A 267,475-nucleotide genomic window follows, 5' to 3' on the forward strand; every position below is an offset into this window, starting at 1 on the left:
ACATGAAACTAAAAATGCACTTGATGGAATAAACAGTAGGCTAGAGGAAGCAGAGGAGTGAATTAGTGACATAGAAGACAGAGTAATGTAATCAGGCTGAGAGGAAAAAATTATGCAAAACGAGAATAGTCTTAGGAAACTCAGCCTCTCCAACAAGCATAATAACATTCACATTCTAGGGATCTCAAGAGAATAAGTGAGAGAAAAGGGAACAGAAAACTTGTTTGAAGAAATAATAGCTGAAAACTTCCTTAATCTGGGGAAGGAAACAGATATCCAGATGCAGGAGTCACAAAGATCTCCCCAAAAAAATCAACTCAAGGAAGTCCACACCAAGACAAATAGGAATTAAAATGGCAAAAAGTAGCAAACGATGGAAAAACATTCCATGCTCATGAATCAGAAGAATAAACATTGTTAAAATGTCTATGCTGCCCAGAGCAATCTATACTTTCAATGTCATTCCAATCAAAATACCAGCAGCATTTTTCAAAGTGCTGAAACAAACAATCCTAAAATTTGTATGGAACCAAAAAAGACCCCAAATCACTAAGGAAATGTTGAAAAAGAAATACAAAGCTGGGGGCATCACACAGCCTGATTTCAAGCTTTATTACAAAGCTATGATCACCAGACAGCATGGTACTGGCACCAACACATAGACCAGTGGAACAGAGTAGAGAGCAACTCTGTGGTCAAATAATCTTCGACAAATCAGGACAAAATATACAGTGGAAAAAAGACAGTCTTCAATAAATGGTGCTGGGGAAATTGGACAGCTATACATAGAAGAATGAAACTTGACCAGTCTCTTAGACCATAAACAAAGATAAACTCAAAATGGATGAAGGACCTCAATGTGAGGTAGGAATCTATCAAAATCCTAGAGGAGAACATAGGAAGCAATCTCTTCAACCTTGGCCACAGCAACTTCTCTTAAGACACGTCACCAAAGGCAAAGGAAACAAAAGTGAAAATGAACTTTTGGGACTTCATCAAGATCAAAAGCTTCTGCACAACAAAGGAAACAGTTAACAAAACAAAGAGGCAACCCACAGAATGGGAGAAGATAATTACAAATAACACTACAGACAAAGGGCTGATATCCAAGATCTATAAAGAACTCCTCAAATTCAACACCCAAAACACAGATAATCATATCAAAAAATGGGCAGAAGATATGAACCCACATTTTTCCAAAGAAGACATACAAATGGCTACCACACACATGAGAAAATGTTCATCATCATTAGCCATCAGGGAGATTCAAATCAAAACCACATTGAGATATCACTTTACACTAGTTAGAATGGTGAAGATTAACAAGGCAGAAAACAACAAATGTTGGAGAAGATGTGGAGAAAGGGGAACGTTCTTACACTGTTGGTGGGAATGCAAGTTGGTGTAGCCACTTTGGAAAACAGTGTGGAGATTCCTCAAAAAATTAAAAATAGAGCTACCCTATATGATCTGGCAATTGCACTACTGGGTATTTATCTCAAAGATACAAATGTAGTGAAAAGAAGGGTTATATGTACTCCAATGTTCATAGCAGCAATGTCCATAATAGCCAAACTGTGGAAAAAATCAAGATGCCTTTCTTGAATGGATAAAGAAGATGTGATCCATATATACAATGGAATATTACTCAGCCATCAGAAAGACTTTTGCCTCAACATGGGTGGGACTAGAGGAGATTATGCTGAGTGAAATAAATCAAGCATAGAAAGTCAATTATCACATGGTTTCATTTACTTGTGGAACATAAGGAATAACATGGAGGACATTAAGAAAAGGAAAGAAAAAGTGAATTGGGGGAAATCAGAGTGGGGAGATAAACCATGAGAGACTGTGGACTCTGAGAAACAAACTGAGGGTTTCAGAGAGGAGGGAGGTAGGGGAATGGTTGAGCCTGGTGGTGGGTATTAAGGGGGGCACATATTGCATGGAATACTGGGTGTTGTACATAAATACAACTGCATTTTGGAAAACTGCATCAAAAACTAATAATGTATATTATGGTGACTAACACAACTCAATAAAAAAAGTAGCAATAAAGAAAAAATATAAAAGCAGCAAGAGAAAAGTAGTTACATACAAAAGAAACCCCATCAGACTATCAGTAGATTTTTCAGGATAAACTTTGCAGGCCAGGAGGGGGTGGCATGACTTATTCAGAGCTCTAAAAGGAAAATGTCTTCTGCCAAGAATGCTCTATCAAAAAAAAAAAATTCCCAGACAAATGAAAACTAAAGGGGTTCATGACCACAAACCAGCCTTATAAGAAATACTAAAGGGAACTCTGAGTGGAAAGGAAAGACCAAAAGTGAGAGCATAAAAGTTAAAAAAGGAAAACACAAAAGCAGTAAAAATAAGTATTTCTCTAAAAATCATTCAAGGGATTCATAGAATAAAAGAACATAAAATATGACACCATATACCTAGAAGATGGGAGAGGAGAGGAGAAAAGAATTGGCTCAAACATAAACAACCATCAACTAAATATAGACTTCTGTACACAGAAGATAGTACATGCAAACCTAATGGCAAATACAAATCAAAAACCAGTCTAGAGCAATCTATACTTTTAATGCCATTCCGATCAAAATTCCACTGGTATTTTTCAAAGAGATGGAGCAAATATTCCTAAAATTTGTATGGAATCATAAGAGACCCCAAATTGCTAAGGAAATGTTGAAAAAGAAAAACAAAACTGGTGGCAACACGTTGCCTGATTTCAAGCTTTACTACAAAGCTGTGATCACCAAGACAGCATGGTACTGGCATAAAAACAGACACATAGACCAGTGGAACAGAGTAGAGGGCCCAGATATGGACCCTCAACTCTATGGTCAAATAATCTTCGACAAAACAGGAAAAATATACAGTGGGAAAAAAAAGTCTCTTCAATAAATGGTGCCGGGAAAATTGGACAGCTATGTGTAGAAGAATGAAACTTGACCATTCTCTTACACCATACACAAAGATAAACTCGAAATGGATAAAAGACCTCGACGTGAGACAGGAATCCATCAGAATCATAGAGGAGAATACAGGCAGTAACCTCTTTGATATCAGCCACAGCAGCTTCTTTCAAGATACATATCCAAAGGCAAAGGAAACAAAAGCAAAAATGAACTTTTGGGACTTCATCAAGATCAAAAGCTTCTGCACAGCAAAGGAAATAGTCAACAAAACAAAGAGGCAACCCACGGAATGGGAGAAGATATTTGCAAATGACAGTACAGACAAAAGGCTGATATCCAGGATCTATGAAGAACTTCTCAAACTCAACACACACAAAACATAATCATGTCCAAAAAATGGGCAGAAGACATGAACAGACAATTCTCCAATGAAGACATACAAATGGCTATCAGACACATGAAAAAATGTTCATCATCACTAGCCATCAGGGAGATACAAATTAAAACCACATTGAGGGGCGCCTGGGTGGCTCAGTGGGTTAAGCCTCTGCCTTTGGCTCAGGTCATGATCTCAGGGTCCTGGGATCGAGCCTCGCATCAGGCTCTCTGCTCAGCGGGGAGCCTGCTTCCCTTCCTCTCTCTCTGCCTGCCTCTCTGCCTAGTTGTGACCTCTGTCTGTCAAATAAATAAAATCTTTAAAAAAAAACACTGAGATACCACCTTACACCAGTTAGAATGGCCAAAATTAGCAAGACAGGAAACAACGTGTGTTGGAGAGGATGTGAAGGAAGGGGAACCCTCTTACACTGTTGGTGGGAATGCAAGTTGGTGCAGCCTCTTTGGAGAACAGTGTGGAGATTCCTCAAGAAACTAAAAATAGAGTTTCCCTATGACCCTGCAATTGCACTACTGGGTATTAACCCTAAAGATACAGATGTCGTGAAAAGAAGGGCCATCTGTACCCCAGTGTTTATAGCAGCAATGGCCACAGTTGCCAAACTGTGGAAAGAACCAAGATGCCCTTCAATAGATGAATGGATAAGGGATATGCAGCCCATATACACTATGGAGTATTATGCCTCCATCAGAAAGGATGAATACCCAACTTTTGTATCAACATGGATGGGACTGGAAGAGATTATGCTGAGTGAAATAAGTCAAGCAGAGAAAGTCTTATATTGTTTCACTTACTTGTGGAGCGTAAGAAATAACGCAGAGGACATGGGGAGATGGAGAGGAGAAGGAAGTTGAGGGAAATTGGAGGGGGAGATGAACCATGAGAGACTATAGACTCTGAAAAACAATCTGAGGGTTTTGAAGGGATGGGGGTTGGGAGGTTGGGGGAGCCTGGTGGTGGGTATTATGGAGGGCACGTATTGCATGGAGCACTGGGTGTGGTGCATAAACAATGAATTCTGGAACACTGAAAAGAAATTAAAAAAAAAAGTAACAGGGGCGCCTGGGTGGCTCAGTGGGTTGGGCCTCTGCCTTCGGCTCGGTTCATGATCTCTGGGTCCTGGGATCGAGCCCCACATCAGGCTCTCTACTCAGTGGGGAGTCTGCTTCCCCCTCTCTCTCTGCCTGCCTCTCTGCCTACTTGTAATCTCCATCTGTCAAATAAATAAATAAAATCTTTTAAAAAAAAGATTTTAAAAAGTAACAAATATCCAAAGAATAAAGAGAAAGGAATCCAAGTATATTACTAAAGAAAGCCAGCAAAACATGAAAGAGACCAAGAGAAAAAATGATCAGAGAAAAACTACAAAAACAACCAACCACAAAACAAGCAAGAAAATGACAATAATACACCTTTATCAAAAATTATTTGGAATATAAACAAACTGAACAAGCCAATCAAAAGATAGAGTATGAGAATGGACTAAAAAAAAATAAACCCATCCATCTGCTGATTACAAGAGACTTATTTTAGACCTAAAGTCTACTGCAAATTGAAAGTGAGGAGATGGAGAATATCTATCATGTAAGTGGATGATAAAAGGAAGCTGCTGTATCAATACTTATATTGGACAAAACAGACTTTAAAACAATGAGTGTAATGAGAGACAAAGAGGGACACATACAATAGTAAAGGGGACAATCCAACCAAGAAGATATAACAATTGAAAGTATTTATGCACCCAACATGGGAGCACCCAAATAATCCATAAAACTGTTTATAACAAACATAAAGGAACTAATAGATAGTAATACAACAATAGTAGGGGACTTTAACAGCCCACTTACATCAATGGACAGACCATGCAATCAGAAAATCAACAAGGTAACAATGGCTTTTTTTTTCCAATTTATTTATTTTCAGAAAAACAGTATTCATTATTTTTTCACCACACCCAGTGCTCCATGCAAGCTGTGCCCTCTATAATACCCACCACCTGGTACCCCCAACCTCCCACCCCCACCCCCGCCACTTCAAACCCCTCAGATTGTTTTTCAGAGTCCATAGTCTCTCATGGTTCATCTCCCCTTCCAATTTACCCAAAAGCACATACCCTCCCCAATGTCCATAACCCTACCCCCCTTCTCCCAACCCCCCTCCCCCCAGCAACCCACAGTTTGTTTCGTGAGAAATAAGTCAAGCGGAGAAAGACAAATATCATATGATCTCCCTGATATGAGGAAGTGGTGATGCAACATGGGGGCTTAAGTGGGTAGGAGAAGAATCCATGAAACAAGATGGGATAGGGAGGGGGGCGCCTGGGTGGCTCAGTGGTTTAAGCCGCTGCCTTCGGCTCAGGTCATGATCTCAGGGTCCTGGGATCGAGTCCCGCATCGGGCTTTCTGCTCAGCAGGGAGCCTGCTTCCTCCTTTCTCTCTCTCTGCCTGCCTCTCTGCCTACTTGTGATCTCTGTCTGTCAAATAAATAAATAAAATCTTTAAAAAAAAAAAAAAGATGGGATAGGGAGGGAGACAAACCATAAGGTAACAATGGCTTTGAGGAACAAACTGGATCAGATGGATTTAACAGATATATTCAGAACATTCCATTCTAAAACAGCAGAATACACATTCTTTTCAAGTGCACACAGAACATTCTCCAAAATAGATCACATTAGCCACAAAACAAGTCTCAAAAATTCAAAAAGATAGAAGTTAAACCATGCACCTTTTTTCTTTTTCTTTTCTTTTCTTTTCTTTTTTCAGTGTTCCAAGATTGATTGTTTATGCACCATACCCAGTGTCCCATGCCATACATACCCTCCTTAATACCCACCACCAGGCTCATCCAACCCCCCACTCCCTTCCTGTCCAGAACCCTCAGTTTATTTCTCAGAGAATGTAGTCTCTCATGGTTTGTCTCCCTCTCCAATTTCCCCCAACTCTCTTCTCCTTTTCTTCTCCCAGTGTCCTCCAAGCTATTCCTTATGCTCCACAAGTAAGTGAAACCATATGGTAACTGACTTTCTCTGCTTAATTTATTTCACTCAGCATAATCTCTTCCAGTCCTGTCCATGTTGGCACAAAAGTTGGGTATTCATCCTTTCTGATGGAGGCATAATACTCCTTTGTATATATGAACCATATCTTCTTTATCCATTCATCTGTTGAAAGGCATCTTGGCTCTTTCCGCAGTTTGGCGATTGTAGCCATTGCTGCTATGAACATTGGAGTACATATGACCCTTCTTTTCACTACATTTGTATCTTTGAGGTAAATACCCAGTAGTGCAATTGCCAGATCATAGGGTAGCTCTATTTTTAATTTTTTGAGGAATCTCCACACTGTTTTCCAAAGTGGCTACACCAACTTGCATTCCCACCAACAGTGTAAAAGCGTTCCCCTTTCTCCACATCTTCTCCAACATTTGTTATTTACCGTCTTCTTAATTTTGGCCATTCTAACTGGTGTAAGTGGTATCTCAATGTGGTTTTGATTTGAACCTCCCTGATGGCTAATGATGATGAACATTTTCTTGTGTGTGTGCTAGCCATTTGTATGTCTTTTTTGGAGAAGTGTCTGTTCATATCTTCTGCCCTTTTTTTTGACGTGATTATCTGTTTCTGGGGTGTTGAGTTTCAGGAGTTTTTTATAGATATCCATGTACCTTGTTTGACCACAACATTATGAAACTAGAAATCAACCACAAGAAAATATCTGGAAAAAGGATAAATCCGTCAAAGTTAAAAAACATGCTACTAAATAATGAATGAGTCAACCAAGAAATCAAAGAACAAAAAGAAAATTACACGGAGACAAATGAAAATGAAACAGAATAGTCCAAAATATTCAGGATCTTTCAAAAGCTGTTCTCAGAGGGGAGTATATAGCAATACATGCCTACCTCAAGAAGCAAGAAAAATCTCAAGTAAATAATTTAGCATTACACATAAAGGAGCTAGAAATACAAGAAGAAACAAAACTCAAAACCAACAGAAGGAATGAAATAATAAAAATTAGAGCAGAAATAAATGATATGGAACTTAAAAAGCAATAGAACAGATCAATGAACCCAGAGCTCTTCTTTGAAAAGATGAACAAAATTGATAAACCTCTCACTAGACTCGTCAAAGAAAGGAAGAGGATCCAAATGAACAAAATCATAAAGAGGAGAAATAAAAACCAACATCACAGAAATACAATTATAAGAGAATGTTATGAAAAACTGTATGCCAACAAATTAGACAACCTTTTTTTTAAAAAAAAGATTTTATTTATTTATTTGACAGACAGAGATTGCAAATGGGCAGAGAGGCAGGCAGAGAGAGAGGAAGGGAAGCAGGCTCCCTGCTGAGCAGCGAGCCCGATGTGGGGCTCGATCCCAGGACCCTGGGATCATGAACCGAGCCGAAGGCAGAGGCTTTAACCCACTGAGCCACCCAGGCGCCCCCAAATTAGACAACCTTAAAGAAATGGATAAATTCCTAGAAACATGTAAGCTACTAAAACTGAAACAGGAACAAATAGGAAATCTGAACAGCCTGATAACCAGCAAAGAAATTGAGTCAGTAAGGAAAAAAACTCCCAACAAACAAAACCAGAAGGCACAGGGGAATTCTACCACCATTTAAAGAAGATTTAAACCTATTATTTTCAAACTATTCCCAAAAAAATGGAAATGGAAGGAAACTTCCAAACTCATTCTATGAGCTCAGCATTACTGTGATTCCAAAACCAGATATACACACCAAGATAAAAGAGAACTACAGGCCAATATCCCTATTAACATAGATGCAGAAATCCTCAACAAAATATTTGCATATCAAATCCAACAATACATTAAAAAATCATTCACCACACTAAAGTGGGATTTATTCTTGGGTTGCAAGAGTAGTTCAATATTCACGAATCAATCAACATGACATTACATTCATAAAAGAAAGGTAAGAACCATTGGATCATTTCAACAGATTCAGAAAAAGCATTAGATAAAGTATGACATCCATTCATGATAAAAACCCTCAACAAAGTAGGTTAGGAGGGAACACACTACAACATAATAAAGGCCATAAATGAAAAACCCACAGCTAATATTATCCTTAATGGGGAAAAATAGAGCTTTCCTCCCTCCTATGGTCAGGAACAAGAGAGGGATGTCCACTCTCACCATTTTTATTCAACACTACTAGAAATCCTAGTCTCAGCATTCACACAACAAAAAGAAATTAAAGTCATCCAAATTAGTAAGGAAGAAGTCAAATTTTACTCTTTGCATATGACGTTATGCTCCATTTAGAAAACCCAAAATACTCCACCAAACCACTACTAGAACTGATACACAAATTCAATAAAATTGTAAGATACAAAAATCAATGTACAGAAATCTGTTGCATTTCTATATACCAGTCATGAAGCAGCAGAAAAATAATTTAAGGAATCAATCCCATTTACAACTGTACCAAAAATAATAAAATACCTAGGAATAAACCTAACCAAAGAAGTAAAAGACCTGTAGTTTGAAAATTATAAAACACTGATGAAAGAAATTGAAGATGAAGGACAGAAATGGAAAGACAATCCATGCTCATGGATTGGAGAAACAGATAGTGTTAAAATGTCTATATTACCCAAAGCAATCTATACATTTAATGCAATCTTTATCAAAATACCAACAGCATTTTTCACAGAGCTAGAAGAAACCGTCCTAAAATTTGTATGGAATGAGAAAAATCCTTGAATAGCCAAAGCAACTTGATAAAGAAAAGCAAAACTGGAGGCATCACAATTCTAGACTTCAAGTTTTATTGCAAAGCTATAGTGATCAAAAGAGTATGGTACTGGCACAAAAAATAGACACATAGACCAATAGAACAGAATAGAAAAACCAGAAATCAACCCACAACTATATGGTCAACTAATCTTTGACAAAGCAGGAAAGAACATCCAAAGGGGAAAAGATAGTCTTTTCAACATATGGTGTTGGGAAAACTGGACAGCTACATGCAAAAGAATGAAACTGGAACATTTTCCTACAAAAATAAACTCAGAATGGATTAAAGACCTAAATGTGAGACCTGAAACCAGAAAAATCCTAAAGGAGAACCTCTTTGACATTGGCCATAGCAACTTTTTTCTAGATATGTCTCTTGAGGCAAGGGAAACAAAAGAAAAAAAAAAGAAAGAACATATTGGGACTACATCAAAATAAATGGCTTTTGGACAGCAAAGGAAATAATCAATATAACTAAAAGCCAGCCCACAGAATGAGAGAAGACATTTGCAAATGTTATATCTGATAAAGTGCTTGTATCCAAAATATATAAAGAACATTTACAACTTGACACCCAAAAAGCAAATAATCTAATTAAGAAATGTGAAGAAGATATGAATAAACATTTTTTCAAAGAAGAAATCCAGATGGCCAACAGACACATGAAAAGATGCTCAACATCACTCATCAGGGAAATACAAATCAAAACTACAACAAGATAGCGTCTCACACTCGTCAGAATAACTAAATTAATAACACAGGAAACAACAGGTGTTAGTGAGGATGCAGAGAAAGGGGAACCCTCTGATGAAGTTCTCGAACCTAGGTGAGGTTTGGTGGGGTGAGGTTCGGAGCCGACGGCTAAAGAAAGAATTCTTAAGACGTCTCTGGTGCAAAAAGGTGGTTTATTAGAGCACGGGGACAGGACACGTGGGCAGGCAGAAATGCAGCTGCCCCGAGTTGTGAGGGTAGGCGTGTTATATACCTTGCGGTTGGGGGGAGATGGTGAAGGGATGGGAGATTTCGACAGAGCTCTCACGTGCTAAGGTGGGCCTACAAGGTGCCGGGGGGAGTCCTTGCCCTTATGGCTTGATCAATGTCGTTTTTAAGTCAGGCATTAACATTAAGATAGTTGGGAGATTCTTAGTGGGGCATTATGACCCTGCTGTCATTCACATTCCCTTCTACCTCAGTCTCCTCCAGTTTATGGTGGGGAAGGGGACATCAGGGCTTCAGGACATGGGAGTTATTTGCCTCTGGAAATTTGTGCTATTGATAAGGTAACCTCCCTGTTTAGATCTCTAGGATACCTATAGAGCAAGGGAGATTCCTGTTCTGCAGGATTGCGATCCCTGCAAGTTAACTATTTATCGTTTTATGGCAGTCAGGGGTGCCTGAGGAATGCTACACATATGGAGGGGAGCGGGTGAAGAGGGGGTGCAAGGCGCCAGCTTCTACTCTGTCCTCAGCCAGCCTCCTGCTCCCTCATCACCTCTTGCAGTGCTGGTGGTAAGATAAACTGGCACAGCCACTCTGGAAAAAAAACCAGTATGGAGGGTCCTCACAAAGTTAAAAATAGAACACCATATGATTCAGTAATCGCAATACTGGGTATTTACCCAAAAAATACAAAAACAGTAATCTAAAGTGACACATGCACCCATGTTTATTACAGCATTATTTACAATAGACAAATTATGGAAGCAACCCAAGTGTCCATTGATTGATGAAAGGATAAAGAATGTGTGAAATACACACACACACACACACACACAAATATTATTCAGTCATAAAAAGAATGAAATCTTCCCATTTGCAATGACATGGACAGAGCTAGAAAGAACAATGTTAGATGAAATAAGTCATTCTGGGGCACCTGGGTGGCTCAGTTGGTCGTGTGGCTGCCTTTGCCTCAGTTGGTTATGTGGCTGCCTTTGGCTCAGCTCATGATCCCAGGGTCCCGGGATCGAGCTCTGCATGGGGCTCCCTGTTTGCTGGAGAGCCTACTTCTCTCTCTCCCTCTGCCTGCCTCTCTGCCTACTTGTGCTCTCGATCTCTCTATCAAATAAATACAATCTTAAAAAAGAAAGAAATAACTCATTCAAAGAAAGACAAATATCATATGATTTAATTCATATGTGGAATTTAAGAAACGAAATGACTAAAGGAAAAAAGAGAGAGAGAGGCAAACCAAAAAACAGACTTTTAACTATAGACAGCAAATAGAAGTGTATCAGAGGGGAGGTAGGGGGGGCTGAAATAGGTAAAGGGAATTAAAAAGTACACTTACCATGATGAGCAATGAGTAAAAAAATTTAAAAAGCAAAGAAAACTTAGAAAAAACTTTGCAAAGAAAATAAGGAAAAATAAAACAGATCGTAATAAATGAGATTGTATATTATAGGTTTCTCATCAACATTTAAATAAAACGTAGCCTAGACTGACATGACTTGCACTGTTTCCAAGGCATCACGATTTCCTATGCCTTTCCCTTGCCTCAAGAAGTATTAAAAACATCACCTAAAAGCCACTCTTTTTCGTTCTTTAATAGTATAGTTACTCCTCTCCAACTTTTGGTACATTTTTTTGCTCCAAGTGAAAGGGATGATATGGGAGCTTTGGCAAAGGAACACAGACTGTTAATTTGCTAAGTATTTGCTAAGGGATTTCTCTAGCCAGAAAAAAAAGGACATTAGAATTGGATACTTTATAGATTAACATAACAGAATCACAAATAGAAGGCCAGCATCTTACTCAGCATGGTTTTTCCTGTCCCTTCTGAAGAGTACCAGAGTCATTTACTGCAGTGATCAAAGTTTTTTTCTTTCCTAAAATAAAATTATAGGAAACTTCTCCTAACTGTATTTTAAGAGGTTGGGTGGTAGAACGTTTTTTTCCTAAATTCAGAGCACAGACAAAGGTAAGGAAAGAGGATTTCTGTTATACTGAAAGATCTCCTTTTAAAACAAGCCCATTCAGTCATAATTCATTAGAGTCTCTAGGAAGCCTCACATTTCAGCTCAGGCCCTCATTCAATGTGACAGTGCTGAGATACCCCTGGAAATATTTCTTTGCTTTGTTTAAAAAAAAAAAAAAGCCTACAAGCTTATGTGGAAGGTGCTAGTATAGCCTGGCGCAACTCTAAAGGTTTGTTGTTGGTTTGTTTGGTTTGTTTGTTTGTTTTTTAAGAACCACACGTTGTGTGCTGTCTTTCTGGTGGGAGTTTTCCAAAGTTACTGGAGTGTCCAGTACCAAATTGTCCCTAGGTAGGCATTTTAGTCTGTTAATGGAAGTATTGAAAGAATTTTACATCAGGAGATCCACAAAGTCTTGGCCAGAAAAAAAGACAACATTTGTGTTCTGATAAGACATTCATTGAAATGACTCCCCAGATTCATAAAGGAGCATGACTGACGTCCACTTTCTATGGTTGTTGAAATTCTACTTTCTGATTATATGGATTTTAGAGGGCCACAACATAAACCCCCTCTTTCTTCTCCAGAGTTTGGAACTAATTGAAAGGTAGAGAAGTCATGTACCTGGAGATCAAAACATCAGTTTTATTACTGATAAAACTAATATTGGAGAATGTGGATTCCCTAACATTGATTGAATCAAAGAATCAGTCAGACTTACCCATTCATTTACAGGCACTACTATACAACCACAGGTATCCTTATGTGAAAGCCTGTCCCTGTAACACTTAAGAAAGAAGCAGACACAAATGTATGTGGGTAGTTGGCAGCCAAAGGAACAGAAGGAGGAGGAGGCTCAGTTGCACATGCTCATTTATGCTCCCAAATTCATCAGTTGGGAAAGTCACCAGAATAAGTAGGTGAGGTAACAGACAGGAGCCAGGAGACAGCAGGGTAATTCTTTCCTCATGGAAACCAGAGAGGAGTGGAAAAGTTGGTCTCTATTACCTAGAACATCTTTTTTACCTGTGACATTAAACATTCTAATAGTCTGTATCTATAGGTAGGGTAATTAGATATTTCCAAACTTTGCATCAGTATTTTTTATTAATGAGTATTTATTTTTAATTTGATGTTACTGGTAACACAATGGTATCTTTGCAAATGACTCTAATTTGTTGTGGTTCTTATTGTGAACATGCTATGAGAGATGAAACTATATATTTCTTTGATTCAATTAATAGCTATAATCACTGATCTGAATTGGCTAAAATACTTCTAGAAATGGACAGGATTAAAAATAAAGCACAGGGGCGCCTGGGTGGCTCAGTGGGTTAAAGCCTCTGCCTTCGGCTCAGGTCATGATCCTGGAGCCCTGGGATCGAGCCCCGCATCGGGCTCTCCACTTCTCAGGGAGCCTGCTTCCTCCTCTCTCTCTGCCTTCCTCTCTCTCTGCCTACTTGTGATCTCTGTCTGTCAAATAAATAAATAAAATCTTTAAAAAAAATAAATAAAGCACAGGGGGTAGGGAAAGGGTGGTTGGGTTATGGACATTGGAAAGGGTATGTGCTATGTGAGTGCTGTGAAGTGTGTAAGACTGAGAATTCACAGACCTGTACCCCTGGGGCTAATAATACATTATGTGTTAATAAAAAATGTAAAACAAACAAACAAACAAAAAAGCATAGGAAGAACACAAAAGGGGTCCATGATGTCTTTAGGAGCAATGAATAACATAAGTGGTAAGTATCCATGTCTATGGAAGCTTCATATTCAAATACACCCTTAGAACCACAGAATCTATAAAAGATCTTGGGCATCATTTGCCCCAACTCATTTGATACTAAGGTCCATAGAGGGGAAGCAATTTGCCAAAAATCAAAACAGCAAATATGAGCACAGGGAAGGAAGTGGGATTAGAAATCAGGTATTCAGATTCTTATTGTATAGATGGAAATCCTGCCACATGTGACCACATGGATGAACCCTGGGGGCATTATGCTAAGTGAAATAAGCCAAACACAGAAGGATAAATACTACATGATTCCACATATATGAGGTATCTAAAATAGTCAAACTCATAGAAACAGAGAGTAGAACGGTGGTTTCCAGGGGCTGGAGGAAGGGGAAATGGGGAACTGTTGTTCAACAGGTATAAAGTTTCAGTTATGCAAGATAAGTAAGTTTTAGAGATCTGTTGTACAACATAGTGGCTATAGTTAGAGACACTATATTGTATGTTTAAAATTTTGTTAAGAGAAGATCTCATGTTAAATGCTCTTACCACAATTTTTAAATGGGTGAAATATCTGAGTAGACAACTCACCAAAGATATACAGATAGCAAATAAGCATATGAAAAGATGCTCAACATCATAAGTCATTAGTAATTGCATATGAGAATTACAAAGAGATACTGCCACACACCTATAAGGATGATGAAAATCCAATAAGGGTGGTCCATTTAGCCAATAGAATATTATTCAGCTCTAAAAAGAAATGAGCTATCAAGCGATGAAAAGACATGGAGGAAATTTCAATGCATATTACTAAATAAAAGAAGGCAATCTGAAAAGGCTACATACTCTATGATTCTAACTATGTGACATTCTGGAAAAGGCACAACTAGGGCGACAGTAAAAAAGATTAGTGGTAGCCAGGGGTAAGACAGAAAGGCAGAGCACAGAGGATTTTTGGTTCAGTGAAACTTCTATATGATGTTAAAATGGTAGATAGATGTCATTATACATTTGTCTAAACCCATAGAATGCACAGAACCAAGAGTGAGTATTAATGTGCATTGTGGACTTTTGGTGATATGTCAATGTAGGTTCATCAACTGTAACAAATGTACCACTTTAGTGTGGGATGTTATTGGGGGAAATCCGTGCATGTATGGTTCAGATATTTTATGGAAATTCTCTGTACTTTCTTCTCATCTATACTAAACATAAAACTTTTCAAAAATATAACGTCTATGAAATAGAGGCTGAATAACACAGTCCTTAGATTCAAAAGAATACAGGGAAATTTCAAAACTTATAAAATGTGAGCTCAGTGTTAAGTTTAGTCAGGGCTTTAGAATGGATTACTAAAAAAGAATTATTGATGAGAAGAAAAAGAAAAGTGCTGATCTCCAAGAACTAACATGTGTGACCAACAGTTTTGACAGAATACTCTAATTTCCTACTGAAAACTCCATGCTAATTTTTGATAGAACAAAAGGCCCAAATTAAGTTACTATGAAAACTCTATTTTGGTATATGGTACAGCTAGAAATATCTGTTGTACTGAGGCAAGCAGTTTTCTTTTCCCCTAAGCATCATATTTTGCATATTGTATACCCTTGGCACAATGTTACATTAAGAAGCTCAATTAACAGAAAACAATATATAACAACATTGTCAGTAGCTGGCATAAGTAGCTGGCCAGACACATCTCTCCCACATTGCTTAATTCATAGTCTTTTGGATGTCCTTTGTCTCACTTATAATGACCAAAGTTGTAGAAAATATTCTTGTTTAGGAACCACCATCTTTGTTTCTCCTAATACCTAAAATCTTGCCCCTCCCACTCTGGTGGGCCTCAACTGACTGCTTTACTTCTTACTTTTGGAGTTACTATCATTTCTTTAAGCTATGTGGTCACTCTCAATTACTCTGACTTCTCCGTTCCCATTGCATGATCCCCCACAAAGTTCCTTTTCTCTACCCATGAAGAGACATATTTCTGGTTTCCCTTGGAGACCTTCTCAAACAAGCCAGGAACACATCTCCAAATTCTTCCTGTGTACTCATGGCAAATGGCAGCTAATATTCAAACTTATAATTTCACACATTTTCATAGACATGCTGCACTTCCTTCTTAAGGTTTACTATGTTAGTTGATAAGGTGAATGCTATATATATGCTATAATTAGATTGAACAACCTAGGCATTTGATAAAGTTGCGCATGAGATGTTTATTTTTAAAAAATGGGAAGGTGACAATACAATTAAATGGGCTCACAACCAATTGAACAATTACAACAAAACAGTTCTGTTTACTGGATTAATCATAAGCTCCATGAGGAAAGGAAATGCAGGTATTTTGTTCATCACAGAAAAGGTGCTCAAGAAATATTAAATGAGGATATATAAAGTATCAAATACAGGAGACTGGTAGTCCTTGACCTGTTCAATATTTTTGCCAATAAATTGGATAGAAATAAAGAAAGATGAAACAGACCTAGTATTTTAAAAACTGAGATGTGGCAGCACCTGGGTGGCTCAGCGGGCTAAGCCGCTGCCTTTGGCTCAGGTCATGATCCTGGGGTCCTGGGATCGAGCCCCGCATCGGGCTCTCTGCTCAGCGGGGAGCTGCTTCCTCCTCTCTCTCTGCCTGCCTCTCTGCCTATTTGTGATCTCTGTCAAATAAATAAATAAAATCTTAAAATAAAAAACTGAGATGTGATAATTGGAAAAATCCTTCAAATACATAAGATGGAACAGACTTGGCTTAAGAGCTTCATATGTGAAAATAAAAAGCTTCATATGTGAAAAAAAAGATGTAGAAGACTTAGTTGACAGTAAGCCTATGAATCAACAACGTATAATTACTAAAAATAAAAGGTAGTAAAATCTCAGTCTCCACTAGTAAAAGTACAGTATACAGAGGAAGAGTGGTATAAAACTTCTACTTAGTTTTACTTCTACTAGTTTGCTCCGACCAAATCCAATCTGAATGAATGTGTTCCATTGTGAGAGGCAATTTTTAGTTTGATAACAAGAAGAACTATATAACCATTAGACTTAGCCCACAATGGAACCAATTGTCTTCCCTGATATACAGTGAGTTTCCCAACACTGGACATATTCAAGGAGAGAATGGAAATCTGCTTGGAAAGATTTTGTATAGAAAATTCATCTTCAGCCTGAGAGGATATTAGGAAAAAAAATAAATCTCAAAACTTTCCAATTGGTGTGTTGTTTTCAGCACAAATGTTTCTCCACAAATGTATTATAGGTATACCATATATTATTGATTCCTTCAACCCTTGTAGTGAACAGACAGGACTTTAGGTAACTGGAATCTCCAGGCCAGTTGCCTATGGCTACAAGCAACCTTACCTGTTTGTCTCAGTAAGATACACAAATATTATTTCTATTTGTACCATGATGTGAAAAAGATTTGGATCCAAAATGAACTCTGGTTTCCTTTCAAAATTTAGTTATCAAAAGTGGTAACTAAATTGTACAATTTAGTGTTAGAGTTGTCACGTGAAATTAGTCCAGATTTCTTTTTAAATTACAGTACCCATAATAGAGAGCAAAACATCTATAGAATCTTGAAGCAAAATAAGATAGCTGCTATGAAATTTGACTTAGAGAAAGATGGTAAAGAAGACCAATAGCATAGGCTATAGTTCTAAAAGTCTGGCATAGGTCGGAGAAATTCCATTCTTTATGCATTAATTACAGAATTGACCAGAGGTGAATATAACTGCCCTGTATTTAAGTGTATCCTGAATCGGTGCCTATCTCTGAAGGGTTAATCTTTCTAAGTCTATGACCTTGAGAAAAAGAGTATAGGTACATTTTGACCAGTAAAAGACTAAATAGAATACTCCAAGAAGGAACTGCTCAAGTAAGGCGGATCTGGGTGAGATGCAATAGGAAGAGGGCTTGGAAAGCTGGGGGAGAGTTTGAAGGCATTGGAGATTTGAGAGCCAGTAGTCAGGGAGGTTGGAAGGGCACCAAAGAAACATTGGCTGATTTCACACTTTGGCAGCTCTTCTGACAAACTTCCACACTTTGGCAGCATTTCTGACAAACTGGCCAGAAACATCTCCCACTGCACCGTTCCCTTTTGAGAATACCAGGCAGGATTTACTAAAACCAACAAATGTTTTTCACAGAAGCTATATCAACATCTTTTCAAACCTACTTCATTTTTAGTGAACAACGAAGAAAACAATGTTATATACATGTAGTAGTTTGAAAGCATACCATGCTCTTAGTCATGTATTGTGCCTATGACATGAGGTCATTGAAGGTAGAAACTATCTTGAGCTTTTCTATTTGCATTCTGGTGCCCAACAGACCACAGCATGATGAATAGAGGACAGATTAAAATGATAACTTAGATAGACATATTATAGATAGATAGATGATAGATGATTGATTGATAGATAATAGAAATAGATAATGGATAGATAGATGATAGATAATAAAAGGAGGGAAGGAAGGAAGAAAGAAAGAAAGAAAGGAAGGAAGGCAGGCAGGCAGACAAACCATGGATATCTACTCAAAACCAATGTTTGAATGAAATAGTTGGGTAATTGTTAAGACTTGGAATGACACTCATAAGAAGACAGAATGATTTGTCCTAGCCCTTGGCACACCCTTCCTGCTTCATCACTAAGCCCAGATAGCAATCCTCAAAATATTCCCATCCCCCAGACATTAGGAGAAGCAATAACCTTCCTGCAGAAGAAAACTGGCTCTTTGTCTCAGGGATCAGAATGACTCAGGAGATAAAGTGATTAACAAAAAATGGTATCAGGCTAAAAGATTACTATTTAAATTGTGAGTATCTTAGAAGAAAAACGATTTAAAATAGGTATCTGTCTTTCTCCTCCCAGACCATCATTCCCCTATGTCTCCTACTTCTACATTCCCAAGCCCTCAACTTCCTCATCACCTCTAATATAAAGTATCATACCCCAGCAGATTGTGTTAGCACCTTCCAAAACCTCAAAAAGTGGGAGTACAGTGGTTCAGCAGGACATAGATGGAGGTAAATGACACAGAGTATGCCAAGTATGTTATATAAAAGGAAAAGGCTGTCATGAGCTTACATCTGAGGACAAGGAAAAATCATAGACTAGTAACTGGTGTGGCTTTCCTCAGGGAACTCTGTTTCAGGGTGATCAGTGAGTCCAGCTACTAAAAGGCTTTAAAAGGCCAGTATGGTAGCATAGATAGGATTTTGAAATACAAAGTTTCTAGCTCTGATTTTGTTTTCTGTGACTTGAACAAGTTCTTTTGCCAATCTAGGCCCAATTTTTTAAAAGATTTATTTGGGGGGTGGGTGCAGAAGGACAGGGAGAGAAAAACCCAAGCAGACTCTGCACTGAGCAGGAAGCCTGATGTGAGGCTAGATCTCAGGACCCAAGATCAGACCTGAGCCAAAACCAAGAGTTGGATGCTTAACCAACTGTGCCACACAGGGCCCCTGGGTCTAATTTTTAATATAGAAAAAAATATACACTTTGCTTAACTCACAAGTTATTGTAAGGTCAGATAAGATAGTTCCTATAAAAGAATTTTTTGAACTCTGAAGCAAAATACAAACAAAGGGAATTTGCTACCCTAACCTCTTCATTTTACAGAAGAGAATTCTGAAGCTAAGAGATATTATGGTACTTGCTCAAAACTACAGAGAGTAGCACAGCCAAAATAGAACTCATTCTCCTGACCAAGCCAAGTGCTTTCTCCTCTACACCATTCTTACCTCCTTCACTAACTTGGTGTATGTGAGAACTCATTGACTGAACTGCAAGCATGGGTGTCTAATTAATTTAGAATAATAATCTACACATTTGCATTCATGCTGCAATGGAATTTACTGAGGAATGTCTAGATATTGTCACTGTAGATTTAATTATTTTTCTGTGGATTTTAATTTAGAAAAATTTTTGTGGGGCACCTGGGTGGCTCAGTAGGTTAAGCACCTACCCTCAGCTTGGGTCATGATCTCAGGGTCCTGGGATCAAGCCCCACATTAGGGGTCCCTGCCTGCTTTTCCCTCTCCTGCCCACCTGTGCTCTCTGTCACTCTCTTTATTTCTCTCTTAAATAAATAAAATTTTTTTAAAAGATTAAAGAAAATTTTTTGTGATCATAAACATGTCTAGCCATTAATTGAAACAGTACTGTGGTCTGTGTTGTGATTAGCAGATAATGTATAAGCACAGGGATTATAAAAATTCTTATGACTCATCTTTTTAGAAGCTGTGAGATTTTCAGTTTAAGGTCAGTTTCTTAAAAATACAGGTAATAATGTGGGAGATTAATTTGACTTAAATATATTGTATATCTTAAATACTTTAATGCTTAGAATGTGGAAGGTGAGATATCCAGGATAAACTTTAAAAGGCTTTATAGAAAATGAATGAGGAATGCCACAGTATAAATGGATAGCATGATGTGAAGGAACAGGACTGGAAGGATAGAGGAAGAATGAGAAAAGACGGCAAAAGAGATTAGCTTAAAAGTATAAAAGCCATTGATGATTATTTAGAAGCATATTAGAAATTATTCAGTGGGTACTTAAAGCCCAAAAATAATCCCTTTATTACTTGTCTAATCTAGGTTGTTTATCTCCTAAAGCAAATCATTGGAATGAAGTCATTATTGCATTAAGGTTACTAACAGCTCACTGTCTATGATGGCCTAATTTTTAAGACACTTAAAGAACATAAGTACCCCTGGGCCCTTGGACCTTTGTAACATGGACAATCCTAAATCATGAAATAGGGAAGAGGGCAGAAATAGAATATCCTAGAGCTGATAGTTATGGCTTAGAACATAGTGAATGGAGGGGCCTAAGCAAAGGAACAATATGGGGCCCATGGAAAGATAGTTATTCTGGAAGCCCCAGGAAAATTCATGTTGTTTCATTATTTAAAAAAGAGGCTCAAAACAAGATGGGATAGGGAGGGAGACAAACCATAAGTGACTCTTAATCTCACGAAACAAACTGTGGGTTGCTGGGGGGAGGGGGGTTGAGAGAAGGGGGGTAGGGTTATGGACATTGGGGAGGGTATGTGCTTTTGGGTAAATTGGAAGGGGAGGTGAACCATGAGAGACTATGGACTCTGAAAAACAATCTGAGGGGTTTGAAGTGGCGGGGGGGTGGGAGGTTGGGGTACCAGGTGGTGGGTATTATAGAGGGCACGGCTTGCATGGAGCACTGGGTGTGGTGAAAAAATAATGAATAATGTTTTTCTGAAAATAAATAAATTGGAAAAAATAAAATAAAATAAAATAAATAAAAAAGAGGCTCAAAAGAAAGGAGTGAAGAGAGATTTAATATAAAAATTTCCTCAGAACCTTAAGATATAACATGCATAAAATGCATAAAGAACAATAACCTGGTCTTTTCTGATTCTATATTCCATTTGTCCCTTCCCAGGAGGTAACCCTTATTCTGACTTTCTGTTATCATAGATTAGATTGGCTTTTTCTAAAAATTGGTATAAATGGAATAACATAATATGTACTCTTCTGTGTCCAGTCTTTTTGCCCGGCAAACTGCTTAGAGTAATACTTTCTAGCTTCATCCATGTTGTTTCAAATGGCAAGATTTCATTCATTTTTATGGCTGAGTAATATTCTTTTTTCTTTGGTGCATGCCAGAAGTTTTGGACCATTGTGTTTTCATTTTCATTTGTTTCTATGTACTTTTTGCTTCCTTTTTTTAATTTCATGGCTGACCCATTCACTATTTAGTAGCTTGTTATTTAACCTCCATGTATCTGCTGTCTTTCCAGATTTTTTTTTATTATAGTTGACTTCTAGTTTCATGGTGTTGTGGTCAGAAAAGTTGCTTAGTATGATTTTGATCTTCTTGAATTTGTTGAGGTTTGTCTGGTGGGATAATATGTGATTTATTATGGGGACTGTTCTGTGTGCACTTGAAAAGAATGTGTATCCTGTGGTTTTAGGGTAAAATGTTCTCAATATATCTGTTTAATCCATTTGGTCCAGTGTGTCACTCAAAGCTATTGTTCCCGTGATGATTTTCTGTTTAGATGACCTGTCCATTGATAAAAGTGAAGTATTAAAGCCCCTACTATTATTATATTATTACCTATTAGTTCCTTTATTATTATACGGTATCCTACTTTGTTTCCTGTTATCATCTTTGTTTTAAGTTCTACTTTGTCTGATGTAAGTATACCTACCATGGCTTTCTTTTGACACCCATTTGCATGACATATGTTTCTCCATATCTTCTATCTGCAGGTGTCTTTAGTTCTAAAATGGGTCTCTGGTAGGCAGCATATAAATAGGCCTTATTTTTTGTCCATTCTGTTACCTTATGTCTTCTGACTGGAGTATTTAGTCTAGTTATATTCAAATTAATTATTGATAAATATGTTTTTATTGTCATTTTATTATTTATTTTGTGGTTATTCCTATTCTTAGCTTTGTATATAACATATTCTGCATAACTCTATACGAAGTTCACTGTAGTTGTAGTTTGAATCCAGTCTTTTCTTCTCTCTTCTCCATGTTTTAGGTATCTCTCCATTGATATAATTGGGGTTCTAAAGTCCCATACTGTTTTGGATAGTACATAGATACTAATTTCTGTCTTTTTTTTTTTTTTGAGAGAGAGATAGAGAGTTGGGGAGGAGAAGAGGGAGAGGGAGAGAGAATCTTAGGCAGGCTCCATACCCAATGTGGAGCACAAAATGAGGCTCAATATTACAACCCTAAGATCATGACCTGAGCTGAAATCAAGAGTTGAACATTTAACCAGCTAAGACACTCAGGCACACCATACTTTGGCTTTCTTTGACATCCATTTGCATAATGTTTCTCCACCCCCTCATTTTCAATCCCCAGGTGGCTTTAGGTCTAAAATGAGTCTTTTGTAGGCAGTAAATAAATAGATCTTGTTTTTTATGCATTCTGACACCCTATGTCTTTTGATTGGAGTATTAGTCCATTTACAAGCAAACTAATTATTTTTTTAAAGATTTTATTTATTTGACAGAGACTCAGTGAGAGAGGGAACACAAGCAGGGAGAGTGGGAGAGGGAGAAGCAGACTCCCCACTGAGCAGGGAGCCTGATGCAGGGCTTGATCCCAGGACCCTGGGATCATGACCTGAGCTGAAGGCAGACACTTAACAACTGAGCCACCCAGGTGCCCTACAATCCAAGTAATTATTGATAGATATGTATTTATTGTCATTTTATTATTTCTTAGCATTTTTAAGAGAATTTCTCTGATCCTTTCTTGTTTTTATCATTTCGGGTCTCTCCTTCCCACTCAAAGAATCCCCTTTAATGTTTCTTAAAGAGCTAGTTTAGTGATCATGATCTCCTTTAGCTTTTGTCTGTCTGGGAAAGAATCTCTCCTTCTATTCTGAATGATAGTCTTGCTGGATATTTTCCTGGGTGCAGATTTTTCCCATTCAGCACATTGAACATATCGTGCCACTCTCTCCTGGCTTGCCGAGTTTCTGTTGAGAAATCTCTAGCTCACCTTATGGCTTTTCCTCTGTAAGTTAAGGACTTCTTTTTTCTTGTTGCTTTTTATACTTTCTCTTTATCACTATATTTTGCAAACTTAATTACAATATGTCATGGTGTTGGCCTGCTTTTGTTGGGAGTTCCCTGTGTCTTCTGGATTTGGACATCCATTTCCTTCCCCAGATTAGGAATGTTTTCAGCTATTATTTCCTCATATAAACCTTCCGCTCCCTTTTTTTCTCATTTTCTTCTGGGACTCCTATAACACAAATGTTATTATGTTTGATGGAGTCACTGAGTTCCCTAAGTCTATTCTCATGTTCCATAATTCTTCCTATCTTTTGTTCAACTTCATTATTTTACATTATTTTGTCTTCAGTATCACGAGTTCATTCCTCTGCTTCTTCCAGCCTGCTATTCATTGCATCAAGTCTATTTCCAATCTCATTTGTTTCATTTTTCATCTCTGATTGATTTTTTAAATTATTTATCTCTCTGATAAGGGTCTCACTGATACCTTCTATTCTTTTCTCAAGCCCAGTGAGCATCCTTATAATTTTTGCTTTAAATTCTCCATTAGGTCATGTTTCTTATATTTGTCTCACTTACATCTCTGGAAGTGGCCTTATCTTTATCGTTCATTTGGGATAAATTCCTCTATCTTGGCATTTTTGTCTAAGACTCTGCCTTCTTCTCTGTGTTAGAAAAGGCAGTTATGTCTCCTGCTCTTGAAAGTAATGGCCTTATGAATAAGAGGTCATGTACTGTCCAGGCCCTGGAGCTTCAGGGACTGTCTTTGGTGTGTGTAGTGTGTGCTCTGCTGTTGTGTTTTGACTGTTCTAGCCTTCAAGCCAGTCATGTACAAAGTCTCTCCTGGCCTGCAGTGGGCAGTATTTAGTCCCTGGCCTGAATGTAGTGAATTTTAACTAAGTCTGCTCTGGAGTTGGAAGATGTGGTGTGGGCAGTGGTTTGAGCTGGTCTTTTGGAGAGGGGGTCTGCCATGCTGGGACTTAAACAAGCTTGACTGAGAAGGGCAGTCCTGCCAGAGTGCAGCGGCATGGGGCTTGGTATGTGCAACTTAGGAGCCTGTGTCAGTGTTGCACTAGTTCTTGCCTGTGGCTTTGTGTATATACTGAGGGGCAGGGGGGACATGGCACCAGCCATCTCCTTGTTTCCAGAGAGGTGCCCTGAGAGTTTCCCAGGAAGAGCAAATAATCTTGTGCATCCCAGGTGTTTTTCAGATCATGTTTCTATGCTGTCTGGCCCCAGGTTGTTTGCCAACATTCTCTCCAGGAGCAGAGCAATGCCCTCTGGGCTCTATCCCATCCAAGCCCACTGACCTTTAAAACTCCAGGCTTTAAGCTCACTGATTACAAGAACTCATGAAATTCCGCCCCTTTCGTTTTCTAAGCCAGTGTCTTTGGGGAAATGTTTTCCGTGTGTGTTCCCCTCTGTGCTTCTCTCTCTTTCTCTCTCACCTTTCTCCCCAACTATAGCTCCCTCCTCTCTAAAGGACCTGTGATCCATTTCTCCCCTAAACCAAATCTCCACACTTCCTACCTTCCTCAATGTGGGCTCTCTTCTCCCTTTAGTTGTGGAGTTGGTTCTGTGAGTCTTCAGGTTGATTTGTGGAGTATTTAGGATGATTGATAATTATCTATTTGTGTTTATAGGAGAAGAGAATTCCAGGGTTCTCCTACTCTGCCACCATCTTTCCAGATCCTTTCTACTTTTACATTTAGTAGGAAATCATTATTTTTAATTGAAGTATAATTGACATACAATATCCTATTAGTTTCAAGTGTATATCAAAGTTATGTAAATTTTCACATGTTAGTTACTGTGTCACCACACAAAGTTATTATATTATTATTGACTATATTCTTTATGCTGTACATTATACATCCCCATGACTTATTTATTTTATAATTGGAAGCTGTACCCCTTAATCCATTTCACCTATTTTGACCACCTCAATGCCTCCCCACTGTAATAACCAACAATTTTGTTCCTATACCTTTGAGTTCTGCCTCTGTGTTGTTTTGTTTGTACATCTGTTTTGCTCTTTAGGTTTCACAAATAAGTGAGATCATAGGATAACTGTCTTCCTCACTTATCTTACTTACCATAATATCCTCTAGGTCAACCCATGTAGTCACACATGGTGAAATTTCACTCTTTTTGTGGCTGAGTAATATTGCATTGCCTGTGTGGTGTGTGTGCACCCAATATTCTTTGTACATTCATCTATCAATGGATACATGTTGCCTCCATATCTTGGTTATTGTAAATAATGCTGCAATGAACATAGGTGTGCAATACCTCTTCAATTTGGAGTTTTCAAATTCCCTGAACTTCCCTGATGATTACTGGTGTTGAGCATCTTCATGTACCTGTTGGTCATCTGTATATCTTCTTTTGAAAAATGCTTCTTCAAGTCCTCTGCTTGTTTTTTAATTAGTTTATTTGCTTTTTAATTAAGTTATATAAATTTCTTATATATTTCAAATATTAATCTCTTATCAGATGTATGATTTGCAAATATTTTTTCCCTTTCAGTAGGTTGCTTCCTCCTTTCAGTCATCATTTCTTTCTTTCTGCAAAGCCTTTTTAGCTTGATGTAACCCATTTGTTTATTTTAGTTTTTATTGCCTTTGCCTGAGAAGACTGGTCCAAAAAAATACTGCTAAGGCCAATATCAAAGAGCTTACTATCTATGGTCCCCAGGAAGTTTTATGGTTTCAGGTCTTACATTCAAGTCTTTAATCCATTTTGAATTTATGTTTCTGTATGGTGTAAGATAGTGGTTCAGTTTCATTCTTTTGCATGTAGCTGTTCAGTTTTCCCAACACCATTTATTAAGAAGACTATCTTTTCCCATTGTATATTTCTATCTCTTTTGTCCTAGATCAATTGATCATATATGCATGGGTTTTATTTCTGGGCTCTCTATTTTATTCCATTAATCTATATATCTGTTTTTGTACCAGTACATACTGTTTCTATACTGTATCATACTGATTACTATAGCTTTGTCATATAGTTTGAAATCATTGTGATAGTTCCAGCTGTGTTCTTTCTCTAGACTGCTTTGACTCTGCAAAATAAGGAAATCAGTTAAGTGTTTGCCTTCAGCTCAGGTCATGATCCTGGGGTCTTGGGATGGAGCCCCACATCAGGCTCCCTGCCCAGCAGGGAGCTTACTTCTCCCTCTGCCTGTTGCTCCCCCTGCTTGTGGTCTTGCTCTCTCTCTCTCTCTGAAAAATAAATAAGTAAAACCTTTTTTAAAAAAAATAAAGGAATCTTGCCATTTGTGAGAACATGGATGGACCTTAAGGGCATTGTGCTCAGTGAAAAAAGTCAGACCAAGAAAGACAAATATCATATGATCTCATATGATCTCACTTATATGTGGCATGTAAAAAAAAAGGAGCTCAAAGATACAGAGAACAAACTGGTGATTGCCAGAGGAAGGCCAGAGGAAGGCTGTGGAACTAGGTGAAATGGGTAAAGGGAATCTAAATGTACAATTTTCCAGTTATAAAATAAATTAGTCATGGGGATGTAATGTATCATATGGTGACTAGAGTTAATAATGCTATATTGTATACTTGAAAGTTGCTAAGATAGTAAATCTTAAAATTCCTCATCACAACAAACATGATTTTGTAACTATGTGTGGGCAATAGAGGTTAGCTAAACTTATTGTGGTGATCATTTTACTATATATACAAATATGGAATCATTATGTTGTACACTTGAAATGTAATGTAGTGTTGTGTCAATTACACTTCAATAAAAAGTAAATCATTTTGTAAAAGAAAGAATGAATAAAAAAGTTTTGTTTTTCTTAAAAAGAGTTTATTATTTATTTGACAGAGAGAGAGAGAGCACAAGCAGGGGGAATGGTAGAGGGAGGGGGAAAAGCAGGCTGGGATCATGACCCAAGCCGAATCCCATATCAGGCTCCCTGCTTAGTGGGGAGCCTAGTTCTCCCCCTGCCTCTGCTTGCCTCTCTCTGTCTCTCATAACTAAATAAATAAAATCTTTTTTAAAAATAGGACATCAAAAACATCCCACCGTGCAAAAGAATGAACTTGGACCCTTATATCACCTCATATACAAAAATTAATTCAAAATGGATAAAAGATTTAAATGTAAGTGCTTAAACTATAAAACTTTTAGAAGAAAACATAAGTCTAAATTGCCATGACTTTGGTTATTAAGGCAATAGCTTCTTAGATATGACACCAAAAGCACAGGCAACAAAAAGAAAAAACAGATAAAGTATACATCATGAAAATTAAAATCTTTTGCACTTCAAAGGACACCATTAAAACTATGAAAAGACTATGCACAGAATGGAAGAGTATTTTGCAAATCATATATCTACTAAGGCCTTGTATCCACAATATATAAAGCATTCTTACAACTCAATAAAATAACAAATAACCAAATTTTAAAATGGACAAAAGATTTAGCAGAAATTTCCCTATAGAAAATATGCAAATGGCCAATATGCGTGTAAAACACCTCAATGTCCATTCCTAGGCCTTAGGAAACTGCAAATACAAAACATAATATAATACCACATCACTCCCACTAGGACAGTAACAACTAAAAAAGAGAAGAAAATGACAAGCGTTGACAAAAATGTGGAGAGACTGGGACCCTCATAAATTGCTAGGGAAAATGTAAAAAGATGCAGGTGTTGTAGAAAACAGTCTCACAGTTCTTCACAAGGTTGAATAGTATTACCACAAGACCCAGAAATTCCACTATTAGAGAAAAGAGAACACATCTCCACACAAAAACTTGTACACACATGTTCATAGCACCATTATTCACAAAAGCCATAAAGTAGAAACAACCTAAATGTCCACCAAATGGAAAATGGATAAACAAAATGTAGCATATTCTTACAGTAGAACATTAAGTTCAATCAGATAAAGAAATAAAGTATTGATATATGCTACCGCATGAATCGACCTTGAAAATATTAAGCTAAATCAAAGAATCTAGCCACAAATGACCACACATTGCATCATTTGATTTACATAAAATGATCAGAATAAGCAAATCTTTAGATACAGAAAATGAATTGGTTGCCAGTGGCAGGTTTGGGGGTTGGGAGATTATGTCTAAAGAATGCAGTTTCTTTTTGGGGTAACAAAAGTGTTCTAAATGTTGTTGTGATGATGGATGCATCCACAACTCTGACTATACTAAAAGTCATTAGTCTATGTACTTTAAATGTGTGAATTGTATGGTACATGAATTATATCTCAATAAATCTGTTTAGAAAACATGCTCACAAATAATCAGAATTGAAACTCTGAGCAACTACAGATAAACAATCCTCCACTACCAACAGACACATGAAAAGACGCTCAATGTCACTCATCATTAGGGAAATATAAATAAAAACTATGATGAGATATACCCTCACAGCTGTCACAATGGTTAAAATCAACAACACATGAAACAAGTGTTAAAGAGGATGCAGAGAAAGAATGCGGGAGTAGGGCAGGATGGGAAAAAAAGAGAGGGGTGACATCAAGGTTTAGATTGACAAAGAGAAAGAATGGCTAAAATTAACAAGTCAGGAAATGACAGATGATGAGGATGCAGAGAAAGGGGAACCCTCCTACACTGTTGGTGGGAATGCAAGCTGGTACAGCCACTCTGGAAAACAATATGGAGGTTCTTCAAAAAGTTAAAAGTAGAGAAACCCTATGACCCAGCAATTGCACTACTAGATATTTACGCATAGAACAAAAAATAGTAATTCAAAGGAATATATGCACCCCAATGTTTATAGCAACATTATCAACAATAGCTAAATTATAGAAAGTGCCCAAATATCCATCATCTGAGGAATCAATAAAGAATTGGCAAAAAATATACAGTGGAATATTATGCAGCCATCAAAAACAAACTCTTGCCATTTGCAATGACATGGATGGAGCTAGAGGGCATTACACTGAGTGAAATAAGTCAGTCAGAGAAAGACAATTATAATGTGATCTCCCTGATGTGAGGAATTGGAGGAACAAGACAGAGGATCATGGGAGACTAGAGGGAAAAGTGAAACAAGATGAAACCAGAGAGGGAGACAAACCATAAAAGACTCTTAATCTCAGGAAATAACCTGAGGGCTGCTGGAGTTGGGGGTGGGGTAGGAGGGATAAGGCGGCTGGGGAAGGTATGTGCTATGCGGAGTGCTGTGAATTGTGTAAGCCTGATGAATCACAGACTTGTACCCCTTAAACAAACACATTATATGTTAATAAAAAAATAAAAAGTATTGATTGATCAAGGCAAAAAAAAAAAGTTATCTCGGGGCCCCTGGGTGGCACAGTTGGTGAAGTGTCCAACTCTTGTTTCCGGCTCAGGTAATGATCTCAGGATGATGAGATCAAGCCCTCTGACAGGCTCTAAGCTCAGCGAGGAGTCTGCTAAAGTTTCTTTCTCCATCTTCCTCTGCCCTTCCCTGCACTTGCTCTCTCCCTTTCTCTCTTTCCCTCTCTAAAATAAATAAATCTTAAAAGAAAAAAGTAATCTTGTGGGGCTATGTAGAAGGAAGCTGAGGCCTGGCTTATATAATTCCTTCCTTAGGAAACCTCTGGATTAATCTCATACAGGCATACCTCATTTAATTGCATTTTGCACATACTACGTTGTTGGTTTGTCTTTTTTTTTAATAAACCGAATGTAAAAATAAATAAATGAACCGAAGGTTTGTGGCAAAAAAAAAAAATACTGGCAATACAAAATGTTGGAAAGGTTGCATACAAAATTGATATCTCATACATTGCTGCTGAGAATATAAAATGTTTTAGCCACTCTGGAAAATACTTTGGTAATTTCTTAATATATTAAACATGTAACTACTGTATAATCCAGCAATTATATTCCTAGGCATTTAGCCCAGAATTATTAAAACTTGTGTTTACCCAGAAACCTGTATATGAATGTTCATAGCAACTTTATTCACAGTAGAAAAATCCTCGAGGGGCTTCTGCATGGCTCAGTTGTTTCAGCATCTGCCTTTGGCTCTGGTCATGATCCCAGGGTCCTGGGATGGAGCCCTGCATCGGGCTCCCTGCTCAGCCAGAAGCCTTCTTCTTCCTCTCCCACTCCACCTGCTTGTGTTTCTCTCTCTCTCTCTCTCTCTCTCTCTCTCTCTCCGTCAAATAAATAAATAAGATATTTTAAAAAAGAAAAATATTGGAAACAGCCTGAATGTTCTTTGATGTGTTAATGGTTGAACAAACAAACAAAAATAATAATAAACGACCACATATGTGTAGGTGTACTACTGGATTCTAACCTGTTCCATTCACTTATTTGTTTCTTACTCCAGTATCACAGTTTTGATAAGTGTAGCTTTACAGTAAGTCTTGAAACCAAGAGTTCTAAGTTCTATACCCTCTTCCCTATTTTTAAAGATTTGCTATAAACCCCAAGACATGTATTTACCCTTCCAACATATGCACAGTTTTGTCTTCCCTAATGACTGTTTCCACAGATTTTCGCTGCTTAGCTACTCCACACTCTGATCTGTGCCTCCTGAGCTTAGTGAGACTGCCAAGCTCATCTCTATGTTGGGGTCAGAAAATTGACACCAAGCGAGGAATGGGGTGATTCTGGGGGCTTACATTGTGAGTTTCTCTTCTACTGTAGATCACAGCTGTTTGCTGACTATTGTTCAATACCTGTAAAAAGTCTCCTTGCATATTTTATGAGATTTCATGATTTTTGTAATAGCACAGGTACAAGTCTAGTGACATTAACAATATAGATTTATTTAACTTTTTTTTTCACTTAAATCACAGAGATTCAGCTTTTGTTGCACGACTGTTGTTGTGACTAATGCAAGCTCTTACTTTATGTCAGGCTCAAGATAGGAGCTTAGCATTTATTATATGACTTAATCTTCATTTACAGAACTCCTTCCTGTAGAAACCAAAGCAATGGGGAAGAGGCATTTCTCTCTAACAGTGGTAAGAACAATAAGCAGGTTTCAGTGAGAAAAGTAGTCGAGATGGATGAAGCATGTATAAATGCACAAGAGAGTGAACATGACAAGAAACAAAGTTGAAATCTTTGGCATTGTCAAGGGAATAGTTCTGAGACCTTCATAAATTCTCCTAATGCAATAAAACCACTACACCATTGAATTTCCTCCATAAATGCAGTAAAATATAATTGTTTATAGAGTACACAATCCTATAGGATTGTCTTAAATGCTTTTCCCATGCCGATTAACATCAATACCACTAAGATAACCAACCTTCCCAGCTTAACCTCGTGTATCCCAGTTTGAGCAAAGTCTCACATCCTAGGGAATCTCTCAGTCTCAGGCAAAATTGGATGATTGGTCACCTTTTATTATAATGTGGCATCACTCACTTAGCTACAATTAATTGGCCTTGGATGGGCACCAGACTTAAACTTCAGTGATGAATCCCTCTGTCATATTTATGGATGTGGGACCATAGTGTCTATGGCAGGTGCCTTTCAGATTTTCTTTCAAGAGAAAACCTGCGGGGCATCTGGGTGGTTCAGTGGGTTAAGCCTCTGCCTTTGGCTGGGGTCATGATCTCCGAGGTCCTGGGATGGAGCCCCATGTCTGCTCAGCAGGGAGCCTGCTTCCCTCTCACTCTCTGACTGGTTCTCTGCCTGCTTGTGATCTCTGTCTGTCAAATAAATATATAAAAATTCTAAAAAAAAAAAAAAAAAAAACCAAACCTGCTGTGAGTAGTGAAGTCAGACAATAGCCTCCAGGTATGGTACTTTGGGGATATTTCTCTATCATTTGATGCAAGGCCATTCCCATCCTAGGCATTTACAGGCGATTTCTGAGCACAAAGGGGATACTAGGACCATTTAGGCCTAATGTGGGATTCTTATAATTAGCGATTTTTGCTCTAGGTTCCCAGTTGGGACTTCCATAGAGCTGCACTGCAAGCTGAGGCACTTCCTACCCATTTCTCCTAAATTTCTTCTCCTTTAACAAGCATCAGACCAGTAATGTGGCCTGAATTCTATCCCTGCCTACTCCTGCTCTTCCTCTTTATCTTCGTAATCATTACCCACAGTAAATCTCTGGACTTGTAACTCCAACTTGGCATCTGCTTTTCAGAGGACCCAATGTGGCATAGTGTCTCTCTCCAGTGGCTGAAGCTGTAAGATGAAAATTTAGGAACCATAATTTAGGAATTATGGTTCAATAACCATACTTCCTATTGTATGGACATGAGAAACAAAGGAGATTGTGGGGGGTGGGGGAGGAGAGAGAAAGAGGAGAGACAGAGGGAGAAAGAGCGAAAGCAAGCACAAATGTACAGGGAGAATACTGATAAGATAATGAGAGAGCCATATGGCATTTGAATACTTGGTTTTGGGCATTCCTGAGGGCTATCTGTACCTTGCCCTTTCCAAATTTTGATTGCTCCACTCCTTAAATTTTGTGAGACACACAATTATCTTTCCACAAACTTCTCTCTTTCACTTAAATTAGTTTCAGGTAGGTTTTGTCCCTTTCAACTACTGACATACCTCTTCACTGCAAAACTTAGTGTACAGGCTACTGAGTTTGTGCGGAGTCATATTTCTGTTTAGTCAGAAATGTTCATACCATGTTCATAGCCTCAGATGCAAAATGACATACTTTTCAGTGTTTACCAAATTTTTGTCCTTTAGTAGATGCAGAGAATTTTGCATGGCCTAGATAATTTTTGAGTTTTAGCATTTATTTATTTCTGTATGAAATCTATAGAATTGTTGTCATAGACCAAAGCCTCAGCCAAATCCAACATTGCACCATGCCCGGAATATTTATTTTCTGATTAAAAGTCACTTTTAGTTATATAATGAAGGTTACTTTTAATATGAATCTTTTTTTCTTTCTTAAGATACTGATAAAACCAAGATATAGATGTTGCCCAAAGATGAGAGCTCCTACACATCGGTCTTATATAATAGTCCATACAGGAATGGTGTTAATTTGGTCTAGGGCAGGGTTGGCAACTTACAGTCTGCAGGCCAAATTCTACCTCTTGCCTGTTTTTGTAAGTAAAGTGTAATGGAGTACACTCCCACTCATAATTTCAGTGCTGTCTGTGGTTGCTTTTGCTCAATGAACACAGAATCCAGTAGTGACAGGCAGAGACTATATGCCTAAAATATTTACTAACTGACCCTTTACAGAAAAAAATTGCCAACCCTTGGCCTCAAGTGGTATCAGCGCAGATGGAGACAAATACATGAGCAGATTATATTTTTGGAAGTAGAGCAGGAACAAGCTTGGTGTATTCTAGGATCATAAGGCCTGGGTGGCTAAAACATAAAAGGACCCAGATACTACCCAGTCTTTCTTTTTTAAGCACATTAGTGCCTATTGATTTTTGTTCAGACATTAATTCACTCATCCAAAAAATGTTTTTCAAGTTCCCACTCTGCACTAGACAGTGTTAGCTACTTCACACACACAAGCACATACGAATTGTAATAAGGGGAATCAACAAGTAAACAGTTTAACACAGAATAATAAGTGCCTGATGCCATGTAGAGGAAATAAACTTTTGTTTTACCACTCAATATTTATCTGCTATTTCCTGGGTTAGGGAAATCCTAACCCTAACCCTAACCTTCCTCCAGCTGCACCTGAACCACATCTTATCTAGTCGGTCACTAAAATGCATCATCATAGTGTTCATCATTGTAATCACAGCAGCCAGTACTTGTTGAGCATTTACAGACATGGCTAGGTACTTTCTTTCTCAAAGATTTTATTTATTTATTTATTTATTTTTCAACAGAGAGACAGCACAAGTAGGCAGAGAGGCAGGCAGAGAGAGAGAGAGAGAGGGCGAAGCAGCCTCCCCGCTGAGCAGAGAGTCCGGCGTGGGGCTCATTCCCAGGACCCTGGGACCATGACCCGAGCTCAAGGCCGAGGCTGTAACCCACTGAGCCACACAGGTACCCCTGGCTAGGTACTTTATACACATCTTTCTCAATGAGATTTACCCTTACCAGAATATTTAAAACTCCTACTACCTCCAGCATGCCCTTTTTCTGCTGGATTTTTTAAATGGCTCCTATCATGTTATAATGTTTAATATATACTTTATACTAGCTACTTTGTACACATTGTCTCACTTAACCATCACAACGTATAATATAGATACTATCATTATGTCTATTTGTGAAATCAGAAATTGAGGATCAGAGAGGTAAAGTCCTTTGCCCAAAGTCTCCTGTGTGTCTCACAAAGTCGCGCTGGAGACATTTCTCTTCTTCCTCATCTACTCTGGCTGCTGATCCCCCATGTTACACCCATCACTGCTTGATGGTATCACCTACAAAAGGCACTACTATCACTGCCAATACCAACTGAAGTCTTCCGTCTAGGGCCTTACAGTTTGACTCCAGGGTGTTGTTTCTTGAAGCTCTTAGTGTTGTTTCTCATAGATACCAAATGTTTGGGAACAATGAACATATTTTGTGAAAGACTTCTTTGTAGTTTTTGGTTGTGCTTCCATTATAGTTAGTGTGAGGTTTGGAGCCAGATTACGTAGGTTTGAATCTCAGGTCTGAAACTTAAGTGCTCTGGGATCCTGATAAAATTGCTCAACTTATCTGTGCCCCAGTTTCCTTACCCTTAAAGGAAGGATAATATCAGGTACCTCGAGTGTTTGATATAAAGTCCTTACGCCAGCATTTGGCCTATAAGGTGGGTTTAATCAATGTTAGTTACTATTACTAAAGCAACTGGCTTCTTTTTCCAACCCTTCACAAGTTTTATCTATCAATCTCTTGCCTGTTTCTGGATACTTTCTATCTGTTGATTTCACTTTATCTTTATTGATCTTATTCACTCTAATTGCTACTGTCATGGTCCTTCCTATTACAGGACTGTTGGTTATGCCTTTTGATCATGGTCCTTGTGTGTGGAATGTCCGTTTTCCTGTTTGCAGTGGCCAATTCCTATCAGTTCTTGAAGTTCCCTAAGGGCGTTGACTGTCTCCTTTTTGTTTACCATTTTATACTCGGAGTTGAATCCAGCACCTGGCGTCCGTAGGCGTCAGCCTGAGTCTAGAATCTCACCTGCTTTTTAGACTCTGTGCTAGGGTCTTGGAAAAGAAATTTGAAAAACGCGTGTTGGTTTGTTTTTTTTTTTTGTTTTTTTCGGTCTCAAGAGATTATTCGTTCATTGAAGGACACAGGCATGCAAAGGGAGAAGTTATAACCCTGAATGATAATTGTTACACAGGAGGGCAGTACTAGATCCACTGGGCATATTGAACCCATGGAAAAGAACAGAAAGTAATTCTGGAAAATAGAGAATGATTCATGGAGCAGGTAGTATCTAAATAACGAGTAGCTGTTTTGCGAAAGAACAAGTAGGGGTAGAGTTTCTGACAGAAAGCATTCCAAGGCAAAAGTATGAAGGCATTTGCTTCTTTTGTTGATCCTGACTTCTACACACAGTTTCCTTTATCATCACCGTCTGACATTACACTAATTACTTTTCATCTCTAATAACTGCAATAGTGCTGTTTCCCATTTTTAAAGATTTTATTTATTTATTTGACAGAGAACACAAGTAGCAGAGAGAGAGAGAGAGAGAGAGAGAGAAGCCGGCTCCGCACTGAGCAGAGAGCCCGATGCGGGGCTCGATCCCAAGGTCCTGGGATCATGACGTGAGCCGAAGGCAGAGGCTTTAACCCGCTGAGCCACCCAGGCGCCCCTGTTTCCCATTTTTAAATGTCTGTAAACTGTAAAGTGTATTCGTTTGTTTTTGCTCTACATCTTTTTCTCTCTGCTTTGGATTTCCATCGCACATACTGTTTCATTGCGGTTTTGTATTATGTGTCGTTCTTGAATTTCTATGTGCATTAAGACGTGCATTCTAATGAATCGTTCCCTGTTTGCGTGTATTGGTTTAAGCACAGTATGTGGACTCTGGATCGAAGGATCTGGATCGAATTGGTGGCAGTCCAGCCCTGAGGAGTATATGACTTCAGTTTAAGAAAGTGGTGCAAAGAAGTGGGAGACTTATTGTTCCAGAGAACCTCAGTCAGCAACCTCGTGATGGGGAGCCTCGGGAGGGGCACTGAACAGGCAAACAAGGAGAGCCAGGTGTCACACGCAGTGTATGTTTGTGGCTCCGTCCATTTTCCTCTCTGCGCCCGCGTCTCCACAGCTGGTAAACGCAGGCGACTGGAGCACCGGACCGCGCCCCTCCGGAGTCCGGCCCCCAGCGCGCCCCAGCCGAGGCCGCGGTCCCAGGCGCACGCGGCGCCCCCCGCGCCCCCCGCGCCCCCGGCGCCCGGCCGGAAGGAGCGGGGCGGGGCCTCTCGGCGGCGGGGCCCGGCGGCCTGGGGGAGGGGCGCGCGGGAGCGAGAGTCTCCAGGAAAAAGGCAAAGGCGGGCGCCAGGCTGCCTCCCGAGGCTCTCTCTGCTTGCAGTCCCTCCCGTTTGGCCGACTTGGGAGTCGCGACCTCCGGCACAGGTGGGTCCTGTTGCACCGATCGGGAAGGGGGTGTGTTCGGCGGCTGCGGTGGGTGGGATTGCCCGGACACTCGCGTTAAGGCCTGGCGCGGGAGGCGCGGGGCACGGCTCCCACCCCGGCTGCTCGGCCCCAGGACGGTGGTACCTACCTTAGCCCCCGTGGAGGAGAAGGCCGCTCGCGCCTTGCCGCAGGGCTGTCGTCACGGTTTCCACGGCAGGTGCGCGGCGACAGCGGCCCGCGGGTGAGCGCAGGGCCAGGCGGGCCTAGCTCTCGGCTAGGAGCAAGCCCGCGGCGGGGCCGACGCCCAGCCTGCCTCGATCCGAGCTCCACGGACCTCTCCGCCCGGGCTCCGGCGCTGACGGGGGGCTCCAGCTGGCGCAGGGTGCCTGACCCGCTCGAGCTTCCCGGCTCGGCCGTGCACTGAAAGGTGGCATTCGGCAGTCTGCAGCACTGATTTTCTCTCGTTCTAAGATCCACCCGTGTTCTCGGCCCGGATTTTACCCTTTGTCTGCCCCTCCCGAGCGACAGTGCCTAGCGAGAGTCGCGAGCGACCGGGCAGCGCACTGCGAAACTTAGGGCAGCAGCTCTCCATGACTCAAGCTGAAAACCGTGTGAACAGTTCTAACGACTCACTGACCCGATCGCTGGGAAAAAAGAGTTCGTTACTGTGCCTTGGTTGAATGTCAGCTCCAACGACCGCTTTGATGAATTCTTTACTATTAAATCAGATGATTAAAGAGAACGTTGTGTTCAATGAATACGGTACACTGTCCAGCAAAAGTCTCATCATAAAAGACTTGTGTGATTTAACTATTAACCAATAGCTGAAGTAAAAACGAGCCTTCATATGTAGGAACACTTGCATAATCCGTTCCCATATAGCATCCTTTTAGGCTTTCTTCTTAGCTGGCTTGTCTTCTCAGGAATCTCTATAGTAAAAACTACAGTTTAATTTACAGTAACTATGAAAACAAAGAATTATAAACACTATGAACCAACATTTTGTCATTGCAGTTTCACCTCAAAGAACTACTTAAAATGGTAATGACAACGCTATCTTATGCAAAACACTGTCATCTTCACAGCCAGAAAAGGTCAATGTGTTTATTTGTCATCATACTTAAAGAAGTCATACTCTACCTGGTAACTACTATGATGAAGGTCATCTTTCCTAGGTTGCTTTGAGTCCAGAACTGATGGGGTGGGAAGTGGCATCCTTTGCATGCCCCATCCCATTCTCATTTCTGGGCAATCTGCACTGGGACAGAGCACTTCCAGGTTTGGGTTATCTGCACCAAAAGCCAGAAGCCATTCTGGATCTCTGCTTGTCGCCCCTGGAAGAAGCAGTAAAATACGCAGAGTGACCCTCGGAGTCCATAGTGCTGCTGGCAGTGGTACTTTCTGCCTGCGGGCATGAGGGTGGGGGCAGGGGCCAGATCCACAGGTCTCTTTGGGGCGAAAAGTCTCTCTGGGGTGGAAGCCAAAGTGAACAGAGATCCACCAGCTGGGTGCCATCGGGACCCTGTTTGGACGACACCAAACGGCCCCTGCGCGCGTAGGGGCCATACAGTCTGCCACTGCGCTCCCCTAGAGGACTCGCAGGATGACAGGCTCTTGGCCAAACGCCACACCTGCAGGTTCCAGGCGAGGGGTGCCTGGTAGGGAAGAGGGGGTCCTTCTGGGCACGGGACCTGGTGATTTTCCAAACTGTTGACAACTCAGAGGGAAACGGTGACAGACTTCTGCTGAGCCGACCTCGAGGGTGACTTTAGGACCGGCTGCTTGGCAGGCACCGATGAATGCTCTGTTTGGCCGCGTTTCTACTCTATTCATTTATTCTCTCACTCCAAAGACAATCAATGAATGCTTGCCCTGTGCCAGCATGCTGATCCACTCACAGAGATTAGCGGCGAGGAAAGACAGTAAGTTTGGGAGGAGAACAGGAACTCCACTTTAAGCACGCTGACTCGGGGGCGTCTTCTCTCCTCCTGATTCCCACCAGAGAGTCCATTCAAAATCTTGCCACTTCTGCTTCCTGAATATTGTTAAACCCGTCCGCTTCTCTTGGCCCCCACTGCCACTCCAGACTGAGCCAGCAACATGGTTTTGTATGCGTCTACTTAAAAAGATTTTTTATGTATGTGTCATCGAGGGGTCACTGATATACAGCGTTACCTTCTTTTCAGGCATACGACATACTGATTGGACAATTCTGTACTCTACTGCTCAGTACTCACCAGCGCAAGTGAGTCACCATCCGTCAATGCACAGTGTTATTACAATATTATGGACTCTGTTCCCTGTGCTGTACTTTTCATCTCCGTGGCTTGCTTGTTTAGTGATTTCAAAGAATTTTTTTTAAAGATTTTATGTATTTATTTGACAGAGAGAGATCACAAGTAGATGGAGAGGCAGGCAGAGAGAGAGAGAGGGAAGCAGGCTCCCTGCTGAGCAGAGAGCCCGATGCGGGGCTCGATCCCAGGACCCTGAGATCATGACCTGAGCCGAAGGCAGCGGCTTAACTCACTGAGCCACCCAGGCGCCCCGAATTTTTTTTTTTTTTTCAAAGATCCAAACCAGTGCTTGACCCTCAGCCCTCACGGGAAAACCACCACTCATTATCAACATCACAGCAACAAGAACACTGCACAACTGTCCAGGGAGCTCTGTACGACCCCTAACAAGTTGTGGAAGAGATGAGCTTCCTTTTCTTTTCTCTGCTGCCCAGAGGATCTTTAAAATTTCTTGTATTGGGACAACCTGGATGCACCTACAGGGTATGGTGTTAACTGAAACAAGTCAGACAGAGAAAAATGAGGACCATACAAATTCCACTTAGAGGTGGAATTTGAGTGGAAACAGATTCCACCTATATGTGGAATCTAAATGAAAAAAAAAACAATTTGAGTGGAAACAGATTCCACTTATGTGTGGAATCTAAATTTAAAAAAAAGACAAACACAAAAACAGACTATTAAATGCAGGACCAACTGGTGGTCGCCAGAGGGGAAGTGGAGGGGAGGGGTATTGGCAAAATAGGAAGAAATTGTATTGAGGTATAATTTATATACCATAAAATTGACCCATTTTAAGTGTAACCTTCAAGGGTTTTTAGTAGATTTATTCAGTGTCACAAACATCACTGTAACCCAGTTTTTGACATCTCCATCACCTCAATAACATGCCCATTGCCCATTTGCAGTTAATCCTTGTTACTGCCCCTAGCATTGGGTAATATAATCATTTTGTGTGCCTGTGAATTTGCCTATTCTCGGACATTTCATATAAATGGAATCATACACTTTCTGTGGTTTTTTGCAACTTGATTCTGAGCAAGATGTTTTCAAGGTTCATTCATAATGTGGCGTGAATCACTACTTCATTACTTTTGATGGGTGGATAATGTGCTACTGTATGTATATACTGCATTTTATGTATTCATTTATCAGTTTATATACATTTGGTTTATTCCCACCTTTTGGCAGTCATGAAGAAGGCTGCTCTGGGCATTGATGCACAAGTTTTGAACATGTTTTCAGTCGTCTTAGGTGGATACGTAGGAATGGACTTGGTCTCCATCTACATGAAATCTTTTGTTCAGTGTAACCACCTTTATTAATGATCTGAGCTTGAGCCTCAGGATCTCGTGCTGTTTCACTTTGCACTTGTATGTTACGGACATGCTTCTTTCCTTATTCCTCATAAACGAAGCTCTGCAGCCTTCTCACCTTCCTCAGCCTTTACAGAACTGAAGAGAGTGAAGGCCTTGCTCTGGGGTAGGCTGTGGCTGAAGGAAATGTTGTGGTTGGTTTGATCATCTTTGAAGATAACTAAAACTTTCTCCATATCAGCAATAAGACTCTTTTGCTTTCTTATAATTTGTGTGTTCACTGGAGTGGCACTTGCAGGGTCCTCCAAGAACTGTTTATTGGCCTTTACCACTTGATATCTGTTTGACACAAGAGGCCCAACTCTCTACCTGTCTCAGCTTTCAACATGCCTCACTAAGCTCAGTCATATTTGGCTCTTGATTTAAAGAGAGAGACATGAAACTCTTCCTTTCACTTGAGTGCTCAGAAGCCATTGTAGGGTTATTCATAGGCCTGATTTCAGTATTATTGTGTCTCAGGGAATGGGGAGGCCTAAGGTGAGAGAGCGAGATGGGGGAATGCTTGGTCAGTGGAGCACTCAGAACACACATTTATTAAATTCACTGTCTTCTGTGGCTACAGTTCATGGTGTGCCAAAACAGTTACAGTAGTAACATCAAATATCATTGATCACAAATCATAACAAATATAATAATAATGAAAAAGTTTGAACTGTTGTGAGTGACACACAGACATGAAGTGAACAACAGCTGTTGGAAAAATAGCTTAATGCAGGGTTTGCCACAAACCTTCAATTTAAAAAAAATGCAGTATCTGTGAAGCACAATCAAGAGAAGTGGAATAAAATGCCTGTATTGGTGGGTTTGGTTGGCCAACATTTTGTTGAGGAATTTTGCATCCATATTCATTCGAGACGTTGCACTGTCTCTTTCTTTCCTTAGGATGTATTTGTCTTGTTTGATGTAAGAATGAGTTGAGAACAGTTTCTTGTGTCAATGTGTATTTTACATGTTTCTATTTATTATCTCTTCCTGATGAATTGATCCTTCTATCATTATGAAATGTCCTTTTTCTAAGCTACTTCAACTCTTTCATGGTTACCATTTGCACTGTATACATTTTTTTCACCCTCTTATTCCTTCAACCTATTTATTTATTCACATCTAAATGGGGTACAATATGAAGGGCGTATACCCAGGAGCCTGAGATCATGACCTGAGCGGAATGCAGAGGGTTAACCCACTGAGCCACCCAGGAGCCCCTTTTCCGCCTTCTCTTGTTTTACTTGTACATTTTATGTGATTCCATTTTTATCTCCTTTCTCAAAATTTCAATTACACTTTTTCAAGTTTTCTTTAGTGCTTGCCCAGAGTTTATGATATATGTATTTTTTACTAATCTGAGTCCACTTCCAAATAAGACTATTCTGCTTCACATGTGGTGCATAAACCTTATAACAGAATACTCCTAATTCTTTCCTCTAATCTATGATTTTTCTTTAAAGCATTAAATTTTTATATGCTGTAATTACCCATCACATTGTTACTTTTATTACTTAAAACTATTACTTTTTTAAAACAATTAGGAATAAGAACACCTAAAATATTTTTACCTTTATTTATTCCTTTCCTGATGCCCTTGGCCTCTGACTGGAGACACAAGTTTCTGATATATATCACTTTCCTCTCCCTGAGAAACTTCTTTTAATATTTATTGTAGGACATAAACTGCTGGTGATTGAATTCTCTCAGTTTTTGTTTGTCTGAGAAAATCTTTCATTCTCCTACACTTTTTAAAATTTCTTTTTATTTTTTTGTAGTTTCAAAGGTAGAATTTAGTGATTCATCCGTTGCATAGAACACCCGGTGCCCTTTACATCAAGTGCCCTCCTTGATGCCCATCACCCAATTATCCCTCCCCCCGCAACCTCCCCTCCAGCAACCCTCAGTTTGCTTCCTAGAGGTCAGTGTCTCTTATGGTTAGCCTCCTTGTCAATTTTCATCTAATTTTATTTTTCCTGCCCTTTGCCTGTGTTCATGTCTTGTTTCTTAAACTCCACAAATGCGTGAAATCATATGGCATTTGTCTTTTTCTGACTGACTTATTTCACTTAGCATAATACTCTCTACTTCCATCCATGTCGTTGCAAATGACAAGATCTCAATTTTTTGATGGCTGAGTAATATTCTATTATGTATATAGATAGATAGATATATCTCACTTCCTTATCCCTTCAGCAGTCAATGGACATCTGGGCTTTTTCCATGGTTTGGCTGTTGTGGATAATGCTGCTATAAACATTGGGATGGGTGCATGTATCTGTTTGTATTCTTTGGGTGAATACCCAGTAGTGCTATTGCTAGGTCATAGGGTAGCTCTATTTTCAACTTTTTCAGGAACCTCCATGCTGTTTTCCAGAGTGGCTGCACCAGCTTGCATTCCCACCAACAGTGTAAGAGGGTCCCTTTTCTCCACATCCTCTACAACATTTGTTGTTTCCTGACTTGTTAATTTCAGCCATTCTGACTGGTTAGAGGTGGTACCTCATTGTGGTTTTGATTTGTATTTCCCTGATGTCCTGGAATGTTGAGCATTTCTTCCTGTGTCTGTTCGCCATTTGGATGTCTTTGGAGAAATGTCTGTTCATGTCTTCTTCCCATTTTTTGACTGGAATTTTTGGGGGGTATGTTGAATTTGATAAGTTCTTTATAGATTTTATAGCCGTTTATCTAATACATCTTTGCAGATATATTCTCCCATTCTTTCAGTTGACTTTTGGTTTTGTTGACTGTTTCCTTTTCTGTGCAGAAGCTTTTGATCTTGATGAAGTCCCAACAGTTCATTTTGCCCTTGCTTCCCTTGCCTTTGGCAATGTTCCTGGGAAGAAGTAGATGCGGCTGAGGTCTAAGAGGTTGCTGCCTGTGTTCTCCTCAAAGATTTTGATGGATTCCTGTCTCACATTGAGGTCTTTCATCCATTTTGTGTCTATTTTTGTGTGTGGTGTAAGGAAATGGTCCAGTTTCATTCTTCTGTATGTGGCAGTCCAGTTTTCTCAACACCATTTGTTGAAGAGACTGTCTTTTTTCAAGTGGTTGTTCTTTCCTATTTTGACAAAGATTATTTGACCATAGAGCTGAGGGTCCATATCTGGGCTCTCTACTCTGTTCCACCAGTCTATGTGTCTGTTTTTGTGCCAATACCATGCTGTCTTGGTGATCACAGCTTTGTAGTAAAGCTTGAAATCAGGCAGTGTGATGCCCCCGGTTTTGTTTTTCTTTTTCAACATTTCCTTAGCAATTTGGGGGTCTCTTCTACTTCCATACAAATTTTAGGATTGTTTGCTCCAGTTCTTTGAAAAATGCCGGTGGAATTTTGATCAGGATGGCATTGAAAGTACAGATTGCTCTGGGCAGTACAGACATTTTAACATTGTTTATTCTTCCGATCCATGAGCATAGAATGGTCTTCCATTTTTTTGTGTCTTCTTCAATTTCTTTCATGAGTGTTCTGTAGTTCCTTGAGTACAGATCCTTTACAGACTCTTTAGTTGGGTTTATTCCCAGGTATCTCATGGTTCTTGGTGCTATAGTAAATGGAACTGATTCTCTAATTTTCCTTTCTGTATTTTCATTGTTAGTGTGTAAGAAAGCAACTGATTTCTGTACATTGATTTTGTATTCTGCCACATTAATGAATTGCTATATGAGTTTTAGTAGTTTGGGGATGAGTCTTGGCTTTTCCATATAAAGTATCATGTCTTCTGTGAAGAGAGAGAGTTTGACTTCATTGCGAATTTGAATACCTTTTATTTTCTTTTGTTGTCTGATTGCTGTTGCTAGGAATTCTAGTACTATGTTGAACAAGAGTAGCGAGAGTGGGCATCCTTGTAGTGTTCCTGATCTCAAAGGGGAGGCTGTCAGCTTTTCCCCACTGAGGATGATATTTGCTGTGGGTTTTTCATAGATAGATTTTATGAAGTTGAGGAATGTACCCTCTATCCCTATACTTTGAAGCATTTTAATCAGAAACGGATGCTGGATCTTGTCAAATGCTTTTTCTGCATCAACTGAGAGGACCATGTGGTTCTTCCCTCTTCTCTTATTGATTTGTTGTATCACATTGATTGATTTGCCAGTGTTGAACCACCCTTGCAACCCAGGGATAAATCCCACCTGGTCATGGTGGATAATCTTTTTAATGTACTGTTGGATCCCATTAGTGAGGATCTTGTTGAGAATCTTAGCATCTATATTCATCAGGGATATTGGTCCGAAAGTCTCCTTTTTGGTGGGGTCTTTGCCTGGTTTGGGGATCAAGGTAATGCTGCCAGAAAACTACTTGTTATAAATGAGATGGGCTCAACAACAGGAAGATGCATAAATTCAAGCCTTAGTGAATATGTAAGACTCAGGAAATATTATTCCCATGATGCCTCACTAAAGAATTTAATGAAAATAAAAAAGCTTCAGATAACCAAGAAATCATAGGAGACGTTTGGCGTACATTTGATGGTGATCTGTAACTACATTTACCTGTAAAGCTAAGAATAAGTGATGGTGATGAAATAACAGAAGAGAGGCAAATATTTCACACTCTGAAATGTAGGTATTACACAAGCAACAAAAGTGGGTGTAGAAGGAAGATAACATCATAGATATTAACTAGGAGTAAGAAGATAGAAGTTTAGGGTGCCTGGGTGCTCAGTTGGTTGTGTCAGCCTTCAGCTCAGATTATGATCCCAGGGTCCTGGGATCAAGTCATGCATTGGGCTCCCTGCTCAGTGGCGAGTGCTTCTCCCTCTCTCTATGCCCCACCCCCGACTCATGTGCTCGCTTGCTCTCTGTCTCAAATCAATAAATATTTTTTTAAAAAAGAAAATACAGGTTTAAATTAGAGGCTGGGTCAGAAGGAAGGAGAGGCAAAAAGAGAATACTAGCAAATTTCATTATGGCTCATGAAGGACAGCAATAGCAAGTTACCTTTAAAAGGAGGATAAAAGTATATCTGATACAGCCCCAGCTTAGAACCTTTGCACTGACCTACTTTACACCAGGTATCTTCATGACTAACTCCCTCATTGGTCAAAAGTCATCTTTTTCAAAGAGATTTACCCTTACCAGCATATTTAAAATTCCTACTACCTCCAGCATACCCCTTTTTCCTGCTTGATTTTTTTAATAGCTCCTATCATCTTATAATATATTATGTAATTTACTTATGTATTATTTTTATCTTTAATCATATGCCTCCTCTCATTAGAAGATATACTCCATGAAAGCAGGATTTTTTGTCTCTTTTGTTCACTTATATATCCCGAGTACCTAAAATACTGCCTGGCAGAAAGTTGGCACCCAATAAAGATTTTTTAAATGAGTTGATTAACTAATTAGTTAAGAGTGTTGGGGAAGTTTTCTCCAGTGATTTGATTTTTAATCTTAGACCTGAAGAATGAGTAGAAAGAATAAGAGGGAAAACATGGTAGGCAGAGGAAACAACACATGTAAAGATCCTGAGGTCGTGGGGCAAGATGGAGCCAATTATGTAAAGCCTTTGTAAAGAGATGACTCGGTCCTTTTGCCTGCCCTCAAGGAGCTGTCAGCAAACAGGGAGAAAAAAATGACTAAACAGGTGATTATTACACATGTTGTAAATGCACGAATAAGGGTATGCACAAAGAATGGTGAAAACATTGACTAGGCAGCTATTGACTCTTCTGAGGGCATTTAGGAAGATTTTACAAAAAAAGGTGACATTCGAGCTAGGTCTCAGGCCAGAGAGTGACATGATGAAAGAGTTTTAAGAAGATTAATCTGGCAATAGTACGGAAAATAGATTGGAATATGGATGGACCAGAGGCAAGGAAACCATCTAGTCTATGGCAGTAGTCCAGGTATGAGGTGATGAAGGCATCTATAGGAATGGAAAAAGAAGGACAAATCTGAGACACATTTGGAAGGAAAAATTGATGGGAGCTAAATGGATTCTTGGCTTTAAGCCTTTCAGGAGGTAATGCTTCTTCCTTAGTAATAACCATGAAAAGATTCAAATTGACCTATTATGTAATTGCCTACTCTGACTAGAATTTCTAGCTATGGCTATTCTCCAAAAGTTTCTGTTATTGTGATTGATACTTGTTGGACCTTAATTTACATTAAGATGATTTTAGACTCTAAAGGTTGGGAAGCTCTCAAAAACACAATTTTGACTATGAAACAGCAAATTATTCTATAAAAGGAGAAATGAGGGAAACCATGGGACTACATAGGAAGTTTTACAATGAGCTCATGGTTCCTATTTTAAAAGAATACTAATACAAAAGGTGGAAAAGAAGGAGGAATATAACAGGTGACATGTGCCTAAAGGATTAGTATTTGCAAGCATAAGGCCCAAAATTACCTCAGGCTTATAGAAACGCATATTTGCAAAGACAACAAGAACAACATTTTGCCTATGTTCTCAGAAAGAAAAAGTATATGTGTCCTGACATGGGTAAGCTATAACTCAGATGATATCATTAGACTACTCTTCAATGATCAAAGGAATTCAGGAGAATAAGAGAAGTGCTTTATGACTGGATTTATGTAAAACTTCTAAGGGAGAATTTTCAGTCTACTAATCCATAAACTAAATATCTCCAGGCTTAGATCCTAGAACAGATTTCAAGGAAGTGTGTACTTAGATAATTACAAAGTGTTATCAGCAAGGACATTCCACAAAAATGTAATTTTATTTTTTAAAAATATTATTAGAGGTAATTTATGGAAATATGGCAGACATAATGTACATTAAAACCTTTTTTAATTAACATATAATGCATTATTTGCCTCAGGGGTGCAGGTCTGTGAATCATCAGTCTTACACACTTCACAGCACTCACCAGAGCACATACCCTCCCCAGTGTCCTTAACCCAGCCACCCTATCCCTGCCTCCCCCACCAGTAACCCTCAGTTTATTTCCTGAGATTAAGTCTCTTATGATTTATCTCCCTCCCGATCCCATCTTGTTTCATTTTTTCCTTCCCTACCCCCCAAACCGCCCACATTGCCTCTCTAATTCTTCATATCAGGGAGATCATATGATAACTGTCTTTCTCTGATTGACTTACTTCACTAAGCATAATACCCTCTAGTTCCATCCACGTCATTGCAAATGGTAAGAGTTTGGGGTTTTTTGTGGCTTTTTTAAAAAAAGATCTTATTTATTGATTTGACAGAGAGAGCGCACAAGTAGGCAGAGAGGCAGGCAGAGAGAGAGGAAGGGAAGCAGGCTTCCCACTGAGCAGAGAGCCCGATAAGGGGCTCGATCCCAGATCCCTGGGATCATGACCTGAGCCAAAAGCAGAGGCTTAACCCCCTGAGCCACTCAGGTGCCCCAAGTTCGGGGTTTTTGATGGCTGCATGGTATTCCATTGTATATATGAACCACATCTTCTTTATCCATTCATCTGTTAATGGACATCTAGGGTCTTTCCATAGTTTGGCTATTGTGGACATTGCTGCTGTAAACATTCAGGTGCGCGTGCCCCTTTGGATCACTACATTTGTATCTTTAGGGTAAATACCCAGTAGTGCAATTGCTGGGCCATAGGGTAGCTCTATTTTCAACTGTCTGAGGTACCTCCATGCTGTTTTGCAGTATCTGCACCAGCTTGCATTCCTGCCAACAGCGTAGGGGGTTCCCCTTTCTCCGCATCCTCGCCAGCATCTGTCATTTCCTGACTGGTTAATTTTAGCCATTCTGACAGGTGTGAGGTGGGATCTCATCATGGCTTTGATTTGTATTTCCCTGATGCCCAGTGATGTGGAGTCTTTTTTCAAGTGTCTGTTGGCCATTTGTGTGTCTTGTTTGGGTAAATGTCTGTTCCTGTCTTCTGCCCATTTCTTGCCTTCTTTTCTGGATAAGAAACCACACATTTAGCTTCTTTCACATTGTTGGCCAGATTCAATTCCACATGGCTGTGGCACTGAGGCTGCTGTTTCCTTCTCGCACATCATCTGGTCGTCAGTCTCATCTCCTTGAGACTGCGTGCATTACTTGTCTTATAGTCCCCTCCACTCTCAAAGCCAATGGAGAATCTCCACAGCAAATCCCTCTCTGGCTTCAAATATCTTTCACCAGAAAGGGCCTGTCCATTTCAAGGGATTGCTGGTGTAGGTCAGCCTAGCTAATGATCTTTCTTAAAGTCCTCTGTATTATATACATTGCCTAATCACTCAAGTGAAATCCCATCATATTCATACTCTAGGGGAAAGGATTATAATTTGGCAAGGGTCACCAGATGTCATTTTAGAATTATGCTTATCATAATCATCAAGTCATAGATTCAAAACGTCCTGTAATTCAAAGAAGAATAATACAAAGAATACCTAATCTAGCTGTATTTTATAAAAAACTGCTAAAAAATAAAAAGAAGAAAACAGAAAAGCAGTTGGAGTAAAAAAGATGTATTACTTTACAAGGAGGAGCAATTAGATTGGCATTGATTTCCCAACAAAAAACAACACGAAGATACTAGAATGGTATTTTCAAAATGCTGGACGGGGTAACTGCCAATCTAAATTTCTATATCCAGTGAAAATATCTTTGAAAAACAAACACAGTCTGTGTGTGAGAGACTGTGGACTCTGAGAAACAAACTGAGGGTTTTGGAAGAGGGGTAGGAAGTTGGGTGAGCCTGGTGGTGGGTATTAAGGAGGACATGGATTGCATGGAGCCGTGGGTGTGGTGATAAACTGAATTTTGGAACACCGGAAAAAAAAAGGTAACGTGGTGTTTTTACATGGTCCAAAACTTAGGGAATCTGCCACTAAAGTCCAAAGGACATATTAATGATCTTCAAGCAGGAGTAAAATGATCCCAAATAAAAGCTTGGAGCTATATGATGGAAAGCAGTACAATGGTAAAGTTAAATATGTGGGTAGATGTGAATGTCCATTGATTATATAAAACAAAGATAATATGTTGTGTGGGATATGTGTATGTTAATTAAAATACACAATAGACTATAGTGGAAAGAGCAGAAATGGAGTCAATATAAATTTTCTAATTTTCATTATAATTTAATAAATCAAAGATACATGTTGTAAGCTGTAGAATAAGTCCTTTTTAAAGCCAGTAAAAGAATGTATAATTAACAAGTAAACAAAGGAGGAAATGGTAATACAAATTACGTAATCAGTGCAGAACAAAGCAAGATAGGAAAGGTAACAAAACAGGCAAGATAAACGGAAAGAAAACATTGATATAGGAGAGTTAAACTCAAATATATCAATAATTATGGTTAAGGGCTTCTTGGGTGGCTCAGTCAGTGAAGCACCTGTGTTTGGTTAGTTAAGTCTTGGGTCCTGGGATCCATCCTGGCATTGGGCTCCCTGCTCAGTGGGGTTAGGGTTCGGGTTAGAGCTTCTGCTTCTCCCTGTGCCAGCTGCTCTCTCTGCTTTTTCACCCTGTCTCTGTGAAATAAATTAATAAAGTCCTTTTTTTTTTTTTAAATAAAGCTGTTTGAAACAAAGTGCATGAAGTATGTTATACAGTTTAAGGGTTAGGGTTCATTCATTCATTCTGAATCCACATTGCCAGGTGCCCTTCCTCAGGTGTCAGCTGTGACTCCTGACTTAGCTGTTATCATCGTCATTTGCTCATTTTTCTCTAGAATTTTAGCACCTAGAGGTGCCTGTGTGGCTACGTTGTTGAAGCATCTGCCTTCAGCTCATGCCATGTTCCCACGGTCTTGGGATCAATCCCTCTTTAGGCTCCCTGCTCAGGGGACCCTCTTCTCCCTCTCTTGGCTCGTGCTGTCTGTTTTTCTGTCTCAAATAAATAATTAAAACCTTAAAAATGATTCTGTTCAATGTAAATGAACTGAACAGATTAATGAAACGATTATTAAACTGTTTTTAAAAAGTGCTATTTATTAAAAAACGGAAGTTACATGTAAAAATCAAAAGTAAAAAATCAAAAGTAAAAGGGTGTAAGAAGTGTACTATGTGAACAGTATCCAAGAATCAACAGAAGTAGATACAGTAGTGACGGGGAGAAAAGGGGTGCCGCTACCCCATTCCCCTTTACGGGGTCTTCCCTGCGCCATCTGGTGCTGTGTAGCTTGTCAAGAGACGAAATGATGACTGAGTCTAGTAATTTGGAACAAAGGGAGGCCCGAAGGGGCTGCACCCTGTAGCACTAGCAAAAAGGGCAGGCGCCAGGGCGAAGGCCCAGTCCGGTGGGCTCTCGGCTGTATTATCGTGGAATGTAAAGTATGCGGAGGGGAAAACACCTCCAGAGCGTGATCACGTGAGGGGCAGCCGGGAGCTGTGTACGTGACTGATACTGGGGATCCTAGTGGGCCATTAACCAGAGGGCGACAGGGCACGGGAGAACTGGCCTCAGCAGGCCTAGCTCTCATACCCGCCCCCGGTCGTCACTGTTTGCAGCACCGGCTGTGCCTAAATTCAAAGATCGAACCACTGTGGAAATCTCAGGCTAAAGTGTAGGAATCTTTTCTAGACAGAGGTGTGTTGTGTAATACCCATTTTGTGGACACAGAAAACTAAATGATATCCTGGGCCATAAAGCAAGTCCCAGAAACCTTAAACAATTACAGCTACACTGTTTTTTTGTTTGTTTTTTCTTTGGCCACAGTGAAATGAAGTTAGAAAATAGTAATGAGAAAAGTAGAAAATCTCCCTAAAATGTGTAGTACACTTCTAAATGACCTGCAGGTCACACTGTAAAATCATGATGTAAATTAAAAAATATTTTAAACTGACTGAAGAATGGCAATATTACATATCAAAATTCATGGCCGCAAGAATTTTTATGGCAGTCAGAAAGTGAGAATACGCTGTATGAACCTATGACGATGGCTGTTTGTCCAAAGCCATAGAATGTAGAGTGAACTGTAATGTAAACCGTGGTCGTTGGGTGACAAAGATGTGTCAGCATAGGTTCATCAGTTGTGACAAATGTAACAAATATGGTGAGGCATGCTGTTAGGGTTAGGGTTGGGAGAAAGGGATTATATGAGAAATTTCTTATCTCACCCTCAATTTTGCTGTGAAAAAGACTTCTCTGAAGAAATAAAATCTTAATTGAAGAAATGTTTAGTGGGCAAAAGAGCTGAACAGATACTTGGCCAAAGAAAAGTTACAGATGGTAATTAAGACTATGAAAAGATGTACAACATAATATAATATATAACTAGGAAAATGCAAATTAAAATACTGAAGTATCATGCAGAACTATTAGAATGCCTAAATTTTAAAAAACTGACTATACCAACGAAGAGCAAGGATGCACAGAACCGGACTTCTCGTTCATCACTGATGGAATACAGAATCATCCAGCTACTGTGGATGACAGTTTCAGACTTTCTTATAATGTTACATATAGAATTAGCATATGACCCATCAGTAACACTCTTAAATATGTATACCCACGTGATCTGAAATCTACTAAATGGAAAAATGTATTTTTTAAAAGATTTTATTTATTTATTTGACAGAGAGGGAGATCACAAGTAGACAGAGAGGCAGGCAGAGAGAGAGGGAAGCAAGCTCCGCACTGACCAGAGAGCCCATTGTGGGGCTTGCTTGATCCAAGGACCCTGGGATCATGACCTGAGCCAAAAGCAGAGGCTTAACCCACTGAGCCACCTAGGCACCCCCAAAAATGTGTTTCTGTATGTGCATATGGAAGGTTGGAGATTTCAACTGTGTGTGATCTGGAAGTTGGTCCTCCAAACTGTTCATTGTTGTATTTTTGTATTATTTATTGTTGTATTGAGCTTTCTTGAAAGAATGGGAATGACAAATATAGAGGAAAGGAGGCTTTCACTTTTCATGTTATATATTTCTATGTTGATTTTATTTTTCTTTCCTTTTTTTTATACACATGAACAAATATTATTTTGTGAATGAATACAAAACAATGAAACACTTCTACAAATAACAAACATTATGTGGAGTCTGCCCAGTTTTACCAGGCATAGTTAACTGCTTTCTCCTTTGCACTCTGTGTTTGAAAATACCATAAGTAGTGGTAGCTTCTTAAATGGTGGCTGGGATTGCAGAATTATTTACGTTTATTTTCCTGGTACTTAAGAAAGTACCTGTTATATACATGTTCAGTAATATTTGTTGGGTGAAATAATGAAGGAATGAGTAAATATACTTGCTTCAGAGTGGTTTTTGTGGGGAATAATCCAACGTAAGGAAGAAGAGTATTTGATTAAGAATTGAGCTTTAGATCAGGAGTTGGAAAGATTATACTTTGAAGGACCAAATTGCAAATATTGTAGACATTGCAGGCCACATATGGTCTTGGCTTCATATTCCTTTTTGGTTTTGTTTACAACCCTTTAAAAATATAAAATCTGTTCTTAGCTTGTGGAATATATAAAAAGTGGCTTGGGCCATAATCTTCCAGCCTCTGTCTTAGGTGATAACTGTACGTAGGAAGTTTGAACACAGGACACAATAGAACACATATATGTGACTCAGATATCAGCAGAGCCCGCTTATGCTCTGCTCCTTGCTTGTGCGCATAAAATTTCAATAAATTTGACTTTAGCTCTGTTATTTGGAACCCTCCCCAGGTCATCAGTATACTCTGTTACATCTCTAGCTGTGGCCTTTGTGTATATGATTGGTATCATCCCTCATCAACATGAAATTCAGTCGTTTCATCAGCTTACACACACACACACACACACACACGCACGCACTGAAAATAAGCCTTTTATGGGTTTAGTGACCTTACAGGGTTATTCACATCAAGCATCATACAGCTTCTATACAGTTGCATGCCTTTCTCTGTCTTTTCCCACAGGACAAATTATTTTAAAGGTATTATGCAAATGAAGTTTTAAAATTAATTTTCCTGAAGCCATAACACTGAGGGAGTCACCAACTCTAAGCAGGTTTATCAAGGTACTTTTACCAACAAATATATTTTATCCCTAGCATTAAGTATTATAATAATTAGAATAATAGCAGGTGACATATATAGGACTTACTATAGGACAGACACAGTTTAAGTACTTTAGTCTTCATACTAAACCCATGAAATAAGTATTATTATTCTCATTTTACAAAACAGGAAACCAGAGTTACTGAGAATTTAAGTGACTTGTTCACAATCACACTTCATCAGTGGAAAAAAGTTTCAAGAAGTCATGTGAGGGTGTCACAAGTGGAGAGGCCCAGAACGATGAGTTCTGAAAAGCAATTCTTATATGTGGTTGGAAGGTTAAAATTAGTGAATTTTGAAAGAACCACTTCAGTTAAATAATATGATAGAAGCATGATTATAAGCATAAATAAAAGTAGCTGGTGAGAAAATGGAAGTAATGGTTATAGACCACTTATGCTCAACTTTTCAGAATTTTTCCTTTGTTTAATCCTCTGTAGTTGAGGTAATTAATTATATTCTTTTCTATAGTTACATCTGTAGTATTATTCCTGCAACCTCATAAAAGTTCTTAAATGTTACTAACTCTCTCTCCTTATTGTCAAATTTTCTAGGATGTGGTGCCACAGGTTGTCCCACCTCCAAAGCAGTCTCCAGAACCTGCTGAGGAGAGGAGTCCCATGTTGGGCATTCCAGCAGCCCAACTTCAAAAGCTTATTTCCGTTAGCCATCCATTGGCACCATACAGCCTCTGAGTCTCTGAATTGTGCTTGGAAGCAACATGAAGATCATTTTGGTAAGATATGTGGAGATAGATACTTTATTTTTTTAACTTTGTTTTAATTTCAGTTAGTTAACAGATAGTGTAGTATTAGATTCTGGTGGACAGTATAGTGATTCAGCAGTTCCATGCAACACCTGGTGCTCGTCACAAGTATGCTGCTTAATCCCCTCTCCTATTGCCCCCATCCCCCCAGCACCTCCCCTCTGGTGACCATCAGTGTCTTCTCTATAGTTAAGAGTCTATTTCTTGGTTTGCCTCTCTGTTTTTTTTTCGCCATTTGCTCATTTGTTTTGTTTCTTAAATTCCACATATGACTGAAATCATAAGGTATTTGTCTTTCTCTGACTTACTTCGCTTAGCATAATACTCTCTAGCTCCATCCATGTCATTGCAAATAGCAAGATTTCATTCTTTTTCATGGCTGAGTAATATTCCATTGTATATATGCCCCATAAATGAAATTTAACATCTTACCCATTTACCCTTTAAAAGATTTATTTAGTTGAAAGAGAGGGGGGGCTAGAGAGAGAATCCTCAAGCAGATTCCCTGCTGGGCACAGAGCCTGAGATGGAGCTGTATGCCAGGACTCTGAGTTCATGACCTGCGCTAAAAGCAAGAGTCGGCCGCTTAACCGACTGAACCACCCAGGCACCCCATCTTACCTATTTCCTAAGTGTACAGTTCAGGTGGTAATTATGTTTACATTGTTGTGCAATATCAGTTACTGATTATGTGGACAGAACATACTTTCTCTGAAGTCTACAGGACCTCTAACTGTTTTATCTCCAAGATTATCCTACAGGTTGCAAGAAAGACAAAAATAATATTAAGGCAACAGTATAATCTCATCTCAGCAAGGGGAAGGGAGCATTGCTCTACTCCAGTTCCACTCTGTCTCTCTATCTCATATAAGGGGAAAAAAAGAAAAGAAAGCCTCACAAGAGACTATGGACTCTGAAAAACAATCTGAGGGGTTTGAAGTGGCGGGGGGGGGGTGGGAGGTTGGGACACCAGGTGGTGGGTATTATAGAGGGCACGGATTGCATGGAGCACTGGGTGTGGTGAAAAAATAATGAATATTGTTTTTCTAAAAATAAATAAATTGGAAAAAAAAAAGAAAGCCTCAGTATATAGGGAGGTGGGTTTCAAAGGTATCGGCTGTGAATGATACAGCCAGGTAAAGTATTAGGTAGTAGAAGGGAGAGAAAAAAGCTTTATGCCTGTGTATAAGTTTCCTAAAACTGCTATAACCAATTACCATAAACTAGTTGGCTTAAAACAACAGAAATTTATTTTTTCACAGTTCTGCAAACTAGAAGTCTGAAATAAAGGCATTGCCAGGGATATACTCCCTCCAAAGGCTCTTTTTGTCCCCTTCTAGATTCTGACAGTTGCTAACAATCCTTGACTTGTGGCAACATCATCTACTCTCTGCTTGTTGTCACATGGCTTCTTCCCTGTGTCTTCTCACATATCTTTCTTTGTAAGGACACCAGTTGTCAGGGTTAGGGCCCACTCTAGGCCAGTAGGACTTCATCTGATCTTGATTATCTTCAAAGACCCTCTTTCCAAATAAAGTCTCATTCACAGATACTAGAGATCAGGACTTCAACATCTAGAAAGGGACAAAAACAATTGTGAAGGTTACAATCCAAAGATAGACATAGTCCCACTGTTCACTCCAAAGACTGAGATTTAATCCAAATATTAGATAATGCCCTAACCAGCTAATACACCTCCAGTTAAAGTAACAGCACATTGCAGCTGGGAGAGCTGCAAGAGACAGACTGTTTCTGAGGTCTAGCACAAAGAGAAGGGCCAAGGCCAAGAGGGGAGACAAAAACAAGGTCACTAGAGGAATTGATGCCTTTGGTATCCATAGAGAGAAGAAACATTAGACGTAACCCATCTCTTGGCCAGATTGGTATAAATACTCACCCTAAAGTCCTGTTTACCTCAGTGTCTACTGCTTTATACAACATGGGTGCCTTTTAACAACAACAAAATTACAAAGCATGCTAAAAAGCAACAAATAAGAATTTGAAGAGACAAAGCACCATCAGAACTAGACTCACATGTGACACAGTTGTGGAAATTATTGGTCAGAAAATTAAAATTGCTGTGATTAATATGTTAAGGACTCTAATGGAGAAGGTAGACAAAATGAAAGACCAGATGGATAATGCCAGCAGAGTGATGAAACACTAAGAATTTTTTAAAATCAAAATCATAGTAACAGATTTGAAGAATGACTTGATGGGCTTATCAGTAGACTTGACACATTCAAGGATAGAATAAGTAAATGTAAAGGATAGGTCAATATGAATTACCTAAACTGAAATGTGAGAGAGAGAGAGAGATAGACAGAAAACAAAAATATATACAATATTCGGAAACTGTGGGGCAATATCAAGGGATAGAGAAAGAAACACCATGCAAATAATCAAACCAGTCATAGCTATATTTCAGACAAAGCAGTCTTCAGAACAAGGAAGATTATTAGGGATAAAGAGGCATATGAACAGAGTGATAAATGAATCAGTTATTTAATGGAACATGTAACAATCCTAAAAATGTAGCACCTAAGAACAGACCATCAAATTACATAAAGCACAAACCAACAGAGATGAAAGTGGAAATAAAAAATCCACAATTGTCCTTGGAGACTTTAAAACCTCTCAGTCATTGATAAATTAAGAAGACAGAAAATCAGTAAGGACATAAATAACCTGAACAGCACTATCAACCAACTTGACCTAATTGACATTTATAGAACAATCCATCCAGCAGAAGTAAAGTACACATTGTTCTGAAATACAAATGAAACATCCACCAAGATAGACCACATTTGGGGCCATTAAAAAAGGCTCAACAAACTTAAAAGAATCTAAAACATAGACTATGTCCTCTGACCACAAGGGAATAAACTAGAAATCAATAATAGAAAAATAGTTACAAAAGTCTCCAATATTTGGAGATTAAACTATACAGTTCCAAAAAAAGTATAGGCATAAAGTCTCAAAGTTAAAAATATTTTGAACTAAATGAAAATGAATATACGGCTTATCAAAATTTATGGTAAGCAGCTAAAGCAGCAGTTGGAGGGAAATATATAGCAATAAATGCATTTATTAGAAAAGAATAAAGGTCTAAAGTCAATAACCTATACTTCTCCATTGGGAAATTAGATAAAGAAGAGCAAGCGAAAAGAAGGAAATAGTAAATATTAGAGCAGAAATCCATGATATTAAAAATGGGGAAGAAAAAACCAAGAATATCAATAAACTCAAAGCTGTTTATTTAAAAATATCAATAAAATTGATAAGCCTTCAGCCAGACTAACCAAGGAAAGAAGGGAAAAGAGACAAATTACCAGTGTCAAGAATTTTTACCACTGATTCTACGATACTAAAAGGACAATAAGAGGAATACCAGAAACAACTTTATGCCCATAAATTTGATAATTTAGATGAAATGGACCAATTTGTACAAATATGCTACTGTAGACTGAATTGTTCCCCCCAAATTCATACTGAACCCCCCCATATTACTGTATTGCAGATAGGGTCTGTAAGGAGGTGATTAAATGAGGTCATAGGGATAGAGCCCCGGCCCAAATAAACTGGTTTCCTTATAAAAGAGGAAGAGTAGTGATAATTTCCAGTGATTGCTCCCAACCCCCAGCCCTCTTTCTCTCATGAGGACATAGTAAGTAGGTGGCCTTCTACAAACCAAGAAAAGAGCTATCAGCAGGAACCATATTGGTTGCTGCCATGCTCTTGGACTTCTAGCCCCCAGAACTGTGAGAAAATAGATTTCCATTGTTTAAGCCACCCTGTCTATGACATTTTGTAATGGCGGGCTGAGCAGAATAAGACAGCCACAAACTACCAAAACTTATTCAAGAAAAAGTAAATAATGTGAATAGTCCCAAATCTTTTAAAGAAATAGTAGTAAAAAAATTTTTAAAAAAAGAAAACACCTAGCCAAGATGGTTTCACTCATGAATTCTACCAAACATTTAAGAAATATCATCAATTCTATACATTCTGTTCCATAAAATCAAATAATGAGGGACACTTCCCAACTTATTTTTTGACATCATCATTACCTAATGCCAAATTTAGACAAAAACAATAAAAGAAAGGAAAACTATAGAGCAGTATTTCATGAACATAAACACAAAAATCCTCGCTAGAATATTAAGAAATGGAATCCAACAATATTTTAAAAGGATAATACATCCAGACCCAGTAGGGTTAATCTCAGGAATAGAAGGCTTTTTCAACATCAAAAAAAAAAAAATCAGTGCGGTCCACCATATGAATAGACTAAGAAATGCCATATGGTCATCTCATTAGGTTCAGGAAAACAATTTAGCAAAATTCAGTACCCATTTATTACAAAAGCTAAAAAAACTGGGAATAGAAGGAGACTTTCTTTTTTTTCTTTTTTTTTTAAAGATTTCATTTATTTATTTGAGAGAGACACAGTGAGAGAGAGCATGAGCGAGGAGAAGGTCAGGGAGTGAAGGAGACTCCCCATCAGGAGCCCGATGTGAGATTCCATCCCGAGACTCCGAGATCATGACCCGAGCCGAAGGCAGTCGTCCAACCAACTGAGCCACCCAGGCATCCCAGAAGGAGACTTTCTTAACCTAATAAAGGACATATATGAAAATTATACAATAAGCATCATACTTAATGTCAGGAGACCAAATGCTTTCTCCCTAAGATCAGGAATAAAACAAGGATCTCCCTTTCTCACCACTTGTGTTCAGCATTGTTTTGGAAATCCTAACTAGGGCAGTAAAGCAAGAAAAATAAAGACATGCAGATTAGAAAGGAAGAAATATAACGTCTTCATAAATGGTAAGATTATCTATTAGATCTCCCCAAAGATCTACAAAAACTCATGAAAGTTGCATTTTACAAGTTAATAAATGTCATTTGCTTTCCTATATAGAAACAACTAACAACTGGAATTTGAAATTAAGAAAGCAGTAACACCAAAAAATAAGTACTTGGCTTAAGTAGTTAAATACTTTAGAATCTGTATATAGAAAACTGTGAAACACTGATGGAAGAAATGAAAGAACTAAATAATTGCAAAGACATTTCATGATCATGGATCAGAAGACTCGGTATTGTTAAAATGTGAATTCTCGGGGCGCCTGGGTGGCTCAGTGGATTAAGCCGCTGCCTTCGGCTCAGGTCATGATCTCAGGGTTCTGGGATCGAGCCTCACATCTTCCTCAGCATCCCTGCTGAGCAAAGAGCCTGCTTTCCCCTCTCTCTCTGCCTGACTGTCTGCCTGCTTGTGATCTCTCTCTCTGTCAAATAAATGGATGAAATCTTTTAAAAAATGTGAATTCTCAATATGATCTGTAGATTCAGTGCAATCCCAAGCAAAATCCCAGGAAGCTTTTTTGTAGGTATCAACAAACTGATTCTAAAATGTAAGTTGTTGGCATTGGTTTAGTGTCTGCCTTTGGCTCAGGTCATGGTCTTGGGCCTGGAATTGAGCCCTACGTTGAGATACTGCTCAGCAGGGAGCTTGCTTCTCCCTCTCCCTCTGCACCACCCACCAGTCGTGCATGCTCTCGCTCTCTCTCTTTCCTAAATAAATAAATAAAATCTTTTGAAAAAGTAAGAATAAAATAAGGTTTATATGAAAAGGGGGAGGTTCTTGACTAGCCAATACAATTCTGTAAAAAGTCAGAGGACTCAAACTACCTGATTTTAGGACTTACTGTAAATTTACAGTAATCAAAACACTGTGGTGCCAGCAAAAGGATAGACACCTAGAGCAGTGGAACAAAATTGAGAGGCCAAAAATAGACTTTTACAAATATAGTCAACTGACTTTTGGCAAAAATTCCAAGTCAGGGGGCTCCTGGGTGGCTCAGTTGTTAAACGCATCTGCCTTGGGCTCAGTTCATGCTTCTCCCTCTCCTACTCCCCCTACTTGTGTTCCCTCTCTCACGGTCTCTCTTTCTGTGTCAAATAAATAAATCTTCAAAAAAAATTCAAAGTAAATTCTTCTGAAGATTTTGTTTTCAAAAAGTGATAACGGAACAATTGGCTATATGCAAAAACAAAACAACAAAAAAACATTGACACCTCATACTCTGTGTAATTATTAACTCAGAGTTGATTATATTCCTATGAAAATGCCAAACTATGTAAGTTGTGTAAGAAAACAGGACAAAGTGTTTGTTACCTTTGATTAAGCAAAAAATTATTAGATACAACTATAAAAGCACAATCCTTAAAGGAAAAAAAGATAAATTGAACTATCAAAATTCAGAACATTTTCTGTGTGACAGGTACTGTAAAGAGAATGAAAAGAAAAGCCACAGATTTGGAGAAAAGTTTTGCAAACTACATATCTGAGTAAAGATTTGTATGCAGAATATATAAAGACCTCTTAAAACTTAAGAAAACAAGGGGCACCTGGGTGGCTCAGCGGATTGAAAGTCTGGCTCTTGATCTCGGCTTTGGTTGTGATCTCAGGGTCATGAGATTGAGCCCCACGTTGGGCTCCATTCTCAGCATGAAGCCTGCTTGGGGTTCTTTCCCTCTCCCTCTGCCCCTCCCCCATCCTCTCTCTTTCTCTCCCTCTATCTCTTTTTCTCTGTCTCCCATCCTACCTCCCTCTCTCTAAAAATAAGAAAACTACCCAGTTTTTAAGAGTGGAAAGATCTGAACAGACACTTCATTAAAGAGGATACAAGTATGGCAAATATGCACATGACCAGATGCTCAACATCATTTTCCTTAGGGAAATGCAAAATTAAAGCCAAAATGAGATATCATACACACCTATTAGAATGACTAAAATCCTCCCCAGAACTGACAACACTGAATTCCCGCAAGGATGCAGAGCACCAGAAATTCCTTTGTGTTGCTGGTGATAATGCAAAAATAGTACAACTGTGCTAGGTATTTACCTAACTGATTTATAAACTTATGTCCACAGCAAAAACCCACACATGAATAACAGCTTTATTTATACTTGTCAAAAATGGGAAACTGCCAAGATATCCTTCAGAAGGTTAAATAATAAACTAGTAAAACCATGCAATGGAACACTATTCATCGATAAGAAGGAATGAGCTAATAACTCACACAATGGCAACGAATCTTAAATGCATTTTGCTAAGTGAAAGAAGCCTAACCGTCAAAAATATGATTTCATTAGTATAACATTCTGTTAAAGGCAAAACTGTAGGGACAGAAAACAAATCAGTGGTTGCCAGGGGTTTGGGAGGTGGTAGTATAACAACGGGTTTTTATAGGATGGTAGAAGCAGTCTCTAACAGGGTGTTTTAAAGGATAGTAGATGCAGTCTGTGTGGCAATGTAGTAACTAATAACTGCATTTGGGAAAAAAAACTATAGAACTTTATAGCAAAAAGTGAAAGTATATAGATTTAAATATATACAGATATTTTCAAATCAACCAGGGAGTCAGATCTGAGGATGGAATGCAGCCTGTGATACATGAATCCAGCTGAAGGGAATGGAGGGAAAAGCGCTGGCATACATAGCATCGGAAAACAATGTTTTTACCGGAAACCATAAGGCTGAAGACAAAAGGAACCATACATAAATACCATAGTTTTTAAAGTTGTTTCTTACACGAACACACATTTAGAATTCTAAAACTGTTGTATACAGCAGATAGTGGGAGCCAGGTTTCTTTACCATCAGAGACTGTGATTACAGATAAGCATGGGGGAAGGCTAGAATGCATCATGTTCTTCTGGAATAGAGTTGGAGACATCAATATGAATTCATGTTTAGCTTAATATAGATACAGATGGATACATACAGAAATAATTGTAGATATGTTTTTTCATGTGGATTAGTATATTTCCTAGCTCTGTCTGCTGCAAAAGCCTAGAAGCAGTAACACCTGGAAAACTTAACCTTGGCTAGAAAGGTTAATACATCAGTAATAAGCCCTATTAATAGCATGTGCCATTGATATGATGTGCTAAGAAGGGCACTTTACTTCTGTAGCCATTCTCCCAAAAATCTACCCAGGAGGTTATACTATAATCCCACTTTAACCCTGAGAAAATCAACATGCAAACCCAAATTGAGTAACACTCATACAAAATGCCTGACCAGTACCTCTCAAAACTATCAAGGTCATCAAAAACAAGGAAAGTCACAGCTCAGAGAAGCCTAAGGAGACATGATGACTAAATGTAATGTGAGTCCTAGAGGGATTCTAGAATAGAAAAAGGACATTAGGGAAAAACTAATGAAATTCAAATAAAGCATGAGATTTTGTTAATGAAGTATCTGTTGATATTAATTCATTAGTTGGGACAACTTTCCCATACTAATGTAAAATAATAATAGGGGAAACTGGGTGAGGGCCATGTGGGAACTCTTTGTATTTGTGACTTTTCTATAAATCTAAAACCATTCTGAAACTTATAACAAGTTTATTAAGAGGAAATTGGAGAAGGTAGTGGAAACAAAGCCATAAGTTTCACTGTGAAAGGGAATATAAATGAAGTTGGGTGGTAATGGAAGAGATACACACAGTGAAGGAGAACGTTGTTTTAAGATGGGGGTAAATTACAACATGTTTGCTGACGCAGATGATACAGTGGGGAGGGAAATTTTGATAAACCAAAAGAAGATGGAGCAATTTCAGAAGTATAGTACCTATGTAGGAGAGAAGAGATAGGGTCTAATTCGTAAATGGAAGTGCACCGATATTTCAACCATAGTAACAGGAAGCAAGGTAGAATATATGGACACAGATGCAAATAAGTGGGTGGATGTGGAGATTCTTTTTTTTTTTTTAGATTTTATTTATTTATCTGAGAGAGAGAGGGAGAGAGAGCATGAGCAGGGGGAGGGGCAGAGGGCGAAGCAGGCTCCCTGCTGAGCATAAAACCCAATGCTGGGCTCAGTCCCAGGATCCTGAGATTGTGACCTGAGCTGAAAACAGATGCTTCACCGACCAAGACCCCCAGGCACCCCTGGAGATTCTCCTCTAATTGCTTCCATATTCTCTTTGAAGGAGCAAGAAAGGTCACCAGTTGAAAATGGGAAGGGAAAAGCTGTACTAGCAGTTTGAGGAGATAGGAGACAGTGTGAAACAGTCTTCTTGGAAAGTGAGAGTGATTTAACCAGGAAATTATGCAGAATGTTTGGCAGTGGTGAGTCCTCATTTGAGACTTTTGGTGAGGATTTTAAAATGAGAATGGCCATTGCAGTTTAAAAGATTTTCTCTAGCAATATTCAGCTGCTTAGCTGCTTGGTTGCAGGCACAGATGAAGTGGGGACTTGAGTTTATTAGGAGTGGGGTTTTTTCAGGGAAGTATGGCAGGGGGAGAGAGAGGAGCAAGGGAGTTAAGGGTGTTTTCAAGGAATGGATTAAAATGAAGGACCATAGAAGCTGGGCCCCATAAGGAGAAAAATGAAGACATTAAAGGAGACAAGATGATGGGATTAGAGCTCTTTGTGCAGGTGAAGGATTATTGGAGTGAGGAATGCACAAATAATTGAACAGAAAAGGGAACAAGGAGTAGTATAGGATGTTTGAAATGAAAATTATAAAGGTTAGGGTTAGATTAATATTGATGACAGGGGGGTATGACAGTAAATTGATCTTTATTTATTTAAAAATAGAGTGGCACACCAGATATTTGTTTAGAGTAATGAAGAGGGGTAGAGGTATAGGACAGCATGAGCTTTAGAGGAGCAAGGAGACAACTATCCTACCAGTATACTGTAGCATTATCTTGCCCTGCTGATGGTCCAAAATCTAGAATACTCTTTCTAAAATACAATCTGAATCATGGCTCTGATTTTTAAAATCTCCTTAAAGAGTTTGGTTAGTATCCAAAATCTATAAAGAACTAATACAGCTCAGCACTCAAAAACCAATTGATCCAGTTAATAAAGGGGCAGAATAGACATTTTTAAAAGAAGACATTCAGATACACGAAAAAGTGCTCCACATCACTCAGCATCAGGGAAACACAGATCAAAACCACAGTGAGATCCCACCTCACACCAGTCAGAATGGCTAAAATTAACCAGTCAGGAAATGACAGATGCTGGCGAGGGTGCGGAGAAAGGGGAACCCTTCTGCACTGTTGGTGGGGATGCAAGCTGGTGCAACCACTCTGGAAAATCGCATGGAGGTTCCTCAAAAAGTAGAAAATAGAGCTACCCTATGACCCAGCAATTGCACTACTGGGTATTTACCCTAAAGATACAAATGTAGTGATCAGAAGGGGCACGTGCACCCCAGTCTTGATAGTAGTGGTGTCCACAATAGCCAAACTATGGAAAGAGCCCAGATGCCCTTCAGCAGATGAATGGATAAAGAAGATGTGGTACACACACACACACACACACACACACACACACGAATATTACTCAGTCATTGAAAAGAATGAAATCTTGCCATTTGCAACCATGTGGATGCAGCTAGATTGGATTATGCTAAGTGAAGGAAGTCTGTCAGAGAAAGACAAATACCATATGATTTTACTTGTCTGTGGAATTTAAGAAACAAAACATATGAGCATAGGGGAAAGGGAAAAAAAGAGAGGAGCACAATGCATAAGAGACTCTTAACTGTAGAGAACAAACTGAGAGTTGATGGAGGACGTGGGTGGGGGGTAAATGGGTGATGGGTACTAGGGAGGGCACTTGTGATGAGCACTGGGTGTTTTATGCAGCTGATGAAGCACTAGATTCTACTCCTGAAACCAATGTTAGATTATATGTTAAGTGATTATAATTTTTTTGAAAGATTATTTATTTATTTATTTATCAGAGAGAGAGAGCGCAAGCAAAAGAGGGAGCACAGCAGGGAGAGTGGCAGGCAGAGGGAGAAGCAGGTTTCCCGCTGAGCAAGGAGGCTGAGGCAGGACTTATCCCAGGACCCTGAGTACATGACCTGAGCCAGAGGCAGATGCTTAACTGACTGAGCCACCCAGATACCCCAATGTGTAATAGTTTTATTTTTTATATTTTATTTATTTTAATATTTCAAGTTTTTATTTAAATTTTCGTTAACATACAGTCTAATGTTAGTTTCAGGAGTAGAATTTAATGATTCATCACTTACACAGAACACCCAGTGCTCATCACAACAAGATCCCTCCTTAATACCCTAACCCATCTATCCCAGCCACAACCACCTCCCTCCTCAACCCTCAGTTTATTCTCTATCATTAAGAGTCTTTTATGTGTTGCCCCCTCTCTTTTTTCCCTTTCCCCTATACTCATCTGTTTTGTTTCTTAAAGTCTACATATGAGTGAAATCAAATGGTATTTGTCTTTCTCTGACGGACTTATTTCACTTAGCATAGCACCCTCTACCTCCAACCATGTGGTTGAATTGTTGAACACTACATCAAAAACTAATGATGTACAAAAGTTGGGGAGGAGATTGTGCTGTGTGAAATAAGTCAAGCAGAGAAAGTCAGTTATATGGCTTCACTTACTTGTGGAGCATAAGGAATAGCATGGAAGAGATTGGGAGAATTAGAGGAGAGGGGTGTTGGGGGAAATCGGAGGGGGAGATCAAGCAGGAGAGACTGTGGACTCTGAGACACAAACTGAGGGCTTTGGAGGGGAGGTGGGGTGGGGAGTTGGGTGAGCCTGGTGGTGGGTATTAAGGAGGGCACGTATTGCATGAAGCATGGGGTGTGGTGCATAAACAATGAATCTTGGAACACTGAAAAAATAAAATTAAATTAAGATGTTAAAAAAAATCAAATGATGTGCTATTACAGTGGCTAACTGAACATAGTAAAAAAATTTTTTTTAATTTAAAAAATAGAATTGTCAATGTATTTTTAAAAATAAAATAAAATAAAATACTTCAGTGGTTTCATTTTCCAAATTTAGAACTCTGTTCTGTTCTGAGTTTATCTTGAATACCTGGTGACAATATGAGGTATGAACCCAATTTTATCTTTTTTTCAAATGTCTGTCTAGTTGTCCCAACACAATTTATTTTAGAATTCGTATTTTTCCTAGTGATTATAGCTGTCAGTTTATTAGAATCCAAATTTCTATACACGTTTAAGTGTATTTTGTATTTATATTCTTTTGTGGTTTTATCTGCTATTCCTATCCCAGCATAGTAGAAATTCTACAGTATGTTTTGTATTTGGTAAGGTGAGTGCTCTTGCTTATTCCTTGATAGAAGAGTTTTTTAAGGAAATTTTCTGATTAGTGATTGTTTTTAAGTTTTCCTAAATAAATATTTATTTACTTCTATAAAATTAATCGTGTAAAATAATATCACAAATAATATGAAAGAATGCATTTCCCTAGAACTGCAATATGCTAGCACCGTGATGCGCTTTGATTATGTCTGGCTTCGAGACCACTGCCGCTCAGCATCTTGCTACAACTCTAAGACTCACCAGCGCAGCCTGGATACTGCCAGTGTGGACTTATGCATCAAGCCAAAGACCATTCGTCTGGATGAGACCACACTCTATTTCACTTGTGAGTAGAAAGGGACTTGGTCTTGGTTGGGTTACTCTTCTAAAGAACAATCATTTTGCAAAAGCTGCTTTGCCCTGCTCCAGAATAGGGGATTCTGGTTTCTTTATTGAGGTATAATTAACGTACAATGTTTAATTAGTTTTAGGTATAACATTGATTTGACAATTCTGTACATTACTCAGTGCTCACAATGGTAAGTGTAGTCACCATCTATGACCATACAGTGTTATTACAATATTACTAACTATGTATTCCCTATTCGACACCTTTTATCTCTGTGACTTAATTTTATAACTGGAAACTTATACCTCTTATCCCCTTCACCTGTCATGTCCCTCCTCCCCCACCACAGAAGACACCAGTTTGCTCTCTTATTTTAGATTCTGGTTTTTTGTTTGTTCATTTGGTTTTTTGTTTCGTTTTGTTTTTGTTTTGTTTTAGATTCCACATATAAGTGAAATCACATGGTACTTGTTTTGCTGTCTGACTCATTTCACTTAATAGATATCTTTATTTAGGAAAACTTAAAAACAATCACTAATCAGAAAATAGATATCTTGTAGCTCATGGCAAGATCTCATTCTTTTTTATGGATGCGTAATATTCCATTGTGTATACATACCATATCTTCTTTATCTATCTGTGGGTCACTTGGGCTGCTTCCATATCTTGGCTGTTGTAAAGCTGCAGTAAACATAGGGGTGCATATATCTTTTCATATTATTTATTTATTTATTTGACAGAGAGAGATCACAAGTAGACAGAGAGAGAGGGAACCAGGCTCCCTGCTGAGCAGAGAGCCCAATGCGGGACTTGATCTCAGGACCCCGAGATCATGACCTGAGCCGAAGGCAGCGGCTTAACCCACTGAGCCACCCAGGCGCCCCGCATATATCTTTTCAAATAAGTATTTCCTTTGGGTAAATACCCAATAGTGGAATTTTGGGATCTTATATTATTTCTATTTTTGTTTTTTTTTAGGAACCTTAATACTGTTTAGCTGCACAAATTAATATTCCCACCCACAGTACATAAGTGATCCCTTTTCTCCACATCCTCAGCAACTTGTTATTTCTTGTCTTTCTGATACTAGCCATTCTCACATGTAAGGAGATAGCTCATTGTGGTTTTGATCTGCATTTCCCTAATAATGATTGATGATGAGCATCTTTTCATGTGTCTGTTGGCCATCTCAATGTCTTCTTTGGAAAAATGTTTATTTGGGTTCTCTGCCCATTTCTAATGAGCTTATTTGTTTTTTTTCCATGTTGAGTTGTGCAAGTTGTTAATATATTTTTAATACTAGCTCTTTATTGGATATATCATTTGCAAATATCTTATAGTCACTGGATTGCCTTTTAGCTTTATTGATGTTTTCCTTTGCTGTGCAGAAGTGTTTTATTTTGATGTACTTCCAATAGTTTATGTTTATCTTTGTTTCCCTCACCTCAGGGACATATCTAGAAAGAACTTTCTAGGATTTTTATGTTTCTCTTCTAGGATTTTTATGGTTTATGGTCTCACATTTAGGCCTTTAATCCATTGTGAGTTTATTTGTGTAGCATGTAAGAAAGTGATCCAGTTTCATTCTTTTGTGTGTCTCTGTCCAGTTTTCCCAACACCATTTGTTGAAGAGACTCTTTCCCACTGGACAGTCTTTCCTTATTTGTCAAAGATTAGTTGACTATAGAGTTGAGGGTCCACATCTGGGTTCTCTAGTCTCTTCCATTGATCTGTGTATCTGTTTTTTTACCAATACCACATCATTTTAATTATTTTTTTAAAGATTTTATTTATTTATTTGACAGAGAGAAATCACAAGCAGGCAGAGAGGCAGGCAGAGAGAGAGAGGAGGAAGCAGGCTCCCCGCGGAGCAGAGAGCCCGATGCGGGACTCGATCCCAGGACCCTGAGATCATGACCTGAGCCGAAGGCAGTGGCTTAACCCACTGAGCCACCCAGGCGCCCCATCATTTTAATTATTACAACACTGTAGTATATCTCGAAATCTGGAATGGTGATACCTCCAGGTTTCCTCTTTTTTCCTCAGAATTGCTATGGCTATTCAGAGTCTTTTGAGGTTTCATATAGATTTTAGGATTAATTGTTTTAGTTCTGTGAAAAATGCTGTTGGTGTTTTGATAGAGATTGCATTGAATTTATATATTGGTTTGGGTAGAATGAACGTTTTAACAATATTAATTCTTCTAATCCATGAGTATTAAATTTCTTTCCAGTTTTTTGTGTTGTCTTCAATTTCTTTTATGAATGTCTTATAATTTTCAGGGTATACATCTTTAATCTTCTTGGTTAAATTTATTTAACCAAGGTATTTCATTATTTTTGGTTCAGTTATAAATGGGGTTGTTTTCTTCATTTCTCTTTCTGCTACTTCATTATTAGTGTATAGATACAGAATAGATTTCTGTATATTAATTTGGTATCCTGTAACTGCTAGCTTTATTTATTGAATAAATCCATTTCTTTGCAACTTCCTGTGTATGTACAATTATTTCAAAATAAAAGTTTAAAGAAAAGTCATTGGAGGAAAAAATATTTACAGTTGAAACATTTGACTACTGATTTCTCTACAGTAAAAAAACATATGCCATAGAACAGTTTATTTAAAAAATAACCGATTTGGCAAAATATTTGAAAAATGTATGACAAAGACTAAAAACCATTAATATATAAGTTATAATTGCCCAGTTTATTTTTTTAAAAAGCACTAGTTTGGGTTTTTTTTAATTTTTATTTTTTTTAATTTCTTTTCAGTGTTCCAGAATTCATTGTTTATGCACCACACCCAGAGCTCCATGCAGTACATGCCCCCCTCAATACGCACCACCTGGCTCACCCAACCTCCCACCTCCCGCCCCTCCAAAACCCTCATTTTGTTTCTCAGAGTCCATAGTCTTGCATGGTTCATCTCCCCCTCCAAAAACCACTAGTTTTTCAGTAGAAAAATATGAAAAAGTAGTGAACAAGGCAGATCATTAAAGCGTGAGTTACCAAATATTCTGTAGAGAGCCAGATAGTAAAGATTTTCAGGTTTTGCTACTGTATAGTCCCTGTCACAACTGTTCAACTGTTCAGTTCTTCAGTGGTAGGGTGAAAGCAGACATAAACAATAAGTAACCAAGTGGGTATCATGTGTTCCAAAACAGGTGTCACAAAGACAACTTCTAGGCAGATTTGGCACATGGGCCATAGTTTGGTAATCCTTGAATTTAAAAAAACGTATGTCTATACAGTGGCTAGGAGACACATGAAAAGTGCTCATCATTGATCATCAGAAAAATACAAACCAACACCAAAGAGATTTGTTGTTGATACAAATCAACAACAAAGAGATACCACCTCACACCAGTCAGAATAGCTAAAATCAACAACACAGGAAACAACATGTGTTGGTGAGGATGTGGAGCAAAGGGAACCCTCTTGCACTGTTGGTGGGAATGTAAGTTGGTGCAGCCACTCTGGAAAACAGTATGGAGGTTCCTCAAGATGTTAAAAATAGAACTACCCTATGACCCAGCAATCACACTACTAGGTATTTACCCCAAAGGATACAAACATAGTCATCCGAAGGGACATGTGCACCCCAATGTTTATAACAGCATTATCAACAATGGCCAAACTATGGAAAGAACCAGATGTCCATGGATACATGAATGAAAAGATGTATATATATATATATATATATATATATATATATAATGGAATACTATGCAGCCATCAAAAAATGAAGTCTTGCCATTTGCAACGATGTGGATGGCACTAGTGGGTATCCTGCTAAGTGAAATAAGTCTGTCAGAAAAAGACAAATACCATATGATTTCACTGATATGTGGAATTTAAGAAATAAAACAAATGAACAAGGGGAAGGGAAAAAAACAGAGAGATAAACCATAAAACAGACTCTGAACTATAGAGTACAAACAAGATTGCTGGAGTAGAAGTGATAGGGATATGGGTTAAATGGGTGATGAGCACTGGGTGTTATATATGAATGATGAGTCACTAAATCCTCTACCTGAACCTACTATTACACTATATGTTAACTAACTGGAATATAAATAAAAACTTGAAACAAAAAATTGTAAAAATAAAAAACATGTCTAACAAATATAAATGTCTAACAAATATTATTAGCTTGTTAGTAAGTGACTAAATTAAATTATTATAATAAGAGAAGTTTTACTTAGCAAATTAGAAAACACATTTTAAAAAAATAAGAATACTCAGTTTTGATCAGCACACATACATTGTTGGAGAGAATGAAAATTGATAGACTTTCTAAAAAAGTTATTTAGCTAAATGCATCAGGACTCTTAAAATTTTATGTCTCTGACATGGGGGGTGTGGGGCTAGGAAAAGAATAAATGAAACAAGATGGGATCGGGAGGGAGACAAACCATAAGAGACTCTTAATCTCACAAACTGAGGGTTGCCAGGGGGAGGGTGTTGGGCTATGGACATTGGGGAGGGTGTGTGCTATGGTGAGTGTTGTGAAGTGTGTAAACCTGGCAATTCACAAACGTGTACCTCTGGGGCTGATAATACATTATATGTTAATAAAAAATTTTAAAAAAAATTTTAAGTTAAAAAAAGTTTATGTCTCTGGGTTTAACAATCCCACCTTCTATGCTTCTATTTTAAGAAAATTTATCAGAAATATAGAAAAGTGGAGTACATGGGTGACTCAGTCAGTTGAGTGTCTGACTTTTGGTTTGGGCTCAGGTCATGATCTCAGGGTCATGAGATTGAGCCCCACATCTGACTCTACGCTAAATACAGAGCCTACTTTGGACTCTCTTTCCCTCTCCCTCTGCCCCTCCCTGCTGGGGTCGACCTTTGTTAAAAAAAAAAATCTTAAAGGGGCGCCTGGGTGGCTCAGTGGGTTAAAGCCTCTGCCCTTGGCTCAGGTCATGATCTCAGGGTCCTGGGATTGAGCCCCACATCGGGCTCTCTGCTCAGCAGGGAGCCTGCTTCCCCCTCTCTCTCTCTGCCTGCCTCTCTGTCTGCTTGTGATCTCTGTCTGTCAAATAAATAAATAATCTAAAAAAAGTCTTAAAGGAAAATAAAGAAAAGAGGGGCACCTGGGTAGCTCAGTCCATTAAGCATCCAACTCTTGATTTTGGCTCAGGTTGTGATCTCAGGGTTGTGAGATCAAGCCCCACATGGGGCTCTGTGCTCACCACAGAATCTGCTTGAGAGTCTCTCCATCTGCTCCTCTCCCACTTGCATGTTCTCTCTCTCTCTCTCTCTCAAATAAATAAATAAATAAATCTTTTTTAAAAAGAAAAGAAATATAGACAAGTATGATCACTATTAAACAATAAGGGAATTTTAAAAAATAACGCTACTTGCCCCAGAACAGACTGGTTAGGTAAATCTTGGTAGTCCATATTCTGTAAATTATAAGAATTAATATTTATGAAGATTTAGTTTTTTTAAGCTTTAAATTCCAGTTGGTTAACATATAGTGTAACATTAGATGCTGGTGTAGAATTTAGTGATTTAAAGTTGCATACAGGGGCGCCTGGGTGGCTCAGTGGGTTAAGCCGCTGCCTTTGGCTCAGGTCATGATCTCAGAGTCCTGGGATCGAGCCCCGCATCGGGCTCTCTGCTCAGCGGGGAGCCTGCTTCCTCCCCTCTCTCTGCCTGCCTCTCTGCCTGCTTGTAATCTCTGTCTGTCACATAGATAGATAAAATCTTAAAAAAAAATAAAATAAAGTTGCATACAACACCTGGTGCTCATCACAAGTGCCCTCCTTAATACCCATCCCCTATTTCCCCCACCCACCACTCAACTCCGTACTGGTAACCATCAGTATGTTCTCTAGTTAAAAGTCTGTGAATTTAGGAAACAAAACAAGTGATCATAGGTGAATTAATTTTTGTAATGATATAATGACTTAAAATGTTAAGTGACAAAGGCAGGATACAAACTTCTACAGTAAAAGAATGCATGGGAACAAGTGGAGGCAATGATGCCAAACTATTTTTTTTATTTAACTTTTTCAAAATATAAACATATAATATATTTTTATCCCCAGGAGTACAGGTCTGTGAATCTCCAGGTTTACACACTTCACAGCACTCACCATAGCACATACCCTACCCAGTGTCCATAACCCCACCCACCTCTCCCAACCCCCCTGCCCCCGGCAACCCACAGTTTGTTTTGTGAGATTAAGAGTCACTTATAGTTTGTCTCCCTCCCAATCCCATCTTGTTTCATTTATTCTTCTCCTACCCACTTAATCCCCCATGTTGCATCTCCACTTCCTCATATCAGGGAGATCATATGATGGTTGTCTTTCTCCACTTGACTTATTTCGCTAAGCATGATACCCCCTAGTTCCATCCACATCGTCGCAAATGGTAAGATTTCATTTCTTTTGATGGCTGCATAGTATTCTTATATATATATATATATATATATATACACACACACACACACACACACACACACATACACACCACATCTTTATCCATTCATCTGTTGATGGACATCTAGGTTCTCTCCATAGTTTGATGCCAAACTATTAATAAGGGTTTCATCTATGTGATAGAATGGTAAATACATGTGATTTTTAAAAGCTTCCTCATACTAGGGTGCCTGGGTGGCTCATTCGGTTAAGCATCAGGTTCTTGATTTCGACTCAGGTTATGATCTCATGGTGGTGAGATCAAGCCCCACATTAGGCTCCATGCTTGGCCCCTCCCCCCACTTGTGCACTCACTCTATCTTTCTCTAAAATAAATCTTACTAAGGAGGGCATGTGTTGTGATGAGCACTGGGAGATATATTTAATTAATGAATCATTAAAACTACATCAAAAACTAATGATGTACTATACAGTGGCTAACTGAACATAATAAAAAATAATTTTAAAAATTTCCTCATACTTTTTTATGCTTTACAAATTACTTATGATACTTTCATTGTCAAGGAGTAGGAAGCCAAAACAGAGACAGAAAAGTAAAAAGTGAAAGAAGAGATAAGATGCCAGCAAAGCTTTTCACTCCCCTTGCTATATCCGTTGCTTATCCTGAAAATTTTCTAATGTTATTTCAGAGGGGGGGTTTTTTTTTTTTACTTTTTTTTTTGGCACTGTGAGCAGTCACTTATGAAATCACTTTTTCATGTTTATTGATGTCATTTCATTAGGTCAAACTGCCCCAGTTCATTTAGTCCCTTCTAGTTGGTGAGATTTATTTGTTCATTGATTCATTTATTAGTACATACTACTCAACTTACAAATATTTCTGTTTCAGGAATATTATAGGCACTCATTTTAATTTAATTTCATAAACAATATAGCACTGAATAATTGGTTGCTAAAAATGACTTCCTTAACTGTAAAATTATTGGCAGTAATTATAATTATTATTTTAATGCCTTTTATTTTTCCCTTTAAAGGGCCAGATGGTCATGTGACTAAATATGATTTGGATTGGCTGGTGAGAAACAGCTATGAAGGGCAAAAACAAAAGGTCATCCAACCTAGAATCTTATGGAATGCTGAAATCTATCAGCGAGCCCAAGTTCCATCTGTAGATTTCCAAAGCTTCTTAGAAACCAATGAGGGATTGAAGAACTTTCTACAAAACTTTCTGCTGTATGGAATTGCATTCATAGAAAATGTCCCTCCCACTCAAGAACACACAGAGAAGTTGGCAGAAAGGATCAGCTTGATCAGGTAATTTATTAGCTTCTAATATCTATGCTAATTGATTTGTAAAGCATCAACACCAGTAAAATAAGTTAACAGGGTATGGTCACTCTGTTTTTAATCCAGAATATTTTGTGTCCTGAATAAGGGGATTCCCACTTATAGTGCTTTATTTGAGGCCCAGATTTCTAATCTCTAGAGACACTTACATGTTAAATATGATGACTTCAAAGTCATTGGTATATTTTTTGTGCCTAGTGGTCCTCAAAGTACCAGGTATCATTGTACACTCATGACTGGCACTGACTTTGAGTAAACAGAACCAGGTAGTAGTCTAAGTTCTACCCTCAAGCAATTGTGTGAACATAGACAACTCCATTACATACATACCTGTACCCTCCACCTTCAGCCCTGGCCTCAGTTTTCCCATCTGATCAGTAAGAGGGTTGAATAAGATGGTATCTAAAGATCATCCAGTTTTGACCTATTATGATTCCCAAGGCTTGATTCAGACACTAGTTGTTAATAATATTGCCTTATACTATAAAGCATTTAACCAACATATTCACACCCATATTTTATTCCCTGTTCTGCTGATGAGCCACTTGAGACACATATAATAAGTAAGTGGCTTGCCCAGGATTGCTCTGCTAGTAAGAACTAGAACTGGCATTCACCACGGACCTAAGATAGTGGTATAGTATATACTATATATAGTAGGAGGATCCTAAGCTTGCCTCATCCCTCAAACACAGCTAATTAACTATCAATTCATTCTGAATACCCAAGAAATTGACCTGAGGACTGATAGAACAAACTGCACAAGTAGAGGGAGAGACGAGGCCACATCGAGGAAGATAGGAAGTAAAAAGACATGATTTGGGGGAGAAATGAATAGTGAGTGCTATGGAGGGACAGGAGCTCCTGGAGAGAAGTCAGGCAAACACCAGAGCAGACATTGCAATCTGATGATTGCCTAAGGCACACAGGGAGAGACTGTTCGCTCTTCTTAGAGCATATCTGGGAGAGGTGGCTTTGCTACTCTGGGGACAAAAGAGCCACAGGCATCATTTCTCTCCCCCACACCTCAGCATAGGTCCAGAGACAGCTGCTGAAAGCAGCTAATCCAGACATTGGCTGTTTAATCTGCTTTACTCCAAATTCCATGCCCCTGTGCACTGGCATGACTACCCTTCTGGGTCAAACCTGCATCAGTCCCAGTATGGCGAGACCATCCCCCAAAAGACCAGCTCAGATCCCCACCACACCTGGTTCCTAAAGATCAGAGTTTTAACAAGTCAGTAGGCTTGGCTTGTATAGAGCCCAAAGTGCACTATGCTGTTCCAGGCAGGCAAGGAACCCAGGGACAGTGTAAAAACACCGATCTGAAAAATACCTAGAACACATGAGGGTAAATTATTCACTCTTCTAGTAGTGCTTCCCTGAGAGCACGGATTCCTGTCTCCGAGGACAAAGGAGCTGGCTGGCACCATTTCCCTCTCCCACTCCTCCGCGTAAACCAACTTCAGTAAACAGCCCAGTGCCCACACACTGGCTGCCTGACCTGCTTACCCTACGTCCCACACCCCCACCCCTGCACTCTGCTGGTATTGCTTTTCTCCTGCAAGCGTGCCTAAAGACCAGTACAGCAGGCCCCTTCCCCAGAAGACCAGCAGAGACCCCTGCCTGCACCATGTCTACCAGCCAGAGAGTTCTGCAGGGCTTCAGTTCTAGTGGAAGTGGTATCAGGTCTCATTTAACAAACAGACCAGAACACACCTAGTTAAAACTCACACCTTCTGGTCAAGGTCCAAACACTGCCAAATACAGACAAGGACAAACTCTGCAGAAGACTGACCTGAGGGATAGAGCAGCCAAAACACAGTAGCAGAGTGCATACAGCACAAACCAGAGATACTCCCTAAAACACCCAGCCCCGGACAATATATGACCTCTTCTTCATAAAGCCATTACTCTCAAGAGCAGGAAACATAACAGGCCTTCCTAGCAGAGAAGAAGACAAAGACCTAGACAAAATGCCAAGACAGAAGAATTCATCCCCAAAAAAGAACAAGAAAATGTCACAGCCAGACATCCAAGTGAGATACATATCAATAACATGCCTGATGGAGAATTTAAAACAAAAATCATAAGGATACTCACTGGGCTTGAGAAAAGAATGGAAGACTTCATTCAGGGAGGCCCTTACCACAGAGATAAAGAGTTAAAAAGCAACCAGTGAGGAATGAAAAACGCAGTAACTGAGGTTCAAAACTGGATGTAATGACTACAAGGATGGAAGAAACAGAGGAATGAATAATGATATAGAAGACAAAATAATGGGGCACCTGGATGGCTCCAGTGGTTAAACATTCAACTCTTGTTTTTAGCTCAGGTCATGATCTCAGGGTCATGAGATTGAGCCCTGCATTGGGCTCCTTGCTGGGAGTAGAGCCTGCTTAAGATTCTCTCTCTCCCTCTGCCTCTGCCTCTCCCCCATATCTATGTATCTATATGTCTCTCTCTCTCTCTCTCTGTCTCTTTCTCTCCCCTCTAGAAATGTTTTTAAAGAACCAACATAATGAAAAATAATGGAGCTGAACAAAAGAGAGAAAGAATTATGGAATAGGAGAAGAGATTTAGGAAACTCAGTGATTCCATCATGTAATAATATTTGTATCATAGGAGGCCCAGAAGAAGAAGAGAGAAAAAAGGGGGCAGAAGAGGAAATAATAGCTGAAAATTTCCCCAGTCTGGGGAAGGAAACAGACATCCAGATCCAGGAGGCACAGAGAATTCCAATCAAAATCAACAGAAGCACCCCAATACCAAGGCATACTGTACTTACATTTGGAAAATGTAGTGATAAAGAAAAAAATCCTAAAAGCAGCAAAACAAAAGAAGTCCTTAACTTACAAAGGAAGACCCATAAGGTTAGCTGGCGATCTCTCCACAGAAGTTTAGCAAGCCATAAGAGAGTGGTGTGATGTATTCAGTGTGTTGAATGGGAAAAATCAGCAACTAAGAATACTCTATCCAGCAAGGCTATCATCCAGAATAGGAGAGATGGTTTCCCAAACAAATGAAAACCGAAAGAGTTAGTGGCCACTAAACCAGCCCTGCAAGAAATATCAGAGGAGACTCCAAAAGTGACAGAGACAGGAAAGGATCAGAGAAAATCTCCAGAAACAATGATAAAACAAGTAATAAAATGGCAATAAATCCATATCTATTGATAATTACCTTGGATATAAGTTAACTAAATAAATGCTCCAGCCAAAAGACATAGAGTGTCAGAATGGATTAAAAAAAAAGCAGGACCCATCTATATGCTGCCAATAGGACTCATTTTAGACTTAAAGACACCTGTAGATTGAAAGTGGGGGGATGGAGAACCATTTATCATGCTAACAGACATGAAAAGAAAGGTAGACTAGCAGTACTTAGATCACAAAAACTACACTTTAAACCAGACTGTAACAAGAGATGAAGAAGGACATTCTATCATAATAAAGGGGACTACCCAACAAGATGATCTAACAATTGTAAATATTTATTTGCCTAACTTGAGAGCATCCAAATATAGAAAACAATTAATAACAAACATGGAGGAACTTATTGATAATAATGCAATAATAGTAGGGGACTTGAACACCCACTTACAGTAATGGCCAAATCATCTAAACTGAAAATCAACAAGGAAACCAGGGCTTTGAATGACACGCTGGACCAGATGGACTTAACAGATGTATTAGGAACATTCTATCCTATGGCAGCAGAATATATATTCTTTTCACATGCACATGGGACCTTCTCCAGAATAGATCACGTACTAGGTCAGAAATCAGGCCTCAACAAATACAAAAAGATTGAGATCATACCATGCATGTTTTCTGACTATAACACTATGAAACTTTAAGTCAACCACAAGAAAAAATTTGGAAAGACCACAAATACATGCAGGTTAAACAACATGCTACTAAATAATGAGTCAACCAGGACATCAAAGAAGAAATTTTTAAAAATAACTGGACAAATGAAAATTAAAACATGATAGTCCAAAACCATTCAGATACAGCAAAAGTGGTCATAAGGAGAAAATACATAGCAATATAGGCCTACCTTAACAAGCAAGAAAAATATCAAATAAACAACCTTATACCTAAAGGAGTTAGAAAAAGAGAAACAAATGAAGCCTAACACCAGCAGAATGAGGGAAATAAGAACAGAAATAAATGATATAGAAACTAAAACAATAGAAGAGATCAATGATAATAGATCTGGGTCTTCGAAAAATTAATACATGAAAATAAGGGCCATATGCTCCCCAATGTTCATAGCAGCAATGTCCACAATAGCCAAACTGGAAGGAGCTGAGATGTCCTTAAACAGATGAATGGATAAAGACAATGAGGTTCATATATACAATGGAATATTACTCAGCCATCAGAAAGGATGAATACCCAACATTTGCATTGACATGGGACTGGAGGAGATTTTGCTGACTGAAATAAGCAGAGAAAGTCAGTTATCATATGGTTTCACTTACTTGTGGAACATAAGGAATAGCATGGAGGACATTAGGAGAAGGAAGGGGAAAATGAAGGGTGTTAATCAGAGGGGGAGAAAAACCATGAGAGACTGTGGACTCTGGGAATCAACCCGAGGGTTTTAGAGGGGAGGGGGTGGGGGAATGGGTGAGCCCAGTGACGGGTATTAAGGAGGGCACAGATTGCATGGAGTTATCCACAAAAATCATAGAACACTACACTACGTCAAAAACTAATGATATACTGTATGGTGACTAACATAACATAATTAAAAATTATAAAAAAAAATTAATACAATTGATAAATCCCTAACCAAACTTAACAAAAAGAAAAGAGAAATGACCCAAATAAATAAAATCACAAATGAGAGAGGAGAAATCACAACCAACACCACAGATATACAAACAATTTTAAGAGAATATTATGAAAAATTATATGCCAACAAATTGGACAACCTCAAGGAAATGGATAAATTCCTAGAAACATATAAACTACCAAAACTGAAACAGGAAGAAATAGAAAATTTAAACAGACTGATAATGAGCAAAGAAACTGAAACTGAATCAGAAATCAAAATCTCCAAACAAACAAAAGTCCAGGGCCAGACGGCTTCCCAGGGAAATTCTACCAAACATTTAAAGAAGAATTAATACCTATTCTTCTCAAACTATTCCAAAAAATAGAAATGGAAGGGAAACTCCCAAACTCATTCTATGAGACCAGCATTACCCTGAATTCAAAACCAGACACACTCCACTGAAAACAGAATTATAGACCAATATCCCTGATGAACATGGATGCAAATATCTCAGTAAAATACTAGCAAATTGAATCCAACAGTACATTAAAAGAATCATTTACCATAATCAAGTGACACTTATTCCTGGGTTGCAAGTATGGTTCAGTATTCACAAATCAACCAATGTCATATACCACATTAATAAAAGAAAGGATTAGGACCATATGATCCACTCAATAGATGTAGAAAAAGCATCTGACAAAGTACAGCATCCATTCTTGATTAAAAACTCTGAACAAAGTAGGGAGAGAGGGAACATACCTCATCATAATAAAGCCCATATATGAAAACCCCACAGAAAATATCCTCAAAAGGAGCAAAACTGAGAGCTTTTCCTCTACAGTCAGGAAGAAGACAGAGATGGTCACTCTGACCACTGTTATTTAACATAATACTGGAAGTGAGTCCTAACCACAGCAATCAAACAACAAAGAGAAATATAAGGCATCCAAATCAGAAAGGAAGAAGTCATACTTTCACTATTTTTAGATGATGTGAATTGCTATGTAGAAAACCCAAAAGATTGCACCAAAAAATTGCTAGAACTGATACATGAATTATAAAATTGCAGGGTACGAAAGCAACATACAGAAATCTGTTGTGTTTCTATACCCTAATAATGAAGCAGCAGAAAGAGAAATTAGGGGATCACTTCCATTTATAATTGTACCAAAAACAGTAAGGTACCTAATAATAAACCTAACCAATGAGGTAAAAGATCTGTATTCTGAAAACGATAAAACACTAATGAAAGAAATTGATGACACAAAGAAATGGAAAAACATTCCAGGCTCATGGATTAGAAAACATTGTTAAAATGTCTATATTCTCTCAAAGCAGTGTACATATTTAATGCAATTCCTATCAAAATACCACCTGCAATTTTCACAAAATTTGTATGGAACCATGAAAGACCCTGAATAGCCAAAGCATTCTTGAAAAAGAAAAGCTGGAAGCATCATAATTCTGGACTTAAGTTGTATTACAAAGCTATAGTGATCAACATGGTATGGTACTGGCACAAAGTAGACACAGAGATAAATGGAACAAGATAGAAAACCCAGAAATGATTCATCATTTTCACAATCAGGTGTCTCGAGGTCTTTCTAGATGCTATGATCTTGGTGGGAGACCTTTCTGCCTCTAGGACTCAAACACTGGTTCCATTCGCCAGATTCGGAAAATTTTCATGGAGAATTTGTTCAACTATATCTTCTAGTCTTTCTTTCTTTCTCCTCCCCCCCAGGGATTCCAATAATTCTGACATTGGAACATTTCTTGGTGTCATTTATTTCCCTAATTCTGTTTTCATGGCTTCTAAGCAGTTTCCTCCAGGCCACCTCCTAATCCTTTTTCTCTATCAGTTTGTCCTCTAGATCACTAATTCTATCTTCTGCCTCAGTTACCCTAGCTGTTAGAGAATTTAGATTAGATTAGAACTCATTGAGAGCATTGTGAACATCATCCCTGGTGGCTTTCACTTCTGCTCTAATCAATTCCATGTTGTCATTAATGGTTTTCTCCAACCTAGCCATGGCCTGGATAATTGTTACCCTGAATTCCCTTTCTGACATACTGAAATGAACCCACAGAAATGAACCCACAAACAGAAATGAACCCACAACTCTATCAGTTGTCAAACAAACAAACATAGTTCAGTGGAACAGAAATGAATCCATAACTATATGGTCAGTTCATCTTCAACAAAGCAGGAAAGAATATCTGATGGAGAAAAGACAGTCTCTTCAACAGATGGTGTTGGGAAAACTGGACAGACCCATGCAAAAGAATGAGACCGAACCACTTTCTTAAACCATACACAAAAATAAATTGAAAATGGATGAAAGTTCTAAATGTGAGACAAGAAACCATTAAAATCTTAGAGACAACACAGGCAGTAACCACTTTGACATTGACCATAGCAACTTTTTACCAGACAAATCACCAGAGGCAAGTGAAACAAAAGCAAAAATGAACTATTGGGACTTCACCAGGATAAAACCTTCTGCAGAGCAAAGGAAACAATCAACAAAACTAAAACTCAGCATTCAGAATGGGAGAAGATATTTGCAAATGATGTCTCTGATAGAGGATTAGTATCCAAAATCTACAAAGAATTGTCAAACTCCACACTGAAAAACCAAATAATCCATTTAAAAAATGGGCAGAAGACATGAATAGACATTTTTCCAAAGACGTACAGATGGCCAGCAGACATATGAAAAGATGCTCAACATCACTTATCATCAGGGAAATACAAATCAAAACTACAGTGAGTTATCACCTCACACCTGTCAGAATACCTAAAAGCAACACAGGAAAGAACCAGTGTTGGTGAGGATGTGGAAAATGCGAACTGTCTTGCACTGTTGGTGGGAATGCAGGCTGGTGCAGCCACTCGGGAAAACAGTATGGAGGTTCCTCAAAAAGTTAAAATAGAACTACCGGCGTGCCTGGGTGGCTCAGTGGGTTAGGCCTCTGCCTTCAGCTCGGGTCATGATCCCAGGGTCCTGGGATCGAGCCCCACCTCGGGCTCTCTGCTCAGCAGGGGGCCTGCTTCCTCCTCTCTCTCTGCCTGCCTTTCTGCCTGCTTGTGATCTCTGTCTGTCACATAAGTAAATAAAATTGTTTTTAAAAAGTGTAAAATAGAACTGCCCAGCAATTTGCACTACTAAGTAATTACACATAGAATACAAAAGTACTAATTCAGAAGACATGCAACCCCCAATATTTACAGCAGCATTATTAACAATAGCCAAATTATGGAAAGAGCCCAGATGTCCATTGATGAATGAATGAAAATATGTATATATACACAGTGGAATTTTACTCAGCTATAAAAAAGAATGAAATATTGCCATTTGCAATGACATGGATGGAGCTAGAAAGTAGTATGCTAAGCAAAATCAGAGAAATAAAAGTACCATATGATTTCAATTAGTTGTGGAATTTAAGAAACAAAACAAATGAGCAAAGTGGGGGAAAGGGAGACAAACCAAGAAACAGGCTCAACTATAGAGAAGGCACTGATGGTTACCAGAACGGAGGTGGATGGGGGGATGGGTGAAATAGGTGATGGGTGTTAAGGAGGGCACCTGTGATGAGCTCTGGGTGTTGTATGGAAGTGTTGAATCACTATACTGTACACCTGAAACTAATATTAAAATGTATGTTATCTAACTGGAATTTAAATAAATACTTTATAGTTTGACAGAGAGAGAGAAATCACAAGTAGGCAGAGAGGCAGGGAGAGAGAGAGAGGAAGGCAGGCTCCCCGCTGAGCAGAGAGCCCAATGTGAGGCTCGAACCCAGGACCCTGAAGTTATGACCTGAGCTGAAGGCAGAGGCTTAACCCACTGTGCCACTCAGGTGCCCCTTAAATAAATACTTTAAATATTTTTAACAAATTTTTAACAAATAATGTGGTGTAGGGGCACCTGAGTGGCTTAGTCAGTTAAGCGTCTGGACTCTTGGTTTTGGCTCAGGTCACCATCTCAGGGTCCTGGGCTCAAGTTCCCCTGTGGTGGGCTTCCTGCTCATCAGGGAGTCTGCTTCCCCCTCTGCCCCTTCCCCTGCTCATGCTGTCTCTCTGTCTCTCAAATAAATAGATAAAAAAAAATTTTAATGGTGTGGTGTGTATAACAGCACTAACGGAAGATGTTCACTAATAAAATGTTCAGTTAGGGAAAAGGAGGAATGCCTGGGTGGCTCAGTAAGTTAAAGCATTTAACTCTTGGTTTCATCCCAGGCCATGATCAGGGCCATGAGATTGAGTCCTGTGTCAGGCTGTGCACTAGGCATAGAGTCAGCTTCAGATTCTCTTTCCCTCTCCCTCTCCCCCTCCACCCTCCATCTCTCTCTCTGTCCAAAATAAATAAATCTTTCTTAAAAATTTAAAAAAAAAAGAACTAGGATTCAGATAGCTCAAGTTTCAGTACTTTCCTTTTACTTAATAAGGGCCAGATATAGCTCATTGTATAGCAAATAGAATGCTGGGTCATTTGCCTTATCCTGGTACAGCATAATCAACATTTTGTACCATTCAGTCTCAAACAGGTTTTAAGAACTTTCAAGTGCTGGTAAGCAATCAGTTGAGAGGGCTTTTTTTTTTTTTCCCAATTGAGAGGGCTTTAGAAATTATAGTTCATGAGGAAAACCATTTCCTGTTTGGACTTTGAGGGTTTGGAAAGTAAGATGAACTCTGAAAGCTAAAGAATTCAAGTGACACTTGGTCAGATCTGAGCTACCAGGAAAATAAGTATAAAATAAAAATCTCTGGTGTATACCTTCAAGAGAGATACGACAGTGATACAACATCTCATTAAATACTTGCTAACATAAACTATCCTTTTCTCTTTTTCTTATTCTTCCATGTCCAAAAGATGGGTGAGGATCTACATTAATCACTTCTAAAAGCATCTGCATAAAGGCATCTTTTTCTGTGCAAGGAAGGTGAGCACAGGAAAAAACCATGAATGTGAAAGCTATTAAAAGTAGGCACATAAACAGAGGGGGATAATTCCCTAAGCTTTCAGACTGCATTATACAGTTGAACTTTGAACAACGGGGGCACTAGGGGAACTGACCTCTCCCACCCCCACACAGTTGAAAATTCATGTATAACTTTTGACTCCCCAGAACTTAATTAGTAATAGCCTACTGTTGACTAGCTTTACCAATAACATAGTCAACTAGCATGTATTCTATATGTTGTATGTATTCTGTACTGTATTCTTACCATAAAGTAAGCTAGAGAAAAGAAAGTCTTATTAAGAAAATCATAAGGAAGAAAAAAAAAGAAAATCATAAGGAAGAGAAAATATATTTATAATTGTATTTATTGAGAAAAAAAATCCACGTATGAGTGGATCCATGCAGTTCAAACCTGTGTTGTTCAGGAGTCAACTCTACTTGCACAGTTTTCCCCCAACTTCCTAGGATATTAATCAGTGACAGAATTGTTAAGACTGGTGGGATGTTCAACTATCATCTACAACTTATAGATGGACATCTGGAGCCAAAAAAATCTATTGTGACTTGTGAATAGTTAAAGAAGTTATTCAAGTTGTGAAAGACAAGAATAAAACTTTCAATTAGTTAAGTCTTCCTTCATTTGATTTGACAGAGAAACCATCTATGGGAGGATGTGGTATTTTACTTCAGACTTCTCCAGGGGCGACACTGCATACACCAAGCTGGCTTTGGATCGGCACACTGACACTACCTATCTTCAAGAGCCCTGCGGGTAAGTGAAGTAGAATTTTCCATATTACGGTCTTTACATGTGATGGCCTTGAATAATTTCTTTATTTTCTTAAATTCCATTAGCCAACATATGGAACATCATTAGTTTCAGATGTAGTATTCAATAATTTATCAGTTGCCTATAACACCCAGTGCCCTCTTTCATGAATAATTTCTGTTTTCTATTTGAACCAAGATAATATCTGCTGCTACTGATACATGTGACTATTTCTTTTTCTTCTCTTAGAAAGATGATCATTTTGAAAAATCTTTAGCTCAGTCTTCTTTGGACTTATAAGAATAATTTTTTTGAAATGATTGAGAATACACCTTACTATATAAATGGATCTTAATTTTGTTTAATTTGCATTTTTGTCAAAGTAATTACCAACAACTTACAAAAAAGTGTAATCGTTAATTTTGAAATTGTACAATTTTCTTATATTTAGTTATATTGCAAAGGGGTCAGTCTTTTAAACATAGCTTCTTTGGGTTGGTATTAACAGGAATTTGAATCCAAATTGTAAGAAGTTGGAGAGGAGGAATTAGTGAAAAAAACCTTTTTTCACATGGAATCAGAAGCTGCTGAGCCAAAGTTATACCATATGTTTCCCCAGCATTATTAATATGTAATTGACATATAACATTGTATAAAGTTAAGGTGTACAATGGTTATATATTATTATTACCACCATAGCGAACAGAAAATAGATCTTAAATGACTCCCCACGAAAATGAACTGATAATTATGAGACACAACAGATAAATACCATACTCACCTACTGCTTACCACTTACTAGAGATACCTGTAGTTATTTTGTTATTGATCTTGCTTCTGCCTTTAGACAATGAGCCTGAGGCACAAAGATATTATTAAAGTGAATGTACCTATGGATTTGTAAAGACAGTATGAGAGGGTGATAATATGCAATTAATTGTGATTACATTGATTTTCTTTAAGGGTTTGGAACAGGGAGCGGGGGGCTAGGGGGGTAGGAAAAGAATAAATTAAACAAGATGACATCAGGAGGGAGACAAACCAAAAGAGACTCTTAATGTCACAAAACAAACTGAGGCAGCCGGAGGGGAGGGGTGTAGGGAGAGGGTGGTTGCGTTATGGACCTTGGGGAGGGTATGTGCTATGGTGAGTGCTGTGAAGTGTGTAAACCTGGTGATTCACAGACCTGTATCCCTGGGGCTAATAATATATGTTAATAAAAAATAAAAAATTAAAAAAAAATTAAAAATAAATAAATAAATAAATAAATAATTAAGGGTTTGGAACTTAAGAATATTTGGTTCATGAGAGGAAGAATAAAGCAGGTTTTAGAGATCCTTGTCAATGTTATCAGTATATGAAGCTCCCAACAGCCCTCCATCCTCATTCTAGGGAGTGCAGAAGGAAGAAAGAGGAAATGGGATGGGAAGCATCCGGACAGAGGTTGACATTCAGATATTGAGTATTCTTTCCTCTTTGACCATTACCAAAGATAAGCAGTTAAGTTGTATTTGCCTTTAATTTAAACCTTTCTAATCAATGACAAGGACCAAGTAAGTACATGAACAATATTGCAAGAGTGGTCAAGAGCTCAGGCCATGTCATTAAGAGATCTGGATCTGTATCCCAGCTGTAACATATATTAGCTTTGTGATTTTGGACAAGTAACTTAATTTCTCTATGCCTCAGTTTCTTCCTTTGTGAAATGGGACTAGTAATAAGACCTATTCATTAGTATTGCCTAGGGTTACATTACATGATGTATTTAAAGTATACTGCCTGACACATAATAAGTGCTCAAAAGATGCTAGCTATTACTATTATTATCATCACTTTAGCCATTATCATCATCGTCATCAACATTGTTATATGCCTTGTCCTTTCAAAAGTTACCTTTGCCTTCTCCAGCATCGTTGGAGATTGCTCTCTCCTACATCTTCTCCCTTCCATACCTATTGACTCCTTCCTATCAGCTTCTCGTGTCTTCTTTGGACTCTTTCTCCCTCTAGCTATAGCCTTGCTTTATTCCTCCCCTTCTCAGCTAAACTTATTAAAAGAATCATCTACATTCAGTGTCTTCATTATCACTTCCCATTCATACCACAATCCATAGTCAGCTAATTTATCCAACCCCTTCCAATTAAAATTACTTTCTTTAAGGTCATCTGGGTGGCTCGGTGGGTCAAATATCCAACTCTTTTTTTTTTTAATTTTTTTTAAAGATTTTATTTATTTATTTGTCAGGGATAGAGGGAGAGAGAGCAAGCGAGCACAGGCAGAGGCAGAGGGAGAAGCAGGCTCCCTGCTGAGCAAGGAGCCCGATGTGGGACTCCATCTCAGGACACTGGGATCATGACCTGAGCCGAAGGCAGCGCTTAACCAACTGAGCCACCCAGGCGTCCCGCAAATATCCAACTCTTGATTTTGATCAAGCCCCACATGGTCTCTGTACTTAGTGGGGAGTCTGCTTGAGATTCTCTCTACCCTTTCCATCTGCCCTTCTCCTACCATATGTTCACTCTTAAATAAATAGATAGATAGATAGATAGATAGATAGATAAAACAAAGATAAAATCATTCTCTCTAAAGTCACCAGCAACTAACTTACTGCCATACTCCGTGTGTACCTTTCAGTCTTCCTCTTACTTGACCCCTGGGGCATGCTGTTAACCACTAGCTGTTCTTAAATATCCTTTCTTTTTTAGTTTTCCTCCTAGATCTCTGACCACTTTTCTTAAGCATCCAGTGCTGGCTTATTTTCCTCTGTCCATGTCCTAGATATTGTTGTTCCTCAAGATTTCCTGTTTGTCATTCTTTTCTTACTTGAAATGATCTCTCCAAATGACATTTTCCATGCTCTTGGCTTTAGCTATGACCTACAAACTACAAAATCCACCTGTCTTCTAGGTTAAAAAGTCTTGACCTAGAAGTTTCACAGAAAACTCAACAGTCCAGAACTGATGTTTCTCGTTTTAATTGTATTTATATTAGGTTCTCCTTGATTTTATTCCTTCTCTCTGCATTCATTTCTTAACTTATTTTACTTTGTTATTTACTTCTATTTTTTTCTAATTTAGTATTAATTTTATTTTCCCCTTGTTAATTTGAAACTTCTGCTGTAGTTTTCCAGCCTTTTAAATCCCCTTCCCTTTCTCTGTTAACATTTTCAGCCATATATGACTCAACTATTTCAATACGGCCCCTAAACTAAACTTCTTCCTCCAACCCTCACACCCCCTTGTTAAGATCAATTACACTTTTGTCTGCATTCTCCATCCTAGCAAATGACAAGTTGTCCAAGTGAAAAACCCGAAATCATTCTAGATTTTCTCCTTCTTCCTCTACTACATTTAACCAGTTATCAAATCTTGTCAGTTCTACTCCTATGGTATATCTTTGGTGTGTTTTTTTAATAACACCCTTCTCTAAGCTCAGACCCTCAGTACTTCTATTTCAGCTACCACGTTGTCTTCTACATTTTTTATCATCTTCCTTCCCACCAGTCCCTCTCCCATACTATCATCATAATCTAGTCTTAAAAAATGTTAATGTAACCATAGAGTGTCCCAGTTTAAAATCCTTTCATGATTCTTTGTGCTATGCTGACAGGCACTTCTTTCTCTCTTCCTTAAATATATTTTGTAAATTGTGACCTCTCTATATCTCATATACAACTTTATTATAGTGCCTATCATATGTTACTGGTATTTATTTCCTTCATGTTTACCTACTAGACTGTGGGGTTTTTTAAAACAGAGACTATATCTTTTTCATGCCTTTATTCCCAGGGTCTGCTTGTTCATATTTTAATTCATATTGAATATGTTTAGAAGAAACCTGTAGTGGAATTAATATTTCAAAGCACAAAAGTATAACTTAGTATAAGGAAAAACAATTAACTTGGAAATGAAAATGATATAAGTAGATTCAATAATTATTTCATATATAATTTTCTAATATTCTGGTATATTCTCTTTTCTGCACTAAACAGAAGAATTTAATTTTTTCCCTGTTTAGCATTCAAGTGTTTCACTGTCTTAAGCATGAAGGAACAGGTGGCAGGACACTGTTGGTAGATGGATTCTATGCAGCAGAACAGGTACTTCAAAGGGCACCTGAGGAATTTGAACTCCTCACCAAAGTGCCACTGAAGCATGAGTATATTGAAAATGTCGGAGAATGTCACAACCACATGATTGGGGTTGGGCCAGTCTTAAATATCTACCCTTGGAATAAAGAGCTGTATTTGATCAGGTGAGTACTGAAGAACCATCTGCCAGTATAATGTATTTACCAATTACTAGCCTTCAAATGATTAACTTAATGAAAATACCTAAAATCCTTGTATTGCCCACATTTTGATCTTGCTATTTTATAGCCTTTATTAGTATAATTTCTGTTCTATTATACTTCCCATGGAAAAATAAATAGGCCAACAGGTAAGTAATATTAGATTTGGAAGGAACAGATGTTTGAGATAGTATTTTAAAATGAAAGCACTATTGAAATCACAAACAGTTATTAAACTGTGCTCACTGACCAAACATGTAGAGTACCCAAAGGCATGAAAACCACAACATTTGTAGCCCAGATTTATGCAGACCTCCTGGCCTGTATATCCAATAGTCTACTAGATCATATTCAAAATTGAACTCATCATATTCACTCATTTCAAGCCTGCTTCTGCACACCCACTTGTGAGGATAAAAATAAATTGTTGCCCCTGCCTATGCCCCAGGATTGTAATATGAACTATGCAAATACTAATACCCTTCCACTGGATAACCTTCTCTAAAAAACTCTACCTTAGTCATCTATTGTATCTCTATTGCCTAGAATAGTGAGTAAATATTCAGTATTTTTTTCCAACATTTGATTATAAACACTTTAAACATAAAAAGTTAAAAGCATTTAGAGTAAAACCCATAAACCTACCACCTAGATTCTACCAGGAAGGTATTACTATGCTTGTTTTATTACCTATCTACTTATCTATCTATCTATCTAGTTAATCTTATTTTTGATGCATTTCAAAATTGTACATTGTACGATTATACGAAATACATTGTAGCTATGACTACAGGTCCCCCAAATACTTCAACATTTATATCTTTAAGTAGAGTTCAGTATATGTTTACAAATGTTTAAATTTGAAATTAAATTTACATGTAATTACTTTTTAAAATATCAAATATATACTAGTTGAGTTTTGATAAGTGCATAGACCTATGTAACCTAAACCCCTGTCAAGGTCTATTACCATCACTGCAGAAAGTCCCCTTGTACCCTTTCCCAGTCCAACCTGTACACTCACCCCAGAGGAGATCACTATTTGATTTTTGCCACCATAAATTAGTTTTTCCTGTTCTAGAAATTCATACCATAGAATAAATTCATTTTTTATGAATAAACACCTGAGCTGTTTCAAATTGGGCTTATTATGAATGAAACTGCCATGAGCATTCATAGAGAAAAGTATTTTTGTAGATACGTGTTTTCATTTCACTCAGGTAAATAGGTGAGTATTTGTCATAAAACAGCTGCTGGAACTTTTACTAAAGTAGTTGTTTCATTTTATATTGTCATAAACAGTGTATAAAAGTTATAGCTGCTCCATATTGTTGCTAATACTTGGTGCTGTCAGTCTTATTATTTTTAGCCATTATAGAAGTTGTCTCTTTGGGGGTTAATTTGCCTTTTTTTTTTGTGACCGATGATGTTGAGCATCTTTCTGTATGCTTACTGGCTATTTATGTATCTTCTTTTCTGAAGTATCTGGTTTAATCTTTTGCCCATTTTTTATTGGGTTGTTATTATTGAGTTCTAGGAGTTCTTTATGTACCCTGGTCACTATTTCTTACCTGATATATGTTTTAGGACTATTATTTTCTCATCTGTAGCTTACCTATTTCTTTTAAACAGTATGTTTTTATGAGCAGAAATTTTTAATTTTAATGCAGTTTTTTTCTTTAATGATTATTGTTTCTATGACCTGTAAAAGGAATCTTTGACTGCCCCCATGACATGATGACATTCTACGTTTTCCAAAGGTGTTCTAGTTCTGTTTTTTACATCTAAATCTGTGATCTATATCAAGTTAATTTTTTCTGTGTTATGAGGTATGTGTAGAAGTTCATATTTTTTATATATGAATATCCAGATATTATAGCCTCATTTGTTGAAACGACCTTCCTTTCCCCCATTGCCTTTGCAACTCTGTCAAAAATAAAATGACCAGGGGCACCTGGGTGGCTCATCAGTTGAGCATCTGACTCTTGATTTCAGCTTAGGTCATGAGCTCAGAGTCACAGGATCAAGCCTCACATCAGGCTCTGCACTCATCAGAGAGTCTGCTTGTGGATTCTTTCTCCCTCCCCCTCCCCCTCTACCATTCCCTCTGCTTTGACTAGCTCACTCTCTTGTTCTCTTGCTCTCTCTCTCTCTTAAATAAATACATAAATACATAAATAAACTTTTTTTAAAAAATCAAATGATCATATAAACATGGGTTTGTCTCTGGGAGCTCTATTTGATTCCATTATCTATTTGTGGTTCCTTATCGCAGTTCCATACTCTCTTGGCTACTGCAGGTTTACAGTAATTTTTGAAGTCAGAAAATATGTTTGTCAGCTTTGTTCTTTTTCAAGATTATTGTAGATATTATGGATTAGGGGTCTACAATTTTTTTTGTAAAGGGCTAGATAGTAAATATTTTAGGCTTGTGAGTCACATGGTCTTTTTTAAGGATTTTATTTATTTATTTGACATAGAGAGAGCACAAGTAGGCAGAGCAGCAGGCAGAGGGAGAAGCAGAAGCTCTGCAGGGAGCCCGATGCAGGACTCCATCACCGTGGGATCATGACCTGAACCAAAAGCAGATGCTTAACTGACTGAGCCACCCAGGCACCCTAGCCATATGGTCTTTATCACATCTACTCTGTACTGTTGTGGAAGCACAACAGCAGCCCTAAACAATATCTAAATGAATGAGTGGGCCTGCATTCCAATAAATATTATTTACAAAAATGGGCACAGACCATAGTGTGCCAGTTCTGGTTCTAGATTCTTTATATTTTAGAAAAAAAGCCTTCAGGGTTATGATTGGTATTGCTTTGAATCTGGAGATCATTATGGTGATAACTAACAAACTAAGAGTTTTGAGTCTTCCAACCCATGAACCTAATCTATCTTTCTATTTATTTAAGTCTTTAGTTTCTCTTAGCAGTGTTTTGTAGTATTGAAGATACAGATCTTATATATCTTTTGTTACTTTTATTCCTAAGTATTTTTATATTTTGATGGTATTATAAAATAAAATCTTAATACTATTTTCAAATTATTTGCTGCCATTTTATTTAAAAAAATCAATTCCTTTTTAAATTTAGCATTGTATCCTATAACCTTGCTAAAGTAATTCATTAGTTCCAAGTTTTGTTTTTTGGATTTCTTAGGATTTTCTATATAGAAAATCATCTTGTAAGGATAGTTTTCTTTTTTCTTTTCCAATCTGTATATTTACTCATTTGTTTTTCTTACCTTACTACACTAGCTAACGCCTCCAATATGATCTTAAATAAGAGTGGTAAAAGCAGACCTCCTTAGGATGAAAGTGTTCAGTATTTTGCCAGGTGGCATATTAGCTATAAGAGTGTTGGTGGGCACTTAGGTGGCTCAGTTGGTTAAGATCAACTCTTGATTTTAGCTCAGATCATGTCTCCGGGTCCTGAGATCTAGCCCCATGTCAGGCTCCACATTGAGCATGGCGTCTGCTTGAGATTCTCTCCCTCTTTCTCTCTCTTTGTCTCCCCCCCTGCTTATGTGCCCTCTCTCTCTAAAGTAAATAAAATGAATCTTTTTTAAAGAGTGTTGGTGGTGTCTTTTATCTACTGGATGAATTTCCCTTCCAGGTTCCCTGAGATTTTCTTTTTTTTTTTTTTTTTTTGAATCACAAATGGGTATTGAATTTTGATAATGTCAATTATCAGTAAAAACAATTACATCATTTACCTTCTTTATTCTGTTAATACATTAATTACATTAATTTCAAATGTTAAGCCAACCTTGTACTCTGATACAATCTTGTACTTGATCATGATTTATTACTATACACACACAGTGTATGTGTGTATGTATGTGTTTGTATGTGTATGTGTGTGTTAATAGTGTGGGTCCAATCAAGAGATAAATATCACACAGTAGTTTCTTTTTGTTGTTCATTTTTAAAATTTTAACTGAAGAATAACATATGGTGTTATATTAGTTTTAGGTTTATAATATAGAGCTTCAGCAATTCTATAAATTACTCAGTGCTCATCATCAGGGAAATACAACTCAAAACTATGAGGACATATCGCCTCATACCAGACAGAATGGCTAAAATTAACAACACAGGAGACAAGCCTTGGTGAGGATGTGGAGAAAAGGGAACCCACACTGTTGGTGGGAATGCAAACTGGTGCAGCCACTCTGGAAAACAGTATGGAGGCTCCTCAAAAAATAAAAATAGATCTATTGTATGATGCAGCAATTACACTAGTAGGTATTTACCCAAAGAATACAAAAATACTACTTCAAAGGGATACATGCACACCAGTGTTTATAGCAACATTATTTACAACAGCCAGATTATGAAGAGCCCAAATGTCCATCCATCAACTAACCCTAACTGATGAATAGATAAAGAAAGTGTAGTATGTGTATGCAATAGAATATTACTCAGCCATTAAAAAGAATGAAACCTTGCCATTTACAATGATGTAGATGGTACTAGAGAGTATTATTCTAAGTGAAACAAATAAGACATGAAAGAGAAATAGCATATGATTTCACCTCTATGTGATTTAAAGAAACAAAACAAATGATCATGGGGGAAAAAGAGAGAGGAAGACCAAGAAACAGACTCTTAATTATAGAGAACAAACTGATGATTACCAGAGGGGTGGTGGGTGGAGGGATGGGTGAAATAGGTAATTAGGATTAAGGAGTGCACTTGTTATGATGAGAATTGGGTGTTGTATGGAAGTGTTAAATCACTTTATTGTATACCTGAAGCTGATATTATACTGTATAACTAACTGTAATTTAAATAAAAACTTCTAAAGGGGGGGATGTTCCTACCACTGATGCCATAGAAATTACTACCTGTGATCTGTGCTAGGATTTGTATGGTCTCAGGTCTCACATTTGGGTCTTTAATCCATTTTGCATTTATTTTTGTGTATAGTGTAAGAAAGTTCTCCAGTTTCATTCTTCTGCATGTGGCTGTCTAGTTTTCTTAACACCATTTGTTGAAGAGACTGTCTTTTTTAAACTGGATGTTCTGTCCCATTTTGTCAAAGATTAGTTGACCATAGAGTTGAGGGTCCATTTCTGGGCTCTCTATTCTGTTCCACTGGTCTATGTGTCTGTTTTGGGGCCAGTACCATACTGTCTTGATGATTACAACTTTGTGATACAGCTTGAAGTCCGGAATTGTGATGCCTCCCACTTTGCTTTTCTTTTTAACATTCCTTTGGCTATTCACGGTCTTTTCTGGTTCCATACAAATTTTAGGATTATTTGTTCCAGCTCTGTGAAAAAAGCTGATGGTATTTTGATAGGGATTTCATTGAATGTATAGATGGCTCTAGGTAGCAAAAACATTTTAACATTTGTTCTTCCAATCCATGAGCATGGAATGTCTTTCCATTTCTTTGTATCTTCCTCAATTTCTTTCATGAGTGTTCTATAGTTTACTGAGTACAGATCCTTTCCCCCTTTGGTTAGCTTTATTCTTAGGTGTCTTACCGTTTGGGGGCAGTTGTAAATGGGACTGATTCCTTGATTTCTCTTTCTGCTGCTTCATTATTGGTGTGTAGAAATGCAACAGACTTCTGTATGTTGATTTTATACCCTGTCACTTTGCTGAATTCCTATATCAGTTCTAGTAATTTTGGGTTGGAGTATTTTGGGTTTTCCACATAGAGTATCATGTTATCTGCAAAGAGTGAGAGTTTGACTTCCTCTTTGCTGATTCGGATGCCTTTTATTTCTTTTTGTTGTCTGATTGCTGAGGTTAAGACTTCTAGTACTGTGTTGAATAGCAGTGATGGTAGTGGACATCCCTGCTGTCTTCCTGACCTTAGGGGAAAAGCTCTCAGTGTTTCCCCCATTGAGAATGATATTCACTGTGGCCTTTTCATAGATTGCTTTTATGATACTGAGGTATGTTCCCTTTATCCCTGCACTGTAAAGAGTTTTAGTCAAAAAAGGATGCTGTACTTTGTTAAATGCTTTTTTTGCAACTATTGAGAGAATCATATGGTTCTTATCCTTTCTTTTATTAAGTTAGTGTATCACATCGATTGATTTGCAAATATTGGACCACCCTTGCTACCCAGGAATAAATCCCACTTGGTCATGGTGAATAATCCTTTTAGTGTACAGTTGGATCCTGTTAGCCAGTATCTTGGTGAGCATTTTTGCATACATGTTGATCAGGGGTATTAGTCTGTAATTCTCCTTTTTGGTGGGGCCTTTGTCTGTTTGGGGGATCAAGGTAATGCTGGCCTAATGGAAAGTCTTAGGAAGTTTTCCTTACATTTCTATTTTTGAAACAGCTTCAGAAGAATAGGTATTAATTCTTCTTTAAATGTTTGGTAAAATTCCCCTGGGAAGCCATCTGACCTTGACTCTTGTTTGGTGGGAGATTTTTATTATTACTTCAGTTTCTTTACTGTTATGCGTCTGCTTATGGTTTTCTATTTCTTCCTGTTTCAGTTTGGTAGTTTATACATCTCTAGGAATACATCCATTTCTTCCACATTGCCTAATTTATTGGCATATAGTTGCTCATAATATGTTCCTAAAATTATTTGTATTTTTTCAGTGTTGTTTGGGACCTCTCCCCTTTCATTCATGATTTATTAATTTAGGTCCTTTCTCTTTTCTTTTTGATAAGTCTGGCAAGGGGTTTATCAATTCTTTCAAAGAACCAGCTCCTAATTTTACTGTTCTTTTGGTTTCTATATCATTATTACCTGCTCTGATCTTTATTATTTCTCTTCTCCTGCTGGGTTTAGGATTTATTTGCTGCTCTTTCTCCAGCTCTTTTAGATGTAAGGTTAGTTTGTGTATTTGAGACCTTTTTTGTTTCTTGAGAAAAACTTGTATTGCTATGTACTCCCTCTTAGGATCACTTTTGCTGCATCCCAAAGGTTTTGAACAGTTGTGTTTTCATTTTCATTTGTTTTCATGAATTTCTTTAAGTTCTTTAATTTCCTGGTTGACCCATTCATTCTTTAGTAAGATGCTCTTTAGTCTCCCTGTATTTGAGTTCCTTCCAAATGTCCTCTTGTGATTGAGTTCTAGCTTCAGAGCAGAAAATATGCAGGGATTGATCCCAGTCTTTTGGTACCAGTTGAGATCTGATTTGTGACCCAGTATGTGATCTATTCTGGAGAATGTTCCACATGCACTCGAGAAGAATGTGTATTCTGTTGCTTTAGGATGGAATGTTCTGAATGTATCTGTGAAGTCCATCTGGTCCAGTGTGTCATTCAAAGCCCTTGTTGTTTCTTTGTTGATCTTCTGCTTAGATTATCTGTCCATTGCAGTGAATGGGCTGTTAAAGTCCCCTACTATTACTGTATTATTATCAATGAGTTTCTTTAATTTTGTTATTAATTGGTTTATATAATTGGCTGCTCCCATGTTAGGGGCAGAAATAGTTCCAATTTTTAGATCTTCTTGTTGGATAGACTCTTTAATTATGATATTGTATCCTTCCTCATCTTTTCCTAGGCTTTGGTTTAAGATATAATTTCTCTCTTCATATCTATTAGCATGATAATTGGCTTTACACCCCCTTACTTTCAATATGGAGGTATCTTTGGATCTAAAATGAGTCTCTTGCAGACAGCATATCAATGGGTCTTGGGCTTTTTTTAAATCAAATCTGATACCCTAGGTCTTTTGATTGGGGCATTTAGCCCATTTACTTTTAGAATAACTATGGAAAGATGTGAATTTAGTGCCATTGTATTACCTGTAAAGTCACTGTTTCTATATATTGTCTCTGTTCCTTTCTGTTATATGTTACTTTGGGGCTCCCTCTTTGCTTATAGGATCCGTTTTATTATTTCTTGCAGGGCTGGTTTAGTGATCACAAATTCTTTTAGTTTCGGTTTGTCCCGGAAGCCTATTTTGAAGCTTTTTATTTTTCCTTCTATTTATCTTTCCTTCTATCGCTTTCCTTCTATTCTAGCTGGATAAAGTATTCTTGGTTGAATATTTTTCTCATTTAGCACACTGAGTATATCATGCCAATCCTTTCTGGCCTGCCAGGTCTCTGTGGATAGGTCTGCTGCCAGTCTAATGTTTCTACCCTTATAGGTTAAGGATCTCTTGTCTTGAGCTACTTGTAAGATTTTCTCTTTGTCTCTGAGATTTGCAAGTTTCACTATTACATGTCAGCTTGTTGACCTGGTTTTATTGATTTTGAAGGGGGTTCTCTGTGCCTCCTGGACTTGAATCCTCTACCTTCTGCCTCTCCCTCTCTCTCTCTCTTTCCCTCTCCTTCTGGGATCCCAATTTTTCTAATATTGTTTTGCTTTATGGTATCACTTATATCTCAGATTCTCCCCTCATGATCCAGTAGCTGTTTGTCTCTCTTTTTCTCAGCTTCTTTATTCTCCATCATTTGGTCTTCTATATCATGAATTCTCTCTTCTGCCTCATTTATCCTAGCATTTAGAGCCTCCATTTTTTATTGCATCTCATAATAGCCTTTTTTAAATTTTGATTTGATCAGATTTCCATTCTTTTATTTCTCTAGGGAGGGACTCTTTAGTGTCTTTTATGCTTTTTTCAAGCCCGCTAGTATCTTTATAATGATTATTCTGAACTCTAGTTCTGACATCTTACTTATGTCCAGACTGATTAGGACCCTGGCAGTCAGGGTTCTTGTTCTTGTTCTCTTTTCTCTTTTGTTCTTGTTCTTTACCTCTTGTTCTCTTTTTTGAGGTGAATTTTTCCATCTTGTCATTCTGTCCAGAGAAGAATAGAGGAATGAGAGAACAAAGTACTAAAATGGTAACAATGACCCCAGAGAAATATACACACACACAAAAAAAGAAAAGCCTCAAAATGGAAAAAAAATAATTAAAAAAGAGAGAGAATGTAATCAGAGAGGTGAATAGAACAGAGCAATACACTGGATTCTGTGTGTATCCTGGTCTGTTAGAAAACTAGATCCCAAAATTGTAAAGAAAGAAAAACTGATGTATATACAAAAATAAAATTAAATACAATGAAAAGATAGACTGTAACTAAAAATGAAAATTAAAAAAGAAAAAAAAAGAAGGAATATATACAGGTGAACAGAACACAGCAATAAACTATATCCTGGGTGTATTTTGATCTGTTTGTTAGAAGAAACTACATCCCAAGATTGTAAAGAAAGAAAAACTTACATATATACAAAAATAACATTGAATATCCTTTCAATACATTGAAAGGATAGAAAGTAGCTGTAAAGATGAAAATTTAAAAAGACTTTAACAAAAAATAAGAAGAAGAAAAAAGAGAGACAATATGATTAGACAAGTGACGAGAACAGAGCCATACACTAGATTCTGGGTGTATTTTTGGTCTGTTTGTTAGAAGAAACTAATCTTAAAATTTTAAAGAAAGAAAATATTTTTTAATATTTAATTAAGTACAATGAAAGGATAGGATGTAATTATAAAAATGAAAATTAAAAAATATTTTTTAAAAGATGATAAAATAAGAAATTGAAAAAGGAAAGAGAAAAAAGTTAAAATTGAAAAACTAAAGAATCATGGGGGGAAAAACGTGAATTCTGTATACTGTTTTCCCCTAGTGCTAGAGTTTTGTAGTTCTCTATGATCGGTAAACTGGTCTTAGCTGGATGTTCTTGCTGATCTGGGCAAGGGGCCTGTTGGGTTGATTTTTAGGTGTCTTTGCCCTGGGCAGGATTGCACCACCCTTGCCAGGGGCCAGGCTAAGTAAGTGGCTCAGGATTGCTGTCTGTGGCCTTTGTTCCCTGAAGGCTTTCCACACTGCTTTAGAGAATGAAAATGAAAATGGCAATCTCCCAATCTCCAGCCCCTGAGCCAAAAGCTCTGGCCCCACTCCTCAGTGCACCCTCAGGGGAAAGCAGGTAATCACTCCTCTCTCCCTGGTCTCTGCACTCCTTGCTCACCCAGCATGTGATAGAGTCTTTCTATCTCAGGCACATGACCCCCTTTCAAGTCTACAAACTGAAAACTCCTATGGCAGGCACCCGAGACATTCCTCCTGGGTGAGGAAGGGGGTGTCTTGCCATGGTTCTACCACTTACTGTGCCTCTATGCAGGGAACGGTCACCTGACTGCTGTGGTTCCCAGTTTATGGCAACCCTGAGCTGAGAGCTCACTCTTGGGGTCACTCTGCAGCCAGCTTCCCTGCTCTGATGCCTGGAAGCCATTGCATTCAGGCATCCGTCTTCCTGTGACCCTGGGGATCCTGAAATCACACTGTCCCACCTAGGATTCCATCCCACTTCACCACCTGAGTAGATTTCAGGCAGGGTTGTCCCTCACTGGGGCAGACTTCTAAAAGTTCTGAGTTTGCACTCCACTGCTGTATCACTTTCTGGTAGCTGGGCGATGGAGGCTCCCTCTCCCTGCAGTTTATCTTCCTATATATCACCTTGGATTCATTTCTCCACACCACCTACCTTGCAGAATGTGATCACTTCTCTATTTGAAGAGTTGCAGCTGTTCTTTTCTTATCTCTCCGGTTGAGATTGCAGGTGTTCAGAGTGATTTTACAGCTGTCTAGCTGAATTCCTGGGACCAAATGAAACTAGGGTCTCCTATTCCTCTTCCATCTTGGACTATCTCTGGGATTGTTTTCTTCATTTCACTTTCTGCTGCTTCATTAATAGTGTATAGGAATGCAACTGATATTTATACATTGATTTTGTATCCTGCAACTTTACTGAATTCCTCTTTCATTTCTAGTAGTCTTTTAGTGTAGTCTTTAGAGATTGGGGGGGGGGGCGTTGTTTGGTTTTATTTTTCTTGAATTTTTTTAACATCTTATTGTATTTTTTCAGTGTTCTAAGATTCATTGTTTATGCACCACACCCAGTGCTCCTTGCAATACGTGCCCTCCACAATACCCACCACCAGGTTCACCCAGCCCCCCAGCCCCCATCCTCTCCATAACCCCATTTTGTTAGAGTGCTATGTTATATAAAAGTGGTAAAAGTGGACATCCTTGTCCTATTCCTGAGCTTAGGAGAAAAGCTCTCAGTTTTTCACCATTGTGTATGATGTTAGTTGTGGGTTTTTCAAATGTGACCTTTATTATTTTGAAGTGTGTTCCTTCTAGACCTATTTTGTTGAGAGTTTTTATCATGGATGGATATTGTACTTTGTCAGACACTCTTTCTGCATCTATTGAAATGATCGTATGGTTCTTATCCTTTCTCTTACTGATGTGATGTGTCACACTGATTGATTTGCAAATATTGAACCACCACTGCATCCTGGGAATAAATCCCACTTGTGTGTAGTGAGTGATTTTTAAAATGTACTGTTGGATTTGGTTTGCTAGTGTTTAGTTGAGGATTTTTGCATCTATGTTCATTGGAGATATTGGCCCCCTTTTTTGTGGTGTCTTTATCTGGCTTTGGTATAAGGGTGATATTCACCTCATAGAATGAATTTGCAAGTTTGCCTTACATTTCTATTTTTTTGAAAATTTTGAGAAGAGAGGGTATTAACTCTTTTTTAAATGTTTGGTAGAAGTCCCCTAGAAAACCACCTGCCCCGGAGTTTTGTTTGTTAGTTTTTTTTTTTTTTTTAAGATTTTATTTATTTATTTGTCAGAGAGAGAGAGAGAGCCAGAGCGAGCACAGGCAGAGTGGCAGACAGAGTCAGAGGGAGAAGCAGGCTCCCTGTGGAGCGAGGAGCCCGATGTGGGACTCGATCCCAGGACGCTGGGATCATGACCTGAGCCGAAGGCAGCTGCTTAAGTTTTTTTTTTTTTTTTTGCTGCTTATCAGTCTACTCAAGTTTTCTATGTCTTTCAGTTTCAGTTTTGGTAGTCTATATGTTTCTAGCAATTTATTCATTTCTTCAACGTTATATAATTTGTATGGCATACATACAAGAGAATAGCATCCTCTCTTTTTTTTAAAGATTTTATTTATTTATTTGACAGAGATCACAAGTAGGCAGAGAGGAAGGCAGAGAGTGGGTGGGGGAAGCAGGCTCCTCGCTGAGCAGAGAGCCCGATGTGGGGCTCTATCCCAGGACCCCGAGATCATGACCTGAGCCGAAGGCAGATGCTTAACCCACTGAGCCACCCAGGCGCCCTGAGAATAACATTCTCTTATAATTGTATTTCTGTGATATTAGTTTTTATTTCTCCTCTTTGTGATTTTATTTATTTGGATCCTCTCCCTTTTTTTGATGAGTCTAGCAAGAGGTTTATCAATTTTGTTGATCTTTTCAAAGAAGAGCTCTGGGTTCATTGATTTATTCTATTTTTTTAAGTTTCCATATAATTTATTTCTGCTCTAATTTTTATTGTTTCCTTCCTTCTGCTGGTTTTGAGCTTTGTTTTTTCCTGTCTTTCTAGCTCCTTTTAGTGTAAAGTTAATTGTTTACGCCCTTTGGGCTTTCAAGGTTTTAAAATTCCACACTTTAAGTCCCACTGGTTATATGAACTCATGAAATTGAGCCCTTCTCATTTCCAAAGCCAAATGTTATGGAGATTCATTTTCCCTGTGTGGGTTTTCTAGTGTGAAGTCTGTTTTTTGCCCTTCTGCCGGCCAGTGGCTCCCTTCACACCACAGATGACTGTGGCCTGTTTTGCTCCCTACTGTATCTCCACCCTTCCTACCCTCTTCAGTGTGGCCTCCTCTCTATCTTTAATTATGGATGGGACACCTGGGTAGTTCTGTCATTGAGTGTCTGCCTTTGCCTCAGGTCATGATCCCAGGGTCCTGGGCTCAAGCCCCACATCAGGCTCCCTGCTCAGCGTGAAGCCTGCTCACCCTCTCCCATCCCCCTTGTTCATGTTCCCTCTCTAGCTGTGTCTCTCTGTCAAATAGTTAAATAAAATCTTTAATTGTGGAGTTTGTTATGCCAGTCTTCGGATCAGTTTTCTGGGTTATTTACTGGAACTGGACTAGAGTTGCTGAGCAAACAATAGGCCACCTTTCAGAGCACAAGCAGGGGATCAGACAATCAGCAAAGTGTTGTGAATATCTGAAAGAACTCTGGGTACCAGTGAAAGGAGGAAGAACTAAGAGCACATACAAGATGAAAGTGAGGGATGGGAGCTTTTGCAGGATGACTATTTAGTGTGTGTCTCTATGGAACACATGTGGCTGGCTACCTGCAGGTCATTTGGGAGCCCCATGTTGTGAGGGTTGTGGAAGGGTTATCACCAGGCTGAGGCTGCAAGGCCACAGAGGTACAAAATCCTGGGCCCCAAGGGGCTGACACGACCTGATACCTTCACATCTATGCAGTAGACTCCTGGCCAGGCCCGGAGAGACTAGCAAGAGAACCTCTTTCTCCTGTCCCTCTAGCGACCTCTACTGAGAAAGTTTAAATATTGTGCTCACTCTAAAAAAGAAACTTAGAAGGATCCTTATACATATACTATATATGGAAAGATGCTCTTGGAACTAAGAAGCAGTAAATAGGTAGCTAACACATACATGGCTGGTTTTGGCTTAGTAATACCAGGTTGAAAAGTATTTCATCTAGGTTCAAGAGGGACATTGTACTGCAATTTTCTTTTTTGGTAACTTATTGAATATTTTGGTATTATACTGTCTTCGTAAAACTCTGGTTTAGCAATGAATAATATTAGTGTTATTTCCATCTTAAATGTTTGCTAGAATTTACTAGGAAACCTGTATGGGGATAGAGTTTATTTTATGGGATGGTTTTGAATATTCAGTGTTTGTTGTAGATATAGAGCTAAGTAAGATTCTGTTTCGTCTTTAGTGTTTCTTTCAAGAAATTTGTACATTTTACCTAAGTTGTCAAATTTGTAGTCATAAAGTCATTCCTAACATTCTTCAATTCTTCTATTCTTCTAAAGTCTGTAGTCTCTAGTGATATCAGATGCTTGGCATTGGTAATAATTGATCTCTTTTTTTCTTGTTGAGTTCAGGAGTTTAACAGTTTTATTGGTCCTTTCAATAAGCCATCTTAATGGTTTGTTAATTTTCTCCATTGTTTTCAACCTTATTGATTTATGTTCTTACCTTCTTTTTTCACTTATTTTTATGTACTTTTGGTTTAATTCTCGTTTTTCTAGTTGCCTAAGGTAAAACCTAAGGTCATTGATTTTATACATTTACTCCTTTTAAATTATTTTTCCCTTTTAATTGTTTTATCCAAGTATAGTTGGCCCAGTGTCCCATTAGTTTCAGGTATATAACATAGTGATGGACAAGACTTTGGGTTATGCCGTGCTCAGCACATGCATAGCGTCAGTCTCTCATGGTTCATTTCCCCCTCCAATTTCCCTCAACTCCCTTCTCCTCTCCATCTCCCCATGTCCTCCATGCTATTTGTTATGTTCCACAAATAAGTGAAACCATATGATACTTGACTCTCTCTGCTTGACTTATTTCACTCAGCATCATCTCTTCCAGTCCCGTCCATGTTGCTACAAAAGTTGGGTATTCATCCTTTCTGATGGAGGCATAATACTCCATAGTGTATATGGACCACATCTTCCTTATCCATCTGTCCATTGTAGGGCATCTTGGTTCTTTCCATAGTTTGGCGACTGTGGCCATTGCTGCTATAAACATTGGGGTACAGATGGCCCTTCTTTTCACTACATCTGTATCTTTGGGGTCAATACCCAGGAGTGCAATTGCAGGGTCATAGGGAAGCTCTATTTTTAATTTCTTGAGGAATCTCCACACTGTTCTCCAAAGAGGCTGCACCAACTTGCATTCCCACCAACAGAGTAAGAGGGTTCCCCTTTCTCCACATCCTCTCCAACACATGTTGTTTCCTGTTTTGTTAATTTTGGTCATTCTAACTGGTGTAAGGTGGTATCTCAATGTGGTTTTATTTTTTTTTTAATTTATTTTTTATTTATTTTCTGGCCATAGCAAAATTTTTCTAGGTATGTCTCCTGAAGCAAGGCAATTAAAAGCAAAAATAAACTATTGGGAATACATCAAAATAAAAAGCTTCTGCACATCAAAGGAAACAATCAATAAAACTAAAGGCAACCTACAGAATGGGAGAAGATATTGCAAATGACATATGCAGTAAGGTTTAGTATCCAAAATATATAAAGAACTTATATAAATCAACACCCAAAAAAACAAATAATCCAATTTTTAAATGGACAGGAGAAATGAGCAAACATTTTTCCAAAGACATACAGATGGCCAACAGACACATAAAAAGATGCTCAACATCACTCATCATCAGAGAAATGCAAATCAAAACTACAGTGAAGTATCACACCTCACACAAGTCAGAATGGCTAAAATCAAAAACACTGGAAACAAGTGTTAGTGAGGATTTGGAGAAAAAAGATTGCTCTTGCACCATTGGTGGGAATGCAAACTGCTACAGCCACTGTGGAAAAAATAGAAATACCCTACAATTCAGCAGCTATATTACTGGGTATTTACTCCCGCCCCCCAAAAAAACTAATAATTCAGAGGGATGCTTACATCCCAGTGTTTATTGCAACATTAGTCACAATAGCCAAATTATGGAAGCAACCCAAGTATCCATTGATAGATGAATGGATAAAGAAGATGTGATATATATATATATATATATATATATATATATACACACACACACACACAATGGAATATGATTCAGCCACAAAAAGAATGAAATCTTGCCTTTTACAACAATGTGGACAGAACTAGAGAATATAATGCTAAGCAAAGTCAGTCAGTCAGAGAAAGGCAAATACCATATGATTTCACTCATACGTGGAATTTAAGAAACAAAGCAAACAAGCAAAGGAAAGAGAGACAAACCAAGAAAAAAAGACTCAACTATAGAGGACAAACTGTTGGTTACTAGAGTGGATGTCAGTGGCTGGATTAATGAAGTAGGGGATGGGGATTAAGGAGTGCACTTGTCAAGATGAGCACTGGATAATGTATGGAATTGCTGAATCACTGTATTGTACACCTGAAACTAATATAACACTGTATGTTAACTATATTAGAATTAGAAAATAAATGAATGAATGACACTCCCAATAAACAACGTCCAGGACCAGACAGCTTCACTGGTTAATTCTACCAAACTTTCAAAGAAGATTTTCATATTTATCCTCAAAATCCTGTAAGAAATTGAAGAAGGAATGTTCCCAAACTCATTTTATGAGGCCAGCATTACCCTGACACAAAGAATAAACAAAGACATCAGAAAAAGGAAAGGAAGGAAGGAAGGAAGGAAGTTAGTTAATTAGTTAGTTAGTTAGTTACAGGTCAGTATCCCTATGAACATAGATCCAAAAATGCTCAACAAAATATTAGCAAATTAAATTCAACAGTATTTTAATAGAATCATACACTATGATCAAGTGGACTTTATCCCAGTGTTCCAAGGATGGTTCAATATCTGCAAGTCAATCAGGTATGGGTAGGTGGCAAGATTTAATATATGGAAACCCCTAAAGACTCCACCAAAAAAACTGTTAGAACTCATAAACGAATTCAAGGTGCATGGTTCAAGAGTAATATAAAAAATGTGGTTCATTTATATACACTAACAATGAACTATCAGGAAGAGAAATTAAGAAAACCCCATTTAAAATTGTATCAAAACCAATAAAATTCTTAGAAGTAAATTTAACCAAGAAAGTAAAAGATTTATACACTGAAAACTATAAAAATTGATAAGAGAAATAGAAGAAAGCACTGATAATGGAAATATATTCCATTCTCGTGGATTGGAAGAATGAATAGTTTAAATTTCCATATTAGCCATAGCAATATACAGACTCAGTGTAATCCCTATCAAAATTCCAATGGTGTTTTTCACAGAAAACAATCTAAAGAAACAATCCTAAAATTTGTAATGAACTCCAAAAGACCCAAATAACCAAAGCAATCTTAAGAAGAACAGATCTAGGAAGGAGAAGAAAATGGTGGCAGACTAGGAGGACCCTAACCTTGTCTCATCCCACAAACACAACTATATAACTATCAAATCATCCTAAATCCCCATGAATTGACCTGAAGATTGACAGAACAAACTACACAACCAAAGGGAGAGCAGAGGCCACATTGAAGAAGGTAGGAAGTGTGGAGATGTGGTTTAGAGAAGAAATGGATTACTGGTGCTGTGGAGAAGGAGCTGTGGTCATGGAGAAAGGTGAGAGAGAGGAGCACACAGGGAAAGGCACAAGGAGAATGTTTCCCCAAAGCCATTGGCTTGGAAAATAAAAGGGGCTTAATTTCATGATTCTTGCAACCAGCAAGGCTTAAAGACTAGAGTTTTAAAGTTCAGCAAGCCTGATTACAGTACAGCCCAGAGGGCACAGCCCTGCTCCTAAAGAAAAGGCAGGCAGACAACCTGGGACAGATAGCATGGAAACAGCAATTTGAAGAGTGCCTGGGACCCACAGGTGGGGGGAAGATTATTTGCTCTTCACAGAACCCATCCCTGATAGGCAGCATTTGGGGAGATGCCTCTCTCGGAACAAAAGAGCTGGCTGGCACCATTGCCCAACCCCATCACTCAGCATAAACACAGAGTCACCAGTGGGAAACAGTGCAGTGCAGGCTACTAAGTTGCATATACCAAGCCCCATGCCCCCGCACTCTGGCAAGACTGCCCTTCTCAGTCAAGCTTGTTTCAGACTCAGCATGCCAGACCCCTCCTCCAAAAGACCAGCTCAAAGCACTGCCCACACCACATTTCCCAACTCCAGAGCAGACATAGTTAAAATTCACTAAATTCAGGCCAGGGACTAAATACTGCCCACTGCAGGCCAGGAGAGCCTTTGTACATGACTGACTTAAAAGATAGAGTAGCCAAAACACAACAGCAGAGCACATACTACACATACCAGAGACAACCCCTGAAGCTCCAGGGTCTGGGGAGTACATGACCTCTTCTTCATAAGGCCATTACTTTCAAGAGCAGGAGAAATAACTGGCTTTTCTAAAACAAGAAGGCAGAGACTTAGACAAAGTGCCAAGTTGGAGGAATTTATCCCAAATGAAAGGACAAGATAAGGCCACAGCCAGAGACATAAGTAAAGCAGATATAAGTAACATATCAAATGGAGAATTTAAGGAAGAGTCATAAGGATACTCACTAGGCTTGAGAAAAGACTAGAACATTTCACTGATACCCTTACCACAGAGATAAAAGAATTTTTAAAAAATCAATCAGAGATGAAGAATGCAATAAAAGAGACTGAAAACAGGCTTGATGCAATGAACAGCAGGCTGAAAGAAGGAGAGGAATGAATTAGTGACCTAGAAGAAAAAATAATGGAAAATAATGAAGCTGAAGAAAAGAGAGAATGAAGAATAAGGCAACACAAGAATAAACTTAGAGAACTCAGTGACTCCATCAAACATAATAACATTCATATTTATAGGAGTCCCAGAAGAAGAGAAAGAAAGGGGGGGATAATTTATATCTCAGAAATAATAGCTGAAAACTTCCCTTCCTTTTCTGGGGAAGGAAAAAGATATCCAGATCCAGGGGCTACAGAGAACTCTCATTAAAATCAAAAAAAGCAGACCAACACCAAGGCATATTGTAGTTAAATTTGGCAAATCTAGTGATAAAGAAAAAAATTTTTAAAGCAGCAACACGAAAGTCCTTAATTACAAGGGAAGATCCATAAGTTTAGCTGTAGACCTCTCCAGAAACTTGGCAAGCCAGAAAGGAGTAGCATGATATATCCAACATGCTGATTGGGAAAAATCTGCAGCCGAGAACACTCTCTAGCAAGGCTATCATTTAGATTAGGAGAGAGAGTTTCTCAGACAAACAAAAACTAAAGGAGTTAGTGACTCTATAAACCAGCCCTGCAAGAAATATTAAAGGGGACTCCAAGTGGAAAGAAGAGACCAAAAATGACAAAGACAAGAAAGGATCAGAGAAATTCTCCAGAAACAATGACAAAACAAGTAATAAAATGGCAATAAATACACAGCTAATAATTACTTTGAATGTAAGTGGACTAAGCACTCCAATCAAAAGGCATAGGCTGGGGCGCCTGGGTGGCTCAGTGGGTTAAAGCCTCCGCCTTCAGCTCAGGCCATGATCTCAGGGTCCTGGGATCGAGTCCCGCATTGGGCTCTCTGCTCAGCGGGGAGCCTGCTTCCTCCTCTCTCTCTGCCTGCCTCTCTGACTACTTGTGATCTCTCTGTCTCTTTCAAGTAAATAAATAAAATCTTTTTTTAAAAAAGGCATAGGCTGTCAAGAAACAAATAATCTGTTTTTTTTTTTAAAGGGGGGGAGCAGAAGACATGAATAGACATTTTTCCAAAGAAGATACACAGATGACCAACAGAGACATGAAAAGAACCTGCTCAACCTCACTCAGCATCAGGGAAATACAAATCAAAGCCACAATGAGACACCACCTCACACTAGTCAGAAGGGCTAAAATTAACAAGTCAGGAAATGACAGATGCTTGTGAGGATGCGGAGAAAGGGGAACCCTCCTGCACTGTCAGTGGGAATGCAAGCTGGTGCAGCCACTTTGCAAAACAGTATGGAGGTTCCTCAAAAAGTTAAGAATAGAGCTACCCTATGATCTAGCTATTGCACTATAGTTTACTTTTTACCTTGTGTATCCACTAACAAATCATTATAGTTATAAGTGAATTTACTACTTTTGTCTTTTAACCTTCATTTATAGATTTATAAGTGATTACCCACGACTACTACATTAGAATATTATAAACTTAATTATATATTTACCATTACCAGTGAGATTTGTACTTCTCATGTTTTGTTGTTCCTAATAAGTGCCTATTTTAGCTTATAGCAGTCACTTTAACATTTCTTATAAGGCCAGTCTAGTGGTGATGATCTTTAGCTTTTGCTTTTCTGAAAAACTCTTCATCTCTTCTTCAATTCTGAATAACAACTTTGCTTATGGTATTCTTGGTTGGAAGGGTTTTTTTTTCTTTCATCCCTTTGAATCATACCACTCCCTTCTGACCTGCAAAGGTTTTGCTGAAACATCTGCTGTAGTCTTATGGGGGTTCCCTTGTATATAACAAGTTGTTTTTCTCTTCTTTTAAGATTATCTCCTTGTCTTTAACTATTGAGAGTTTAATTATTTTGTGTCTCAGGGTAGGTCTCTTTGGAGTCCTCTTTTGGAGATTCCGTGGGCTCCCTGGATGTAGCTGTCTCTTCTTCTAGTTTAGTTTTCTGTTATTTTTTCAAATAAGTTTTCTGCTCCTTTCTCTCTTCTCCTGGAACCCCTATAATGTGAATATTGGTCTGCTTGATGGAGTCTTATAATTCCCTTAAGTTATCTTCACTCTTTCATTATTTTTTTTCTTTTTGCTTCTCTGATTGAATTCTTGCTTTGTGTCTTTGAGTTTGCCAATATTTTCTTCCACTTTATGTAGTCTGCTCTATTGACTTTTTCAACTCAGTTATTGTCTTTTTCAGCTCTGATTCCTGCTTGGTACTTTTTAATATTTTCTATCTCATTGTTGAAAGTCTCACATTGTCATGCATTGGTCTCCTCCATTTCTTCATTTTTCTTTCTCTCTGTGTGGTTTCTGCATAGTAGATACAACAACCACCTCTCCCAGTTTTGATATAGTGGGTCTTGTGTAGGAGATGAACCTTATCATTCAGCTCAGCCTTAGCGCTTGGCTGTCTTGCAAACCTTTGTGATTTTCTAAGCACTTTCTGTGGTTTTAGTGGCTCTCGTAGTTGAAGGTGTGTCAAGACCTGTCAGTCTCTCAAAGGAGAGGATCTTAGTCACCACCTAGATGCAGGATGATCAGAAGCGAGACCCTTGGTTAACAGCTTTTAAAGTATGCAAGCGAGGTGAACCATGAGAGACTATGGACTCTGAAAAACAATCTGAGGGGTTTGAAGTGGCGGGGGGGTGGGAGGTTGGGGTACCAGGTGGTGGGTATTATAGAGGGCACGGCTTGCATGGAGCACTGGGTGTGGTGAAAAAATAATGAATACTGTTTTTCTGAAAATAAATAAATTGAAAAAAAAAAGTATGCAAGCGGACTTCTTTCCAGGAAAGACTGGGAGCTGGGCATTTATTTCTGTATGCTCCCTTTGTGATGAGCCTTGGGTAGATAGCCAATTAAGAAACATTTCTTTGTTTGTTACTGTCCTATAGAATCGTCACTAAAGCCCCACTGGTTGCTGAAGCCAGGTGATCAAGGGGTGTATCCCCTGGACAGCAGCCACAAAAGCCAGAGGGAAATGTGGGAATGGTGCCCACTGGCTTTCTTCATCTCCAGGGAGGAGTGCAGTCTATCCCTAGATGTGTGCCAAAATAGAAGCATGACCTTCAGGAAGCAGCTTTTGAAGTATGCAAATAGGCTTTTATAGAGAAAGACTTAAGATATGGGTGTTTCTGTCTGCTGTCTATACTAGGCCTGAGGAGTTTTCCGCAGTGAGTCTTCATAAGCCCATTAAGAACTGTTTTCTTTGTGTTCTATAACCAGGTGGGTCTCATGGATGAAAGCCTCATTGTCTTCTAAAGCTAGGTATTTGGGGGGTCCATCCCTCATGCAGATCTTTTTTTAATATTTTATTTATTTGCTTAACAGAGAGAGACACAGGGAGAGAAGGAACACAAGCAGGGGGAATGGGAGAGGGAGAAGCAGGCTTCCCACCAAGCAGGGAGCCCAGTGCAGCTTGATCCCAGGACCCTGGGACTATGACCCAAGCTGAAGGCAGAGGCTTAATGACTGAGCCACCCAGGTGCCCCTCATGCAGACATCTTAAAAGTTTGGGCACTAAGTGTTGAGTCCAAACTCTTCACTCCTCAGGGAGAAGCTTGGAGTTGTGAACTTCCTTCTGATTGCTGCACCAGGGGTGGGTATATGGTAAGATTGTATTTCAACATTTTCTACCCATTTGATATGGGTTTTTTTTCTTATCTATCCAGTGTGTAGGAGTCACTCCACTAGTTTCTGGATTTCTTTCAAAGGGAATTGTCCCACGTGTAGCTGTAGATTTGGTATATGCATGGGGAGAGGTGAGTTTGGGAGATTCTTATGTTGCCATCATGGACCAGAATCACCAGCATTATTTGTAATAGTCATGAACTGGAAACTACTCAAATATCTATCAAAAGTAGAATGGGTGAATAAATCTATCTATATAACACAACAATGATGAACCTCCTAAATATAATATTAAATGAAAGAATCCAAACACAAATGAGTATATACTGTGGTATAATATTTATAAAACGTTTATAAACAAGCAAAACTAATCTTTGGTGACAGAAGTCATGATGGTAGTTATCCTTGGGTTAGGGGAAAGACAAAATGGAAAAGGGGGACAAGGGAGTGTTCTAGGGTGTGGGTAATGATCTATTTATGGGCCTGGATGCTAATGATATGGATGTGTTTACATCATGAAAATACATCAAGCTTATGATTTGTGTACTTTTCTGTATATGTACTAAACTTTAATAAAAGTTTAATTTACCTTAAGTAAAAAAGAATTCCTTTAAGTAAAAAAGAAAGCCTTTAGCAAAGACTTTTCAATGATTTCCCATAGTACTCAGCATAAAACACAGAATCCTTACTATGGCCTATAAGGCTATACATGATCTGACCCATGGCTACTTCCTCCACATTATTCCTTATCGTTATTCCCCTTGTTTACTCAGCTCCAGCCACATGTTCTTACTGTTCTGCAAACATAATAAAACTCCTTTCCATCCTAATGCTTTGTACTTACTGTTCCCTTTTCCTGGAATACTCCTCTTAACTTGTCACATTCTTGGTTTCTCATCATATAGGTAGCAGCTCAAATGTCTCTTCTTCAAAAGAATCCTCACTCAACATACTCCATCTGAAATAGACTACCCAGTCACTTTTTATCACACTATAGTATTTTTCTTTATAGCATCTGTAACTAGATATGTATTTATTACTTGTTCATCATTTGTCTCTCTTAATAGAACATAAACTCCCCAAAGGCCAGGATCGTGTCTGCTCTGTTCATCACTGTATCTTTAACACCTGACACCATCTAGCACATAGCAGCTGCTCATGTAAATGTAAGATTTGAATGAATGAGTGATGATCACTGGGTAAACTGTCAGGTATGGCTATAGCTTGGATTTTCCCCATAAAGGGAAACACCTGAGAAGTTTTAAATCATTCTGCTAAAAAGAAAGCCTTGTTAGTATAACCTCTCTTGCCCACCTCAGCTTAGTGAATAGAAAGCTCAGATCTTTCCCCATTGCTTTTGTAAAATTTGGCAAAGAGAATGTACTTTAGGTAAAACATCATATCCTAAAATGGAAGAAACCAGCTGGAACTTACTTCTATCTCCTACCTCTAGATTCTCCAAAGGAAAAAAAATATATATGGTCAACAGGCAATAGTGCTCCTTTCTGCAATCCTATAATTCCCAAGAGAACATTAACTTATTCTCACCTTATCTCTAGGACAAGTAATGAATATAGACAAAGCCTTAAATAAAATTGCTCAATAAGCAACGGGTGTCTTTAACATGTGTTTGAGGATATCTTTTCTTCTCATGATTTCATCTTAGATACAACAACTATGACAGAGCTGTCATCAATACTGTACCTTATGATGTTGTCCATCGTTGGTATGCAGCACACCGGACTCTGACAGTAGAGTTGAGGAGACCTGAGAATGAGTTTTGGGTCAAACTAAAGCCTGGCAGGGTGGGTGCCCAGTGCTAAAGATGTCAAGTAAGCTTGTTATACTGAAGCAGTGAATAATGGGTAATTCTTTAATATGTGAATCACAGCCTTGCGAAGGTAAAAGTGAAAAGAGTCCCGGATATTGGATCTGGTCCTGCCATTCACTGAATTATCTGGAAGCAGGTCCCACAACATATGTAGGCATCAGTGACTCAGTGGCTCTATATGTATAATGAGGGGGTTGAACTTATTTTTTGCTCTTGTTATAGCCTCTGAATGAAGAATATCTTCAGCTTAGCATAAAACATAATGAAATAATTTAACTCTTTGAGAAAGTATATATTAAAAATTAAGCAGAAAAGAAAATGAAGCCAGTTATCTGATTTGCTTTGATAAGAGAATAATTACTCAAGAAACATAAGCTCCTCAAGTGCAGGAGCTAATTACCTGCTATTACCTTTGTAACTTCCATGCAGCCTACTACAGGGCTATGTACATTCTAATTTCCAAATGTTTGATCTCAAAAAGAAAGGTACCTCATTGAATGTAACTAGAGAACAACCTAAAGATTTTCTTTTAAGTGATCTTTTCTGATTTAGAGTTCCTTTGGTCTGCTTTTGTTCTGATGGTGTTTTTTTCTCTCTTTTTGCCCATTCACAGGTCCTATTTATAGACAACTGGCGTGTCCTACATGGCAGGGAATCCTTCACTGGCTACCGCCAACTTTGTGGGTGCTATTTAACAAGGGATGATATATTAAACACTGCTCGTCTCTTGGGGCTTCAGGCTTAACATTGATAGCATTAAGATTATGAACACACCTGGTACCCTGGCTACCAGAATTTCATATCAGCAAAATAATACTGTGTCAAAATCTACCTCAAATTATCTCCTTATCTTATCACACAAAACAGAAGTTGCAACTAGAACTAGTTAGAAGGAAATGCATTTTAGGAACAAAAGTCTTTATAAAGTAGCAGTTTGCAAGATGCTTAGAACACCTTAACACTCTTAAAAGTCATTGAGGACCCCAAAGTATTCTTGGATTTGGGTTATATCTATTGATACTAACTGTAATAAATATTAGGACTGAAAAATGTTGAAAATTCACACACCCCTCCGTATCAGAGCGATGGCATCATCACATGCCATATAGCCTTTGGAAAAGCCCTCTCTACATTTGTGAGATAATAAGAGTGGAAAAGGAAAATATCATCTTAGTGTTATTATAAAAAATATTTTTAATCCAGGCCCACTGAAAAGGTCTCAAGGATCCCTCCAGGCGTTTTCAGACCACGCTTTAAGAACCATTGGGCTGGAGGATACCTCAGGACAGTCTTGTACATAGATTATGCATTAAAGAGTTTAGCTGAAATCCTAGATTTATATCTACAATGTCCTAGAACTACAGATACAATAGAAATTGCTTGATAGCACAAGCTTGGTGAAAAGATAGTAACTGAATGTAAACAGCGTTTCATCTTACAAGAAGGATTATCTCCAACCAAGACATCTCTTGAAGAGTTAAACTAGGAAGCCACAATAGCTCCTGTGGAATAAGTCCATCAGTTCAATAATTATGTGAAGGATCATTGCAGAAAATTTTTAGAAACTTCTGAGGTTCCATATGATAATGCAAATATACACACACACCACAAGACAGTACAGAGGGTTAGTCTCGTCATGACAAATGGTGTGCCTCCAAAGAACTGGAAATTACTATCCAACGTTGCATTTTTTGCTTTTGATGAAATTTAAGATGCAGTCTATTTCCTCCATTTCTGCTAATCTTTTTTTTCTTATCTTAAAAATTATACATTTTAGGGGCGCCTGGGTGGTTCAGTGGGTTAAAGACTGCCTTCAGTTCAGGTCATGATCCCACGGTCCTAGGATCGAGCCCCGCAACAGGCTTCCTGTTCAGCAGGGAGCCTGCTTCTCCCTCTCCTACTGCCTGCCGCTCTGCCTACTTGTACTCTCTATCTTTATGTCAAATGAATAAATAAAATCTTTAAAAAATATACATGTTAATTGCTAAGATTTGCCTGGGTTAAATATAGTACCTTATTTCTTTTATTTTTAATGGCTACCTTCATATATGGATGCAGGGACAGAGAGATGGGTATGAGGTGTATTGTCCCCTAGCTTTCATTTAAAGTGAAGCTTTAGAATAACTGCATTGAGCACTATAGAATGATGAAAGCCAATCTAGGCCAGGATGTGCAGAAGAGGGTAAAAAGCATAATTAGTGAGGCTAGAAGTCATAAAGCAAAGTCAGTGCTCTGACAGAGAATAAAGTCTAATCTGATATTCACAGAGAGTCCCTAGTACACATTTAGTAGTTTATGCATCATCTTATTGACTCAAAATGTTTCTGCATTTTGTTTGTACTATATAGGAATCTTTAGGGGTCTTCATGAAACTTGTTGTCCTTGGTCAAAGGATTGATAATTAAGCTTAGGTCTTAAAGAATATACCCATTAGCAGTCAGAACAGAAGTAATATTTTAACATGCAATCTATTCTCCCTATTGTTATGGACTCCTAAAATATGTCACTATTAGTCTTCCTCTGGATATTTGCCCTTCTTGAAAGTTTCCTAACTTAGCCTTGAAAATTATATTTTAACTGTGGTCAGCATTGATTTACTTCAAGGAAAGGACATATTCAGTTTCCTGGAGGGATAAGGATACAGATCAGTCTTCTTCCTCACCATTACCTTTTGTTTCCCCTGGGACCTTGATTCATTAATTATTTCACCCTCGGTTTCCTAAATTTTCAATCCATACTTTTCTATAATGTACTCCCTTCATAGGAGTAAAGAGGGAAGGGAGTAATTTGAGTGCTGATCATGGGCATTGAAAACTTTCTTTTTAAATTTTTTTTTACATCTCTTCCTGGTGTCCCTGAATATGTAAGCATGGGTCTATGTCTACCAAACTCAGTGTTGTAGAGTTACTTTTACCTTTTGCTAAGGTGGGATGGGATCAGTAGGGTCAGGAGCACAGCACCTAACATAGTCATGTCATTACACATTTGTTGGAATAAGAGTAAAATAATGAATCCTTTTCAAACAAATTTACCAGATATTACCATGTTCTCTGTAAGGATGTCCTTTTGTGATTAGCAGTTAACCAGCACTGAATTTTGTCTCCCTTCATCTAGAATGACAAACCATTCAAGTGTGCTCAGGACTGAGGGATTTTCTGGGCTGCAGAACTTAGTGTTCAAAATGGGAAAGTCCCACATAAACCAGGACTACTGGTCTCCCTATTTTCTTGCTGCTAGCAATGTCTTTTTCTTTAGTGTTCATCAGTGATTCCCATTTTTGTCCAAATGCTTGTGAATCACAGCCTCACAACCTGTGTAGTCTCTGATGAAAAGGAAAAAAGAACTGATGTGTTGTGGTGGTTCCCAAAGTAGTCCAGCAGCAGCAGCATTTGAGCACTTGTTAGAAATGAAAATTCTCAGGTCCCAAGCCAGACATACTTAATCAGAAACTGAGGTATTGGAAGCCAGCAGTTTGTGTTTTTAGCATGCCCTCTGGGAATTATGTTGCCTTCCAAAGTTTCAGAACCACTGAAGGGAAGAGCCTTGTTGCTGAGCTCAGGCCCTATTTTGAGCTACAGTTTGTTCTTCAGTTTTCTCTTCATTTTAAAATGGAGGCCTTGGACAGGGCAACATCTAAAGCCTCTGTCACTCTGTAATTTTGTCTGACCTCATAGCTTAAATTTTCTCATGAGTAGGGTAAGGAAAGTACCTACCCCACAAGTTTTTCTAGCAAATTTGTGATTATCAAATAAGATGTTTGCAGCACATAGTGATAACCAGTAATAATAGCTAACTCTTTCATGGGGCTTTCCATGTGCCAGACACTGTTATAACTGCTTTTAATCCCTACAGAAAACCTACCTCTATTTTATAAATGAAGAAATAGAGGCAATGAGAAATTAAGTGGTTTAACCAAGGTCATATAGCTAGATAAGTGTCAGAGTTTGGATTAGTATTTCGAAAATCTGACCACAGAGACAGTGCTTTTAATTAATATGCCATATTCCAAAATAAATATTAATTCCTTCCCTCTGTCCATATTCCAACAATACTTACATTCTAGCTGACCATTCATTAATCATCATCTGCACGATTAAGTTCCTTCCAATAAAACCTTAGGAGAACTGTGATAATATCTAGATGTTTTGCAAATAGTTTATAAATACCCACCAACTCCCCCAACTTTAAAAAAAAAAGTGTTCTTCACATTTTCTAATTTTACTTCTTCCAAAGGTAGAAACTTGTTGATAGAAAGAAATCAATCCATTCAGCATTTTTCCTTCCTTCCACACTCTTGCAAAATAGGTCAGCTGTTAGGATCAAAACCATTTTATAGGATATATTCATATCACTGCCCCAGGAAGCTCTTGGGTATATTGGAGATCCACTCACACAGCCAGCTGGAGGCTTACTTGGGATGTCGGGCCATGTCTGTGTCCTTGCCTCCTTAGGCCTACAGTTCACCAGAGCCAAAGACCCTGGTGGATATGGTTGTACTTTATTGTCAGATATACATTCAGGGGTTGGTTGTTTTGTGGGTAGTTTATCCTACTCCTTGGCTTTAAGCAGTGGGCCTGGATTTTGTCCTTCATCTTGCTCAGAACACTTTTGGACCACTCAGATTGTAAAGTCTTAGCTTGATTAATGGAATCCAAGCTTCCTTTCTGGAAAAAATCATCAGGCATTTTTGCAATTGTAAAAATCATCTTAAGCCCTGTTGGTGTGTCTCATATAGTTTCATAGTGGTGTTCTAACCTACTTTTTTATGGGTAGATAAGCATGGTAATTTATCCTGTGCCTAAGTAAATCACAGGGTCAATCCTATGTGAACCTATGAAGTCAGTGAAGGTTTTTCTCTGCTAGCCCCACCTTTCTCTATGGCCTATTCTTTGTCCCATTGATGATGGCTACCCTCTCCAATTTAGGTACTCAATATCCTCTCACCTTCTGCTTTCTAGATCCCTCTCTGATGCCTTGACTGGGTCAGTGTACTGTCATATAAAGAGCATGGACTTGGATCAAACTGGGCTTGAACTCCATCTTTTTCTCTGACTAGCCTGGTAACTTTGGGGAAGTCACTTTCCTTCCTTGAGCCTATGTTTCTTCTTATAAATGTCATCTACCTGCTAAAGCTGTGATGAAGAATGAAATGAGGTTGTGTGCATAAAATGTGTACCACAGTGAGCAGCACATAAATACTCAGTATTTAACCAGTATTTATGGTTTATTTTTGTCACCAACATCATTTGAGCAAATAGGAGGGAAGAAGCCTAGTCTGTGTGTTTGACAGAAATCAGCATTCTACTTAGATGGAAGGAGAAAAGCAATGAGAGTCAGACTTGGAAAAGTGTGTGGAAATGCTAGGAGTCAGGGAGGGTAGACAGGTCATGAAATGTACACATATTGGCAAAGCATTCAAGCACAGCCTTAGGGTTTATAGATAGGCAGCTGGTTTGAGTAGGTGCTACAGGACAGCTGAAAGGGCAGAACGGATCAGAGAGAAAGGGCAGAGGATGGGTCAGAGAGCTTGATGAGACAAGAAGAGTCTGCAGTGTTTTACGCAGAGTGGCTTGATAACAAAGGTGTTAAGATAAATGAGGCAGGTAGGCAGGCACCTATGCCTGCCATGATGTCTAGTTAAGATAGAACACATACTTACACATGTAAATTCACCATCTCCCAAAACCCCAGTGAAACTACTATAAAATGATATTTTAAAGATTGGAAGGGCAGGAAAGAAGGCAACAACTAAATTTTGAATGCTGAAAAGCAGATGGACGAATAGTAATTGACTTAGTGGTGAATCTTAAACCCTTAGTGGGAGAAGACAAAAACCAACCTCATTCATTACCCCGTTTTCCACCCAACCCACAAGAATCTTCAAAGGTGGAAATAGATATCTCTGGAAGTGGAGGAGGATAGTGGGCACCAAAATAATGAGGTTTGTTTAAAAACTGTTTAAGAATGTACAAACCTTGTGGGTATTAAGGAGAACATATATTGTATGGAGCACTGAGTGTGGTACATAAACAATAAATCTTGGAACACTGAAAAGATAAAATTAAATTAAAAAAAGAATTTCTGGGGCGCCTGGGTGGCTCGGTGGGTTAAGCCTCTGCCTTCGGCTTAGGTCATGATATCAGCGTCCTGGGATCAAGCCCCGAATCGGGCTCTCTGCTCAGCGGGGAGCCTGCTTGCTCCTCTCTCTCTGCCTCCCTCTCTGCCTACTTGTGACCTCTGTCAAATAAATAGGTAAAATCTTTCAAAAAAAAAATAAAAAGAAGGTGAGGGAAGCCACGCTTGAATACTTTAAAAAAAAAAAAAAAGAATTTCCAAACCCTCTCCTGCATTTGATATCTGACTAAACTGAGACTATGAACCTTCCCTGCCCTGACAGAAGTCTGGAGTGTTATTTCCTGAAATGCAGAGGACACTGGACTGGGAGCTTAGGGCTGGAATCTCGTGTTAAAAACAGAAAAGTTAGTTAACTAGAGATATGCACCCTAAAAGCTGTAAATCCCCATTCTTCTCCACCCCAGACTCTGAAATTCTCGCAGCTGGAAGATTTTTCTGTGAGCCACTTGACAAACTCAAGAGAAAAATATCTAAGGGTAATGACACTAAAGCATTGCCAAAAAGAACCCCCTGAAATACTCTATGGTGAGACTCATAGAATGTTATTGTGAGGTAGACAGAAGGAGGAAGAGATCCATCTAGTTGAGGGTATTTATTATTAGAAATGCAGGGGACAGTTCAGATGGCAGCACAGTAAGAGGACTCCAGGTTTCTCCCATCCTGCATCACAACTAGATGACTATCAAGTCATTCTAAATGCCCCAGAAATTAACATGAAGACTGCAAGGATAAGTTCCGTGATTAAAGGGAGAGAAGATACCACATCAAAGAAGGTAGAAAGTGTGGAGGTGTGGTTTGGAGGAGAAATAGATCACAGGAGCTGCAATGGAAAGGGAGCTGTGGTTGTGGAGAAAGGCAAGAGAGAAGGGAGCACACAGGGGAACACACAAGAAGAACGCTTACCCCAAAGCTATTGCCTAGGAAAAGTAGGACTGATTTTTTGTGAGTTCTTGCAACCAGAAGGGCTTAAAGACTGGAGTTTTAAAGATTGGTGGGCTTGGCTAAGATAGAGCCTTGAGGGCACTGTCCTACTTCCGGAGAGAAGGCAGGCAAACAACCCAGGGGCAGATGGCATGGAAACAGCAATCTGAGGAACACCTGGGGCACACAGGGAGGTTGGATTATTTGTTCTTGGAGAGTGTCCCTGGTCCCCAAGAGGTAGCATTCACTGAGATAACATTCTTGGGACAAAGGAGCCCACTGGTACCATTTCTTTCCCCCACCCCTCAGCATAAATGCAGAGCCACCTGCAGAAGGCAGCTTGGCCCCAGCACTGGTTGCCTAGTCTGCTTGCTCCAGGTCCCACACCCCTGCATTCTGGCACAACTACCCTTCTTGGTCAAACCTGCCTCAGTCCCAGCATGGTGAAACCTTCCCTTAGAAGATCAGTGCAGGCCCCTACCTGCACCTTGTCCCTAAAGCCTGGAGATTTAAAAGTCAGCAGGCTAGGCTGGGCTAGAGTGCAAAAGGCACAGTGATGTTTCTGGAGAGAAGGCAAGCAAACAACCCAGAGACAGTGTGGAAACAGCAATCTGAAAAACACCTGGTTCACACGGTGGGTTTGGGGGGTTGGATTATGCACTCTCAGGGAGTACATCCCTGAGAGCAGTGGACACAGAGCTCCCTCTCTGGGGAATAAGGAGCTGGCTGGTGCCATTGCCTTCCCCCACCCCTCAGCATAAACACAGAACCACCTTTGGTAAATAGCACACTGCCAACACTGTCTGCCTAACCTGTTTACAGCAGGTCCCACACCCTCATCCTCTGCTGCTACTGCCCTTCTTGGTCAAGTGTGCCGAGTCCCCCCATGGTGGCTCCTTCCCCAAAAGACCAACAGAAACTCCTGCCCACACCTTGTCTCCTGACCAGAGAGTTCTGCAAGGCTTCAGTTCTAGTGGAAGTGGTATCAGGTCTTATTTAACAAGCAGACCAGATCACACCTAATTAAAACTCACCACATTTGGGCCAAGGCCTGAACACTGCCCACTGCAGGCAAGGAGAAACTTGTCAGACAACTGGCCTGAAGGATGGAGCATTCAAAACACAGCAGAGTTTATGCAACATGCACCAGAGACATTCCCTGAGGTGGCAGGCCCTGGACACTATAAGACCTATTCTTCATGAAGCCATTACTCTCAGGAGCAGGAAACATAACAGGCTTATCTAACACAGAGAAGAAGACAGAAATTTAGAAAAAAAAATCCCATGACAGAGGAATTCATCCCAAGTGAAAAAACTAGGTCACACCAGAGATCTAAGTGAAACAAAGATAACTAACATGCTTGATGGAGAATTTAAAGCAACAATCCTAAGAATATTTTCTGGGATTAATAAAAGAATGGAAGACTTCGGGGAGACCCTTACAACAGAGATAAGAGATTTAAAAAATCAGAAATGAAAAATGCAATAAGTAGGATTTAAAATACACTTGATGCAGTGAACACAAGGATGGAAGAAGCAAAAGAATGAATAAGTGATATGGAAGATAAAGTAATGGAAAATAATGAAGCTGAAAGAAAAGAATTATGGAACATGAGTAGAATTAGGGAATTCAGTAACTCCATCAAACATAATAGTATGCATGTTATAGGAGATCCACAGAAGGAAAGAAAAGGGGACAGAACATTTATTTGAGGAAATAGTAGCTGAAAATTTCCCTGATCTGGGGAAGGAAACAGACATCCGGATCCAGGAAGCACAGAGAAATCTGATCAAAATCAACAAAAGCAGGCCAATACCAAGGCATATTGTAGTTAAATGTGGAAAATCTAGTAATAAAGAAAAAAATTTAAAAGCAAAAGAAGTACTTCATTTATGAGGGAAAACACATAAGACTAGCTGGAGATTTATCAACAGAAACTTGGCAGGCCAAGAGAAAGTGGCATGTATATTCAACATGCTGAATGGGAGAAATCTGCAGTCAGGAAGTTCTATCCAGGAAAGCTATCATTCAGAATAGAAGGAGAAGTTAAGAGTTTCCCAGACAAACAAAAAGTAAGGCGTTAGTGACCGCTAAAGCAGCCCTGCCAGAAATACACATGGGACTCTTTGAGTGGAAAGGAGAGACCAAAAGTGACAATGACAAGAAAGGATCAGAGAAAATCTCCAGAAACAATGACAAAACAAGGAATAAAATTGCACCCAATACGTATCTATCAAAATTACTCTGAGTGTAAATGGACTAAAGTTTAAATCAAAAGACATAGGGTGTCAGAATGGATTTTAAAAAGCAAGATCCATCTATATGCTGCCAAAAAGAGACTCAATTTAGACTGAGAGACATCTGCAGATTGAAAGTGAGGGTCTGGAGAAACATTTATCATGCAAATGCATGTAGAAAGCCAGAGTATCAATATTTATATCCCACAGACTGCACTTTAAACCAAATATTATAACAAGAGATAAAGAAGGGCACTATATCATAATAAAGGGGACAATCCAAAAAAAGATGTAACAATTGTAAATATTTATACACCCAATTTGGGAGCACCCAAATACATAAAACAATAACTAACCTAAAGGAACTCATTGATAATAATACAAAAATAGTAGGGGACTTTAAATTCCCACTTACAACAATAGACAGATCACCTAAGCAGAAAATCAACAAGGAAAAACTGACTTTGAATGACACACTAAACCAGATGAATTTAACAGATATATTAGGAACATTCCATCCTAAAGCAGCAGAATATGCATTCTTTTCAAGGGCACATGGGACATTCTTCAGAATAGGTCACATACTGGGTCACAAATCAGGTCTCAATGAATACAAAAAGACAGATCATACCAAGCATATTTTCTGACCACAGTACTATGAAACTTGAAGTAACCCACAAGAAAAAATTTGGAAAAACCACAAATACATGCAGGTTAAACAACATGCTACTAAGAAATGAATAGGTCAACCAGAAAAATGAAAGAAGAAATTTAAAAATACATTGAAACAAATGATAATGAAAACACAACAGCCAAAACCTTGGGATGTAGCAAAAGTTGTCCTTGGAGGGAAGTATATGGCAATACAGGACTGCTTTAAAAAGCAAGAATATTTTGAGATAAAAAACCTAACTATATACCTAAAGGAGCTAGAAAAAGTACAACAATCCAAGCCTAAAGCCAGCAGAAGGGAAATAATAAAGATTAGAGCAAAAATAAATGATATAGAAACTAAAAAAGCAATAGAACAAATCAATGAAGCCAGGAGCTGGCTCTTTGAAAGAATTAATAAAAATTGATAATCCCCTAGCCAGAATTATCAAAAAGAAAAGAGAAAGGATCCAAATAAGTGAAATCACAAATGAGAGACAAGAAAGAGTAACCAACACCACAGAAATACAAATAATTATTAGCGTATTATGAAAAATCATATGCCTATAAATAGGACAACTTGGAAGAAATGGATAAATTTCTAGAAACATATTAACTAGCAAAACTGAAACAGGAAGAAATAGAAAAACTTGAACAGACTCATAACAAGCAAAGAAATTGAATCAATAATGAGAAATCTCCCAAGAAAAGTCCAGGGTCAGATAATTACACAGGGCAATTCTAATAAACCCTTAAAGAAATGTTAATACCTATTCTTCTCCAACGATTCCAAAAAATTAAAATGTAAGGGAAACTTCCAAATTCATTCTATGAGTCCAACATTACCCTGATACCAGATAAGACACCACAAAAAAAGAGAATTATGGCTCAATATCCCAGATGAACATGATGCAAAAATTCTCAATAAAGATACTAAAAAAAAATGGAATCCGTTAAATGCATTAAAAGAATCATTCACCACAATCAAGTGGGTTTATTCCTGGACTACAAGAGTAGTTCAATATTTACAAATCAATGTGATATACTACATGAATAAAAGAAAGGATAAGAACCATATGATCCTTTCAACAGATGCAGAAAAAGCATTTGACAAAGTGCAACATCCATTCATGATAAAAACCCTCAACTAAGTAGGTTTAAAAAGAACATACCTACTCATAATAGAAGCCATATGTGAAACAACCACAGCAAATATCATAATCAATGAGGAAAAACTAAGAGAATCTCCTCTATGGTCAGGAACAAGACAGATGTCCACTCTCACCATTATTATTTAACACAGTAGTAAAACACCTAGCCACTGAAATCAAAGAACAAAAATAAATAAAAAGCATCCAAACTGGCAAGGAAAAAGCCAAACTTTCACTCTTTTTAGATGACATGATACTTTATATAGAAAACCTGAAATACTCAACCCAGAAATTGCTGGAACTGATACATGAATTCAGTAAAGTCACAGAATACAAAGTCATCATTCAGAAATCTGTTGCATTTCTATACACTAATAACAAGGCAACAGAAAGAGAAATCAAGGAATCAAACCCATTTATAATTGTACCAAAAACCATAAGATGCCTATTACCAAAGAGGTAATAGATCTGTACTCTGGAAACTATAAAACACGTATTAAAAAGTTGAAGATGACACAAAGAAATGGAAAAACATTCCATGTTCATGGATTGGAAGAGCAGATATTATTAAAATAAAAACCGTATTACCCAAAGCAATCTACACATTTAATGCAATCCCTATCAAAATACCAACAGCATTGTTCACAGAGCTAGAACAAACAATACTAAAATCTGTTTGGAGCCACAAGAGCTTGAATGGGCAATATTACCTTTTAAAAGGAAAGGAAAGCCAGAGGCATGACAATTACAGACTTCAAGTTAAATTACAAAGCTGTGGTACTTGCACAAAAATAGACACATAAATCAATGGAACAGAGTAGAAAAGCCAGAAAGAAATCCACAACTCTATGGTCAATTAATCTATGACAAAGCAGGAAATAATGTCCAATGGGAAAAAGACATTCCCCTCAATAAATAGTGTTGGGAAAACTGGACAGCCACGTGCAAAAGAATAAAACTGGACCACTTTCTTAAACCATACACAAAAATAAATTCAAAATGGATGAAAGACCTAAATGTGAGACCTGAAATGATAAAAATCCTAGAAGAAAGTACAGGCAGTAAACTCTCTGATATCTGCCATAGCAACTTTTTCCCAGATGTCTGTTGAGGCAAGCAAAATAAAAGCAAAAATAAGTTATTGGGACTAAGCAAAAGAAAAAGCTTCTTCACAGTGAAAGAAACAATTAACAAAACTAAGAGGCAGCCTACAGAATGGAAAGAGATATTTGCAAACGACATAACCTATAAAGGGTTAATATCCAAAATACATAAAGATCTTACACAGCTCAACACCCCCAAAAAACCCCAAATAATCCAGTTAAGAAATGAACAGGAGACATGAATAGTCATTTCTCCAAAGAAAACATACAGGTGGCTAACAAACACATGAAAAGACGCTTAACATCACTCATCATCAGGGAAATACAAATCAAAACTACAATGAGGTATTTCCTCACACCTGTCAGAATGGCTAAAATGAGCAACATAGGAAACATCAGATGTTGGTGAGGATGTGGAGAAAGGGGAAACCTCTTATTTTGTTGATGGGAATTCAAACTGGTGCTGCCACTGTGGAAAACAGTATGGAGCATTCTAAAAATTTACAGATAGAACTATGATCCAGCAGTTGCACTACTAGATATTTATCTAAAAAATACAAAAAGACAAATTGAAGGAATACATGCACCCTAACATTTATAGCAACATTATGTACAATAGCCAAATTATGGAAAGTACCCAAATGTCCATGGATTGATGAATGGTTTTAGAAGATATGGTGTATATAAATACAATGGAATAGTACTGATCCACCCAAAATAATAAAATCTTTCCATTTGCAATGACATTGGATGGTGCTAGAGAGTATTATGGTAAGCGAAATAAGTCAGAGAAAGACATATACCATATGACTTTACTCAAATGTGGAATTTAAGATGTAAAATAAATGAACATAGAGTGGAAAAAAGAGAGGCAAACCAAGAAACAGACATTAACGATAGAGAACAAACTGATGGTCACCAGAGGGCACGTTGATGGGGATTGAGTTAAATAGTGATGGGCATTAAGGAGGACACTTGTGATGAGCACCGGGGGGTGTATGTAGGTGTTGTATGACTAAATTCTATACCTGAAACTAATGTTTCACTGTATATTGACTAACTGGAATTTAAATAAAAATTTAGCAAAAAAAGAAAATAATTCAATTTACAGTATCATCAAAAAGAATAAAACAATGAGGAATAAATTTAACAAAAGACGTGCAAGAGTTGTATTTGCTGAAAGGAAAGTATTGCTGAAAGAAATTCAAGAGGACGCAAATAAACGGGAAGACATCCTGCCTCAGTAAACCGAGCAGGTAATATTGGTACAATGGCCGTAATCCCCAAGGCAATACAGAGATTGAATACAACCCGTATCAAAATCTCCAAGAGTTGTTTTGCAGAAATGTTAGAGCCAATCGTAAATGCATGTGTCCCTGCGAGGGACACAGATAGCCAAAACCATCTATCCGGAAGAAGAACAAAGTTGGAGGACTCGCACTTTCCAATTTCCAAACGTATTTCTGAGCTCCAGCGAGCGATCCCAGAAAGTGTGGTACTGAAACAATGGTAGACATATAGGTCAACGATTAGGAACTTAGAGTGAGACACAAACCCATGGGTTTATGACTAGTTGGTACCGAACAAGGGTGCCCAGGCCATTCAATGTAGGAATGAGCAAGGTCTTCCAGGGGTGGTGCTGGGAAAACTGAATATCCGCAGACACGAGAAAGAATGTGGAGTCCAGGGTAAAACCGAAATTGAACCCCCCAGATGGCTCACAGCATTCACATTTCTGAATGTAAACAGAAAACTATGAAACCCTTGGTGTAAAACCAGCTGTAAAACCCGGTGGCTTTGGTTATGCGAGGTTCCTTAAACACGGTGGCAGCCAAAGCACAGCCACAAAAAAAGGAGGAGGAGGAACAGAAGAGAAGAGGGAGGGAGGAGGAGGAGGAGGAGGGGTGGGAGGAGGGGGAGGAGCGGGAGGAGAAAAACAAAGGATAAGTTGTACCCCAACCAAACCAAAACTATTTGTGCACCAGAGGGCTCTGTCTAGAAACTGTCTGTTTCTAGAAACTATTACGCAAGAGTTTCTTAAATGGGGTAGGAAAAGCATAGGCACACAAGAAGCAGGAGGAGGAGGGGAAGGGAGGAGGAAGAGGAGGAGGAGGAGGAGGAAGGTGGAGGACTTGGGGAGGGGGAGAAGGAGGAAGGAGGAGGACTTGGGGAGGGGGAGAAGGAGGAACAGTGTAGTCCGGGAAAGGCCGAAACCCCTGCCCAGCACGGGAGAAGCATTTGCAGGCACCTAGGCGACAAGGGTGTCTTCTTCCGGACGCCTAAAGAACACTTTGAACTCAGCCACAAAGAGGCGGACAGAGCCGGGCCGAGCACGGAGCCGACAGACGTTCCTCCGAAGCGCGCGTGCAAGCGTCCAGGAGGCCCATGGAAAGCCACTGCCCATCGTTGGCCATTGGGGACGTGCACGTCCAAAGCCCTGGGAGGGGCGCCTGGGTGGCTCCGCGGGAGGAGCGTCTGGACTCTGGACCTCGGCTCAGGCCAGGCCTGTTCTCTGGGTTGTGAGACCCAGGCCCGCGTCAGGCTCCACGGTGGGCTCTGCGCCGGGCATGGAGCCTGCTTCAGCTTCTCCCTCTCTCTGTCGCCCTCTGCCCCTCCTCCGCTCCCTCTCTAAGAGGGCGGGGGGGGGGGGGCGAAGTCGCCGTGAGATGCCACTTCGCCCCCCAGTAGGACGGCTCTTCTAGGCCCCAGAAAGACCAACCAAGCGGGAAATGACCAGTCTGGGCGAGGGTGTCGAAGAACTGGGACCCTGGCCCACTGCTCCTGGGATGGGGGAGTGGTCCGGCTGCGGCGGGAGCCACCCGGGTGGCTCCTCGGGAAGGTAGCCAGGGAATGACCCTAGGACCCCGCGAGCCCGCTCCTAGCTCCACAGGGCAAGGCACGGGAAACAGGGGCTCAGACAGAACCGTGCAGGCGACCGTCCACTGCGGCGCAGTTCCCATGGGCCCGGAGGTGGACATCACCGCGAGGCCTGTCCCCTGAGGACCGGAGTCCACGACTCGTGGTCTCTCCGTGCTGTGGCCTCCTGTCCACAGCCATCAGAAGACACCAAGTGAGGGAGGGAGGGGGTGCCGTGGGGAGCGTCTGTCCGCCAGGTGCGGGGCTTCCTTTTGGGGGCGGGGCCCACGCTGTGGAGCGAGATAGGGGTGACGGTCGCCCCTCACGTCGAGGGTCTGCTTGGGGCCACGAGGTCCTCCCTGGTCTGGGGTCTGTTGGGTAGGCCGTCCCAGTGGGGCGGAAGGTGAGCCTCCATCTCCTCCGCGAGGCGTCGTGGGGGGCCGCGGGGGGGGGAGGGGCTGGGGGGGGCAGGGTCCCGCGAGATAGGGGTGACGGTCGCCCCTCACGTCGAGGGTCTGCTTGGGGCCACGAGGTCCTCCCTGGTCTGGGGTCTCTTGGGTAGGCCGTCCCAGTGGGGCGGAAGGTGAGCCTCCATCTCCTCCGCGAGGCGTCGTGGGGGGCCGCGGGGGGGGGAGGGGCTGGGGGGGGCAGGCTCCCACTCGCGCCATTTCTCGGCGGGCCCGAGCTCCCGGCAGGGGCCGATGGGAAAGCGGTGACCTCACCGGATCTACGTGTCCCGAAGTGTGTGGCCCCGGACCAATGACGGGGGTCGGTCGGTGGTCGCTAGGAGACGGCGGCGTAAGGGCCCGAGTCACGAGTCCCAACCGGGTGGTTGGAGAAGTTGGGACCCGCTGAGCCCCGCCGAGCCCCGCTGAGCCCCGCCGATCTCCGCCGAGCGCCGCCGAGCCCCGCCGAAGCCGCTGAGCCCCGCCGAGCCCCGCCGAAGCCGCCGAGCCCCGCCGAAGCCGCTGAGCCCCGCCGAGCCCGCAGAGCCCCGCCGAACCCCGCAGAGCCCCGCCGAACCCCGCAGAGCCCCGCCGAACCCCGCAGAGCACCGCCCACCTAGGCCCGTCGCCGAGCCCGAGCGCAGCCGAGGCCCAGCATGCCGGCCAAGAGGAGCCGTCGAGGGTCGTCCGGAGGCCAGAGGCAGGCCCGCTCCCGCACCGCCCGAGCCGAGCTGTCGTTCTCCGTGAGCCACGTGGAGCGCCTCCTGCGCGAGGGCCGCTACGCCCGGCGCCTGGGCTCGTCCGCGCCGGTCTTCCTAGCGGCCGTCATCCAGTACCTGACGGCCACCGTCCTGGAGCTGGCGGGCAACGAGGCCCGGAACTGCGGCAGGACGCGCATCACCCCGGAGCTCGTGGACATGGCGGTCCACAACAACGCGCTGCTCAGCCGCTTCTTCGAGTCCACCACCATCTCCCAGGTGGCCCCGCCCCACGACTAGCGGCCGCCCCACGCCACCCGGCCGCTCGGCCCCGCCCGCCCCAGCCGGGCCTGCTCCCCGCTGCGGCGGCCCGGGGCGGGCTGGGGCCTCGGGCCCAGTGCCTCGAAGTCCCCACGAGGGGCTCGAGAAACCCGTGTGTCCAAGCAATAAAAGCCCAGGAAAGAAACCCGCGCGCCTGTGTGTGTTTTCGCGCGTGCGGGCGCTTCGGTCACTCGGGGGGCCACGGGCTTCGGGGATGTCCCCCGAAGGACAGACCCCCAGGCAGGGTCTGGCTGGGGGGTGGGGGGGTTCGGAAGAGCCGTTTCTCTCGGGGACGGGGCACGGGGGTGGCTCCGGGTGGGACACGGCGGATGGGGGTGGGGCTGGGGGCACCGCAAAGCCTTTGCTCTCAGGGACGGTGCACGGGCGTGGCCCCGGGTAGGACAGGCTGGATGGGGGTGCGGGGGGGGGGGCCCCGGCGCCCCCGAGACCCCCCCCATGAGTGCCGAGCAAGCCAGAGCCCGGGACCATCCCGGGAAGGACGGGGTTCCTGGGGCCGCAGCTCAAGACCAGGACGGCGGCGTCGTGGACGGGACAACGTGCCAGGGCGACCCCCCGGGGATGGGACCGAAGGGTGGACACACCTGTCGGCGTGGACTCTGGTAGGGCAGGGACTTGGTCCGGAAGGTTGAGGAGGGACGGTGTAGGGGTGGCGGGCGGGGAGGGGGTGGGTTGGCCACCGTGAAACGTGCAGACTTGGCGGGGTGGACACACTTGGGGCGGCGGGCGGCGAGCAGGGACTCGGCCCTCGCGAACCATGCGGACTTGGCCTTAGGGCCACGTGGCGCCGCGGCTTGAGTTCGGCTCGGCTTCCGTTTAGGGACGCTAGGGGACGCCTGTACTAGCAACCCGGGCCAGCAGGCTGTCGCCTGGCAACAGCCGGCCCCTGGCCAGGCCCCGCCCCAGGACCGACGATTTGCATAGACAACGCCCCTCCCCCCCCCCCCCCCAGTGAGGCCTCTGGCCGCGGATCCCGCGCTTTTCCTAGCGCCAGCAGACGTGTGCCCCCATCCCCACCCTCCCCTGTGGCGTCATGCCCCCCCCCCCCCCGGGTATCGTGCCCTCCCCTTCCCACTCCTCCGGACGAGGCCTCTAATCTCAGCTTTCTTGCATATGAACTTTGCCTCTGTTTAGGCTTTTCTGGAACTTTAATTTGCATTCATAACTTGCACTAGGAGGTAGGGTCTGCAAGCTGGAGTAATAAGTGAGTATGAGACCTACGTTTTTTAGTGTTATTTCTTTATGCCCTATGTAGTTTGAATTTATATTAAGAAATTTTATGGCTACTGCTTTCCTGCTAGGGTAGTGGTGTTCTACTGAAACTTTAATTTCTTCATTGTTATAATAAGAGCAGATGAGACTGAGTGTTCAGTGTGGTATGTCCGTTGACTGTTATAATGACAACATAACACCTGTCCTCCAGTTTAGATCGTGATTAGAAGAGTTAAGGAGCAATTAAATATATAAAGTATTATATGCATACATGTGTGTATAATAAAATACATTTTAAAATTATAAAAATATAGTGCTAAAATAAGAATTTACTAAGACGGGATTGGTACTGTATGCAGTTCATGAAATTTATTTCTTTTGTGTTTTTTATTTTATTTTTTGTATTGTCCAATAAAATCAACCTTTTTGGAGCCCAGTTCTATGAATTTAGTACCTGCATAGACGTGGGTATCCACCACCACAATCAGGACAGGGAACAGCTCCATCATTCCAGAAAAGTCTCTGGTTTGGTACTCCTGTCCCTTTTTAGTTGTGGTCCTTTTGGTTATTAACACTTGTTAAGAAGAGCCTGGGGTAAGAGTGTTGCATGGTGAACCAAGGTTCAAAAAAGATTGAAAGGGAAAGGGAAACAGAGAGGTGTATTACTCATACCTCCTAGAAAAGGTACTCAGCATTTCTGGACCAACACATTGGGAAATCAAGGCAGAAATCAAGGCAGGGCACAAGCAGAAAGGGGGGCAGCTGGACCTGGGGCATACGCCTTACTAAAGTTCATGGGTGAAATGTTTCTGGGGTTTCTGGGCTAAGGCTGGGTTGACAAAAAAGAATGGTGTTTTGGTAAGCTCTGTGGGAGTCTTATCTAAGGGATCCATAAAGGGATGAGCTGGGAGGCAGGAGAGACTGTTTAACACCAGGGGGACTGGTTTAGTCATTATCAGGTGCTTACACCTACCTGGGACTCTGCTGGTTGTCATCTAGGGCACGGACTTGAGGGCAGACTAGCGTCTGCTTAAGGCCCCTGTTATCCATCTCTGCTGAACTGCTTTTCCCAGAACACCTTGTAAATATGCTCATCCAGTATGTCACCTTTAAAACTGACTCCTTTTACTCAACATACTGCTTTTGAAGTTTATCTAGATTGTTTATCTAGAATTTATCAATAGTTATTATTTTTTGGAGATTTTATTTATTTGACAGAGAGGGAGAGAGACAGTGAGAGCAGGAACACAAGCAGGGGGAGGGGGAGAGGGAGAGGCAGGCTCCCCACTGAGCAGGGAGCCCAACTCGGGGCTCAATCCCAGCACCCCGGGATCATGACCTGAGCTGAAGGCAGACGCTTAACGACTGAGCTACCCAGGTGCCCATCCCTCTGCGTTTTGATAAATCCATCTATCTGTGTAACCACCACCGAAAGATCTAGGATAGCACAGTTATCACTGTAAAAACAATTCCCTCCTGTCTCTTCATAGTCAATTTTTTCCTCCCACACAGCCACTGGTAACCACACTGACAGACGTTCTGTATCTACACCTAGGCACCTCAATAGTTATGTTTTGTCAGCAAGTATTATTCCATTATATGGCTATAACACATTTTGTTTAATCATTTGCATATTGTCAGACATTTTGGTTTCCACAATTTGGAAATTTTGAATATACTGCTATAAACACTTATGGATAGGGTTTGTACATACATAAATTTTCAAGAATAAATGAAACAAGATGGGATCGGGAGGGAGACAAACCATAAGAGACTCTTAATCTCACAAAACAAACTGAGGGTTGCTGGGGGGAGGGGATATGGTGAGGGTGGTTGTGTTATGGACACCGGGGAGGGTATGTGCTATGGTGAGTGCTGTGAAGTGTGTAAACCTGGTGATTCACAAACCTGTACCCCTGGGGCTCATAATACATTATATGTTAATTAAAAATTTTTTAAAAAACATAAATTTTCATTTCCCTAGGGCAAATACTAAGGAGTCAAACCACTAAATCAAGAGTCCCCTCAGTCCCCTTACCAATTAACCTCATCTTCATTTCCTACAGGTAACCACTGATCTTATTTTTTCCTACCACATACTAGTTTTGCCTGTTCTAGAACTTCAGATAAATTGCATCAGGCATGCAAGTACTTTCAGTGAAACCTTTTTTGAGATTCATCCATATTTTTGCATGTATCATTGATCCATTCTTTTTCATCATTTAGTGTTATTTAGCTGTATTGATAAACTACACTTTATTTATATATTCAACTGTTGATGGATATCTGGACTGTTTTTAGTTTTTTATTATTATGAAAATAGCTACTATAAATGTTTATGTTCAAGATTTTGTATGCTAATATGGCTTTCATTTCCTGCGGATAATTCCTTAAAGTGGAAGTGTTAGGTAATAGCTTAGTTGTATATCTAACTTTATAAGAAACCGTTTAACTATTTTCCAAAGTGTTTTTACCATTTTACATTTCCACTATGTGTGAGGGTCCCAGTTGTTCCATATCCTTGCCAATATTTGGTGTGGTCAGGTGGTTAGTTTTGTTGTTGTTGTTGTTGCTGTTTTTAATTTTTTTAAAATTTATTTATTTTCAGCATAACAGTATCATTATTTTTTCACCACACCCAGTGCTCCATGCAATCTGTGCCCTCTATAATACCCACCACCTGGTACACCGACCTCCCACCCCCCCGCCACTGCAAACCCCTCAGATTGTTTTTCAGAGTCCATAGTCTCTCATGGTTCACCTCCCTTTCCAATTTCCCCCAACCCCCTTCTCCTCTCTAACTCCCCATGTCCTCCATGCTTTTTGTTATGCTCCACAAATAAGTGAAACCATATGATAATTGACTCTCTCTGCTTGACTTATTTCACTCAGCATCATCTCTTAACCATTCTACATTGGGTGGCTATATAGGCATACTTCACTGTGGTTGTAATTTGCAGTTAACTGGGGCACCTGTGTGGCTCAGTAGGTGGAGCATCTGCCTTCAGCTCAGGTCATCGTACCCAGGGTCCTGCTCAGCGGGGAGCCTGCTTCTCCCTCTCCCTCTGCCTGTTGTTCTGCCTACTTGTGCTCTCTGTCTGTCAAATAAATAAATAAAATCTTTTAAAAAATAATAATTTATAATTAACTAATGATGAAAGATATTGAGCACATTTCAATTTTCCAAGAGAGTGATGTTAAAATTTCCAGCATGATTATAATTTTTCTGATATCTAAATAACCATTCCTGGAGTGCCTAGGTGGTTCAGTGGATTAAGCCTCTGCCTTCTGCTCAGGTCATGATCTCATGGTCCTGGGATGGAGCCCCGAATCTGGCTCTCTGCTCAGCAGGGAGCCTGCTTCCTCCTCTCTGTCTGACTGCCTTTCTGCCTACTTAAATCTCTGACAAATAAATAAATAAAATCATTTTTAAAAAAAGAAGAACCATTCCAGCTTCCCTATGCCTTCTCTCTTTATGGTATATATTTATACATCCTTTTACTTTTGATTTTTCTGTTTTTATATTTGAAGAGCATCTCTTTTTAAAATCTTATTCTATTTTAATAACACTTAAAATGAGATCTATTCTCTTAATACATTTTTTAGTATACATTATTGTGGACTATAGGTACAATGTTGTATGTCAAGTCTCTAGAACTTATTAATATTGCTTATTTGAAACTTTATGCCCATTGATTAGTGACTTTCTATTTTGTCCTCCCCTCAGGCCCTGGCAACTACCATTGCACTCTCTGATTCTATGAATTTGACTATTTTAGAAACATCATAAAAGTGTAATTGTGGGGGCGCCTGGGTGGCTCAGTGGGTTAAAGTATCTGCTTTTGGCTCAGGTCATGATCCCAGGGTCCTGGGATTGAGCCCCACATCGGGCTCTCTGCTTGAGGGGGAGCCTGCTTCCCCCATCCCCCGCCTGTGTCGCTGCCTACTTGTGATCTCTGTCTGTCAAATAAATAAATAATTTTTTAAAGTGTAATTGTGCAGGATTATGAATACCAGCTATGGCTATGTGATCAGTTACAGAAACAGGGATTGTAAATGACATGAGCATTTTTTCCTTCATTTATTATCAGTATGTTTGTCAGTTTGCATGCATAAAATATCTGTTTTCTTCCCTCTTTTATCCTCTTATTATATAATATAGGGAACACTGAATTTATATCATAGTATTTAAGTATTATTTTTTCTTAAAGATTTTATTTATTTATTTGACAGAGAGATAGCACAAGTAGGCAGAGCAGCAGGTAGAGGGAGAGTGGAAGCAGGCTCTCCACTGAGCTGAGAGCCCAATGTGGGACTCTATCCCAGGACCCTGAGATCATAACCTGAGCCAAAGGCAGCCGCTTAACTGATTGAGCCACCAAGGCACCCAGTATTTAAGTATTCTTAACTTTACATCATAGTATTTAAGTTTCAGAATGTAAAGGAAAAGAGTAAATTTTGCTTGCATGTAACGTGCGGACCAAGAATCTTTGTAAATGTAGTACTTTGAAACGGGTTGCTGTCCTGCTCTTGGGAAATAAAGATGCGGTCCGGCATAGGCACGACCACGCGACACGAAAGAACCATGCTGATTTTACACATCTGTGTTAAGGCAGAGTTGCAGAGAGATCCCTACTACAAATGAAAGTCGTCCCGTGAGCTAGGCATACCTCCGGGGGCTAGAACCTAGAACCGGAACGGTGAATTCCAAGGCACATCGGGCCCATCTGTGTTAGAACGCGCCCCCGCCCCTTGCACGGGACCCAGCGGCCTTGCAGCTGAGAGGTCCAAGTGGCAGAGGGTCTCTGTAGACTCCTGGCCTGGCACAGCCTGAGGACTAGGCACACTGTCTGTGTCAAAGGGATGACTAGCTCATGGACCTGAAAGACAGCCATCTGTTTTTCTCCTTTTTGCTTCCTGATTATGTGGAGAAGCTGTTCCCATGTTACAGATGGAAGGAAAGCTAAACCCCACGCTAGGAGCATCCGAAGGGCTTTCTTAGGGACCTGGGGCCGTAGCCACAACAGCTTAGGTCGTCAAATCATCGCGACGAATAGCTGTGGGGCAGACGAAACAAAGAACTTGGTTGGCCACTTGGATAGACACTGATCTGTGCTAAGAAATCAAATCACGATTTCTAAAAAAAAAAAAAAAAAAAATTCCTATAGCTTACGTACTGGGCGCTTTGCAAAATCCAGTCCTCACTTTGCAACAAAGATGTAGGGGGCGGGGCGTCAGGTGGAAGAAGAGGTAAGGGATAAAGGGGGTTCTTACTTGGTTTTGGTTTGGGGGGGTTGTTTGTTTTTTGGTAAAGATTTTGTTTATTTGCTTGAGCGAGAGAGAGAGCGTGCGCGCAAGAGAGGGGAGAAGGTCAGAGGGCGAAGCAGACTCCCCGCAGAGGTGGGAGCCGGATGCGGGGCTCGATCCCGGGATCACGACCCGAGCCGAAGGCAGTCGCCTAAGCAACTGAGCCACCCAGGCGCCCCAGGGGGTTCTTATTTGTCTGTGGGCAGTCTGGGGGAAGAGAGCCATGTCCTCCATGGATCCTATCTTGTTGTTTCCCTCCCACCGTCTCGGCAGTAAGTTCTGGGACCGCAGGTACCTTGTAGTCAATGTAATGCCTCAGGAGGCAAGAGGAGTAAGAGCAAGGCAGAACTGCGAGGATTCCTGTCTTTTATTCGGAGCCCCTGCCCTTCCCCGCCGCCGCCCGCCCGCACCCCCCACCCCGCCCCTCGGCCCAAAGGCCAGGGCAGATGCACGAAGTTCTGCCACGAGCCCAAAGTCACTTGGTCGAAGTGATTCATCAGATGCCCTGTCCCGAGGGGGAGACGGCTTCTTGCAGGACGAGGTGAAGGAGGTGATTCTGCTCAGCAGTCAAGAGCGGCCACATCTCCACCTGCAGCGACTTGACGGCCTCCGTGTCCTTTTCGTGGGTAGCCATGACCAAGGACTGGAGCAGCAGGAACAGCTCCTCGGGAAGCTGGCCCCCGCTCTCCTGCCCGTGGCTGTCGAAAGCCTCCCAGGAGTACTTCTCCAGGGTGTGGGCATGCTCCGGCAGCAGCTTGGCGGGCGGCGGTTGCAGGAGCAGCAGCAGCAGCACGCGGGACACCTCGCAGCGGACCAACACGTCCGCGAAGGCTCCGAGCGTGGCGGGAGAGGAAGCGCCGGGCGCGGAGGCGGCGCTGGGAGGGAGCAGCGCGGCGGGCACGGCCGGGGCGGCGCCGGGGCCCGCCTGCTGCCCCGGGGGCGGCGGCGGCGGAGGCGGCGGCGGCGGCGGCTGCTGCTGCACGGGGTGGCTGCCGTGCTCCCGCGCCAGGCGCTGCATGCGCGTGAAGACGGCCAGGGCGCCGTTGTAGTCGCGCGCCAGCAGCTGGCAGGAGGCGGCGTCGCCGAGCGCCTGCAGCGCGGCCAGGGGCAGCTGCGGGAGCTGCAGCTGGGCGGCGCGCTGGAAGTGGCCCGCGGCGGCGGCCGGCTGGCCCAGGTCGCGCAGGGCGGCGGCCAGCTCGAGGCAGAGGGCGGCGGCGGCGGCCGGCTGGCCCAGCTCGAGGTGCAGGCGCACGGCGGCGCCCAGAGCGCTGGCTGCGGCCTGCAGCGGCTCCCCGTAGGCGGCCGGGCAGACGAGCCGCTGGCGCGCGTCGCGCTCCTGCCGCAGAAAGAGTCGGGCGGCCTCGGTCAGCGCCAGCGCCTCCCCGGGCCCGTGGAAGAGCGCCTGCTGGCAGCGCGCCACGGCCAGCTGGCACCAGGCCGCGTAGGGCAGGCACTCCTGGGCACGCAGCTCGCGGCCCAACTGGCCAAACTGCTCGCCCGCCTCCGCCACGTTCGGCTTCCGCAGGAACCGCTTCTTCAGCTTGTTGGACACCTGGCGGTAGCGGGCCAGGAAGTCGCCAGCCTCGGGCCCGGGGCCCGCGCCGCCTCCCAGGCCGGCCGCGGACGCCGCCATGTTCGTCGCCTGCGCTCTGACGCAGTCGGTGGGGCGCGGCGGCGCCTGGAGGCGACGTGCCGTCCGACCCGCTCGCTCGGCGGAGGTGAGGCGGGGGGTGGGGGGGGGGGGGGGGGGGGGAGGAGGCCGCACTACCGCGCGTGCGCGCGCGCCCTGCCGCGCCTGCGCTAGGAAAAGCGCGGGATCCGCGGCCAGAGGCCTCACTGGGGGGGGGGGGGGGAGGGGCGTTGTCTATGCAAATCGTCGGTCCTGGGGCGGGGCCTGGCCAGGGGCCGGCTGTTGCCAGGCGACAGCCTGCTGGCCCGGGTTGCTAGTACAGGCGTCCCCTAGCGTCCCTAAACGGAAGCCGAGCCGAACTCAAGCCGCGGCGCCACGTGGCCCTAAGGCCAAGTCCGCATGGTTCGCGAGGGCCGAGTCCCTGCTCGCCGCCCGCCGCCCCAAGTGTGTCCACCCCGCCAAGTCTGCACGTTTCACGGTGGCCAACCCACCCCCTCCCCGCCCGCCACCCCTACACCGTCCCTCCTCAACCTTCCGGACCAAGTCCCTGCCCTACCAGAGTCCACGCCGACAGGTGTGTCCACCCTTCGGTCCCATCCCCGGGGGGTCGCCCTGGCACGTTGTCCCGTCCACGACGCCGCCGTCCTGGTCTTGAGCTGCGGCCCCAGGAACCCCGTCCTTCCCGGGATGGTCCCGGGCTCTGGCTTGCTCGGCACTCATGGGGGGGGTCTCGGGGGCGCCGGCGCCCCCCCCCCGCACCCCCATCCAGCCTGTCCTACCCGGGGCCACGCCCGTGCACCGTCCCTGAGAGCAAAGGCTTTGCGGTGCCCCCAGCCCCACCCCCATCCGCCGTGTCCCACCCGGAGCCACCCCCGTGCCCCGTCCCCGAGAGAAACGGCTCTTCCGAACCCCCCCACCCCCCAGCCAGACCCTGCCTGGGGGTCTGTCCTTCGGGGGACATCCCCGAAGCCCGTGGCCCCCCGAGTGACCGAAGCGCCCGCACGCGCGAAAACACACACAGGCGCGCGGGTTTCTTTCCTGGGCTTTTATTGCTTGGACACACGGGTTTCTCGAGCCCCTCGTGGGGACTTCGAGGCACTGGGCCCGAGGCCCCAGCCCGCCCCGGGCCGCCGCAGCGGGGAGCAGGCCCGGCTGGGGCGGGCGGGCCGAGCGGCCGGGTGGCGTGGGGCGGCCGCTAGTCGTGGGGCGGGGCCACCTGGGAGATGGTGGTGGACTCGAAGAAGCGGCTGAGCAGCGCGTTGTTGTGGACCGCCATGTCCACGAGCTCCGGGGTGATGCGCGTCCTGCCGCAGTTCCGGGCCTCGTTGCCCGCCAGCTCCAGGACGGTGGCCGTCAGGTACTGGATGACGGCCGCTAGGAAGACCGGCGCGGACGAGCCCAGGCGCCGGGCGTAGCGGCCCTCGCGCAGGAGGCGCTCCACGTGGCTCACGGAGAACGACAGCTCGGCTCGGGCGGTGCGGGAGCGGGCCTGCCTCTGGCCTCCGGACGACCCTCGACGGCTCCTCTTGGCCGGCATGCTGGGCCTCGGCTGCGCTCGGGCTCGGCGACGGGCCTAGGTGGGCGGTGCTCTGCGGGGTTCGGCGGGGCTCTGCGGGGTTCGGCGGGGCTCTGCGGGGTTCGGCGGGGCTCTGCGGGCTCGGCGGGGCTCAGCGGCTTCGGCGGGGCTCGGCGGCTTCGGCGGGGCTCGGCGGGGCTCAGCGGCTTCGGCGGGGCTCGGCGGCGCTCGGCGGAGATCGGCGGGGCTCAGCGGGGCTCGGCGGGGCTCAGCGGGTCCCAACTTCTCCAACCACCCGGTTGGGACTCGTGACTCGGGCCCTTACGCCGCCGTCTCCTAGCGACCACCGACCGACCCCCGTCATTGGTCCGGGGCCACACACTTCGGGACACGTAGATCCGGTGAGGTCACCGCTTTCCCATCGGCCCCTGCCGGGAGCTCGGGCCCGCCGAGAAATGGCGCGAGTGGGAGCCTGCCCCCCCCAGCCCCTCCCCCCCCCGCGGCCCCCCACGACGCCTCGCGGAGGAGATGGAGGCTCACCTTCCGCCCCACTGGGACGGCCTACCCAAGAGACCCCAGACCAGGGAGGACCTCGTGGCCCCAAGCAGACCCTCGACGTGAGGGGCGACCGTCACCCCTATCTCGCGGGACCCTGCCCCCCCCAGCCCCTCCCCCCCCGCGGCCCCCCACGACGCCTCGCGGAGGAGATGGAGGCTCACCTTCCGCCCCACTGGGACGGCCTACCCAACAGACCCCAGACCAGGGAGGACCTCGTGGCCCCAAGCAGACCCTCGACGTGAGGGGCGACCGTCACCCCTATCTCGCGGGACCCTGCCCCCCCAGCCCCTCCCCCCCCCGCGGCCCCCCACGACGCCTCGCGGAGGAGATGGAGGCTCACCTTCCGCCCCACTGGGACGGCCTACCCAACAGACCCCAGACCAGGGAGGACCTCGTGGCCCCAAGCAGACCCTCGACGTGAGGGGCGACCGTCTCCCCTATCTCGCTCCACAGCGTGGGCCCCGCCCCCAAAAGGAAGCCCCGCACCTGGCGGACAGACGCTCCCCACGGCACCCCCTCCCTCTCCCACTTGGTGTCTTCTGATGGCTGTGGACAGGAGGCCACAGCACGGAGAGACCACGAGTCGTGGACTCCGGTCCTCAGGGGACAGGCCTCGCGGTGATGTCCACCTCCGGGCCCATGGGAACTGCGCCGCAGTGGACGGTCGCCTGCACGGTTCTGTCTGAGCCCCTGTTTCCCGTGCCTTGCCCTGTGGAGCTAGGAGCGGGCTCGCGGGGTCCTAGGGTCATTCCCTGGCTACCTTCCCGAGGAGCCACCCGGGTGGCTCCCGCCGCAGCCGGACCACTCCCCCATCCCAGGAGCAGTGGGCCAGGGTCCCAGTTCTTCGACACCCTCGCCCAGACTGGTCATTTCCCGCTTGGTTGGTCTTTCTGGGGCCTAGAAGAGCCGTCCTACTGGGGGGCGAAGTGGCATCTCACGGCGACTTCGCCCCCCCCCCCCGCCCTCTTAGAGAGGGAGCGGAGGAGGGGCAGAGGGCGACAGAGAGAGGGAGAAGCTGAAGCAGGCTCCATGCCCGGCGCAGAGCCCACCGTGGAGCCTGACGCGGGCCTGGGTCTCACAACCCAGAGAACAGGCCTGGCCTGAGCCGAGGTCCAGAGTCCAGACGCTCCTCCCGCGGAGCCACCCAGGCGCCCCTCCCAGGGCTTTGGACGTGCACGTCCCCAATGGCCAACGATGGGCAGTGGCTTTCCATGGGCCTCCTGGACGCTTGCACGCGCGCTTCGGAGGAACGTCTGTCGGCTCCGTGCTCGGCCCGGCTCTGTCCGCCTCTTTGTGGCTGAGTTCAAAGTGTTCTTTAGGCGTCCGGAAGAAGACACCCTTGTCGCCTAGGTGCCTGCAAATGCTTCTCCCGTGCTGGGCAGGGGTTTCGGCCTTTCCCGGACTACACTGTTCCTCCTTCTCCCCCTCCCCAAGTCCTCCTCCTTCCTCCTCTTCCTCCTCCCCCTCTCTTTCTTCCTACTCCCCCTCCTCTCTCTCATCCCCCTTCCCCTCCTTCCTCTCCCCCTCATCTTCTTCTCCCTATCCCTTCCCCCTCTTCTTCTCCCCCTCCTGCTCCCCTCCCTCACACCCTCCCCATCTTCCTCTCCTCCTCCTCCTCCTCCTCCTTCCTCTTCCTCTTTTGTGGCTGTGCTTTACTGCCATATTTAGGGAACTCTGGTGGTTAACTTTTTCTGTCAATTTTGCTATGCCATGGTACTCAGTTATTTTGTAAAACACTTTCCTAGGTATTTCTGAAGTATTTTTAGAAGAGATTAACATTTAAATTAGTAGAATTTCACCCTCTCCCCTGTAGCCAATAAAATGTGAATAAATAAACAAATAAATAACATTTCAGTAAGACAGATTATGTCCCATAAAGTGGGTGATTCTCATCCGATCAGTTGAAGGCCTTACTTGGAAAGAACTGTCCTCCCGCAAAGAAGAGATTTTGTTATCAGTTTTCTTTGGACCTGAACTGCAACATCAACCCTTCTCTAAGTCTCTAGCATGGTGGCCTCGCCTGAAAATTGGAGCTTGCCATCCTCCACAATACTATGAACCAATTCCTCACAACGTCTCTTTCTCTCTCTTTGTACACACATGCACATACACACATTCCATTGTTTCTGTGTCTTTCAAGAATCTTGAGTAATACAGATTTTGGTACAAAGAGAGTCTCTAGAGCAACAGAATCTTAAGAATAAATTTTCTAATTTGGTTCTGGCATTTCTGTAAATGGTTCTGAAGTCTGATTAGGTTTAAAGTTACTAATGAGTCTATTGCAAGTAGGAAAGAGAACACTGATGGTCCATGACATGATATCCAATAGAGATATACAAAATATCACCACTGGATATTAGTAATCAAACACTAATAAGAGGCAAGTTTCTGGGTGACTATGTACATTTAGGACATTTTTGTCAAACTTATGAACACAATGAGTTGGCAGTGTAAAGTAAGTAGACACACTGGGTAATAAACGAATGAGCTCTGGGGTTCAAATTCCCAACTCAAGTGTCACATAACTGACCTGAAAGCTTCTCCATCTGTGCTGAAGGGACCTTTATTTCACATAGCCACAGAGGTGACTGAAAACGAAACCCAGCAACTCATATTGGGAGTGACTGTGTTGCAACGAAAATTGAATTCCCAAACTTGAAGAATGTTAACTGTTAAAGTGTGGGTGAAAATTGAAATGGAGGTATATAAGAAAACCTTGACGAAGCTGGGGATTTTGAACCCCTAGTTTCGGATGTCTTCCTTGCCAGTAGAAACACCCTCTCTACCCCTGTCTGAGATTAAACCTGCATCACTCTGGGGAAAAGCGTAACAGCCTTTCTTGAGGTACTTGCCTTACAAGAACACTGCCATTTATCCACAGGACCTCCACCACCCTTTTCTGTTTCTAGACCTATAACTACACTCAAGTCCCAGCAAGCCCTACAGGTGAGGCATAAAGTGTGATCCATGAGGAGGTGTGCTACACTCCAAAGAACTACTTGATTTTTCTAATTTATACAGACAAATCTGGGGAGTATGTGTGGGAATGGATATTAAGAGTGTGGGTAATGGTGGAAGAAACATAAAGTTGAATTAAGCCAAACACATTGATATGGGCCCACTAGGCAGTGATTCTGTATTCAGTACTGCAGCTTGTGGAATTAAAAAAAGGGCTCTAGCACTTTGTTTGGTTATTTGGCTGAAACATGGACCAAAATGTGACCCATGGTAAATTAACCTGAAATATTAGATCTGCCTTGGTATGCTACAGAAAGAAGGATTCAGAAGCTTAAATGACTTTGCAGTATGGTGTGGATTTGTCATTTAACATCTACTCATCCACCTTTGGGAGATTTAGAGGACACACCTTTCATCATGACTGTGGGAAATAAAATTGTGAAGGGAGCCCCAGTATATTTGAGGGGCTATCATGAACACTTGTATCTGTAGGCCAGGACTTAACAGTGTAAATTGCTGCCACTGAACTGGGAAATCAAAATGCAATAGGAGTAAATAGACCCTGGGGTGGCAGGGGCCACGTGGCAGGCTCTCAATAGCCAAAGGCAAGATAGGTTACTATAATGGACAGCAGATGAAACAGCAATCAAAATAGTCTGATTCTTGGAAATCTAGGTTGGTTAGTTGATCACAGTGTTCCTAGAAGTGGATAGAAGATGCATTATTTAGTTAGGGTTACCAGAACAAAATACCACAGATTGGATGACTGAAAGAGCAGAAATTTATATTCTCACAATTCTGGAGGCCACAAGTCCAAGATCAAGGTATGAACAGAGTTGTTGTTGTTGTTGTTTTTAAGATTTTATTTATTTATTTGACAGACAGAGATCACAAGTAGACAGAGAGGCAGGCAGAGAGAGAGAGAGGAGGAAGCAGGCTCCCCGCTGAGCAGAGAGCCCGATGCGGGGCTCAATCCCAGGACCCTGAGATCATGACCTGAGCCGAAGTCAGAGGCTTAACCCACTGAGCCACCCAGGTGCCCCAACAGAGTTGTTTTTATCTGCAGCCTCTCTTTGCAGATGATGACTTTCCTTTTGAGAAATGGTTTTTGGTTTTTTACTGAGCCTTGGTAAAGACTGAGTGCTTAACCATGGGCCACCAAATTACCATGCTGTTTGAACTGCCCATCATAAACTGGGTGTCCTTTGACACACCAAGCCTTTCTTTTTAGTAAAGTTAGGCATGCACAACAGCACTCCATCATCAAATGGAAGTGATATATATGAGATGGGGCCAAAGCTGGTTGTGAAGGCACAGATAATAGAGAAGTGACCCAAATGCCCTTGGTCCCCCCTTCTACTACATGATTTTCTCTCTCCTCACCTATGGCTTTATCAGGAGTTCCTTATGATCAGTTGACAAAGGAATAAAAGACTTGGGCCTGGTGTACGAAAGGTTTTGTATGATCTGCAGGAGCCATCAATAGGCAGACAGCTGCAGCACTACAGCCCCTCTCTGGGATATTCCTGAAGGGCAGTGATGATGGGAAATCCTCCCAGTGGGCAGAGCTTAAAGCTGTGCACCTGGCCTTTCACTTTGCTTGCAGGGAGAAATGGCCAGATGTGTTTATATACTGACTCATGGGCAGTGGCCAATGGTTTGGCTGGGTGGTCAGGGAATATTTATTTTTTTAACTAGGCTCTGTGCCAAGTGGAGCCCAACACAAGGCCCAAACTCACAACGCTGAGATCAAGACCAGAGCTGAGATCAAGAATAAGATGCTTAACTAAATGAGTGACCCAGGTGCCCCTGGATGGTCAGAGACTTCTAAGGAATACAATTATAAAATTGATGACAAGGAAGTGTGATGAAGTCATATATGGAAAAGCGTCTCTAAATGGGCAGGGGGAAATGTGATGATATCCATTTCAGCAAAGGGTGACCTTAGCAGAGAAGCATTTTCATATTCAAGTGGATACGATGAACTGCTCTGTGGATACTAGTCTGCCTCTTTCCCCAGCCACTCCACCATTGCCCAATGGGCTCATGAACAAAGTAGTGATGGGGGTCATGCATAGGCTCACTAATGTGGATTTCCACTCATCTAGGCCAGGGCGGATACAGTCACTGCTAAGTGCCTAATCTGCCATCAGAACAGACCAATTCTGAGTCTTAAAAAATTGTATTTCTATGTACTAATATGACTATTCTGAAAGTGAAATTAAGAAACTATTTTTACCAAAAATGACCTACTGGGACTTCATTTTTTAAAAAAGCTTCTGCACAGCAAAGGAAACAATCAAAAAATTTAAAGGCAGACGGAGGAATAAGAAGATGTTTGCAAATGACATCTCTGAATCTCTGATAGAGGGTTAGTATCAAAAATATATAAAGAACTTATAAAATTAAATACCCAAAAAACAAATAATCCAGTTTAAAAATTGGCAGAAGACATGAGCTGACATTTGTCCAAAGGAGACGTCCAGATGGCCAACAGACACGTGAAAAGATGCCCAACATTACTCATTACCAGGGAAATGCAAATCAAAACCACAATGAGATAACACGTCACACCTGTCAGAATGGCTAAACTCAAAAACAGAAGAAACAGGTGTTGGCAAGGATGCAGAGAAAGGGGAACCCTCTTACACTGTTGGTGGGAGTGCAAACTGGTGCAGGTACTGTGGATATCAGCATGGAGGTTCCTCAGAAAGTTTAAAGAACTACTCTATGATCCAGCAATTGCACTACTAAGCATTTACCCAAAGAATACAAAATACTGGTTTGAAAGTATAAATGCACCCCAATGTTTACAACATCATTATCACCAGTACCCAAATTATGAAAAGAGCCCAAATGTCCATCAGCTGATAAATGGATAAGGCAGAGGTGGTATGTATATATAATGGAATATTACTCAGTCATAAAAAGAATGAAATTTTGCCATTTGCAAAAATGTGGTTGGAGCTAGTGAGTATTATGCTAGATGAAATAAGTCCAAGAAAGTTAAATGCCACATGATTCTATTCATATGTGGAATTTAAGAAACAGAACAAATTATCATAGGTAAGGGAAGACAGAGTAAAACCAAGAAACAGACTCTTTTTTTAAAAAAGATCTTATCCATTTATTTGACAGAGAGACCCAGCGAGAGAGGGAACACAAGCAGGGGGAGTGGGAGAGGGAGGAGCAGGCTTCCTGCAGAGCAGGGAGCCCAATGCGGGGCTCGATCTCAGGACCCTGGGATCATGACCTAAGCAAAAGGCAGTCATTTAACCAACAGAGCCATCCAGGCGCCCCAGACTCTTTTTTTTTTTTAAGTAGGATCCACATCCAGCATAGATTCCAATGCTGAAATCAAGAGTCAACACTTAATGGACTGAGCCACCCAGGCACCCACAAAAAGAGACTATTTTTTAATGTTTTAAGCTATTTTTATAATGTTTTCTTTAAATTTTCATTTAGTTGTTAAACTTTTTTTTAATATTTTATTTATTTATTTGACAGACAGAGATCACAAGCAGGCAGAGAGGCAGGTAGAGAGAGAGGGGGAAGCAGACTCCCCGCTGAGCAGAGAGCCCGATGCTGGGCTCGATCCCAGGACCCTGAGATCATGACCTGAGCCGAAGGCAGAGGTCTAACTCACTGAGCCATCTAGGTGCCCCCCAAAAAGAGACTCTTAACTACAGAGAGCAAACTGATATTAACAGAGTGGAGGTGGTTTGGGGGGATGGGTTGGATGGGTGATGGCGATTGAGGATGGCGCTAGGGATGCTGCTGGGTGTCCTTGGAAGTATTAAATGACTGTGTTGTACATGAAAATCTAGTATTACTCTGATGTCATCTACTGGAATTTAAATAAAACCTTTAAAAAGAAGTGTTTTGTGTTTGTCTTTTTTTTAAATTTAGATTCCACACATAAGTGGAATCTGTTTCCACTCAAATTGTTTTTTTTTTTTCATTTAGATTCCACATATAGGTGGAATCTGTTTCCACTCAAATTCCACCTCTAAGTGGAATTTGTATGGTCCTCATTTTTCTCTGTCTGACTTGTTTCAGTTAACACCATACCCTGTAGGTGCATCCAGGTTGTCCCAATACAAGAAATTTTAAAGATCCTCTGGGCAGCAGAGAAAAGAAAAGGAAGCTCATCTCTTCCACAACTTGTTAGGGGTCGTACAGAGCTCCCTGGACAGTTGTGCAGTGTTCTTGTTGCTGTGATGTTGATAATGAGTGGTGGTTTTCCCGTGAGGGCTGAGGGTCAAGCACTGGTTTGGATCTTTGAAAAAAAAAAAAAAATTCGGGGCGCCTGGGTGGCTCAGTGAGTTAAGCCGCTGCCTTCGGCTCAGGTCATGATCTCAGGGTCCTGGGATCGAGCCCCGCATCGGGCTCTCTGCTCAGCAGGGAGCCTGCTTCCCTCTCTCTCTCTCTGCCTGCCTCTCCATCTACTTGTGATCTCTCTCTGTCAAATAAATACATAAAATCTTTAAAAAAAATTCTTTGAAATCACTAAACAAGCAAGCCACGGAGATGAAAAGTACAGCACAGGGAACAGAGTCCATAATATTGTAATAACACTGTGCATTGACGGATGGTGACTCACTTGCGCTGGTGAGTACTGAGCAGTAGAGTACAGAATTGTCCAATCAGTATGTCGTATGCCTGAAAAGAAGGTAACGCTGTATATCAGTGACCCCTCGATGACACATACATAAAAAATCTTTTTAAGTAGACGCATACAAAACCATGTTGCTGGCTCAGTCTGGAGTGGCAGTGGGGGCCAAGAGAAGCGGACGGGTTTAACAATATTCAGGAAGCAGAAGTGGCAAGATTTTGAATGGACTCTCTGGTGGGAATCAGGAGGAGAGAAGACGCCCCCGAGTCAGCGTGCTTAAAGTGGAGCTCCTGTTCTCCTCCCAAACTTACTGTCTTTCCTCGCCGCTAATCTCTGTGAGTGGATCAGCATGCTGGCACAGGGCAAGCATTCATTGATTGTCTTTGGAGTGAGAGAATAAATGAATAGAGTAGAAACGCGGCCAAACAGAGCATTCATCGGTGCCTGCCAAGCAGCCGGTCCTAAAGTCACCCTCGAGGTCGGCTCAGCAGAAGTCTGTCACCGTTTCCCTCTGAGTTGTCAACAGTTTGGAAAATCACCAGGTCCCGTGCCCAGAAGGACCCCCTCTTCCCTACCAGGCACCCCTCGCCTGGAACCTGCAGGTGTGGCGTTTGGCCAAGAGCCTGTCATCCTGCGAGTCCTCTAGGGGAGCGCAGTGGCAGACTGTATGGCCCCTACGCGCGCAGGGGCCGTTTGGTGTCGTCCAAACAGGGTCCCGATGGCACCCAGCTGGTGGATCTCTGTTCACTTTGGCTTCCACCCCAGAGAGACTTTTCGCCCCAAAGAGACCTGTGGATCTGGCCCCTGCCCCCACCCTCATGCCCGCAGGCAGAAAGTACCACTGCCAGCAGCACTATGGACTCCGAGGGTCACTCTGCGTATTTTACTGCTTCTTCCAGGGGCGACAAGCAGAGATCCAGAATGGCTTCTGGCTTTTGGTGCAGATAACCCAAACCTGGAAGTGCTCTGTCCCAGTGCAGATTGCCCAGAAATGAGAATGGGATGGGGCATGCAAAGGATGCCACTTCCCACCCCTGACTCAACAAACCCAGCAAAGATTCCCTGGTTACAGAAGAGAAGTGAAAGTTATAATTCGGAAGGGAAATCTGGCTGTGTGAGCAGTAGAATTGGGGGTGGAGACATTTGATGAAGTACAACTTTTTAACCCCCCTTTAGACAATATTATTAGATAAACATCCTTTTCAATGATAAAACTCAAGTCATTTCTGGCCCTTTTCCTGGAAAAGCTTTTTGCTGCTGTCAGTTTACAGGAACAGCAATAAGAGGCCATGTTCTGGGCATGAAGCCCAGGACTCAAAGGGAGGCTCTAGAGAACATCTGGTCTGCTTGATATATAGAAGCCAGCACTGCATGTGTGTATTTGTGTGTATGTGTTTTTCCTATGCTGACTCATGGCATTGAAGTCTTTCTGGAAACACCCCCACCTTTGTAGCCAGCCAGTTTACACACAGCCCTTCAGCTCCTCCTTGATTCGAATGTTAAGTCAAGAGGAAGAAGGAAAACAAATCCAAGAACTGCTCTCAACAATCTAGAATTCTCTGCACCCCACCTCTTGAGAAGAAAGACTGGCCCCAGCTCTGACTCAGTCTACTCCAAGCTGGACTCTCCTCTTAAAGCAAAAGCTTTACCCGAGCCTTCAGACAAAACTGGAAGAAAATAGTGCACAAGTACTGTGAACTCTGCAAGAAACAGGGTACTGACCACTGGTGGTCAAAACGGAAAGATGGCAGATCCTGAAATTGAGCTTTTTGTGAAGGTACGTTTTCTAGCTGTAATAATTGCATATGTAATGTATTATTTCTTGACACTGTGCCTTAGATTCTGAAAATAAGTCAATATTTGGGCTAGAGATAAGATATAATTTTGTAATTATATTCCTCCTGTAAGTAGTTGATATATGAACGGCTGTTCTTAGATGACAACAGGAAAACATATTTTTTGAAAAAGGCAAAGATATATTGTGGAAAGACTGGTCGCTAGTCTGAACAACTAAATGATATTCTTGGCGGCTTCCTATGTAACTTTGGGCAAATCTCTCCTTTTCTCTGGACCTTTGTTTCTTCATCTGTACTGAACAAACCTGACCAAATGATCCTTAAGGGCTTTCTAGCTTTTGCATCCTGTGTTTTATGAAATAGGTTTTGGAAGGCCTAAATGGGGAAAGGAAAAGACCAAAAATGGGTAGGTGCCCCAATCCTGCACACAGTCCAGACAGAGCTTTCTAAAATTCTCCCACAATAGATGAAGCTCACCGTGGAGTCACAGTCAGGAGTCTGCATGAGGAAGACGCATTTTAGAATGTTGTGTTTCCTCTTTATGGTCTGCCTTAGGGTTTTTTTTTGTAATGCCTTAACTTTTGAGAAAAGCCCTTTGGAAAACCCCTAAGCAGGAGAAATGAACATGTGTTTCTAAATTAACTCATCAAGAAAAATAATAATTTTGTATAGGTTATTACAAGTAGAAATTACAGTTTCCTAAAACTTTGTTTATATTAATTATTTTTTCTTCTATATTTTCCTTGACTATTACAAGTGTCCAGAATGATAATAATCATAACAAACTCTCATATCTAAGCACTTCATATATATTACACATATTTTTATATATTACCTCATTTAGTCCTAATAACTTACATTAATAGTACTATTAGAAGTAGTATCATGACTAGGAGTAACGGTAGTAGTACTTGTCATTATAGTAATATTGTGCTCATCTCTAGGTAATTAAGCGAAGGCAATAAAGTTTAAGTAACTTGCCTCTAAAACCACATCTATTGATGACTTACAAAGACATGAAATAAGGTATGTTTTTATGAAATGTTAGTTTAAACATCTGTTAGCCAAAGTAATACTTTCACAATCATTTAAAAATATTTAACAAATGGTCACATATATACACAAAGGACATATTCAACCTGCCCTTTCAAAATTATAGAGTGATTCTTGAATTCCTACATAGCAAAATAATCCAAGTAAGTGTTGGACTGTGGGGCATAAGAGCTACTTCTCTTATCTCTGGATTTTAGCAAAACATGTGACTGCTCAGACACAATATTAATAAGCTTTGATTTCCTAACTGGCTTTTTACATCTACCAATCTCAAACCAGAAGTAATGTCTTTTCACAGGCAAACTAAAGTGTTCCTTTAGTCTAAACTACCCACTCAATCCAATCAAACACCCCTACCTAGTTGTTGGCATTTATCTATGTGTTCATCTTCATAGAATACCCATATTTGGGTATTAATCTGGGCAGGAGTTGTTAGTGACTCACACACAGAAGGAACAAATGTTGAATTAAATAATAACTTTCAGGTTAAAATAACTAATCATTTGTTGAGTACTTACTATATGTCAGGCACTGTGTTAAGTGGTTTATTATTAATTCTAATTATGGATACAGAAAATAAAACAAAGAATATCTAAGTAACTTTGTCCAGGGTCACATAGCTAGTGAATGGCAAGGTTAGGATTCTAATTATTTAAAATAAAGATGTCTAATCTTATTCAACTGTTTTCAATTTGGCAAACCTTTTAGTAAATTTTTCCAGAATTTCATCAGGTGGAATCCTTTCAATGTTATCTAATGACAATGATACAAATTATAGATTTTCTGAAAGAACACTGAGTATCATCTGGTGCAGGTACTTGTTTTGCTTTGCTTTAAAATGTCATGATCTCAGGGTCCTGGGATCGAGTCCTGCATCGGGCTCTCTGCTCAGCAGGGTGCCTGCTTCCCTCCCTCTCTCTGCCTGCCTCTCTGCCTATTTCTGATCTCTCTCTCTGTCGAATAAATAAATAAAATCTTTAAAAAAAGAATTTGTATCACCCCAAAACAAAAAAATTTATAACACACCACCTACGTGTTTTAATGTAATCAGTGAAAACATTGTCTTTCAACACTGAATAACTTGGGCAAGATTTTTAACTATGAACTAAGAACAAAAGACTTTCTAACATACATTTTATTTTCTCTAAATGCAGACTTTATCTTACTGGTTTGTTGCTCATTGATAAATAGATTTTGTGATCTCTACCAAACACTCTAAACTAAAGATTTTTACATAAAGTTATAGAACTTAACATTTCTGCCAAAATTCTGAATGTGTCAAACCCATTTTATCTCATACCTTAAACCCAAACCCCTAACCCCAAACCCTAACCTCTAACCCTAACTTTAACCCACTGGATGGGTCTCTGGACTGAAAAAAACCAGGCATATAACTAACCCTACCGTAACTCTAAACTCTGATTTGAGAAAGTGGCTTATTGAACACACGACAAGAAAAACTGAGAAACATTCTTATTATCCTGGAGAAGACCCCAAACTTTTAAGAATTGGTAGTACTACTGAAAATGGGTGTGAAGGTAGAGATAAAAACAGAAAAATCAATGGAACATCTAACTAAAATGTAAAGTCCCATATACCCTCCTTGTCTCAACTGGTAGATGGTTGCCATGTTTATTCTAAATCCAAAATCACAGAGTTTATTCTCAGGAGAGATCTTTGAACTGGAGGATATCAGGCACATACCCTAATCCCTGACTGGTAAGCCCTAAGCCCTAACCCCAAGTTTAACCCTAACCCTAACACTAACCCTGACCCAAATGCTAACCCTCACCAAAACCCTAAAACTAACCCTAACACTAACCCTTAACAGTACACCCTAACCCTCTGGAGAGGCCTCTATACTGAAAATACTAGTCACATACCCTAACCTTAAAACAAACTTTAAATCTAACTCTGGCCCCAACCCTTACACTTACACTAGCAAAAATCTGGGATTTTGTCCTCTGGTGATGTCTCTGATTTGGAAAATACCAAGCATATACCCTAACCCTAATCCTAACCTGTAAGCACTAATCCCTAAACCTAATCCCTAAAATTGACCCTAACTGTAATATACTAACACTAACCCTAACACTCTGGAGAGGTCTCTGAACTGCAAAATACCAGGCATATAATATAACCATAACATTAAGCCCAAGCCCAGAAGAAGTCTGGGGTTATATTCTCTGGTGAGTTCTTGAACTGCAAAATTCCAGGCACAACCCTAGCCCTAGCCCTTGACCTGAGAAAAATGCTTACTGAACACATGATAAGAAATGTTGAGAAGCAGCCTAGTTTTCCTAGAGATGACCCCAAACATTTAAAAATTGGTAGTATTGGGGCAACTGGGTGGCTCAGTTGGTTGAGCATCTGACTCTTGATTTTGGCTCAGGTCATGGTCTCAGGGTTGTGAGATTGAGCCCCACACTGGGCTCCACACTGGGCATGAAGCCTACTTAAGATTCTCTCTGTCCCTCTTTCTCTCTCCCTCTCCCCTGCCTCCCTCCCTCTCTCATTCTCTCTGTCTCTCTAAAAAAAAGAATTGGTAATATTTCTGAAGATGGGTGTGAAGGTAGGGATAAAAACAAAAATAAATTCAATATCTATGTAAAGAGTATCTAGAGCCACAAATCCCCTCCTTGCATCAGCTTGATAAATGATGGCAATGTTTATTCTCATCCCAGCAGAAGTGTGGGGTTTAATTCTTAGGAAAGGTCTCTGAATGGCAGGATACCTGACACATATCCTAACCCCAACTCTAACCCTAATCCATAACCCATAACCCATAACCATAATCCCTAACCCTAAAACTAACCATAACCCTAACCTTCTGAAGAGATCTCTGAGTGGCGAAATACCAGGCACATACCCAAGCCCTAACCTAACCCCTAATTCTTAACCCCTAACCTTAACCCTAACCCCAGCAGAAGTGTGGGATTTTATTCTCTGGAGGGGTCTCTGAACAGCAAAATACAAGGCACAGACCCTAACCCTAACAACAACAACAACAAAAGTTGAAAAATACAAAAGTGGAAAAGAAAAAAGAGATCATACCTTTCTCTGAATTTTCAGACCATTTTCAAACTCTCTTAGAACTATCATAAAGACTATCATAAAAACTGGTTTTTTTATACAACAAAACTATTAGATGGGAGAAACAGTGTTTAAGAGTTTGGGTTTCAGAGTAGACAGTCCTAGACCTGCTACAAGAGAAGTGCACTTTAACAAGTCAGTTCTCTGGGCCTCATTTTCCTCACCTGCAGAACACGAGTATTAACAGAACCTACCTCATGGGATCATCTTCACTGTGAGGATTAAATAAAGCAAATATATAAAACACTGTAGTTGTTAACATAGTAAACACTCAATAAATGTCAGATATTGTGACATCTTATTTTTCATCTTCAGAAACATATCACAAACAAAAAGAGAAAAGTTGTTTTTGTGAATGATTACATCCGGTCTTTGCCAGCTATACATACTTAAGTGGTGGTAATTCATCAATCAGGCTAGGGAATTTACATTCTAAAATTTTCTGTGATGGCACTTTAAACCATCATATTGTTAACAGGAAAAAAACCTCAGTTTTCCTGTAAAACTTGACTGCATTCCCCCCACATTGCGGTGTTTTGCCTTTCCTTTCGCCAAAGGCAATCCACCCTTCCGGCTGTATCTATTCTCAGACTCCGTCTTCTTCCTGCCTCCCACCCATAATCATGATTCTCCTCACTAGCCCCAGTTCTGATTGGATCCTTAGCTTGACTTCCGTTACAAAAGAAACACAGCTCCCAAGGTTGGGTACCTCTTCCCATAGCTCTTCACTCCCTGACATCACAAAAGAACAACAGTAACGGTCATTTCCTCTGTTGTGCTCATTGTCAGGGAAAGAAAAATTTGTCCAAAGAATTGGATTTTGCCCAGGCTTTCTGGGACCTTAATATTGCTAGAAATAACAAATCAGAGCAGCTGTAAGGTGAAAAGTACACTTGACTTTCTTTTACAGACTAAAGCAAAAGCAGAACTAAATAAATAAATAAATCAGTGAGTCCAATAGATGAGATATGTTGTTGGCTTGGACTTGGGTAGCTAGCACCTAACACTGTTGAACAGATAGTAAGCATCAAATAAATATTGAATGAATAAATGATGTAATAGTCACGGCAAATGAAAGAACTAAATGTATTTGTAGATATTTATAGGTAAAACTGACAAGAATTAGTGTTGAATTCAATTTGGGAATGAAGCAGAAGGATTACCCTCAATCTTCTAATTTGGGCAACTCAGTAGATAGTGTCTTGTCTTCTCAGGCTGTCATAACAAAAAGCAGAGACTTGGTGGCTTGCACAACAGATATTTAGTTCTATAGGCTGGATGTTCAAGATCAAGGTGCCAGTGTGGTCAGGTTCTGGTAAGAAATCTTTTCCTGGCTTATAGATGATTGCTTTCTCAGTGTCTTGCATGGTGGGCAGAGAGAAGAGGAGGAGAGAAGAAAGAAAGCTTCCTGGTCTCTTCTTATAAAGGACTTAATCCCATCATGAGGGCCCCATTCTCATGAGGTCATATAAACCTAATTAACTTCCCAAAGGCCTGGCCTCCAAATACTATCACATTGAAGGTTAGGGTTTCAAAATAGGATTCTGGAAGAGTACATTTCAGTCCATAGCAGATAGCAGTGTCATGTGCAGGATTAGGAGCCCTAAAGAAAGAGTAGGTCAGTGAGTGGAGTAAATAAAAAGAAAGGAATCCATTTTGTGACATGTTAAGATTGAAGTCTAGGGCGCCTGGGTGGCTCAGTGGGTTGGGCCGCTGCCTTCGGCTCAGGTCATGATCTCAGGGTCCTGGGATCGAGTCCCACATCGGGCTCTCTGCTCAGCGGGGGGCCTGCTTCCCTCTCTCTCTTTCTCTGCCTGCCTCTCTGCCTACTTGTGATCTCTCTGTGTCAAATAAATAAATAAAAATATTTAATAAAAAAAAAAAGATTGAAGTCTAAAGGCAGGATTTCCCACGAGACTATATCAGCCACAGCCCTCAGAAGAAGTGGCTACCTTTTCTTCCTCATTTTTCTCACCATTGAGCCTGGAAATAAGGTAGGTACCCTTTACGTATCCTTGCTCCCCATTCCTGCTTCCAGTCCATTCTACCTCCCCCATACAAAGAAATATCTAGGTTGAGTCTCATAAAATCAGACTAAACCACCCACTACCCTTCCTGGTTATAGTAGTCTTCCAGGTCACTCTCCCCTATTCCTTGAGTTTTTTAGCTTCTGGATCATTGTCACTCTCTCCAACACTATTCCTATCACAATTCTTGGTGATTTCAATATCTACATAGATATCCTTGACTTCTTCCACTGATCTTGTTCTTCCCCTTCCATTGTCACATCCTAACCTTGTCGCTGAAACTTTTGCAACGCCTGCATGATACTATAGGGAGATTAATCTACTTTTTGAAATTTTATATTTTAATGCACTTTATTGATATATAATTTACATAAAATAAAATGCACCTATTTTAAGTGTATCATCCAGTGACTTTTGACAAATACATATGCACATGCAACCACGAACCCAATCAAAATATACACTATATCTATTACCTCAGAAAGTTTCCTTGTGTTTCTTTGCAGTCAGTTTTCCCCCACTGTAGCCCACTACTCCCTACCAGATCACTTATCTGCCTTCTGTCAGGATACATTGATTTGTATTTTCTAGGATTTTCTATAGATTGAATTGTACAGTATGTACTTTTGTTTGGCTTCTTTCACTCAGTGTAATTACTTTGGAGATTTACCATATTGTTATGTGCATCAATATCTCATTCTTTTCTATTGCTGAAGGGTATTTGGGTTGTTTCCAGTTTTTTGGCTACTATGAATAAAGTTGCTATAAACATTCATGTACAAGTCTTTCTATGGCCATATGCTTTCACTTCTCTTGGATAAATACCTAGAATTAAAATTAATGGGTCATATGGTAGGTACATTTTTAACTTTGACAAACTCTTTATAAACCACTTGTACCATTTTACATTCCCAACCACAGTGTATCAGTTCTAATTGCTCCAAATTCCTGGTGATACTTGGTATGGTCAGTCTTTTCAATTTCAACTATTCCAATGTGTGTGTAGTAGTACCCTGTGCTTTTAATTTTCATTTCCCTGTTGACTAATGATGTTGAGCATTTTTTCATGTCTCTTTCATACAGTGTTTAAATCTTATGCTCATTTTTAAGTTAGATAGTTTGTCATTGAGTTTTAAGAGTTCTTTGTTCATATATTTTCTATATTTTGGATACAAACATTTTTCGTTTTCTTTACAGTTCTTATGAAAAGCAGATTTTAGCTTTCATGTAGCTCAATTTATTGAATTTTTCTTTACTCTTCTTCACTTTCTGAATCCCAGCCAATTGACCTTCTTTCAGTTCCTTATAATGCCATGCTCAAGCAAGTTTCAAGGCTTTTGGATATGCTAATTGCTGTTTAGAATGCCTTCTTTATGCCTGTTCACCTAGTTAACTTTTATTCTTTGAACTGAGTTCAATTGCCACTTCCTCAGAAAAGCCTATCCTAACAGACCCCATATAGATTGTGTTTTTCTCATAACATGCACATCCATCTTTCCTTCAAAGATTTTATCTCAGTTTAAAAGTAAGTTAATTTGGAAGATTATTTTTTAATATCTGTTATATATAATGTATATTGTATATGTATATGGAATATCTGATCTGTTTTTTAAAATATTTTTATTTATTTATTTGACAGAGAGAGAGATCACAAGTAGGCAGAGAGGAAGGCAATGGGGGGGGAAGCAGGCTCCCCGCCGAGCGAGAGCCCAATGCGGGGCTCGATCCCAGGACCCCGAGACCACGACCCAAGCAGAAGGCAGAGGCCTTAACCCACTGAGCCACCCAGGTGCCTCTTTGATCTATTTTAAATACATTATTTGTTCAGTAAGAATTTATTGGGAGAGTAAATGGATGAGTGAAGAGTAGGGGGCCATAGATAAACTCAAAGTATACATAAAAGTTCAATGCAGAAAATTATGTTGTTTTCAGCCAGTTAGCAAAAGATGCTCTGTATTTTTCACCATTGTTTTTCTTACTATTGAAGTATAGTTAACATATAATGTTATATTAGTTTTAGGTATACAACATATTGATTGAGCAATTCTATACATTACTGAGTGCCATCATAAGTGTAGTTGACTTCTGTCACCAAGCAACATTATTACAATATTATTGAGTATATTCCCTATGCTGTACTTTTCATCTCCATGACTTATTTGCTTTATAACTGAAAGTTTGTACCTCTTAATTCTCTTTGTCTATTTTGCCTAACCCTAACCCTAACCCTAACCCTAACCCTAACCCTAACCCTCTGGCAAACAGTAGTTTGTTCTCTATATTTAGAGATTGAGTTTGTTTGGGGTTTTTGTTTGTTTCCTTACTGTTTTGCATTTTAGATTCCACATATAACTGAAACCAAATGGTATTTGTCTTTCTCTGTCTAACTTTTTTCACTTACCATAAGATCTTCTAGGTCCACCCATGTTGTCACAAATGACAAAATCTCATTCCTTTTTTATGCCAAGTAATATTCCATTCATCTATTGATAGACACTGGGGTTGCTTTCATATTTTGGTTATTGTAAATAGTGATTCAGTAAATGTAGGGTTCATATATCTTTTCAAATTAGTGTTTTCATTTTCTCTGGGTAATACTCTGTTATTTCTTATCTTCCTGATACTAGCCATTCTGACTTGTGTGAAGGGAATCTATCATTGTGGGTTTGATTTGCATTTTCCTGATGATGAGTGACGCTGAGGATCTTTTCATGTATATTTTGGCACGAAGGAGTGAGGGAGCAAGAGGGGCAGAGGGAGAAGCAGGCTCCCCGCTGAGCAAGGAGCTCAATCCCGGGACTCTGGGATCCTGACCTGAGCCTAAAATAGATGCTTAACCAACTGAGCCACTCAGGCGCCCCAGTTGTATAAGTTCTTAACATATTTTGGATATTATCCCCTAATGAGTTATATTATTTGCAAATATTTTTTCTCATTCAGAATGTTGTCTTTTTGTTTCATTAGAAGTTTCTTTTGCTGTGCAAAAGCTTTTCATTTTGGTGTAGTCCCAATAGCTTATTTTTGCTTGTTTCTCTTGCCTCAGGAGACATAGCCATAAATATGTTGCTAAAGCTGATGTCTAAGAGATTATTGCCTGTGTTTTCATCTAGGAATTTTATGGTTTTAACTCCTACATTTAGGCCTTTAATCCATTTTGAGTTTATTTTTGTGTATGGAGTGAAAAAGAAGTGGTCCAGTTTCATTCCATTGCATTTTTTAGCTGTCCAGTTTTCCCGGCACAATTTATTGAAATGACTGCTTTTTCCCCATTGGATATTCCTGCCTCTTTCATCATAGATTTACTAACCATATAAGCATGGATTTATTTCTGGGCTATCTTGACCAGAATGATTGACCACATAGACCATTGATCTATGTGTCTATTCTTATATTGATTAGTATAGCCTTATAGTATACTTTGAAGTAGGAACATGATACCTGTGGCTCTGTTCTTTCTCAAGATTCCTTTGGCTATTCAGGGTCTTCTGTGATTCCCTACAAATTTTACAATTATTTGTGCCAGTTCTGTGAAGAATACCATTAGCATTTGATAGCAATTGCATTGTATCTGTAGATTGCTTTGCATACTATAGATATTTTAACAAATTCTAACAATATTAATTCTGCCAATCTATGAGTACAATATATCTTTCCATTTGTTTATGTTATCTTAAATTTCTTTCATCAGTGTCTTATAATTTTCAGAGTACAGGTCATTCAGCTCCTTGTGAAATTTACTCCCAGGTATTTTTTTTAAGTAGGCTCCACACCCAGGATGGAGCCCAACATGGGGCTTGAACTCATGACCCTGAGATCAAGATCTGAGCTGAAATCAAAAGTTGGACACTCAACTAACTGAGCCACCCAAGTATCCCAAATAGGTTTTTTCTCATGCAATTGTAAATGGGATTGTTTTCTTAATTTCTATTTCTGTTACTATATTATTGATGTATAGAAATGCAACAGATTTCTGTATAATAATTTTGTATCTTGCATCTTTGCTGAATTCATTTATTAGTTCTATTAGTTTTTTGGTGGAGTCTTTAGAGTTTTCCACAGAGGGTAATATGCTATCTGCAAATAGTGACAGTTTTACTAGTTCTTCATCAATTTAGATCTTTCATTTCCTTTTCTTGTTTGACTGTGGCAGTTAGGACTTCCATTATTATGTTGAATAAAAGTGGTGAGAGTGGACATCCTTTTCTTGTCCCTGATCTTAGAGGATAAGCCTTCAGTTTTGACCATTGGTTATGATGTTAGCTGTGGGTTTTTCATATATGAACTTTATTATGTTGAGATATGTGCCTTCCAAACCAACTTTGTTGAGAGTTTTTATCATGAATGGATGCTATATTTTGTTGAAAGGCTTTTCTGATCTATTGAGATGATAGTCATATGGTTTTTATTCTTTCTTTTGTTAATATCCTGTATCACATTGATTGTTTTATGAATTTTAAACCATCCTTACATCCCTGAAGCAAATCCCACTTGATGATGGTGAATTGTCCTTTCAATGTATTGTTGAATGTTATTTGGTTGTATTTTGTTGAGGACTTTTCCATGTAAGTTTATCAGGGATATTGGCCTATAGTTTCCTTCTGTAGTGTCTTTGGTTTTGGCATTAGGGTAATGGATCTATTAACCATTTTTTTAAAAAAATTAAGTACAAAAGCTAGAACACCAATATATTCCTGGTGCCAAAATAAATTCCAAATAGATTAAACAAATGCAAAAACTGAAAGCCGAAAGATACTAAAAGAAAACACGGAAGAATATCTTTATAATAAAACAAAATAAGAAAGGGTTGGGATTGGTTTTTTGTTTTTTGTTTTTGTTTTTTGTAATCTTAATGTATATAATGACAGTGTAAGGAGATCAGAAAAAATGGACTGAGTAATAGATTCCATGTAAAATTTAATTTTTACATAAACCATGTTTTAAGGTACCTGTAATGTGTATTAAAAGTGTTAATATCTTTAATATATAAATAAAATTTTCAAATCAGTAAGGAAAATATCACTTTGGTTTTGGGGGGATTTTTTGCTTTTTTAAAAATTTTTCAAATTTATTTATTTTTTTCAGCATAACAGTATTCATTGTTTTTGCACCACACCCAGCGCTCCATACAATCCGTGCCCTCTCTAATACCCACCACCTGGTTCCCCCAACCTTCCACCCCCCACCCCTTCAAAACCCTCCGATTGTTTTTCAGAGTCCATAGTCTGCAGAGAGAGTCAATGATCATATGGTTTCACTTATTTGTGGAGCATAACAAATAGCACGAAGTACAAGGGGAGATGGAGAGGAGAAGGGAGTTGAGGGAAATTGGAAGGGGAGGTGAAAATATCACTTTTATAGAGAAAATGAAAGTTTGTCTTTAACAAATACTTCACGAAATAAGGAAATAAAATCTGCAATAAGCATATGGAAAATGCCTTTCAGGAAGGAAATTTGGCAGGATCTATTGAAATGAAAAATGCACTTGCTCTTTTTTCAACATTCTCATTTTGAATATTAATTCCAAAGATATAATGTCAGAAGTGCAACAAATTATATGTCCAGATGTATTTGCTGCTGAAGCGTTCAGCGTAGCAAAAATTTTGGAATATCTGAAATGCCCATCAATAGGAAATGGTTATATAAATTCTGGTACCATATAAAATTAGCTATTATTATTATGTACTCATTAAACTTGTCACTTTAAATACAATAAACTTATTTATATCTGTCTGCCCACAGGTGGTAGGATCCATGAGATTAAGGACTTCCAATTTCATCTCTAGCAACTGGCTCATTTCCCGGTAGGCACTCAATACATACTTGAGCAAATGAATGAATGAGGCCTTCCTTTATCTTAACAGGCTGGAAGTGATGGGGAGAGTATTGGAAACTGTCCCTTTTGCCAACGCCTTTTTATGATCCTCTGGCTTAAAGGAGTTAAATTCAATGTGACTACTGTTGACATGACCAGGTAAGAGAAACCAGGACATGTTTCATTCTGGAGATTGAAATCAGTAGACACCAATATAATGTTTGTGTTTGTGTATGTGTACTTTATCTAGAGGCCTAACTCTGCTTATTTTCAATAATCACAGAAAGCCTGAAGAGCTGAAGGACTTAGCCCCAGGTACCAATCCTCCCTTTCTGGTGTATAACAAGGAGTTGAAAACAGACTTCATTAAAATTGAGGAGTTTCTAGAGCAGACACTGGCTCCTCCAAGGTACAGCATTTCACATGATATTACTGTTTTTGAGAAAATCTATTTTATTGCCCTATATTATAGATTGAGGATTCTTACTTCTAGATATCTAACTCTTTTTCACTGTTGGACTTCTGTTTTGCTGTTTTTCTAGAAATGTTTACTAAGATCCCCATGATTACTCTATACATGATAATAAAAATTTTTACAGTATTACTTATTTAATATATGTAAAGTTATTAAAACCTTATTAGATATAGGTAATATATATATAAATCATGATGTGAGCTGAAACCAAGAGCTGGATGCTTAACTAACTGAGACACCCAGGCACCCCTAGAGTATTTTTTATATTCTTTATGTTGTGCCTTTTGTTCATTCCATAACTGGAAGCCTGTATCTCCCACTCCCCTTCACTCATTTTTGCCCATCCCCCCACTTTGGCAAACAGCAGTTTGTACTTTGTTTCTGGAGACATCACAATTTCAGACTTCAAGTTACATTACAAACCTGTAGAGATCAAGACAGTATGGTACAGACACAAAATGATGGTTATTGAGGAAGGTTAATGTTGTGATGAGCACTGAGTGTTCTATATAAGTGATGAATCACTAAATGCTACTCCTGAAACCAATGTTAAACTATATGTCAGCTAACTATAATGTAAATAAAAACCTTTAAAAAAGTAAATTTGAAAATTCAGAAAAGAAAAAAAGACACATAGATCAATGTAACTGAATAGAGAGCCCAGAAATGAACCCACAACTCTATGGTCAGCTAATCTTTGACAAAGCAGGAAAGAATACCCAGTGGGAAAAAAGAGTCTCTTCAGCAAATGGTGTTGGGAAAACTGGACAGCCACATGCAAAAGAATAAAACTGGACCACTTTCTTATACCATTCACAAAAATAAACTAAAAATGAGTGAAAAACCTAAAAAAATACAAAGACAAGTTTTTTCCACTGACTCCTTGACACACTCAATATATCATGGTGGATCAGGAATTGGATAACTGGAATAAAAACTACCATTTTTTTAAAGGATAACAATAAAAAGGACAAATTAATCACCTGTTTGTAACAGTTACCATTGTTAGGGAAACAGATGAAAGACTGTTTCTAAGTTTTGGCATTACAAACAATGTTAAAATATACTTTCTTTTTTTTCTTTTTTTATTATACTTTTTTTAAAAATTTATTTTACAGGCAGAGATCACAAGTAGGCAGAGAGGCAGGCAGAGAGAGAGGGGGAAGCAGGCTCCCTGCTGACCAGAGAGCCTGATGTGGGGCTCGATGCAGAGATCGATCCCAGGACCCTGGGATCATGACCTGAGCCAAAGGCAGAGACCTTAACCCACTGAGCCACCCAGGCTCCCAATATACTTTCTTTTTACAAAGCCCCCCAGAGTGGTTATTTTGTCTGGCATATTGCTAGATATGGAAGCCCTTTCATATAAACTTTATCTAAATTTTTTAAAGATTTTATTTATTTATTTGACAGACAGAGATCACAAGTACACAGAGAGGCAGGCAGAGAGAGAAAGAGAGGAGGAAGCAGGCTCCCCACTGAGCAGAGAGCCCGATGTGGGGCTCGATCCCAGGACCCTGAGATCATGAACTGAGCCGAAGGCAGAGGCTTTAACCCACTGAGCAACCCAGGCGCCCCAAACTTTATCTAAATTTTTAAAACCTGTTAGATACCTACATCAATGAAAATGGTGGAGTACAGAACTCCAAAACCCCATCCCTCCATAAAAATAATGAATAGCTTGGAGGAAAATGTCAGAATCAACTTTTTCAGAACTCTGGAATATAACCCCAAATTTACCAGAGCCAAGGGAATATTAATGCAGAAAAGAATCTTAATTTTAGTAAAAGAGCCTTGTGGGATTTTAGGTTATCTTACCATCCTCTACTCCTCAGTCTTTAACAGCCTTAAAGATAGCAGATAACAAGAAAGTATGGCCCATTCACAGGAAAAAAAGAAATTAATAGAAATGTCCCTGAGAAAGCCCAGATATTTGATTTAATATACAAATATTTTATATCAACTACGTAAAATCTGTTCAGAAAGCTAAAGAAAACCATGGACAAAGAACTAAAGAAAAGTATAGAGCACAACCTCAACATAGAGAGAATATCAATAAAAAGATAGAAATTATTAAAAGGAACCAAATAGAAATTCTGGAGTTGAAAAGTACAATAACTAAAACAAACAATTCACTACCGAACTTCAACAGCAGATTTAAACAGATAAAAGAAATAATATGCAGGGCGCCTGGGTGGCTCAGTGGGTTAAGCCTCTGCCTTCAGCTCAGGTCATGATCTCAGGGTCCTGGGATTGAGCCCTGCATCAGGCTCTCTGCTCAGCGAGGAGCCTGCTTCCCCCTCTCTCTCTGCCTGCCTCTCTGCCCACTTGTGATCTCTCTCTCTCTCTCTCTGTCAAATAAATAAATAAAATCTTAAAAAAATAAATAATATGCAAAACTGAACATAAGTCAATTGAGATTATCCAGTCAGGGGAAAAGGAAGAAAATGAGCAGAATCTCACATACCAGTGGAATACCATCAAATGTACCAAGATACACATAATGGGAATCCAAGAAAGAGAGAATAGGAATCAAGAGGCAGAAGAATGTTTGACAGAATAATAGCTGAAAACTTCCCAAATTTAATTAAATACATTTATCTATACATCCAAGGAGTTCAATGAATTCCAAGTAGATAAACACAAAGAGATCAAAAGCAGGATACATTATAATCAAATTCTCTAAAGCCAAAGCCAAATCTTGAAAGCAGCAAGAGAAAAATAACTCATCATGTGGAAGGGATCCTCAATAAGATCAACATATGAAGCCAGTGAGCTGACATATTTAAAGTGCTGAAAGGTGGATCAGCTGAGTGGTACAGTCAGTTAAGTATCTGACTCTCAGTTTTGGCTCAGGTCCTGATCTCAGGGTAGTGAGATCGAGCCCCAAGTCAGGCTCCACACTCAGTGTGGAATTTGCTTAAGACTCTCTCTCCCTCTGCCCCTCCTCACTTCCTTCTGTCTCTCTCTCTCTCTGGCTCTCCCTCTTGCCCTCTTTCTTTCTCTCTCAAATAATCAAATAAATCTTTAAAAAATAAAATAAAATAAATAAAATGAAGTGCTGAAGGAATAAAAGTCAACCATATTGGGCAAAACTATCATTCAAAAGTGAAAAGAGACATTAAGACATTTCACATGAACAAAAACTGAGGAATTTTCTCTGACACTTCTGTTCAACATTGTATTGGAAGGGCTAACCAGAGCATTTACAAAAGAAAAATAAATAAAAAGTATTCCAAAATGGTAAGGAAGAAGTAAAACTATTTCTATTTACACATGGCATGATCTTTCATATAGAAAATCCTTTAAAATACACTAAAATACTACTAGAACTAATAAATGAATTCAGTGCAATTGAAGGACATAGTCAATATACAAAAATCAGTTGTATTTCTTTACACTATCAATGAATAATCCAAAAATTAAATTAAGAAAAAAATTCCATTTTTAACAGTAACAAAAATAACAGAATACTTTAGAATAAACTTAAGGAAGGGAGATAAAGAGTTCTCTGCTGAAAAACACAAATCATTTTTGAAATAATTTAAAGAAGACCTAAAAAATTTACATTTATATTAGTTTCTTAGGGCTGCCATAACCAAGTGCCATAAATTGGGTGGCTTAGAATAGAAATTTGTCTTAACAGTTCTGAAAGCTAGAAGTATAAAGTATGAAGTCAAAGTATCAGCAGGCCCATGCTCTCTCTGAAACCTTTAAGAAAAAGATACTTTCTTGCCTTTGCCTAGTTTCTAGTGGTTTTCCAGTAGTCATTGATGTTCCTTGACTTGTAGATCTGTAAGTCCAAACTTCCATCTTCATGTGGCATTTTCTCCATACTTCCATCTTTTCAAAAGATGTTCTTTTTTAAGAACACCAATCATTTTGGATTAATGAACCTGCCTTACTCCAGTATGGCATTATCTTAACTAATTACATCTGTAACAGACCTATTTCAAAATATGGTTACATTAGAAAGTACTTGAGTTGTGGTGCTTGGTTGGCTCAGTTGGTTGAGCATCTGACTCTTGGTTTCAGCTCAGGTCATGATCTCATGGCTTGTGAGACTGACCCCTGCATCAGGCTCTCTGCTCAGTGGGGAGTCTGCTTGAAGATTCTTTCTGTCCTCCCTCCCCACAAAATAAATAAATAGATTTTTAAAAAATAAAGTACTGAAGTTTATGACTTCAACATATCTTTTTGGAGTAACACAATTCAACCCATTCAAACATCCCATGCTTGGGCAATAGATGACTTAATATTAAGATAGATAGAAATATTCTCCAAAGGGATCTACTAATTCAGTGCAACCACAATAAAAATTCCTTTTTTTGCAGAAATGAAAAAGGCAATGCTCAAATTCATATGGAATTGCAAGAGACTACAAATAGCCAAATTAGTTTTGATAAAGACAAAGTTGGAGGACTCACACTTCCTGATTTCAAAACTTACTACAAATTTATAGTAATCAAAACAGTTCAGTGCTTGCATAAGAATAAACTTATGCAATAGACCTGCATAAGAAAGGAATAAGTGAATGGAGGAGAGTTGAGAGTCCAGAAATAAACCCATACATCTATGGTCAATTGATTTTCAAGAATGCCAAAACCATTGAATGAGGGAAGAATAGTCTCTCCAAGAAATGGTGCTAGATATTCCATGTAAGAGAATAAAGTTAGACCCTTACCGCACACCATAAATAAAAATTAATTCAAAGTCTATCAAAGAACTATATGTATGGGCTAAAACTATGAACTCTTAGAAGAAAACTTATATGTAAATCTTCAGGGACTTGTGTTTGGCAATAGAATCTTAGATATGACACCAAATGTTTAAGCAACACAAGAAAAAATAGATTAATTAGAATTCATCAAATTAAAAACTTTCAGGCATCAAAGAACACTATCAAAAAGCGTGAAAAGATAACCCACAAAATGGGAGACAGTATTTCCAAATCATGTATTTGATAAAGGTCTAGTATCCAGAATATATAAAGAATTCTTTCAATTCAACAACAGAAAGGCAAACAACCTAATTTTAAAATGGAAAAGGGACTTATGTAGACATTTCTCTAGAGAATATATGCAACTAATGAGCACATGAAAGATGTTTAACATCATTAAACATTGAGGAAATGCAAATCAAAGCCACAATGAGAAAAAAAAAACCACAATGAGATAATACTTTAAAGCCACCAAGATGGCTCTCATAAAGGAAATAGAAAATAGCAAGTGCTGATGAAGATGAGGAGAAATTGGAATTCTCATACATTGCTAGTAGAAATTTCACCATAGCATTCTTGTATGACCCAGCACTTCCAAAATCAGGTACACACTCAAAAGAACTGAAAACAGGTATTCAAACAAAAACACATATGCAATGTTCATAGCAGCACTATTTGCACTAATCAAAGGATGAAAACAGCACAAATGTACATCAACTGATTATTGGATAAGGAAAATGTGGTCTATCCATACAATGAAATATTATTCAGCCATAAAAAAGAATGAGGTAAGGATAGATACTAGAATATGAATGAACCTTGACCATCATACTAAATGAAAGAAGCCAAACACACAGGCCACATATTATATGATTCCATTTATATAAAATGCCCAGAATAAGCGAATTTATAGACACAGAAAGATTAGTGGTTCCAGGGGCTGAGAGGAGGAGTAAATGGGGAGTACCTGCTTAACAGGAGCTAGGTAGGAGTGATTGTTGCACAAGCCACTGAATTGTACATTTTAAAATAGCTCATGAAGTTTTATGTTATGTGAATTTTATCTCAAGTTTTTTTAAAAAAAAGATTAGGCTTTTAATTGAAATTACACTGGATTTATATTACTATTTGAAGAAATTTCATTTTTATGATACAAATGATTCCCATCAGAGAACATGATTTGTGTATTTGTTTGGGTACCATCTTATTATATTTTTATTGAGATATAATTGTTTTATTACATTGTGTAAGTTCAAGATACACAACATGTTGATTTGATATCTATATATTGCAATATGATAACCACTGTAGTGTTAATAAATATCTCTATCACATTACATAGTATTTATTATTATCATTTCTTTTTTGTGGTGAGAACAATTAAAACCTTGTCTCTTAGCAACTTTTGAAGTTTATAATAGCGTTTTGTTGACTATAATTACTATACTGTGCTTATTTATCTATTAGTTGCAAGTTTTTACAATTCAGACAATATCTCCCCAATCCCTCCACCATGGTGCCTCCAGTAAACTATCGCTTGACTGTTTTTTAATGAATATTATAAGCACCACATCTCCTTTAGCTATTCATCCACTGATTTACATTAGGTCTTATGTTCTTTGATAAGATTTTGTCTTGTTCTGCTTTTTTCATACTGGCTCTCTACCTTTTCTATTAAGTTATTTCTAAATATTTAATACTTTTATCAGTATTGTAAATGGAATATGCTACTAATATCCATTTCTATCTGGTTATTGCTAGCATGGAAGACTTATTTTTTTAATGTTTGACTTATATTAGCCACCTTCCCAAAATATCTCATTAATTCTAGTAATTTTTCCTATATTTTCCTGGGTTTTCTAGGTATATAATTATATTGTTGCTTCTCTTCCAATAATTATACGAGTGCTTTATGTTGTCTTTCTCAACTTGTTAGAACCTCAAAAACAGTATCTACTATAAAAGCAATTGTAGGTGTCTTAATTTAATGTAAATGGTTCTCAAGTTAATGTAATTAACTTGTTCCTTAATATAATGTAAATGGTTCTAAAGTCACCATTTAGAATGGTTTTTTGTTTAATTTGTTAGTGCATTCAGCACAATGTTGAAGAGTAGTAATGATAGTGATTCTTCTTCATTATTATTCATTTTAAGGGAAAGAGTTCTAACATTTCTCCATTTATAGGGTGCTTGATGAAAGTTTTTGATGGATACATTTTATCAAGTTAAGGAAATTAATGAATTAGTTTAATCATTCAACAAATATTTACTGAATACTTAGTAAGTATCAGATATTATTCTAGGCACTTGGGACACATCAGTGATTAAACCAAGCAAAAACACTCTGCCCTTGCGGACCTTACATTCTAGTTGGGGAAGACAATAAACAAACTACTTTAAAGCAAAACAAACTACTTTAGATGATGCTAAATACTAAAAACAAATCAAACAAGGCAGGGAAAGAGCAAGTGTTAAGTACAGGGGAAGGGTTGCAATGTTAGATAGGGTAGGCAGAGGAAGGCCTGACTTAGGAAGAGATTATAAAAATAAGAACTGAAAGAAGAGGGGGAGCAGGTCATGTTCATATATGAGGGAAACACTCCATTTAAGGCAAAGTGAAAACGACTTGATGTGGAAGCTTGTCAGGCCTATTTGAAGAACACCAAGGAACTAAGTTCCAAGTGAAGTGAGTGGGGAAGAGTAGGAGGAAAGGAGAGCAGAGTGGTAAGATGGGGTCAGATCACATCAGTCCTCGTAGACTACTGAGAGGACTCGGGGTCTGAGTCCGAATAAGATGGACACACTGCAGGATAATAAGGAGGGAAGAGACATGATACAACTTACCTTTTAGCATGATTGCTTTGGCAGCAGGTAGAAAATAGTCAAAGAGTGTGGGGGACAAGCAGGGGAGTGGGGAGAGTAGTCAAGCTTTGGATCAGTCACGGGACAGTGGAAGTGGTGAGAAGTGGATAGATTCTGAGTACATTTGGGAGTTGATTTGTTTTCTTTTCAGATTTTTATTTAAATTCTATTTAGTTTACATACAGTGCAGTAATGGTTTCAGTAGTAGAATTCAGTGGTTCACTTACATACAACACCCAGTGCTCACCCATTGCCCTCCTAAATGCCCATCACCCATCTAGCCCATCCCCCACCCACCTCCCCTGGGTAAGCTGGCAAGAATTGATAAGTAAGTACGTAAGCTGGCAAGAATTTGAAAAGTAAACTGGCGAGAATTGCTAATAGATCAAATATGGATATGGAGAGAAGAGAGGAATCAAGGAAGATGACTAAGTTTTTGTCCTGACCATTTCTAGTTGCTAACGGAATGTTTTTTGTGAATAGGAATTGATTTTCATTGAACTCTTTTTCTGCATCTATTCATGATCATATGGTATTTAATTTCTTAATGTGGTGAATTACATTATTACATCATTTTAGAGAATACTCTATATTCCTTCATTTTTATGTAAGTTACAATAATTTAAAATCATGTTTTTCCTATGACTTATCTTTGAAAATGTATTACCAACATATCTCCTGCCAAATAGGCTTTTAGGAGCAAGTACAGAGGACCTAACTGCCATTTAAAATATTGTTTCTACAAGTTAATGAGCTTTGAATTCTCCACAACTGGTTTCCCAGTGAACTTAAGAAATTAAGTATTCTGTTATTGGGAGAAATATATATTTCCAATGAGAGATTCCAGGGCCTTCCATGTCCAGCACAATTTCCCAAAACCTCCATTCTCAGTAAAGTGCAAGCCAGGATACTTGGTCCCTGATTTGTTATGTGTGAATAATCATAGACTGATGTTTCTTTTTAAGGTATCCGCACCTGAGTCCCAAGAACAAGGAGTCCTTTGATGTGGGCTGTAACCTCTTTGCCAAGTTTTCTGCATACATTAAGAATACTCAAAAAGAAGCAAATAAGCGTAAGATACCTTTAAATTTCTGTTACTCTCACACATTTGCTGACTCTCACAGTGTCACTCAGCTAAAATGGGATTTTCGTGAATATGTAGTATCTGTTGGGGAATATACTTTTCCTCTGATTCTTTCTTCTCTCCTTTGAGATCCCTTTGCATGAAGTTTTATTAAATTTAGAACCCAAGATTCAATAGGGCAACTACTAACTTAGCTCAATTAGAGCATTGATATAACAGGAGTGAACTAACTGCAGGACTGTGTACTTTTAAGGTTTCCGAAACCATAACATCTACCACAAACATTCTTGAATAAGTCTACTATCTTCTGAGTTATGAGAGCTATTAGTCTCTGATTCCACTTCTGCCTCTTCTGCGTTTAGTAATAACATGTATGTAAAGATGTCTAAATGTGTAAAAAAGCATATTGAGAATGTATTCAGTCATGAAGACAAAACATTAGTAACCCTATGACTTCTTTGCACCAGATTTTGAAAAATCTCTGCTCAGAGAATTTAAACGTCTGGATGACTACTTAAACACTCCGCTTCTGGATGAAATTGATCCAGACAGTCCTGAGGAACTCACAGTTTCCAGAAGATTGTTCTTGGACGGGGATCAGCTGACACTGGCTGACTGCAGCTTGTTACCCAAACTGAACATTATTAAAGTAAGCCTTTGTAAGGCATGCTGAATGGTTTTGTGAGGGGTTTGGGAATTGCCCCTATGAAACACAGTGACTATTTAGTATGAGATTGTTAGATGATGGTTTTGTCACCCTTTTTCTTCCCAGAGGAAAAATCCATAATGATCTTTTCTGGGAACCATAAAAACTTCTTGCTTCTTCTGAAATCAGAAGGTGTTTTCTTATCTTGTCCTATCTATAAAGCAAGGGTAATGTTACCCATTTCATGGAATTGTTGAGAAAATTAAATTAAGGCATGTAAAATGCTTAGAACAGTGTCTGAATCATAGCAAATGATAAATAATGTGAGCTACTAATTTTATGATGATTTAATCACTGATTTAATAAATTCTTATCAAACAGAACTTATTCTGTCACAGATCCTATGCCAGACACACAGAACAAATAAAGAAATAAGACATAGTTGGGACCCAGGGCGCCTGCGTGGTTCAGTCAGTGAAGCATCTGCCTTCGGCTCAGATCATGATCCCAGGGTCTTGGGATGGAGTCCTGCATCGGGCCCCTTGCTCAATAGGAAGCCCACTTCTCCGTCTGCCTGCCACTCCCCATGCTTGTGCCTGTGCTTCCTCTCTCTCTGAGGAATAAATACATAAAATATTTTATAAAAAGACATAGTTGGGACCCTAAGCAAAGTCTTAGTCTAGTGGAGAAATATGTGCTCTTTTTCTGTGCTTTCCTCTAAACATACTAATAATTAAGTACAGCATAAATGTAAATGTGATTACACACACATAGCTTTGTCTACCTTTGTAAACGAAACATTAAAGCAGCAAGTCCAAGATTTTTAAGCTTATTTTTTGTGTAGATAACGTGTCCTTAATGATCGTGACTTTTGAGATATGTTTCTACACATTAGGCATGTCACTGATATCTTTTACTACCAACTGGTTTTTTTTTTTTCCCAAAACCCTAGGTTGCAGCCAAGAAATACCGTGACTTTGACATTCCAGCAGAATTCTCAGGAGTCTGGCGCTATCTTCACAATGCCTATGCCCGTGAAGAATTTATCCACACATGTCCTGAAGACAAAGAAATTGAAAATACCTATGCAAGTGTGGCTAAACAGAAGAGTTAGGACAGCTCTTTTAGTAGAAAGGCTCTCTTTTCACTTATCATATTATAAAGGTTTTTGAAAATAATAATATGGAAAATACTGTTTCCTCTACTCAACTCTCATGAAAAGAATGCTGTATTTTCTGTATCTAGTCAGTCCAAACTATCTTCTCACTGTGTATTTTAAAGTTCCTTATATATTCACTTAATTTTCTTTATTCCCATGGCATAACTACTGCAATCTTAAATCACATGGAAAGTATCATGATCTTTTGCTATTTAATTGAATTATTAGAGTGCATCATGTTGAGCTCAACAGATGGCTGAAGTTACACATGACATAAATAGAGCCACATTCTTAAACTGCTCCTTAGAAACACTTCTGTTTAAATCATTAAAACAATTTTACATTTTTGTTAGTTTAATACATGGGTGAATTTATTTCTGGTATGAATAAAAAATCAGAGAGTAAGTATCTCAGAGAGGCAAATCCTAAAAGAATGACTTTTAACATCAGCTCTAAAAAGAGATTAAGACCAAACACTGGGGTGCCTGGGAGGCTCAGTGGTTTAAGCCTCTGCCTTCAGCTCAGGTCATGATCTCAGGGTTCTGGAAATCTCTGCTCAGCAGGGAGCCTGCTTCCCCCTCTCTCCCTCTGCCTGCCTCTCTGCCTACTTGTCATCTCTGTCTGTCAAATAAATAAATAAAATCTTTTTAAAAAAAGACCAACTGGTATTAGAATGGCATTAAATACCGAGAAATATGACTGCCTCATAGTCACACATAAGAATATGATCTTTATGACCAGGCTATATTGTTAAATGAGCAAGTATTCATTAAATAAAACATAATAACGATTTTTAAAGAAATGAATATATGGTAAAGTCTCGAAGTAAACTGGACATTTTAGTCCATAAAAATAAGAAGGAAACTAAGAAATTTGACTGACCAAAAAGTATTGTTGCTGTCCATAAAACGATAAGGCACACTGTCTTTAAAGAATAATGACAAAGATTTGTATAGAATTTTAAATCTTCTATTACTATATGTACTCAAATTTACATGTTAAAATAAAATCACTCAAATCTGAAAACAAAAGCCGAACTTGGTCCTTCAAAGGAGAAACAAAGTTCAGCCTCAAAAAAGGAAGACACCATTGATCAATGGAACAGATTAAAAAATCCGGAAATAAACCCACAACTATATGGTCAATTAATCTTTGACTAAGAAGGAAAAAATAGCCAATGGGAAAGGCAGTTTCTTCAACAAATGGTGTTGGAAAACAGCAACATGCAGAAGAATGAAGCTGGACCACTTTCTTATACCATATACAAAAATAAATTCAAAGTGGATGTGAGACAGGTAACCATTAAAATCCTAGAGGAGAACACAGGCAGTAACCTCTTGGACATCAGTCACAACAGCTTCTTTCATATCTTTTAGATATGTCTCCCGAGGCGAGGAAAACAAAAACAAAAATAAATTATTTGAATTTCATCAAAATAAAAAGCTTCTGCACAGCAAAGGAAACAATCAACAAAACTAAAAGGCAACCTACGTAATAGGAGAAGATATTTGCAAATGACACATCTGATAAAGGGTTAGTATCCAAACAATAGCCAAATACTGATGAATGGATAAAGAAGATGTGATTGAGATATATATATATATATATATATATATATATATATATATACACACACACACACATACACACACACACACACACACACCATGGACTATTACTCAGCTATCAGAAAAGATGAGATCTTGCCATTTGCAATGACGTGGATGGAGCTAGAGAGTATTATGCTAAGCAAAATAAGTCAGTCAGAGAAAGACAAATTCCATATGATTTCACTCACATGCGGAATTTAAGAAACAAAACAAAGGAACAAAAGGGGGGAAAGAGAGAGAGAGGCAAACCAAGAAACAGACTCTTACTTATAGAGAACACACTGATGGTCACCAGAAGAGAGGTGGGTGGGGGGTTGGGGATGAAGGAGGGTTAGGAATGCACTTGCTGTGATGAGCACTGGGTGTTGTATGAAGTGTTGAATCACTATATGGTACCACATGAAACTAATATTACATTCTATGTTAACTGGAATTAAAATGAAAATCTGAAGCAAATACTGCTTTTTATAAGAAAAAAAGAGGTAACTGTATACTACCCAGTGTCTGAGGATAGGTTTTCTTTTATGCAAGTTACAACCTAAGACCACCTGCAAGATCTGTTTTGTCATCAGCAAAGGTGGGAAGGTATTCAACTATTCAGGTAAGGAAAATGATACCTTGTGATGTCAACAAAGTAGAGAACGGTGGATCTGGTTTTTCTAAGTTAGGAAAACTTTTTTAAAGATTAATTAGACTTCCAGGTTGATGAAGACAATGGTGGCTGCTTTGATTTGTGTCTTTCAATATTTCCTCCAAAATCAATACAAATAACAAAAGCAAATTCTAAATGGCACTTAAACCACATGGAAAGCATAACTTAAAGCAGAAAAAAATCCCCAAATATCAATATAACTATACTTTAAAAAAAGAAAAAAATACCAAATTTCAGGCTGAAATACCAAATATTCATGCTGCATCACAAACTTCTATAATGAGCAAGGAGAGGCTGAAAAAAACTATAGGAAATAAGGAAGTTAGTCATGAGTCTAGGTTTAATCTAAAATCATTGAAAGAAAGAAAAGTCTAACTCAAGTATAAAAAATATGTTTTAAAATGTCCCAGTAGGCCAGAACAAAGAGTACAAGGAAGAAGTATGGCTTCTAGGGAAGAAATACAAGACATAAAAAGAAGTGAGAAGTAACTTTTAGTAAATCTATAGAGTTATTACACCCAAAAATCAGAAAACAGGATCCAGCATACCTCAACTGATAGACATCTCCTTACAGAAAAAAACCCCGTAATACAACATTCCAAACTGAATTTTAAAACATGCAGACAAATATATGGGGGTATGAAAAAAATCACCTGGATTCAGTTTTCAAAAAATCAAGAAAAAAACGAAAGAGAAAATTGATCAAACCAAAAAAAAAATGGAAGAAAGAGACAAAATTATCTCAGAAGTGAAGATAAATTACAAGGTTGCGAAGGGAAAATAGACTCAAGAACATTTAATAAGGTGCATTGAAAAAGGCAGAAAAATAACTAAGAGAATGAAAATGAAACGAGAAGGAAGTAAAAAGGATCAGAAAGAAATCAATGAATTGAAAGAGAAACAAAGGAATATCTAAAAGATTTAAACCTATAATCCAAGAAATATTTCCAAAGTGAAAGACTTTAGTCTTTCTTTTTTTTTTAGACTTTTGCCTTCATGAATTGTTTAATTGTTTTGCTTAGAGGCTTTGAGGATATATTTTACCTTTCATGTCTAATAATTTTACTAGGATATGTCTTGGAGTTGATAATTCTGGTTTATTTTCCCAGAAACCTAGTGGGACTTTTCAATGTGTAGACTTAACCAAAGAAGTGTAAGACTTGCAAACTGAAGACTAAAAAACATTGTTAAAAGAAATTTTAAAAGACCTAAATATGTGGGAAAATATCCCATGTTCAAGCATTAGGAGACTTAATTTAATTTTGTTAAGATGAATATACTCTTCAAAATGATCTATAAATTTAATAAAATCTCAATCAATATCTCAGCTGCCTTATTTGAAGAAACTGACAAGCTGTTCTTAAAATTCATAGAATTAAAGGAGGCCTCAAATAACCAAAACAATCTTGGCAAAGAACACAGGACAAGGACTCATACTTCCTGATTTCAAAACTGCTACAAGGCTACAATAATCAAGACAATGTGTTACTGGCATAAGGCTACACATATAAACCAATGGAATAAAATTGAGCGTCCAGAAATAAACCCATAGAGTATGGCCAGTTGATTTTCAACAAGGGTGCCAAAATCATTCAATGGGGAAAGAATGACCTCTCCCAACAAATGGTGCTTGGACAACTGGATACCCATATGCAAAAGAATTAAGTTGGATCCCTGCCTCACAACATATTTGAAAATTAACTCGAAATAGACCATAGACCTAAATGTATGAGTTAAAACTATGAAAATCTTTTAAGAAAGTCTAGGAATGAATCTTCACGACCTTGGATTTGGCAAAGTACTCTTAGGCATAACACCAGAAGCATGAGCAACAAAAGGGGGGAAAGGTAATTTCTATTTCATCAAAATTTAAAACTCTGTGCTTCAAAGGGCACCCTCAAGAAAGTTCAAAAAGGGAACACAGAATGGGAGAGATATTTACAAATCATGTATGTGATAAAGGGCCTGTACCTAGAATATATATAAAGAACTCTTACAACTCAACAATAAAAAGACAAATAACCCAGTTTAAAAGTGGGGAAAGGATCTGAATCTACATTTCTTCAAGGAAGATACACAAATGGTCAATAAGGATGTAAAAATATACACACTGTCATTAGTCTTCAGGGAAATGCAAATCAGAATCACAATGAGCTATACCGTTTCACACCCACTCCTCAGATGTCTAAAATTAAAAAGTCAGAAGACAACCAGTGTTGAAGAAGATACAGAGAAATAAGAGCCATCATACTTTGCAGTCTCTTTGGAAAACAGTCTGGCATTTCCTCAAAGCATTCAACCGAAGTCAGGAATTCCACTCCTAGATTTAAAGCTAAAAGAATTCAAAACATGTGTTCAAACAAATATTTGTAGACAAAATGATCATAGCAGCATTATTTATAATGGCCCAAATGTGGAAACAACCCAAATTTCCATCCATAGATAAATGGATTAATAGAATGGTACTTCCACACAGTGGAATACCACTCAGTCATAAAACTGAATGTGAATGAACTTTTAAAACATTATGGTAAGTGAAAAAAGCCAGTTATAAGGCCAGAAAATGTCTCTGTGAAAAGAAGGCACATATTTTATAATTCCCTTTATATGAAATGTCCGGAATAAGGAAATCTATAGAGACAGAAAGTAGATTAGCTGCTTCCTAGGGCTAAGAGGAAAGGATGATAGGAGATGATGGGCCAAAAGGTAGGGGTCTGTTTGGGGGATGATGAAAATATTTTTAAATGGAGTATGGTGATGGTTCCACAAGTCCATGACCGAAAACCATTGACTTATGCACTTCAAATGAGTGAATAGTATGGAATGTGAATTTTGTATCAATAAAACTGTTTTTTGAAGATTTTATTTATTTGAGAGAGAGCACAAGAGGGGGGAGAGGCAGCGGGAAAGGAAGAAGACTCCATGCCAAGCAGGGGCTGTGACTAGGGCTCAATCTCAGGATCTTGGGATCATGACCTGAGCCGAAGGGAGACGTTTCACCGACTGAGCCACCCAGGAGCCCAACGTTTTTTAATTTAAAAAAAAAAAAAAAACAGGGGCGCCTGGGTGGCTCAGTGGGTTGAGCCTCTGCCTTCGGCTCCGGTCATGATCCCAGGGTCCTGGGATGGAGTCCGCGTGGGGCTTTCTGCTCAGCGGGGAGCCTGCTTTCCTCTCTCTCTTTGCCTACTTGTGATCTCTGTCTGTGTGTCAAATAAATAAATAAAATGTTAAAAAAAAGAAGAAGAAGAAGAAGAAGAAGAAGAACAGGGAAAAGTTTTGAAGAGGTTATTCCCAGAAGAGGAAATGCTAATGGTCAATACTTGAGAAATGGTATTTTGTCATTGCAAAAGGCAAGTGGGCTGGAAATGGAGGATATTTATGATTCTTTATTAACTGCAAAAAGCAAACACTAAAGTAATGGTCCAATTCTATTCAATTTTTGCGACACCAAACAGCAATACATTTTTATGTGTATGTGTATTTGCTTGGCAATACACGTAAAAGAATATATCCCAAGCTGTTAATATCTTAATAATGACGGATCTACTTTTTTGTGTACATTTTTGGATTGTCTTGCTAGTTTGCATGAAAAGGTATTCCTTTTGCTAGTTGGAGATAGAGAAAACAGTTCATTGAGAAGGGGCGGTGGGTGGAGAAATTAGAAGGGAAAGGCAGGCGCTGGGTTCCCTCCGCACCGCCCCCCGCGGCTGTTTCTGTGTGCGCTCCTTTTACAGACAGTGTGGCAGCGCCGGCGGTCGCGTCTACGCGCGGGATTACAGTAACTCGGTTGTCAGTGATGAGTCAGAGTGCGTGGTGCTGATGCTGCTGCCATTTCATCACCTCTGCGAGCGCAGCATCCATTCCTTCGCTCTGCCCGCGCCGGGGCCTACCTCGCCTCAGGCTCCCAGGCTAGCGATGTGCTCGCGGCCGATCTAGATCCGGACCAAGCCACGCTCTCCGAGGCCTCGGCAGGGCGCCCCTCTCACCGCCCACGGCCGGCCCGGGCCGAGGAGACCTGCTGAGCCCCGGCCATGGAGGCCATCTGGCTATACCAGTTCCGGCTCATTGTCATCGGGGATTCCACGGTGGGCAAGTCCTGTCTGATCCGCCGCTTCACCGAGGGCCGCTTTGCCCAGGTTTCGGACCCCACCGTGGGGGTGGATTTTTTCTCCCGTCTGGTGGAGATCGAGCCAGGAAAACGCATCAAGCTCCAGATCTGGGATACCGCGGGTCAAGAGAGGTTCAGGTGGGGAGCGCAGCCGGGCCGCGAGCAGTGGGAGGGTCTACACGGCTTTGCACAACCCTTGGGGAGAGAGGACTTCCTGGTCCTGGTGTCGGCCCCCCGTAGGGACGATCCCAAGGGTCTGGGGATTTCTGCTCAAGCCCACCTTCAGCTAGCCGGAAGTTCAGTGCCGGGAAAGAAACACCCTGGCAGGGAGGGCCAGTCAATAATACGTATTGCTGGCACCACAATTCCACCGATCTGCCCCTTGGTGGCTAATAAACTAGCTGGAATTTATCAATCTCAGTCCTTATGCTACATTACTTTCAAAACTGTTTCCAGGTCATCTTTACAAAACTGACAGGCACAGACAGATGATATACACAGATAGCTACTTATAGACATAGATGCAGATATAGAGAGATAGAGATAATCGTAACTATATGAAAGAGATACGGATGATTGATTCCTCCTTGCAACCAGCACACATTCGGAAGTCATCCACTGCATGCCAGGCACTGGGCTTGTTTCTGGGGAAACAGCCTGAGGAAACACACAAGAGGATGCCTTGTAAACAAAACAGACAAGAGCCCTTCCCTTTTAGAACTTCTGTGCTGACATAGTGGAAGGAAATACATAAACAGCAATTATACAAAAGACTGTCTGGTTCATATTCAGATGCCCACACCCTACTACAACGCTAAGCATATGATGAGTAATCAATGAACAGGTATAATTTTCTCCTACAACCCTTTGTTTTCCCTTGTAGTACGTATCATGTGTAATTATATGTCTGAACATACAGAAGGCTGCCTGGAGAGGATGAGACCTGATGGATAGGATTACCCAAGCCAAGACAGAAAAAGCCCAGGGACAGGAAACAGCATGTGTAAAGACAAGTGACAGAGCAGCGTACACAGAAAACTTGGACAAGTTGAGCTAATGTCACATATGGCAGCAGGAATTAGGTCAAAAGAACTCAATAGCCTTTATTCATTTTCAAATATGTCTGTCATTATTTATTCATTTATCTATTGAACACTAATTGAGCATAGAAAATACTGGTTAGGTAGTTGAAGAAGAGGAGAAAGAACACTTGACTACAAACTTGGCCCCACCCACCCCACCCCCAACTTCTGCAAACAACACTGTGGCACCTACCCTTGCACAGGATCAACTCTGAATTCGTGATTGCATTTCTTGTATTAGAAGTGAAGAAAGGGTTTTTATATGTTGACAGGAATCTCTTTCTCTATGATCAGCCTTTTCATATCCACTGCTTATTATTTATTGGGTGATATTGACTTGAAAGAGTTTTTTAATAGATTATTACCCTTTTCTGTCATGTATGTTGTAAAATATTTTCCTGGTTTGTCATTTGTCTTTGAACTTCAAGAAAAAATTTTTGATGAATGGGAATTTTAAATTTTTAGGTAGCCTTATATTGTGTTCGGAAAGGGCTTTTTTCCTTTCTAAATACTTACAAACCACTAATATAATAATGTCTTTAAGAGTTGTGATAGGGATCCACAGCTTGTTCACTGTTTTCCTGAACCAAGTTAGTCACAAATCAAAACCTTTGTTCACAGTGAATTTTCTGATTACACCTGCCATTCTCCATGAACCCTTAAACATAAGAGAATTAGAAATGCTTCCAGTCTCCAGGGCTGAACTGCCTGGTTTTAGAGACTTGAAGTCACTGGTAACGTTCATTCTTACTATCATCTAACTTGGAATCTAATTCCCTGGATGATGTTTGTTCTCTTATCACTGGGCCTTTGGTCCTAAGCCTTAAGCTGTTGAGTCCCTCATTGTTTAACTTTTTCATCCAAGGAGACAGAAAACCTAAAAACAGATGTAGACCGAGAAGCACAGTGATGGTTCAACCCCCTCCACTAAGCTCTAATATGCTCTAAGCCAAGGACTGTGACTTATGTGCGCTCCTCAAATCACGAAGTTCAAATATCAGAGGTTTCTTCTGTTTAAGTACAGCAAATGTTTTAGAACCTAAACCTTTAGGTTTTAGAGATACTCCCAGCACACTGCTTTAAATAAGTTCTATCAGTTTAACGGGAAATTTTTGCTATTTAGGCAGTTTTTCCCAGGGGTAGCTCCTGACTCAGCCTCTCTGAAGTGTGTCAGGAAATGGGGCTGACGGGCACTCTGCTCGACACCGCCGCAGAGCATCCTGATTTTTCCCCTTTCCACATGGCCTAGAAAATAAAAAAACAAAGCATGTTTCTCCTCAGAGAAGAGATGGAGGACCCTCTTAGAGTGAAATAAGAAGTGTTACATGGGGGAAAATGGAGTATATTGCAATACAGCTATATATACTCATAGACATTTCTGGCAACTACCATAAATGCATTTCTAATCTTTTTAAATTCTGGTTCAAGTACTTCATAATAATAACTAATAATAATAATAGAATGATAACATAATAATGACTACTTCGGAGTCCCGTGTTGCCAGGGTGGGACAGTAAGCTGTAGTTCTACCTGAATCGAGAGAAAATGCCTGGAAGGCCATGAGCGTTCCTTTCTAGAAGATGCCGTCTCTCAGTTTTGCCCAATTGAAAACCCCCGGGTTATTAATTACAGAACGGCATTCGCATTCCATTCTTGAAAAACACGATCACTCTTACTAAAGGACTGTCGGTGCACTGATGAGCCCCCTGAAGTACAGGGGTTTGGGCTCGGCCTTACTCTTTTCTTCTTTCTTGTGTTTTAGATCCATCACTCGCGCCTACTACAGGAACTCTGTAGGTGGTCTTCTCTTATTTGACATTACCAACCGCAGGTCCTTCCAGAATGTGCATGAGTGGTTAGAAGAGACCAAAGTACACGTCCAGCCCTACCAAATCGTATTTGTCCTGGTGGGTCACAAGTGTGACCTGGATACACAGAGGCAAGTGACTCGCCACGAGGCAGAGAAACTGGCTGCTGCGTACGGCATGAAGTACATCGAGACGTCGGCCCGAGACGCCATCAACGTGGAGAAAGCCTTCACAGACCTGACAAGAGACATATACGAGCTGGTTAAACGGGGGGATATCACGATCCAGGAGGGATGGGAAGGGGTGAAGAGTGGATTTGTACCAAACGTGGTTCACTCTTCAGAAGAGGTGGTCAAATCAGAGCGGAGGTGCCTGTGCTAGTCGGCCGTCTGGGCCCCGACACGTGCTCTCCCACCCGAACTGCAAAGCGCTCCCATCGAAGAGATTCCCTGCGTGACCGAAAGGACTCGACCTCCGTGTGGCAAACCAAGTGAGCCTCCTCCTCCAGGGGCGTCTGACTGGCCGTGGGTGGGTGGATGTGCCCTTCGCGAACCGCGTGTCGAGGGGCTGAGGTCCGGGGCAACTTTTCCAGAAAAATACACCCTCAGACAGGAGAACTATTTCTTGGTGTTTCCGCTCATTCAGAGGTCACAAACATAAGGAAATATGTAAAGGGGGGAAAGGATCCCACTGGAAACCATTAGAACTAAAGCGACCGGGAGATCAGCTTAATCGGTGAGAAGTGTGTGCGCTGGGTTTGGCCAGAAGGTACCAGCTCGTCTGTAGAACGAGGGGCACAGCGCAGCTATTCACTAAGACCCTTTGAAGGCCTGTTGTTCTAGTAAAATCTAGTAAAACCGTTATACATACTGTTGTTACCACACTCCAGAAAGCGCACCCCCGTGTGATGGAATAGATGACCGTGTCCGTAGAAGAGAGAAACACTGTAATCCATGCCATACCCTCTGTCCCCTCGTCCCAGGCCTGGAGCTCACCCGCCCGCCTCTCCAGGGGCCGAGCAGCTGTGTCCAGGGACGGCCCCCGCGTACTGAGACACACACCTCACTGTCCCCTGAATTAGTTACTGATCATCCCAACAGGCCTGGGAGGTTTTCTTCCCCATTTTACACGAGTAAACTAAGAAGCAGGAGATTCACTTGGCGAAGGGGAAGGTCTCCTGACTCCTCGCTCCCGTCCCCTCAGCTTGTTCCTGCTGTCAGATGAACGAACTGTTACTAACTTGTTTACTTTGGAAGAGATATGACTGTAAATAAATGTTCTCTACATGTTAGGGTATGTTTCCTTATTGCTTACGACTCAGCTACAGTCCTGAGGGAACCCAGGGACGGACCGAAACGTAAAGCCAGTGCAGGTCTCACTGACAAGAGGGCTTTAAATGAGAGACTCATTGCACACTCGAAACACATCAAAACTGTGTGGGCTCCAAGTGTTCTTATCAGTGAAACACAGCGGACATATTCCTGCAAGGAACCAAATACAGCAATGGGGAGTGGGATGGGGATAAAATACTCACCTCACAATGACCTTAGCCGCCTGTTTGCCATATCCCTACACTGGGTCCTTGTCTACCCTAGAGAGTTAGGGTTAGCTCTTACTTCTCAGGTGAACAGACATCCAATGCATCAGGAAACTGAAACGGTTGGCTTAAGCTTCCATGATCTTCTTGAAGAGAGGGCCTGCTTTACATTATTCTTTGGACTGTAGCCAGTTGAGCTAGGCAAAAGCCATACTTTTCACAGTAAGAAAACAATTCAGAATAGTCATGTTTCTCACATCCATTGTGATAGGGAAGCCTGACAATGGGAAATTGCTTTGACACACGATGTCGAACTTCGGTATGAACGTGACTGAATCTGAATGTCTGGGAACTACTTCAGCCAGAGTGAAGCAGCCCAATAACAAAAATTATGGAAACAAACCACCTTGGACCAACCTGCAGCATCAACTACAAGTGAACCAACTATCGCCTCTGCGTTCACTTCCCCTGACCTGGCTTGGGCGGATTGTGGTTTCAGAAAGCAAATAGAAGAGGGTCAATGGGACTAATGCAGTTTCATCAACTACTGTAAGAAGATTCCAAAGGCAAGATTATCCAGTAGATTCTGTCAGTTCCAAAAAAAAAAAAAAAAAAAGGATAGAAACAAAACTTCTCTACAGTTTTCTTGTCTAAAATACATTATATGTACACTGTTCTCATTCCTTGCATTTTTTAAGGCAGGTTTAAAGATACTCAGCACAGGATCCAGCAAAGGTGGCTGAGCTTAATTGCTTAAACAAGTTCTAGAAATTTTAAAAATCATTTTAGTAGCATTCAGTGCTGTTGTCACTGCAATAAGTGGGTTTTAGAGAATAAGTGTGAAAAAATCAGGTGTTAATACAATACTACAGATAAAGCTTTAGAAGCTATTTTACCACATAGGTCAAAGAAAAGACCAACTAACTTGTAACAAAGACCACCACTGCATGCTGGATTAGACTGTCTCCTGTTCCAGAAAAAAACTGTAAACTTTCCCTCACTTTGTTGTGCATTGTAATGCAATGTGGAAAAATGTTTTCTTTAGCTGTATGTGAATGAGAATTTGCTTGTATTTAGTAAAATGGTTGATTATGTGACTGTGAGATTTCAAGTGTGTGTTGTAGCTATTTCCACTGGAGGGTATCAATTAGGTAGGACACATACCACACAAGCAGTGTTCACCGGCATCTCAAAACGAGAACAAGAATGTAATTTTTGAAAGATATAATCATCACTTTGAAAGTCACAAAGCCCTCACTACTACCTGACAATCCCTTACCACTTTTGGAAAAGTTGGTTCTATCAAGCCTAAAGTTGAATGGCTGCAATTTTTAGTCAGGGAGCTTAATTAGGACACCAGGGAGCTGATGGCAACTATTGTCATCCCTGAAAGTGTTCTGTTCCCCAAGCTAGATTGCCTTAGCTGTTTCTGGCCCTACTGTATGGGTTAGATTTACTGTATGGGTTATGTTATGCTTTTTTTGGTCAAGATCCCTTGGAGGGTGGGGCCCAGATTAGAACAGTGCCTCGGGTTTACAGTATAGATTTAGGGGAGAGAGAGGAAGAAAAGGAAAGATGTTTGATGCTTGAGCCTGGGCACAGGAAGGCTGAATTCACACAGCTTTATCACTGTATAGTCATGAGTGAAGGAGGGAGGAAGGAAGGAAGGTAGAAGGGAAAACCACCCATGTGACAGCACTTAATACAGTCTATCATTCCATTCTCCTTAAAATTGTCCCCCAAATCCCCAGGGCCTGATCATCTTTTCTTCAGTGAATTTCTTTGGTGGCTTTATTCAGTCCCATGGCTGTAAATACCACATGTAAGTCAATGAATTCTGAATGTAGACCTCCAGCTTGTCTCTGTTCCATGGATTCCAGACCTTTACAACCAACTGCCTGCCCGGTATCTCCATTTGAAAGTCTGTTAGGCACCAGAAATCTAACATGTTCTAAACCAAGCTCCTAATTTTCCTCCCCAAATTTGTTCTTCCCATAACCTGTCCTCCCTCAGGAAATGGCAATTTTGTCCTGTGTACTTTTTTGGAAAACCTTGGAGTTGTCCTTGACTCCTCTTTTTCATAGTCCACGTTGCATGTATCTGCTTATGCTGGCTCTGCCTTAAACGTAACCAGAATCTGACTCTTTGGGGAGATGTTGAAATGTTCTTCAAATGCACCAAGCACATTCACACCTCAGGGCCTTTGTACTTGCTCGTTACTGTATCTTTACTGGAATTCATTTTCTTGAGATAACTGTCTGGATTTCTCCCTCACCTCCATCAAGTTCTGAAACCAACAGCCTCCAAAATCAGCAAGCAGCTTCCCAATTCTAGAAGTTGTTCTTGACAGTTCAACACAGAGTGTAATTCTATAGTCTTCCTGGGGAACAATAAAGTTTCATGTGTCTGGTAAAGGGCAAAGAAACGTACTTAGAAGGAGAGAATGGAAAACCTGGGGAGTCTAGTTTCACTGGAAGGAGTGGACAGTAGTTTCACAATGTGGCAGTGGATTCAGAAAGATTATGACTAAAATATATTCATGGGATTCAAGGGAGCAGGAAGTCATGAGTGGCCCTTCTCAGCATAGCATCTGTATACTGACCCCTTAGGAAACTGTTGTTCTCAGTTCTGCTGGAACTAACTCTAACTAACTAACTCTAACTAACTAACCCAACTCTCTTCTTTCTTCAATTCTTTTATTGCTCTCCGTTCTCTCCTCTACCTAGACAATCTTACCTTTGCTCATAACTCCAGTTACTGTCTTCGCATTGAGGACTCCCAAATAGAGGACTCCAGCCCATTCTGAGCATTGTAACAATATAGCCTACTTGCCTACTAAACTCATACACAAATTCCTTATACTCAACACCACATCCAATATGAAATCAGTATCTGTCAGACTGTGTTCCTTCCACCCCAATATTTCTCATCGCCATAAATGACACCACCATCCATCCCTTTGTTCAACACAGAAACTTAGCAGTTACCCTTAATCCCTCACTTCTCCCCGCCTCCCACATCAGATCCACCATCAGGCACTCTCAGCTCTATCTTCGAAATATATCTATCTCCATTGCTAGAACCTTCGTCCAGGCTTCTACCAACTCTTTCCTGAACTACTTCAATATCTTCCTAAGTGCTCACCTTATTTTCTGTTCTTATTCCCAAGATACAACCTGAACATAACAGCCAGAATGGTCCTTTCAAAACAGAAAACAGATCAAGTCATTCTCCTGCTTACAACCCACCAAGGGTTTCTCAGCACATTTAGAACAAAATCCAAATAAACCTTTTCTTTCTTAACATGGCTACAAAGGCCTTGCATGATCTGGCCTCGGCCTACTTCTCCCGTTGTAAGTTCCACAAACATAAGAGCCCTATTTATCTTGTTCACCATTGTTTCTGCAAACTCCAACGTATATATATGCTTGAATGACTCATAAATACTAGAATGAATGCTTGTTTTATTGCCCTACTTTAGTTCAATGACCTTGACTACTACTTCACTCCATAAACACACACATGGCCCTATCCTGAAGCATGACTAAATTTTATACAGCCTCTGAAACCTCTCTCATTACAAGTTCTGGTTGTCTACTCTATCCCACGAACCCTGTTTTACACTTCTTTTTTTTAAGATTTTATTTATTTATTTGACAGAGAGAGAAAGACCACAAGTAGGCAGAGAGGCAGGCAGAGAGAGAGGAGGAAGCAGGCTCCCTGCTGAGCAGAGAGCCCGATGCGGGGCTCGATCCCAGGACCCTGAGATCATGACCTGAGCCGAAGGCAGTGGCTTAACCCACTGAGCCACCCAGGCGCCCTGTTTTACACTTCTTTAGGAACCCAACCCTTGTGGTGTCTGTCAGCTGCATTCAAGTCATTAGCTTCTAAAGAAAATGATTGTTTAAAGTTTGGTCTATTTCCTTTTAGACTTTTTATTTATTTAATTTTATGTAATGTTATTTACATAGTGGTTAAGAGTATGGATTTTGAGTAAAAACAACATGGGTTCAAATTCTGAATCTACCAGTTAATATACATGTGATTCAATTTCTCAGAGTCTCAATTTACACATATATTAAATTGGACAATAATAATATTCACCTCAAAGAATTGTGAGGATGAGATGAGATAATCCATGTAAAGTACTTAACACTTGGTAAATATCACAGAGTAAACATATTCACAAAATGCTTGGGATTTGTTATGTGTTTGCATCTATATGAATCTTTTTCATAAATGATAACACATACTGTGCTGTTACCTTTTGCAGACATCCAGTATATTTTTTGTAAATACCTATGAAGGCAGGAACTGTCCATTTTTCCCTATTATTGTATCGGTACAGTCCGTTAGTGCCTGGTACATGTTTACTGAATGCGATCAGGAAAAGAGACTGAAGATGACAGACGTAGAAGAAATCTGGATCTTTGATGATGGCAGTGAGCTACAGATTTAATTACCCTTAGAGTCTTAAGACTCCATATTCCATGAGATAATAAATCACTTTTTAGTTTATGCCATTTTTCTCTGCTTGTAGCTGAAAATCTCCACGTTGATACAACAGCACTATACTGTGTGCACATACAATCAGCTATTTAATTCTCACTGGTGGATATTAGGTTATGTACGATTATCTGCTGCTACAAAGTGATTCTACAATGTATATATATCTTTGTGTATGTATATATATCAAGTCAAAATCATAAAAGGAGAATTCATGAAACAAAGAATATACCCATTTAAAACTTTGATAAAATCAATCAGATTGCTCTCTAGTGAGGTTTTACTGAATGCCCATGAACAGTGTGTGATAATATCTCTAATGAGTATTATTTCTTTAAGATTTTTTATTTACTTATTTGAGAGAGAGAGCATAAGCGGGGGATGAAGCACAGAGGCAGAGGGAGAAGCAGGCTCCCTAATGAGCAGAGAGCCCGATGCGGGGCTCCACCCCAGGACCCTGGGATCATGACCCTAGCCGAAGGCAGATGCTTAACAACTGAGTCACTCAGGCGCCCCTGTAATGAGTATTATTGCCAATCTTTGAACTCTGCAGATCTGAGAGAATATATATTTTAAATTTGCATGTATTTGGTGATTGGTTTTCTGTTGCTTGCAGTTGAATATAGTACTGATAAAAAAGTGCTGGTTTTTCTCTTATTAATTAGTAAGATTTCCTTACCTATGGAAATCAATTTTTTATCCACCATATGTGTTACAACATTTTTTCATGCTGGGGACACATGGGTGGCTCAGTGGGTTAAGCCTCTGCCTTCGGCTCAGCTCATGATCTCAGGGTCCTGGGATCAAGCTCCGAATCAGGCTCTCTGCTCAGTGGGGAGTCTGCTTCTCCCTCTCCCTCTCTCTGCCTGCCTCTCTGCCTACTTGTGATCTCTGTCTGTCAAATAAATAAAATATTTTTTAAAAAAAGATTTTATTTATTTATTTGACAGAGAGAGAGAGATCACAAGCAGGGGAGTGACAGAGGGAGAGGGAGAAGCAGGCTCCCCACTGAGCAGGGAGCCCAATGCTGGGCTCAATCCCAGGACCCTGAGATCATGACCTGAGCTGAAGGCAGACACAACCTCCTGAGCCACCCAGGCGCCCTGATAAATTATTTCTGATGGTGGAGGGAACCTGCTTTATTTTCAGACTTACAGAGTTCCATGTAGTCGTGTGTATGTGAGTGATCATACAAAGGATATTTCTTCCCCCTCTGCTCTCCCTTGCTCCTGCTCTCTCTCTCAAATAAATAAAAAAAAGTTTTTAATAGAATTTTTTACTTATTTGACAGACAGAGATCACAAGTAGGCAGAGAGGTAAGCTTTGTTTCATAAATTCTTTTTTAAAAAACAATTATTGGGGCGCCTGGGTGGCTCAGTGGGTTAAGCCTCTGCTTTCGGCTCAGATCATGATCTCAGGATCCTGGGATCGAGTCCCGCATCGGGCTCTCAGCTCGGCAGAAAGCCTGCTTCCTCCTCTCTCTCTCTGCCTGCCTCTCTGCCTACTTGTCATCTCTGTCAAATAAACAAACAAAATCTTTTTAAAAAATTTAAAAAACAATTATTTTTGTCACATTTTTCTGACTTTTAATTCTACGGTGTTTGGTATTACAGAAGTCTTTAATATCTAATAGATAACATCATTATTTAATAATCATATTTTACTTAATCATCATTTCACATGTCGTCTACAAGAAACAGAACAGTTGTCTCAAAGTTGGGAAACCAGGTGGCTGGGGACAAGGTGCAAACATTTTATTACTTTTGACTTTGGTACCATGTACTTTTTTTTTTAATATATAGCCTGGTCTCTTGAGGTTTTATGTCCAAAGTGTCAGTTTATGATAGGCCTTCTGCACCCAAATACTGGAAAACCATTTTCTGACAATTTGCCAAAATCCCTTTAGGAACTGACTTATGGATAGGATGTGGAGATAGGGATAACAACTCTTTTTCCCAAATGACTGGCTATTTACTCCACACTATCCATAGAATACCTCATTGTTTTTTCAATGGTTGGAAATTTTACTCTTCAAATATTGAATTGTCATATATACATGAGTTTGTTTTTGCCTCCCGTTTTATAGTTCATTGAATTGTTTGCTTATGAAGGTCCTACTACTGTGCTGTATCTGGCTAATTACACAATATATTTCTTTTAAGATTTTATTTATCTATGTGTCAGAGAGAGAGCACAAGCAGTGGGAGCAGCAGGCAGAGGTAGAAGAAGCAGGCTCCCCACTGAGCAAGGAGCGCAATGTGGGACTCGATCCCAGGACCCCGGGATCATGACCTGAGCTTCACCGACTGAGCCACCCAGGCGTCCCATCCACGGTGTATGTTTATTATCCTTTTTCCCTTCAAAATTTTGATATTCCCATGGAGTACAGTATAACTTAAGAATAAATGTGCCAATTTCTTTCCCATTCATCTGATGAAAAAGCCAGACACAAAAAGAAAACAACTGCATGACCTCGTTTATATGTGGAATAGAAACAGACAGAAGCAGAATGCGTAGGTTGTGGGGACACACTGTACAGCATGAGGCCTCTAGTCATTGATATGAGACTAGATTTCAATTGCTCACCATGCACACTTAAAGGCTTTAGCTACTGTCTGTTTATTCCTAGATATTTTATAATATTGATAGATTATAAATGATATTTATATTTTATTTGAATGGGTTTTCTCATTACATGTTCTAATTGGTCATTGCCAGTGTGTAGGACATCTGTGGATACATGTATGTTTACACCTTGTATCTAGACACCAGACTAAACTTTATTACTTCAGGCTTTCAATTGATCTCTTCTGAAGTTTTCTAGGTAGACACTGTAATCTACAAATAATGATAATTTTCTCTCTTCCTTTTGAATATTTATACCACTTCTTCTTTTCACACTGGGTAGAATATGGATTAAATGCTTCTAGCATTTTTAACCTTAAATTGCCTTGATTAGGTTATAGAACTTTTCACTACATTACTATTTTACTAAGACCTTTTACAAAGAATGTATGTTGAGTTTTTCTTTTTTTTTAAGATTTTATTTATTTATTTGATAGAGATCTCAAGTAGGGGGAGAGGCAGGCAGAGAGAGAGAGAGGAGGAGGAAGCAGACTCCTCACTAAGCAGAGACCCCAATGCAGGGCTCGATCCCAGAACCCTGGGATCATGACCTGGGCCGAGGGCAGAGGCTTTAACCCACTGAGCCACCCAGGCGCCCCCAACATGTTGAGTTTTTCAAATGTCTTTCTTATACCCATTGAGATAATCAAATGTACTTTTCCTTAACTTATTATTGTAATTAACTGTATTAGTAAATCTGTTTAACCATATTTCTTTACATTCTTAGAATAAACTGTACTTATTCATGGTACATTTTTAAAATGGCTTAATTTACTAATATTTTATTAGTAAGTGATATAGATCTTTGTGTCTCTATTCCTGTTTGAGATTGGTTCATAACAGTATTTCCAAAAATTCCATAGTGGCACCATGGTTATTCTGGCCTCATGAAATCATGGGCGCCTGGGTGGCTCAGTGGGTTAAGCCGCTGCCTTCGGCTCGGGTCATGATCTCGGGGTCCTGGGATCGAGTCCCGCATCGGGCTCTCTGCTCAGCGGGGAGCCTGCTTCCTCCTCCTTCTCTCTCTGCCTGCCTCTCTGCCTACTTGTGATCTCTCTCTGTCAAATAAATAAATAAAATCTTTTTAAAAAAATGAAATAGATGAAAGTAACATCTAGAATAGTTAAATAACAGAGCAATCTAACCCATAAAAGCTTTGGGGTCCAGCATCTATCTTCTTTCCTATCTTCTTTCCTTCCTTCCCTTTCTTCTTTCCTTTCCTTCCTTCTTTTTTTTTTTTTTTTTTTTTTTTTTTTAGAATGTGTAGATGTTTAACAGTCCTTTCCATTTATTTCGGGTTAGGGTTAGATTCACTTTTAAGCCATTAGAGAGTTTCATTGTTCACATATATTCCTTGTCCTTCCCTGGAATAGGGTTAGGGTTAGGGTTAACTCTCCTATAATCTAGGCTTGAGCATGTGACCTGCAGGGACCTAGCTAGAGCCTTATTCATCAGCTTGGATTCCAGAGTGCAGTGAGCGCGGAGAAGAGCCACCCCGACCTGTTAGTAGACACGTGGCACAGGGACTGCCAATGACTACCACAGTAGCACAGAGCTTACAGCCTGGTGAGTAAATTTTGCTAATTTATATTTTCCTTGAAAGTTATCCGTTCCATCTAAATTTTCAAATATATTGGCATACAGCTGTACTTAGTATAACTTTAAAAACCTCTGTATTGGTTCATAGAAACCTCTCACTTGTGATGCTCTATGTTTATGGGCTTTTTTGTTTTGTTTTTATAATTCACAGTTGTTAGAAGCTTGTCTACTTTTATTGGTATTTTCAAAGAACCAGTTCTTGGTTTTAGCAATTTTGCTTGTTCTGCTTTCTAATATTTTATTTTTCACGTTATCTACATAAACTTATACTTTGTCTCTTTTCATGTGAATATTTCTGTGGTATGTCACATGCCAAGTAATTTTTAAATATACTCTGAACATTTTAAATACTATGCAATTCTGGGTCTTAACTTCTATGGAGAATGTTGGTATTTTTGTTTTAGCTGAGAATTTCTCTGGATAAGTTCAGGTCACGTGGCCCATCCTGTCCTCTGTGTGCTGTCATTCCAATGGCAGTTCAGTTTGCAAAGCTTCTGCTGAGCTACTTGGATCTTTCCTGTGCTCGTGAAAATATGAGCCCAAGATGCTAGACTCAGAAGAATAAAAAGCCAAATGTCCCACACAGTACCAGTCCAGAAACTGGGCAGTTGGGGTTAGGGTTAGGGTCAGAAACTGGGCGGTAGTCTACCATTGTGTTCAGTTCTCCGGTGTGGTGAATAGGAACACACATGAACTCAGACGTTTGCAACCAGCACTGGAGCCACTTTCCCAAGCTCCTCCCTCTCTCCAGTTCCCAGGGGCTTCCTTTTCCTGGCTTCAACCAGAAATCCCAACAAAGCTGGGGCAGAATGGTTTGAGACTGTGATTAGGAAGGGGAGGAAGTGATTGGTGATGGTTAGGGTTGGGGTTAGGGTTAGGGTTATTGGTTAGGTGTGCCTGTGGGAGTAAGTGGCTAAGGAATGCTCTGGGAGAAGGACAAGATCACTTGACCTTAATTGATGGAAGCAGCAAAGTTAGTGTGTTGGACATTTGGCTTTTTATTCTTCTGAGTCTAGCATCTTGGGCGCGTATTTTCATCTGAATTCCCTGTTTTTAAGCTTACTAGTGTTCTCATTGCATTAAATCCTAAATAACCTATAATTCTAGTGTCTATTTTTTTACCTCGAAGTTATTTCAGTGTTTAATTTTAAAATGTTTCAGATTTATTAGATTATTAATTTCTAACTTCTGAGTTAGGATTAGAAAATGTGGCCCAGAGGATTTGCCTGTAAGTGACTGAGAACAGTGTATTAAGGGTTAGGGTTAGGGTTAGGGTTAGGGTTAACTCCCACTAATGTTTTGCCCCATTTTTTCTTGAATTTCTAACACTTTATATATTTTGATATATTAGATACACATTCACAAAGCTTTCATCTTTATCATAAATTGTACCCTCATTGGTGCAACATGATCTTAAAAATTGATTAAATCAATGTGACCATGTATCTAACTTGTCAAAATACATCAGTGGTGATGTGATTCTTTGGAACCCAAAATATAGAAATATTAAGCACCAAAATGAAAGAGGTTAACAAAGGAGAGTTTTTACTCCACTAGAAGGCCCAAAATTTGATTCCTTAAAATGTCCCTTGCCATCTCCTTTGAAGTGTTTGAAACACTTTTTAAAAAAGTATGTTACTCTGGGGGCGCCTGGGTGGCTCAGTGGGTTAAAGCCTCTGCCTTTGGCTCAGGTCATGATCTCAGGATCCTGGGATCGAGACCCGCATCAGGCGCTCTGCTCGGTGGGGAACCTGCTTCCCTGCCCCCCGCCTGCCCCTCTGCTTACTTGTAATCTATGTCAAATAAATAAATAAAATCTTTTTTTTTTTAGAAGTATGTTACTGTGAAATACTTTACTTACATCAATTACAATTTCATAGAAACATTTTCTGAGGTGGAAATAAGAGGGAAGAAGGAGGCAGGTTAACAAAAAAATGTTCATAATATGGATACAGTTAGTGACATAACCAGTGTTCAGTATTTCAATATATTCCTCCACTTAAGTACTCAAATATTAGTATTTGTTTTCATTATTCGGTAATAGTTTTGGTAATTTTGTATCATGACACATGCAGAGTTACACATGAAAACCTGGAACTGTATAAAGGCCCACTGACCGTATTTCTTCCCTTTTAAAAGCCCTTCCAAGCTGTATTATTACCTACTTTCAAAATGCCCCTTTCCTTGGTTACTTCCATGGTTGAGCCATTTTCCTTACAGTTATATCTTGATTTCTCCCAGAAACAGATTGGACATCTACTTTCAGAAGTTCCTATGATAGCCAACTTTCACCTTTGGGATAGGTACAGGGTCACCAAGGGGGTTATGATAGGGAACAGGGAAGAAAGGAAGAGGTTCCAGGCTTACGTCCCAGCTTGCCTGCCTCTGTCTATCCCCAAGGCCAATTTCCTCGCTCCTCCTGCCTTCTGTCAGGGTCACGGTCTTGGAACTTGACCACTCCTTCCCTAAAATCAAATGTATCCCCACGCACCCACCCAGGCTTGTTTCCCTATCATGAATCCATTTCTAACCAAACACTGAGGCCAGTGTTTCAGTGGGACAGCTCGAACTGTCACTGTGCTCTGGCACTACAACTAACAGCTAGAGAAGAGTCGAACATTAAATTGAGGGTGAGGGTGAATTACAACTGAATTCTTAAGCCCCCTCTGGACTGACTGCCCAGTCCAGGCCAGACATGGCCTGAAGTAGCCAAGGATGTAATTTTTGGTTGTTGTCCGGGATGTACTGATGAAAAGGAAGAGACTGTTATCTGCTGACCTTTTCCTTTTTAATTTTTGTATTTTTTACTCTCCAGACTGCACAGGTTTGATCTGGGGAAAAGAAGCTGGTTCATATTAAGATGGGTTTACTCAAGCAGCTGAAAGATCTAGGAGAAATCTATCTGGTCACGCCTATCTCCAAATGAAGTATCCCCAAAAGGCAAATGGTTGTCACACAACCAACTCAACATAAAATTATTTGAAAACCATGACCAAGAGGCATGATCCTTTGTAAACAAACTGCTCAGATATACCACGCACACCAGGTCCATCTTTTCCGTTTGATGTGGCTGACATCAGACAAGAGAGAAGGAACAAGCAAAAATAAATTCTTTGCCTGAGCTCTGAGGCACAGCCCATACCTAAGGGTTCATGTGCACACAGAATCCTGGGCCACCTGCCACTACTAACTCGACAAGAAGAGCAGTTCTGTGCACATTAACCAAGTTCAAACACTTCAAGTTTCAAACTTCCCTCTCACAAGTGGTCATGTAAGCAGTACTCTCCCTGGATCTAGAAGAGTATCAATATACAGAAAATATAATTAGTAAGCAGGCCCATCAATTCTATGATGCTGACTGTAGTTATAAAACTCCCCCCAAAAAAAGGATAAAAAAAGAAAATTTTATCAACTAGTTTTGGCCATAAGACTGAAAAAGCCACTCAGTAATGAGTTTATAAATAGTGTTGCTGTATTTATGGCATCACTTGATTTGGGGTCAAGGAGAAAAAAAGCTCTCCAGGGGCGCCTGGGTGGCTCAGTGGGTTAAGCCTCTGCCTTCGGCTCAGGTCATGGTCTCAGGGTCCTGGGATCCAGGCCCGCATCGGGCTCTTTGCTTGGCAGGGAGCCTGCTTCCCCCTCTCTCTCTGCCTGTCTCTCTGCCTACTTGTGATCGCTGTGTGTGTCAAATAAATAAATAAATTTTTTTTAGAAATTAAAAAATAAAATAATTTTAAAAACCTCTCCAATCCATCACATAATTGTAAAACTTTGGAGGCTACGTGATGGTCTTAATCTCACCTAATCCAGACAGAAATGCCTCCATCCTGCCCTTTAAAATATCTTAACTATTGCTACCTTTTCCACAGAGGCAGTCATTAGCCAGGGGCCTTATAAAATGAAGTAAGTCACTGTCCAAAACTGGAACCCTGACTATGAAAGACCCAAGGGGCTGTGAGCAAGAGGAGTTTGGGGAACTGGCCTCGGATCAGCTTTCTAGCTCGGCTCCCCTGGAAACCTGATGAAAGTGGGCCGTCAGCCACGTGGCCAGGTGAGCCTGCTTCCGGGAAACTGCCCTGGGCGGCACCTTGTGTCTGCGGTGAGAGCCGAGAGGGCTGCGAGTGAACGCAGAAATCCCCGGAGTACAATGTGCGTCCTGTTGCTGGGCCCTGTCCCTGGCGAAGATGGGCATGCTGCACACAGGGGACTGTCCTAAGAGGGAGTGGTTGGTCTCTTATGGCTCCTAGGTCGGGGTGGCTCCTGCACCTATCTGCGTGGTCTGTGGAGAATGTTGCCAGAACTCCCACAGAAGAATCGTGCCTAAAGCCAACCCCTGGCATGCTGTCTCACCGCCCTGTGTCCTTCGGAGTAAACTGCTGTCGGACTTAGCCCATCCGGGGCTTAGGAGTTTAAACATATAGTTAGACCCGACGCCAGCTACACCAGGCACTGCACACACACTCTGCCAACATCTTCAGAGAAAACACAGAAGAAACACAGGTAAGGCTCTCAAAAGGGTAGAGGATTAGAACCAATCAAGACAAACCTTTAGGAAATGGTTCAAGAAGGGCGCCTGGGTGCCCAGGGTCCTGGGATCGAGCCCCGCGTCGGGCTCTCTGCTCAGCGGGGAGCCTGCTTCCTCCTCTCTCTCTCTGCCTACTTGTGAGCTCTCTCTGCCAAATAAATAAATAAAATCTTAAAAAAAAAAAAAAAAAGAAATGGCTCAAGACCTTATAGGTATCATTGAGGTTAGAGCAGAGCAAAGAGAGCATTTTTCACTAAGGGACTGAAGTTCAGTTTACCATTTCTACCAAACTGAGCTATTAGTTATTGCTAAATAAAGGAGTGAGGAATCATGGTACAGAGGGAAGGAAATCCACCCAGGAACTGGGTCTGGGTCTCAGTCTGGCTATGTGGCCTTGGATAAGGTCCTTCCTACTGCACCCATCAATATCTATGTGGCAGAGAAAGGCAGAGGTGGGGGGCGGGGGTGGGGTGATGAACTACAGACAAAACTATTCTCAGCTAACCCCAGGAATAAAAATGCTAAAGATCTTGCTCCTTAATTCCACTTTTGGTAAATCTCAGGAAAAATCCTAAATATACAAGAAAGACTCATGTAAAAATGTAAATTATGGAATTATTTGTTACTTGTAATAGAGAAAAAGTTTTAAAACAACCCAAATGTCTCAATGTGTATCACAGGTTATTACAGTTCACCCATTAGACTACTACTATGAAACTTGTAAATGATGTTAATACAGTAGCACTATAGAATACGCAAATTACATATTAAGCGAAAAAAGATAAAAATTATAAAGACAAAATGTTTAAATTCTATTTTAAAAAACCTATGCATAAAAAAGAAAGGGAAGACACAGAAATGTTAAGGGGACTACAAGTGGAACTTATGTCTTTTTTCCCATTTTCTATATTCTCTCAAATGAGCATCTGAATGGAAAAATAAATATTAGTTTCATTTCCAACATTATTATTCAGTGTCAAGTTTCATATTTAATTTTTACCCATATCCTCTCTGAGTACGCTATACTAATATTAAGGTTGAAAATATCATGTCAAAGTAGTATAGTTATGTTATTCTGAAACTATAAACCCTTATGAAGGAAATGATCTGGCAGAGGCAAGATTTAAATGGCTTTCTTTTATTAACAAAGTAAAATAAAGTATTGTATGGTATTTGTTAATGGTATTAACAAAGCCTAATACCATTCCCAATACGTGCTATTTATATTTATTTATAGAATTAACTTAATTTTTGCTCTTTCATTCATATCTCTAAAGAGCTGTGTTTCTTCAAAGCAGTTCAATTTTCATGTACTTAAAGTGAGTAAATCATTCATGTCCTAATGCTGACAAGGATATTCTGTGCCAATATACTTACCTTAATGAGGTTTGGGAAATTTAGCACTTACAATATATCAAGATGTATACTAAAATACTAAAAACCTAAAATACTAAAATATGGGGATTTAAAATTATGAAGGAAAAAGTGACTAAGGAACTTTGGTGTCTTTAAGATTTAACTCCTCAATTATTTGCTGATCTGTATTCCTTTCAAAGAGATTCTGTGTTGTTCCTACAAACATTAAGTTCTTGGGACATACTGGTTATATGTAGAAGTAAATGAACTTTACAAGTATGTGAAAAGACACATGTTAACTTTAGAAAGAATAATGTTTAAAAAGAAGGTGCCATGCCACAGTTTTCACGTCAATGTTTTAATATCATGAAATACAAGTACAAAACATTGTACGGGTATATGTTGTACTACATGGAGAAGGAATAATACATTTGTGTTTTTATCAGAATCTGTATCACCCAGTGCTAGCCACTGGACCAATGGCTTTCCACAGGGATTTTTCTACTTTTCCTATGACATTTTATCATGAGTAAAAAAAGCTCACAAATCTTTTCAACCACTGCAGATTTACATATATCTTAATATTCTTGTTCAACTGCTTTGGAGAACAGTTCAGAAATACAAAATTGCCTAGCCAAGAGTTTTGAGTGGCTAAAGAATGTTGTTATTTCACATTGGTCAAGATCTCCCTTACGTTGTCATTGCAAAGAAACCGAGCACTTCTACAGGGTAGTAGCCCTCTCACTGTTTAGGAAGGCAAACTACCATTTCTTGAAAAGTACAGCATATTACAATAGTTATTGGCTAAGCAGTAATTCGTGAAAATCTATTTTTATAAGACGAATAACAGCAACAGAGAGCCATAAAGCCCCATATGTACTAAAGAAAACAAGTTTGGAAATACTTAAACTGTTTTTCCTACCTCTACACGGGTTTAACCACATCAAGCGAGAGTTTAACATCAGCCAATAAAGAAAAGTGTCCAGAATTCAGCTTCCATAGCACCCCTCAGTCATTTCAGCTAAGATTTTTTTTTTTTACGACAAACCAAAAAAAACCTGATGAAGGTAGCATTTACTTTGTTGGAAATAAAATTTTAAAAAAATTAAAATATTGTTAATTTCACAAAATATTTGAAACCAATTTTGTTTTTATAATAAATGATGTTTTTCATTTTAAGTTTTAATTATCATTCTTGCTGTTAAAAAAATCAAAGTCATGTCAACCTTTAGGGATAAGCTTTGGGGTACTTAAAATAACATGTTTGGAAAACTGAACCACATTTTTAATTGCCAGCATTATGCTTTGTTCTTGGTAGAATCATCTTTGTTTCTTCTTTTTACATCCCAGTTATAAACCCTGGCCATATCTGCAAGAATTGTCAAAGAAAACGCAGATGCAAATCTAAAGACAGCACATGCAATGACTAAGTTAAATACTCACTCACAGAGCGAATCAAAGAGAGAAACCATGCACACAAAATACCAGTAACACCTGTTGTGGCCATATTGTATAACAGAATTTAAGAAATTCCACCAATACAAAGTCAAGGTCTCAAATCAGTAATTGTTTAGCAAATGCAGTCAACTATAGTGTTATACTTGACAAAATATGTGCCTGACACCGTCAAGAGTTTGAAAGACAGCCCCTTATCCATGAAATTCAAAGACTGTTCAAACCATATCCTTTCAGGCAATATTTAAATCAGTGCGATGATCAATAATTTCATCTCTTACTCTCCCTTTGGTTTAATAGGACATTCACTCAATTTCTTTCCCTTTCCACAAGCACCATCGTTGCAGGCCCTCACACATCAATTATTTCTTTCATGGACTGTGCCTTTGGTGTTGGGTCCATAATGCTTCACCATACTCAGGTCATCTAGATTTTCTCCAATGTTATCTCCTAGAAGGTTTTTTTCCTTCTTCCAGAAGTTTAATAACTCTGTTCCCCACTCTGGATGAAGTCTCCACATTACGCGTCCCATGCCAACCCCTGCTCTAGGCCTCCAACAGGCCTGTCATCCCTCACCCAAGCACTCAACGCCCGCTGCACTGCACCCAGTCTGGCACAGAACATGAAGTACTACATGCAAAGTGCTCAGTAAGCACAGGGAAACAACAAAAACTCCCAAGGATTTGAAAATGTTGAGAAATGATCTGATGCTTGAGCTAAAATATGAAGGAAAAAAAGGAGTAACCCACAAAAATAGGGGGAAATCATTCCAGGTAGGAAGAACAAAGCAGAAATATAAAGGGGTGAGGAGAACTGACTGGGGCTCTTTGGAACCCAGGATACACTGGGCAAAGGCTAGGGCAAGAAGAGGTCAGTGGCACAAAGTAAGACTGGCTTGGGAACACCTCACAGAGTGCCGCAGGCAACTGGGTAGGGCCAACGACTGCAACAGGCACCAGGAGAGAGAGGTCAGAGAGGAAAGGCAAAGAGCTGGGTTTCGACTGCCTGCCCACCCTTGCCCGGAACCCCTACCCTCACCTCTTCACTCTGCTGATCCAGACCCTATACTACCTTTAAAAACACCCCAAGTCCTAACTTTGAACTAGTTCCAGCTCATCTCTTTCTTCCTCTAACTTTAAATTGCCTTGGCACTGCACACCTGAAACGAACTCACTTGTATTTTGCTATGAAATTATCATTTAGCTGTTTTACATGTGCAGTTCCAACACAGCAAAACTCTGGCACTCTTTGTACCCTTACCATCCTGTGCCCCCAACAGCTGCAGCACCACAGGAGACCCTTAATAAATGTTCGTGGATTAAACTAACTAGCTTTGAAGGTGTCTTGAGAAAATATCGGAAAGAAAAATGCTTATGCACTGATTTGAATGTGCTGTTTCCAGACCTTCACACTTCAAATTCAGATTAATCTAGCTACAAACTTAGTTGAGTATTAGTTCCAAAAGTGTTATTTATTACTCTCACAAAATCTGTAAGTTCAAATCAGCCTAAGAATACGGATATTCTTCTCATTAAAATAATACAAATAATAGTGTCAAAAACATCTGATCTTTTTCCTTTCCTCCGTTTGATTTTAGTTAAAGAAAGGATACTGACTTCTGTGGTAGTAAACTGATCTCGAAGAAAGTCAAGGTCTTCCTCAAGAGAATCCAGATTCTTCGTGGCAGTTGATAAATTCTTTTCCAATAATGCCTGGGCTTCATCAATATCATATTCAAGCATTACATTAGCCTGAAGAAAGAAAGTCAGGACAAGTACTCAACACTTACAGAGTGCTTCACAGGTTAGAACAAGGGATGGCAAACTAGAGCCCTTGGGCCAAATCTAGCCAGCTGCCTTTTCCTGTTTTATCAGAACCCAGATACTCTCCACTTCCCCATGCTTCCACACCACAGGCAGAGCTGAGTAGTTGTGACAGAGACCGTGTGCTCTGCAAAACCAAAATATTTACTCTCTGACCTTTTACACAAACTTTACTGATCCTTGGGTTAAAGAATACATTTACATACATTGTAGCATTTACTCCCCATAAGAACCCTGGTTAGTCAAGTTATCTTCTTCTTTGCAGGTAAGAAAATGTGGGCTCAAAGAGGCCAGGTTGCCTACACTAACAAAGATCTTAAGTAAATGGGAGAATTAAGAGAAGAACCAATGTTTAGATACCAAATCCCATCTTTCCACAACCTCCATGAGGACACTAAATAGTAATGTATTTGAATCAATTTAAATAGTTAATTCTAAGCTTAAGATACAGTAATTAGTTTTCAAATACATACATATGGCCTAATTTGATCCAATAATGGCTAACTTTGACTGTCCTCTTCCTACCTTCAGATGCTGGGGGCAAAGGCAAGGTGACTGTTGAATTCTGAAGATCTGGTGTTACTACCATCACTGAGTGATGCACACGTTCTAGAAGCCAGGAACCAAACCTTTCCCAGCTCTGAACTCCTCCTGTCAACTGCCTTACCACTGCGCATTTCCTGAACCACTCCCCTCATCTGACAAATGGCATTTAAAAATCACTCAAAGGATCACTGTAAGGATTCAGCAAGACAGACAACATGAGAGTGGCTGGCACAAAGCAGGTGCTACATAAACACTGACTCAATAACCCTATCCATGATAGTTAGAAAACTGTAAAAAAAAATTGAGGCAGGACAGAAAAATACTCAATGGAAAGTACGTGTCTCTTCAATATCAGACCCCAATCTCATTCCTGAGTCAACTGCCACCGTGGGTTTTGTTTTTTGTTGGGTTTTGTTTTTTTTTTTTTTTTTTTTTGGTCAGAGAGAGAGAGAGAGAGAGAGCGCATGAGTCAGCATACAAGCAGGGGGAGCGGGAGAGGGAGAAGCAGGCTTGCTACTGAGCAAGGAGCCCAATCCCAGGACCCCAGGATCATGACCTGAGCCAAAGGCAGATGCTTCACCCACTGAGCCACCCAGGCGCCCCTCCATTGTTTCTTATTACTATTTTTTTTTCCAGAAAATTTCTATACTTTGGTTCCTTTTAACAAAAAAAATTAGACTACATTTCCGAAGACTTCACTCATGTCAGGAAAACATCAATGGTTCACTCAGGAAGTACCCTGTGCCAAGTATACCTCTGGCTGACTCATTCCTCAGTCTTACCGGCCTCTCTCCGATAGTCTCACAGGCATCTCAAGACTGACATGCCCAAAACACAACTCCAGGTAACCCTGCAAAGGGCCGTGTTAGTCCTCTGCCTGCAGTAAGAGTTACGAATATTTTCCCTGTTGTTTGTCTTCCAACTTTGCTTATAGTTTCTGAGTTTTATGGCCAAAACAAACCACCCTTATTCCAGGGTTATAAAACAAGTTATCTACTACTTGGCCTAAAACTTTGATGGTGTCAGTATTTCAGGCAAGTATATAATTCATTTAGAATTCATGTCTTATGAGGTATGAAGTGGATTCCAGATGTAACTCTCATCAGAGAGCACCCCTGTTGTCTGGTTTATGGCATCCTCTTATCCCCATCTGCTGGTGGAATGTGAGCCACTGGGGGGACAGCTGATCCATTTACAGAACTAAAGCTACGTAAGTATGGGAGTTAGGGTTATAGAATGAAATGCACGAACCCTGAAAATATTACAAAGAACAGAAATCAGGAGGAGGAACTAAGGAACAGAGTGAGTTTTGGGTTATTAATGTGCCCACCCTTCAGAGCGTTAGAGTGCCTCTCAGGAGTGATTCTACAAGACAACAGCAAGGAGGAAATCCTTCCAGTGAGGAGAGACGATGGAAGCTATACACTCAGCTTGCTACTTTGTATGGGAACTTGTCTGGGGTAACAAGACCAATGGACAGCTAGCTGGACAGCCAGGAATGGGTTGGATGACTGGTCAGGGGATTGAGAAGAGTAAGATAGGAAAAAGATCACAGACAAGGTCTATGACATCATCTAAAATTGAAATACATGGTTTTAAAAATGGACTCTAATCTTGAGGGTTTTGTAATCATCTTTTCCCCCTTAAGTTTTGAGAGATCTTTCCAGAACTAATAAACCCTATGGGTAAGAAACATTTATGTGAGGGTCAGCCATCCTTTCTATTTTATTTCTTTTTTTTAAAGATTTTTAAAAAATTTATTTATTTGTCAGAAAGAGAGCGCACAAGTGGGGCAGGGCAGAGGGAGAGGAGAGGGAGAAGCAGGCTCCCCACTGAGCAGGAAGCCCGATGCGGAGCTCAATCCCAGGACCCTGGGATCATGACCTGAGCCGAAGGCAGATGCTTAACAACTGAGCCACCCAGGCGCCCCCAATTTTATTTCTATTCCTCTTCCTTCTGTTATATTTATGAGATGAAGCATCAGCTAAAGGGGAAGAGAGAAGCCTTCAGTTAGTTTTGTCTTGACTGGGAGAGACAAGGACTTTTGCAGCTCATTGCACTCGTCATTCCAGTCGGTTTCCAATACAGAGCCCCTGAGCTCCCACCCCGTGTCCCTTCCACAGTCCAAGGGGAGATGAGCACTTCACGCGGCTTGAGCAGCAGTGTGGTGCTGGGCAAACCACACTGGGTCACAAGTGGCAGCCACGGAAGCTGCAGCCATTTCAGCTACTTACCCCCAACCAAAGACACACTTTATCAGTAGGAGGAACGGAAGCTTTGCAGTACAGGTTGTCTGCCAGTAAGAATCTGGTCTCCAGTGAACTGGTGGACTCCTTCAAACAAATGACAGTACTGTAAATAGGCCAGTTGAACAACAGGGTTATGAAGGAGAGATCACAGAGCTGAACCTAAGTCATGTAAAAGTGCCATCGCGCCAATTAGTGCAGTGGGAAAAGAAATGGAAGCCGGCGCCAGATGGCTGGGCCTTGGGGGACACGGATTCTGGCTCAGCTACTTACTACTTGTGCAAACTTGCCATTTCACTGGACTTCTCTGGGTCTCAGGTTCCCGATTTATAAAATTAGGCTAACAATAGTCCTGACACCTCTGAAGGCTGTGGAAAACAGACTTTACACAGACATACACACGTGGACACACAAAACAGTGCCTGGCACAGAGTAAGTGCTATGCAAGAGTTAGCAATTACTGGGGCACCTGGGGCGCTCAGTCAGTCAAGCATCCGAGTCTTAATTTCAGCTCAGGTCATGATCTCAGGGTTGTGAGATCGAGCCCACATCAGCTCTGCACTCACAGTGGAGTCTGCTTGAGATTCTCCCTCTCTCCGCCCTTCCCCTTTCTTCCCCACCCCTGCTCACACTCTCTCCTTCTCCCACTCTCAAAAAAAAAAAAAAAGTTAGCAATTATTACTTCATTAGTGCTTCACACTCAACCGACCAGTTTCCTGAAGTCTCTCAAAATTTCACCACATAAAATAATGTACTGGATGGGGGCGTCTGGGTGGCTCAGTGGTTTAAGCCTCTGCCTTCGGCTCAGGTCATGATCTCGGGGTCCTGGGATCGAGCCCCGCGTCGGGCTCTCTGCTCAGCAGGGAGCCTGCTTCCCCCTTCTCTCTCTCTGCCTGCCTCTCTGCCTACTTGTGATCTGTCTCTATCAAATAAATAAATAAATAATCATTTAAAAAATAAAAAAAATAATGTACTGGAAATAGTTATTCTAGTAGCCAAGTAATAAAATTATATATACATTTTTTAAAATATTTTATTTATGTGAGAGAAAGAAAGAGAGCATGCACAAGCTGGTGGTGTTGGGGAGAGGAAGAAGCAGACTCCCCCTGCTGAGCAGGGAGCCCGATGCGGGGTTCGATCTCACAACCCAGGGGATCACGACCTGAGCCAAAGGCAGAAGCTTAACTGACTGAGCCACCCCAGCGCTCCCACTTAATCTTTTAAATACAATATGCTTATAAAATTTAATATTTACAGCCTGCTTTTATTTAATGAATATTAGACTAAGACTCGGAAGGTTCTCCAATCCACTTCTGCCAGTAACTAGCTATGTGCACTGTGAAATGAGAACCCAAAACACAATTTCTAGGACTCTTCATAGATCTGTAAGTTTTAGACTCAGTCCTTATTCTTTTTTTTTTTAAGATTTTATTTATTTGTCAGAGAGAGGGAGAGAGTGAGCACAGGCAGACAGAATGGCAGGCAGAGGCAGAGGGAGAAGCAGGCTCCCTGCTGAGCAAGGAGCCCGGTGTGGGACTCGATCCCAGGACGCTGGGATCATGACCTGAGCCGAAGGCAGCTGCTTAACCAAATGAGCCACCCAGGCGTCCCCCTCAGTCCTTATTCTTAAGGAGAACAGTAATAACAATAAAAACCCTTGGATGCTGCTACCTCAAAATAAGACATTTTCTTTTTGTACCTAAATAATTTTCAATTGCATTTAAGTTTTACAAACACTTTATGTAAGTAAAATAATCCAAGAAGTGTAGGCCCTAAAATTAAAGTGGACTTGGGAAAAAAGCCACAAAGCTACATTTATCACAGAGGCACACTGTGACATCAGTACAGGTACAGGAGAGTTGGGAAGGCAGACTGTGTACTCTAACACCCTCAGATACCAGGGACCAGAGTCAAGGGAGATGAGTCTCTGCTGAAGTACACCGGTTCACTCATATTTAGAAACAAAAATGTACTTACTTTTTTCTTCTGCATGTATTTTAGAATTTCTAAAGTCTGCTTAATTTCAGGAATCTGACCTTTCAGCCTGTGGATAAGAAAAAGGTTAACTTAGTATTTTGCAGGCAAGAAAAACACCAGGACCCAGTCTTACTAGCTTTGCATTTTCTACCGATTTTCTTTTTGAGAACTAATAAAATCATCCATTTGTCAAAACCCACGGAATACCCAACAGCATAGTGAACCCTCAGGTAAGCTAAGGACCTCAGGTAATAGTAATATATTGATACTGACTCACCATTTATTTATCTTTTAAGCAGGCTCTACACCCAATGTGGGGGGTCAAACTCACGACCTTGAGAAAAAGAGTCACATGCTCCGGTGACAGAGCCAACCAGGCACCCCATGACTCATCAACTGTAACCAGTGTCCCACTCTGGTGGAGACTGCCGATAATGGGGGAGGCTCTGCATGTGCAGAGAGGACAGGAATGTATGGGAAATCTCTGTACCTTCTGCTTAACTGTGCTATCGACATAAAAGTGTTCTAACAACTCTAGTTGTTTTAACAACGAACAACTATAACAAATTATTCTTGAAAAGCTACTAACAACTGATTCCAAAGGGACATCAACCTCACTGACAAGAAAATAAGAGACAAAACACACTGAAAACACTGAAAGTTACTTAGAAGAAAGGATGAAATATTTTTTATTTTGTTGACACTGAGGTTTACCTCTTTAGGATGGTGACTAAAAGTTGCCCAAGGCTATAATGTGCTGTGCATGGAGAAACGTGCAAACTAGGGGCGCCTGGGTGGCTCAGTCGGTTGAGCGTCCACCTTCAGCTCAGGTCATGATCTCAGGGTCCTGGGATTGAGCCCCGCATCGGGCTCCCTGCTCAGCAGGGAGCCTGCTTCCCCCTCTCCTGCTCATCCTGCTGAGTTTTCTCTCACCCTCCATCAAATAAATAAAATCTTGAAAGAAAGAAAGGGGGAAGGAAGGGAAGAAAGACGGACAAACATGCAAACTAGCTGCGGGGGCACTGTCAAATCACAAGGGACTTTGTAATAAGACAAACTAAGGACACAAAAACAAAGCTATGGTTCTTTAAGAATACGTTTAACTAAATATGACTGGAAATTGGTATGTTAACAAAATTTAAATGTGATAATGAAAATGTACTTATTATAGAAGTGTTGAATCACCATATTGTATACCTAAAATGAATATAATAACACTGCATATGTTACTATATTATGTTATGTTAATATATTATGCTAATATGTTAATATAATACTGAATATGTTAATATATACTGGAATTTAAATAAAAACTTGATAAACAAAAAACAAATAAAATACACTCATTGTATCATACAAAGGAAGTCACAGCATGCATGAAGGAGACTAGAAGAGCAAACTTTACCATTCCCTGTGCTACTGACCTGGCAGAAAGTATGTTAGATGAGCCTGCTACTTAAAAAAATACTACCACTATCTGGAAATAAAGTCCAGTGAATAATCGAGAAACACATTTACTGTTCATTTTAGTTAATTTGAAGGCTAATGCTCTGTGAGCTCTTTACAAGTTCAATATGGATGTTGTAGATCTTCCAAATCTGCTTACTTTTGTATTACATGTTGATATAAGTAAATGCTAAAAAGATATATTTATTTGTAAAATATCTGATATGCACACAACATAAGGAGAATGTTCAAAAAAAGGGTTTTGGTCATGTCCATGATTTCTATGATAACTTTTGTACGTATAACATTACATATAACACATAAATTACGAAGCGTATTAATAAATCAAGCAGCTGCAAACCCTATCAACTTAGGTCACCAAGGTCGCCAAGTACGTCCAAGCGGTATACCCCTCCCCACTTTGCTCTACCCCAAGAGACAGCAGTTCTCCTGTGCGCTTATAGCCCTTTTTCTTCTTTTTCCAATAACTTCGTCACATTCATGCATATTCCCAAACAATATATTCTTTGCTGAATTTCTGGCTTAATACAAACAATCAAGTGTTGAATGCATTTTACTCAGGTTAGCTTAACTCAATTGGGTTCCTAAACTTGTTCATTCATTTTCACTGCTGTGTAATATTCAATTATGAATATAGCACAACTTCTTTATCTACTCTCCTGCCAGTGGACACTCGGGTCACTTCTAGGTCTGTTATCATAAGAGCAGTGGAACTCTCTAGGTTCTAGGAGTGGGTAGGAGAGTAAGAAGGGAGATAGCATCTTAGAAGGGAAGCAGATCAAATCTTCAAAAGGAGGGCACAGTTAAAGGAAAACTTTCTAGATGTTTTTTCCTCCTTCTAAATTGCCCGGGGTGAATCACCTTACCTTCTCCCTCACTGCTACAGGGTGGAAAAATGGTAGACTTGACCAGAAGAAGAGAGGTGAGGCTCAGCTGACCTCCAGTAGTCCCCCTCTACCCCGACTCCTACTCCCAGGAGTGAAGACAGTGAAGACTGGGGGCTCAGGTCATGATCTTGGAGTCCTAGGATTGAGCCCCATGTCAGGTTCCGAGCCCCATGTCAGGTTCCCTGCTCCATGGGAAGCCTGCTTCTCCCTCTCCCACTGCCCTTCCTTGTGTTCTCTCTCTCTCTGTCAAATAAATAAATAAAATCTTTGGGGCACCTGGGTGGCTCAGTGGGTTAAGCCTCTGCCTTCAGCTCAGGTCATGATCTCGGAGTCTTTGGATCGAGCCCCGCATTGGGCTCTCTGCTCTGCGGGGAACCTGCTTCCTCCTCCTCCTCTCTCTCTCTCTCTGCCCGCCTGCCTCTCTGCCTACTTGTGATCTCTGTCAAATAAGTAAATAGAAATCTTAAAAAAATAAATAAAAGACACACAACCCAGGTGTTGAGGAGATTATAAGACAATTACAAAATACTAAAGAACTTTTACACAGCTGAAGGTAAAGTTAAAGGCAAATGATAGGTTGCAAGGAAAAACTTTTAACAGGATATGTAAAAGAAAAAGGTTAGTACCCAAACTCCACAGAACCACCAGCTGTGGAACAACTCGATCATGCACAAAAATAGTTTTCATTGCACAGCTGACATCTCAGAGGTAAGGAAGTTCCAGGAAAAATTAAAGGATAAAAAACTGGAAAAGGCTTTGAGTTGAGCAGTGAGAACTAGAGAAAAATAAGCATCATGAGTTAGGTGCTGCTATCAGCTATAGACCCAAGTCTGGGTCCCTGCGTCGCAGCTCAGTGGGGAAGCTCACATATTAAGAGCCAAAACAGGAAAAGGCCGGTGCAGTACCACTCCTGGCAAAAGCAAAATCCTCCATGCATAAAGGCAAACCACACAGTTATCCATAGTTACAGGAAGCTGACATATAGTTGGTTAAGAAAGAAGAAAAATATCCACACATAGACAAATTATAGTGAAATGAAACAAAAGAGATTATCATCTTGAAAGTATCCAAAAAGAAAAATCAGTTGATCTAAAAAGACAGGCTAGATTTAAAACAATAACCTTATGTTGTTTACATGGAACACCCTTATATATAAATAATAAACAGGTTGAAAGTAAAGGGATTGGAAAAGATGAATCAAGAAAATGTTAACCAAAAGAAAGCTGGGGTAGCTGAAAGTATCCAACAAAACAGACTTTAAAACACTAAGCATTATCTCATATAGGGGTAAGTTCACCAACACACAATAATTCTCAAATCGCATGTGACTAACCATATAGACTAAAACGTTTTTCCAAAGGGATAAAGATGGTTTCAGGTTGAGACGGCAGAGCAGCACTCCCACTCCGGCCTCGCCAGCAGCCAGAGAGCACAAACCCTAACCTAACCCTTTGCTGAGGACAGAGCAGGAACTCTCTCTCTGAGCCGAGAGCAGCTGAAGGTGGCAGAACTACAGGGCTGACTCCAGCAAGAGAAGAAACTGAAAGGGGGACTCATTTCCTGCAGCTACTCCCACATGTAGGGATGAGTAGGGATCGCTTCTCTTTACAGAAGTGTAACAGATTAATTATAAATAAAAAAATAACTGAATCAGAGCATCATTTTGCAATGCACAGTTAACGGATCTAGACACGGAGCACCATAAAGACAGACAACTAGATACTATCTACTTCTTAACGGAAAAATGATACACGAACCTACGAAGCAGTGTTGTCACCAAGACCCTGAATATGACCAAGACTGCAGATTGAAAGACCAATTTACAGTATTGAGAAGACAAAGAAACATGACTGAAAATTTCACAATTGCTTCGAAATTTAGCAACACAGTTCTGAATAACTCATGGATTAAAGATCTAAATGTGAAAGATAAAGCAATAAACCTTTGAGAATAAAATACTAAGAGAGTATCTTCAGGAACTTGGGATAGGAAAGTATTTCTTAAACAGGAGGAAACAGACTGTTAAATTGGACCACATGAAACTTAAATGCTGTTGAAACAAACAGTGCTTCACAGTACATCCACTAAAAAAAAAAGAAAAAATTCAAAGCTCACACATACCATACACAAAAATAAACTTCTGGGACGCCTGGGTGGCTCAGTTGGTTAAGCAGCTGCCTTCGGCTCGGGTCGTGATCCCAGGGTCCTGGGATCGAGTCCCACATCGGGCTCCTTGCTCGGTGGGGAGCCTGCTTCTCCCTCTGCCTCTGCCTGCCTCTTTGTCTGCCTGTGCTCGCTCGCTCTCTCTCCCTCTCTCTCTGGCAAATAAATAAATAAAATCTTTAAAAAAAATAAACTTCTGGATTAAGAAGTTAAATGTGAGGGATGCCTGGGTGGCTCAGTCAGTTAAGCCTCTGACTCTAGACTTTGGCTCAGGTCATAATCTCAGGGTCATGAGACAAAGCCCCATGTCAGGCTCCACGCGGAATGTGGAGCCTGCATAAGATTCTCTCACTCTCTCTACCCCTCCCTACCAACAAAAATAAATTAAAAAATAAGAAGTTAAATGTGAAAGCAAAACTTTAAAACTTTTAGAAGAAAACAGAGAAGTCTGTGTTTCTGAATGGGAAATATACGGTAGCATTTCTTAAATGAGATGCAAAAAGCTATTAAGGGAAATTTTAACCAAAAACATTTAAATTAAGAACTACTCATCCAAAAAAACCATAAAGAAAGGAAAAAGATAAATTACAAAAGAACAATTTCTCATCCATGTAACTTAGAAGGATTAGCATCCAATATACAGCTGACCTTTAACAATGTGGGGGCTGGTGCACCGATGCCCCGTGCAGTTGTAAATCCATGTATAATTTTTGAGTCTCCCAAATAGCCTAGTGCTAACTGGAAGCCTTGTAGATAATAAAAGCAGTCAATAAACATATATTTTATACGTTACAATATGTTTTATGTATTATATACTGTACCCTTACAATAATACCTAACATCTTCTTTATTTTTTCCAGTATCTCAAGGCTATGTAACCCATTTGAAGTTTTTTCAAACTGTCAAATAATCTTCCAAAAATGTTTCCAAAATATATATTGAAAAAAATCCAGGTGTAAGGGGACCTTAAACCTGTGTTTGAACAATCTATGTTGTTCAAGGGCTGATGCACAAAGAACTCCTACAAATAAAAAAAGACAACACACTACTGAAATGGGTAAAGCTCTTCAGAAAGCTTTCCATATTTACTATCTCCAGTATCATTCCCTTTTAAACCACTGGACCAAAAACGTTCCCATCCACAACACTAATGACTTCCACTTTGCTAAGTGCAAGTCAGTCTTCAGTCCTTACCCTACTTGATCATTCCCTTCTCTGTAACACGTTTTCTTGCCTTGGCTTCCAGAGTAAACTCTCCGGGTTTTCTGACCCCACAGGCAGCCTTTCAGTGTTTTTACTGGTTATCCCTCTTCTCCCTAACGTCGGACTGTTGAAGTACCCAGATCTTTGATCTCTCCTTCACCTACATGCACTCTTTTGGTGATGGAGCTCATTTGGTCCCATAGCTTTAAATTACTCCCAAATTTGTATCTCCAGCCCAGATTGCTCCCAAAATTCAGACTCCCGAATTTAATTGCCTGTTTTAACATCTATGTACTTGGATATCCAAAAATGTATCTCAAATGTGTCCAGAATTGGATTCCTGATCTTCATCCAAACCTGCTTCACCCGGCCTTCTCCATGTGCGACGACGGTAACTCTTCCAAGTTGCTCTGACCTGGGAGCCATCCTCCATGTGTCCCTCCACATCTCACCTCTAATCCACCAGACCATGCTCATTCCAACTTCAAAGTAAATTCAGAATATGCTTCTTTACCACCACCTCTGTCACCTTACCTAGATTAACGAAAGGGACTACTAGCTGACCTCCTTCTTTCTGCCCTTCTCAGGACTATGATCGGCCAGCAACCGGAGGGAGTCATACGATAATAGGGAAAAATCAGACCACACTCCTTTCCTCAAAACCCTCAGCAGCTAACCCTAACCCTCCAATACTCCACACCCTCTTATTTCATTTCTTATTTCCATATCATTTATCACCTTCTAACCTACTCTATAGCCTAGTTCTGTTTTCTGGCTAGAATGTCAGCTCCATGAGGACTGATATACCCTAAGTACTTAAAATGATGCCAAGCACATATTAGGTGCACAATAAATATTAATTCTATCGAATTGTGCGTTTACTATCCAGACTGCACTGGACTGCAACCTTTCCAAGGGCAGGGACTGCCTGTTTTGTTCACTGATATATCCCAAGTGCACCTGATTAGGAAGGCTACGGGTACACAGCGCAATTTTTATCCCTCACATCCAGGCCTAGAGCATATGTAAACCTGGACTGAGTACCCTACTATACCAAAGTACTAGAGTGAGCAGTAGAACTTTGATATACAAATCTCCTCCTCTTTCCCAGGGCTTGGTCCTGAGGCCCATCTCTTCACTATTTACAACCTCCCTGTGGGTGATCTGAAATCTAATGACTTAATTCTTCTTTTTAAAATGAAAATAAACTTGTCTTACAAAAGCAGCATGTGACTACTGGAGAAATTTAGCAATATAGATAACCAGATTTTTTAAAGTATCATATTCCCACCACCTTAGGTTAACCACTGTTAATACACCACTAGGGTAGCTTCTTCCAGAAATTTGTGTACATTTTTTCCAAAATGAGAGCATATCCCTCATAGTGTTTTCTATCCTGCTTTTTTTGTTTAGCACTCTCCCTTTGTTTATGTCGATGACTTTTCATCTAATACCCAGCCCTTATTCAAATTTCCCTGTCACCAAATCAAATGAGAAAATGTATCTGAATACAAACTTTTGTACTTTCATATGAATGGCACGTTATGGCCAGATGATCCTTCCTTGCTTTAGTCTGCCTCTGAACTCACAACCAGCCTTCCAACTTCTACAAAGCCATATGCTCCCCCTAGAAGCTTCTCCTGAGTCTCCTTGTTGCCCTCCAGATCACACCTTTCCCTGTGCTAACTCACTACATTGTATTCAAGTATCTCAACTGCTATACTTTATTTGCTTATCTTATTTACATACCTATCATGCCCCTAGACTGCGTCCCTGTTGAGAGCACATAAAACAGTACCTGCACCTAGTCGGAATTCCATAAATATTTAACTGACATAAGAATGCTGCCATATGTGCATAGCAGATAGCCCCAAGTATTTACTGCAGTGAACTGACTTTATAATCTACTATAAAAATATAGGGAAATAAACAATTGAGAGCAAGGATGCATTTGTCCTATGCCCATTTTCTGTGAACTCTAGGGAAAGTCATAACCTCTATGGATCTCACATCTCAATGGCAAAATAAGAAGGATGAACTGGAGATCTAAGATATTATAACCCTAGATGCTTTGGAATAAGGTCTTCAATATTCATTCTATTATGTTTTCAAAATCATCTTTAGACTTCTAATACCAATTGCTGGCGAGGACGTGAGCCACTGGAACAACTGGAACTCCATACGCTGCTGGTGGGAACGAAATGTGGTACAGCCGCTCTGGAGGCCTTACGTCAGTTCTCTTTTAACACTGAACATTACACTTACTATACGAGTCAGCAATTCTACTCCAAGGTGATTACCCAGGAGAAATGAAAACAAACACCCACACAAAGACTTCAATCAAACAAGGAAACAACCTAAATGTCCACTGACAGGCAAACGGATAAAAACTGGAGCAAGATTCAGCATTGAAAAGAAACTAATTTACTGATACACACAAAACCATGGGTGACTCTCAAAAGCATTGTGCTATGTGTAAGAAGCCTGACTGAAAACAGTACTTACTACATGCTTTCATTTATATGAAGTTCAAGAACAGACAAAACCAATTTATGGTGAAAACAATCAGAATAGTAGTTGTCTCTGTGACTGGGCAGAGTTGGCCAGAAAGGGGTGACAGGGAACTTCCTGCAGTTACGGAATATTCCACAAACCGATCTGGGCGGTGGTTACAGAAGTGAATACATCTGTGAAAATTCATTAAACTGAATATTCAACAACTGGACATTTTATTATATGTAAATTATGTCTTGATTTTTAAAGTTTAAGCCATACAAGATTAACAACAAAAAAACAACTTGTAAATTTTTTCACTTACCTCCTTTTCTTTTGAGCAAGATTGAGTTCCATAAACTTATACTTCTGGTACTGTTCGTCCAGCTTCTTTAGCACTGTATCCGCAGTCTCATTCCCAGGCTGTTTCATGAAGGAATCTACATCTTCCTTTAGTATAAAAAATAACACATGACAAATTTTAAACTTTTTTTTTAAAGACTTTAAACCCTGAGATCGTGATCTGAGCCAAAATCAAGAGTTGGTCATTTAACCAAATGAGCCACTCGGGTGCCCCCAAATTTTAGAATTCATACCTCTAATCTGATTTTTGACTGCTTCAACTTCAAAACATACAAAAAATAAAGCTTCTTTTTTCCAAAAGATTGTTTTTAACTAAAATGTAGTTATAAAAAGTTCAAGACCATTTCAGACAGTGCACATACATTATATAGCTAATTAATTCTTCCCCCAGCTTCCTCTTTTTATTTTTATTTATACATACAGAAAGTAAGATGACTTTACCTGCTTTATGCACCCCCGGGGTGGCCCTAGTAGTAAATATGAAAATTACCAACAATCAAACACATTGCCTAGTTATGTAGCCTGGTCACAAAATGACTCCACAGAATGTATGCCAAAAGTATCAACTAAGATTTTTAAAGATTGATTTATTTATTTATTTATTTGACAGAGAGAGAGAGAGAGAGAGATATCACAAGTAGGTAGAGAGCGAGGGGGTCGCAGGCCCCCCCGCCGAGAGCCTGACGTGGGGCTCCATCCCAGGACCCCGAGACCATGACCCGAGCTGAAGGCAGAGGTCCAACCCGCAGAGCCACCCAGGCGCCCCATCGACTAAAATTCTTAATGCAAGTTCTACCATAGAAATCATGCTAAATACAGGCACTAGGTTCCTGAGGCAAGCCACAAATACCTTCTTAAGTATCAACTGGTGGAAATAAAGTAAACCTAAAAGGCAAGCAGAACAATCTTTCATAAAAGGAATAACTAAGCAAAAGACAAGTAGTAAAACTGAACAGCGTTTTAAACATATATTACATACTGGTCCTTGAAGAAAAGCTAGTTAATTAGATAAGGATCAGGAACTAGATGAAAATATATGGAAACTTAAAGGCAATCCTATGGGATCTTTCCAGCGCTTTAAAGAACTTTATTTCTTCATTTTAAGTTGAATTCAATTACCTTCCAGTTTCTGAGATCTCGATGTCATTATTCTTCTCCATACTTACTAGCTGTAAGGGAGTATTTTAGCCAAAACAAGATAAGAAGGAAAAGAAAAACAGCAGCAAGGGAATGCAAACTAGGAAGCCATCAAGCCAGAGATCTAGGAAAAGAAACTGGAAAGGTGAGGCTGGGGACAATGGCTGAAGTCTGCATGTATAATGGAGACGCCATCTTCCTAGAAGGGTCACTGCAGGAAAGAGGTAGAAGTCAAAGTTTCTAGCAGCTGATAGATATTGCTGGGAGCTTAGAGTCTATCGAGCAGAATTAACTATAGCAGCACAAAACTGTGGCTAAGAGACAGGGCTTGCCTGGCTTGAATCCTGGCTTCACCACATACTAGATGTGTTCACTTTGGAGAAGCTACTCAACCTCTCTCTTTGCCTCAAGTTTCTTGTCTGTAAAATGAAAATACCTTTCCCTCACAGGGAATTAAATGAGTTAGCATCTGTAAAATCCTTCAAAGAATACATGAGAGCTATTAAGTGCTCAACAAACATTAGCTATGTCTATAACACAACGTGCTGAGGGAAAAGATGAAAGTGCCAAGAATTCTGTCTTGGGGCAGTGGTCAAGAAAAAGGACAGGGAGAGACGCTTGGGTGGCTCAGCTCGTTAAGCGTCCAACTCTTGATTTTCGCTCAGATCATGATTTTAGGTGGTGGGACTGAGTCCTACATTAGGCGCTGTGCTCAGCAGGGTTAGGGACCTAACCAGACTAGCTCTCTAACCTGGTCTGCTTGTCCCTCTCCCTCTGCTCTCACCCCACCTTGTGAGCTCTCTGTCTTTATCTCTAAAATAAATATATAAACTCTTTTTTGAAAAAACAAAACTACAGGGAGGTCATATGTGAACTAGATGTTGAGAGATTAAGACAGGACATCAGCAACTGGGCAAGGGGGAAAGGACAGTTCAAGCAGAGAAAGAAAACCAAGTATGGCACCAGTAGAAATGGAGGAAAGGATGAGGTCTGACTCTTAACCAGTACAGCATAGGGCCTCCTATATCAGAGAAACTAATACATATTAAGCATCCACTTGTTATACTGAAAGCACATACTGCTTCTCACAGCAACTCTCTAAACATTGCTATTCCTGTTTCAGCAAAAGTAACTGAGATTCAAGGTGGTAAAAATAATATGCTCAAGATGAAGCAGCAATTGCAAAGTGGAGGCAGGGTTCAAACCCCGGCTGCTTAGAAGCCAGTGTTCCTTCTACAACACCATGTTATTCAAATACTTACATAAAATTTGGCTTGCCTATATATTATATTCTGGTAGAAATTTTAAGGTCTAGTAAAATATCCCATAGCAATTTTAGGGAGGAACGGTATTTTAAGATAGACTTTTTAAAGCCTCAGATAAAGTGTATCCTCCTGAATGAGATTTCTGAAGCCATGTCTAGTTGAGGACCAAGAACGTACTATTTAAGGCACTATGAAAATTGAATTCAACATCTAGTTATGAGCTTATACTTATGTTTCAGGTGCTGTGCGAGGATCTGGAGAAACGACCCTGAGCCAAGATGACTATCTCACTTTCCTCCCACTAGCAGAGCATGTAAATAGGGCTCTGGTACTCTACGGATTGCCCAAGTTCAAATCCTGGATAAAATGCTTACACATTATATGACTTGGGGCCAAGTGACTCAAGTAACTCAGTTTCATCTACAAAGTGGGAATAATAATACCTACCTCCTAGAGTTCTGTAAAAGCATTAAGAAAGTGCCTGGCAATCAGCAAATTCTGTTTCATTACCATTAGTTGGGAAATGAATGTAAAGAAATAAATGGCACAGCTCAGAGACAAAAAATTAGGGAAAAAACCCTACAAAATTGAATCAGCAAATGCAAATATGCAATATATGCAATACAGAGTGTATATAAAAATGGTCTAAATGGGGGCGCTCGGGTAGCTCAGTGGGTTAAGCCTCTGCCTTCGGCTCAGGTTGTGATCTCAGGGTCCTGGGATCGAGTCCCGCATCGGGCTCTCTGCTCAGTGGGGAGCCTGCTTGCTCCTCTCTGCCTCCCTCTCTGCCTACTTCTTGTAAGCTCTGTCTGTCAAATAAATAAATAAAAATCTTAAAAACAAAGAAAGAAACTAATGTTATGTAAGTGTTGAATTATTATACTGCACACCTGAAACTAATACAATACTGTATGTTAAGGCTACTGGAATTTAAATTTTATTTATTTGAAAGACAGACATTATTAATGTTATTAATAATCCCACTGTTCACAGCTTACCAATAAACATACTTTTAAGGATGACAATTTAATGCCACATATATAAACAAAAAAACATTCTTGGGGTGCCTGGGTGGCTCAGTGGGTTAAGCCTCTGCCTTCCACTCAGGTCATGATGTCAGGGTCCTGGGATCGAGTCCCGCATCGGGCTCTCTGCTCAGCGGGGAGCCTGCTTCCCCCCCCCCTTCTCTCTCTCTGCCTGCCTCTCTGCCTGCTTGTGATCTGTTCCGCTGAGATTTAAGTCAGAACTGAGTGAGGAAAGACCGAAGATACTGACCTGAAGACCAGTCGTGTTTTCTGCGATACTGTACTGGTTAGAACTGAGACCTCACCGTTTGTTTTCTCGCATTATTCAAACAGTTTTGAAATACTGTTTCTAGAATGTCTTAATGAAAGGACAGTGTTGAAGTCCTGTAGCTGCTTCTCTTTGATTGGATTTGGGACGGATTCCCCCTCTTCTTGGAAATTGCATTCCCTACCTCCTCTCTCTACTCCACACGATGCATTCTCTATATCAAACTGTTAGAATGATGTACGTAAAAGCAAATACGATTATATCGTGCCTTTCTTTGGACACCTCCTAATGACAGCCCGTTACGTACTGAATAAAGCCGGCACACTCTAGACTCTACCCTCTACCTTCCCATCAGTCTCTTCTTCCATTCCTGCAAAGAAAAGACCACTGCATCGCTTCAGCAGACGAGGTGTAATTTCCTATTTCCACAGCTAAGCACCAGGTGTTCCGACTACTCACTGTACCCGAAGTCACCATACAACCGTCGGTCGTTCCGGCATCTAGGCTGAGTCCCTCTCCCGGCTTCTCACGGCCTCCCCCTCTCCCCGACAAGCAGCACAAGGTGAAACCCGGCACCTGGGGGGAGCCCCCGCAGACCGCCCCGCCCCGCTCCCCGGTCCTCACGCCCGGCACACCCTTCTCTTCGCGCACCGCGTTTCCCCCGAGGTGGGGGATACCAGCCGTTCAGTTCGTCTAGGCGTAGAGGGGAGAGCTGCCAAGTGCTCTCTCCCATGTCCATTAGCTCAACTCTTCCCCCATAGTCGAGGCCGCGGTAAAGCCAGGAAAGAAAGGGGTAGCCCGCGCCCTAACGCCAACATGCCGAAGGTCGGCGTGCCTCTTACCACAAACACGGCCTCAGGAATCCCGAGGTGGAGCCGCCGCCCGTTCCCTGCGGCCGCTTCTCCTAATGTACAGCCATCCTTCGCGGCCGCCATCTTGGAGAAGCGTGCGCGCGACTAACGGCCTCTCGAGCCGCCAACCGCTGGTGGTCCCTGATTGGCTCGCTCACAGCCGCAGGCTCGCCACCGCCGCCCCGCCCCCCCACCTCCCTGTGAGTCTGCGCGTTCATTGGCGTGCAGGAAGTAGCCGCCCCTTCTCTCCCGGACGAGTCGCCCATGCTGTGGATGCTGATTGGCTGTGCACAGACGACTGACAAGCCAGGAAGTGCCGCGGGGGAGCTGCTGGCTCTGCGGGGAGAGCCAATGTGGGGTTCAGGGAAGAGTGTCTTGGGGGTTTTGTGGGTGAGAGGGCTCGAGGATCCTGGGAATCAGGGACCGAACTAGACCTCAGTACCACCGCAGAACGGGCAACACCTTCCAGAATGGTCTTTGAAGCGAACTGATTTCTTCTCGGCTACAAGTGAATCTGGAACCTAGACGCCACAACGGGTTCTTGGTCTCGGTACCTTTCTGGTCCCAGCGAGCTTCCCAGCCCTCAAAGGGGGCGTGTTTTGTGTCTGTTTTGGAGTGGAGCCTTTGGCCTGATTTCAGTAAATACCCCGCCCGCTGCACCAACCTTTCCTGAAAGCCACCCTTGATCAGAATGTTGCCATCCCAATTCAACGATTTTTTAAAAATATTTATTTATTTGTCAGAGAGAGAGAGAGAGCGAGAGCGAGCACAGGCAGACAGAATGGCAGACAGAGTCAGAGGGAGAAGCAGGCTCCCTGCCGAGCAAGGAGCCCGATGTGGGACTCGATCCCAGGACGCTGGGATCATGACCTGAGCCGAAGGCAGCTGCTTAACCAACTGAGTCACCCAGGCGTCCCACAATTCAACGATTTTTAAAACTTCATATTGTTCACACAAAATGCTAAGAACTTGGTCAACATGGTCCACCACCAGGACGCCTTGAAAATAAGTGCATTATATGGACCTAAGCACTTACTCTTTGGTCTCTTCTAACAACTAATAACCCTGTTCTTCCCACCTTCACTTATTCTGTAGTGCTTGGCCGTGAATTGGTACTCCATCCACTCACACAAGCAGTACTGTAAGGGTTAGGGTAAAGGTTAGGTCCCTTACTTAGTGGGGATACATACGTAATAATGACAGTTCTTAACATTTATTAAAATCTAACTGTATGTGTGCCAGTCACCGAATTGGGCTGTTTAGTCCCCACAAGCCCAAGAGGGCAGGAGGGACTATCATCACCCATAGTTAACATAAAACTAAAGAATCTTAAAAATAAGCTATTTGTGGGGTGCCTGAGTGGCTCAGTGGGTTAAGCCTCAGACTTTGGGCTTAGGTCATGATCTCAGGATGGTGAGATCAAGCCCCACCTCATGCTCCACAGTGGGCTTAAGATTCTCTCTCCCCCACTCCCTCTGCCCCTCCCCCTCTAAAAAACCAGACCATTTGTAAGATAATAGGATAAATGTTCTAAGATAATAGGATAAATGTTCTAAGAGTCACATATTGGGTAGCAAGGGAGCACAGATACTACACTACCTCAGTATTATTTTAAAATGAGAATAACAAGGTATACCAATAAGGCTGTTGTAAAGATTAAATGACATACATGTAAAGAATCTAACATGTGCTTACTACACAGTAGGGTAACCAAATGATTTTACTTTCATTATCTTGTCCTGCCCAACTTCCTTCCAGTCTGGTCCTTATGAACACATACATGAAGTGACCTTGTCATTGTAGGTACCAGCAGAATCGGAAAAGGGTCAAAGAAAAGCCTTTCAAGGCCAAAGAAATGAACCTACATGCATTAAGACCCTGGACTAGGGAATGAAGAAGCCAAAGTTGCCCCAACTAAGTCAAGAAAGAGGTCAGGCCTGGGAAGCTAGAAGTCCATGACTCAAGTTCCAGCTCCTAACAGTATAAGTCAATCTTGGATAGTACTAATTAGTAAAGAGTCCTAGAAATACCAGTAATCTGGATGGAACCTCTAATGTCACAGATGATGAAACTAAGGCCTACTAAGAGAACAGAATGTGCCTACAATCCCACAGCAAATCTTGGGATAGAGCAGAAAGAACCCAAATAATTCACTTCAAGTCCAGTATTTTTTATTTCATGAAAACAGACTTGTGGAATAAAGTAGAATATCCAGAAACAGACTAGTACACAGAGGTAGCATCTCAAACCCCTGAACCAAAGATGGACATTTTAAGAGATAGTGTTGTGACAGTTGGGTAGCAATTTGTGAAAAGGTAAAATTAGGTTAATATCACAAATAATATACAAGAATAAATTCCAAATCGATTACCAAAATAAATGTTAAAAACCCCAAATCAGATATGTTCCAGAAGAAAATAAGAGGTAATTCCACCTTTAGCTTTGGTATAAGACATTCTATGACTCATCCAGGGACAACGAGAGGAAAGGTCAATATATTTGCTCATTTATGAAAAAACAACAATACAACTCCTGCAAAAATAATACCAAAACAACTCAAACTATAAATTCAGCTTGAAAAAATTCAGCACAATTATGTGATACAGATAGACAAAGCATACTGAAAAGTGGGCAGAAGTCAATTAACAAGAAGATATAAAAGTAAACATGAAACATGTTCAACCTCACAAACACTAATAAAATTCAAAGTAAAATTCCCGTGAGGAGAATGAAGACCTATCTGAGAGCTGGGAGATGGGGATGGGACAGGGAAAGGACACTGGAGAGAGGGTGGAACAGGCAAAAAAAATTAAAAACCAGAGAAGGGAAGAAGATCAACATAATTTTAAAAAGAGGGTGAGGCCAAAAGACATTGAGCAGGGCTGGAACTCTGGGACATGGGGTTTATACAGACAGGAAGAAGAAAGGGAAACAGGAAAATTGGAGGAGAGGCACCCCCTCCACTCTGAACACACTCAGAAACCTGCTCAGGGAGGGAAACCTGGCTGGAGGCATAGGAATTGCAGCAGGACTGGAGTAGTAGTAAAAACAAATGCACAGAGACGGAGAACTGAGGAGCAGGACGCAGGTGGATTGGAGAGCAACAGAACTGCAGACCTGGGGAGAGAGGGTAGGGAGGACATTGGAAGAAAAGTGGCCCGAGCTAGAGGACTGGGGAGAGGAAAGAGTAGAGACAAGGGAAGAGGAAAAGGACTGCAGAGAGGACTGGACTGGTGTAAAGGGACTGGGGGGAGTAAGGAAAGCGGGTGGGGCTCGAGACTAGAAAAAGGGGTGTTTGCAGAGGGCCTGAAAGAAGAGAGGGCTTGGAGGACTGGAAGGGGTAGGACTAGAGGACCTGGGAGAGGCAGAATCTGGAGGACTGGACATGGAGTGGGACTACAGAACTGGGGAAAAGGGAGGTGGTACCAGGCTGGGAAGATGCAAGAGGAGAGAAGAAATTGAACAGGGAAGTAGGACTAAAGAGGAGGAGGAGCCGAAGAGTGGAGTGGGCCGGTGGTAGAGGGCAGCGGGAGCTTCCATATAGTAGTAGCAAAACCTAAGAATATGAAATTAAATAGTACCATTATATTAGAATTAAGTAGTTAGATAATGAAATATGCTAGTTACCATTAAAAACTCCAAATGAACGGAGAGAATTTAAATAAATGGAGATTTATACCATGTTCATGATTTGGAAGCACCGATATTAGTAAAGTTTCTATATGTTTATTTTCTCCAAATTTAACTATATATTGGGTGTAGTCCCAATCAGCATTCTCAGGTGCCTTAAAAAAAAAAAAAGGAAAGAAAGAAATTGATCAGCTGATTGTAATATTTTCATGGGATTTTCAGAGAGAATCAACATACCTGACACAACCTTGGAAAATGTGAATGAACATGGAAGGCTAATACTACCTGATTTTGTGACCTACAGAAAACTATTGTGATCAAGATAGTGTGTTGTTGGTCTATGGATAGAAATATGACTCAATAGAACCAAACAAAGTGAAAAATAGAGCCGTAAATTTGTTGTCAATTGATTTTTGAGAAATCTACTAAGGCAACTCAAGGGGAAAAGAATTGGCTTTTCACAAATGTTGCAGGAACAATTGCATAACTACCTGAAAAAGTAAATCTCTACCCTTATTTGTCACCAAATATAAAAATATATTTTAGATGGATAATAGATCTAAATATAAAAACTACAACTACAGACCTTCTCAAAGAAAACAGGAGGACATCTTCATGACATTGGGAGGATCAAATATTTCTGATGACACAAAAGGCACTAATCATAAAAGAAAAACTTCATAAATTAGATTTCAAGAGTGGGAAACACCTGCTCACCAAATGATACCATTAAGAATGTGAACAGGCAAAAAAAAATGTAAACAGGCAAGTGACAGACTGGGACAGATTATTTGTAGAATATATATCTAACATAGAATTTATATTCAGAATATATAAATAACTAAAAATAAATAATTAAAAACAAAGCAAATATTCAAATGAACAAAATAGTTGACATTTCACCAAAAAAAGATTGGAATGACCAATAAGTACGTAAAAAGTTGCTTAGTCATCAGAGAGGTGTAAATTAAACCACAATATTATGTTACCACACACCCAAGAAAACAGGCAAGATTAAAATATTGATAGCAGTAATTGTTCACCAGAATTTGGAATGCCTGGAATTCTCATGTTGCCAGTAGTGTAAAGTGGAACAGTTGTTTTTGGAAAACTTTTGGCAGTTTCAATTTTAGACAAACACCTACTCTATGACCAAGCCGTTCTACTCCTAGGTATTTACCTAAGAGATGTATCCACATTTGTCCACAAAAAGATCTGTACAAGCATACTTACAGAACTTGTATGTATACATCCATTTAAAATCTGGTTTAAAAACAATGAGTAACAAGAAATATATTTTCAGATAAACAAAAACTGAGTTTATCACAAGCATAACTATACTAATGAACTTCTAAAAGTTGTACTTCAGGGAGAGGGAAATGATCCCAGTGCAAGAAGAGAATTTGTGAACGTGTGGCTTGATCTAAGCAAAAAGTGTTTCCGTAAATTGTAATCCCTTCTTTTTAAGTAGCTCTGTGCCCAGTGTGGGGCTCGAACTCACAACCCTGAGATCAAGAATTGCATGTTCTATTGACTGAGCCAGCCAATCTAATACTTTTATTTGGGGGGGGGTGCTAACAAAATGGAGCAGGGTTAAAATACAGGACCACCAAAACTACTCAAGTTGGGAGGGAATGTCCTTGTAGCTCTAAAGTGTTCTAAGGTCCTTGCGTTATTTGGGAGGGGAGATTAGATGGTTTTTTGATAATTTTGCAGTGTAACATTTCAAGGGTAACTATTAAAACAAGAGAAGTAGGATGTATTACCTCTAAAACATTGAACTGAAGAATCTCAAAAAACTGAATATGTTCAAATGAATGTTTATTTTAATTGGAAGCTGTGGATGATTCAGTTCAGGCTGTAGAGAGATCACTTTTGTTCATCTCTGAATCTGAACACTTTTTCTTTGGTACTTCTACATGGATTGTGTCTGCATGAAAGAAAGATAGATGTGTAAATCTTTTGTCATTTCTACTATTTTTCTTTGTGGTCATAAAATAAATTACAAATATTTTTTACATAAAACTCTGGTCAATCTTATTATCTAATACCCAGAGCTTTGTGAGGCCTCCTTAAGCAAGCATTCAGGAACCCAGGAGCCCAATACATCACCTAAAGACTGAAGGAAGAAACCTTGTAAAGACTTCTAGAAAACAGAACTCTGAAGCCATGACGCAGTCTCCCACATGCTTTAACTACATTCATCCACATTTTCACTTCCTGCACCCACTTCTCTGCCCATAATACAAAATTTCTATTCTCTGTACATCATTCCCTCCTTTGATCTCTGATGGTTCTTTGTGCTTTCCTATCTGTTTATATGTTTATCTGGCTATCTATTATTAAATCTGGGAGATCAGCTTTGTTATCACTTCTCTGGGAAGTTGTTCCTGAAATCTCCAGCCCTGCCTCTCCAGCACTGATGACACTTGGGTTTGTTAAATGAATGAATAAAACTGAGTAGGCATCAGAACGCAGTTGAGGTTTAACAACTCAAGTTTGTAGGGACCAGATCTGCACAGTTCTGTGTTTTTGTAATGCTGAAAATGTTAGATTTGGGTTTTCTTCTACGAGAGACCAACGGTACACCGAAGATGTACCTAACCCTAACCCTAACCGTTGGTGTATAGAAGATGTATAGATTGTAAGACTGTTCTAACCCCGGTCATGCCTCCAGTGATTGTACAGCTCTGCCAAGGCCCTAAGCTGCAGAAGTTATTAACATACTTTATTTCTTGTGGATGGAGCAGAATTGCTGGTCCTTGAGCCTGGTTGCACATGAATCATGGGTTGGGGTGCCATCAAGAAAAGAGCTCCCTTTGGAGTGTGAACCTATGAATTCAAATGGAAAAGAAAACAAAAAGTGAAAACTTAATTACTATTTAATTGTTCTCTTAATACAGTGGTACCAAGAGGACAAGCAGCCCCCCAGCATAAATATTACATTTAATGAATGTCAACTGAAAGGAATGCTAAATGCTAGAAAGAAAAATAGGAGCTGCTGGTAATAAAGTGTGAAGGAAGAAGACCAAAAGAATTGTTCTTGAAAAGGAGGGATGAATTAAGTGCCAATAAGGCCTACAAAGGACTCTTTATGAGAAAAAGGACTCCTACATCTCAAGGCCAATAATCCTTATGGGAAAGAGAAGGGAAGTCTGTAGGTAGACATGGAACTTGTTAAATATACAACAGGAATGTGTGTATCTTTGATGAAATACTTCAGTACAAGTATGTGATTTGATATGATTTAAAGGTTAAATGTGAAGGATATGCAGAAATTTTCCTGGTGAAAGGAATGAGGGAAGGGCAGGCAGGCCTTCACACCATCAATTCTTGCTTTGACATTTCTCTAGTTTGTGACCTGATAAGCTCAGATTTTTTTCCAGCTTTATTGCAGTATAATTGACAAAGCTAAGTATTATTTAAAGTGTACAACATTATGATTTGGCATTCGCATACAGGTTTTTAAATATATTCAAAAGATGAAAAAAGGACATTTAATGAAAGATAAATATAAGGAGGTTGCACAAACCTATTAAGATCTCCTTCCTTGTTTACCTCTTAAGTGGTTCCTCACTAAGCGTAAGACAGTGTGAAACTCCTCGGGCTGACTTTCCAAGACTACTGCTTCTCAGTCTATATCTATTCCACTTCTTCCTCACAAGTTGAGGCAGTATGGGCTATAGTTAAGGACAACTAGGTAAACTGGAAAATGTTGAAATGACTCGTATCTAAAGACTAATGATTAATGTGTTGACCTGCTGAGAGGTTTCTGGTGATATGCTGCAGGACTGTGTCCTTGGTCTTCCAGATGATGTTTACCTGTGTTACTAATGAAGATGTAGGACACATGTGCATTGAACCTATGAATAACATCTGTATTGGAAAGGATAATAAATATATTAAATAGACTCAGAAACATTACTGTGCTTGCCAGGTTAGAGATAGGATCCCAAATGAATAGATGAAGTTCAACAGAGAAAATTGTTGTTAAGTTTTGCCCCTGGATCTTAAAAGTCCCCGTCAGGGTATTGGTAGAAGTGAACAGGGGAGAAGTGAAAAACAGTAATGGAATTTTAGTTGATAAAAAGGTTAAGTTTTAAAATTAAGTTTTCCTGTCCTTCTTTCTTTTTAAACTATTTATTAGAGAGAGAGCATGAGTATACATACACACACAAGTGGAGGGAGGGGCAGAGAGAGAGGGAAAGAGAGAATCTCCAGCAGACCCCCCTCTGGGTGAAGAGCCTGATGTGGAGCTCCATCTCACAACCCTGAGATCACGACCTAAGCCCAAACCAAGAGTCGGGTACCCACCAACTGAGCCACCCAGGAGCCCCTCCTGTCTTTCTTGCTGTTGTAACTCGATGCCAACAATTTAGAAGCAGCTATCTTCAGTGTACAGGGCTGCCGCTTCTGCAGGACTGAACAAACGGCTTGATAACACTTCTGCCTTACAGGGCACCTAGGTAGCTCGGTCAGTGAAGTGTCTGTCTTCAGCTCAGGTCTTGATCTCAGGATCCTGCAATCAAGCCCCATATGGGGCTTCCTGCTTAGTGGGGAGCCTGATTGTCCCTCTGTCTATACCCCTCCCCATCACTTGTGCTCTCTCACTCAAATAAATAAAATCTAAAAAAAAAAAAAAAAAAAGACTTCCTGCATTACAAACAGTGCTGCTTAGAAATCATCAAAATTGCTCTTGCCCAAGGATTGAAATCTTGGTCCAATTATATGATGCGATCAGATATTGTAGCCTGAAATAACCCCATGCTGTAACCAGATGGAACACCTGGTCCTTTTAGGGAACCTAGATGTGTATGCTCCCTTCAATCCACTTGGGTCTGTAGTTACTCATGCCTGTGGAGTCAGATCCCCATTTTGTAGTCCAGCCAATGCTAGGGATGACTTTGTATCTGGTTCCTGAAACTCCCTAGGAAAAATAAACTCCCTAGGAAATAGGCCCTATTCTGTTCACTTTTGTTTGGAAAGAATCTTTTTGTAATCCTTCAGTTTTTACTCTGCCATCCACAGATTTTGCTTCAGTCCTTGTTATATACTAACACTAGTTGCCATCTGGTTACTGATTCCTAACCGGGAATTCCCTTTTGGGCCTTGGACCCTGACCGTCTATCCTTTCCTGTGGAGTATCTCAGCTCTACCCCCATTCCTTTGTACTCCTTTATACACTTTATCCATGCTTCAGGTCATACTTAGTTCAAGCATATAGACACACCTAGGATCATATAATACTTCTCTAATCCTCTTTTGGGGGTTAACTGGCCAATATAGTTAATTATTATAGAAGTTACTCAGAGAAGTCTAAATGAAGATTGAAAAGAGCTGTGAGGTCAGCAAAGGAAAGCATCAGCAAAACAAAAAGACAACCAACTGAATGGGAGAATGTATTTGTAAAATACTTATATGATAAGAGGTTAATAGCCACAATATACAAAGAATTTATAAAACTCAACACCAAAAAAATTCACAAGCAATCCAATTTAAAAATGAGAAGTCCTAAATAGACATTTTTCCAAAGAAGATACCTAGATGACCTCCAGGCACATGCAAAGATGCTCAACCTCACTCATGATCTCATGATCAGGGAAATACAAATCAAAACTACAATGAGGTATGACCTCACACCTGTCAGAATGGCCAAAATTAACAACACCGGAAACAATAGGTGTTGGTGAGGGTGTGGAGAAAGGGGAACAGTCTTGCAGTATTGGTGGGAATGCAGACTGGTGCAGCCACTCTGGAAAACAGGGTGGAAGGTCCTCAAGAAGTTAGGGTTGGGGCACCTGGGTGGCTCAGTGGGTTAAAGCCTCTGCTTTCGGCTCAGGTCATGATCCCAGGGTGCTGGGATCGAGCCCCGCATCGGGTTCTCTGCTCAGCAGGGAGCCTGCTTCCCTTCCTCTCTCTGCCTGCCTCTCTGCCTACTTGTGATCTATCTGTCAAATAAATAAATAAAATATTTTTTTTAAAAAAGAAGAAGTTAGGGTTAGGGTTAGAACTACCCTGAGACCCAGCAATTGCACTACTGGGTATTTACAGCAAGAAAATGAAAATACCAATTCAAACAGATATATGCACTCCTCTGTTTATGGTGGCATTATTTACAATAGCCAAGATATGGAAGCAGCCTAAGTGTCCACTGATAAGCAAGTAGATAAGGACAGCGGACTATTGTGCGGCCATAAAAAGGGATGAGCCTGTGCCATTTGCAACAATATGGAAGGACCTAGAGGGTTAGGGTTAGGGTTAGGGTTAGCAGAATCAGACCTGCAAATACAAAGAACAAACTGACTGTTGCCAGAAGAGAGGGGAGTGGAGAAAGGGGCAGAATGAGTGAAGGGGAGTGGGAGGCCGAGGCTCCGAGGTTTGGAATGAATTTAAGTCCCATGGATGGGAGGCAGAGCATAAGGAACAGAGTCCGCACGGTATGGTGACAGACGGCCGCTATGCCTGTGCTGAGCATGGAATAACCCAAAGACTCGTCCGTCACTATGCTGTACACCTGAAACTAATGTAATACTGTGTTTCAACTATACTCAAAGAAAACAAATTGAAGAACATTAAAATTAAAAGAAAAAAGGTGGGAGGAAGAGAGGAAAACTAAGAAAGTATGGTGTTTCCAAATCTAAGAGCATTTCAAAAAACATCCCTCTTCTCTCACTGGCCACTCCTTTTCTACCTCCTTTGTAAATTCCTCTGAGTCTCTCTGCCTCATGAATGGCAAACTCATCCCAGCACTCCCTCCTGAGACTTGTCTACACTCGCTCCTAGGAGATCTCATCTGCTCTCTCCTGACACTCTTTAGGACTTTTGCATTGACCACACCCTGTCCCTGGAACTGATCTTGCACGTGGCCTATTCTCTCTTCTCTTTCTGTTTTCTACTTAAGACTGAGTCATATTGGGACGCCTGGGTGGCTCAGTTGGTTAAGCAGCTGCCTTCGGCTCAGGTCATGGTCCCAGGGTCCTGGGATCGAGTCCCACATCGGGCTCCTTGCTCGGCAGGGAGTCTGCTTCTCCCTCTGCCTCTGCCTGCCATTCTGTCTGCCTGTGTTCGCTCTCTCTCCCTCTCTCTCTCTGAAAAATAAAAAAAAAAAAAAGACTGAGTCATATTCTCCATAAAGTGTTCACTGGAAGTGGATCTCTAGGGAAATATTGCTGCAAGGCCAGGGCACAGAAAATTGCAAATGCCCTGAGCTGGGTGGGTGCCTGGTGTGCTCAAAGAACAGCCTAGAATGAGCTAAGCTAGGCAAGAGTGCCAGGATATGAAGACAGAGAGACAGACAGCCTGGAGAACCCTGGCATTTACTCTGAGAGAAATGGGAGGGGGGCAGTTGCGCCTGAGTGGCTTGATCTAACTTATACTGTAAGCCAGTCACTTAGGGAGCAAAAGAAAGAGAGGCGTCAAGGAGGACTCCAAGGTTTTTGGCGTAAGCAACTGGAAAGACAAAGTTGCCATCAGCTGTGATTGGAATGGCTGTGGGTAGAACAGCTTTGAGGAGCTCAAGAGCTCAGTTTGGGACACGTGCCATTTGAGATGCTTGTTGATAGGGTCAGAGATTGATTCTGTCCAATATCTAGTGACAGGAAGAAGAAAACTGAGAAGGAACAACAGGTTGAGAGTATGATGACCTACCAGTTAAGTAAAAAAAAAAAAAAAAAAAAAAAGCAATTCGAGGAGGGAGTGGTCAGCTGTATCACATGCCATTGCCAAGACATGATGTGGACTGAGGGTCACTCATGATTGAGATAAGAACAATGGGGGCAGGCAGAGTCCTTACTGAAATGCATTCAAGAGAGAATGAGAGGAAAAGAAGTAGTAGCAGAGCCTATAAGAGAATACTTCAGAGGAATTTTTTAGCAAAGAGATAAAATATACTACTACACGGTAGTATATTCCTATGTAGAATGCCACTGAGCCATTATAATTAATTTGGACCAATCTATCTAGGTCTCAAAAACATAAATAGGAAATGATAATGATTATAATCAATTTTTTAAAAAATCCTATAAAATAATACATATTTTCCATAGTAAAAGAATGGAAATGTTCTGGAAGGCCATACATAAATTCATCACAGTCATCATCTCCAGAGAGGTGGAGGGTGCCTAGCACTAGGAGTGTGCCAAGATTATTTTGGTTTTATTTGTAAAAGTTCATTAAAAACAATCTGAAAAAATTATGACAAAATAGTAACAGTTGGGGCACAAATGCACAAGCCAACCTTACACCTAAAGGGTCTGGAGAAAGAAGAGCAAATAAAGCCTAAACCAAGAAGGAGAAGAGAAATAATAAAGGTTTCTGGAGGGGAAGGGGTGTGGAGGGACTGGTAACTGGGTGATAGACATTAAGGAGGGCATATGATGTAATATAGCTGGGTATGATGTAAGACATGAATCACAGGCCTGTACCTCTGAAACCAATAATACATTATATGTTAATTAATTGAATTTAAATTTTAAAATGTTTTTAAAAAGATAAAAAGTTTTTGTAGAGCAAAGGAAACAACAAAACTAAAAGAGAACCTACTGAGTGGGAGAAGATATTTGCAAATGACATATCTGACAAAGGGTTAGTATCCAATAGATAGAAAGAACATATAAAACTCAACACCCAAAAAATGAACCATCCGATTAAAAAATGGGCAGAAGGGGCGCCTGGGTGGCTGAGTGGGTTAAAGCCTCTGCCTTCGGCTCAGGTCATGATCTCAGGGTCCTGGGATCGAGCCCGCATCAGGCTCTGCTCAGGAGGGAGCCTGCTTCCTCCTCTCTCTCTGCTTACTTGTGATCTCTTTCTCTCTGTCAAATAAATAAATAAAAATAGTAACAGTCATTCAGGGTTTTGAGGCATGGATGGCTATTATCTTCTGTACCTTCCTGTATTTTTAAACATTTTTTCTAAATTAACAGCACCAACAAAAACATGAGTGAATTGGTGATGAGGCTGTGTAGACTGAATGACTTCAGAGTTTTCATTAACTGTATTACATCACATGAAATATATGTAATGCATTGAAGCTATAAAAAGGAGAACTGCTGATTGCAAACAGGTTTTAACAAAGTAAAGAAAAATTTTAAATCACGAAAACATTGCCAAGGAGGCAGAGCAGAAATAACAGACTAAAATGAGTTGGGAAAAGGTTGGATTAAAAAATCTGAAATCACAGTGGGTTAAGCCGCTGCCTTCGGCTCAGGTCATGATCTCAGGGTCCTGGGATAGAGTCCCGCATCGGGCTCTCTGCTCAGCGGGGAGCCTGCTTCCCTCTCTCTCTCTCTCTGCCTGCCTCTCCATCTACTTGTGATTTCTCTCTGTCAAATAAATAAATAAAATCTTTAAAAAAAATCTGAAATCAGAAAAATTCCAGATATTCTGCTTGTATTAATAATTTCTCCCATTGCAAGTCTTGAACAGTAAGAACAAATTCACCTTATTAGATTTCACTTTTTTTTACCTGTTTAATAATGAGAGGAAATGTTTCCAAACAGCAAAATGGCAAAGAAAACTAAAGAAAATGAGATAACAACAAAATCCCTGCAGAAAGGGAGGAAAACCAGTAGCAAACCAGACCTAAACTGAAGAGGTAAAACTGTAAGAGTTTTAGAAAAAAACATAGGGGCTCCTTGCTGCCGTGGACTGTGGGCCACTGGGGTCAATGAAGGGTCTCAAGAAACAACTTGCTCTAAAAACCATTGACTGAGTAGCTTTTGGGGAGATCATACCCCAAAACCAGAAGAAGGCCATTGCTAGCCCCTTGAAATCCTAGATGGAGACATTTACCTCCAGGTTGGCTACTCTCCCTGAGAAACCACCTACAAGGCCAATGTGGCAAAGGCTGGCATGGTAGACGACTTTGAGAAGTTTAATGCCCTGAAGGTTCCTGTGCCAGAGAATAAATACAGTGTTCAGGTGGATGCTGAAGAAAAAGCAGAAAAGTTGTGCTGAGTTTTTGTCTCTCTCAAGGCCAGGATTGAGGAATAGGAAAAAGAGCTGGAGAAGATGAAGATCATTTGATCCATTTGATTAGATGACCACTGAGGACATGAATAAATGAAGTCTTCCCAGAAACCAGATTAGACAAGAAGAAGTATTCCTAGTGGCCTCACCAGCCAATTGAAAATTTAGAAACTTGAGGTAGGGAGACAGCTCTCGCCCTCATATTATAAATGCTGGACATTAAAAATTTTTTAAAAAGAAGAAGAAGAAAACAGAGGGGGTAACTTTCATACCACTGAATTTGGCAATGAGTTCTTCAATATGACACCAAAAGTCCAGGCAACAAAAGAAACAGATAAATTGTACTTCATGAATGTAAAATAAGGCTTAGTTGAATGTCTATTGTATGCATATTGATTATTCCTATTTTGGATTACCTATTAATTCTGGAACAGCTTTCTCAAAACTATTCCATTGACACACATCCCATCTCGCCATTTTTAGGGTTAGGGTTCCTTTCTCTATTCCCTTTAGCCATCTCACAAAGCCTTTCGTATATCATTTCTCAAAGGGTTGTGATTTCTTTTTCTAATGTTAGGCAAGAATGTGGATGAATTACCTTGCATTTTAAATTATGTATACCATGCTTTTTTCTGTTAGCACAAATCATGGAGAATTTTCACTATATCTCCCACTCTTGGTATCTTAAAAGGGTTTTTTCTTACCATCCTATACATAGGCACTTGCTGTGAAGTCACTGGATAGCCCACTGGAGGCAATACCTTGAAGAAAAATGTCAAGTTACTATATGGTACAGTTTCTAGTAGTATTTATCAAGAAATGTTATACAGAAAAAAAATTCTGCTACATATTTAATTTTGAGAACAAATATATGGAACCATTTCTAGCCAGGACAATGATCTTTCCTTGAACAGGACAAATTTAGGACTAGATAGACATATAAACCAATGCAATAGAATAAAGAGCACAGAAAAAAACGCTTACATATGTAGTCAATTGATTTCTGACATGGGTACCAGGACCATTCAATGGGGATAGGATGACAGATGAGGCAGGGACAACTGGATATTCACATGCAAAACAATGAAGTTGAAACTTTACCTCACAATATATACAAAATTAATCAAAGATCAAAATTGATCAAAGAACTAAACCTAAGAAAGAAAACCATGAGGATCTTATAAGAAAACACAGGAAGTAACTTTCATACCATTGGATTTGGCAATGAATTCTTCAAAATAATACCAAAAGTCCAGGCAACAAAAGAAAAAAGTAGATTAAATTAAATTAAATTGGATTTCATGAAAAGTCTAAAAATTTTGTGTATTTAAGGACACTACCAAGGGAGTGAAAACACAACCCACAGAATGGGAGAAGATATTTCCTAATCATTTATCTGATAGGGGATTAATATCCAACATGTATAAGAACACCTGCAACTTAACAACAGAACAAATAACCACATTCAAAAATGGCCAAAGATATTGAATAGACATTTCTCCAAAGAAAGGACACAAAAGGCAAAAAAAAAAAAAAATCACATGAAAAGATGTTGAACATCACTAAGCATTAGAGAAATGAAATAAAAATCGCAAGAGATATTAATTCACACCCATTAGCCCTTTAGCCACTGGAGTAAATGCTATAACAATTCCTAAAAGAATTAACCATAGAATTATATATGATCCAGCAATTCTGCCTCCAGGTATATATCTGAAGAATGAAAGCAGAAACTCAAACAGATATTTGTACACCAATGTTCATAACATGGCAGCATTATTCACAATAACCAAAAGATGGAAGCCACCTAAATGTCTCATCAATGGATTAACAAAGGAAAATTATTTAGCCTTAAAAAAGAATGGATGAATCTTGAAGACATTATATTAAGTGAAATAAGCCAGACACAAGAGGACAAATAATGACTGCACTTTATCCTTTTTCCCTTCCATTGTCCTCCACACTGGGCTGAAAACAGCCGGAAACCTAGGGAGATCACTATCGTACAGATGAGAGAGGGCTCCCGAAGTCTGGCTCTGACCCGAATAGCTCTAAAGAGAAAGGCAGAAAGTCTCCTGGTGTTTTTCCTTTTTCTCTCCTCTCTCACACCCCAGCTCCCAGGCACTCAGGACGCCTTGCTATCTTGGCAACAGAAGTGGCCTGCAGGCAAGAGCCCAGTATTCCAAGGAGAGAAGTTTTCTTCTCCATTAGGTGGAGCTCTGGCTCCATGAGGGGAGGGACAAGTGTTTTGTGTGTGGTTTTTGGGGTTTTTGGGGTTTTGTTTCGTTTTGTTTTGTTTTCAAATTCTCCGGTAACACCACATGGAGCACTGAGTTGTCTCAATCACAAGGAAGCTGTGAACCCCTGCGCTCATGGCCCCCCTCCCACCACCTGTGCCCAAGTAGATTTGATCTTTTTTAATTAAGTTTTTATTTAAATTGCAGCTAGTGAACATGCAATGTGATTAGTTTCAGGTGTACAATTCAGTGATTCAGCACTTCTGTAGGACACCTGGTGCTCATGACAAGTACCTCCTTCATCCCCATCATTTCCCCTATTCCCCCATCCCCTCCCCTCTGGTGACCATCAGTGTCTTCTCTATAGTTAAGAGTCTGCATTTATTAACCAATCCGCTTGTTGGTTGTTGACATACTACCTAATATACATCATACTAATGTAATCAATATTTATGAATATTATGGAAACTTGCTATAAAGCCTTTTTACATTGGAGAAAAAAAGAACCTGTTGCTTGGTTTACCTCCCTCTCTTTTCTTCCTTTTGCTTAATTTGTTTTGTTTCTAAAAGTCCATATATGCGTGAAATTATATGGTGTTTGTCTTTTTCTGACTGACTGATTTCACTGAACCATTCTTTTTACAGCTGAATAATACTCCACTATAAATATATACACATCTTCTTCATCTATTCATAAATCTATTCATCTATCGATAGACACTTGGGCTGTTTCCATACTGTCAACAATGCTGCTGTCAACAATACTGTGGTAAACATAGGGGTGCATGTATCTCTTTGCATAAGGGTTTTTGTAGTCTTTGGGTAAATGCTTGGTACTGGATTACTGGATTGGTACTGCGATTACTGGATCCTATGCTAGTTTCTATTTTGAACTTTTGAGGAGCTCTGTACTCTTTCCCAGAGCGGCTGCACCAGCTTGCATTCCCACCAACAGTGTAGGAGGGTGCCCCTTTCTCCCCATCCTTGCCAGCATCTGTTGTTTCCTGTGTCATTGATTTTAGCCATTCTAACAGCTGTGAGGGGATAGTTCATTGTGGGTTTGATTTGCATTTCCCCAATGATGAATGATGTTGAGTATCTTTTCATGTGTTTGTTAGCCATCTGGATGTCTTCTTTATTTTTTAAGATTTTATTTATTTATTTGTCAGAGAGTGAGAAAGAGAGAGAGATTGCACAGGCAGAAACAGCGACAGGCAGAGGGAGAAGCAAGCTCCCGCTAAGCAAGGAACCCAGTGTGGGGCTCCATCCCAGGACCCTGGGATCGTGACCTGAGTCAAAGGCAAATACTTAACCAGCTGAGCCACCCAGGAGCCCATCTGTATGGCTTCTTGGATAAATGTCTGTTCATGTCTTCTGGCCATTTTTAAACTGGATTAATTATTTTTTGAGTGTTGAGTTTGATAAGTTCTTTATAGATTTTGGATACTAACCCTTGATTGGATGTGTCATTTGCAAATGTCTTCTCCCATTCCATAGATTACCTTTTAGTTTTGTTGATTGTTTCCTTTGCTGTTTTATTTTAATGTAGTCTCAATAATTTACTTTTGCTTTTATTTCCATTGCCTCAGGAGGAGGAGGTCAAAAGAAAGCCAGGGTAACAATACTTACATCATACCAAATCAACTTTAAAACAAAGACTGCAGGGGCGCCTGGGTGGCTTAGTCAATTAAACGTCATGATCCCAGGGTCCTGGGATTGCGCCCTGCATCAGGCCCCCTGCTCAGCGGGGAGTCTGCTTCTCCATCTCTCTCTGACCCTCCCCCCTGCTCTCGCTCTCTCTCTCTCTCTCAAACAAATAAATAAAATATTTTTAAAAAATACAAAATAGGAATGTTTGTGCGGCTCAGTTGTTTAAGCATCTTCCTTCAGCTCAGGTCATGATCCCAGGGTCCTCCGATAAAGTCCTGTATCAGGACTTGCTCAGCAGGGAGCCTGCTTCTCCTTCTGCCTGCCACTCCCCCTACTTGTGATCTCTCTCTGACAAATAAATAAAATCTTTTTAAAAATAAAAAATAAAGACTGTAACAAAAGACAAAGAAGGACACTATATAATCATAAAGGGGATGATCCAACAAGAAGACATGACAATTGTAAATATTTATGCACCCAACATGGGAGCACCCACAAATATATAAAAATTAATAACATACATAGAGGAATTAATCAATAATAATACAAATAATAGTAAGGAGTTTTGACATCGTACTTATGTCAATGGACAGATAGATCATCCAAACAAAAAATCAACAAGAAAACAGTGGCTTTGAATGACACACTGGAACTGATGGATTTAATAGATACATGGAGAACATTCCATCCTAAAACAGCAGAACACACATTCTTTTCAAGTGCACATGGAACATTCTCCAGAATAGATGACATATTAGACCACAAAACAGGTCTCAACCAAACAGGTCTCTTTAAACAAATTTAAAGATAGAAAGTATATCATGCATCTTTTCTGACCACAGCATTATGAAACTAGAAATCAACCACAGGAAAAAACATGGAAAGCCCACAAATATATGGAAGTTAAATAACATGCTACTGAACAATGAATAGGTCAAAGAAATCAAAGAATAAATAAAAAATTACATGGAAACAAATGAAAATGAAAACACATAGTAGATCTGATCTTGATGAACATCCCAAAGAATGATTACAGGGGCGAGGCCAACACCCAGGTCCCGGGCGACCGTCGGGTGGCGCGCGCAGGACAGGGCCGAGCAGCAGCACTGAGGCTGCAGACGCTGAGCTGCCGCCGGCTGGAGCCACAGGCCCGAGGAGGAGGCCGGACGTGCGGCTTAACCCTGAGCGGGTCACGTGCCTGCTGAAACACAAACACCCACATGCCCCGTAAAATTTAACAAGGCCCAGAGACAAAGTCATAGTCAGGAATGTCCGGGATGCAATCCACAATTATTTGGCACATGAAGAAGACCGTGAAAATCTCAACTTGCACGAGAAAAGACAATCAGCGGACACCCATCACAAGACGGTGCAGATGCTGGAATTACCTGACAAAGTTAAAGCGGTCATTACAAAAATGCTCTGTACGTCACCGCGAACGCTCTTGAAACAAAAGTTAAAAGAGAAAACGTCAGCAAAGAAATAGAAGATACAGGAAAGACATTTGTCTTGGAAGCTTAAAGCTAAAAAATGCAATAACTGAAATAAAAATACCCAATTGAAGGACCCAATATCACAATGCAGATGACAGAGGAAAGATTCACTGAACTTGAAGACAGACCAATAGAATTATTTATCTGGAGAACAGAAAAAAAGATTTAAAAGAAACAAAAAGAGCCTCAAGAACCAGCAGGACAACAGTCTAAAGATCTAATATTTGTGTTATTAGAGTCACAGAAGGAAAAGAGAATGACTATAGTGCTGAAAAAACATTTGAATCATTAAGGGCAGAGAGCTTCCCAAGTTTGGCAAAGGATATATAAACGCAGATTCAAGAAGCTATACAAACCTGAGCAGAATAAACTCTCCAAATCCATGCCATCATATTCAAACTTCTGAAAATGAAAGAAATTATCTTGAAAGCAGCCACGGGAAAACTGCAATATCTATAGGGGAACAAATGATTCATATGACTGGATTTTTCACCAGAAAATTTTTTCTAACCCATGAGCGAGAATAAAGTGGCCCATTTTTCAAATGCTGAAAGAAAAGAACTATTACTCCAGAATTTTGTATCCAGTAAAAATTGCTTTAGGATTAAAGATGAAATGAAGCCATTCTCAAATGAAGGAAAGATAAGAGAATTCATAGCCAGACTTGCCAGAATCGCTAATGAATACTCTTTATTAGAAGGGAAATGATACTAGAAGGAGTTTTGGAATATCAGAAATGAAGGAGGAGCAACAGAAATGGTAAATATCTCAGGAGATGTAATAGGGCAAAAAATATTAAGAATGTCTGATGGGCCTTTTCAATGTAACATATGTATAGACAACTATAACATAAAAAGAGGAAGGTAAGGGGACCTATATGGTGCTAATGGTTTTACACTCCAATTGAAATGGTAAAATTTTTATTCTAAATGGACTGTGTAAAGTATGTATTTTGTACCTGCTAGAGCAAACACTAAAAAACCATACAGAGAGATAGAGTCCAAATTACAACATAGAACTTAAAATGAAATACTATTCCAAAATCTAGTCAAAGGACCCAAAAGAAGGCAAGAAAGAAGAAACAGAGGAACAACAATGACAATGAATAGAGGGAGCAAAAAAAATAACAAAATGGTAGCCCTTAATATAAACACATCAGGACCCAGATGACATTTGTGGAACCTTCCACCCAACAGCTGCTGTTCATGGAATGTTCACCAAGATAGACCTTACTCTGGGTTATAAATCAAAATGTAACAAATTTAAAAGAATTTAAAGTATACAACATACTTTCTTTGACCATAAAAGAATTTAGAAATCAATTATAAGCTCAAATCAAGCAGAAGGAGGGAAATAACAAAGATAAAAGCAGAAATCAATACAATTAAAAACAAAACCGATAGAGAAAATTCAAGAAAGCCAAAAGTTGGTTCTTTGATAATGATCAACAAGATTGATAACTCTGTAGCAAGACTACCAAAACCAGAAGACACAAATCACCAATATCAAGAATGAAAGAATGGAAATGACCAGATTTTATAGCCATTTAAAGGCAAATAATAGGACGCCTGGGTGGCTCAGTGGGTTAAGCCACTGCCTTTGGCTCAGGTCATGATCTCAGGGTCCTGGGATCGAGTCCCACATCGGGCTCTCTGCTCAGCGGGGAGCCTGCTTCCTCCACTCTCTCTCTGCCTGTCTCTCTGCATATTTGTGATCTCTCTCTGTCAAATAAATTTTAAAAATCTTTAAAAAAAATAAAAAAATAAAGGCAAATAATAAGAGAATAATATTATTAGCTTTTTAAAAAAGATTTTATTTATTTATTTGACAGGCAGAGATCACAAGTAGGCAGAGAGGCAGGCAGAGAGAGAGAGGAGGAAGCAGGCTCCCTGATGAGCAGAGAGCCCGATGCGGGACTCGATCCCAGGACCCTGAGACTGTGACCTGAACCAAAGGCAGAGGCTTTAACCCACTGAGCCACCCAGCTACCCCTATTATTAGCTTTTTAAACATGAATTTGACTCCAACTGTTAGGTTGTTTCTACCCTTTTTCCTATTAATTCCAAACCCAAAATTTCTTTGCTGTAACCTCTCTGGGTTCTTAGTCACCTCTGTCCACCATGAAGCCACACAGACACAACTTTCCTCAGTACCTTTTGAAATTACTTATTCCTGTTTCCCAAATCCTCTCAAAATTCTCATTCCTAGAACGTACCTCAGCTGCATATTAGGAAAACAAAGTTACTGTATATTCAATAGTTAATATGCAGTTTGTTATATCATTGGGCCAGTGAAGTTGTGATGTGCTGCCAAAGCAAGGATTGGACCAATGAAGTTTTGAAGCAAAATCATATAAAAATAGCACAGGTCCACATCCTTAAAACCTTAGGGGCCAAATGTATTTTGGAATTCAAAATGTTTTGTATTTTGGAAAAATAATTCAGAAATTACACAAAGATGAAGTGGCGGGGGGGTGGGAGGTTGGGGTACCAGGTGGTGGGTATTATAGAGGGCACGGCTTGCATGGAGCACTGGGTGTGGTGAAAAAATAATGAATAATTTTTTTCTGAAAATAAATAAATTGAAAAAAAAACAAAAAAAAAGAAATTACACAAAAAATATATTAGGAGCACCCCGGGGGGGGGAGTGGAATAGCACCCTGATAATTTAAAAACAAAACAAAACAAAACCTTGTTCTCTAGAGCTTTCTGAATTTTAAAATTGCAGATAATTTATTGGGGACCCATATTTCAACTTTCAATCCATTAGCAGCTCCTGTCAGTTCTCTCTCTCAAGTCTCTTTCTTTTGGTCTCCTGCCACCGTTCTAGCATTCTAGGTAATAATACATAATAAATGTTACCATGTGGGGAACAGGAGGAATAGAAATATGTCTCCAGAGGGTTGATGTGCAGGTGTAGGTATTCAACTGCCATTTCATTCCACCAGCAATTTCCGTCTCTGAGGGCTGGGGCCACTCCACGTCCAATCTACGAGGGGATTTATAAATCAGCCCATTTGGGAGCAAATCTACCATTAAACGTAAAGTCAGGGTACAGCCCTGGAGACAATGATCATGTTTCTCAACAGGTAGGAGATAATAGGAAGGAATCACAAAGCAATGCCAAAAAAGGCCAATTGGCTGTTTTGGTATATGAAATTAAGTTGTCATTACAGAACTAAAAGTTTCTACAGGGTTTTACTAGATAATGCCAAACTTAAAGCTTGAGAGTTGATACAAAGAATGAATAAATAAAGTGATTGAGTGGATACATTTTATTCTAAACTATCTTAATAATGTATCTGGAGAAAAAACTGCTATTATGTTCTGAGCCCCACGCGGCTATCCGCCAGCTGTGTAACCTTGATTGAGTAACTTCTTTCCTTATTTGTAAAATGGGGATAAACCATGCTTTACCTATCTGCCTTATAGAATTAAAGTTATTAGGAGAATAAATAAAGCTAGATAGAAAGTATATCATAAAAATTTGAGAATAAATAGAAAAGGAAGAAACTCTTATGGTTCTTGTGTGTAAAAAGCTCCTATTTATTCCATATTTGTCATTTGACTTAGATAAATTTAAGTTTTATCTACGTGATACACAGTTTTAAAAGTCTTAATGCTAAAAGATCCAAAACAAAAACATCAGTCCACACTTCCCCTTCCCAAGTGTAGCCACTCTTTTCTTTATGGTATTTAATTCCATAATTCTATAAAAAATGACTATACTACTGCATCTTAATTTATAAGCTTTAGACATTATTTTCTTTGGAAGATTTATCACTCATACCATATCGTACTTCTCCTCCTACCTTTTCACATCTGCATCTTTAAAATCTAGTGTGTGTGTGTGTGTGTGTGTGTGTGTGTGTGTAATATGTACACCTTATGTATGTGTATATAAAACCACCATGGAGGTTAATAGCCCTGACTCTAGAGCAAGACTGCCTAGGTTCAAATCCCACTTCAGCCCCTTAATAACTGAATAAGGTTGAGCAAGTTCCAGAATCTCTGTTTCTCAGTTCTCACATGTGAAATGCAGATTCATTGCATTCATTCAACAAATATCCATTAAATATCTGCTAGGTGCCAGGTACGATTCTTGGTGCTTAAAATATATAAAACAGATGAAAGTATCTGCCTTCACGGAGCTTGTGATCTAATGGGAATAATAACCATCTCAGGTTGGAGGATTTTTTCCTGGAGACATCTCTCTGGAATTCTCTATCCTTCAGCTCCGATCTCTAGGCCAGTTGCTGTATCAGGAATTCTCTCTACCTTGCGCTTCTGTAGGGTTAGGGTTAGGGTTAGAGGGTTAGAAGCGCAAGGTAGAGCTTCTTTTCCCTGAATCCCATGTACTTCTCTCTCTTACTTTACTTCTCTCTTTCCTTAGAGCATACACTGTAGGAGCTTCCTGAGCAAAGGTGCATGGTAGGTAATGTTTTTAGATTTTTTTGAATCTGCTTACTCAGAGGAACTTCTTTTATTGGCCTTTACAGAGAAATCAGTTTTGCATTTATTTGTTTTTGTCTGCAATTTTATCGATTTGAGCTTTTATCTTTATAAATTTTATTAATTTATTTTTTATGATTTTATATAGATTTCTTAAGATAAAAACTAAATTCTTACTACTTTCTCTTTTCTAACAGTGATGAAACTTTCCTCTGAGTTGAGCTTTCAATAGTTATCAAACTATGGATTTCCTCTTTGGCGAAAGGATTATATTTTTAAACTTATAAATAGTTAAGATTTTCATGCTCAACTTTTTATTAACAAGTTCCAATTTCATTAGATTATGACAATTTAATTTCATTAGATTATGACAGTAGCCTGTAAAATTCTTTAGTTTTTTTGTCAAGTTTTTCTTTGTGATTGCTTTGAAGAAAATAAGCAGTGCACACTTGGGTTTATTATTTATTATACATTATTCAAATCTGAAATCACCCATTATAATTGGATTTTTCTCAAGTTCTCCATGTATTTCTAATAATTTTTACCTTATATATTTAAATTTGTGTATATACAAAATAGCACCTCCATAATCAGTGTCTTTTATCTTTGTATGATATCCTTCCTTATTCTGTTTAGCGAATTTAAACTTACATTCCACAGTGTTTGTTGTTAATATTATCACTTCTGCCTTCCTTTGTTTTCCATTGGCCTGCTTTTTGGAGGTTTTTTTGGCTGAAAATGTAGGGATTCACACACTGAAGTAACATTGATTATCTTAAGATGCTGAGGAGCTCCAACTGGTGGTTTTATTGTCTTTGTTTAATAAAATAAAAAACAAGTATTATTCATTTAATACACTCTATATAATAAAGGAAGAAAAGAACCGAAAGTACAAAAACTTTGAGAAATGCCAATATTTAAGACATGCTTAGAAAAAGAAGATCCTTCAGATGAACCATGAAGGGATTGTCAGAGAGGTAAGAGGAGAACCATGCAGTACATAATACATTACACTTTAACCAAGAACTTAATCTACAAAAATTGGGATACTATATAAAGAGTAAATTCTCTAATTTAATATTTGAAGGGAAAAAAACCACATAAGAGTTTTATAACAAATGATTCCTGTGTCGAATTTTAAAGTAATTATTTTCTAGTTATTCTCACGAGTCTCTTCCTCCTCTACCATGTATATATGATTAAAATAAGAAAAACTTACCTGTTGACTGGGCTTTCTCCAAGGTTAAGATCTGTTTAATAAAAAAAGCAAATTTTACATTATTTTTGTATACTTTTTCTTAAAATGCATATATATATATATATTATCTAAAATATTAATTTAAAAATAGATGTTTACTTCCTACAAGGTTAGCAAGTGAGCCATCCAGATTTTTTGCTATGATTTTTCCATGTTGCTGTCTGGCTTCAACAGATTTGTGGGCTTGTGAAGGTAATGTTGGTTATAATATATCAGATAGGGAAGATAATCTGAAAATAAAAGACAAAATTAGATGAAAAACTAAACCAAATTTATACCAATCATGATATATATATATGTACCTCCCATTACAAACTAACAGCACATCAAGTTCTTAGGTTAATGAGTACAAAGTCACATAAAGTTATTCATTAAATACGTTTTAATTGAGCACTTGTTAGACACAATACTAGATACTAAAGATACAGCAGTGAAGAAAAAAACATAAAAATCTCTGCCTTCATGTAGCTTACGTTCCAATAGGGCCACAAAATAACCAAGATAAATGAAGTATATGTTAGTTTGTGATCGTGATTGTGATAAGTACTGAGGGAAAAATATCCGAGGAAGAGGTATGATATGTTGGTGGCTCACCGAGAAGAGGACTTTTAAATAAAGACCTAACATATATGGAAGTGAGCCATGAAGATCCTCCAGCGAGGAGGCCAATGTGTCGGGAGTCAGAGTAACGAAAGGAGTCAAAAAGGCAATTGAGGGCCTTGTAAAGAATTGTAAGGACTTTGCATTTTACTCTGAGTCCACCATCTTAGGCAGCTTCCCTGAAATGTGGAAGCCACTGGAGGGAATTGGACAGAGGAGAGACATGATCTGCCTGGCTTGTATTTTAATCAGATCGCTCTGTTATGTGAAGAATGGACTGTAGAAGGCAAGGGAAGAAGCTAAGAGACAATGGTAACTTGAAATAGGGTTAGCCCTGAAGATAGTGAGAAGTGGTCAATGTTTAGATATGTTTTGAAGGTGAAATCAACAGGTTTGGGGAGGAATATCAGAAGCTTAGTTTTTCACGTAGTGAGTTGTAGAACCAGACTAGATCATTCAAGTAAAACCACTGGATAGACACTTGGCTATATAATTCTGGAGTCCAGGAGAAATATCCGTAACTGGAGAGAATAATTTGGGAGTCCTTATCATGTAAGCAGTACTTACAGCCTTGAGTCTGGATGAGGCCATCTAGGCAGTGAATAAGTATATATAAAGAAGAGAAATGAGAAAAAACAGCAAAAAAAAAAAAAGTCTAAAAAAGAGCCAAGAATCACATAAGAGGAAAACCAGTAGGCGAACTGAAGAAACTGTATGAAGGAAGTGGGAATGGTGAACTAGGGGGTCTAATAAGATGAAAACCAAGTAATCAGCATCAGAACTTACAACATGGAGGTGATTGGTGACTTTGACAAGGGTCAGTTAGTGGTGTGGAGGGTAAAAATAGCGCTTAATGTAGCTTATGAGGAAACAAGGGAAATGTTAAGAGACCTTTCTTAGTAACTCTATGAACAAGCAGGCAAAATAATAAAGACACAAAGGATTTGAACAACACAATAAGAGGATACAGTTTTCCAGTGCACATAGAACTTCTATAAAAAAAAAAAAAGACTATATGATGGGCCATGAATCAAGTATCAACAAATTCCAAAGGACTAAATTTATAGAGAAGGTTCTTTGACATACTGCAAGTAAGCCAGAATTCAGTAGCAGGAAAGATCTTTAGAAAATCCTCATATCTCCAACAGACAAATGAAAAGATGCTCAACATCACTCATCATCAGGGAAATACAAATCAAGACCACGATGAGATGCTACCTCACATCTGTCAGAATGGCTAAAATCAACAACACAAGAAACAACAGATGTTGGCAAAGATGTGGAGAAAAAGGAACCCTCTTGCACTGTTGGTGGGAATTCAAGGAGGTGCAGCCACTCTGGAAAACTTAAAAATAGGACTAGCCTGTGGTCCAGTAATCTCAATACTGGGTATTTACCCCCCAAATACAAAAACACTAATGCAAACATATATGTGCATCCCTACATTTATAGCAGCATTATTGACCATAGCCAAGTCATGGAAATGGTCCAAGTGTCCAATGATAGATGAATGGATGAACAAGATGTGGTATATATACATAGTGAAATATTACTCAGCCACCAAAAAGAATAAAGTCTTACCACTTGCTATGACATGGAAGGAGCTTCAAGCAAAATAAGTCAGTCAAAGAAAGACAAATACCATATGATTTCACTTATATGTGGAATTCAAGAAACAAAACAAACGATCATGGGCAAGGGCTGAGGAGAGGGAGACAAAATAGACTTTTTTTTAAAAAAGATTTTATTTATTTGACAGAGAGAGAGAGAGATCCCAGTAGGCAGAGAGGCAGGCAGAGAGAGAGGGGGAAGCAGGCTTCCTGCTGAGCAGAGGGCCCGATGCGGGGCTCGATCCCAGGACCCTGGGATCATGACCTGAGCCGAAGGCAGAGGCTTTAACCCACTGAGCCACCCAGGCGCCCCCAAAATGCACTCTTAACTATGGAGAATACACTGATGGTCACCAGAGGGGAGGGGGATGAGGGCATGGGGGAAACTGGGGATGGGGATGAAGGAGGGCACTTGTCCTGATGAGCACTGAGTCGCGTGGAATCGATGTATTGTACACTTGGAACTAATATAACACTGTTTGTTCATTATACTGGAATTAAAATAAAAAATAAAAAGATCCCCATTCCCCATATACATGAAAAATTTAAAATGTAGTTCTAAGTAACACATGGATCAAGCCCTGTTCTCAGCACTCTACAAGTAAGGATTCATTTATTCTGACAGCAACCTGACGAGGAGCAGGAAGCTGAGGCACAGAGAGGTTAAATGATTAAAGAAAAAAGTCACACCATCCATGAATGGTAGAGTTTGAACCAAGTACTCTGGTTTCATGGAGGTACTTTTAAATCAGTGATTTAAGAAAGAAAAACTGGTTTCAGGGGGTCACGGGATTGTCAACAGAATTGGTTCAAGCAATGAAAGTGAGCAGCCCATAGGGTTATATTATTATGGTTATATTATTAAGGGTTATATTATTATGTTAATAACAGCATAGTAGTACCGCCCCCCCCTCCCCGTCCTCTGATACTTGGCGTGGAATTCACGTTCACATGAGGCTGAATCCACCACTTGTCAAATACTGTATTTACTCTTCTGGTCATATCTGTTGTAAGTACTAATGATTCCCAGACCACAGGAACTCAGAAAAGTAGTCATTCTTTTGGAAACAAAGAAAATGTGCCACTTTTGCTTTAATATGGGCTTATTCAAAGGACTTAACGTTCCTCAAAGTTTTGGTCAAACTCACCCATTGAAAATGCAGAAGGTGTGTCCATTGAGCATACATGTACAAAAGAAAAATAAAAACATTTAAAACAGATACAGTTTAAGTCTTCAAGTTAGATTCAAAACAAACTTTAATTCAAGCACTTGTAAACCCGATGGTAATATAACATTATTATGTGGATTTGTGACTAAAGGATCAGTTGACATCACTGAAACACAAACACCCGTTAACAAACATATGAGCTGTCAGGAAATGTGTAACAAGCTGATCTCCAAGAAAAACTAAAGGCCTGCCTTACAGTATTTTTCCATTTCTGTGGTGTAAATACTTTCGTCATGGGAAATTATAAGTTATCAATGTGGCATCCACTAGCTTGCAAAATTCCTGAAAATTCAGCACACTATGAAGTATGAGGCAAACTAACCTTAAGAGGTTACAAAGGACTTCCATGTTAAGCATAACAAAGTATCACACTGTATGTGTTCGTGTGTTTCTTTGTTAAATTTCCTTTAATTAGTAATTATTTGCAAGTGTGAAATTAAAAGTTACAACATTAAAAAGTTAAAATTGAAATTAAATTTAAAAAATTGAAATAATTAAAAAGTTACAGTGAGGACTCTCCCTTTCCATGAACCACCAAGTTCTTCCTGGGGGCACGGCATTTTATTCATTTTTTTATATCTTTCCAGAAGTACTCTAAGAAATCATACAAACATATATATTCTTTTTTCTGTTTTTAAAAACAAAGTTGGGAGCATAGTACCCTTTGTTTCACACCTTGCTTATTTTCCATTTAACAATATCTTGGAGATCATTCCATTTCACTACCTAAAAACAAGGATAGTCATTCTGCTCTCCAACATTGTAACAAATATCCCTGTTCATACATCATTTCACAACCCTGAACATATACATTAGATCAATTCCTATAAATGAAATCACTAGGTCAAAGACTGCTTCAGGAAGAGGCAGCAGACACAGTAGGTGGTTAAGCAGCGGAAGAATTAAAGACTAATCCTGCTTTCAGTGATTACAGATATAATCATATAATCGAGTTATGTTACCTGCAAACCAAGCTCTGCTTGCTGAAGCATTCACAACTGGATTATTTGGAATAGAGGGAATCAGTGCATGCTGGAGACTTAAAAGATTACAAGAAAAATGAGATATGCTGGAGAATAAGTAGACTCACATATATCCTACCCAGCTGAGCCTACATATGTTTAAGTCAAGCATTTATCCATCCATTAATCCGTCCATCCAACTATATACTAACTCTACATCTATCTGTGATAAAGAAACAGTCAACAGACTTGTTGTCTAACAGAACATGATAATATAAGTCCATTATAATCAATATAACCTAAATAATGGAATGAATGAATAAGCCTTATAGAAATTTAGAACAACTGGAAAGTAAAAAGAAGAAGAAGAAGAAAGAATGAAAGAAAATTGAAACCAACCATAATTTTTCCACTCAGAAATAGTTCACATGAAACTTTTGAAGTGATACACCTCAAAATTTGTATTATTTAATTTCTGTGTATATATGGGTGTATGTACATATATCTGTGTAACACACAGACCTTGAATGTTACTGTGCACAGTTTTGTGGATAAATATTAAATAATCGTCTACAGCAATTATTCCCACTAGAGGAGCCTCTAAGAGAAGAAATCAAATTCTTCAAAAGAAGGTTTATTCCAGGGGCGCCTGGGTGGCTCAGTGGGTTAAGCCGCTGCCTTCGGCTCAGGTCATGATCTCAGGGTCCTGGGATCGAGCCCCGCATCGGGCTCTCTGCTCAGCAGGGAGCCTGCTTCCCCCTCTCTCTCTGCCTGCCTCTCTGCCTACTTGTGATTTCTCTCTGTCAAATAAATAAAAAAAATAAAATCTTAAAAAAAAAAAAAGAAGGTTTATTCCAGTCCCAACTTTTGACTTCGAGAATCACTCAGCATAATAAAAGATGTTCCCTTGGAAAGCATATTACCCCTGTGGAGAGAATGGGATCCCAGAAAAGACTGAAAACCTCTCTTCCATACTATCATTGAAAATGTGTTCCAGCATGTTCAAAGCCCATTATTTACTTAGTCACTTTCAGATTGTTAAAATCAGGGAAATTATTGAGAAACAAATTAATCTAAATTAAGACATTTATTAACTTACCTGTAAGGAGGCAAACTGTCATTTTTCTCTTCCAAAGAAGCTAAATGTTGTTTTAGTGCTTCAAGTAAACTGTGGGGTGCCTGAAGATAAAGTTATTGTGAAAGACATATTTTCTGATAGTTCTTAGCATATCCATACACTCTTACATCATAAAAAGGTTCTGAACGAAAATGAAGACACTTATATAGCAAAGGCATTAAAGGTACATACAGTTGACCTTCAGACAATGTGGGGGTTAGGGGCACACATCCTTCTGCAGTGGCAAATCCATGTGCAACTTTTGACTCCCCCGTAACTTAGCCATTAATAGCCTAGTCTTGACTGGGAAGTTTTACCAATAATACAAAGTATCTATTAACACTGATTTTCTATGTTATATGTATTATGTGCTGTGTTCTCACAACAATACCTAACTTTTTCTTCATTTTTTCAGTATTTGTAGGCTACACAGTTCATCGGTGAGTTTTTTCAAACTGTTGCAAATCTCCAAAACATTTTCCAATATATTTCTTGAAAAATCTCCACATATAAATGGCCTGCATAGTTCAAACCCATGTTTTTCAAGGGTCAGCTGCAAATGGCACAGATAAATTCATTATGAAAAGCAGCATCTTGGTATCAAATCAGATTTTCAAACTATGCTTTCCCGTACTTTTTTGTTAATGGCCAAAGGACTGCTAAAAGATCTATTGCTTTTGGACTTGAACTCATTCATTTTTTTAAAATTTTTTAAAGATTTTTATTTATTTATTTGAGAGAGAGAGATCACAAGCAGGCAGAGAGGCAGGCTGGGGCGGCCGGGAAGGAGGCTCCCCGCTGAGCAGAGAGCCCGACACGGGGCTCGATCCCAGGGCCCTGAGATCATGACCTGAGCCAAAAGCTGAAGCTTTAACCCACTGAGCCACCCAGGTGTCCCTCATTTATTATTTTTTACTCCTTCATGAATCACCAGGTTTTCTTTCTTCCTCTCTTTGTTTCCATGAGCAAATATAGTGTAGCCCGCGGCTTCATGACCTGGGAAGTTCCATTCTACAGGTCTGGGGGAGGAGAAATATCAAATAATCACGTGAATAAATGCAAAAATCAAAGTTCTGAAAAGTACTATGAAAGAGGGGTACATGATATTCAGATAGTGTTAAGCTAGGCCATCTGATCATGTCAGCGATGTCAGGGAAGCAAGTCCTTCCAAATAAAGCAACAAGTGAGCTGCCATCTGAAGGATATCCGGAACCTAAGTAAGAATGAGAATTGCAGGCAGAACAACATGTGCAAAGGCAAGGGCATCTGGCACAGACCAAGAGTAAAGTTGCCCTTGGTTGCTAGAGCATAGAGCAGGGGGAAACGTGCAGGACATGAAGCTGGATAGTAGGTAAGGATTCAACAATGCAGAACCTTCCATTAGAGGCTATGTGGATGACTGTAGACTTTCTTTTAAGAATATTGGGTGGGGGCGCCTGGGTGGCTCAGTGGGTTGATCCTCTGCCTTCAGCTCAGGTCATGATCTCAGGGTCCTGGGATCAAGCCCCGCATCGGGCTCTCTGCTCAGCAGGGAGCCTGCTTCCCTTCCTCTCTCTCTGCTGCCTCTCTGCCTACTTGTGATCTCTCTCTGTCAAGTAAATAAGTAAAATCTTCAAACACACACACACGGCCCAGCAGAAATCTGCTCAGAGGGATTTTCGTACTGGACTAAATATGGGGACCAGGGGAAGACCTGCCCAGAAATGCCTGTTAAGAATGTGGGCACCCTGGGTAGGGAAGACCGGGAAGAAGGGACACCCCAAAATGATCAGTTTCATTATGTCCAACACACAGTTGTCAAAGGGATAGAATATTTGTTTCATTCACTCAGTCATTGAACAAAACTATAACCACATGACTAGCAAAAAATAACTAAAATAACAAGTTAGCAGTAAATTCGAACAATGTTTGCTAGGAAGAATGTTTTTTATCTGCGTTGTTTTCGGACATTCCGCGGCAGCTGCGAGTCTGTGACAAAGCAGGACACCGCGGGGGACTCCCGAGAACTTAGGACGAGCCGAGGCTTCGGAGAGGCCGAAAGCGCAGAAACGCCGCGGCCGAGGGCGGAGACGCATCCAGGCAGACGTGCCGGCTGCGCCGCTGTCGCCAGACAGTGTCCCTCGCTCTGCTTGTCCGACTCCTCCTCCGGGAAGCCGGACTTGCACTTCTCTGCTCACGCTCCAGGCCCCCCCCCCCCGGGAAGACCCGCCCAGAAACTCCTCCGCCCGCCCACGGGACGCCCACTTGCCCCCGTGACCATCCTGTCCGCGCCTCCTGCCGCCTCTTCCCCGGGGGCCTGCTGCGTCCACGGTGTTCTGGATCCAGTGTCCTCTCTCTCTTCCGATGACGACCGCCTGGGCGAGGTACTGTCTGAGTACTTCACCTTCCCCCGGTCCCAAGCAAGGCAGGCCTGCCACGCTGAGGTCCGGGTGGGGCTTTTAAGCCCTAACTTATGCGATGGGGGGCGATGACCTTGGAAATCCCGAGTCTCTGGGCTATGCTGTGACTTCACTGTAGTTCCAGGCCTAGAGGCCAAGAGTGGGCGGGGGAAAGTCCCGATGGGACATGTACCTTGTGGGGTTCAGAGCTCTGCATCTTAAACGGCCTCCACTTGCCCTCCAGGCAAAATAGTAAATAAAAACACATCACCTGGGGCGCTCAGTGGGTTAAAGCCTCTGCCTTCCGCTCAGATCATGGTCTCAGGGTTCTGGGATCGAGCCCCACATCGGGCTCTCTACCCGGCAGGGATCCTGCTTCCCCCTCTCTCTACCTGCCTCCCTGTCTACCTATGACCTCTCTCTATCAAATAAATAAAATCTTTAAAAAAAATAAATCTTTGAAAAAAAAAATACAAAACAAAACACATCACCTTCCAGGAGGATGGCAGAATTGCATCCTTACATGGAAATGTGATGCAATTCACCATTATGGCCCCCAAACCAGTCAGGCCTTGGAGAATGAGAAACTACAGTATAATCAGTCAGGTAGGAATCCAACTGTAGCCACATGCCAGGCACAAGAGTTCCTCTGGACCTCACATACGTGCGTGAAGTTTCAGCTTCCAAGTGTAAATCATAAGGAGCTGTGGGCATGGAATGCACAGCAGTACACATTAACAATATGACCCACGCTGTGTTAACTCTCTCAACATTCTGTCATATGCTGGTCAAAAGAAGTCTAGACCATCTGGTCATCCCTCAGAGAATCACACTGATCCTCCTATCCATGATGTCACGCTAACTGGATCCGATGAGCAGAAAGTGGTTAGAAAACCTATGTATGTTCCAGAAGGTAGGAGATAAACCTACAAAGATTCACGGACTTTCTACTTGAGTAACATGTTTAGGGTTCCAGGGGCCAGGAGTTTACCGGGAAATTCCATCCAAAAGAGAAGGTAACGTAGTACACATCTTGCACCTCCCAGCGTCAAAAAGGAGACACAACAGCGGGTTTGAGTTCCCAAGACAGCAGGTTCCCACACCAGGGCAAGAAGGCTTCGACGCATATCCCAGATGACCTAGCAGCCTACCACATTAGTTTGGGGCCCCGAGCAGGAAAGGGCTCCCTGGAGGGGGCCCAGGCCAGGCCAGCAGCCCTACTATTCAAGCCCTGTGGTACATGGGGGACAGAGCACAAGCCAGTCCAAAAGGCACAAGCAGGCTCCGTGAGTAGCTCTCCAGACCTTCACCTCAGCCACACGTGGACCTCATACCCCACCCATTGCCAGGGAGAGATTCCTGATGAGCGGCTGCTAGGGAAGGAAGAAGTCCGAGCTCATTTGATTCTCGTAAGACTGCTATGAGAAAGACAACAGAATTATACACATTTTACAGTTGCAAAAGTGAGCCACGGAAAATGGAAATGAGTTGCCTAAGATTCCAAATATTCTGCTGTTTCCACTAATCAGTTCTGTCCACTTAAAGAGCGTGGGCTAGTTGTTAGACTATGAGTCACCATTTAACACTCAGCAGGGAACGGCCTCTTTTACAGAACCAACAGCTCAAAGACCTGTTCAGAAAACACGTGTCTGTGTATATACGTGTGTGTGTGTGTCAGGAGGGAATGAAAATACATATGTTAATTTATGGCAAAGGATGGAGTCTCAGATGACAATTAATATAATAAACATATATACCTAATGACAAAAAAAAAAAGTCATTTAAACACGTAGGAAAGATACACTGACCTGTGTAAGATATGGAATGTCGTTCCGGTCGATTCCAACTTGCTGAATTCACAAGCGAGCGGGGAGTACACATTACAACAGGGAGTGGCAACAAAGAAAAGTAACTGTAAGACCAACGTGCACACAAAAGAGAAAGTACTCCCGGAGCGTGAATGCCTTGCTGGGCTAGTACCTAGCTGGTCAGGAAAAACATGTCAAGCAAAGGTATGCCTTGTACACTTAAACCCAAACTTATAGTCATCCTAAGGATAACCCTGTAGAAGAGAACACTTGTCAGATATTGCATCTTTGCGGTTCTGGAAAGAGCCAAGTTGTATTTTGGATGTTCATACTGTTGTTCTCCTTTGAGTAATGTATCATGTTTTGGTTTTGTTGTGTTCTGTTGTGTTTGCTTTGGTTTTCAAAAGTTCAGTGTATTATTTATCCTGCTTGGGTTCTTCTGAGTGTCAGGGGAAATGTGCGGGTCACCTCATGTGTTCCCTTCTTCAGCTGATAACAGACCTGTGCTACGTATTGTCCACTGTCTGGAAAGATATGTGTCATATGAGGCCCAGTTTCTGGCAACAGTTATCTTCACAACTACAAACACAAATCCTTGAACTACTTAATTTTAGTGTATAGTCTTACTGTTTACAAAATAGTTCAAAATACTAACAATTTCTGTGTGTTTGTGCAGTGGGGGGAGGGGTGGTCTAGTTACACCAGCTCCTAAACTAATACAGAAAACAACAGAAAATCCTTGGATAGAAATCGATTTCCGTACCTCTGCAACTTTCAGGAACTGTGCCAGTTTGGCTGTTCTTTCAAGGAACTTGATGTAAATATCCAAACTTTCCTTGCATTGGTTTTTCCTCATATCAAAATATTTGTCTAAAAATTAGAAAAAATCACCATGAAGGAGCCAGTATCTCAGCGATTTTCCAGTTTCACTCCATTTTCATAATTTTAATTTCAGCTGAATCTGTATATGATTTTAACTTGTTCAAAACAATTATAGATTTAAGCCAGTTATTTTCTGTCTTAGCAAGCAACAAGACTGCTCAATCCATATAATCAGCAGATTTTTATGAAGTACCACATGCCAAACACTGATGCTGGGAAGATACCCAGAATTTAATCTCTACAACTTCCAGTCTGTAATCTTATTGACTAACATCAAGATCTGAAGATTTTGAGGGAAGGGGCTGTGTATCCTTCTCTTTCATAACTCTACAAGCGTACTAGGATACTCCTTCAGCGTAAGAAATACCTCAAATTCTCATCAATGAAGCTTGGAGAACACTCCCAATGAAATGAATCATTCATGAGGGCTAAATGAGGACAGAAATTTCCCAGAAATATCAATTAGCATTTATACAAAAAAATACACAGCTCAGTGGCTAATTAGTCAAGGAATTTTAATCCAAAAAAGAAATATAATGTCTCATTTTAAAATATATATGATCTTAAAAGGATCCTCTATTTTGAATCTATCACGAAAGTAGTCTACATTAGTCTACACGTAGAGATAAAAGGTTTTGACCAGTCTGTTTTTTAAGCAATGTTCATTCTTTAGCCTACCTAGCAGATTAAGGATCCCCTCATTATAGGCTGCAAAGAGGCGAAGAGAATCCTTAAAGAGAAGCATGAAAGCAGCATGTATTATACCATTGGTTAGCTCATCAGGATTTGCCTGGAAATTAAATAGAAGAGTTTAAAACAATTCCTTCTCCCACTTACTGCCAAACAGTGTCCTTGGCCTGTATGTTTAAAAAGGATACATAAAGCTCTTACATTAAAATTAAGAAGAGCATCAAACTGCGTTTGAATGACTGGAAGAGTGTTTAGCAGCTGCTTTGTATCCATAGTTCTCATCGTACCATCCGTCCTATAAAAGAGATGACATCAGCATCTTTAAATAAAGCTGGGTTTTCTGTCAACTCCATATTTTCGCCTACAAGCCAGTGGTATTTACTGACCCTCTCTTGGTTTTGGTGATGTCAGATGCAATCAGTCTGTATGCAAGAGACTTCTCATTCAAGTACCTGCTGTATCGTCTGATGAAGGTTGACATGGTGTAGCCTAAACATGAATGGCACGTCATTATTTCCAGTTTTACCAACATGAACCATTTACAGTATACGTAAATGCCAAGAGCTACCATTTCACTTCCCCCCATAGACCTCAACAAACCTTCCAAGCACAAAAGCTAAAGATTCTAGCTCAAGATTATTGCTTAGTTCCTCAAGGCCTCGAAACCACCTTGTGAGGTAGTGGTGACATTCGTGAATACAGGAAATAACTGAACTTTATCAGTTTCTTCCCACTGCCACAGAAACTATCCTAAGTTCTTACCACTTTCCTGAAACTCCCCATCCCGCTGTCACCATCCCTCCCCAGCCCTCCCATGTTTTAACCAGGCATGGTTTTCAAAACAGAGCTTTTCCCTCCTTGCCACAGGTAGTATTTCCATTGAAGAATCATCTTACCTTCTATGACACTTTTATCCAGGAAGTTGTGTAAAGTAAACAAAGAGTTTCTAGATGCAAGATGTTGGATAAAACGCTGTCAAATGTGCCAAATTACAAAGTTAGCTTCTGTCCATAAATAGAGCTCTTTAATGAGTTTATCATTGTGAATGCATAGTTGACATAATTCTATCATATAGCTTCTATTTCCAGAGCATTGATTAATAATTAATAATATAAATCTTTACAGTGTATTTTATTTATAGTTTCAGATATATTTGTCCCAGTATTTTTAAATTTACATAAATATTATATCTAAATGTCATTCTGCAACTTACTTCCTCTATTAGCATTCTTTTTGAGATCTAGCCTTATCGGTATACATTATATAATACTTCATTATACATATGCACCTCATTTTAGTGATCTGCTCTGTACTGATGGAAATTTATGTGATTTCTCCTTTTTAGTTATTATAAATATGCTATGAGAAGTGGATTTGCTGGGTCACTGGGCTTGGCATTTTCAATTTTTCTAAACATGTCTCAATGTTCTCCTCTCCCCAGTCATAAATTCCATACCATCCACAGGGTATGTGAGTTCTCATTTCCTCAAGACCTTCCAACTCTGCATATTGTCATGCATTTTAAATTTTGTTTATCTGAGCACCATGTCAGATGGTTTTCAGCCATTCTGGTTTCCTTTTCTGTGAATTCTCTGTTCATTTGTCTTGTGCACTATTCCACTATACTGCTTTTTTCATACTGATCACGAATCCTGAATATTCATCTTTTTTCTTTAATATTTCTGTTCGAAATATCTTATTCCAACTTTATGGTGTCTTTCCTACTCAAATGTCATAAGCACGTTCTCCTACGTTTTCTTCGATTTTAAAACGTAGCTTTTTGCACTTACAGGTGTTTCATTTGTGTGGAATTTATTTTTGTATGTTGGAATAAGATGAAGATGTCATTCTGTTTTTTCCAAAAGATGTTATTTCTCTCAAAAGGCTTTATTTTATTGTATCGTATTTAAAATCTAGTTAGTTAACATCCAGTGCAACACTAGCTTCTGGAGTAGAATTCAGTGATCCAATACAACATACAACACCCATACTCACATACAACATACTCACATACAACACCCAGAGCTCACCAGCAGTGCCCTTAGTTCCCATCCCCCATCTAGCCCATCCCCCCACCCACCTCCGTCCATCAACCCTCAGTTAACCCTAACGTTAAGAGCCTCTTATGGGGGCACCTGGGTGGCTCAGTGGGTTAAGCCTCTGCCTTCGGCTCAGGTCATGATCTCAGGGTCCTGGGATGGAGCCCCGCATCTCTGCTCAGCGGGGAGCCTGCTTCCTCCTCTCTCTCTGCCTCCCTCTCTGCCTGCTTGTGATCTCTCTGTCTATCTATCAAATAAATAAATAAAATCTTAAAAAAAAAGAGTCTCTTACGGTTTGTCCCCCCAACCTTTTTCTAAATCCTAATTTTTTAATGCAAAGCTTACTGAGACAAAATGTTAGAGTATAATAAATAATTTGATGTTCAAGAACATTTCAGTTCTGTAAAATACAGAGTGTATGTGGGGACAGGTGGACAAGTATTGACGTAATCCACTCAGGCACCTGGTTTCTCCTGGTAAAGTAAAGCAATACACCTTTGAGGGTTTTCTCTCTCTGGCCAAAAGGGTCTAAGGAAGAGAGAGATGTCCACTCTATCACCCACTTTCTTATCTAGTGGCTGAAACAGTGTACCTCCAATACTGATTGCCAAGATACACCCCTCAGTAAAAATGCAAAAGTCAGCCTTTTCGTAGCTACTGCTGTTCTCTTCCCCCACTTGCCACAAAGTAACAGATAATAAACCTTGACATACCAAGAATATTTTGCAGTCTAACCCTAACCCTAACCCTAACCCTAACTGACAGTTCTCCATACCAAAAGGAAGGAAATGATTGCCAGTCGAATATCTGCATTCTCACCTCATTTCCGTGCACCATAAGGTGATGTACAGTAACCAGGGCTTTGAACACTACCACCCAGCTGCTGTTCCCGGTTTTTTCAGAAAGAACATCAGCCAAATGATCCACGCTCATGTTTGTTCCATTTATGTACTGAATGAGGTCTGAATGAGAGACAGTGGCGAGTATTAAAACACAAATGAGAAATAATTTTTCCAAACCAAAATTGGTAACTTTAACTTAAATACAGAGCAATCAAATGTCAGAAATGACGAAGGGAATAGTCCAAAACATTTTCTTCGTTACAGGTGTTACAATTTGTACTGATGTATGTGACCCGATAGTTAATGGCCCACTATGCTATTGTCCTGTATACTTGGTGGGGGCAGGGCCTGTGTCCATTTTGGACACCAGGTCTCCCTGCGACCCAGCACAATGAGTTACGGTAAAGAGTTGTTAAATGAATGTAACAAGAAGGGAACGTGCACAACGTCATACAGGTAGTTAAGTGGCAGGGCTGGTATTTGAAATCAGACTCTTTTGACCAAGATGTGGACCATTATGTCATCCTGCCTCCCTCAAGAAAAGTGTCATTACATGAAGGTCCAGTCAGGCATTTTCCGTGTAGTGTCACCCCATGTCTGACCCTTTGCTTGCATCCTTTAACCTTTTGTTGCTTCTTCTTTTAAAAAAAGTTTTTAAGTAAACTGCCCCCAACGTGGGGCTCAAACTCACCATCCCAAGATCAAGAGTCACATGCTCTACTGACTGAGCCAGCCAGGTGCCCCAATTGCTAACTTTCATAATTGCATTTTTTCCATTGTTGTAGACTTCATCCCCAGCACTTCTTAATCAGCATGTTCACTAGCAAATAGGCTGACCTTAACCTAGATCCATTCACTTAAGTGTATACATACTACATGCCAGTGGCTCTGCCATGAGTAAGATTATGAAGAATGAGCTTCTGTCATGTTTTTTCTCTAAGTCAGCTTCCTTCCTCTGTCTGGTTAGTTTCCTTTGCAAGTTTGTTGTTTCCACTTTTCCACTATTTCAGCCTTTGGACTGAACTGTTGGTATATCAAGTGTCCCCTTTGGTTCCATACATCGTTCATGTAGCTAACTGTTGTTCAAGACCAAAAGGTCTCGGGAAGCCAATTTTGGTACCTACTGAATCAGTGGAAAGCTTTTAAGCAAAATATCAAAATAAGGAGGTGATCATAAGAGTGACTTGGCTATGAAGTTTTCAAAAGCAGTGGGATTTATGTATACAGGCAAAATCACCGATTGTTTAGAGTCAGTGCTTGATGTGAACTCAAACAGCAGGTGGCAGGGCTAGCCTGAGAGTCTGTTCTGTCTTTGAGCCACAGATAACTTCAAGAATCAAAATTCTGTCCCCTGGAAACATTCACAGGGGTGCAAAAATGTTGTCGGACATTCTAAAGCCTATTCGTTGACCTTAGGTTAGGACTGCTTCTGAGATGATCAGCTCTATAGACTTTTCCTTCCTTTACTTTGCAAGACTTGCTGAATGTAATGATTCGCAAGGGGTCTGGGCTTTGAAATTAGACTCTTTTCAGAAGGCTGGGTTGTTATTCCACCATTTCGTGGGTCCTAAATTCTCTGAATAGCTTGTAAATAGTTCCGAGGCTGGACTTAAAAAGACCAGTGGTTCTCTTCCAGGCTCCCTCCCAAGATGACTAGGGGTGAGAATTCAATCTCCTGTCAATGCTGCTGCAGGAAAAAGAGGGTTGGGGGAGGGGTGCGGGGTACTGGCACGAGAGACGCCCAGGCCTCCTACTCACCCGCCAGGTGTTTCGCCTTGGGCTCCATAGGCTCATCGGTGGTCGCCCCGAGGGCAGCCTTGGACGCAGACGACCCCATGGGTGCGTCGCGGACTGCCAGCCACGAGGGTGATGGCCCTGGAGTCTGGTCCCTCCTCTTCCGGACCGGCGGACTGAGCCAGGGTGGCACCTCAGGCAACAGGTGGAGCCCCCGAGGTGACGGAAGAAAGGCCTGGCCCTGCAGCCTGACGCAGAGCCGCAGCATTGTGAGGTGGAGTTTGAAGCTGCGAGGCCCCAGGGTGTTGGCCAGAGCACGGGGCGAGACGGCCGTGGGCCACCAAGCGGGTCCGAAGACAGGATTGAGCGTGGGCCACGGCACCTCCAGAGGAGCGAGGCGGATCCTTCGCGGAGCAGATGCTCAATAACAAACTAGAAAAACCCATCGACCGAATATTATGACGAAGGGGGACATGTTGAAGACTCCAGGCGAAAGCTCTGCTGCTCTTCGGGTTTGGGGAAGCTCGAATATTATGGGGGCTGTTTCCTGCTTAAGGACTTGTCCTCCTCTCCTTCAGCCAGCAGCGGATATAGACCCATTGGGTTGTTCATACTCTCCCTTGATTATCCTTTAATGTCCGTGGGGTCTGTAGTGATGTGCCCACTGTCCTTCCTAATGCTGCTGAGTCTTCTCTCTCCTTTTTCTGACTAGAGAGCTATCAGCGGTGATGATCTGCTCCAAGAACCAACTTCTGGTTTTCTCTATATTCTGTTTCCTATTTCATTGACTTCTGCTCTTTGCTATTTCCTTTCCTTCTACTTGCTTTTCATTTATTTTGCTCTTTATCTTCTGGTTTCCTACAGTAGGTTAGATATCTTATCTTCTCTTATAATAAGAGCATTTAGAGTTAAGTACTGCTTTCCTGTCAAAGAACATATTGCTTATGGTTTCAATCTTTTAAACTTTGTTGAGATTTATTTTATGACCTTTATCAAGGTCAACATCTGTGTACCCTTGTATAGATGCATATTTTTCTACTATTAGGTGCAATGTCCCAATTAAATGTGTAGTATAGTTCCTAATATTGTATCACAAGTGACTGAAATGGTTCATTTTTATTTGTGGAGGCTTCCCCTCCCCGCACCATGCTTAAAATTCAAGAGTTTCTTCAGGTATCTCTTCAAGTTTAGTGATCTTCTGCAGCCTAATCTTCTGCTGATCCCGTCCAGGACAGGTTGCATTTCTAATATTCTATTTTTCATCCCTACCAATTCCATTTGGCTCTTTTTATATCTTTTATTGCTCTTTTCATTATGTTCACATGTTCCTTTAAACCCTTGAGGATATTGATAACAGTTACATGGTTATTTTAAGATGTTTATCTGCTAATTCACCTTTGATAATAGCTGTTTCTGTTGACTTTTATCTTTTCTTGTACATGAGTCATATTTTTCTGCTTCTTCTGATGAATATTAGACACTGTTAATGCTACTTTGTTGTATTTTAATGTATCTGTTAAAGAATGTTGAAGTTTGTTTAGATAGGCACATACACTACCTTCTTTTTATGGCCAAATAATATTCCATTACATGGGTATACTACGACTTATTTATCTACTCATTCTTTGATGGATATTAAACTATTGGGAATACTGCTTCCTTTACAAATATTTGTCCCAATACCTGTTTATAGTTGTTTGGGGTATATACCTATGATTGGAATTGCATGGTTATATGGTAATTTCTCCACATCCTCATCAACATTTGTTTGAGTATGGCCATCCTACTGTGTGGAAGTGGTATCTCTTTGAGGTTTCATTTGCATTTCCCTGACAACTAATGATTTAGAGGACTTTTTTTAATGTGTTTATTGGCAATTTGTGTATCTACTTTGGAGAAAGGTCTGTTCAGATCCTTTGCCCATTTTTACATATTTTTATTTTTATTTTTTTTTAAGATTTTATTTATTTATTTGACAGACAGGGGTTACAGGTAGGCAGAGAGGCAGGTAGAGAGAGGAGGAAGCAGACTCCCTGCTGAGCAGAGAGCCTGATGGGGGGCTCAATCCCAAGACCCTGCGATCATGACCTCAGCCAAAGACAGAGGCTTTAACCCACTGAGCCACCCAGGTGCCCCATATTTTTATTTTTTTTAAGTAGGTTCCACACCCAGTGTGGAGCCAAATGCAGGACTTGAACTCATAACCTGGAGATCGAGAACTGAGCTGAAATCAAGAGTCAGGTGCTTAACCAACTGAACCACCCAGGTGGCCCCCTTTGCCCATTTTTAAATTGAGTGATCTTTTCTTTCAGTTTTATTGAGGTGTGATTAACAAATAAAATTTTGTATATATTTAAGTTGTAGAATGTCATGTTTTCCTTTAAGGTGTTATAACATGAGGGTTTAGTTTTTACATTTATAATATTTAATATAGTTTCACAGGCCACAAAGAAGTAAAAGGATTATGTACAGCCTTGTAGGAAACAAGCAGAGCGCTGAGGAGGGCCAGGATGAGTCTAGGGTCTTGGTGGGTGCATTCCAAGGGGAGGGGGCCCTGAAAGGGAAACCAGACAATCCTGTGAGACTCTGAGAACAGTGGCATAACAAACAAACAGGTGTGTGGTAACCCGGCCCTGGGGGATTGGGCCCATGCCTCTGTGGTGCTACTTCCATAACTCTGTGGCCAAAGGTCAAAGAAGGCCTCACATCCCTGGGGGTTGGGGCCACGTCCCTGGAGAGGGCATGCCCACTGGCGTTCCTCATCCAGAAGGGAATCCCCATTGGGGGACCCACTGGGAGGCCTCATGCCAGGTGGTGGACCCACCATGCTTGAAGGGGGTGCCCTCAGCCCATAGGTAAGGGAGGGCCCCTACAACCAGGTGAATACTGGGTTGGGGACCTTGCAATACTGGCTGTGGCAGCAGCTGCAGTGGCTGCAACATTGCCTCTTCCTTGCATGGTCGTTGCCTGTTGGGAGCCTGGGACACCAGAATTACCGGCTGGGATTTTTCTGCCAGGAGTTTTCCCAATCCCTGGGTCCCTGGCAGCTCCAACAAGTGGCACTCAGGCAATGCCAGTATCTTTGGGAGGAGATCCCTCTACTGTCATTCAGATTAAGTTCTCCCGCCAAAGAGGGGGATGGCTCCAGTTCCATCTCGTGGATGTGCAGCCACAGATAAAATGGGGTTGGGTAAAAGCTACGTTCCACCCTATTGCTCAGCTCTTGAGTTTCCTTGAGGACTTTATATATATATATATATATATATATATATATACTGACATACTGATGGTTTTTCTGTGTATGATGAGAACACTTAAAATCTACTCTTTTAGCAAATTCCAAGTATACATTTTTTTTAAAAGATTTTATTTATTTATTTGACAGAGAGAGATCACAAGCAGGCAGAGAGGCAGGCAGAGAGAGAGAGGAGGAAGCAGGCTCCCTGCTGAGCAGAGAGCCCGATGCGGGCCTCAATCCCAGGACCCTGAGATCATGACCCGAGCCGAAGGCAGTGGCTTAACCCACTGAGCCACCCAGGCGCCCCCAAGTATACAATTTTATTAACTATGGCCACCATACTATACATTAATCTCTCTTATAACTGAAAGTTTGTACACTTTGACCAACTTCTCCCCAATTCCCCCAACCTCAGCCCCTGGCAACCACCATCATTCTATCATTCTGCTCTTTGGTTATATAAGATCAATGTTCTTAGATTCTGCATATAAATGAGATCACGCATTATTTGTCCTTCTGTGCGTGGTTTATTTCACTTAGCATAATGTTCTCCAGGTTCATCCATATTGTCACAAATGGCAGCATTTCCTTCTTTCTTATGGCTGAATTACATACATACTACATCTTATTTATCCATTCATCCATCATCGGACACTTAGATTGTTTCCATATCTTGGCTATTATTAATAATGCTGCAATAAACATGGGAATGCATATATCTCTTTGAGATCCTGATTTCATTTTCTATGGGTATATATCCCAAATTGAGATTACTGGATCATTCAGTAGTTCTATTTTTAATTTTGCCTGATTGCTGTACCCAGGACTACTAGTATTAGGTTGAATAAAAGTAGTGAGGGGGGCACTCTTGTTTTATTTTCTGAAGCTTGAGAAAAAGCTTTCAGCTTTTCACCATTGAGGATGATATTAGCTATGGGCTTGTTGGCTATGGCTTTTATTATGTTGAAGTACATTTCTAACCTTCATTTTGTTAATGTAGTGTATCACATTGATTGGTTTGTCAATGTTAAACCATCCTTGCATCCCTGGAATAGATTCCATTTGATCATGATGCATGATCCTTTTATGGTGCTGTTAAATTTGGTCTGCTGGTGTTTTGTTGAGAATTTTGCACATATATTCATCAGGAATTTATAATTTCATCAGGAACCTATAATTTCATTTTACCGTGTGTCTTTGGTATGAGGGTAATGTTGGCCTTATTAAATGAATATGGATGTGTTCCCTCCTCTTTAATGTTTTGGAAAAATTTGAGAAGGATTGGTATAAATTCTTAATTAAATGTTTAGTAGAATTCACTCATGTACAGTGTTAAGCATTTTTTTTCACAGGGTAGGGGGCAGGCTGCACAACTGAGAACCATCACTGGATAATTGAGGCCCTAACCCAGTCCTGGTACAGCTGACACACTTAAGGCAGGTGGTTTGGTTTGTAAATGTGTCAATTCCCTGGAAAGGTACCTCCCATTTAAATAGAAATATTCAATTTGGAGGTTGGAGGGGGTGAGAAACCCATTTTGGCCTTAAGTGAGCTGACATATCTTTGAACTAAGCCCAGGCATCTTCAGGAACATCAGTGCACCAAAGGCCTTAAGGAAAGGAAGGCATTGGGGTAAAGATCACCATGCTAATGAAGGAGCTAATGAAGAGAGGACTGCTTCAGGCTGTACACTCCATGCTGGTTAGTTTTCTTAACAGCGCCTGTTTCTTTTGGCTCCACCAACAGCCCAAGAGGGGATCAAAAGTCTGATGCAGCTTCTTTTACCACAGAACAAATGGGCCAATTTTTGGCATGAGTTACAGCTTTTGGTTGTTGTTGTTTAATCGGGAACATGAAATTCTTTACTTTGGGAAAGACAGCTAGCTCTTTTTCTCTGACTGACAGAAGGAGTAAGCATTGTGCATTCACCACATTGTTTCAAGAAAAGTTCGCTAGCATCTGGATTTTGTTGGTGATTATCAATCACTCCACCTGGCCAGCAGCCACGGCCATTGAGATGGAAACTTTCAACTTGCCACAACCAAGACATTATTCATAAATTATAGATAATTCATAAATTAGTGATTAGTAAAAATCATAATCATAATCATAATCATAAAAATTTATGATTAGCAAAAATTTTGGACAGCAGAGAAAGTTTCTAACATTTTATAAATGTGTGCAGCTCAAACATGTAACACATTTTAACACCCATTCCACATGTTTACCTCATTCACAGGTTACTTTAAACCTTTTTTCTTCACTGCAAGTTTTGTCCAAACTCTAAGAAGAATTTTTTTGGTTTTGTTTTTGTTCTAACAAAAAGAGATACTACCTCTTACCTCCTCAGCTGGGAGCTTAGGGAGTTCAAGGTAGAGAGAAAAAGGCCAGCCTGCGGGGTTGGCTGGATTTGCATGGAAGAGTCCTCTCTTTTTTCATGTTTTATAAGCAACTTTATTGAGACACAACTTACAGACCATATATTGTTTTTATTACAGTCACAGAGTTACCATTCGAATGTTTTCATCACCTCAAAAAGAAATTCTATACCTTTTGGCTCTCATCCCTGTATCCTTGCTCCCTCCAGCCCCTGGCAAGCACAAATCTGCTGTCTCTGTGGATTCTCTGTTGTGGACACTCCAGATACATAGAATTAGAAAACATGTGTCCCTTTGTATCTGCCTCCTTTTATATAGCATAATGTTTTCAAGGTTCATCTGTGTTATAGCAAGTGCCGGTAATTCATTCCTTCTTATGACAATAATATCCATTGTACAGGTTAGGGTTAGGGTGAGGGTTATCCATTACAGTTTATAGGTATTTGGGTTGCTCCCACCGTTTGGTTGTTTTGACTAGTTCTGACATAAACTTATTCGTGTATAACGTGTTACCTTTTGGAGGAACCACTGTTGTCCATTTTACATTCACAAGAGCTCCAATTTCTTCAACACTTGTCATTATGGTAGTTCTTCATCCTACCACTTGTGAAGTGGTATCACATGGTGGTTTTGATTGCATTTCCCTGATTATTAATGATGTCAAGCATCTTTTCATGTGCTTATTGATCATTTGTTCATCTATGGAGAAATACCCATTTATATCCTTTGCCCATTAAAAATTTTTTTGTGAGTTGTCAAAGTACCTTACATATTCTGGATGCTAGACTCTTATTTATATGATTTGCAAATATTTTCTCATACTCTCTGCATTCTTTTTACTTTTTGAAGTCCAATTTATCTTTTTTTCCTTGTTGCTTCTGCTTTTAGTGTCATAACTAAGACTCCATTGCCAAAACCAAGGTCATGATGATTTGCTGCTATGTTTTCTTCTAAGGTTTTTATAGTTTTAGCTCTTATATGTGGGGTTTTGATACATTTTGGGTTGATATTTGAATATGGTGTGGGGTAGATGTTCACCTTCATTCTGTTGCATGTGGATATGTAATTGTCCTCACACTAGCTGTTAAGATTATTTTCCCCCCATTCAATAGTTGTGGTTTCCTTATAGACATCTGACCACAGATGTGTGTGTTTAATTCTGGACACTCGGTTCTACTCCAGAGATCTGTATGTCTATCCTTGTGACAGTACCAAACTGTCTCGTATGAGTTTTGAAATCGGTGTGTGTTCCTCCTGCTTTGCTCTTCTTTTTCAAGATGGCTATTCACTTCAGCACATTGACTTTCACCAGGATCTCTACCATTTGTACAAGTGCCCTTAGGCTTGAATTGTTCCTCATTCTGTTGCAAATGAAGTCAGTTCCTCTGGAAAGAGATCAGGAGTATCTGTTTCATGGACTGCTTCTCTCCCAGCAAAAACTCCAAACCAGGGCTCCAGAGCTGAAGATGGGGACAAGGCAAGCTTCTCTCTGCATGATACCGCTGCTCTAGGAGTTAAATGGTCAGTTTGGTGGTTGCGGCGGGATGTTGCAGTAGCCTGAAATCCTTTCAGTTTGCCTCTTCTGGCATGGAACCACCACCTTTTTTTTTTTTCCCCATTAACGTATAATGTATTATTTGCCCCAGAGGTACAGGTCTGTGAATCATCAGTCTTACACACTTCACAGAACTCACTATAGCACATACCCTCCCCAATGTCCATAACCCAACCACCCTGTCCCTCCCCCTCACCCCCCAGTAACCCTCAGTTTGTTTCCTGAGATTAAGAGTCTCTTATGGTTTGTCTCCCTCCGGATCCCATCTTGTTTCATTTTTTTCCCTTCTCTACCCCCAAAATCCCTGCCCTACCTCTCAAATTGCTCATATCAGAGAGATCATATGATAATTGTCTCTCTCTGGCTGACTTATTTCACTCAGTATAATACCCTCTAGTTCCATCCATGTCATTGCAGATGGCAAGATTTCAGGGGGTTTTGATGGCTGCATTATATATATCTGTTGATGGACATCTAGGCTCTTTCCATAGTTTGGCTATTGTGGACATGGCTGCTATAAACGCTGGGGTGCACATGCCCGTTTGTATCTTTAGGGTAAATACCCGGTAGTGTAATTGCTGGGTCATGGGGTAGCTCTGTTTTCAACTTTTTGAGGAACCTCTATGCTGTTTTCCAGAGGGAGCCACTGCCTCTTGAAATGGGTGAGATCGGGTACCCAGTACTCTCAGGTTAGAAAAATAAGTTCTAAGTGCCATAACTCTATCAATGGGAACAGTTCAGAAGGTGATGGAGAGAGATGTTGAAGATGTCTATTTGATTTCATATTTGTGCAAACGGTTGTTCAATTCACTGAGGTAAGAAACACTGGTAGGAAAGATTCCCTAATATGGTTTAGATTGAAAACGAGGAGTTCAGATTCAGACGTATTAAGAGAGCCAGTGGAAATGTGCAGAAGGCAGGTGGAAATTTAGATGTAGAGTTCACATAGAGGTCTGGATGGAGGCAGATTTGCCTGTCAGCTCCATTCATAGGTAAGCAACAATGGAGAAGCCTCTGAATGAATTTGAGAAGGAACAGCTAAAGAAGAGAAAAACCAGGAAATAACAGAAGCCAAGAGAGGCAGATTTCAAAGAAGAGTGGCCAATTGTGTCCAGACTGAGAGGTTTACCAGGGCATGAAAATCATCTATTGACATTCACTATGTCCTGGAGGTCATTGGTGACATTGGCAGGAGTGGTTTGAACGGAGTGACATGGACAGAGGTCAGAACACAATGACTTGAATAGTAAATGATAAAATGGAGAGAGAAGGCAAGGGTATATATTGTTCCCATCAGAGTCTTGGC

At 40.2% G+C, this 267,475-nt stretch overlaps 8 protein-coding genes and 2 pseudogenes across 10 annotated transcripts; 5 read left to right on the plus strand and 5 right to left on the minus strand.

Annotated features, from left to right (window-relative positions):
- Nucleotides 1–36,663: 36,663 nt before the first annotated feature.
- On the plus strand, nucleotides 36,664–114,595 carry TMLHE (trimethyllysine hydroxylase, epsilon). 2 transcript variants are annotated; one of them, XM_044234950.1, is made up of 8 exons: nucleotides 36,664–36,775; nucleotides 53,908–54,089; nucleotides 66,407–66,583; nucleotides 74,015–74,294; nucleotides 84,742–84,861; nucleotides 88,876–89,112; nucleotides 112,620–112,758; nucleotides 113,398–114,595. In XM_044234950.1, the coding sequence occupies exons 2-8, from the start codon at nucleotides 53,909–53,911 to the stop codon at nucleotides 113,527–113,529; spliced, it is 1,266 nt and encodes a 421-aa protein (XP_044090885.1). In that variant the 5' UTR covers nucleotides 36,664–36,775; nucleotide 53,908; the 3' UTR covers nucleotides 113,530–114,595. The 2 variants fall into 2 exon arrangements, with proteins under 2 accessions (XP_044090885.1, XP_044090886.1); XM_044234951.1 differs by lacking the exon at nucleotides 88,876–89,112.
- A 14,346-nt stretch (nucleotides 114,596–128,941) lies between these two features.
- On the plus strand, nucleotides 128,942–129,283 carry LOC122897344 (histone H2A-Bbd type 2/3-like). The gene has a single exon (XM_044235555.1). The coding sequence runs from the start codon at nucleotides 128,942–128,944 to the stop codon at nucleotides 129,281–129,283; it is 342 nt and encodes a 113-aa protein (XP_044091490.1).
- Nucleotides 129,284–136,190: 6,907 nt separating this feature from the next.
- On the minus strand, nucleotides 136,191–137,524 carry LOC122896448 (40-kDa huntingtin-associated protein). Its single transcript, XM_044234654.1, has one exon. The coding sequence runs from the start codon at nucleotides 137,472–137,474 to the stop codon at nucleotides 136,338–136,340; it is 1,137 nt and encodes a 378-aa protein (XP_044090589.1). The 5' UTR covers nucleotides 137,475–137,524; the 3' UTR covers nucleotides 136,191–136,337.
- Nucleotides 137,525–138,666: 1,142 nt separating this feature from the next.
- LOC122897345 (histone H2A-Bbd type 2/3-like) lies at nucleotides 138,667–139,008 on the minus strand. Its single transcript, XM_044235556.1, has one exon. The coding sequence runs from the start codon at nucleotides 139,006–139,008 to the stop codon at nucleotides 138,667–138,669; it is 342 nt and encodes a 113-aa protein (XP_044091491.1).
- Nucleotides 139,009–148,418: 9,410 nt separating this feature from the next.
- Nucleotides 148,419–172,203, plus strand: CLIC2 (chloride intracellular channel 2). Its single transcript, XM_044235560.1, has 6 exons — nucleotides 148,419–148,895; nucleotides 160,949–161,058; nucleotides 161,183–161,308; nucleotides 169,922–170,028; nucleotides 170,508–170,689; nucleotides 171,639–172,203. Exons 1-6 carry the CDS (start codon nucleotides 148,863–148,865, stop codon nucleotides 171,798–171,800), a joined length of 720 nt encoding a protein of 239 aa, XP_044091495.1. The 5' UTR covers nucleotides 148,419–148,862; the 3' UTR covers nucleotides 171,801–172,203.
- A 5,846-nt stretch (nucleotides 172,204–178,049) lies between these two features.
- On the plus strand, nucleotides 178,050–181,570 carry RAB39B (RAB39B, member RAS oncogene family). Its single transcript, XM_044235175.1, has 2 exons — nucleotides 178,050–178,353; nucleotides 181,060–181,570. The coding sequence occupies exons 1-2, from the start codon at nucleotides 178,139–178,141 to the stop codon at nucleotides 181,484–181,486; spliced, it is 642 nt and encodes a 213-aa protein (XP_044091110.1). The 5' UTR covers nucleotides 178,050–178,138; the 3' UTR covers nucleotides 181,487–181,570.
- A 16,025-nt stretch (nucleotides 181,571–197,595) lies between these two features.
- VBP1 (VHL binding protein 1) lies at nucleotides 197,596–218,550 on the minus strand. 2 transcript variants are annotated; one of them, XM_044234967.1, is made up of 6 exons: nucleotides 218,414–218,548; nucleotides 213,839–213,963; nucleotides 205,301–205,367; nucleotides 203,312–203,410; nucleotides 200,321–200,459; nucleotides 197,596–198,622 (listed from the first exon to the last, which is right to left on the minus strand). In XM_044234967.1, exons 1-6 carry the CDS (start codon nucleotides 218,504–218,506, stop codon nucleotides 198,552–198,554), a joined length of 594 nt encoding a protein of 197 aa, XP_044090902.1. In that variant the 5' UTR covers nucleotides 218,507–218,548; the 3' UTR covers nucleotides 197,596–198,551. The 2 variants fall into 2 exon arrangements, with proteins under 2 accessions (XP_044090902.1, XP_044090903.1); XM_044234968.1 differs by lacking the exon at nucleotides 203,312–203,410 and having other exon boundaries at nucleotides 218,414–218,550.
- Nucleotides 218,551–231,716: 13,166 nt separating this feature from the next.
- On the plus strand, nucleotides 231,717–232,194 carry LOC122897502 (annotated as a pseudogene).
- Nucleotides 232,195–236,935: 4,741 nt separating this feature from the next.
- Nucleotides 236,936–259,101, minus strand: LOC122897503 (phosphatidylinositol-binding clathrin assembly protein-like). Its single transcript, XM_044235753.1, has 11 exons — nucleotides 259,023–259,101; nucleotides 257,242–257,384; nucleotides 255,280–255,355; nucleotides 254,770–254,872; nucleotides 254,585–254,678; nucleotides 254,372–254,483; nucleotides 253,575–253,681; nucleotides 252,812–252,853; nucleotides 248,608–248,687; nucleotides 240,260–240,386; nucleotides 236,936–237,106 (listed from the first exon to the last, which is right to left on the minus strand). The coding sequence occupies exons 1-11, from the start codon at nucleotides 259,099–259,101 to the stop codon at nucleotides 236,936–236,938; spliced, it is 1,134 nt and encodes a 377-aa protein (XP_044091688.1).
- A 2,413-nt stretch (nucleotides 259,102–261,514) lies between these two features.
- On the minus strand, nucleotides 261,515–265,153 carry LOC122897504 (annotated as a pseudogene).
- Between the last annotated feature and the right edge of the window lie 2,322 nt (nucleotides 265,154–267,475).

The sequence above is a fragment of the Neovison vison genome, chromosome X (assembly GCF_020171115.1).
Source record: "Neovison vison isolate M4711 chromosome X, ASM_NN_V1, whole genome shotgun sequence".
NCBI classification, from domain to species: Eukaryota; Metazoa; Chordata; class Mammalia; order Carnivora; family Mustelidae; genus Neogale; species Neogale vison.

What these genes read in the sequence shown, in the direction of transcription:
- LOC122897345 (XM_044235556.1), bottom strand. Translation starts at nt 139,008, where the DNA reads ATGCCGGCCAAGAGGAGCCGTCGAGGGTCGTCCGGAGGCCAGAGGCAG.
- RAB39B (XM_044235175.1), top strand. Translation starts at nt 178,139, where the DNA reads ATGGAGGCCATCTGGCTATACCAGTTCCGGCTCATTGTCATCGGGGAT. An exon ending in GCGGGTCAAGAGAGGTTCAG is followed by an intron (nt 178,354 to 181,059) that starts GTGGGGAGCGCA and finishes CTTGTGTTTTAG; the next exon opens with ATCCATCACTCGCGCCTACT.
- CLIC2 (XM_044235560.1), top strand. Translation starts at nt 148,863, where the DNA reads ATGGCAGATCCTGAAATTGAGCTTTTTGTGAAG. An exon ending in ACTACTGTTGACATGACCAG is followed by an intron (nt 161,059 to 161,182) that starts GTAAGAGAAACC and finishes CAATAATCACAG; the next exon opens with AAAGCCTGAAGAGCTGAAGG. An exon ending in CCAAACTGAACATTATTAAA is followed by an intron (nt 170,690 to 171,638) that starts GTAAGCCTTTGT and finishes CCAAAACCCTAG; the next exon opens with GTTGCAGCCAAGAAATACCG.
- LOC122897344 (XM_044235555.1), top strand. Translation starts at nt 128,942, where the DNA reads ATGCCGGCCAAGAGGAGCCGTCGAGGGTCGTCCGGAGGCCAGAGGCAG.
- LOC122896448 (XM_044234654.1), bottom strand. Translation starts at nt 137,474, where the DNA reads ATGGCGGCGTCCGCGGCCGGCCTGGGAGGCGGCGCGGGCCCCGGGCCC.
- TMLHE (XM_044234950.1), top strand. Translation starts at nt 53,909, where the DNA reads ATGTGGTGCCACAGGTTGTCCCACCTCCAAAGCAGTCTCCAGAACCTG. An exon ending in TATCTTCAAGAGCCCTGCGG is followed by an intron (nt 84,862 to 88,875) that starts GTAAGTGAAGTA and finishes TTCCCTGTTTAG; the next exon opens with CATTCAAGTGTTTCACTGTC. An exon ending in TCAAACTAAAGCCTGGCAGG is followed by an intron (nt 112,759 to 113,397) that starts GTGGGTGCCCAG and finishes GCCCATTCACAG; the next exon opens with GTCCTATTTATAGACAACTG.
- VBP1 (XM_044234967.1), bottom strand. Translation starts at nt 218,506, where the DNA reads ATGGCGGCCGCGAAGGATGGCTGTACATTAGGAGAAGCGGCCGCAGGG. An exon ending in CTTGCTCAAAAGAAAAGGAG is followed by an intron (nt 205,368 to 213,838) that starts GTAAGTGAAAAA and finishes TCTTATCCACAG; the next exon opens with GCTGAAAGGTCAGATTCCTG. An exon ending in AAGTGTGTCTTTGGTTGGGG is followed by an intron (nt 200,460 to 203,311) that starts GTAAGTAGCTGA and finishes TTCTTTCTTCAG; the next exon opens with GCTAATGTAATGCTTGAATA.
- LOC122897503 (XM_044235753.1), bottom strand. Translation starts at nt 259,101, where the DNA reads ATGGGGTCGTCTGCGTCCAAGGCTGCCCTCGGGGCGACCACCGATGAG. An exon ending in GGATAAAAGTGTCATAGAAG is followed by an intron (nt 254,873 to 255,279) that starts GTAAGATGATTC and finishes ATTCATGTTTAG; the next exon opens with GCTACACCATGTCAACCTTC. An exon ending in ATCACCAAAACCAAGAGAGG is followed by an intron (nt 254,679 to 254,769) that starts GTCAGTAAATAC and finishes TCTCTTTTATAG; the next exon opens with GACGGATGGTACGATGAGAA.